At 45.3% G+C, this 288358-nt stretch overlaps 1 protein-coding gene and 1 long non-coding RNA gene across 3 annotated transcripts; one reads left to right on the top strand and one right to left on the bottom strand.

The window, feature by feature from the left end:
- Positions 1–27693: 27693 nt before the first annotated feature.
- On the bottom strand, positions 27694–231910 carry sema6cb (semaphorin 6Cb). 2 transcript variants are annotated; one of them, XM_078171252.1, is made up of 21 exons: positions 231725–231910; positions 200460–200527; positions 140138–140295; positions 110159–110359; positions 92620–92734; positions 83911–83968; positions 77289–77345; positions 77037–77138; positions 73071–73161; positions 70623–70745; positions 70149–70237; positions 69849–70066; positions 69043–69174; positions 68493–68648; positions 66187–66363; positions 65735–65872; positions 58746–58823; positions 47505–47563; positions 46753–46803; positions 43412–43567; positions 27694–30035 (listed from the first exon to the last, which is right to left on the bottom strand). In XM_078171252.1, the coding sequence occupies exons 4-21, from the start codon at positions 110298–110300 to the stop codon at positions 28696–28698; spliced, it is 3282 nt and encodes a 1093-aa protein (XP_078027378.1). In that variant the 5' UTR covers positions 110301–110359; positions 140138–140295; positions 200460–200527; positions 231725–231910; the 3' UTR covers positions 27694–28695. The 2 variants fall into 2 exon arrangements, with proteins under 2 accessions (XP_078027378.1, XP_033496583.1); XM_033640692.2 differs by lacking the exon at positions 43412–43567.
- LOC144464396 (uncharacterized) lies at positions 158995–170307 on the top strand. Its single transcript, XR_013492108.1, has 2 exons — positions 158995–159524; positions 169962–170307. It is a non-coding gene; the product is annotated as an uncharacterized LOC144464396 (long non-coding RNA).
- Positions 231911–288358: the final 56448 nt, after the last annotated feature.

Consider the following 288358-nt stretch of genomic DNA (forward strand, 5'->3'; position numbering starts at 1 on the left):
TCATCAAGTCCTTATCAGGTCCTCATCAAGTCCTCATCAGGTCCTCATCAAGTCCTTATCAGGTCCTCATCAAGTCCTCATCAAGTCCTCATCAGGTGCTCATCAGGTGCTCATCAGGTCCTCATCAAGTCCTCATCAGGTCCTCATCAAGTCCTCATCAGGTCCTCATTAAGTTCTTATCAGGTCCTCATCAGGTCCTCATCAAGTCCTTATCAGGTCCTCATCAAGTCCTCATCAGGTCCTCATCAAGTCCTCATCAAGTCCTCATCAGGTGCTCATCAGGTCCTCATCAGGTCCTCATCAGGTGGTCCTCATCAAGTCCTTATCAGGTCCTCATCAAGTCCTCATCAGGTCCTCATCAAGTCCTCATCAAGTCCTCATCAGGTGCTCATCAGGTCCTCATCAGGTCCTCATCAGGTCCTCAAGTCCTCATCAAGTCCTCATCAGGTCCTCATCAAGTCCTCATCAAGTCCTCAGTCAGACTCTGTTCAGGTCAGAGTGACTCTAACTTCAGAGTCTTTGACTTTTCATCTTAACAGGAGCTGAGTTTTAGCCCTTCAGGAGTTTCATCTCGTCTTGGCTCTTTGTTTCACTCAACTTTCCAAGCACGGGTAACGCCTGGACATCAGACGCCAACATCTGTCTCCTCACAGGTAACGCCTGGACATCAGACGCCAACATCTGTCTCCTCACAGGTAACGCCTGGACATCAGACGCCAACATCTGTCTCCTCACAGGTAACGCCTGGACATCAGACGCCAACATCTGTCTCCTCACAGGTAACGCGTGGATATCAGACGCCAACATCTGTCTCCTCACAGGTAACGCGTGGATATCAGACGCCAACATCTGTCTCCTCACAGGTAACGCGTGGATATCAGACGCCAACATCTGTCTCCTCACAGGTAACGCATGGATATCAGACGCCAACATCTGTCTCCTCACAGGTAACGCGTGGATATCAGACGCCAACATCTGTCTCCACACAGGTAACACCTGGATATCAGACGCCAACATCTGTCTCCTCACAGGTAACGCGTGGATATCAGACACCAACATCTGTCTCCTCACAGGTAACACCTGGATATCAGACGCCAACATCTGTCTCCTCACAGGTAACGCGTGGATATCAGACGCCAACATCTGTCTCCTCACAGGTAACACCTGGATATCAGACGCCAACATCTGTCTCCTCACAGGTAACACCTGGATATCAGACGCCAACATCTGTCTCCTCACAGGTAACACCTGGATATCAGACGCCAACATCTGTCTCCTCACAGGTAACGCGTGGATATCAGACGCCAACATCTGTCTCCTCACAGGTAACACCTGGATAACAGACGCCAACATCTGTCTCCTCACAGGTAACGCGTGGATATCAGACGCCAACATCTGTCTCCTCACAGGTAACACCTGGATATCAGACGCCAACATCTGTCTCCTCACAGGTAACACCTGGATATCAGACGCCAACATCTGTCTCCTCACAGGTAACGCGTGGATATCAGACGCCAACATCTGTCTCCTCACAGGTAACACCTGGATAACAGACGCCAACATCTGTCTCCTCACAGGTAACGCGTGGATATCAGACGCCAACATCTGTCTCCTCACAGGTAACGCGTGGATATCAGACGCCAACATCTGTCTCCTCACAGGTAACGCATGGATATCAGACGCCAACATCTGTCTCCTCACAGGTAACGCATGGATATCAGACGCCAACATCTGTCTCCTCACAGGTAACGCGTGGATATCAGACGCCAACATCTGTCTCCTCACAGGTAACACCTGGATATCAGACGCCAACATCTGTCTCCTCACAGGTAACACCTGGATATCAGACGCCAACATCTGTCTCCTCACAGGTAACGCGTGGATATCAGACGCCAACATCTGTCTCCTCACAGGTAACACCTGGATAACAGACGCCAACATCTGTCTCCTCACAGGTAACGCGTGGATATCAGACGCCAACATCTGTCTCCTCACAGGTAACGCGTGGATATCAGACGCCAGCATCTGTCTCCACACAGGTAACACCTGGATATCAGACGCCAACATCTGTCTCCTCACAGGTAACGCATGGATATCAGACGCCAACATCTGTCTCCTCACAGGTAACGCGTGGATATCAGACGCCAACATCTGTCTCCACACAGGTAACACCTGGATATCAGACGCCAACATCTGTCTCCTCACAGGTAACGCGTGGATATCAGACACCAACATCTGTCTCCTCACAGGTAACACCTGGATATCAGACGCCAACATCTGTCTCCTCACAGGTAACGCGTGGATATCAGACGCCAACATCTGTCTCCTCACAGGTAACGCGTGGATATCAGACGCCAACATCTGTCTCCTCACAGGTAACACCTGGATATCAGACGCCAACATCTGTCTCCTCACAGGTAACACCTGGATATCAGACGCCAACATCTGTCTCCTCACAGGTAACACCTGGATATCAGACGCCAACATCTGTCTCCTCACAGGTAACGCGTGGATATCAGACGCCAACATCTGTCTCCTCACAGGTAACACCTGGATATCAGACGCCAACATCTGTCTCCTCACAGGTAACACCTGGATATCAGACGCCAACATCTGTCTCCTCACAGGTAACACCTGGATATCAGACGCCAACATTTGTCTCCTCACAGGTAACGCGTGGATATCAGACGCCAACATCTGTCTCCTCACAGGTAACACCTGGATAACAGACGCCAACATCTGTCTCCTCACAGGTAACGCGTGGATATCAGACGCCAACATCTGTCTCCTCACAGGTAACGCGTGGATATCAGACGCCAGCATCTGTCTCCACACAGGTAACACCTGGATATCAGACGCCAACATCTGTCTCCTCACAGGTAACGCGTGGATATCAGACGCCAACATCTGTCTCCTCACAGGTAACACCTGGATATCAGACGCCAACATCTGTCTCCTAACAGCTGTGGAGTCACAGGTTTGGGTCGTGGTCGTGGAGGATAATTTTCGTCTCACTCTCTTATCTCGTTAGCCTGCAGTTACTCGTCTCACATCATCTCTCTGCTGTGTCATCTGGGTACAAATTAACGGAGCAACCTCTCCAGAGGTCAAATCAAATCCTCCAATAATGCGCCACAGATTTTAAAAGAAAACTTGCCTTCTGAATTTTGGAAATTTGCTTCCAACTTTTGGTGATTTTCAACATTTTAGCAATAATTTTTATAATAGATTTTGGTATTTTTAAAGAAAACATGGTTTCCAAATGTTGTTGTTTTTCCAAATTTTGGCAGTGATTATTGGGGACATATTTTATCATTTATCAGACAGAAACTGTAAAAACAGAAATTATTGTTAGTTTTCCAAACGTCAGAAGTCCCTGGACACATAATGTGCCACGAACGCTATTGTCAGAAAAAAACAAACAAAAAAAACAAACAAAAACAAAACATAACCAAATCTGATTTTTGAGATGGTGATGTTTCATCACTTCATTCAATGTCTCATTTAAATTGTGACCAAAAAACAAAAGAAACTGACCAGCGTGAATGACAAGAGTGAAAAACTGAGGCTTTGCTCAACTTTTAACTTTTAAACATTAAAAATCTAATAACTGATTAATATCAGAGGGAGGGTCAGGGATTTTCCTCCAGTCACTCAGGGAGGGTCAGGGAAGGCCACCCCCCTCCTCTGACAAATACAGAACGGTCCCTAATGACAAAGTGATTAGTGGACTCAGAGTTGAGGATAATTAATGTGAAGCTTTAATAGAGGATCTAAGTTTGGTGAATGATAAAGGCCGGGACACGTGGCATCTTTAATCACCTGAAAAACATGAGGTGGGACGCTGAGACAACTCACAGGGCCGTGGAGGAGGGTTGGATCTGGATAGTCTAAAGCCCTGTTTATATATAACCAACAGTAAGCCTTCAGACATGGTACCTAGACCCTCGGTCTGTTCAGACAGTCCTCTTAAATGTGGGCGGGGTTGTTGTCACTCACTGCTCCGTCCAGCACTCGCTGTATTTCCTCATCAGCTGTGACACAGATGGAAGTCTGCACCTGGTTTATCGTCCACAGAACTGGGTGTGACTTTGTTTTGTTCTTTTAAATTATTATTATTATTATTGTGACCCTCCCTGAGGCTACAGATATTTTTACTTGAGCCTTCCTTGTTTGTTTGTTTGTTTGTTTGCAGACCTGTTATGTCACCCAATGTATGGAGCTCTGTCATGTCTCGTCTCACTAAATTAATAAAAAAAAACAAAAAAACTTGCTGTTTGTTAATTGAAGGTTAAAATTGGAGATAAAATCCTGGAGTGGATAAAAACATCAGACACTGTTGAGCCGCTGGACTGAGTTTATTGAGGAGCTGCAGGAGTCGGTGACGGACCAGCACATCTCTGAGCTGCAGTTAGTCCTGGAGGTGTGAAGACCTGGGGGGGGGGGCAGTCGAGATAAAACAACATTAGTTTGGTGGATCTGTCTGATGGATTGGAGGGTCCTCGCCCCACAGACTGAGGAGAGGCTGATCCTGGACTGAGCTCACACCGAACTCTGAGACAGGGGACGTGTTTGTTAAGACATCAGACAGAGGACACTGATCTGGTTTGATCAGCTCTGTCAGTTTGTTCTGAAGCTGAAGAAACAGATCAGAGCAGCTCTCAGGTTTAATGGTTGTAAATACAGTGACATTAAAAACAGACTGGAGACAAGCTGCAGTCTGTGGACGTCCATCATGTGTGTCTCTGGACAGATGGACAAGAAGTCTGAGTCCTGAAGCTCTGAGCGATGAGACGAGTCCAAACACACCGTTCACTCACAGCTTCCTCATACACTGTGTCTCCTTCAGAGAGACAGACAGGAAGTCTCTGTCAATCTGAGGACACTTTGTGAGGACAGCATGGAGGTGTCCTGGACCTGGACCTGGACCTGGACCATCATGGTCAACAGAGGCAGCAGCTATTCAGTGTGTTTAAAGGTCAGACATGACATATTAACATATGACTGACAACAATGTCTCTGTCCTCAGATGGCAGTGTCTTTCTGTCCATCAGGGACACAGTTGGTGCTGTGGGACAGACCTGTGCACACTGATGATGGTTATCAGTGTGGACCGGGACAGAGCGCCCAGAACCAGTTGGACGGGGGGATTTCCAGCTGGCTCCAACAGGACAGTGACAGAGTCCAGGCCTGCAGGGGGGGTGGGGCGGGGGATGGGGGGTAAATGGGGGCGAGATGTCCCTGTGAGGACAGGTGCAGGGTGGACAGGTCACAGCAGGCTGAGTGTGTGTGTGTGAACACAGACGAGCTGTGGCGGCTGAAACCAGAGTCTTCATGAGACAGACGGCCACAGGTGTCAAAGTGTCTCAACTGCTGAGTCCAGACCTTGCCTTCGCCATGCCGCGCTGGATTCAACCGGTAACACACACACACACACACACACACACTGCAGTGGGGGTGTGTCCTGTATCGGGCCACAAGTGCCAGGCGTGCCGAACATAACGCATAACAACCCACTGACCTTAGGTCTGACTCTCTCACACACACACACACACACACACACACTAGTCCTGTTCTGTATGAAAAGTGCCCTGACACACTATTTTTATAATTTAACGCTACAGAAACAAAACTTCTGTTTAATATTTGAATGTTTTCTTCTGTCGTGGATTTTTGCCTCCAGATTTATTTTCTTTCAGCACTTATTAAATATTGGTGAACTGTGTTTTGTGGTGATGTCATGATGTCATGATGTTTAATTTGCCTCCTTCTGTTTTACTGATATTTCTGTAGAAACATAATCAGACGTCATTATATTAAAATAACTCCAGATTTTACTCTGTGATTCTAACAGATCTTTTAAATGTAGAAACATAATCAGTCGACATTTTAAATCTTCACAGTTCATTTATATTCAGTTAATAATAATTAAATAATGACGTCACACTGGAGGTCGTGTTGTTGGACTGAACGAGATCAGGTCACAGTGGAGGTCGTGTCGTTGGACTGAACGTCATCAGGTCACACTGGAGGTCGTGTTGTTGGACTGAACGTCATCAGGTCACAGTGGAGGTCGTGTCGTTGGACTGAACGTCATCAGGTCACACTGGAGGTCGTGTTGTTGGACTGAACGTCATCAGGTCACAGTGGAGGTCGTGTCGTTGGACTGAACGTCATCAGGTCACAGTGGAGGTCGTGTCGTTGGACTGAACGTCATCAGGTCTGATGTGACGTCAACCTCCAGTGTGACGGGACGTTTATCCAACAGCTCTAGAGGCTCCGTTTATCTACAGTAAAAGTGACAACAGGTTCTGATGTGTTTGTTTATTTTATGATTTATTTGGCTCCGCCCACACAAACAGTTTGGTGACTGGACTGTTGCTAAGCAACACATAAACATTTCTGCACATAAACATGCTGCTCTGTGCAGGTCAGCTGCAGCAGGACTGACATGCAATAGGTTTATTGGTGTTGTTGTCAGCCCCCAGCAGCTTGTTCCTCTGGTTCTGGTCCTGGTTCTGGTTCTGGTTCTGGTTCAGGCTGTGTTCCTGCAGCACACTCGGCCCTGTCGCGCTCCCGGCAACTCAGATGTCGTCTAACAGCAGTAATTTCTGCTCTCAGAATAAAAAGAGTCTTTCATGGTGAAAAGGCAGCGGAGGCGTATCAGATTGAGAAATGTAATCGTTTTCACTGAGGCCATTTTCGGGAAAAAGGACTCGCTGTTGCTGTTTTGCTCTCAGTGGGGGGGGGGGGGGGGGGGGTTTGGAGGGGGGTGTTGGTGTGTCCGTGCCTTTCCCTCCAGTGTTTATGGAGCATTTAAAAGGCTCCAATTGTGCTGCAGTCTGCGGCCTACCAGTCGTCCCTGGCCCCTCCAGGCGACCTGCCAGCGTGGGCTCACAGTTAAATACACAGCAGAGACTCAGAGCAGCGACGCAGTGACGCAGCAACACAGTGACTCCCCGGGTTATAAAACACTTGATTTTGTCTGGCTGATAAAGAGTGTGTGGGCCGTCTGAGCAGGTTCACTGGGTGTGTGTTAATATTACACATCTTTATGTGGCTCAATGAGAGAAATGGAAAGGATCGGAGTGTGTGTGTGTGTGTGTGTGTGTGTGTGTGTCTGTGTGTGCTGCAGCTTTAATGAGCCTTTTAAATTGGCACATCATGAATAGTAATTTGTGTTGTTTACATCTTGTTACCATCAAATGCTTCACATTCCCCTCTGTAATTATATCATTACTCTGCTCACACACTCTACAGTCTTATAGATGTCACACTGACGCTGCCGTCACGTCTCTGTGTGTGTTTCTGTGGAAGATAACCACCACTCCTTTACTCCATTTACAACACACTCTGTGTGCTCTGTGACACACACTCTGTGACACACACTCTGTGGCGCTCTGTGACACGCACTCTGTGGCGCTCTGTGACACACACTCAGTGACACTGTATGACGAACATTTTGTGCCGCTCAATGACACACACTCTGTGCTGCTCAGTGACACACACTCTGTGACATTGTATGAAACACATTCTGTGGCGCTCAGTGACACACACACACTGTGGCGCTCTGTGATGCTCTATGACACTCTGTGACACACACTTTGTGGTACTCTGTGACACACACTTTGTGGCGCTCTGTGACACACACTCTGTGGTGCTCTGTCACACACACTCTGTAGCGCTCTGTCACACACACTCTGTAGCGCTCTGTGATGGTCTGTGACACTGTGACACATGCTCAGTTACACTGACAATTATGATGCTCTGTGACGCAGGCTAGTTGACACTCTGAGATGCTTTGTGACGCTGTGTGAGACACAAATTCTGTTATTGTCTGCGATACTCAGTGACACTCTATAAGACACTCTATAAGACACTCTATAAGACTCTCTATAAGGCACTCTATAAGACTCTCTATAAGACTCTCTATAAGGCACTCTATAAGACACTCTATAAGACTCTCTATAAGGCACTCTATAAGACTCTCTATAAGACTCTCTATAAGGCACTCTATAAGACACTCTATAAGACTCTCTATAAGGCACTCTATAAGACACTCTATAAGACTCTCTATAAGACACTCTATAAGGCACTCTATAAGACACTCTATAAGACTCTCTATAAGGCACTCTATAAGACACTCTATAAGACTCTCTATAAGGCACTCTATAAGACACTCTATAAGACTCTCTATAAGACACTCTATAAGGCACTCTATAAGACACTCTATAAGACTCTCTATAAGGCACTCTATAAGACTCTCTATAAGACTCTCTATAAGGCACTCTATAAGACTCTCTATAAGACACTCTATAAGACACTCTATAAGACTCTCTATAAGGCACTCTATAAGACTCTCTGTAAGACTCTCTATAAGACACTCTGTAAGACTCTCTATAAGGCACTCTATAAGACTCTCTATAAGACTCTCTATAAGGCACTCTATAAAGCACTCTATAAGACTCTCTATGAGACTCTCTATAAGACACTCTATAAGGCTCTCTATAAGGCACTCTATAAGACTCTCTATAAGACTCTCTATAAGGCACTCTATAAGGCACTCTATAAGACTCTCTATAAGACTCTCTATAAGGCACTCTATAAGGCACTCTATAAGACTCTCTATAAGGCACTCTGTAAGACTCTCTATAATACACTCTATAAAACTCTCTATAATACACTCTATGAGGCACTTTATAAGACACTCTATAAGACTCTCTACAAGGCACTCTATAAGACTCTCTATAAGACACTCTATAAGACACTCTAAAAGACTCTCTATAAGACATTCTATAAGGCACTGTATAAGACACTCTATAAGACACTCTATGAGACTCTCTATAAGACTCTCTATAAGACACTCTATAAGACTCTCTATGAGACTCTCTAAAAGACTCTCTATAAGACATTCTATAAGGCACTGTATAAGACACTCTATAAGACACTCTATGAGACTCTCTATAAGACTCTCTATAAGACTCTCTATGAGACTCTCTATAAGACTCTCTATAAGGCACTCTATAAGACTCTCTATAAGACTCTCTATAATACACTCTATAAAACTCTCTATAAGACTCTCTATAAGACACTCTATAAGACTCTCTATAAGGCACTCTATAACACTCTCTATAAGACTCTCTATAAGGCACTCTATAACACTCTCTATAAGGCACCCTATAAGACTCTCTATAAGGCACTCTATAAGACACTCTATAAGACTCTCTATAAGACTCTCTATAAGGCACTCTATAAGACTCTCTATAAGGCACCCTATAAGACTCTCTATAAGGCACTCTATAAGACACTCTATAAGACTCTCTATAAGACTCTCTATAAGGCACTCTATAAGACTCTCTATAAGACACTCTATAAGACTCTCTATAATACACTCTATAAAACTCTCTATAATACACTCTATGAGGCACTTTATAAGACACTCTATAAGACACTCTATGAGACACTCTAAAAGACTCTCTATAAGACATTCTATAAGGCACTCTATAAGACACTCTATAAGACACTCTATAAGACTCTCTATAAGGCACTCTATAAGACTCTCTATAAGACTCTCTATAAGACATTCTATAAGGCACTCTATAAGACTCTCTATAAGACACTCTATAAGACTCTCTATAAGGCACTCTATAAGACTCTCTATAAGACTCTATAAGACATTCTAAAAGACTCTCTATAAGACACTCTAAAAGACTCTCTATAAGACATTCTATAAGGCACTCTATAAGACTCTCTATAAGACACTCTATAAGACTCTCTATAAGACACTCTATAAGACACTCTAAAAGACTCTCTATAAGACATTCTATAAGGCACTCTATAAGACACTCTATAAGACTCTCTATAAGACACTCTATAAGACACTCTAAAAGACTCTCTATAAGACATTCTATAAGGCACTCTATAAGACTCTCTATAAGACACTCTAAAAGACTCTCTATAAGACATTCTATAAGGCACTCTATAAGACTCTCTATAAGACACTCTATAAGACTCTCTATAAGACACTCTATAAGACACTCTAAAAGACTCTCTATAAGACATTCTATAAGGCACTCTATAAGACTCTCTATAAGACACTCTATAAGACTCTCTATAAGGCACTCTATAAGACTCTCTATAAGACTCTCTATAAGGCACTCTATAAAGCACTCTATAAGACTCTCTATGAGACTCTCTATAAGACACTCTATAAGACTATCTATAAGACTCTCTATAAGACACTCTATAAGACTCTCTATAAGGCACTCTATAAGACTCTCTATAAGACTCTCTATAAGGCATTCTATAAGACTCTCTATAAGGCACTCTATAAGACTCTCTATAAGGCACTCTATAAGACACTCTATAAGACTCTCTATAAGACTCTCTATAAGGCACTCTATAAGGCACTCTATAAGACTCTCTATAAGGCACTCTGTAAGACTCTATAATACACTCTATAAAACTCTCTATAATACACTCTATGAGGCACTTTATAAGACACTCTATAAGACTCTCTACAAGGCACTCTATAAGACTCTCTACAAGGCACTCTATAAGACACTCTATAAGACTCTCCATAATACACTCTATAAAACTCTCTATAAGACTCTCTAGATACACTCTACACTCTATAAAACTCTCTATAAGGCACTCTATGAGACTCTCTATAAGACACTCTATAAGACTATCTATAAGACACTCTATAAGACTCTCTATAAGGCACTCTATAAGACTCTCTATAAGACACTCTATAAGACTCTCTATAAGACTCTCTATAAGGCACTCTATAAAGCACTCTATAAGACTCTCTATGAGACTCTCTATAAGACACTCTATAAGACTCTCTATAAGACACTCTATAAGACTATCTATAAGACTCTCTATAAGACACTCTATAAGACTCTCTATAAGACACTCTATAAGACTCTCTATAAGGCACTCTATAAGACTCTCTATAAGACTCTCTATAAGGCACTCTATAAAGCACTCTATAAGACTCTCTATAAGGCACTCTATAAGACTCTCTATAAGACACTCTATAAGACACTCTATAAGACTATCTATAAGACTCTCTATAAGACACTCTATAAGACTCTCTATAAGACACTCTATAAGACTCTCTATAAGACACTCTATAAGACTATCTATAAGACACTCTATAAGACTCTCTATAAGGCACTCTATAAAGCACTCTATAAGACTCTCTATAAGGCACTCTATAAGACTCTCTATAAGACACTCTATAAGACTCTCTATAAAACACTCTATAAGACACTCTATAAGACTCTATAAGGCACTCTATAAGACTCTCTATGAGACTCTCTATAAGACACTCTATAAGACTATCTATAAGACTCTCTATAAGACACTCTATAAGACTCTATAAGGCACTCTATAAGACTCTCTATAAGACTCTCTATAAGGCACTCTATAAAGCACTCTATAAGACTCTCTATAAGGCACTCTATAAGACACTCTATAAGACTCTCTATAAGGCACTCTATAAGGCACTCTATAAGACTCTCTATAAGGCACTCTGTAAGACTCTCTATAATACACTCTATAAAACTCTCTATAATACACTCTATGAGGCACTTTATAAGACACTCTATAAGACTCTCTACAAGGCACTCTATAAGACTCTCTATAAGACACTCTATAAGACATTCTATAAGGCACTGTATAAGACACTCTATAAGACACTCTATGAGACTCTCTATAAGACTCTCTATAAGACACTCTATAAGACTCTCTATGAGACTCTCTAAAAGACTCTCTATAAGACATTCTATAAGGCACTGTATAAGACACTCTATAAGACACTCTATGAGACTCTCTATAAGACTCTCTATAAGACTCTCTATGAGACTCTCTATAAGACTCTCTATAAGGCACTCTATAAGACTCTCTATAAGACTCTCTATAATACACTCTATAAAACTCTCTATAAGACTCTCTATAAGACACTCTATAACACTTTCTATAAGACTCTCTATAAGGCACTCTATAAGACACTCTATAATACTGTCTATAAGGCACCCTATAAGACTCTCTATAAGGCACTCTATAAGACTCTCTATAAGGCACCCTATAAGACTCTCTATAAGGCACTCTATAAGACTCTCTATAAGGCACTCTATAAGACACTCTATAAGAATTTCTATAAGGCACCCTATAAGACTCTCTATAAGGCACTCTATAAGACTCTCTATAAGACTCTCTATAAGGCACTCTATGAGACTCTCTATAAGACTCTCTATAATACACTCTATAAAACTCTCTATAATACACTCTATGAGGCACTTTATAAGACACTCTATAAGACACTCTATGAGATTCTCTATAAGACATTCTATAAGGCACTCTATAAGACTCTCTATAAGACTCTCTATAATACACTCTATAAAACTCTCTATAAGACTCTCTATAAGACACTCTATAACACTTTCTATAAGACTCTCTATAAGGCACTCTATAAGACACTCTATAATACTGTCTATAAGGCACCCTATAAGACTCTCTATAAGGCACTCTATAAGACTCTCTATAAGGCACCCTATAAGACTCTCTATAAGGCACTCTATAAGACACTCTATAAGACTCTCTATAAGGCACTCTATGAGACTCTCTATAAGACTCTCTATAATACACTCTATAAGGCACTCTATAAGACACTCTATAAGACTCTCTATAAGGCACCCTATAAGACTCTCTATAAGGCACTCTATAAGACTCTCTATAAGACTCTCTATAAGGCACTCTATGAGACTCTCTATAAGACTCTCTATAATACACTCTATAAAACTCTCTATAATACACTCTATAAGACACTCTATGAGATTCTCTATAAGACATTCTATAAGGCACTCTATAAGACTCTCTATAAGACACTCTATAAGACTCTCTATAATACACTCTATAAAACTCTCTATAAGACTCTCTATAAGGCACTCTGTAAGACACTCTATAAGACACTCTATGAGACTCTCTATAAGGTACTCTATAAGACTCTCTATAAGACTCTCTATAAGACTCTCTATAAGACTGTATAAGACTCTGTATAAGGCACTCTATAAAACACTCTATAAGACTCTCTATAAGACTCTCTATAAGGTACTCTATAAGACTCTCTATAAGACTCTCTATAAGACTGTATAAGACTCTGTATAAGGCACTCTACAAGGCACTCTATAAGACTCTCTATAAGACACTCTATAAGACACTCTATAAGGCACTGTATAAGACACTCTATAAGACACTCTATGAGACTCTCTATAAGACACTCTATAAGACTCTCTATGAGACTCTCTATAAGACATTCTATAAGGCACTGTATAAGACACTCTATAAGACACTCTATGAGACTCTCTATAAGACTCTCTATGAGACTCTCTATAAGGCACTCTATAAGACTCTCTATAAGACTCTCTATAATACACTCTATAAAACTCTCTATAAGACTCTCTATAAGACACTCTATAACACTCTCTATAAGACTCTCTATAAGGCACTCTATAAGACACTCTATAATACTGTCTATAAGGCACCCTACAAGACTCTCTATAAGGCACTCTATAAGACTCTCTATAAGGCACCCTATAAGACTCTCTATAAGGCACTCTATAAGACTCTCTATAAGGCACCCTATAAGACTCTCTATAAGGCACTCTATAAGACACTCTATAAGACTCTCTATAAGGCACCCTATAAGACTCTCTATAAGGCACTCTATAAGACTCTCTATAAGACTCTCTATAAGGCACTCTATGAGACTCTCTATAAGACTCTCTATAAGGCACTCTATGAGACTCTCTATAAGACTCTCTATAATACACTCTATAAAACTCTCTATAATACACTCTATGAGGCACTTTATAAGACACTCTATAAGACACTCTATGAGATTCTCTATAAGACATTCTATAAGGCACTCTATAAGACTCTCTATAAGACACTCTATAAGACTCTCTATAATACACTCTATAAAACTCTCTATAAGACACTCTATAAGGCACTCTGTAAGACACTCTATAAGACACTCTATGAGACTCTCTATAAGGTACTCTATAAGACTCTCTATAAGACTCTCTATAAGACTCTCTATAAGACTGTATAAGACTCTGTATAAGGCACTCTATAAAACACTCTATAAGACTCTCTATAAGACTCTCTATAAGGTACTCTATAAGACTCTCTATAAGACTCTCTATAAGACTGTATAAGACTCTGTATAAGGCACTCTACAAGGCACTCTATAAGACTCTCTATAAGACACTCTATAAGACACTCTATAAGGCACTGTATAAGACACTCTATAAGACACTCTATGAGACTCTCTATAAGACACTCTATAAGACTCTCTATGAGACTCTCTATAAGACATTCTATAAGGCACTGTATAAGACACTCTATAAGACACTCTATGAGACTATAAGACTCTCTATAAGACTCTCTATGAGACTCTCTATAAGGCACTCTATAAGACTCTCTATAAGACTCTCTATAATACACTCTATAAAACTCTCTATAAGACTCTCTATAAGACACTCTATAACACTCTCTATAAGACTCTCTATAAGGCACTCTATAAGACACTCTATAATACTGTCTATAAGGCACCCTACAAGACTCTCTATAAGGCACTCTATAAGACTCTCTATAAGGCACTCTATAAGACTCTCTATAAGGCACTCTATAAGACTCTCTATAAGGCACCCTATAAGACTCTCTATAAGGCACTCTATAAGACTCTCTATAAGGCACCCTATAAGACTCTCTATAAGGCACTCTATAAGACACTCTATAAGACTCTCTATAAGGCACCCTATAAGACTCTCTATAAGGCACTCTATAAGACTCTCTATAAGACTCTCTATAAGGCACTCTATGAGACTCTCTATAAGACTCTCTATAATACACTCTATAAAACTCTCTATAATACACTCTATGAGGCACTTTATAAGACACTCTATAAGACACTCTATGAGATTCTCTATAAGACATTCTATAAGGCACTCTATAAGACTCTCTATAAGACACTCTATAAGACTCTCTATAATACACTCTATAGAACTCTCTATAAGACTCTCTATAAGGCACTCTGTAAGACACTCTATAAGACACTCTATGATACTCTCTATAAGGTACTCTATAAGACTCTCTATAAGACTCTCTATAAGACTCTGTATAAGGCACTCTATAAAACACTCTATAAGACTCTCTATAAGACTCTCTATAAGGTACTCTATAAGACTCTCTATAAGACTCTCTATAAGACTGTATAAGACTCTGTATAAGGCACTCTATAAGGCACTCTATAAGGCTCTGAGATGCTTTGTGATACTCTAAATCTCTGTGAACAGTTCTGGTTAAATACGTAGCCAGCAGAGCAGCTGTTGACCAGAGTCTTCAGTAAGGTGGTGTGAGGAGCTTCTACAGCTCCAAAGAAAACATCCCACTCTTCTTATCTGAAAGTTTAAGGCTCCAAACCTGAAACACGACGTCCTCTGTGAGCTCCAGTTCAAACCAGCTGGTGACGTCACATCTTGTTCAGTCCATCTTTACCTACAGTCTGTAATGATGACACACATGTGGGTGAGTTCATATAAATGTCAGAGTGAGGACTGATTGCTCAGATGTCAGCCGGTCAGTTAAATATAAGTTAAATGTGACATATGTGAGATATTCCTGTAAACCTGGAGCCTGAAGCTGAAGTTGAGTCCTGCGTGACCAGGATTTGTCCCGAAAGCCTGAGCGTGTAATGAGGACGGACCTTCAGACAGTTTCTGTTCAAACAGTTTACAGAACTGGTTTTTAACTGGACTTTGGCTCAGCTGAAAAAAAAAGGTTCTTCATGATGTTTGCAGGAAAGTTTCATTAAATTCAAAGTGTATTTACTGGATGAGTTTGAAAGCAAAGCTTCACAACGCTCTGATCCCGACGCTCACACAGCCGCTGCCTCTCTAATTGAAAGTAAACCTGCTGAATGGACACTTCGCAGTTCAAACACTGGAGAGACGCCTGATTGGACAGATATCAGGACGGCAGAGTTATGATGCAAATCCTGGAACGTGAGCAGAAAGAGAGTGGGTGTGGGGCAGGGACTGAATGTCAAACATTAATAGAGTTTCATATTGTGAATATTGTGTCAGTGAGTGTTTCCTGGTGAGGCGTGAGGACAAGTGAGGACGACAGAGACGCAGCTCTGCAAATAAATATCATCATATTCCCTTAAGAATGTGAGAAACTACAGTCACTGATCTCTCATCTGAAAATGTCTCATCAGGCTGATTTTTTATTGGTCAGGTGACTCCTGATGATGTCACTGTTTCTGCGTGTCTGCAAACACAGCTGACACATCAACTCCGGAGTTTGTAGCGTGGAGATTGAAACTCTGAACATCCAACACTGTGAAATTAACAGTCTTCATTTCATTGACCAGAAACATAATGAACATTTTTCATCAACAACTTTTTTTTCCACGATGGCGAGCTAAAAATAGATCCTGGTAATAACAACTAAGATGAAATCTGTGTTTCACTTTCATTGATGAGACGTGATGAAAATGTTGGTGGTGGCCGTGTGTGTCTGACTGTGGATGGTGGAGCTGCTGAATGGATCTGTGGAGTCTGTTAGTTGCAGCGGTGGCTGTTAGCAGCTAGCTCCGCTCGCAGACTTCACAGCTTCACCCCGCAGGACTCCACTCAGTCCGGACTGGAGAAGGTTTGTGGGTTGATGGTGTTTGACAGGCAGGTAGGAGGCTCAGTTATCTGTGAGTGTAGCTGTGCTGTAAGTAAACAGGCTGAACTCAGATGAAAGTTTAGTTTGAATCACCAACTCTGTGAGAGGACACCAGTTTAAACCTCCAGACTAACATGTTGCACATGAAGAAACAAGTTATGTTTCTGCTTCTTAACAGTCACATGGATAAGTCAGAGTTTACAATGAACCTGGGGACAAATCCTAGTTGGCTCACATTAGTTATTTGTTGAGAGCATAAATAGAGAGATGTTGAGCTTTTCAGATGATGATCAGTGAGTGTGTGCTTGTAAATCAGCCCTTAAACCTGTCACACACTGCTGGAGACATGACACACACATTATTTTATACAACCTGTCGCCTTGAGTCTGATGTGTGATCCATGAATCAGCCTCACTGGATTAGTTTAAAGAGTAAAAACAGATAGAAATCTATCAGGACTAAAAGTCAACTAAAACTTTAAATTTTCATCGACTGAAACATCTACAATTTTTCAACGTTTTGAATTTTTGTTGATTAAAACTAAGAAGCATTTTTGTGTCCAGACTAAATGATAAATATCTGTCAGAATTTACACTGTTACATTATGTATATGACAGAAAATAAGGAGAAGCATCAAAGGTCTCCTTCAATAAGTCATCACATGTTCTGCATCTTCACTGACAGAGTGAAAGTTCAAGTTTGATCAGAGTGCTGTGACCTCAGGACATGTGGCCTTGGAAAGAGACGGCATGACGGCTCATCTGACAGGACAACTGTGGATGTTTTATTCCTCCTCCTCCTCCTCCTCCTCCCCCACCTCCTCCTCCTCCTCTTCCTCCTCCTCCTCTCAGATGAGGACACACTTCACACACTGTGCTTCAAAGCCTCAGAAAGTTAATTAGAAAAAGGACTTGTGAGAAGTTGTGGCCGACTCCTTCACCCTGCTCCACAATCCGTCCTGACAGGGAGAGATCCAGCTGCACACTTTTAACTGCAAACTTCCTTTACTGTCAACTTCAGCAAGATGTTTCTGTCACTAAATGAGATGAAAGTCATGCCGGGTGTTTAACAAGCTCAAATTAATGCCCGCTTTAATGAGGCGCTCTCTCAGATCCTTTCAGTCGAGCAGAAAATGCAGCCTTTGCATATGATGGCGAGCAGACACAGAGCGGCGAGGTAAGCCCACCAAAGACTGCGTCCGTCAGTTCAAAGATACAATTAAAGTGTCCTCTGATCCCAGCTGACACGCTGGATGATAATGACAAAGCTGACAGTCTTCAAAGACACACTCACATCGCTCACACATTTTAGTCCTGACTCCATTTCTCAACGACTGTGGGAAGTTTGAAACTTTGTCCAGACGTTACTGATCTGCAGAGGAACAGCTCCAACCAACACTGAACATGTGTTACAGACCTGCAGTCAGTCAGAGGAAACATCTGATCCAATCAGCTGCAGGCTGAGATTACTGCTGCCGTGATGCATTCAGGTGCTCCTCAGATGGTTCCTTGATGGAGATGGCAGGTCCTTCTTCTGACTTCGGTGCATCTCCACATTAAGCCGAGTCAATAGTAATGAAATCAAAGGTGTAAATATTTAGAGAACCTGAGGGAACATGAACATGAACATGAACATGAACATGTTTCAGCTCCATGTTGACTCTGACAGTGATGGACTGGAGGACAGTGACTCCACGTGTCCACTGTGCTCCGAACATCTGTCTGTTTTATAGAAATAAAAGTAACTCCTGAGACTTGATGATGTCACTGACAGATGTGGACGAGTGTGACAGGTGTCTCTCTGCAGCCTGTTCCTGTACAGACATGATGAACAGTGATGGCAGCTGTCGGCGTGCAGCTGTTGGCGTCCACACAGCAGCAGCATCACCATCATCATCACCACCATCATCACCATCATCATCACCACCATCATCATCATCATCATCACCACTATCATCACCGCCATCATCATCACCACCATCATCATCATCATCATCACCACTATCATCACCGCCATCATCATCATCACCATCATCACCATCATCATCACCACCATCATCACCGCCATCATCATCATCACCATCATCATCACCACCATCATCATCATCATCATCACCACTATCATCATCATCATCATCATCATCATCACCATCACCACTATCATCATCATCATCACCATCATCATCATCACCACCATCACCATCATCATCATCACCATCATCATCACTATCATCATCATCATCACCACTGTCATCATCATCATCATCATCAACATCATCATCATCATCACCACTATCATCATCATCATCATCACCACTGTCATCATCATCATCATCATCAACATCATCATCATCATCACCACTATCATCATCATCATCATCATCAACATCATCATCATCATCACCACTATCATCATCATCATCATCACCACTGTCATCATCATCATCATCATCATCACCATCATCACGATCATCATCATCATCATCACCATCATCATCATCATCATCACCATCATCACCATCATCATCATCATGATCATCATCATCATCATCATCATCATCATCATCATCATCATCACTATCATCATCATCATCACCACTGTCATCATCATCATCATCATCAACATCATCATCATCATCACCACTATCATCATCATCATCATCACCACTGTCATCATCATCATCATCATCATCACCATCATCACGATCATCATCATCATCATCACCATCATCATCATCATCATCACCATCATCACCATCATCATCATCATGATCATCATCATCATCATCACCACTATCATCATCATCATCATCACCATCATCTTCATCATCATCATCATCATCACCATCATCTTCATCACCACCAGCAGCAGCAGTGTGAGAAGAGTCTGACCTCTGAGCGTCTGCAGGCCGTCACCTGGAGTTCTGTTGGAATCCAATAATTAATCTCTGTTCATTATCCAGAGTTCGACCTGCAGCTGCAACAAACACCTCCGTCTGTCAGTCACTCCTCCTCCTCCTCCTCCTCCTGACATGATAATCTAATAGACTGCGGGAGGATAATTACATAAAGTGATCGATAGCACCTCATTAGGAGAAGTGTTTGAGCTGAAAGGTCGACCTGTCCACCATCACGCTGCCATCACTGGAGACAGGAAGAGGACACGTCCTTTAGGTTCATCCTCGGCTGTGACACAGCAACAGGAGGACAGGCTGAGGGACACTAAGGGACTGTTCATTATTCGTTGGGGAGGAGCCCACAGAAGGATCTGTGTCAAATCATTTGAAGCGCTGGGGAGGGACTGATGGACTGATGGTTTTTTATTTTGGGACTTTCTGCTTTAAATGGTTTTATTTTGTATTTATTTTACTGCCAAGGGAGAAAATATGGCCTCCAGACTTTGGCAATCCACCTTCTAAATTTTGGTGATTTTCCAAATTTTGGCAACAGTTTTTGGCGATAAATTTCTTTTAACAAAACGATACATTACAAATTTGGGCACTTCATCTTCCCAGTTTTGGTGTTTTTATTTCAGATTTTGGCAGAAATGTTCATAAATGTTTGCCGTTTTTACAGAAATCGCCCAAATGACCCATCGATCAGCCAGAAACTGTAAAAATACAAATTATGATTGGATGTCAGAGTTTTGACGGCGCTTGGCAACATCATGCGGGACGTTCACTATTATCAGAAAACAACACATAATTACACACAACACACACATCTGAGATGTTTCATCTGAATCACTTTATTTTATGTCTCATTTAAAATCTTTCCAAAAATGAAGTGTTTGAATGACAAGAGTGAAAAACGGAGACGTTTTTCAACCTTTTCCTTTAAAACATGTGCGACCTCTGCGCTGCTGTCACACAGAGGGGAGAGGTTAGTGATGCTCACAGCACTGAAACTGAGACCAGACATTATAATGAAGTAATAATCCAAGATTAATCAGAAACTACAAGTCTGTCATGTTAGCTGAGAAAATGTTTGTTATTTGTGTGAACTGAGCCTTTAAATTCTGAACATGACTCTTTCCCTCAGAGAGCCTGACTGTTTGCTCACTGTGGGCTGCGCTCATCACTGTTTCTTATCTCTGTGCGTTCACACTGCAGCTCGCTCTGTACACACATTTACAGAGTGTCTCATTACATGTATCTGTAATCAATAAAGATGAGGTATGAAGCATTAATGCGGCAAGGTGTTCAGACACAGAGCGAACATGGCTGACATCATGTTCACATGCTGCTAATAGAAACTGTGTGCAGGAACATGGTGTGCAGCTAATTAGTGTATAACATGTGGATCTGTGACAGCTCTCTGCAGGCTCTGCACAGGGTGGACAAAATAATAGAAACACCTGTTAAACAGTGGGAAGCTCTCAGAGAGCGCTCACCACCGCCGCTAATGATCCATCACACAGGTTTATTTCTTATTAGCAACTTCCTCATTATTATTATTTTCTCTTTAGTTTCATGAGGACAAAAAGATGTAATTTTCTATTGATGAGCAGAAAAACAAGGAGCTGCTCCATTTGAACACATTAACGTACTGAGCATGAACTCATGATTAAAGATGTTCCTCTTCTAGTTTCAGTCACCAGATGAACAATTTTCAGATGTTGAGTTACCTGCTGCAGACACATTGACTGACAACACTACGTGGAGGTCATTTTAGTTCACATGTCAAGCTGTGTTAGATCTTGTGAGGAAGGTGCTGTGCAGCTCTGGTGATCTCACTGCAGACAAACTAATCCTGATAAACATCATGGATCCATGTGAGTGGATGACAGACCTGAAACACTTCCCAGCCCGACGTGCTAAAAGCATCACAAAATAACAACAGCTCCAGTTTTTCCTTCTTGTCCTGTAAACATTCATCCTTTCATAAAACACATGAACGACCTGTTAAACAAATAAGTGCAGTTTCAATAATAAGTCTCAGTTTTCCTGCACTCAGTCCGTCTGCCTCTCTGTGACCACGTCTGCATTTATCTGTACATGATGTTTTATTTTGCAGTGAAGCTGCTGGGTGATGATATTTTTCTGTTGGTGATTTTTCAGAGAGCTGAACTCTGGTCGCAGTACGAAGCCTCTGAAACAGCATTTTACATGAAGCGGCTGCTCACTGTTGAAATGGCTCTGAAACATCGCACCTCTCAGCCTATCGTCATCCAGTGAGCAGGACTGGACCCTCTCTGGTCCCCGGGCTGTATGTTTGATTCCCTGCTGTGAACCGTCTGCTCTTCAGACTGAGTGTAACACTTTGGTGAGACAGATAACAGAGGATGTGATGACGGCTCCATCCCACAACACGTGACGTTCAGAAACATTCTCTGTCTGAAGAGACTGAATCATATTTTGCTTCAGAAATCAACAGGAAACTGTTTGAAACGTTCCCAAATATTTCAATAACAGAGATTTTCAGTTTTTATAGCAGGGATACTTTACTTACTTTGTGCACTGGGGGGTGTCTTCAGAACACTAGAGGGCCAGTTCATTAACAAACATTAACAATTATTGTACAACATTTAGGACCTTTTTTGGTTATCTACTTTAATCCTGTTTATGCACTCTGACACCTTGTTTACATTTAATGTAGAAACAACTTCTCAGTTCTGAAAGAATTTAAAATTGATTGTGAATCAGTGACATACAGATTAACCGATGGTGTGCCACATGGTTAAGTTTTAGGCCCACTGTTGTTCCCTCAGTATATAAATGACATCTGAGCCTCAGTAGAAACTGCACCCCATATTTTATACAGATGATTTGATTCTTTATCCTCGTGCACCTTCTACAGAGGAAGCTCTATCAAATCTTCAGTGTGTGTCTGACTGCATCCAGAAATCCTAAAAAACCTCAGACTGATTTTAAATGAACCCAAAACTAAATGAATGTTTTTCACACATATCCTAGAGTTCAGTGTCGTGATAATATCGTACCCTGACCTCAGTATGGTGAGAATATGGTACGGTGAATCCTCTGCTGATTCCTCGCCCTCTCTGATAAATCATAAACTCACCTTGTTGTGTGGTTTGTTTGCAGCGTGGCATCTCCTTGTGCCGCTGTGTTTACCTGTGATGGGCTCATGGCTGAGGAGTGCAGCACAGACTAAACATGAACCTGTCTGAACTCAAAACACGCACATGCGCGCACACACACATACACACATACACACACACTTGTCATTAACCCTCAGGTGAATCAGCAGCTGTGCAGAGTCAGGAAGTGTCGCAGTGACGTGACGTGGAGCATGAACACATTCACCAGTGAGACTCTTGCATCATCTTTTCATTTTATTCCCGGTTTAAGAGACATACAGTGATATTCTGAGAGGCGTGGCCTAAAATCAGACAGAAGAAACAGAACAGTGAGTGAATGAGAGGCGGCCCACATCCCATGTATTTACACCAAATCAAAGAGTGAAGGAGCTCCTGAAACACACCAGACTGTAGCTGCCACGTTTCCTCCCGTCAGACATTACAGACACCTCCTCCTTAAATCTCCTCCAATCAAACATCAGAACTCAGGACATGAAATCAAACTGGATGTTTTTTCTTTGTTGCTTGAAAGCCATTTCCTGCTCCGCTGCTCGTTAATATCCAAATCAACTTTCCTTCCTCTAAACAAACCCTAAGTTCGGCCCCATTTTCCTTCATTTACTGTGGTCGCAGAACGAGTCGTAAACTTTAGATTGGCTCAAATGAGCTCTGGGAAATTTCAATCAATACACAGCGCTCTCACATACAGTAAACAGCTCAGGCTGTTTTCACTGGATTGATCGCGGGTCCAGTCGAGCGTGGTCAAAGTGACTCAGCTCAAAAGTGCGGAGAGTCTTTTTCACCGTATATTTCTGAGGCAGAGCTGACCGGCACCAGGGGAACCCTCAGCAGGTGTTTGGCCACCTGAGAACCGGTTCCACATCGAATCATCCAAGAGATGACCTCAGCTCGTCGGGTCAGAGGTCAGTGCACTTCTCTGTGTTTCCACATCTCCTAAATCTCCTCTGCTGTTTATCTGCTTCCTACATCGATGAAGATGACACCTGGTGACACAGGTGAGTCAGAACCTACAGCTGGAACCATCGTAGAAGTCGCTTTAATCACCTTCACCCTGAATCTACTCTGGTGTTTGTATCAGTGTAGTAAAACAAGGAGTGGGAATCTGCAGACTGCTCACCATTTGGTTTGATTCTCAGTGTGACTACTTACTTCTTTGAGAACAAATCATACAGTATCTGCAGTGATCCATTATTAACAGATGAGTTTACCTGCAGACAGTGTGTCTGTTGTTCAGGTCCCTTTTCCTTCAGCCTCACAGCCAAACTGTTTCCACACTGTAGATTTAAACCAGTCAGATTGTTTCCCTCTGCAGCTGCTCACACTGACCCACTGTGGGGTCTTTATGTCAGCACAGTGTCCACTGATTATTTCACCTGAAATAAGTGACTACGTTCTGTTGGATCAATGATCCACAACCTTTTCATTCTAAACACTGACTGCATTAATTCATTCATCTGAAAGCATCTCACAGTCTCCTGCCTGTATGAGAGTAACAAAATGAGGGGGAGGCAGAGTTCATAACTGTGTTGTCATTAACGTCTCCATCAGTGGAGCGCAGCCTCGTTAGCTCTGAGTAAAGACGCTGAGCGGAGCTGTCACAGGGTTTCTGAGGTGAAACAGTCTGAGCAGAGTTATTCTGCTTTCAGTTGTTTAATGCTGCAGAGTGTGTCGGTCAGTCGGTTTCACTTGTTAACGTTACTGCTGATCGCTGCTCCGCTCTCTTAACGTTCCTCTCTGGGTGACGACAGAAGCATTTGCAGTTAGTTCGACATTAGATTAAAACACACTTGTACCTGCTGACTTTGGTGAAGATGAATTACAAGTTAACCCTGAGCTGCAGACTGTACGAGTGCTGCTCTCACCTCGTGGTTGAGTTCAGCCTCTTTAGTTTCATTAACATCATGATATTAATAAACATTTTGAGAATCGGTTGGACCAACAAACAGATTTCATCGATCAATCTTCTACAGCAGACTTCTACAATGGCCACAGGTCTGAGGAGGAACTGTGACCTGCTGCGACACAAACCCAAAGACATGCTGCAAAAAAAAGAACATGGCACCTGAAGGAAAGAGACAGAATACAGAGGCAGTCAGACCTGAACGTCTGCAGGCTGAACAACTGCTGCAGAGTCAAACTGATCTGCAGGGTCACACCTCTGGGATCAGAAACAGACAAAGAAAAGTGAAGGGTTTCATTTCAAAACTCTGGATCCACCTCAGATCCAACACATATTCATATTGAACCGTTCAGTGCACATGACAAATATGTTGAAGGGTCCTGTTACATTAAAAAATCAAACCTACATCTTAACCTGTGTTTAATTTAATGTTTATAACGAGGCGTCCCACAGGACGGGACAGGAAACATGCTGTTGGCCCCTCCCCCAAACCACTACATCCTGCTGACACACTGAGAGGACACTAGGCTAAGCTAAGCTAGGCTAAGCTAAGCTAAGCTAGGCTAGGCTAAGCTAAACATAGCTAAGCTAAGCTAAACTAGCTCCTTACAGGGTGGGTTAGTAACACCAGAAGCAGAAGATTGTCTGATAAACCATAGGTCTGACTGCTGGCTGCAAAAAACACCTCAAGGCTTAATTTCCCCTTAGCTAAGGGATTTACTTCAAGGTGTTGCAAGGAAAAACTTTTCATCAGTTAAATTCAGTTAAAGTTTGTTTTCATACATTTAATAAATTAATAAAAACAAGGGTTTTTCTCTGGTATTTCTAGTCTTCCACTTTTCCAAACAAGCATGGAACGTGGACTCCACTGTCTCATGTGGAACTGAACTGTTGTTACACCCATAACAAGTAAATATATATATATATATGTATATATATATATATGTGTGTGTGTGTGTATATATGTATATATATATACAGTACAGGCCAAAAGTTTGGACACACCTTCTCATTCAATGCGTTTTCTTTATTTTCATGACTATTTACATTGTAGATTCTCACTGAAGGCATCAAAACTATGAATGAACACATGTGGAGTTATGTACTTAACAAAAAAAGGTGAAATAACTGAAAACATGTTTTATATTCTAGTTTCTTCAAAATAGCCACCCTTTGCTCTGATTACTGCTTTGCACACTCTTGGCATTCTCTCCATGAGCTTCAAGAGGTAGTCACCTGAAATGGTTTCCACTTCACAGGTGTGCCTTATCAGGGTTAATTAGTGGAATTTCTTGCTTTATCAATGGGGTTGGGACCATCAGTTGTGTTGTGCAGAAGTCAGGTTAATACACAGCCGACAGCCCTATTGGACAACTGTTAAAATTCATATTATGGCAAGAACCAATCAGCTAACTAAAGAAAAACCAGTGGCCATCATTACTTTAAGAAATGAAGGTCAGTCAGTCCGGAAAATTGCAAAAACTTTAAATGTGTCCCCAAGTGGAGTTGCAAAAACCATCAAGCGCTACAACCAAACTGGCACACATGAGGACCGACCCAGGAAAGGAAGACCAAGAGTCACCTCTGCTTCTGAGGATAAGTTCATCCGAGTCACCAGCCTCAGAAATCGCAAGTTAACAGCAGCTCAGATCAGAGACCAGATGAATGCCACACAGAGTTCTAGCAGCAGACCCATCTCTAGAACAACTGTTAAGAGGAGACTGCGCCAATCAGGCCTTCATGGTCAAATAGCTGCTAGGAAACCACTGCTAAGGAGAGGCAACAAGCAGAAGAGATTTGTTTGGGCCAAGAAACACAAGGAATGGACATTAGACCAGTGGAAATCTGTGCTTTGGTCTGATGAGTCCAAATTTGAGATCTTTGGTTCCAACCGCCGTGTCTTTGTGAGACGCAGAAAAGGTGAACGGATGGATTCCACATGCCTGGTTCCCACTGTGAAGCATGGAGGAGGAGGTGTGATGGTGTGGGGGTGTTTTGCTGGTGACACTGTTGGGGATTTATTCAAAATTGAAGGCACACTGAACCAGCATGGCTACCACAGCATCCTGCAGCGACATGCCATCCCATCCGGTTTGCGTTTAGTTGGACCATCATTTATTTTTCAACAGGACAATGACCCCAAACACACCTCCAGGCTGTGTAAGGGCTATTTGACCAAGAAGGAGAGTGATGGAGTGCTGCGGCAGATGACCTGGCCTCCACAGTCACCGGACCTGAACCCAATCCAGATGGTTTGGGGTGAGCTGGACCGCAGAGTGAAGGCAAAGGGGCCAACAAGTGCTAAACACCTCTGGGAACTCCTTCAAGACTGTTGGAAAACCATTTCAGGTGACTACCTCTTGAAGCTCATGGAGAGAATGCCAAGAGTGTGCAAAGCAGTAATCAGAGCAAAGGGTGGCTATTTTGAAGAAACTAGAATATAAAACATGTTTTCAGTTATTTCACCTTTTTTTGTTAAGTACATAACTCCACATGTGTTCATTCATAGTTTTGATGCCTTCAGTGAGAATCTACAATGTAAATAGTCATGAAAATAAAGAAAACGCATTGAATGAGAAGGTGTGTCCAAACTTTTGGCCTGTACTGTATATGTATATATATGTATATATGTATATAATAAATATAAATATATATGTATATATGTATATAATAAATATAAATATATATGTATATATATATATATATGTATATATATATATATATATATATATATATATATATATATATATATGTATATATATATGGTGTTTAATTTCTCTGAATAACAGATGAGTAAAATACTTCATAAAAACAAAAATGTCTGAACATGTTTGATCAGTGTTTCAGACAAACATCAGTTCTGGAATGAAACTCTTCAGATAAACATTAGATACAGTCTGACACACACTGACACCTACAACACACCTGACCCCGCCCCCCCGTCACCGTCACACACTATCATTAAATAAGGCACACATTTACACATACAGTTAAAATTTGGCTAGTAATTATTCCTTTATTTACAACCAGGAGCCACAGAGTTAATCATCAGAGTAAGTGCAGTCCGTTCTACGTTTTGTCTTCGTCCTCAGACACCAGACGGCTCTTTGACTCGTCCTCTTTGGGTCCAAACATTCTCTTATTACCATGTGGGAGGAGCCGGCGGGCGTGTGGAGCACCGATCTCATGGAAACATTCTGGAGGATGCTGAATGGACCCGATGGCGTCTGTTCTGACACGCCGTCTGCTGCGACGGGAAAAGAAAAGAGAGAAAAGACGAGAATAGCTGCTTCGTTGAAGGACTTCCTTTCTCTCATCAACACCGACACATTTGGTTCAGTGTTTGGAGCCAGCCGACGATGTGTGGATGAAGTGCATGATGGGATGTCTCTCTCGGGGGGCAGGGCCTGTTTGATACGCCCAGAGATGACAGAGTATAGTAAGGCAAAGACAGAACTACTCTCTGGGGAATCTGTTCACCACAGGTTACATATACTGCATATGTATATGTATACATATACGGTGTGGATATAAACACACATATATATACACACACATGCATAATATAAACACATTCGAGGGTGGGGGCGGGGCATGGGGGCGAGGGGGCAGGGACTGGTTACCAACACTACATCAGAAAAGGTTTGAAGCAAAGCATGAATCTAAGCATCGCAGGAGCTTTAAGTCTTGGAGATGACTGATGTTAAAGTTCTTCCAACGTTATAAATCCACACTGAGGACATCGGCAGCCTAAACAGGAAGTGGTGGCGTCACGTCACCTGAGTCAGCGGTTCTATTATAAGCAAGTAGCTGAGCAATACCAATATGGTACAAAGATATCCGTCGGACAAAAAGAGGAGGGACAAACAAGTTTGGTTGAGGCTTTCGTCCACAGTTGAAGGTCTGAGACCTCGAAGCCTTTCCTCAGAGGGAAGTTCCTGTGAGAGGACGCACTGAGGGGCGGTCCCTCTGCAGTCCAGGTGTGGACCTCCTCAGTAGTTGAACTTTCCCTGCTGGCTGACGGGGGACGTGGCGGGTATGAACAAGGGTTTGGGAGGGACGTCGGGTTTGAGAGAGGAGGCCCGGCGGACGATGGCACCCCTGTGTTGGACATCCGGCTGCTCTCCATTGTAGCTGTGCTGGCGGGTCAGGTACCCGTTGGGGATGAGCGGGTAGTGAACCTCGCAGGCGCTGCCCGTCGAGTTCATCCGTGCCAGGAGGGGCGGCGGCTGGTGAGGCACACCGTTTCGTTGGCTGAAGCTGTGCTGGCGAGGTATCATTCCTCCTCCTCCTCCCCCTCCTCCTACTCCGCCTCCATTGGGCATCTTGGCGGCTGCGGCGATCAGTGAGTGCCTCTGGGAGGAGTGTCTCCTCTCCAGGGTGGACTGGTGGTGTGGGGGAATGTCCGGAGGGACATCCATGCGTCGGGTGAGGCTGTCTCGAGGTAGAGTGGACGAGCTGTAGTAGGGGGCGGACTCTGTCTCAGGTATCTGAGGCTGGATGCGGTTGGCGAACGCCAGCTGACCTCCACCGCCACAGGCCATCAGACCTGATGGGCTCATTAACTGGGAGTTCTTGGCGCCGCTGGCCTCGTGGATGTGCTTCAGGAGCTCATCCAGTGATGTCACCTCCATCACCTTCTGGGAGTACCCGGCGTATGGCTGCTGAGACAGCACGCGCTCGACATTGTGGATTTTGCGTTCCTCTGGATGGAGGTGACCTCCGACCAGCGGCTGCCCGTTCGACAGGCCGTGGGTGTAGGGGAAGACCTGCTGGTGCAGGAGGGCGGAGCTTGGCCTGGAGCCACCGTTGTGGGACTTTGGTTCCTTGGCGTTGTTGCAGTTCTGGTTCTTCTCCCACTGGTTCTTGAAGGCCTTCATGCTCTTGATTGGCAGTTCGGGGGTGGAGTCGGGCGTAGGCAGACCAGACAGCTCGGAGGAGTGGTGGAGGTGGTGGTGATGGTGGGGGTGGACCAGGTCCCCCATGGTCATTGCGTGATGTCCGTTTCTGCGTGGCGGGTGGTGCTCCTTGCTGTTGGCGAAGAAGGAGTTGTAGATCTTAGGGGAGGACACCTCCAGCTTGTCGTCCTTACTCTGACTGTCCAGGAGCCCGTTGAGTTTGGCGAGGCTGCGGAGCGACAGCGCGTGCGGGATTGGCGCCTCGGGATCCTTCGCCAGTTTCTTGGTCTTGTGGCCCACGTGATTACAGTAGCAGGAGACCAGGAAGCCGGAGAGGAAGGCTCCGAGGACAAAGGCCACCAGAACACAGGCGATGAGGAGGGTGTAGTGGACGCTGTGGTTGGTCTTGTCCAGGTCGGGCGGACGCCTCACACCTGAAAACAGGAAGACAGAGAAGAAGAAGAAGACGTGAGCTTTTCTGACACACACACAGATTTTCAGGAGCTAATGTAGGTCAGGCAGCAGCTGGGACACACAGGTTGTGTTTACTATGAGGACGCAGCATGAGACGTGTCTGAACTGAGCGCTTGGCTTCGTCTGCGTCTACCGTTAGACGATCAATATGGCCTTTCTCTCTGCGCCCTGTTCCCTCCCCTCAGACTGACGGCGGTCTCCAGCTCCCCGCGCACGCACAAATCAGCTCTGAAATGAGTTACACCTTTAAATATTGATGTGAGCACAGCAGCAGGAACCTGATGTCATTTTCACACACACTCAGGATCAGGCCGAGAGCACCTGCTATGACCAACCAGCCAAAAATAACAGCTCGCTCCAACTGCTCACCGCGTGTGGCGCCCTCGCCAACACACACTCAAATGAGGTTGTCACATTCTTTCAGAATGAAGCCGAGGGCGCAGTCTGTGCACCAAAAACACTGCCGAGGTAAATCTACCGTGGAAACGTCCTTGTGTGGATGTGACCTCAGCACTGTGTTTGTTTAATGGCGTGAAAGGCGACGACGAGAAGAGGAGCGAAAGCTGCCACCTCTCCTAATCAGAGCTCATTTACAAGAGGCTGCCGCCATCTGTGGTGTCACGGGCTCCTCTCCGCCCTTAATGACAGTCTGTGTGAAAGTGAGGAGTGTGTTGCAGAAGAGGAGGAGGAGGAGGAGGAGGAGGAGGCTGAGCGGAGGGACAACATGCAGGTGTCCCAAACTGCAGCTAATAAAAGCTCCACTGAGGAGCGATGCATCTAAATCAGGCCTGATGAGATGTTCAGGATGATGATGATGAGGATGAGGAGGAGGATGAGGAGGAGGAGGATGGTGGTTGGTGGATCAGTGCAGTAATTAGTTTCAGTGACCCAGACAGATGTTTGACTGAGTTCAGACGTGGACTCTGGTTCTGTGGAGCAGTGATACTCAACATACGGCCTGAGGGCCAAATCTGGGCCCCGATAGGGAGGCATGTGGCCCCCAACCATTTTCTGATTCACTGTGAAAATAAAGTGATTCACACTGGGATTTTTACTTTCATAAAGATTAAGCTGCTTTTATCCCATCGTACAGAATCTAACCTGACGAGCTGCTGATGCTGTGTCGTACAACCTCAGGTATTCACACACCAACAAGATTTTTCGGACATTTTATCAATGTTAAAGGTTCTTTTTGGGGAGTCTTTCCTTCCCTCATCCCTCTATCCGTGGACAGATGTGGTCTGCTGTAAAGCCTTTCAAGGAGGCAGGTGGCCAGGTGCCGTACGGCCGTTTAGATCGGCTGAAGGTGTCAAGTCCAACACAAACCATCAGCATAGAGCTTGTTTGTCAAAAAAAGAGTACCAGGGAAGGATCTAATGGATCTCTGACAGAGGTCTGAACTCAGCCCCAAATGTCCTTCAATCTTAGAAACACCCTGCGTACATGTGCAGAGCACCTGATGGTGTGACAAGTCCTCATGTGACAGGATGCTAAACGAGTTTCATGTGTGGTACTGACGTGTCAGACGTGTTGTGATGTGTTGACGATCTGAAGAGTTTATCATCTGAGTGGTGGAGTCGGTGTGAAAGTTGGAGGTGGCCGGTGAGCAGGTGTGAAGGCTCATTATGTTTCAGTGCATTCATTACAGAGAGCAGCTCTGCCTCCATTTTCTCCACAGACAGACACACTCTGTAATCTTTCTGGAAATAAAGCTTCCAATTAAAAATACTCCATTTTCAGCCATTTATTCCTCTGATTGCTTCGACTCATGACCACATTAAAAACTCATAAATCATAATTGCAATCCCAGTGGGAGAGGCAATCAAACGTGATGCCGCAGTGAGCCTGTTAATACCTCTTCTTTTCATCTGCCACCGTTTTTTACTGCTCTCATTACGCCAGACGCCAATCAGCTCGTATCGGGTTAAAGTTTGTGTCTCTGCCTGAACCTCTCAACGTCCCGACACGCCGAGCTGACGGCCGGCTGTCGTCTGTGAGTATCTGTCGTCCTAGTGTCAGCAGTGAGTTCTGCACCTGCAGCTTTTTTTGTGCTGATTCAACATGTTGAATCGACATCAGAGCTCAACAGTGAATGACATCACTCTAACAGGAAGTTTAGCTCAGAGGAGTGTCAGTGAGTAAAGGAGGAGCTACAGTCCAGAGGGAGTGAGACCAAACCAACTTGTTCCATGAGGTCAGATTATTTTTCTCTTTAGCAGAAACGTTTCCTGATGGTTTGTGTTATTGTTCACTGGCGCACAGTAAATATGCTCTGATTGTGTTGTTCATGTGCTAACTGGCTAACTAGCATCAAGATGCTCTTCCTGGCTGTAGTCTTTGTCCTGCGCCGGGTCTGATACCCAACAGGTTCAAAGTAAAAAGATGTGTGGTATAAGTGTATTATTTTGACAGTTCCTTTTATTTTGAAAGTCAGTGACACTTTTGACCCCGTGGTCACATTGACCATGAGGTCAGACATATGACAGGTAACTGGTCAGTTCTGGTTCTGAATATTACAGGTATGGATGCAGGACCCTGCTGTGAGGTGTGTAGATGTGACGCAGCAGTCGCTCTGGTTGCTGCTGGTTCTCTGTTTGGTGTGTCGGGGCCTTTCTAACTGCGCTCTGTGCTTGGCGCCCCGCCCCCCTCCCGCGCTGCTCCGTGAGTCATCACTCCCTCTGGACTCTGACCCCTCCTCCCTGCGGCCTGGTGAGCACTTCCTCCTGGCTGATGCTCTGAGTCAAGTGCTGCGACGGGGGGTGAGACGCACAGCTGAGGTAAACAAACGCAGAGCGTCTCAGCGTCCTGTCACAACATGTTTCATGAGCCGGCCGATGACTCAATCACTGGGTACGTGGGACATATGGTGCCACCGGTCACAGTGAAATTAAAACCCTGTGAATCACAGCGACAGCCTGGCAGCAGCGAGCTGGGCACAGGAGGCGCCGGCCAATTGTACACACCCACCTGGCTTCCTGTGCACGGCTCCACCAGCCTCTGAGATTTAAATGTATTTTTTATTTTAAATCAGTGTGTTTATGGGAGGAAGTCGTCACCTCGAGTCGAGGCGATAATTAACGTCGCTTTGCGCCCGTTTAACGACTTCCCTTCATGTTTACACTGATCGTCACATTTTATTTCTGTGTCAACTCAACATGGTCTCAGCTCAGAGCTTAATATAGAGACACCGCGTCTGCCAAAAGGTAAAAGACAGATGGGCCGCGTGAGCCAAGGAGAGAGGACAGTGACAGTCAGGGGAGGAAGAAGAGGAGGAAGATGAAGATGAAGAGATGAAACTCAACCTTGGTGACAAACTGGCGATGAAGAGATGAGTGAATGTGAGCGGACTCAAAGAGACGAGGGAGCAGGAGAGAGGACAGGAAGTGAAGACAGAGATGGAGTCAATGTATGTGTGAGGAAGAGGAAGAGGAGGAGGAGGAGGAGGAGGGAGGTGAGACAGACAGACATGTCGGGGTGAGTGACAGACTGTCACTCAGCTGGGTTTGAAGCCTGGTGCTCTGCAGCAGCTGTGATGTGGTTGGAGGAAGAACCGTGGCGTCTCCTCCTCAGCGCCGTAGGAGGAGACGCTCTCTGTGGTTACATCCATATTGTTAAAAATAGCCGTGGCGGTGGGTTATGTAAACAGGCGGCGGCAGCTTGTACTAATTGGCAATGTTTTTTCCACAAGGGAAATAAAGTGAAGAGTTTTTTCTCCTGCAGGTGATGAAGAAATTAGAACAAAGTGACAAGTCGTCTTCAGCATGTGAGAAACGGCGTCTTCGTTTTACACACATCTTAACGCCATTAACGACACACAAGCTTCTCCATGACACCAATTACACTCATCTGTGACTCTGCAGTTGTGACTGAGTCTGTTGCTTCTGCTGCACAAACATTAAAGCGTCACAACTAAACTGGAATCCAAATGTTGCCGGGAAGAATCGACGGCGACACTTTCAAGGTCAGATCGGAAATAATTGAAACAACTTTTCCTTTTGCAGCCAACTTTTCTTTTGTATCAGGATTTTCTCAAGGGTGCGATTAAACACTTTGTAACCTGCAGAACAACTTGTGTTCTATTTTGGCGCATTAAGTGAAGACGTTCCAAAATATCCCTAATTAGTTTCTGCTTCTGCAGCTTACAAGTGCATGTAATTGTTCCCTTAATGGCCACTCCATCCCAACGAGAAGCCAACCACACAAAATGGCCCCAGGCTTCACAGGCGAACGCCCTCCTCCTCCTCCTCCTCCTCCTCTAATGCTGCAGATTTATTTCTTCCACACTAAAAATAACAATTTAACTCCTGAAAGCCCCCCCAACCCCCCGAGGACCAGATTGGAACAAATGAATTATTTTGCTCTTTGAGAAGCTCCGTCCCGCTCGCTGTTCGCTGTCAGCTAGTCATCTGACAGCTTTAATACCCCACATGTGTGTGTTTCAGTGTGTGTGTGTGTGTGTGCTGACAGACATGCTTAGCAAACAGAACATGATGCTGTGTGTCACTGTGTGTGTGTGTGTGTGTGTGTTGACTGAGTGAATTCAATCATGTACACTTGTTATTAGGAATCTGCATAATATTCCACCTGAGTGCTCAGTTTAATCTGAGCGTGCTCGGTTTAATCTGAGTGCAGGAGCTCAGGTGAGTTGCTGTAACAGATCCAGTCCAGTTCAGAGTTGAGCTAACGAGCTCTGCATCTCATGACTCTGACTGGATCCAGCTAAATGAGGCGAGCTCACAGGACACAGTGATACCGTGTGGATCGCCCGCGTCTACACCAGAGTCACAGCTTCCTGTCGCAGAGACATTTGGTCTCAGACACTCAAACAGCACACAGTGTTGGTTATTTAAAGGGACGGTTCACATAAATTACAAATAAACATTTTCTCACATCTCTGCTCCTCCAACACCCAAACTCCAACAGAGGGGGCGCTAATGTTCATTAAAGTCCAGTTCAGACCAAAGATTCATGACGAAATGAAACTGTTTCACAGCGTCACAGAGAAAAGTGTCAGCGGTGTGAACTGGCCGGTCTGAGCTCGACTCAAGCCGGCTGATGATGTCACCTGACACTCAGCTGGTCAAATGGCTGGCGTCTGGTTTTAAAGCACGTCACCTGTTTCAACAGCCAATCAGCAACTCAACTCATCTGGTTGAGAATCTTTGGTCTGAACTGGACTTTAACATCAGGTCAAAGTTTCTGTCCAGCTGCCATTAACGCTCTTATCACTAAAATAAGAGCGCAGAGCTGCCCAACGACTGACCTCACAACACATCATCAGCTACAGCAGCTTTAAAGTCAGCTCAGCTAATGCTAACAGTTAGTTAGCTGGTTAACGTTACGTGAGTTAACGTGACTGACTGAGCGACTGTTTGACCAGAACACAACGAGACTAAAGAATCAAACTGTCAGACATGTAAACAGCATGTCTGACTGAACGACCCCTCATCACCTCACGACGTCATCACAGTCCAGCTGTTATTGATTTAAATGAGAAGCAGCAGAAATTAAAACATAAAGGACTGACCACAGTTCAGAGTTTTGTTTTTCATTGTGTTTCCACCGTTGACCAGAACACTTACAGGATATATTAAACTGTCTGTACAGAGTCTGACCGTCTGCTGACCTGTTCACTTTTTTGTCTGTTTGAGGACAACAGTTTCATATATATTTATAATGTTTCTCATGTTCTGTCAAAAAAAAACAAAACACAATTTCAATCCACAATTAACCATTGGAGCAAAAATCAGACTTTAAATTTAAAGAATACAGCTTGTGACTTTTTTTTAGATAATTATCGACTGAAATGAAATGTTTTTACCGTGAGAACATTTTTAGCTCAGCTCTACTTCCTGCTGCAGAAATGGTCCCAGTGAATTATATGAATGAAAGAGGTGAAATAAATAAAGTCCAGGTCACCTTCACAGGATCATCAGGGAGGAGGCAGAGACTCATTTAGATAGAAATATAAAATGCAATTGTGGTGAAGCGTCCCTTTAAAGTGTCCTCTGATGAACATGTCATGACCTCAGGCAGAGCACATGCAGGTTATTTAACATTCAGTCATCAGTAAAGTAAAATGGTTCCAATGCAAACTTCCATCAGCTGCTGCTGAGAGGACGGACGTGTCAGAAACATGGGGGACGTGTCAGAGACATGAAGGACGCACTGGAAGAATCTTTACTTTACCAACAAACTTAAAGAGACAGTCCACACCAAAGTCCTGCTCACAGCTCAGAGGACACTTTTAGTGTCCACACTCTCTCTGTCTGACAGCTCCTGTCTGTCTGTTGACGTCCACGTCAGGACGTGAGACTGTCTTTGGAGTGAACTGCTGCTTTAAGAGACGGAGAAACTGCTCACAGGTCACAGGTCACAGTTTCAGCCGTCGGCCATCAGGTCACGGAGGGTCAGTGAGAGGATTCAACAGAGGAGGCAGGGACAGCTAAAGGGTTAGTCCAACTGAAGACACAACAGAACAAAGAAGACAGGCAAGTGAGATGGGAGCAATCCTCCCCAGAGGTCAGTGAGACAGACTCAAGGGTAAGGGGTCACTGTGAGGGGGGACGTGGTCACTGTGGGCCCCGTGGATCGTCGTGGTGACGCTCTCTGTCCTGACTCAGAGCGCCGACACCGAACGCTCAAACTGCTGACAGTGACGTGCTCGCTGTGTGTGTGTGTGTGTGTGTGTGTTTTACAGCAAAATGATGTTTGATTAATAACTAGTGATCGTTTTTCTTTGTCCGCCTCCTCCTCTTCGGGTCATGTAACGTGTGTCAGAGTTATTTTGATCATGAATTTATTTGATGTGCATTAACATGAATGGAACAAATAAAAAGTACAATCAAATGAAATGTATTTGAGCCTCGTCACAAGTCTCCTTCACTAACCTGACTCCTGCTCTGAACCACAAAAACACAAATTATGTGTTTTATTACATTTTTAATATCAAAAATAAAGAAAATGTTTTGTTCAGTTCAAAAGCAGTCGTTCATTTTGTTTGTCTCAGTTTGTAACTACAGTCCTAGGTTACATAAGAAGAGACGGATCGGTGAGGTAAACGGCTCCATCACTGTTCAGAGGCTTTTATATTTAAATACCCAGCTAATTTAATTTATATCTTTGTGCTGTAGTGAGAACATACGAACTGTGACACCTCCGAGTCACACTGAACCAAACTGTGAATACTATGAACTCTGTCAAACCATCAGACGAGATGTTTATGACTTTTCCTGGTTCTCTGCAGAGATAATGACTGAGGTGAATGCTGTTTTATTCTGAGCTCCATTTTCTGTGTTTTATTTTGAAAACTTAAAGCACATTAAAATATGAATCAGACTCAGTGAAGTGTCCCTGAGGAGCTAACCTGGTCTCACTCTGCAGTCGTCTAATACTGGCGCTTCGTCAGTGACTTCAGGTGTCAGACACCAACAAAAAAAGCCGTCCTTCAACGTTGGAATGACAAGCTGCTGGCGCTCGGTGGCGTCAGGGATCAAAACGGCAGAACAACAAAACCTGAGGCGGCAGAAGTCCAAGTGAGTCGGGTGGGCTGGAGACCAGTGTTCACTTCCTGAAAGACTGTAAAGCCAAACCCTAAACGTAACCACGTGTGTGTGTGTTGGCTAAATGTAACCACGTGTGTGTGTGTTGGCTAAACGTAACCACGTGTGTGTGTGTTGGCTAAACGTAACCACGTGTGTGTGTTGGCTAAACGTAACCATGTGTGTGTGTGTTAGCTAAACGTAACCACGTGTGTGTGTTGGCTAAATGTAACCACGTGTGTGTATTGGCTAAACGTAACCACGTGTGTGTGTGTGTGTTGGCTAAATGTAACCACGTGTGTGTGTGTTGGCTAAACGTAACCATGTGTGTGTTGGCTAAACGTAACCACGTGTGTGTGTGTGTTGGCTAAACGTAACCACGTGTGTGTTGGCTAAACGTAACCACGTGTGTGTGTGTTGGCTAAACGTAACCACGTGTGTGTGTTGGCTAAACGTAACCATGTGTGTGTGTGTTGGCTAAATGTAACCGTGTGTGTGTGTGTTGGCTAAACGTAACCACGTGTGTGTGTGTGTTGGCTAAACGTAACCATGTGTGTGTGTTGGCTAAACGTAACCACGTGTGTGTTGGCTAAACGTAACCACGTGTGTGTGTGTGTTGGCTAAACGTAACCACGTGTGTGTTGGCTAAACGTAACCACGTGTGTGTGTGTTGGCTAAACGTAACCACGTGTGTGTGTTGGCTAAACGTAACCATGTGTGTGTGTGTTGGCTAAATGTAACCGTGTGTGTGTGTGTTGGCTAAACCTAACCACGTGTGTGTGTGTGTTGGCTAAACGTAACCACGTGTGTGTGTTGGCTAAACGTAACCGTGTGTGTGTTGGCTAAATGTAACCGTGTGTGTGTGTTGGCTAAACGTAACCACGTGTGTGTGTTGGCTAAACCTAACCACATGTGTGTGTGTTGGCTAAACGTAACCATGTGTGTGTGTTGGCTAAACGTAACCACGTGTGTGTGTTGGCTAAACGTAACCATGTGTGTGTGTGTTAGCTAAACGTAACCACGTGTGTGTGTTGGCTAAATGTAACCACGTGTGTGTATTGGCTAAACGTAACCACGTGTGTGTGTGTGTGTTGGCTAAATGTAACCACGTGTGTGTGTGTTGGCTAAACGTAACCATGTGTGTGTTGGCTAAACGTAACCACGTGTGTGTGTGTGTTGGCTAAACGTAACCACGTGTGTGTTGGCTAAACGTAACCACGTGTGTGTGTGTTGGCTAAACGTAACCACGTGTGTGTGTTGGCTAAACGTAACCATGTGTGTGTGTGTTGGCTAAATGTAACCGTGTGTGTGTGTGTTGGCTAAACGTAACCACGTGTGTGTGTGTGTTGGCTAAACGTAACCATGTGTGTGTGTTGGCTAAACGTAACCACGTGTGTGTTGGCTAAACGTAACCACGTGTGTGTGTGTGTTGGCTAAACGTAACCACGTGTGTGTTGGCTAAACGTAACCACGTGTGTGTGTGTTGGCTAAACGTAACCACGTGTGTGTGTTGGCTAAACGTAACCATGTGTGTGTGTGTTGGCTAAATGTAACCGTGTGTGTGTGTGTTGGCTAAACCTAACCACGTGTGTGTGTGTGTTGGCTAAACGTAACCACGTGTGTGTGTTGGCTAAACGTAACCGTGTGTGTGTTGGCTAAATGTAACCGTGTGTGTGTGTTGGCTAAACGTAACCACGTGTGTGTGTTGGCTAAACCTAACCACATGTGTGTGTGTTGGCTAAACGTAACCATGTGTGTGTGTTGGCTAAACGTAACCACGTGTGTGTGTGTTGGCTAAACGTAACCACGTGTGTGTTGGCTAAACGTAACCACGTGTGTGTGTGTGTTGGCTAAATGTAACCGTGTGTGTGTGTTGGCTAAATGTAACCACGTGTGTGTGTTGGCTAAACGTAACCGTGTGTGTGTTGGCTAAATGTAACCGTGTGTGTGTGTTGGCTAAACGTAACCACGTGTGTGTGTTGGCTAAACGTAACCACATGTGTGTGTGTGTTGGCTAAACCTAACCACGTGTGTGTGTGTTGGCTAAATGTAACCACATGTGTGTGTGTTGGCTAAATGTAACCACATGTGTGTGTGTGTTGGCTAAACCTAACCATGTGTGTGTGTGTTGGCTAAACGTAACCACATGTGTGTGTGTGTTGGCTAAATGTAACCACATGTGTGTGTGTTGGCTAAATGTAACCACTTGTGTGTGTTGGCTAAATGTAACCACGTGTGTGTGTGTTGGCTAAACGTAACCACGTGTGTGTGTTGGCTAAACCTAACCACGTGTGTGTGTGTTGGCTAAACCTAACCATGTGTGTGTGTTGGCTAAACGTAACCACGTGTGTGTGTGTGTGTGGTGGCTAAACGTAACCACGTGTGTGTGTTGTACATTTAGCCAACACACACACGTGGTTACGTTTAGCCAACACACACACACGGTTGGGTTTAGGAATAAAGAACAGGGTTTGGCTTTACAATCTTACAGGACGTGAACACAGACCTCCTGGGTCAAAGTCGGTGGCTGTTGGTCCCACCCACCACCCCTTCTGCCGCCCTACTCAGACTTCCAACGCCTTAAATGTCATTGTTGTGTTTCCCCTGATGCCACTGGGCGCTATTTAACTAAAATGGCGACCAGTTGTGTATGATACTGATGTGAAAGGACATCTTTTCTCGTTGGTATCTGACGACAGAAGTCACTGTGAGTGAGAGAGCCTGGAGGAACTGTGACTTCCTCTCCTTCGTTATCCAGAACTCCTCTGATTGAAGCAGCAGCGTCACAGTCTGTGGCTGAAATAGATTGCGTTGCCCCCCCACCCCCCCCACCCTCGGCTCAGGACCCTGCTGGTTATTTATTTCTGATGGACTTTTCTCATTTGAGGCTGCAGCCACAGAGACAGTCTGTATCTGTGTGTCTGTGTGAAGGAAGCTTCTTTCACTGCTGAGGATTTATGGACTTCTGAAATGGAGTCTGTGCTGCTGAGCTGAGGACAATAACCGCCTCACGCCGCCTCATGCCACCTCGTCCTCCCTGAATCATGGCACAATGAACCCTGTTTTCTTCCTGAACCTGCAGGAACATGTTCTCATCTTCAGGGGGACATAATAACTTTGTCTCTTTGTTTCTTTACATGATGATCTGAGGCTCATGCAGACGTCACACAGATGTCCTGCAGTGGTCATGGAGCTCTCTGACCCATATCAACTCCTTCTGGAAGCTGTTGGTGTTCATCAGTATGAACTAACAGTCAGATTAACAATGTATGAGCTAATGAGGCTGGAGCGCGTAAAGATAGAGATGTGATTAAATAGTGAGGAGCTGGGTGGAGGTGACAAATCATTGTAAGCACTGAGGACGGACTGAGGTTTGTTATTTTGGCTGAGGGGAGGGGCTTACTGATTTATATGGTTGTATTTTGTATTTATTTTACAGTCAACTTAAAAAAACATGTTTCAGCAATTCAGCAATGTTCTAGAATAAATTTTCTTATTTTAGATTCATTTTAACAGAATCATGCAAACAACCATCTCCTGCGGCGGCCGTCCACACGAGGTCTGTTTTTGACGGGTTAAGTCACATCCTCCAAAGTCGCATCCTGTGACACGTACAAGGTTGAACACTAGAATATTTTGTGTTGACACGTAGCATACGTGTGTGAAATCGCTGAACTGATGAACGAACTTCCGCTGGTACATCCTTGGTGTCATATGTCAGAGGATCTCAATGCTGATTGGCTACGACGGCATGAATCCGTCGCTGAAGTTCAGATTTTTCAACTCTTGCAAAAAGCGTATGATGCTGACTTGTGCTACTCGCCTTATTTGCACTGCTAAAGTTGCATATTTCACGTCATTCACGCTGCGTCCATTGTGCCGCCCTGTGGAAATTCACATCTAATTGTGTCTTCACATTGTTTTATTTGTGCTCGGTGTGAACACATGAGGAGTCAAGAGAGATCAGCTGTTAACACCAACACTTCCCGTGATGTGTGCTGTGATAGATAAAATCCATATGTTTATATTTATTAATGAACTTAGTGGTTACAGGTGTGACGAGGGAGCTGAACATTGTTTACACGATTCACTGTGTGAATCACCCTCGTTGATCTCAGAATATGGACGGAGACATGAGGGATCAAAGACAGTCTGGATGAGACGCTGCCGTCAGGACTTTAACAGACGTTAAAAAAAATGTCACACAGAAACAGACAGTCGATGCTTCCTGCTGTACTCTGAATGTTTCAGTGTGTCGGAAACATTGAGGGAACATTAGTTCGTGCTGACGAGTTAAATAAAAGATGAGGGACGGCCGTGATGTTTCAGGTTCTTCACTTGATCTGAGGAGTAAATTAGAGCCGGAGACGTGTTTAATAAGGGCTGATCATCCCAAGTTCCTCCTCTGACACGCTTCACGTCCTCTAAAATCATGTGATGTTCAACTTTTTATCTGAGCCCACGGTGGAACCAGGAAGTGATGTCATCACACTCATCAAGAGTTCGGATCAAAGAAATCAATCAGCACGAACAGACTGGTTTAACTGGTGAGTTCAGAGTTAGTGAGCTAATGAGGTTATATTTCACCCTGGGAGAACACTGACACGCTCAACCACGACTTCCTGAGTGTTCAACTGCTTCAGGTCAACTATAAAACTGTTGAAGAAGGAAAGGTCATGACGTCAGTGACAGAGTTTGAGTTTAACACTGGAGCCAGAGTTTGGTGTCAGTTCTGTTGAAATCAAATCCCACCGTAACCCATCGTATCTTTTTGTGTCACCACTGACTGAAAATCCTTCAAGCAGATTAAAAACACAGGAAAAGTTTAATGTTCATGATCGACTAAAATGGTGACGTTTAAAATGCTCAAAGAAAAACTCTGCTGTATATCAAATCAAACGCTTCCTAAGAGCAGTCATGACACTGAGCGACTGAATAATGCCACTGAGAACTAAACTAAAGACGAATGTCTGCTGCAAAACATCACGACAAACTTCTCAAACTGCCTGAACAAACACCACAATCTGTAGGACGATGAACACATGAAGGCCCCTCGCTAACGTTACCGTTAATCTCCGTCCTGTTCAAGCGTCAGCTCAGACATTCAGCACGTCACAGTTCAGTGACCACTATAAAAAATATGTCTCCATGGAGGACGGACTGAACTCAGGCGAAGAAGAAACATATTTTAAGATTTGTACATCAGCAGGAATTTAGCTCGAGGTGAAAGTGATGTGACTGTTGATTTAAATGTGTAATAAAATATTTTTTCCCTACAAACAATGAGTGATCCCGATTACATCATACGTACACTGACGGTTCTTATCTACATGTGGGCGTTTGTTTCCCTGTTAATGATCTCAGCTCTGTCTGACAGTGCGGGAGAGGAAAGAAGTCGACACCAAACTCTGGCTTCAAAGCAAAATCCAAAAGCTGTCACGTGACGTCGTCTCCTTTCCTTCGTTGTTTCCTTGCTTTAGGACTCATGGACTGTTCAACAGGGTCACAGACTGTGATGTGGAGCCCTGGATAAAGGACGTTAACTGATGGAGTTGACTCCACTGTCATGTCTGCGTCAGGTGATGCCATGCAAATGTCAGGTGACACAGCGCAGACATCAGGTGACGCCGTGCAGACGTCAGGTGACGCCATGCAGACGTGCCTGCTGTTCTTCCAGAGTGAAACATTAGTTGATGTTAGTGGTCAGTGCGGTTAGACGTGTACGGTGAGGTGTTCGGGGCCCAGCAGTACAACCCCCTGCAGGTTCACTGAGGACAGACGTCCCTCCCCCTTACCCTCCATCTCCACACTGATTGGCTCCGAGTCAGGTGACCCTTGTTCCCCCACGGGGGGAGGGCCATCAGGACCTGTACCTCTTTCAGGGTCACCTGCCTCCTTTGGGAATGCCGCCCCATGATAGGTTGTGCTGGCGCTTGTGGGTGTGGTCTTCCCTGTGGTTATAACGAAGGGGGGGAGGAGGAGGGGGGAGGGGCAACAGAGTGAGTGATTAGTGAAATGTGAATCAGCCGGAGAATCAACTGCAGAGACATGAGGGTGAGTGGAGAAAAAAACGTCACCCGTTAACACAGAGGCAGAGATGATAGTGAGCAAAATGATGAACACACACACAACACAAGTTGGACTTGACATCAGTGACGCCGCAGACAGCGGTCGGTCCGTCAGTCTGTCTGCTGTTATCACTCTAACATATCATGACAGAAATATATCATTAACACTTTGTGACTGTTTAAACATCAGAACACAGACTAATATGGTCAGGGCTGAGGTCAGGGCTGAGGTGAGGTCAGGGCTGAGGTCAGGGCTAAGGTCAGGGCTGAGGTCAGGCTGAGGTCAGGCTGAGGTGAGGTCAGGGCTGAGGTGAGGGCTGAGGTCAGGCTAAGGTGAGGTCAGGGCTGAGGTCAGGCTGAGGTCAGGGCTGAGGTCAGGCTGAGGTGAGGTCAGGGCTGAGGTCAGGCTGAGGTCAGGCTGAGGTGAGGTCAGGGCTGAGGTCAGGGCTGAGGTCAACTGAGGTCAGGGCTGAGGTCAGGCTGAGGTGAAGTCAGGGCTGAGGTCAGGGCTGAGGTGAGGGCTGAGGTCAGGCTGAGGTCAGGGCTGAGGTCAGGCTGAGGTCAGGCTGAGCTGAGGTCAGGGCTGAGGTCAGGGCTGAGGTCAGGGCTGAGGTCAGGGCTGAAGTCAGGCTGAGGTGAGGTCAGGGCTGAGGTCAGGCTGAGGTGAGGTCAGGGCTGAGGTCAGGGCTGAGGTCAGGCTGAGGTGAGGTCAGGGCTGAGGTCAGGCTGAGGTCAGGGCTGAGGTCAACTGAGGTCAGGGCTGAGGTCAGGCTGAGCTGAGGTGAGGGCTGAGGTGAGGGCTGAGGTGAGGTCAGGTTGAGGTCAGGGCTGAGGTCAACTGAGGTCAGGGCTGAGGTCAGGGCTGAGGTCAACTGAGGTTAGGGCTGAGGTCAGGGCTGAGGTCAGGTTGAGGTCAACTGAGGTTAGGGCTGAGGTCGGCTCTTTTTTTTGTTATTCTGAAACTGTAAAAGATGAAATTAAATCTCAGTTAAAACACAGAAGGAATGTTTCATCTTTAACTTCATGTCTTTTGGAGATCAGTTCATCTTATACTGAACGACCAGAGGCGCCCAAACTTTTACGTGACATGTGACAATTACTGTAACAATTTCACACCAAAGAACTAATTTCCATGACTTTCCAGGTTTTCCAGGACAGTTGGAACCCTGCACAGATCCCATGAGGAACCAGCTGTGACACACTGAGTGTAACGGATGTGTCGCCCAGCACTTGTTAACTGATAAAGAACATTGTTGAATCGAGTTGTTTCAAAGTGCAGCGTTTAAATGATGCCTGACGGACTCTCAGTGATGACCTCATCCTGACTGCAGCTTTTCTTTAACCTTGACCTCTGACCCCTGGTCAGACTCGGCTGCAGTGAGTGTTAAACAGAGACTGTTTGTGTTTCCTGAGCCGACTCACAGGAAACACGTCACCTTGAGGCGGAGCAGCGAACATGATGACGACCACATTTGGAATCATTTCAGACATATGCCAGGCGCCACTCGGTGCGTTTGCTGCCACAGGCCTCGTATTATCAAACAGATTCCTCCCGATGACACGCTCCACATCTTGATTGCATTATTAGCTCCGTGTTGTCCTTGAGGTCCGCCGAGCAGCATGCTGCTATTGGCTCGAGCTCCTGCACTAATAAGCCCGCTGTAACGTTAGCGTGAAGCAGAGCTCACACCTTGTCCTCGCTCCCTCACTGCAAGCCAGTTGACAGCGTTCACTCTGAATGAGGAGCCCCGTCAGTTCGCCATCTGCGCCGGGCAAATTAAAACTGGACACCAGGGGGTGTTTGGCCCTGGCACGGCGGACAATAGCTCCAGGACTTCATTACTCCAGTTTAGAGTGATTGTGTTAGTGTGAGCAGCGAGGATCAGATTTCTGTCCCTTTTTACTGATGATGAAGAACAAAGAGGAGCGTTTGATTCCCTCCACAGGCAGGTGTTGGGTTGTCTGGGAGATGGGGACGTGGAAGAAGAAAGGACTCGTCCTCTCTTTGGTGTGTGTTCGAAGGGGGACGGAGCCCCAGTGTGACAGCAGCTTTGTTTGGCATATGGGCTGTTTCATTGTGTAGAGGAGCTGATAATTGATCTTCAGTGCCGAGACTTAAAAGCTTTTTGTGTGAATCAGCTCAAAAAAACCAAACAACAGAAGCAGAATGTGACTGCGTATAGAGAACTTCAAACAGCGCAGCGAGGCGTCGGTGTAACGGCGGTCCCGCAGGACGCCGCAGACTGAGAGGTGACTCCTCCCGCAGTCGACCGAGACTCTGCAGGGCCAAAGCCTCTGGTTCACACCGCCGCCTCAGAGACGCAGGACGGATGCTTATACTGAGCAGTAATGGCCGACATCTCTCAGCAGCGTGGGCTCATTGCTGTTACTAATCAACCGGCGCCATTAGCTCCCCCGTGTCCTAATTTGTCCGCTGACAAAGGGATGTGACTTTGAGCAAGTCTTACAAACTGGTCCTGAAGTTGAGGCGGAGCTTCAGTTGTGCAGATAAAAGTGACGAGGCCGGCCAACAGCTATCTGATTGAAAAGGACTGCTTTTGAATGTTGGAAAATTGTCTGGACACCACCTCCTCAATCTTATCTGAGGGGCCGCCAGCTCGCCGCCGCTTCTATTTCTATTCGGGCCGTGCCAGGGGCCGTGTGCGGTGGCCAGTGGGGGAGTAATGGGACGTGACAGGGATGATGATCCGTCTTGATACAGGGCATTAGGCCGCTCGTCCAGCGCAGGACCCAATGTTGAAGCTGTCAGACTGGCTGAGGAGGAGGAGGAGGAGGAAGAGGAGGAGGTGGAGAAAGAGGAGGAGATGGAGAAAGAGGAGGAAGAGGAGGAAGAGGAGGAAGCTCCACTCATCCAGCTGCTGGAGCATTTCCTCTGTGGACAGGAAGCTGCTCCACACACAGTGGCAGCGGTGAGAAGGTTCATGTTCAATGATGACGAGTCGCCGTCACGTTTCACTCAGTGACATCACAACACAAAACACAAACAAACAAATCAACAGCCCTGAGGTCAGAGGTCAGTGGTCAGAGATAAAGACATGTCCACTGACCATACGCTGAATCCAGCGCCGTGTTCTGCTTCCGAGTGGTCGCCAGGACGTCTGCAGGAACACAAACAAAGACATGACATCATCAGTGTGTGGTCACGGCGCGTTAAAGGTGCAGGACAGAGGAACAGCTGATTGATTAGTTTAAATAAGGAGCTCCCTCCAGGAAACCTCCGTCAGTTATTGTGGTTTATTGAGTCACAGATCTTTCAGCATAAGTTATATAGCGTTTAGGGAGATGAAGCATTTGAAGACAACCAGGAAATGACATCACAATAATCAGAAATACAACTGTAGACACTGGTGCACCATTTCTACTGCAGAGTTCAAAGGGTTAAACTGTTCCTGGTCACATGTTCCATCTCAAGGAGAAGTTTGTCTGTGCAATAAAAAGCTGTTCTTTAATGTCACTTGATCACATGTTCTGATCTGATCTTCGTCCTGTCTTGGTTTCTGTCGTTCTTATTTTACTGACTGCTTTACTGCTGTGTCACTGTTGGATGGAGCAGACATGATGGTGGAGACAAAAGAATAATAGTTCATCACATCAGAGACACATCGAACAGATCTGGAACAACCCACTTTATCTTCTGTTAAGCCTCTCTGAGAGGAAACGATGAACATCCTCTTCATCACGAGCTGCTGCGCTGATGAAGGAAAGACTGTGATGTTTGATTTGAGTGTGTCAGATCTACAGTCACCTGTTCCTCCCGTCACATCACACATGTCTTTAAGGATAAATAAATGTGTCTCACCGTGGCAGGTATCAGGCTGCTGCTGGGAGCCACTCTCCACATCCTGCTCAAAGCCGCCTCTGAAATAAGACAAAGAGACACGTCAGGACATCTGCATCAGTCCACCTGGACAAACCTCCTCTGGAGTCTCCTCAGGAACGCTCCTGCTGATGAGGAACAACGTCTGATTGGCTGTGTGTCTGTGTGAGGTCACTGCGTCTGTGTGAGGTCACTGTGTCGGTTGTTGGGACGACGCTCCGACCTGAAGAGAAAATCCGACCCTGAAACTTTTCTATCATGAGTTGTGCAGCGTTCAGCAGATTCCCCCACACACACACACACACACACGCGCACACACACACACACACACCACCACACAGCACTTTGTGTTTCAGCTGCTGCTGCTGGTCAAATTGATACCTGGAGTTTATCTGCTCTGTAATAAATGTCTGACTGTAGCACTGCTGAGTGTCAGAGAAACAACTGAACCTGTCATTTCCCACCAATGTTTCTGCACCTGAACCTCCCACAGTCATACACAGGTACAGACAACATTTCTGCGATCTCTGTCATTTCACCACCGCTCAGCAGGAACCAGAGAAATACACTGAAGTGTTTCACTTCCTGTTCTCACTGCTGTATAGCTTTGTTTCCTCCGCACAAAGACCCACAAGCTTTTAATGTAACAGGAAACGTTACAATCTGCATTCAGTCTGAGGTCACATGACTCCGCTGTTGTCACCCAAACTGCTGCCATATAAATACAACATAATAGAGTCAACAGTGTGCAGCACATGTAACAATCAGGACATGAGACGCAACGAAACAAAAGATAAATAAATAAAAAATATAAAGATCTAAAACACAAAAACACAAATCGTGATATCATCATCATCATGACGCAGAATTCTCCTCCATCTGACTTTGTTTCAATGCTTTATAGACATGAATGAATGTCTAACAGTCTTCAGTCTGCAGTCAGTCGCTCTCAGTCTCCTCCCAGAGGCAGCAGCTCGTTCTCTGAGACACAACATGAGATCAGCTCCCATCAGCAGTGATGGAAACACAACACCTGAGTGAACGTGATCATTTGCAGTGTTTAATAACCTGTGTACACTCACTGACGTACTCACTTTATTGTTGTTATTATCATAGTAGCTGTTTGCTTTTGTTGCTGTAATTATTGTCTTTATTGTTATTATTATTTCATTATTAATATCTTAATACGATCAACATTGCATTGATTAATTTATTTCACTATGCTTTTGGCTTGTTATGTTTAATTTAATCGTTTGACTCGTGTTGTTGATTCTAATACAGTTCATGAGTTGAGGCCACGTACAGGCTCATCTGGGACTTTACTTTTACCAGTGTTATATTTTTTTTCTTTCATTTTTTTATTGTATTGTCCAAATGGTGTGAAATCCTTAAATAAATAAATGATGTTGGTGTGAGAGGGTGAATCTGATGTAAGAACACAGTGACTACTGACTGAATAAAAGTTGGTAGATCTGATGCTCAGTATGGATGAGTTGCTCTTTTGTGTAAACTCTGATTAAATAAATGATCACGATGAGTTCAATATAAACTAAAGTCTTTTAAATCTTTCAGTGTGTCATGAACTTCCTGCTGTGAGTGTGAACTCTCCTCCTGAAGCTCGTCCACAGTGACGGAGAGACGATCTGATGATCTCTGAGCTGATTCTCCATCTTTCACCTTCCAGTCAATCACAAATCAAACACTCATCCGTTCATCAGCTGAGTAATGAGACTGAGCTGAAGCATGGCGGAGCAGCAGCTCTTCTACCTGAGCAGCGACGGCTACAATCTTCCTACATGTTGAAACGAAGCAAATGAAACAGACACGGACTCACGTCCTGCAAGAGCGTAATGATCCGACAGTCACGCTGAAACACTCCATATGAGCACACACGCCCCTCTGCAACAAACCAATTAGTTCCTTCTGTAACCTGAACAACCCTGCAGCTCTCTCACTCACACACAAACACACACACACACACACACACACACACACACACACACACACACACACACACAGGCGAGACGTTGTACAAACACAGGTTTTCTTTGTCGAGACAAACAGAAGAAGAAGAAACGCTGAACACAGCCAGAGGCTCAAACATCAGTTCAGAGAGTTAATCAGCCGTCAGACCGTCAGCTTTAAGGACGTGTGTTTGTTAAACCTGCTGAGAGGAGGACGCTTCATGCATGCACACACACACACACACACACACACACACACCTGGAGCACTAAATTACACCTGCTCTAATTCACTACAGACTCCGCCCCTCTGACTCTACGCTGTCATCCTGAATGTTTCCTGAGGACGGAGGGATGTAATGTGATGTGAAACAGGAGGGGACGATCCAGAAGAAAACAGTCTGAAACAAACACTGACTTTAACTTAAACAAAGAGAGGATGTATATATAATACAGCAGTTGGTTTTTGACATCACACCATAAATCACAGCAGTTTGATTTCTTCAGTATCAAGCAAAGTTTTCTGAACGTCTCTGTGTGAAACTGGGGACAGACAGCTGATTGCTGAGTCTCATTCTCAGGTCGTCTCACACCAAAGACTTTGTCATCAGATCGAACCACCGATCCAAAGAGTCGCTATGACACCACCTGAGAACGAGTCTCGACAACCTGAAGCTGTCAGTTTTATTTGACTTGATTAAAATGTTTGTTTCCAACCTTTCTAACATGTAAATCCTTCAGCCGGAGCTCTGTCCACCTCTGATCCTTCATCACAGATCAAAGTCTGAAAGCTGTGAGCAGGGATCCTTCCCTCCTCTCCCATCAGTCATTAAACAGCAGGAGACTCCTCACTGTGAGCTGAGGTGAAACAAAGCTCCTAAACACAGCTGAGTTAACTAGAAGGATGACGGGTCACCTTTACGTCTGGAGAAACACGCCAGAGTAATGGAGCTTCTCTGGTGTTCATGCACATGAGCAAACAGCTGAACGCCACCATCAAGCAGGAAGTGGTTTTATTCTGCTTGACTTTCCAAACACATGGAGCTGCTGTCTGTCACATGTCAACATCTGTCAGACCATTTCCTGTCTGAGTTCATGTCCTGCAGCTGCTGTGACGTTTCTAGCTCCACCTGCTGCTCATCAGCTGGTACCGACCGATCATCGGCTGATGGTCTTGCAGCAACGTAATGGACTGTTTGTAGTCGACCCAGAGCAGAAACACTCAGCGAGGAGTAAAGGGAATTACTGTAGTTGATACAAGATGAGTATCATCATTTCCAGTCCAGCAGGTGAAACAACAGATCTCAGTTTACTGAGATTATCGGATGGAAAAACAAGATTTGGTCAAGGATCATGTCGACTGATCAAATATGACCCTTAAATTAATCAGGTGTGAGTGAGCTGCAGAGGAAAGAGGCCCGATACTTTGTGTAATGAGGGGGAGCAACAACCAGAACCTCCAACTCATCAGCACTGAGCTGTGAAACATGTACAGAGGTCCAAATTCTAATCACATGAAGACAGTCAGATAACCCGAGAGGCTCACAGGTTTGAAGAGACGTACAGCTGGATATCATCTGAGAGAGAATAACTGAGGATCAGGAACCGAGCCCTGCGGGACACCACAGGACAGAGCTAACAGAGCTGAGTTGTGTTGTTTCTTTCAGTCGTGCACCTTGACTCCTTGTTTAAAACCAAACTGTGTCTGTGCTGCTTTGAAAGGTTCAGTCTTCAGGAGCAGATGTGTTCGGGGCCACAGGCAGAAGGGAAGACAGGAAGTGCTGCACAGTGTTATTTATTTGGTAGTAACAGAGATATGAAATATTGTCAGTGGTATTCTTTCAGGTGTTTCACCTGCAGACACAGCTGATCCCATCCAGGATCCTTTGTCCTTGGTCGTCTTCTGTTTGGGCATCATGCTTCAGCGACAGTGATGATGTCACATGCATTATGGATGACACGTAAACTAAAACAGCCACAAACAGTCTGAGGCCGAACCGACCGGCCTCACAGTCTTTCACTGTGTGAGACGGAGAGAGGAAGAGGGCTGTGAAACCTCCCTCTTCTCTCTCGTCTGTCCCCTCGGATCGGCCGCAAATCAGTCATTAAAATGTATGGCAGCTCTGGATGAGAAAGGACTGCAGGAGAAAAGAGACTGATGGTCCATGAAAGACTGATGTGAAAGAGGAGGAGGAGGAGCTGCTTCATCTTTAACTCTGCTCAGGTCTCTTTCACATTGTCCTTCCCTTGTCCCTTTATCATCCCCTCCTCTCCTCTTCTCACTCACACATACAAAGATATTATTTAAATCTTCGGGGCCTCACAGTCGGACCGACCGAGCACAATCGTTTCCTCAACAGAAAAAACCCCAAATGAAAAACAGATGTTCTGGAATCAGACTGAAAACGTTCTCTCCGTCATTCAGCCCTCCTTCTTCTGGCTTTCCTTCATTCCTCCTCCTTTTTTTAACATCTCTTTCCTCCTCCTCTGTCCCACTTGTCCTCCGTCACTCCTCCTCCTCTTGTTTAGGATATTTTGGCCCATCTCTCTCTATCGTTCTGCTCCATCGCTTTCTCCGTCCAGGACTCTAAACGCTGACTCATAAATCAAACCTCTGCGAGCGGCTTGGAGCTCCTCGCCAGCATGAAACCACATCGGCACTTCCTCTCTCCCCAACACTGACACATCTTACTGGACTTGTGAGGTCGCTGTAGTGACCTCAAACCACACGCCACTTCACCGCCATCTGAACCTCAACCTGCGATTCAAACCCTGAACACTTAAACCTTAAAGTCAAATTAAAAACCTTGTCTCTCCCTGACTCGTTACACACACACATCTGTAATAACCCTCTCATCACATCACCTCCTCACAGCGTCTTTAATGAAGAGCTCAGAGTTCAGCAGGAAGGATCAACAGGTCAAACTAAAGTCTTTTCATGCTCCTTCTGAACTCATTCAATCCTCCGTCTCAACAGGATGTACATCATCAGATTTAACACTCCCCCTTCAGAAGGACCGCAGGACACGTTCAGCACCACTCAAAGGTCCGAAGACAACGAGTCACACAGATTAACACTGTGTGATGTACCTGACAGAAGAACTATGAACCGACCATTAAAGGAATAGTCCAACATTTTGGGAAATACTTTTACTGCTGATACAGCCGGAGGGGCGACACATCCATTGTAATTAACTGAAGACGAACTACCAAAAACCAGAGGAAACACCCTTTCACATTAAAATCAATCAGTTCAATCAATACATCCTGTTGGTAAAACAACCTGGTCTCACTCCAAAGTCATCAAAATCCGGCACGTGGTTAGTGACTTCCAGCGTCAGACAAAGACAAAAAAAAGCTGTGCTGTCACGTTGCCATTATTGTTAAATGATGCCCAACAGTGTCAGTGTCCCCCAACAGGGGGAAATGTGGTAGGACAACAAAAGCTATGGTGGCAAAAGTCTGAGTAGGGCACGTGGAAGGGGTGGTGGATGGGTCCAACAACCACGGATCTTCACCCAGGAGGCCGGTGTTCACTTCCTGTTTGACCTAAAAGTCAAACCCTTCTTTTTTCCTAAACCCAACCGTGTGTGTGTGTTGGCTAAACGTACCCATGTGTGTGTGTTGGCTAAACGTAACCACGTGTGTGTGTGTTGGCTAAACGTAACCACATGTGTGTGTTGGCTAAATGTAACCACGTGTGTGTGTGTTGGCTAAACATAACTATGTGTGTGTGTTGGCTAAATGTAACCGTGTGTGTGTGTTGGCTAAATGTAACCATGTGTGTGTGTTGGCTAAACGTAACCACGTGTGTGTGTGTTGGCTAAACGTAACCACGTGTGTGTGTTGGCTAAATGTAACCATGTGTGTGTGTGTTGGCTAAACGTAACCATGTGTGTGTGTGTTGGCTAAACATAACCACATGTGTGTGTTGGCTAAATGTAACCACATGTGTGTGTTGGCTAAACGTAACCACGTGTGTGTGTGTTGGCTAAACGTAACCACATGTGTGTGTTGGCTAAATGTAACCACATGTGTGTGTTGGCTAAACGTAACCATATGTGTATGTTGGCTAAATGTAACCACGTGTGTGTGTGTTGGCTAAACATAACCACATGTGTGTGTTGGCTAAATGTAACCACATGTGTGTGTTGGCTAAACGTAACCACATGTGTGTGTTGGCTAAACGTAACCACATGTGTGTGTTGGCTAAATGTAACCACATGTGTGTGTTGGCTAAATGTAACCACGTGTGTGTGTTGGCTAAACGTAACCGTGTGTGTGTTGGCTAAACGTAACCACGTGTGTGTGTGTGTGTGTTGGCCAAATGTAACCACGTGTGTGTGTGTGTGTGTGTGTTGGCCAAATGTAACCACGTGTGTGTGTTGGCTAAATGTAACCACGTGTGTGTGTGTTGGCTAAACGTAACCATGTGTGTGTGTTGGCTAAACGTAACCACGTGTGTGTGTGTGTGTGTGTGTTGGCCAAATGTAACCACGTGTGTGTGTGTGTGTGTGTGTTGGCTAAACGTAACCACATGTGTGTGTTGGCTAAACGTAACCACGTGTGTGTGTGTGTGTGTGTGTTGGCTAAATGTAACCACGTGTGTGTGTGTGTTGGCTAAACATAACCACATGTGTGTGTTGGCTAAATGTAACCACATGTGTGTGTTGGCTAAACGTAACCATATGTGTATGTTGGCTAAATGTAACCACGTGTGTGTGTGTTGGCTAAACATAACCACATGTGTGTGTTGGCTAAACGTAACCACGTGTGTGTGTTGGCTAAATGTAACCACGTGTGTGTTGGCTAAATGTAACCACATGTGTGTGTTGGCTAAATGTAACCACGTGTGTGTGTGTTGGCTAAACGTAACCATGTGTGTGTGTTGGCTAAACATAACCACGTGTGTGTGTGTGTGTGTGTGTGTGTGTGTTGGCCAAATGTAACCACGTGTGTGTGTGTGTGTGTGTGTGTGTTGGCCAAATGTAACCACGTGTGTGTGTTGGCTAAATGTAACCACGTGTGTGTGTGTTGGCTAAACGTAACCATGTGTGTGTGTTGGCTAAACGTAACCACGTGTGTGTGTGTGTGTGTGTGTTGGCCAAATGTAACCACGTGTGTGTGTGTGTGTGTGTGTTGGCTAAACGTAACCACATGTGTGTGTTGGCTAAACGTAACCACGTGTGTGCCGGCTAAACGTGACCACATGTGTGTGTCGGCTAAACGTAACCACGTGTGTGTGTGTTGGCTAAACGTAACCACGTGTGTGTGTTGGCTAAACGTAACCACGTGTGTGTGTTGGCTAAATGTAACCACGTGTGTGTGTGTGTCGGCTAAACGTAACCACGTGTGTGTGTGTGTGTGTTGGCTAAATGATGCCGCCGTCATGTGGTTCTGTGTAAATGTGTAAAGGTGGTGTCGAGACAGGACGTCATAGTGAGACACATCCTGCTGAACAGTATTAAAGCATTAATGTCAGCTGGAGGCCTAGGAGTTTAGTTACTCCTTCATGGAGAGCAGGGTCACTGTGAATAAAAACCTTTCCAGAGCTTCAGCGACACGATCGACCTCTCTGCTGTTCATCCATCTGTTCAGTTTGTTCTCCGTCACTAAAAACCTCCTCACAAATCTGAAGCTCCACTGGCTGACAGGAACTTTACCCTGAAGCACGAATGAGCAGAGAAAAGGCGAATTCGAGTGGTTTGAGGAGTCTGAATGGACGCCGTGACTCGAGGTCACCTCTGAAATCTACTCTAACTGCTGTGAATACACCTGCTGTCCTTCATCTGCGCTCAGCTCACACAGGTTGAGTGTCTGATTTGTCAGAGACAGACAGTCAGCGGAGCCTTAAAAACAGTTTCACTGAGAATATTTCTGCTGACAGTCAGACGAGGAGATAAAGAGATGAGGAGATGCTCCTGTGGTAAATATGAAGTCCAGTCAGCTGTGTGAAGGGAACAAAGTGTGAATATTAGCATCTCTAATCAACTCTGAAATATTTAATATACCTGTTCTTTGAATGGTTCACCTCCAACCTGACCCTATAAACTGTTCCCCTGCGCCCGTTAACTCTGGAGTCCCCCAGGGTCCAGTTCTCGGCCCTCTCCTGTTCTCATCACACATGCTTCCCCTCGGCTCCATCTTAGAGAAACACCTCGGTCTGTATCTCTGTTTTTACTGATCAGTAACACCTGACACAACCTGCTCACAGGAAAACCTCTGTCACTGTCTCAACAACATTAAAAGATGCACAGCAACAAACTTCCTCCAACTAAATGAAACCAAACTGCAGTGATCATGTTCGTTCTTTCAGCTCCGTCAGCAGCCTGACTGATGCACTCCTGTCTGCTAACCTGCATAATAACATAAAAAATCCTGGTGTCTTCTTGGACGCACTGAGAAGTTTTATCAGCTCAGAATTTTGGTCAAATCAAAGCAGATTTTATCTCCTCGGGACATGGAGACATTTCATTTTTATGAACATATTTTAAACAACAGCTGAAACAACGTAGATTCAAAACTTTTCCAAAACAATCACTGAACTCCAGTTCCAGGCCTGGAAAACTGTCAAATCTCACAACTTTTTCAGGAACTAAAAGACTGTGTGAGCGCAGAGCACATTAACCTGCATAAACACCCACGAGCTACGGCCCTCGTGCCCTCCTCATTTGGCCCTGTGCCCTTGAAAAAAAATATCTGCCCTAAGGCCACAGTGGCCTTGATGCCCTGCCTGCACTGCTCCAGGTGATGTTGCGGTTTTCTCCTCTGGCTCTTTCCTGTCAACACGGCTTTGACACCTGCGTCTATTGAGGAAAAAAAACTGCGATGACATTCTGGATTCTTATTGGGCAACACCAGTCTATCACTGGCCAACCAGGAGACTTCATCAAATGCCCGGGCAGGGTTCGGTACCGAGACCCGGTATTAAATAACCCAAAGCAAGTTTAATCAAGACCGTAATAACAGTAAGCTCCGCTATTATCAACATTACTTTTTAAAGTTTCGGTTTCATGTATCATCGCTTTGCAGCGGTGGGGCCGCGGTGCAGGTGAAGGGAATATAACTTCAAGATGACTCTAGTTAACGACAACTACACTTGTTACTGTGAGTGAGTGCAATAAATCCTCTGCCAGCCAAGCCAATACTTTATTAACACATGTGATCAGCATGTAGAAAGCCAATACTTTATCAATACATGTGATCAGCATGTAGAAAGCCATATTTCAATCTGCTCTGTCCGCAGTCTCTCATTCACCGCTATGACGATTTATGATTGTGGTCGACACAAGCACATCGCGCTCGCGGTGCTAACAGCAAAAAAGACAAACTAAATGAAAGCTGTCTGTGTGTAGGCTAACACTTTATCTGAACATGTACCTGAGGCAGCGACCTGCAGACAGTGAGTGTCCTCAGTAGAGGACGGACAGAGAGCAGGATGAATGACTGATACTGATGTTTGTCTTCATGCTGAGATAACATGACTTTCTTCACTCAGTATTGTGATGTCAGGAGGAATGATGTCGGGGGTTTTTCGGACCTAATTGTATTGCGGAGTTTTGCACAGCAGCGACCGGATCTTTGCTCTCAAACCACAAATAATGTGATGGCACAACAGTCTTCTTCAGTACATTATTCTATGCTTTCTTTTGATTTTCACATTGGCTAGACTTCATCCTGTTTAATTTGTCTTCTGATTACATTGGAACCGTTGAAACAAGCTGTAGGAAGCCTCTGCAAGTAACTGGTTGCTGGCAGACACTCTGTGCTGCAATAAAATGGTTAATCAGCAGTGCCGTGCACTGTAGAGCCGATGTGCTGCTGGTTCTGCCGGCCTGAATAGAATATAATGTCTACTGTTGTGTACTGCATTTATAGACTGAGCTGAGCAGTGATGCGCGGGTCAACCCGTAACCCGCGGGACCCGCAAATGGACCTGCGGGTCGGGCAGCAGTGATCGTCTGTTAAATCGGTCTGTAAATGATATTTTGACATTATTGGCTATTACTGTCATGGCATCCGAAGGTACTGATGCGTTGAGCAGGTGACAGTCCGCGGCCGTTTTCAAAACACACTTGTGTCACGCACTCCAAAAGAAACTTGTTGAAACTTTAAATAATAATTTATTGTACAAAACGGGGGAAACAAACGTTGACAAAAACGGTTCCATAATTCATATTAAATTCAAAAGATAACGAAAAAACAGCTACAAGTGAGAGGGAATAGTGATAAAGTGGTAAAACTTGATCCACAGCCTCAGACAGATGCGCTCAAGCGTGACGTGCACACAAGCTCCGTTGGTAGGAGATACTATATTTTCACATTTTTAACAATGCAATTTAAAAGTTTTGATTTTTATTGATAACCTACATTTACCAACAACAAAAAGACTGCATTTAGCACCACAAAAAATGTGAAAAAAAAAAGAAAAGAAAAGAAAAAAGAATATCAAATACCAAATTTTACCTACCCATAGAAATGAATATTCGAATATCTGAATATCTGGGTACAGCCCTACTGACAAAACGACAGGCCAAGTGGCCTCGCCCCTAAAATGGCGAAGTTCCAGGCCTGGTGATGTCACAATGAAAAGTAACACCGACCTGATTTTAAACATTTAAAGACTTTAGTTGTTTCAGCTGAACTGAGGTTGAGTCTTATTTTAACACCGACCATCACTTCATGCTGCGTCCGCCCTCACAGGAGGCTTTGACTCCGCCCACAGGTGAATAATTCAGATGGATGCGGTGTGTGTGTGTGTGTGTGTGTGTGTGTGTGTGTGTCAGACAGGACTTGTTGCCCACGTGTCTGACTGGAGATTAGTTATTGATTATCAGGAGTCCTCGGCCCGGCGCTGGAGATATGAAAATGATTGCTTCATGTTATTGACTGAGTTCCAAATGTGTCCGCTGTGACCGCGAGTTAGAGAACTAATAACGTCTGCGCCCAAACAGCACGGCGGCTGAACTCACTTATTAGCAAGAGTGCGTCCAGAGAAGAATTAAGAGCCGTCGCCTCCTGCTGGACGCTCTGATTAGACTTCTGTCCCTCGGAGCTTCATGATTGGAGACGTCTCTTCTGAACTACTCACATCAGGCAGGAAATTACTGCTCAGCTGGTAATGAGTCTGAAGCACCCTGCACCTCAGGCCACGCCCCCAACCGCTGAGGTCAGGACATGTGTTCTTCCAGGTGACACCAGTGTGTGTGTGTGTGTGTGTGTGTGTGTGTGTGTGTGTGTGTGTGTGAGTGAGAGACTTACTTGATGCCAGGTGAGACGGTGGCACAGCTGCCCGACCTCAGCCAGATACAGTACGGGTCCCGAGAAGACAGACAGCTCCTATATGAGACAGACAGACAGACAGACAGATAGACAGACAGGTGGTCAGTTCAACTCAGTTTAAATTTGGTTTTATTTATGAAAGCCAACATCACATGACTCTTAGGCTCCGCCCCCTGCTGGGTGATGGAGGCGGCTGATCTGAGGTCACACACACACACACACACACACACACACACACACTGTACATATACAAGATGCACCAGAAGAAGAGGCACCAGCAGCTGATCTGAGGACGCCACACAGACATTAATCAGACCAACCAACAGCAGTAATGCACAAACAAACAGCTCCAAACAACAACAACAACACACGTCGTTACAAACATGTTTATTTGATATAAATACATTTATAGCCTCTCAGCTGATATGATGACATCACTGATGACATCACTGATGTCAGTGTGTCTCAGACTAAGGAGCGAACAGCTGACAGAGGTTACACTGAGTCACATGATGATGTGTTCAAGCTCTGTTCAGTTAAAATGAATATTGGTCAAAGGTACATTATAACGTTGTCATGATGTGTTCAGGGTCATGTTGTAAAATGTAGTTTTTGGTGATAAATTCAGCTGTTTGAAGGAGAAATGTGTCGATGTTTTCTCAGCACTGTGACACAGATGTTACAAAGGTGATTATGAGATTCAATATGTGGTAAAAAAGTATTTTGAAGCAGTTTTGAAGAAGTTCATATTAAAGGATAAATGTGTCTGATTATTTCTGTGCTCAATAAAGGCAGCGTGACGAAGGACCGAGTGACTTTAAAACTGATCAGTTACTATTTTAAAATGTAGATTTCATTGTTTCCCTGGAAACAACAGCAGAATAAATAACAACTAAAACCATCAGCATCAGCTGTCAATCACATCGTAACTTTAAACATCAGTTATTGGCCCTGAATGTTAAAGTGGGCGTGTCCCTGGAGACCAGGTGTGTCCAGCTGTGGTTTCAGGAAGAGACGTGAGGTCATCTGTTCTGTCTGATGTTCTCATATCTACACTTGATAAATGACATCATCAGTGTCCCTCGTCACTCTGTAAAGCTTCAGACGTCTCCGCAGCCATCATCACCATCACCATCGTCATCATGAACAGATCTGTGTGTGTGTGTGTGTGTGTGTGTGTGTATTCACCTGCAGCCACAGTGTGTGAGGGACCTCCATCAGCTGCTGAGTGTCAGAGCTCCCAGCTGTCACTGAGACGTCCTGACACACTGAGACGTCCTGGCACATGAAGCCAACAGTCGGACATCACTGAGTGTTTATCGCCCTCGACGCTACAACGTGTCCCGCACTGTTGGTCCGTTTGTCTATTTGTAGGCCTCAGCTGAGCTCAGGTGAGGAGCAGAGGAGCGTCAGTGAGTAAAGGAGGAGCTACAGTCCAGAGGGAGTGAGACCAAACCAACTTGTTCCATGAGGTCAGATTATTTTTCTCTTTAGCAGAAATGTTTCCTGATGGTTTGTGTTATTGTTCACTGGCGCACGGTAAATATGCTCTGATTGTGTTGTTCATGTGCTAACTGGCTAACTAGCATCAAGACGCTCTTCCTGTTTCCCTTTTTCAATGATGAATATAGACGACCGCCGTCTGCTGCTGTGGAGACTTATTTCCTCTCACTCAGAGTTGCAGCAGTGAGGATTTGTTGCTGCTTGTTTCTCTGACATTGGTTTGCTGTGTGTGTGTCTGTGTGTGTGAACTTTCACACAGTTTACTGACTGACAGCAGATTGTTTCAGCTGATCAACAACTCCACACACAGAGACATATATTACATAGACTTCTAAACGCTGCTGCTGTGCAACATTTATTCTGCATTAATACAAAGAAGGTTTCTGATGTCCGTCACATTCTTTTGTTTCAGTATTAATCTAATCTTGGTGTTTTCTTGCTGAGGTTCATGAACGTGGTGACACAGAGACTAACTGTTGGTATGGTTTGGGCCTCTCCTGGCCTGTCAGAGTGTTTCTTTATTAGCGTGCTGTTTCCTGCGGCTGCTGCAGAAACACACAGCTAATATTGGCAGCAGGACCTGGAGAGAAACAGACAGCGGCTGCAGACAGAGACAGAAAACAGAGAGCTGAGGTAAAAGACAGATTCCCTGGTGAGCTGTAGGAGGATATGGTGGCTGAAACCTGACCTCCTGGCCAGCGCTGATGAGGCTTACGGGGCCCCTAATCCCAGGATGAGGTGTGCTGGAGCTCCAGTCTCTAGAAAGGATTTGGGGATGTAGTCGACCCGTGAGCTTAAATAAGACTGGCCCTATCCATTTCTCCCCATTCCTTCTTTCCCTCCTCTCCGTCGTTCAGAAAAAAAAAAAAAACTGGTGCTGGCTCTGGGCCAATCAGCTGGATCCTATTTATGACTGAACGCCGCTGAGAGCTTCTCCAGGCCTTTACAACGAGGGGTTAGCATGCTATGGGCCGTATGTATTCCCCGGTGGGGCTGAGGAGAGGTCCCTCCTCCGGGTGAGAAAAGGGGGAGACAACATTCCTCACAACCCCAAAAATAGATCCCAAAGCCTCCGAGCAGCGAGTCCACCAAGTGAAGCTGGAACAACGGCTGACTAAACAAAAGACTGAAGACAAAGAGACTCTTGCTCGCAGCCTCTGCTCACAAACTGTCTGTGAATACGACATCAGCCTCCTGACGGCGGCAGCAGCTGAACGCTGAAGGTTCTGATCTGTCGTGTTTACAGCACACGGTGACCTCTGACCTCTGAGGTCAGACTGCCATCAGTCAGTGATGATATGAGAAACCAGGTTCCCCAAATCTGAGCATTTCAAGCTCTTTTTCTTCCTCACGACCTTGAACATACATCATCATCATCATCATCATCAGGTTTTAACCCTTTGACCTCTGACACAGTCTGCTGCTGCATACGTGACGTCAGTATCTTTAAACGCTTCATGTCCCTAAAATCTGTCCAACCTGAACTAAAAAATTCTGTTTGTTAATAAACCACAATAACTGATAAATGTGTTGAAATGATGTCATGAATTAAAAAAAACATTTTATTATCAAATTTGAAAAAATAAACAAACAAAATATTTATCATCACTCCAGAAGTTATTTGAACTTTGTGCATAATTTAGTTTTGAGATCATTTTTATGAGCAGAGTGAAAAGTTGTTTTTATAGTTTCATCTGCAGTAAAAATATTTCTTCAGAACACACAGAGGTGTTTTTTTACTTCTTCTTATCCCTAAAATCTGTACAGCCTGAAAGCTAAAGGGTTTTGGAGGTTAATAAACCAGAATATTTGATATTGAGTATTGAAATTAAAATATGTGCGTGTGATGACATCATCACAGACGTCTGAGCTTTCTGTTGCAAAAAGTAAAAACACTTGAACTATCACAGATTTTATTTGAGATAGATTTTAAACTGGATCATGAAGACAACAACTTCCCACAGCCGCCCGCTGCACGTCTGCTCTCACAGTCACAGTCGTGGACAGTAACTAAGTACATTTACTTAAGTACAGTTTTTAACGATCAAAAACCTAAAAAGTAATCCAGTACTTTTACTAAAGTATAATTTGATTCTGTAACTTTCAGATGTACTGAAGTAATATTTGACCAGGAGTATCTGAACTCTGACTCAAGTAATAGAGTACTTTGTCCACCACTGGTTAATGGTCCTCTGTGTCACTGTAACAGCAGAGCGTCTGTTAAAGGAGACGACCTCATGCAGCTGTGTGTCCTCGGATCCTCAGTAACAATTGGTGCTATTTAGTTTTACAGGAAAATTCTGCTGCTGTCCATCTTGAACTCCTGAGTATCAAACTATTGAAGCTGCCTCCTCTTCTTCCTCTTCCTCCTGCAGCTGTGTGAGAACACGTGACCACGTGCACTCAGACATGAAGCTCCAGCAGGAATCTGATCAGAATCAGCTTATACAAATATTCCTGCTGCCGCCAACCACAGAGCCGCACCACGTCTCACCCTGACCTGCCAACACGGCTCAGAGCTTTCTGAGGAGTCCAGGAACATCACGGCACAACCTCTACTCTCTGTTCCAGAAACCTCTAACAACACCAGGAGCGGACACATTTCTGAAATTGGTAGCTGCAGACAAACTGATCCTCCGTACTGGAGTTACCGGGCAGAGTCGGCGCTGTTTTCTTCCCGTCACACAGCCAGGAAGAAACCCTGAACTCACTCAGCACCGAGTGTGGTCTCAGTCTGCACAGAGAGGCCGTACATAATCTCTGACTTCTGTTTCTGTGAGTCTCAGAAACATTTACCTCTTACTTTTGCTTCTCTAGTTTGGTGGTCTGTCTGCAGGCCGGTCAACATGAACACATGACCATCACATGTCACAGGACGCGTGTGCTCTTTTGTTCCAGCACAAATACATGTCTCCATCATGTGATGGGTTTGTCTCCATTCAGTCTCATTCTTCAGTCTTCCTGAAACAGAGCTGAGTCGTGTGGCTCGGCACAGTCACTGATGATTATTATGATTATGATGAATCTACGAGGTGTGGGCGGAGCCATGGTGTTACAGTACGACAGGATGTTTAGAAGTCAAATAAATCTTTCTCACACACAGGTGTTGTTGTGAGGCTGTACTGTGTGTGGAGCTCCACCAGAGGTCACTCTGTCTGTACAGGTGGAACAGGAAGCTGAGCTGACAAACATGGTGACTGTGAGAGGTAGGGCTGTCAACGAATATTCTAAATTTGAATTTAAATTTGAATTTGAAAAAAAAAAAAAAAAAAAAGGACCTTCGATTGTGAAAATTGATATTCAGTTGTGGAGAAAAAAAACACACCACGGCAGCTGTCCTCTTGGCGAGTGGGCGTTGGCCTAGGCCGCTGCACTGAACGCACTGCGCCAGGGCCACACCGTCCGCAGAAGTGCTGCCAAGTGTAGCGCACCGAAATTCTCGAGCAAGCCGGAGCACTTCCGTTCACATCAGACGTGCATTTCTCCACGCTGGTCGACAAGCGGTTCTGCTCCCAGCTGTTGTCTCCGTCACCCGGCTTGACACATTTGCTCGCAGCTCGTGCAGAAAATAGACCAGACGGTGAAACGATCGCTGCAGGGCGCAAGCCGGCCACGGAGCTGCGCAGTGCGGCGCAGCCGGCGTGGATGACACAATTGGTTAACATGGGCACTGAAAGGAAACTGGCTTCGCTTCTCGGCACTTCGAGGCTATTCGCAGCGCTTCCGCGGGCGGTGTGGCCTGACGGGTCAGAGAGGGGGGGCGAGCGAGAGGTCCGTGGTCGTTTATAACGTAATGTTATAGGTAATTGTTTTATGTGTTTTAATGTGTAGGTATGTAAATGTTTTCAAAGACGTTTATGTTGAAATAAAAATACCTACGAGTAGTTATGTTTTCCTTGTATTAATACATATACAAGTATGTTTCCTTGTATTAGTTTGCCCTCTTGTGGACATAATGCAAAAAAAAAAAAAAAAAAAAAAATTCGAATGGTTCGAACCTATGAATTATTAGAAGGAATATTTGAACGTCATTTTTGAGCAATTTTGACAGCCCTAGTGCGAGGTGGGGATAACGTTACAGGACTGTAAACAGACAGCTCTCCACATCAGCGAGAAACCGCAGGACAGATTTTCACATCTTAAGGTCCAGACACACCAAACAGACTTTAGAGAGTGACAGTAACAGTGACGAAGGCCGACTGCTGCATCGCCTCACGTCGCCATGTCTCCGCCAAACAGTTGCACACAAACAAACCTCAGAGACTACAGCTCGTCCGTTCTGCTGAGAGAAAATGAGTCTCCACAGCAGCAGATGGCGGTCGTCTATATTCATCATTGAAAAAGGGAAACAGGAAGAGCGTCTTGATGCTAGTTAGCCAGTTAGCACATGAACAGCACAATCAGAGCATATTTACCGTGCGCCAGTGAACAATAACACAAACCATCAGGAAACATTTCTGCTAAAGAGACCGACGGTCGACCATCGACTTGACGTGTCCGAGTCTTAACTGGCTGAATTCAGAGTTTGTTTTGACCAAAGCAGAACTGGTGAGTGTTGAACAGTGAACTAACCACACACCTCACCAGATGAACAAAGACAGTTTGGTGAGTTTGATTTTGTATCTGACAAGTTTGAATAGTTTGTTTCAGTGCGGTGAAGAGAGAAGCTTCAGCTGTGAGTGTGAGGTCGTGTTTCTCTGTTGGTATTCATTAAAGGTCATAGGTGTAAGAACGAACCTTGAGGTCGCACACACGTGGCGTTCTCTGCACCCTCAGATTCATTGTTTTCATTATAGACGTGCAGCAGGCGCTCAAACACCAGATGACACCGTCTCAATGTACAAGCCTTTTTCAGGGTGTAACAGCTGCATCCTGAGAGTGCGCTGCATGTCATGTGACGAGGACCAACCAATCACAGCCCACAGATGAACTTCCCCTCAGTAAATATCAGTCTGTGATAAATACGGAGGAGAAGTTGATTTAGTTTTACATCTGTCCCACAGACGATATATTAGTCTCAACGCACACACAACAACGACCAGAAGAAGATCAGCTCTGCTCTCAGGATTTCAGAGAAGTGGGCTGTGATACGGTGCTGGTTATGGTTGCTTAGCAACCTCAGATGCAGCCTGCCTGTGCGCTCTTCAAAGTTGTCACAGAGTAGCGCCCAGCGGCCGACCTTGTGTTTTCCAGGCGGTTAAAGATGCAGCATGTGTACGGGCCTCACACTGTCTGTGAAGGTGAGTCAGCAGCAGAAGTTCATGACTGATGATAAACTGAGAGCTTCAGTCTGACACACACACACATCACTCTGTCTGTTCATCATGAGCTCCCTCCCAGCCTGAAGGGGGCGCTCTGCTGTTTCCTCATTCACACACACACGCACACACGTCTAATCACGTCACAGATTTATCATCTAAGCTGCTGAGCTGCTGAGGTAGAGCTCGGCTCTACAGGTGACTCACTTCTTACAGGTGCTGTAGTCGGAGCAGCGGCTCAGCGGCACACGGATCACACAGCTGGAGAATGCCACGAACAAGGCGTGATGATCCCGATCCAGCTCCAGACCCAGCACCCTCCTGTCCTCGCCCCGTACGTTACATCTAAGAACACACAGAAACACCAACTGTCACCATCAGACATCTTCCACTTTGTTCCTGTTTGAAATCAGCACAGCAGACAAGCGGCGCTGTCTGAAAATTATACAGAGCGCCGGCTGTGAATCAACTCTGAGCAGAAAGACTCTTCAAGCTGTGCAGCCACAAAACAAAAGAAGACACAGAAGAAGAAAGCATCGCCTGCGGCTGTACAGGGTGATGCAAAGTGTTACAACAGAGCAGAGAGTGGGTGGGCAGGACAGATGAGAGGAGGAGAGGACAGAGACACAAGCATGAAGGAAGCAGAGAGACGGTCTGACTTGTTGGGGTTGTAGACGTCGATATCCTCCAGGAGCTGCGTGCTGAAGGAGGCGTTGGCGCCCTCGGTGCTCGCCAGGATCTTCAGCACATGGCCGTTATCTGAGCCCAGAAACACCACGGTGTAGTTCTTATACGGCCCCGCAGACGTGTCCACGGCGATCTGGGTCAACTTGAACCTGCATCAGAGACAGGAAATAGAAACAGACGGGCTATAAACAGACACGCTGACGTACAGTGAACCAATCACAGAGCAGATCTGCTGAGGTCAAGCTGTCGTAATGAGAGGACGTGTGCTGCTGAGCATCTTCACATTGTTGTTAGCTGAGTCACAGTCCACTTCCTGTGGTAAACAAAACAACATGTGGGCGAACACTCAGCTCATTGTAGAAAACTTCAGCTTGCGATCAATCTCTTCATCTACCAGCCCACCGTCCTCTTCCTCCGTCGCCCACATCCTCTAATCCCTTCATCCGTCCATCTCTGCGTCCGCCCACAGCCTTCAGTCCTCTGGTAGTGTTTGTGAGGCGCTGCGGCTGCACGAGAAAGAAGCTCCGCCCTGCTTCATATTCATGCAGCGGCACACAGTCACACCTGGGAGCTGCCCAGTATCACCACAGCCGCCTCCTGCTGGCTCCACTGGAGCGGAGGAGGATTAAGAGCTGAGCTGAAGGGCACCTTGAGTCCACCGACTGTTGACAGAGAGCTGAGCTTTACTCATTCATTTTCTTTGCCTGTGTTTCTCCTTTCCGACCCGCCATCTCAACAAACTTCCTCTGATAAACCTGCTCTTTGACTCTACATTCTTCTGTAAAGGACAGCAGCAGCGGCGGCGGCGGCGGCTCGTGTGGCCTCACTTCTCCCTCCGTCCCTCCCAGATGGTCCCTCGGAAGCCGCTGTGTTTACCCACATGGACCTGCCTGGCAGCACGTCCCTGTGATGACTGCGTGATGTGCTCCTGGTTAGATTTCATTTATCTGGCTCCTCTCCTGGGAGACACCGCGCAGATGTGATGTTTCTGCCGCCAGATGTGAAGCGGCGAATGTTTCCCCAGCGAGGAGCTGCTGCAGCGAGGCTGGCTGTCAGCCCGGCTCTGCTTCAGGAGGCGTGGAGGAGGCTGCTGGGTACCGTCCGTCTGTCTGTCCCTCTCTCTGTCTGTCCCTCTCTCTGTCTGTCCCTCTCTGTCCACTAATCAGAAGATCAGCAGTTTGATCCCCGGCTCCTCCAGTCTGCATGCTGTAGCATCCTTGGGCATACTGAACCCCAAACTGCTCCTAATGGCTCATCATCAGTGTGTGAGTGTGTTATAAACTGAGCAGCAGGTGGCACCTTGTACGGTCGCCTCGGCCACCAGTGTGTGAGTGTGTGACTAGAAAGGAGCTAAACAAGGTCCATTCATCGTTTGTGTCACTTATCAACGATTCAACTTTCACTGATATCATCGACTCACATCAGTAGATTCCGCAGGTCAGTTCGTCCAGTGAGGAAACGCTGCGGTGACATCATGTTCCAGACCTCAGGCAATAAAGCTGCACGCTAACATCACAGCACAGAGTCGGACAGCACAAACTCTGCTGTAAAACTAATGGTGGAGTTTTTAATTGTATTTAATGAAGACTTTCCCAGAGGAGGCGTCTGAACAGGAGCTTTTCTGAGTCATGGTGCAGGAGCTGGTTTACTGGTTTCCATCAGTGACATCTGGAGGAACAGGTTGGTGATTCTTAAGCATCAGACCTGTTAAAGCTGATTCATGTCTCAGTTTTATAGCTCAGAAATAAATATAGGAAAATAAGACGAAGTAATCAATCAGTCCATCAATTGATCGGATGATCAACAGGAATTCATTTGTTCAAACTCTACAGTGATCAGAGCCTCTGCATCCACTGGACCTTTATCTGTGCTGTTTGTCTATATTGGTCATACAGCTGCAGACAGACAGACAGACAGGTCTTCATGTCTTCTTTTGGGTTTTGGACGTGAGGACACATTTGGACTCTGAGACACTGTGAGACTTTGTAAAGTTAAATAATAATTTATTAATGAAGAAAATAATTGATAAAGAAAATTAAAGTTAGTTGTAGCTTTTATATTAAAGAAATAAAGAGTGTGAGAGCTGATTAATTTCATTCTGTGTTGCTTCAGTGTTTTTACTTGATCAAGTGTTGAAGTCATTAATCACAGCTGTCACTGATTGTGTGTCTGAGCGGCGAAGGTTTGTGGGGGACGATGGGCGGGGCTGGCGTCCTCTCAGTGGACTCATTAAAGGTCTGCTGATAAAAGAGAACAGGTGAGCTGTGATGAGTCGTACCTGCTGGTGGTGCGGGTGAAGTAGGGTCTGTCATTGACCGAGGGGACGGACTCGTCCATCAGCGGGTACGACTTGATGAAGGTCAGCGTCTCATCGGGGAAGGTGGTGGATGACTTGTAGGCGGCGGCTGAGCCCTCGCCAGCGCAGCATCCCGGCCTGAACAACAGCAGCACAGAAACAAACAGTTACCGCCCCTGGTTGTATGACTCCGCCCACCAGTCATGTTATGCGAGGTCACACACACACATGACACACAACAACATCTAATGTCTTCAGTGTTGAGTCCAGGTGGACGTTTGTGCTGAAAAAAATCTCTCAAGGTGATCTTGAGATATCGTCTTCAAGAGACGGACATTTGGACAATCCGAAAACATGTTTCCTCCGACCAAGACCATCGCCAGCACAGACCCATGACCCCCCCCCCCCCCCCCCCCCCGAGCAGCTGTGAGCAGGAAGGAGACACAGGTGTGTGTTTCTGTTGGAGGCAGAACAACACCAGCAGCAGCTGCAGAGACAAGCTGACAGTTTGTTATTTAAAGGCATTTCTTACCTTGGTTTGGGGACCTGATCCTCAGGAACAGGTGTCCACGCCGTCTCACTGTTCCTCTGCTCTTTGAATTTCCCACTGAAGGCCTTCTCAATGTCGTCCATGTAGAAGGCGCACACTGCAGAGCCCGTGATGCTGTCGGAGGAAACACAGAGGAGGCCGACATTAAAACAGAGCCAGACAAGAGCGGCGTGTTCGACTCTGACACAGCCTTGTGTTTTTAATAAGGAGGACTCAGCAGGAGGAGACGGGCTGACACATGGAGGTGATCCACTTCCTGTCTTTTCTTCTTCTACATGTTTGTGACGCTCTGCTACCTCAGTTTGAGTCTGTGTGCAGGACGTCACTGTGCTGCTCCACTGACACACAGTCAATTTATACAAAGCACTTTACAAGGTTTTCTCACACACACACACACACACACACACACACACACAGTAACAGTGTCCACCTGAAACAATCTGGGCTTCAGTATTTTACCTACAGACACTGGACATGCGAGGAGGAGGAACAGAGGATCGAACCACCGACCTTCTGATCAGTTGACGACCCGCTCTGCCTCCTGAAACTAGTGACGCAGACGCTGAGCTGTGTCGCTAGTTTCCTGTCTCCAAATGTTGGTAAGCGTGGGTCACAGTTCCTCAGATCAAGTCTGTTTTTATACATCACAACTTTAGTGTGTGAAGCGGCGTGCGCCTCTTTCAGGCCTCGTTTGGTGCGTATGAGGTGTTTATAAATGAGCTCCTGTTCCTGGTTGAAACGTGGGCGGCGCCCTGCAGCCCTGACTGGGAGGAGACACTGACACCAACCTGTTGGCCTGCGTGGTGAAGACACCGAGCACGGCCGGCCGGTGGTTGATCTGCAGCACGTTCGTCAGCGACTGTAAAACATCGAAGTAGAAGAAGGAGTCGCCCGGCACGGAGCAGTTCAGCCGCGCTTTGAGGAACGACGTCCAGTAACGTTCCAGCACCCTTGGCGAGCCGCCGTTGTCATTCTTACAAACACGTGCAACTCTGGAGAAAACCACCTGAGGGGGCGGAGCGAGCGTGGATTATTACACAAGCATGAGGTCAGAAACCAGGAGGCAGACGAGTGTCTGATTTCCTCACCTTGCCCAGAGTGGTGTACTCCACCGCGATCTCACTGAAGAAGAAGTACACATAGTTCCCGTACTCGATGGCGTGGAGGAAGTGGGGCTCTGTGGGAAACAGGAAGAAGAGATGTGTGACAAACAGGATGAGCGGCCTGTGAGCAGGTCCAGGAGAGACGAATAACCAGAAGCGTGAGGAGCAGCCAACGTCCAATCAGAGCGATCATGGTGTTCAAAGAGCAGAGCTGCTCCTGGATCAGCGCTCGCTGACACAGACACTCAACTCCTGATTTCAACTGCAGGTTACAGACTCAGACTGAGTGGACTCAGACTGAGTGGACTCAGTCTGAGTCCACTCAGTCTGAGTCCTGTCTGATCTCTGCAGCCTCTGACATTATCAGAAAGTCTGTCAGGACTCACAGCAGTGTTTCTAACAGTGTTTGTGATTCTTTAAATATCCGAGCGGCCCTTCTTGAGCCTGCTGGACGCTCACCTCGCAGCCACTTGGAGTCGTACTTGACGGTCCGCAGCACGGGGCTACTTTCTCCCAGACTCCTGTAAATCACTGCGTCGCTTGCCAGGAAGTCGGTCATGGTGGCTGAGTAGAAATCTCCACCTGAGAGATAAAGACATTGTCAGGCATCACAGTTCCTCTTTCAGGCGTCTCCTCTGGTCACTTTGATCAGCCTGTGAGGACAGGTGCAGGATCACAGGTGTCACTTTCAATAACAACTCCCCGCCCCCCCCAACTTGCTCAGACATGTTCACAGAGTATCATCTTCCTTCTCCATCATCATCACAACACCTGACCGCACATCAGAGTCCATATTCGTCACAATATTTTTGTGTGCCAACATTGTACCGTCACACAGATGCCAAGTATTATCGTTTTATTACATAAATTAATTAATTAATATAACAAATACAAATTAAACTTCTTGGAGCCTATTAGAGAGATAATCTGCTGCTTATTCAGTTTCACAGAAACATGCTGCTGCTGCTGCAACATTAAAGACTGAAGTGACATGAACAGACTAAAAACTGAGAGTTTCCTTTGGAGACTAAATTTACAGCTGAGAACAGGTAATAAATCACAATATATTTTATCACAACACTCAGCGTATTGTATGTGTTTAGTATGGCAATAACACTGTATCACATATGTGACACTGAATGACTTGTGTATGGTGATGATATTGTGTCGTGGATCCTCTGGTGAGTCACACTGCCACTGTGAGGACACATATTTTAAACGAGACGTTGAATAAAGTGATTTTGATGAAATTTTACTTTATCAAAATCAGATTTGTGTTTATTTTCTTTTCTGACAAAAGTTTCGTTGCACTCGATGTGTCCAAAGATTGTCACATATTATCCAGTGATAATTTCTGTTTCTACAGTTTCTGGCTGATAAATTGTCTCATTTTGACATTTTTAAAGAAGAAGTAAAAAGAAAAGAAAAAAAAAAGAAGTCTCCAAACCACCGGCACTTTAAAAATCAGCAGTAAAACAAATACAAAATACAGCATACATTTAAATCTGCATGCTCCTCCCAACAGCCAAATTAAAAACACATACATCTCTCCCCAGTACTTCAATAATTATTTGAGAGTGAAGTTTCAGATGTTCAGTAAAAATGTGACGTTTACTATGTTTTTATTGAAGCAGCTTAAACCCGTTTGGTCTCTGAAAAACAAGCTCCCTCAGAGACTTTTAAAAAACCTTAAAGACGTCATCAGTGACTGTGACCCCTGAACACACCAGGTCACTGTGACCCCTGAACACACCAGGTCACTGTGACCCCTGAACACACCAGTGACTGTGACCCCTGAACACACCAGGTCACTGTGACCCCTGAACACACCAGTGACTGTGACCCCTGAACACATCAGTGACTGTGACCCCTGAACACACCAGTGACTGTGACCCCTGAACACACCAGGTCACTGTGACCCCTGAACACACCAGGTCACTGTGACCCCTGAACACACCAGGTCACTGTGACCCCTGAACACACCAGTGACTGTGACCCCTGAACACACCAGGTCACTGTGACCCCTGAACACATCAGTGACTGTGACCCCTGAACACATCAGTGACTGTGACCCCTGAACACACCAGGTCACTGTGACCCCTGAACACACCAGGTCACTGTGACCCCTGAACACATCAGTGACTGTGACCCCTGAACACACCAGGTCACTGTGACCCCTGAACACATCAGGTCACTGTGACCCCTGAACACACCAGGTCACTGTGACCCCTGAACACATCAGTGACTGTGACCCCCGAACACACCAGGTCACTGTGACCCCTGAACACACCAGGTCACTGTGACCCCTGAACACATCAGTGACTGTGACCCCTGAACACACCAGGTCACTGTGACCCCTGAACACATCAGGTCACTGTGACCCCTGAACACATCAGTGACTGTGACCCCTGAACACATCAGTGACTGTGACCCCTGAACACACCAGGTCACTGTGACCCCTGAACACATCAGTGACTGTGACCCCTGAACACACCAGGTCACTGTGACCCCTGAACACACCAGGTCACTTCCCTGTGACCCCTGAACATACCAGGTCACTGTGACCCCTGAACACACCAGGTCACTGTGACCCCTGAACACACCAGGTCACTGTGACCCCTGAACACATCAGGTCACTGTGACCCCTGAACACACCAGGTCACTTCCCTGTGACCCCTGAACATACCAGGTCACTGTGACCCCTGAACACACCAGGTCACTGTGACCCCTGAACACACCAGGTCACTGTGACCCCTGAACACATCAGGTCACTGTGACCCCTGAACACACCAGGTCACTTCCCTGTGACCCTAATGACCCAGAGGAGCAGCTGTGGGAGTCGAACCTGTGACATGTCAGTGACAGGACAGTGTGTACGGCCGCTGGCTCCGTCTGCTCCTGACTCACCTGCGAAGAGGCCGACGTTGGACTGGCGAGACTCGAAGGGACATCGAGCCTGTCCCACCACCTCCTCCCCCTCCTGCTCCAGAGTGGACATCTAGTGGACAGAGGACACAGAGACAGACAAGGGTCTTCATGAGGACACGGACTCAGCTGTGAGATCACCAACAGAAACACGACACCAGGAAAGCCTCACTGTTTACAGCTGTAAACTCACGACATCACCGCCACCGCTGCAGAATCAATCAGCTGACTACAGAGAGGTGTGTCTCTGAGAGGAAACACATGCATCATAAAGATACAGAGTTTTATGTGATGTAATGTGTGATGGGATATATTATGGGATGCATACTATGAGATGTATATTATGGGATGTATGTGGGTCAGTGTGTGAGGTGGTGATGATGTCACCAGCAGTTTATCTGTCAGCTGCTTCACTCTCACACACAGTTTGCAAGAGATGACGCTGTGTGTCCTCAGACTGAGAGCAGAGTGTTACACCTGACAGCAGGAGGAGGGAAGGAAGGAAACGAGGTAAGGGGGTAGGAAACACACATAAAAAATTCAAGTACACACACACACACACACACACACTCAAAACAAAACACACTGATGAGGCACAGACAGAAATCATAAACACTCAGTCACCTCTGAATTTAAAATATGAAACAGACCAGAGGCCTCGATCACATGATCCAACTGACTCACTGATGGAACATATATATATATATATATATATATATATATACACACATATACATATATATACGTATATATATACAGTACAGGCCAAAAGTTTGGACACACCTTCTCATTCAATGCGTTTTCTTTATTTTCATGACTATTTACATTGTAGATTCTCACTGAAGGCATCAAAACTATGAATGAACACATGTGGAGTTATGTACTTAACAAAAAAAGGTGAAATAACTGAAAACATGTTTTATATTCTAGTTTCTTCAAAATAGCCACCCTTTGCTCTGATTACTGCTTTGCACACTCTTGGCATTCTCTCCATGAGCTTCAAGAGGTAGTCACCTGAAATGGTTTTCCAACAGTCTTGAAGGAGTTCCCAGAGGTGTTTAGCACTTGTTGGCCCCTTTGCCTTCACTCTGCGGTCCAGCTCACCCCAAACCATCTGGATTGGGTTCAGGTCCGGTGACTGTGGAGGCCAGGTCATCTGCCGCAGCACTCCATCACTCTCCTTCTTGGTCAAATAGCCCTTACACAGCCTGGAGGTGTGTTTGGGGTCATTGTCCTGTTGAAAAATAAATGATCGTCCAACTAAACGCAAACCGGATGGGATGGCATGTCGCTGCAGGATGCTGTGGTAGCCATGCTGGTTCAGTGTGCCTTCAATTTTGAATAAATCCCCAACAGTGTCACCAGCAAAACACCCCCACACCATCACACCTCCTCCTCCATGCTTCACAGTGGGAACCAGGCATGTGGAATCCATCCGTTCACCTTTTCTGCGTCTCACAAAGACACGGCGGTTGGAACCAAAGATCTCAAATTTGGACTCATCAGACCAAAGCACAGATTTCCACTGGTCTAATGTCCATTCCTTGTGTTTCTTGGCCCAAACAAATCTCTTCTGCTTGTTGCCTCTCCTTAGCAGTGGTTTCCTAGCAGCTATTTGACCATGAAGGCCTGATTGGCGCAGTCTCCTCTTAACAGTTGTTCTAGAGATGGGTCTGCTGCTAGAACTCTGTGTGGCATTCATCTGGTCTCTGATCTGAGCTGCTGTTAACTTGCCATTTCTGAGGCTGGTGACTCAGATGAACTTATCCTCAGAAGCAGAGGTGACTCTTGGTCTTCCTTTCCTGGGTCGGTCCTCATGTGTGCCAGTTTGGTTGTAGCGCTTGATGGTTTTTGCGACTCCACTTGGGGACACATTTAAAGTTTTTGCAATTTTCCGGACTGACTGACCTTCATTTCTTAAAGTAATGATGGCCACTGGTTTTTCTTTAGTTAGCTGATTGGTTCTTGCCATAATATGAATTTTAACAGTTGTCCAATAGGGCTGTCGGCTGTGTATTAACCTGACTTCTGCACAACACAACTGATGGTCCCAACCCCATTGATAAAGCAAGAAATTCCACTAATTAACCCTGATAAGGCACACCTGTGAAGTGGAAACCATTTCAGGTGACTACCTCTTGAAGCTCATGGAGAGAATGCCAAGAGTGTGCAAAGCAGTAATCAGAGCAAAGGGTGGCTATTTTGAAGAAACTAGAATATAAAACATGTTTTCAGTTATTTCACCTTTTTTTGTTAAGTACATAACTCCACATGTGTTCATTCATAGTTTTGATGCCTTCAGTGAGAATCTACAATGTAAATAGTCATGAAAATAAAGAAAACGCATTGAATGAGAAGGTGTGTCCAAACTTTTGGCCTGTACTGTATATACATACATACATACATATACATATATATATATATATACATGTACTGTATTTATACATATCATCCACCTTTTATAATCCACTCAGTGTTAAAGTGACCCCAGTGAAGGGAGGAGAGAGTCAGGCTGATGACTTCACTGAGATTATTGTGTTTAACTGAGAAGTAAAGCTGCTTGTTGTCGGCACAGCGTCAGCACTAACAACAGATCAGAAACAACAACATTAATATTTTCTGACAGCAGATATCAAACAGAATCCAGTGACTGAGTCGTATGAAGCATCTGTGAGCGTCTCAGCAGCAGAGAGGAGATAATGTTAGTTTCTCCTCCTCTGTGTCTGCAGCTGTCTGTACCAAAGAGTAGCATGACAGTCAAGAGCGCTCACTCTGCAGCAAAATCTGGGACCAAAACGTGTCCAGAGGAACACTGTGCAGCACACTGAGTAGGAGAAACACAACTGACTGCTGGACTTAAAGCGATGTGAGTGGATTGAGGTCTGACTGATGATGTGAGGGGCAGCTCCACATGTTCCAGTGTCAGAACAGGTGCTGCTGCTGATACGAGGAGAAATATATCTGCTTTATGTTTTTATCACCATATTTTATCTGAGGTCATGTTTAGGGTTCATTTACCAAAACAAATATCTCTGCTTTTATTGACTGTCCTCAATCATGTGTTTTGTGTGTGTCAACAGGACGTACCCAGCACACTGCTGTTGGTTGTTTTAATAAGATATCTTAATGTTTTTAAATGTCCATAAATTATAAACTCAAAGAAATATTATCTAATATAATATTTCTTTCTAATATAATATATCATCAAACTGGTGCTTTATTCAATTTAGGAATGTCTCTTACTTGTTTCTGCATATTAACTTTTTATATTCTGTTTCATTTGTCTTTATATTTATGGTGCATACATTAATTTCAACAGTGAAGTTTACTGTCGGGCTGCAGTGATCTTTTTGTTATTGTCATCACAATAGTAATCTGTGTGATAGAGACGCAGTGACAGGCTGAGATATGGACAGAGAGTGTAACTTATTGTTTTATCTTTGTGTTTGTAAAACAAAACAAATATCAAGTTATTTAATTCAATCATATACCTAAATTTAATTTAAGTATTTCTGACATTCTTTTGTTTAACAAATAATTTCATTTTTTAAATCAAAGAATAATTTGTAGTATTTTATCAGCTGACTGAGAGAAACTTTAATGTGTGTGTATTAAACAGTGTCGGTGCAGATTTCCCTCTCGTGGTGCAGCGCTGCTCCTCATCATCATATTATCTTCATCACAATATCCCTCCTCAGTTCAGTGTGTTTCTGCTGACAGACGTGAAACACTGACTCTCACTGATGTATGAAACATGTTCTCTCTCAGTGTCCTGTGGTTGTGTGTGGTTATGACATCATCACTCTGAGGTGCTAATGTGACACCAGTTTGTCATTTCCATTAGCAGCTTCAATAACAGCAGCAGCCCACACGTCTCCCAACAGCTGGATGGGATCTCTTATCTGTAATTGAGGCCAGGAGGCGGCATGCGGCGGCGCGGCGGCTTACCTTGTAGTTACGGCAGGTGGGGTTGAAGGCGTTGGTGCCGCAGGCAAACAGCGTCTCGTCGTTCCGAGGCACCAACACTTTGATGTAGTTGTAACATTCGTCCTGTCAGGTGGAAACAGACTGATGTTACTGTGATGACACAATCAAAGAGACACACACACGCACACAGCTCCAGCCTGATGCTGATTGGCTCCCTGCACACTGCTGCTTATTACAGTCGGCAGAGAGGAGGAGGAAGAGGAGGGTACTCACACTGTTCTTCCCTCGCACTGTGCACTTCTCCACATCCTTCGTCTTCCAAGTCAGTTTCTGAAAAAGGAAGAGAGAGCCAACTGTCAGCTCAGACACAAGCTGCTTCGCTCCATCCCATCATTCAAGAGCCATTACCAGACAGCTGTGATGAAGATCTCATTAACTTCAAGAAACTGAGGCCCAAACAAACAAACAAACAAACAAACAAACAGAGAAATATGGGGATGTCTGCACACTGTGTTTCCTCACTGATAACAAACACACACACATTCAAAGGACGTCTGCGTGGCTTCACTCTCTGTGTGACCAGCTCTCACTTAGCCTCAATTAACCTCCAGACCACACACACACACACACACACACACACACACACACACGACTCACATTTTATCTTTGATTTTACTGGTGCTGCTGTTTCGGTGACCTTTATTATTCTTGTGTCATTAAAATCAATCAATAAATTGATAACTGAATGAATAAATAAACCAATGGAAATAAAACCGACTCCTCAGATTCACATCTTTTGTCTCTTAATTTTGTTTTTCACTCTGAAGTTTATCAGCTGCTTGTTTCTGCAACACATTAAAATAGAGACGTCTCATACTTGGTGGCAGAGAGGTGAAGATTTGATCCAGAATATGATGCAACATTTAACATGTTAACGTCTGTGTGATAATATTAAATGTGAGTCTCAGTTTGAATGGTTTATTCCTCAGGGTCGTCACGCTGAAATTAATTTGAACGGAGCTTCTTCCATGACGAACACAGTTGCGTGTTGCACATGCTCAGTAAGTCGACATCAGTGCAGGCTCACTGTCAGAGGGTTTAATAACTCACTTCCTCTCCTCACTACGTGGTTTGGGACGGCACTCAAAGGGGCGGAGCTGAACAAACGTTTAATTAATATAATTATTTTAAACTTGAAACATTTTGTTGATGAAGTTTGAAAAAGTCTCCTCTTAGAAAATAATTAAAAGAAGAGATTCAACGACCAGTTACTTTTTTGTTTCAATACTGTAGATAAGCAAATGAACACTATAACTTTTATTGTACACCTTCAAACTGGTGCATCACTGAAACGTGAAGAAGAAAGGCCCTAACGTTCCTCTATTAATCCTGATATGAAGAAACTCTGCGTCTGACTCAGCTCGTGTTGACAACATGTTTGGTTGGTTTATTCACAGTTTAGCTTTTATCTGAATGATGAAGACATGAGGGACACGAGTCAGTCTGAGCAGCGACTCGTCTGGTGTCTCCTGCACAAAGAAAAAACTTTTCTTCAGACGCTCCGTCTTTATTTTCTACATGTTCAGTTTAAATGTTTAAAAAGGCTTTGATTCATTGTTTTGATTCCTTTGTTGACACTAAGTCTGCAGGAGATATTTGTTCATTGTTTGATATAAAGATGTGAGATACTTTTAATGAGTCTTTAAATCTCCTTTATTCTTCAGTCTGACCTCGAGTCTGCTGCTGAACTATAGAAATATATCAAATACCACATAACACTGTTGAATAATGAGATTATTTCTAATTAATGTTAAAGTTTTCTCCTGTTTTCAGTAAAGTGCTGAAACACAACAGATTATTGATTCTTCAAACTAAACATTTCAAACTGTCCTGATGAGTTAATGACAGAGGTTGATAACAAAGATCTGATGTGCAGTCCTGGTTGAGTCTGAACTGACAGAGGAGATGAACACACACACATCAGGCAGTAAGATCAAGTCTTGTCCTCAGTCTCAGATGGTGATGAAACCACACTGTTGAACGGACAAACCAAACACTAACTCTAGATAGAGACATTCATGTGTTCATAATCTGCAGCTCCTCCACATGAGCAGCATCAAAGAAACACTGACAGTGTTTCCTGGTGTAAATGAGCTGGTGTGTGTGTTTCTGAGAGGAAGAGACCTCTGTGGATAGTTCAGCTCCTCAACATCTGGATCTGAAGTTAACAGAGATAAAGGGTGAGCACACATTAACAGGTGTTGAGCGAGCGGCCTGTCTCAGACAGGAAGAAGAGACCTCTGTGGATAATTCAGCTCCTCAACAATCAACACTGAAGGAATTCTGACCAGGAGAAGTTTCAGCTGGCTGTAATCTGTAATCCTCCTGAATCTGACACTCTGACACTCCCAAACTATCACAGTCACTGATCGCCATCAGAACAGTGAGAACTTAATTATCCTTCATATTCTGAGTGGTAAACGACTCCGGCGCTCTGTGCTCTGCCCTCTGCGTCCACGAAGGGAACATCTCCTCAGCGACTTTGTGAAGATCTGCAGGAGTCAGCGTTATGGAAATGGATCCCGCCCGTCCACGCTCAGTTTGGTTTACTAATAATTACTCACGACCACTGAAGCCTGAGAGATCAGTGAACGAAGGCTGGGAGCCTGAGTGAAGGGATGGATGTGTGATGAAGAGGAGCAGCTCACTGTGGTGATATGAGTCAGTCAGAAGATGGTCCCAGTCTTTAATAACCCTGCCGTCACACTGCAGGCCGCACAGCTCCGGATAAACGGCTAAAAAAACCCATCATATACAAACATCCAATATCCAACTGCTCACACAACATGAGAGAAAAATAAAGATGGAGGAAAGTTCCCATGTCTGTGTGTCGCAGTCTGCAGCCTCATCAACAGTCTGGATCTCCTGACGTGCAGCCGACGCCTTATCACAGCCAATATCCGTGTTTAGCTCCAATCTAAATACAACCAAACAAAGTCCAGGCCTCTGAGGGCTTTTTTTTAAAGTGCAATCATGTTTGACAAATGAGATTCAGATAGGAAGGAGCACGCCACTTCAAACGCCACGAGAGCTGCGCTGCACCCGTATTGGATATAAGTCTGAAGAGAGATTGCTTAATACTTGAATGAAAAGGCTGGCGAGGGAGGAAAGCTAAATAATGAGATTAAAAAAAAAAAAAAAACCAGCATTTCCCCTGTAAAACACACACACAAACGCACGCACACACACACACACACACACACACACACACACAGAGGTTCAGAATAACAAAAACACAACTGCTGCCTGAGTCTCAAACATCAAACTGTCTTTACAAACAGGCAAACAGGTTCATACATCACTCTCATATAATCCACAGTATCATTCACACATTATCTATAATATAATCCACAGTATCATTCACACATTATCTATAATATAATGCACAGTATCATTCACACATTATCTACAATATAATCCACAGTATCATCCACACATTATCTACAATATAATGCACAGTATCATTCACACATTATCTATAATATAATCCACAGTATCATTCACACATTATCTATAATATAATCCACAGTATCATTCACACATTATCTATAATATAATGCACAGTATCATTCACACATTATCTACAATATAATCCACAGTATCATCCACACATTATCTACAATATAATGCACAGTATCATTCACACATTATCTATAATATAATCCACAGTATCATTCACACATTATCTATAATATAATCCACAGTATCATTCACACATTATCTATAATATAATGCACAGTATCATTCACACATTATCTACAATATAATCCACAGTATCATCCACACATTATCTATAATATAATCCACAGTATCATCCACACATTATCTACAATATAATGCACAGTATCATTCACACATTATCTATAATATAATGCACAGTATCATTCACACATTATCTAAAATATAATGCACAGTATCATTCACACATTATCTATAATATAATGCACAGTATCATTCACACATTATCTATAATATAATGCACAGTATCATTCACACATTATCTATAATATAATGCACAGTATCATCCACACATTATCTACAATATAATGCACAGTATCATTCACACATTATCTATAATATAATGCACAGTATCATTCACACATTATCTATAATATAATGCACAGTATCATTCACACATTATCTATAATATAATGCACAGTATCATCCACACATTATCTACAATATAATGCACAGTATCATCCACACATTATCTACAATATAATCCACAGTATCATCCACACATTATCTACAATATAATCCACAGTATCATCCACACATTATCTACAATATAATGCACAGTATCATTCACACATTATCTACAATATAATCCACAGTATCATCCACACATTATCTACAATATAATCCACAGTATCATCCACACATTATCTACAATATAATGCACAGTATCATTCACACATTATCTATAATATAATGAACAGTATCATCCACACATTATCTGCAATATAATGCACAGTATCATCCACACATTATCTACAATATAATCCACAGTATCATCCACACATTATCTACAATATAACGCACAGTATCATTCACACATTATCTACAATATAACGCACAGTATCATTCACACATTATCTATAATATAACGCACAGTATCATTCACACATTATCTATAATATAATGCACAGTATCATCCACACATTATCTACAATATAATGCACAGTATCATCCACACATTATCTACAATATAATCCACAGTATCATCCACACATTATCTACAATATAATGCACAGTATCATTCACACATTATCTACAATATAATCCACAGTATCATCCACACATTATCTACAATATAATCCACAGTATCATCCACACATTATCTACAATATAATCCACAGTATCATTCACACATTATCTATAATATAATGAACAGTATCATCCACACATTATCTACAATATAATGCACAGTATCATCCACACATTATCTACAATATAATGCACAGTATCATTCACACATTATCTACAATATAATCCACAGTATCATTCACACATTATCTATAATATAATGCACAGTATCATTCACACATTATCTATAATATAATGCACAGTATCATTCACACATTATCTATAATATAATGCACAGTATCATTCACACATTATCTATAATATAATGCACAGTATCATCCACACATTATCTACAATATAATGCACAGTATCATTCACACATTATCTACAATATAATGCACAGTATCATTCACACATTATCTACAATATAATCCACAGTATCATCCACACATTATCTACAATATAATCCACAGTATCATCCACACATTATCTACAATATAATGCACAGTATCATTCACACATTATCTATAATATAATGCACAGTATCATCCACACATTATCTACAATATAATGCACAGTATCATCCACACATTATCTACAATATAATCCACGTATCATCCACACATTATCTACAATATAATCCACAGTATCATTCACACATTATCTATAATATAATGCACAGTATCATCCACACATTATCTACAATATAATGCACAGTATCATCCACACATTATCTACAATATAATCCACGTATCATCCACACATTATCTACAATATAATCCACAGTATCATCCACACATTATCTACAATATAATCCACAGTATCATCCACACATTATCTACAATATAATGCACAGTATCATCCACACATTATCTACAATATAATGCACAGTATCATCCACACATTATCTACAATATAATGCACAGTATCATCCACACATTATCTACAATATAATCAGCAGCGTTGGACACTAACTGGACACAGGACCAGTTTAAACATGAGCAGCAGGGGGTCAGTGTGTGTAATTTTAACTCTCACATCGTTGGTATTAATCATGACAGATCAGAAGGAATCAAACACAGTGTGAATGTCTGAGGAATAATCTGAACAGGATGCGAGGAAATAACAGATGACGCTCAGATTAGAGAGCAGATGATTCAGACAGGAAATCGTGTTCAGTAAATACAAACAGATCCATGTTGGAACCAACAGCTGAGTCTCTGCTGTAACAACCAGGGAGGCACCAAAACTCTGAGCTGATACCACGAGAAACATTATGAAATGTAACTGCTTTAAAAGTCTTTTAATTGAATATATCAAATCCTAATTTCCTCTCTGATAGATCCAGACAGACTGATTGGTTGATCACAGATACATCGGTATCAGTGTATCTGTTGTCTGATAAACAAGATGAAGTGAAAACTTTTTTTTTTTTTTTACAGAAGGTAATGCAGAAAGAGCAGTTTGGGATAATTGATAATTATCAAATCACCAATTAATCGACAGTTCCGGTTCACTAATGTCATTTTTAATGATAATTGTTAAAACTATCGGCCTCTCTCACACGTCTTTGTCACAAGTGTTTGACTGCAACAATGTGTTGTGTGTTTTTGTTTATTTATGAAATGTGTACTTAATATCAACAGGTATATCAAACTTTTTACTGCCTAATATCAATATCAGCTTTGGCCTCCGTTAGCTGTTAACTCCACTGGCTGCTAAGAGTTTACGTTAGCTAGCTGCTAAGAGCTAACGTTTACTAGCTGCTAACAGCTAACGTTAACTAGCTGCTATAAGCTGACATTAACTAGTTCTCCTCCTGCTGATGTCATCACAGACGTGTTGATACTGAGTTTACGGTGTCCTTTCGTCCCAACTTTGTTTGTCCCAAACATGTTTAAATTGTCCCTGGGACAGTGGGACGATATTAGTCTGGAGCTTTTTAGTCTGAGACTCAACAGAAGAACATTGACCACTGACATCAGTCATGTCATCATATCAGCTGATACTGATGTGCAGACTGCCTTACCTGCTGAGGGACGATCTGCTCAGAGGAAGTATCCAGGTTGATGGCGAACACATGGTCCCTGCAGGAGACAGAGGAGAGACACCGTTAGACGAGCACAGGTGGGCCACAGGTGTCTGACATTTAAGAATTTTTAACCACATTTAAGTCTGATTAATGGACCAATCATCTTCTTTTATTAAAGCGTTACAGGTCAGTGTGAAGGTCAGTGTGAAGGTCAGTATGAAGGTCAGTGGGAAGGTCAGTGTGAAGGTCAGTATGGAGGTCAGTGTGAAGGTCAGTGTGAAGGTCAGTATGGAGGTCAGTGGGAAGGTCAGTATGGAGGTCAGTGTGAAAGTCAGCGTGAAGGTCAGTGTGAAGGTCAGTATGGAGGTCAGTCTGAAGGTCAGTGTGAAGGTCAGTATGGAGGTCAGTGTGAAGGTCAGTATGGAGGTCAGTGTGAAGGTCAGTATGGAGGTCAGTATGGAGGTCAGTGGGAAGGTCAGTATGGAGGTCAGTGTGAAAGTCAGCGTGAAGGTCAGTGTGAAGGTCAGTATGGAGGTCAGTCTGAAGGTCAGTGTGAAGGTCAGTATGGAGGTCAGTGTGAAGGTCAGTATGGAGGTCAGTGTGAAGGTCAGTATGGAGGTCAGTGTGAAAGTCAGTGTGAAGGTCAGTATGGAGGTCAGTGGGAAGGTCAGTATGGAGGTCAGTGTGAAAGTCAGCGTGAAGGTCAGTGTGAAGGTCAGTATGGAGGTCAGTCTGAAGGTCAGTGTGAAGGTCAGTATGGAGGTCAGTGTGAAGGTCAGTATGGAGGTCAGTGTGAAGGTCAGTATGGAGGTCAGTGTGAAAGTCAGTGTGAAGGTCAGTATGGAGGTCAGTGGGAAGGTCAGTATGGAGGTCAGTGTGAAAGTCAGCGTGAAGGTCAGTGTGAAGGTCAGTATGGAGGTCAGTCTGAAGGTCAGTGTGAAGGTCAGTATGGAGGTCAGTCTGGAGGTCAGTATGGAGGTCAGTCTGAAGGTCAGTATGAAGGTCAGTCTGAAGATCAGTGTGAAGGTCAGTATGGAGGTCAGTATGGAGGTCAGTCTGAAGGTCAGTATGGAGGTCAGTGTAAAGGTCAGTATGGAGGTCAGTGGGAAGGTCAGCGTGAAGGTCAGTATGGAGGTCAGTGGGAAGGTCAGTGTGAAGGTCAGTATGGAGGTCAGTGGGAAGGTCAGTGTGAAGGTCAGTATGGAGGTCAGCGTGAAGGTCAGTATGGAGGTCAGTGGGAAGGTCAGTATGGAGGTCAGTGTGAAGGTCAGTGTGAAGGTCAGTATGGAGGTCAGCGTGAAGGTCATTATGGAGGTCAGTGGGAAGGTCAGTATGGAGGTCAGTGTGAAGGTCAGTGTGAAGGTCAGTATGGAGGTCTGTGTGAAGGTCAGTATGGAGGTCAGTGTGAAGGTCAGTACATGTTCCTCTACAGAGGCTGGTTTATACAGAAATATTAAAGCTTCACTGTGCCAACAGGTGAGAGCAGGGGGGTATTCCATCAAGCAGGCTAAAGGCAAATCCAGGCTTAAATGGCCAAGTCTGGCTAATGTGAGCCAGAGTTCTGTTCCATCAAAGTGGCTAAGATTAGCCTCACATCGGTAACCATGGAAACCATGGTTCTGGCTAAGCCTGATACATCGAGCTAAATTCCGGTTTCCGTTCCATCAAACTGAGCCACAACTCCGTTCCATCAAGGTGGTTAACCTGAATCCCAGCCTAGTAACCATGGTAACTTATGCTGCCGGGCAATCCTGGTCTGTAGCAGGATTAAGGTGAGGATTAGCTCAATCTATGATCAAAAAATGTTCAATAGACAAGAAGAGACACCTAAAAGACAGTTCTGCCAGAGCTTTACACACTCACAACTGTCACGTGATGATAAAATAATATGTAGATCATAAAACATATAACATACTTAATAAAAAAAATTAACTATTAATAGGGCCGTGACGGTACATGTATTTGTGTCGAACCGTTCGGTACACGACTTTCAGTTCGGCAGGATATTATTTTATTTTGTTTTGTTTTATTTTAATTCCGTTTTTGCAAGCTGAACCATTTAAAATATCTAGTTCCCAGATGGACATAATTGAGTGACGGACCGAGTCCAACCATAAATCTCCGCTTTCACTTTGTGCAGCGCATTATCGCATTGTGACAACATGGCAAGTGAGCCTGACGAACCTGAAGACCAACCCGCAAACCTTAAGTCCTCCGTTTGGGAACACTTTGGTTTCAGGGTAAAATACGAAGATGGAAATAAACAAGTGGACAAGACAAAAGCAGTGTGCTGACACTGCAGAACAGCGGTTGGGTATGTACTTGGAAACACGTCTAACATGCTAACGCATCTAAACAACACGAACGTTAACCGGCATGACTAGAAAAAGCAATCTGGTGCAAACTACGATATCGTCGTCGTTTAAAAAGAAAGAGCGTTTCCCTGACCATCGCGCTAAAGAAATAACCAACGCCATTAGAGTTGAGTAAAATTGTTTAAGCTGCACTTTAGATATAAGCATGTTTTGTTTACTGCACTTTAACAAAGTGGGAAAGCTAAGTAAGTTCCTAGTAAAACTGAATCTGAGCAGGCTTTAAAGCTGACCAGCTGCACTATACTTTTTATTTTTATTGAGCAAAACTGTTTAAGCAGAAATGTATATTTATATTTTTCATTCAAAAAATGTGTTAAAAAACAGCAGGATTTTATTTTTCACTTTTATATTTATATTTTCATTCAAACAATGTGAAAAAGCAGGATTTTATATATATTTGTTTCATTCAAAAATTGTGTAAAAAGAGTTAACTGCTGTGGTGGTATGTTTTAATAAGGTTACCAATAAGTAAAAGATATTTAATAGTTGTCTATTTTTTTCATTACTGTACCGAAAAAAACTGAACCGTGACTTGTGTACCGAGGTACGTACCGAACCGAGATTTGTGTGTACCGTTACACCCCTAACTATTAAAAACAAATTCAAATGTAATACAAATAAGATCATTTTAAAAAAACATTTACAACAGTAAAGCCAAAATCAATTTAATAAAAACAAAACGATAATAAAATGAAACTGAGGCATTAAAAAAAGATTGTACATGAATATGTGATTGCCCTCCATCCCCACCCCACTGTGTTTCCAATTGGCTAGCAAATTCACAGCCAACTAAGGTCAACTGACAACGGCCAGAGAAGGAGAGGGACACACCCAGAGAGACACAGAGACAGAGCAAGAGAGAGTAAATTAGGAAATAATGGCATGACCCTTCATCGAGGATCCTGTTGATGATTTGTTCACATTAACATATGGTTATCTTTTATATTTATGAATTAACCATGACACAAAGCAGCCACATTAAAATGGGACACACACCATTGTGGTCTGTCTGTTCCTCATCCTATAGCACACTCCATACATTTAAGGGGATTTTCCTTATTTTGATATAATAAAGGACAGAGCTCACAGTTGACTCCCACATGATGAGAAATAGATAACTGATTCACTCTCACCTGCATTCACTTAATAGTTTTCCTCATCTCCACTGAACTGATGGATTTGCTAAATGTCATTTTCTACAATCAATAGATAAATGTAATGTGATTATTTCCTATAAACTGATCATTTCAGAAATGTCATAATCTACAATCAATTATGTGATAAATGTGATGATTGACATAAAATAGTTTGATTAAATGCATCATCTGAACTTTACATAGGAATCAGTAGATAAATGTGATAAACAGTCTGTCACTAATATTAATTTACACATTTGGTTAATTTCATTAGGCAGACTTGAACTGTCAGATTTAACAGGTGTTCTTATCTACATATATTTTGTCCCTTTGATGCAGGATTTATAGAACATGATATTATGCTGAAATGCTGAATTTTCTTTGTCACTTACACATTTAGCCTGTCAGCAATATTCCGTCATGCCACCTCCCTTGCTTTATTAATCTGCAGTATTGCCTTTGTTCCTAATCATGTCCTTATAGTCCTCATACACTTCCATAAGGAGCGTTTGCTCCGCTGTAGAAAAATTCTCTGCTCGCTCCTTTCCTTTGCTTTTTGACATTTTGCAACATGTTCGGCACTCGACTAGTTTGGGCTTTTTATTTTTCCTGGCCGCGTGCATGAGTTGAGGCTTAACAGGTGAGGCTTGAATTAGCGTCAGTTGGAGCCAGCTGATTTCACTTGATGGAACGGGTCGGAGCTAGATTGGGAGGTGGCGTTTAGTCAAACTTCAAGATTACACCTTAGTCTGGATATTCTTAGCTACGTTGATGGAATACCCCCCTGCTGTTTTAGGTTCAGAGGAAGGTTTAAAGTTTTATAACATCAGAAACAGGTTTGACTCATTTTGACAAAAACAAATGAAAAGACAGTTAAATGAAACATAGGTGGCACGGTGGTGCAGTGGTTAGCATCATTGCCTCACAATAGGGGGGTTCCTGAACCTGGGTGAACCCCGCCTCTCGCCCAATGACAGCTGGGATAGGCTCCACCCCCCACTATTTATGTTGCTTATTTTGTTTGTTTATTTGTTTATTTCCCTTGATGACATCACATTTGTATCTGTTCATTTTACTTCCTGGGTTTCAGATTCTTTCTGAGGCCGCAGAGGTTTCTTAAATCTCACCTGCACCTCTTCTTCTTCTTCTGCTGCTGTTTTATTTCTGTTGTTTAGTGGAAATGAGCCTTAAAGACGATTTAATGACTTTTAAGACCTGATGTTTATGAAACTGAATCTGAGACATGTTGAGACTTGTGAAGGACCTGCAGATATCATCATGTGAGCAGCAGCAGCTCCGTCAGCACTGATGGAGGCTGATCCTCAGCAGAGTGAGGAGGAGGATCAACACGCTGACTTCTCAGCTGCAGAGAAAGCTTCAACCATCAGGACCGCCATATGAATCTGTGTGTGAAGTGAGCCGTGCTCTTTGTTGTGTGCAGCTGTGGAAAATATGAAGTCCATTTAGGTACATTAAGAATCACGGTACCTTCTCAGGTTCTTGGCAGCCGGAGCGCTGCAGTTTGAGACACCGCCAAAAATACTGAGGCACCATTTATTCAGCCCAGAGGAGGACAAGTGGGGGAGGAGCCACCTCGTCCTCTTTAGATTTTAACCTTCCACATCTCCATGGAGACGGAGCACCGTGCGGTTCAACTCAGAGACGCAGCAGGAAAACTTTAATGTTCTGACAAACATGTTAAGTTTCAAACTGTTCTCATTCTCGTCACAAAATGGCCCCGTGCAGGACACCCAGGGCGTCATATGGAAACATGACAGTCCACTGAGGAAACAGCGATCGCTGATGAGCTGTAGTAAGTTTGGTGTGAAGCTGCTGTTTGGAAGATGTCACAGAACAGTCAGACTTTAATGTTGGGGAGGTTTTTTGTACACTGAACAAAAATATAAACGCAACACTTTTGTTTTTGCTCCCATTTTTCATGAGCTGAACTCTAAAACATTTTCTATACACACAAAAGATCATTTCTCACAAATATTGTTCACAAATCTGTCTAAATCTGTGTTAGTGAGCACTTCTCCTTTGCCGAGATAATCCATCCCACCTCACAGGTGTGGCATATCAAGATGCTGATTAGACAGCATGAATATTGCACAGGTGTGCCTTAGGCTGGCCACAATAAAAGGCCACTCTGAAATGTGCAGTTTTGCTTTACTGGGGGGGTCAGAAAACCAGTCAGTATCTGGTGTGACCACCATTTGCCTCACGCAGTGAAACACATCTCCTTCACATAGAGTTGATCAGGTTGTTGTTTGTGGCCTGTGGAATGTTGGTCCACTCCTCTTCAATAGCTGTGTGAAGTTGCTGGATATTGGCAGGAACTGGAACACGCTGTCGTATATGCCGATCCAGAGCATCCCAAACATGCTCAATGGGTGACATGTCCGGTGAGAATGCTGGCCATGCAAGAACTGGGATGTTTTCAGCTTCCAGGAATTGTGTACAGATCCTTGCAACATGGGGCCGTGCATTATCATGCTGCAACATGAGGTGATGGTCGTGGATGAATGGCACAACAATGGGCCTCAGGATCTCGTCACGGTATCTCCGTGCATTCAAAATGCCATCAATAAAATGCACCTGTGTTCGTTGTCCATAACATACGCCTGCCCATACCATAACCCCACCGCCACCATGGGCCACTCGATCCACAACGTTGACATCAGCAAACCGCTCACCCACACGACGCCACACACGCTGTCTGCCATCTGCCCTGAACAGTGAAAACCGGGATTCATCCGTGAAGAGAACACCTCTCCAACGTGCCAGACGCCATCGAATGTGAGCATTTGCCCACTCAAGTCAGTTACGACAACGAACTGCAGTCAGGTCGAGACCCCGATGAGGACGACGAGCATGCAGATGAGCTTCCCTGAGACGGTTTCTGACAGTTTGTGCAGAAATTCTTTGGTTATGCAAACCGATTGTTGCAGCAGCTGTCCGGGTGGCTGGTCTCAGACGATCTTGGAGGTGAACATGCTGGATGTGGAGGTCCTGGGCTGGTGTGGTTACACGTGGTCTGCGGTTGTGAGGCTGGTTGGATGTACTGCCAAATTGTCTGAAACGCCTTTGGAGACGGCTTATGGTAGAGAAATGAACATTCAATTCACGGGCAACAGCTCTGGTGGACATTCCTGCAGTCAGCATGCTAATTGCACGCTCCCTCAAAACTTGCGACATCTGTGGCATTGTGCTGTGTGATAAAGCTGCACATTTCAGAGTGGCCTTTTATTGTGGCCAGCCTAAGGCACACCTGTGCAATATTCATGCTGTCTAATCAGCATCTTGATATGCCACACCTGTGAGGTGGGATGGATTATCTCAGCAAAGGAGAAGTGCTCACTAACACAGATTTAGACAGATTTGTGAACAGCATTTGTGAGAAATGATCTTTTGTGTGTATAGAAAATGTTTTAGATCTTTGAGTTCAGCTCATGAAAAATGGGAGCAAAAACAAAAGTGTTGCGTTTATATTTTTGTTCAGTATTAAACTCAGTCTTCAAGGTCTCGTCTGTCACACACACAAAGCTTTCTCAGTAAAATCTGTCCTCATGTTTCTATCACACTCTCCTTATTCTTCTTGTGCAGTCTGTGAATGTGGTTTATTGTTTAGTCTTTTCTGCCGATGATGTTTCCACCTAATATTTTTACCTCCCTGCTCTGCTGTTGTCCATTTTGTCCATTGTTTTGTCCCTGACGTCCATCCAGCAGCTGATCTGCCTCTTGTCCTGCTCTCAGTGGACACAAACTGATTTAATGCTTCATTGAGTCTCCTGGTTTAATTAAGTTGAAACCAACAAGTCCACTGGTTTTAATAACACAGATACTGCTGATGAAGAACTCAGAGGAGAAAGTTTTGGGCTCTGGTAACTCCTCATCATCAGTTTTCACACTAACAGACTAACAACTAAAGACTATCATCCCAAGACTCATCAGGAGAGAAAATGTTACCACCAGAGCCTCTGCCACTGTGATCAGATGTGTTCACATGATCAGATGTGCAGACAGACACTAACACGCAGTCTGTACGTAAGGACTGACTTTAGGGATTAAAGCTCTGAGATTCTTTACGTGAAGAGTTCATCGGAGATATCTGCACTTAATGTTCACCATAAACTATATAGATGACACAGTTATTGATTATGTTAAGACTCTGGAGATGATGGACCTGTTGAGTCTCACAAAGTTCAACAATTAGCTGCAGAGCTGCTGCTGTCACACTGTCGACATCTCAGTTTGGGTAAAAATCCTGAGTTGATCTGAGCTCCTGTAAAACTGTTGTGTGTGTTTCACCTGCAGATAATTGATGCACCAACATGTCAGTGAAAACATGGATGCTTCACACACAGAAGATCTATGCAATCAGCAGTTTCAAGATTAGAGTCACCAATTCAGTATCTGACCAAATGTCTCCCCTTCTGTTCCTGAGATATGACGTTAAAACATGATGATGTCACAGTCAAGCTGACCTTTGACAACAAAATTCAAATCAGTTTATTCTTCAGTCTAAGTGGACGTTTCTGCCAAATATAAAGAAATTCCCTCGAGGTGTTCTTGAGATATTGTGTTCATGAGAACAGGACAGACAGACAGCCTGAACACACGACACCTCGACTATCAGCAGTGTGAAGGAACAAACACACAGACAGAAGGTGATGATTCTGTCGCCTGAACGTATCGTGTGAACACATGAAGTTTATTTGATTTGATTTGATGTATAGTTTGACTCAGTCCTTGTCTATTTTCATCTTTATTTTTCTGTCTGCTGTTGTTCAGGAAGCTTCTTCATGTGTTTTCTGTTGTTTTTTTGTTTTGGTGTTGGAAAATTTGAGATTCAATAAACTTTAAATGTGGAAACATGAACTAAACATTTCTGAACGCTCCATCAGTGATTCAAACTCTGTATATTATTCAGCATTTGAGATATGTTTGTTTATATGAGCAGAGTAAAAAAGGTGTTGTTGTAGAACATGTGGGGTGATAACATGCAGTCTGACACCACACACAATGTGGTGCAATGATGTCATTACAGACATACAACATGATGACAGTGAAGACAGAAGCTTTCTGCTGCAAAGACAATCAGTGCTGCAGCTAGTTTTGATTTCAGGCTTATGTTTAGATCTCCTGCGTCTGTTTTTAAAGGGTTAAATCAGCAGGTGAGTGTGGTGACTGACCGGGCAGCGATGTAGAGCATGTGGTTGATCCTCAGCATCCTCTGGAAGTCCAGGCCCAGGCGCACGGTGTCATTGTCCGACATGAGTCCCTGGAAGCTGGGGTGGAGGTAGGAGGCTGCGGCGAGGACACGGAGAGAAGAAGAAAGTGTTTAAGTTAAAATAGCTGCTGATGTCTGATACCATCTCAGCAGAGGGTCAACAACATGACACCAACACATGACGTCACTCTGAGGTCTCATTAAATCCATCAAAGAAAGACAGAGCTCAGACCTGACTGACCTTTGACCCAGACAAACATGTAACCTTCGTCTGTCGGTGCTTTCCCAAACAGCTCCGTTCGTCAGGATCAGATATGTAAAGAGACAACAGCTCCACATTCCTCCCAACTAATCAGCAGCAGAGAAAAACTCGACACCTCTGCAGTTTAAGAAACTAAACTGAGTTTACAGTTTGTCTCATTGTGATGAAACCCGGCGGTCTCTGTATGCTAATGAGCGCTCGTGTAGGCGGACGAACAGCGAAGGAAAAAATAACATCCAAAGTTGCAAATAAGCCGCTGGAGTCACACAAGTCAGTCTGATTTAAATACTCGGCTCCTCACGGACACATCTGGGGACGCAGCCAAGACAGGAAACAAGTCAGAACCTTCTCTCTTTCTCTGTCTGTCTGCGTGGTCACCAAAGGTCAAGGTAGTGACATCCTCAGAGCTATTTAAGCCCTTCGACCTGAAAAACCTTTAGTTACAGATGATGGTTCTGACACAGTTAACACATCGTTATCATCAGTGACCCTGAAAGGATGAAAACAGGAAGTTGTTTTGTTGAACAAACGCAGTATTCAAATGACACTAAACTATTTTTTAAAACAGAAGCATGTGTAAGAATTAGGACTGTCAGTGTTAACATGTTGATCACATGTGATCTAAACATGTGTTTTTTGTCTTTAAATCATGAGCTGTTTTGTCCCTTCAATGCACCCTTACTTGTAGTCCAGCCACAGCAGCAGCTTCCTGCTTCCTGTTGCAGCAGTGATGTAAAATAAGACACGACTGATCTTCTGAACATCTTCACTTCACAGACCCTCAGATACGTCAGCTGACGAGTCATCAGTCAATCAGCTGCAGCTCGTCTCAAACTGAGTTCAAATATCAGCTCAGACCTGAGGATCAAACTAAATCCAACACGTTCACTACAGACACTGACTGTGAGATTTATCCTGACTTCATATGAGGAAAGGAAAATCCACTAGCTGCTAGGCTAAATTATACAATGTGAAAGGCCATAGGCCTGTGCTAATAATGTTAGCATGTTGTATTTGTGGGGAGACGTGTTTAGTATAAGACCATTGTTTTGTCAGTGAGTTATAATGAAGCCGATTTGTCTTCTTATGTTTGAAATTGTGTTTTGCTGATGGGAAAGAAATAAATCTAAAAGTTCAGATTATAAAGTCAATTATTTTGGATTCATTTGATCCCAATCAAGGAGGGCTTCACCTCATTAATCTGGACTTCAAAAATGTTTTTAAATGCAAATAATGGAATTTTAAAGATGTGATTAAAAACATGATTAATGTCAGAGAGGCCTCTGGCTCACTGAGCATCCACCTCACAGAGACTGAGTCCTTCGCAGCGAGTCCCCAAATAATTCAATTAAATGAATAATTCTTTATTTTCTCTGGTATTTCTGTCCTGTACATATATGTGATGATGATTCTGTATGTTGGTGTTATTTAATGACACGTCTCTATTTGATCATGTGACGATAAGGCAGCTAGTTTAGGAACATAACACGTATGTACCGTGCCTTAGGGCCCGTCATGATAGTGTGCACTGGGGCCTGTTGTAACGACCTTACATCTCTGTGTGGTCTGATGTACGTCAGTGTTCATACCTCAGTATACAGTTTGTCAGTATGTGATATGGGGGGGGGGGGTTCAATCAGAGGGAAACGATGTCCACTTCTTTAAATAACACAGTGACAGTCATTCGGAGGACGGACAGGCTTCAAACATTCTATTAAAGACGTTTCCTCCAGGCAGAAATAAAACTGACACCAGACCGTCTCCATATCACACAGACTTCCTCTGCTTTTACCAAGTCAAGCTTCAGCTGCAGGCCGTGGCGCTCTGGATCAGTAGAGTACTGTATTAAGTGCCCTCCAGCGTCCCATCTGACCCGGCTACTGCTGAATTAGCAATCCCCGCTAGAAACACACCACAGTCTGAAATGAGTGTGTCTGCAGGGAGCAGTGTGTTCCTCTAACCGCTCTCACATCCATTCTCTGAAAAGATTTAAATGCCTGATGTGTGGCTGAGCGCCGCCGGACCTCAGACTCCCAGAGGCTCCTCCGCCCGCCCCCCTGTCCCCCCCAGCAAATGAGGGTTTTGTAATTACTCTTCAGCACTTTCACTTCCTGTAAAGATGGGGGGTCGCTCAGGGTGAAACCCATCAGCAGGAGGAGGAGATGGAGTCCACAGTTATTTAAGAATACTGACTCGCTGCAGGCTGAATCTCACCAGAACACACGACCTGCAGCTGCGTGAAACACCAGCGCTCACACACAACGCCGACCCCGTGCTGTAGGAAATACAGGTAAATGCTGAGGGCGCCGTCAGCCACAGGGGGCGCCACAAACAGGAAGAAAAAGATCTAAATGTTTCTCTTTTATTGTTTTTTACTAATGCTATTATTCATAAATACGACACAAAGCCACAACAACATAACGACACAGCAAATCAGCTGTTTGAAGGAGAAATGTGTCGACGTTTTCATAGGAATATAAAACAGATATTAGAGATGAATTATGACGCATCATCTATGGTAAAAAAACTTTTTATTTATTTTGAAGATGTTTTTTCATGTGACAGAAGGTTCTGTTAAAGGTTGTTACACTCGTGTATTACTGAATTTGTGCTCATTTAAAGGTGTGAGGTGTAACGAAGGACTGGATTCATTTATTCTTTTATAGGGTATATTTCTGTGTTTCCATGGAAACAAAAGAAAAACACTGATATAAAAACATCGGTATGAGCTGTTGGCCAAATTGACATTTTAAAAAATTGGTATCAGTCTTGGTAAAGAATTTAAAAATTGGTGCGTATTTAGTTCAATCAGAAAATTAATTTGTACATTTTATTATTATTTTCTCCCAGGACACTAAATGTGCTCAGACCGCCCTGCCTTTCAGACTTTTAAAGGATCTGCAGAAACCCTGTACTTCCTGTAGTTTGGGTGAGATGGAAGATTATTCCAGGAGCATCTGAGCGTCGGTGTCGGTGGAAACTTTCCTATCATGATTTAAATCAAAAGTTGATCATATACTTTATAACTTTGCCCTCCACGTCCCGCAGTTTGACATCAATCATCAGAAGGAGGTTTATGAAGCATGATCCTGCTGAGGATTAAACTCTGAGATCAAACAGCTTCTTCTCCTCTCACCATAATAATATCTTTACTTTAAAAAGACGCCGAGCCGACTGCCGTCTCCACAGGAAGTGACTAAGGCATGATTTTATATGAAGTACTACTCTTCATAATGGACGGTGTCTCTGGGAGCTGTGCGGGACCTTGTGCCACGCTGTCACCTGCTGGAAGCACAGGTGATAAATGGCTCTCATTACACCTGGGACGCAGCTCCACATATAGAACTATTAGCACAGCTATTTCTGCTAATGGCTGCGTTGCTCTCCTCCAGATAGATCAATTACAGTGTGTGGGCCGTGGTCTCAGCCACCTCTTAAATCAATTATGGGCCATTACGTTCAGCAGCCAGGACCTGTTCTGTGGACCTCCCAGTGATCGGGGCCACTGATGGGCCCCCGGAGGGACGGACGATGAAGCAGTGTGTCACACATGTCCAAGATCCTCCTCTGTCAAACTGTGATCTCTACGGCTGGACTGTCTGAAGCTGATGAACTGTCTGAAGCTGATATGAACTGTTTGAAGCTGATGAACTGTTTGAAGCTGATGAACTGTCTGAAGTCGATGAACTGTTTGAAGCCGATGAACTGTCTGAAGCTGATGAACTGTCTGAAGCTGATGAACTGTTTGAAGCTGATGAACTGTTTGAAGCTGATGAACTGTCTGAAGCTGATGAACTGTTTGAAGCTGATGAACTGTTTGAAGCTGATGAACTGTCTGAAGTCGATGAACTGTTTGAAGCCGATGAACTGTCTGAAGCTGATGAACTGTCTGAAGCTGATGAACTGTTTGAAGCTGATGAACTGTTTGAAGCTGATGAACTGTCTGAAGCTGATGAACTGTTTGAAGCTGATGAACTGTTTGAAGCTGATATGAACTGTCTGAAGCTGATGAACTGTTTGAAGCTGATATGAACTGTCTGAAGCTGATATGAACTGTCTGAAGCTGATGAACTGTTTGAAGCTGATATGAACTGTTTGAAGCTGATATGAACTGTCTGAAGCTGATGAACTGTCTGAAGCTGATGAACTGTTTGAAGCTGATATGAACTGTCTGAAGCTGATATGAACTGTCTGAAGCTGATGAACTGTTTGAAGCTGATATGAACTGTTTGAAGCTGATATGAACTGTCTGAAGCTGATGAACTGTTTGAAGCTGATGAACTGTTTGAAGCTGATGAACTGTCTGAAGCTGATGAACTGTCTGAAGCTGATGAACTGTTTGAAGCTGATGAACTGTTTGAAGCTGATATGAACTGTCTGAAGCTGATATGAACTGTTTGAAGCTGATATGAACTGTCTGAAGCTGATATGAACTGTTTGAAGCTGATATGAACTGTCTGAAGCTGATATGAACTGTTTGAAGCTGATATGAACTGTCTGAAGCTGATGAACTGTCTGAAGCTGATGAACTGTCTGAAGTCGATGAACTGTTTGAAGCCGATGAACTGTTTGAAGCTGATATGAACTGTTTGAAGCTGATGAACTGTTTGAAGCTGATGAACTGTTTGAAGCTGATGAACTGTCTGAAGCTGATGAACTGTTTGAAGCTGATGAACTGTCTGAAGCTGATGAACTGTCTGAAGTCGATGAACTGTTTGAAGCCGATGAACTGTTTGAAGCTGATATGAACTGTTTGAAGCTGATGAACTGTTTGAAGCTGATGAACTGTCTGAAGCTGATGAACTGTCTGAAGCTGATGAACTGTCTGAAGCTGATATGAACTGTTTGAAGCTGATGAACTGTTTGAAGCTGATGAACTGTCTGAAGCTGATGAACTGTCTGAAGCTGATGAACTGTCTGAAGTCGATGAACTGTTTGAAGCTGATGAACTGTTTGAAGCTGATGAACTGTCTGAAGCTGATATGAACTGTTTGAAGCTGATGAACTGTTTGAAGCTGATGAACTGTCTGAAGCTGATGAACTGTCTGAAGCTGATGAAGTGTATGAAGTCGATGAACTGTTTGAAGCCGATGAACTGTTTGAAGCTGATGAACTGTCTGAAGCTGATGAACTGTCTGAAGTCGATGAACTGTTTGAAGCCGATGAACTGTTTGAAGCTGATGAACTGTCTGAAGCTGATGAACTGTCTGAAGCCGATGAACTGTTTGAAGCTGATGAACTGTCTGAAGCTGATGAACTGTCTGAAGCTGATGAACTGTCTGAAGTCGATGAACTGTTTGAAGCCGATGAACTGTTTGAAGCTGATGAACTGTTTGAAGCTGATGAACTGTCTGAAGCCGATGAACTGTTTGAAGCCGATGAACTGTTTGAAGCTGATGAACTGTTTGAAGCTGATGAACTGTTTGAAGCTGATGAACTGTCTGAAGTCGATGAACTGTTTGAAGCTGATGAACTGTCTGAAGCTGATGAACTGTTTGAAGCTGATGAACTGTTTGAAGCTGATGAACTGTTTGAAGCTGATGAACTGTCTGAAGTCGATGAACTGTTTGAAGCTGATGAACTGTCTGAAGCTGATGAACTGTTTGAAGCTGATGAACTGTTTGAAGCTGATGAACTGTCTGAAGCTGATGAACTGTTTAAAGCTGATGAACTGTCTGAAGCTGATGAACTGTCTGAAGCTGATGAACTGTCTGAAGTCGATGAACTGTTTGAAGCCGATGAACTGTCTGAAGCTGATGAACTGTTTGAAGCTGATGAACTGTTTGAAGCTGATGAACTGTCTGAAGCTGATGAACTGTCTGAAGCTGATGAACTGTCTGAAGTCAATGAACTGTTTGAAGCTGATGAACTGTCTGAAGCTGATGAACTGTCTGAAGCTGATGAACTGTTTGAAGCTGATGAACTGTTTGAAGCTGATGAACTGTCTGAAGCTGATATGAACTGTTTGAAGCTGATGAACTGTTTGAAGCTGATGAAGTGTTTGAAGCTGATGAACTGTCTGAAGCTGATGAACTGTTTGAAGCTGATATGAACTGTTTGAAGCTGATGAACTGTCTGAAGCTGATGAACTGTTTGAAGCTGATATGAACTGTCTGAAGCTGATATGAACTGTTTGAAGCTGATGAACTGTTTGAAGCTGATGAACTGTCTGAAGCTGATGAACTGTTTGAAGCTGATGAACTGTCTGAAGCTGATATGAACTGTTTGAAGCTGATGAACTGTCTGAAGCTGATGAACTGTTTGAAGCTGATGAACTGTCTGAAGCTGATATGAACTGTTTGAAGCTGATGAACTGTCTGAAGCTGATGAACTGTTTGAAGCTGATGAACTGTCTGAAGCTGATGAACTGTTTGAAGCTGATGAACTGTTTGAAGCTGATGAACTGTCTGAAGCTGATGAACTGTTTGAAGCTGATGAACTGTCTGAAGCCGATGAACTGTCTGAAGCTGATATGAACTGTCTGAAGCCGATGAACTGTCTGAAGCCAATGAACTGTCTGAAGCCGATGAACTGTCTGAAGCCAATGAACTGTCTGAAGCTGATATGAACTGTCTGAAGCCAATGAACTGTCTGAAGCTGATATGAACTGTCTGAAGCCAATGAACTGTCTGAAGCTGATGAACTGTTTGAAGCTGATAAACTGTTTGAAGCTGATATGAACTGTTTGAAGCTGATAAACTGTTTGAAGCTGATATGAACTGTTTGAAGCTGATAAACTGTTTGAAGCTGATATGAACTGTTTGAAGCTGATAAACTGTTTGAAGCTGATAAACTGTTTGAAGCTGATATGAACTGTTTGAAGCTGATATGAACTGTTTGAAGCTGATAAACTGTTTGAAGCTGATGAACTGTTTGAAGCTGATATGAACTGTTTGAAGCTGATGAACTGTTTGAAGCTGATGAACTGTTTGAAGCTGATAAACTGTTTGAAGCTGATAAAATGTTTGAAGCTGATATGAACTGTTTGAAGCTGATATGAACTGTTTGAAGCTGATATGAACTGTTTGAAGCTGATAAACTGTCTGAAGCTGATGAACTGTTTGAAGCTGATATGAACTGTTTGAAGCTGATAAACTGTCTGAAGCTGATATGAACTGTCTGAAGCTGATATGAACTGTTTGAAGCTGATATGAACTGTCTGAAGCTGATATGAACTGTCTGAAGCTGATATGAACTGTTTGAAGCTGATATGAACTGTTTGAAGCTGATATGAACTGTCTGAAGCTGATGAACTGTCTGAAGCTGATATGAACTGTCTGAAGCTGATATGAACTGTTTGAAGCTGATATGAACTGTCTGAAGCTGATATGAACTGTTTGAAGCTGATATGAACTGTTTGAAGCTGATATGAACTGTCTGAAGCTGATAAACTGTTTGAAGCTGATATTAACTGTCTGAAGCTGATATGAACTGTTTGAAGCTGATATGAACTGTCTGAAGCTGATATGAACTGTCTGAAGCTGATAAACTGTTTGAAGCTGATATGAACTGTCTGAAGCTGATATGAACTGTTTGAAGCTGATATGAACTGTCTGAAGCTGATGAACTGTCTGAAGCTGATAAACTGTCTGAAGCTGATGAACTGTCTGAAGCTGATGAACTGTCTGAAGCCAATGAACTGTTTGAAGCTGATAAACTGTTTGAAGCCAATGAACTGTTTGAAGCTGATAAACTGTCTGAAGCTGATGAACTGTCTGAAGCTGATATGAACTGTCTGAAGCTGATGAACTGTTTGAAGCTGATGAACTGTCTGAAGCCAATGAACTGTTTGAAGCTGATAAACTGTTTGAAGCTGATAAACTGTTTGAAGCTGATAAACTGTCTGAAGCTGATGAACTGTTTGAAGCTGATATGAACTGTTTGAAGCTGATGAACTGTTTGAAGCTGATAAACTGTCTGAAGCTGATGAACTGTTTGAAGCTGATATGAACTGTTTGAAGCTGATAAACTGTTTGAAGCTGATATGAACTGTCTGAAGCTGATGAACTGTTTGAAGCTGATATGAACTGTTTGAAGCTGATATGAACTGTTTGAAGCTGATAAACTGTTTGAAGCTGATATGAACTGTCTGAAGCTGATATGAACTGTCTGAAGCTGATGAACTGTCTGAAGCTGATGAACTGTTTGAAGCTGATATGAACTGTTTGAAGCTGATAAACTGTCTGAAGCTGATGAACTGTTTGAAGCTGATATGAACTGTTTGAAGCTGATGAACTGTTTGAAGCTGATATGAACTGTCTGAAGCTGATATGAACTGTTTGAAGCTGATATGAACTGTCTGAAGCTGATATGAACTGTTTGAAGCTGATATGAACTGTCTGAAGCTGATGAACTGTCTGAAGCTGATGAACTGTCTGAAGCTGATATGAACTGTCTGAAGCTGATGAACTGTCTGAAGCTGATATGAACTGTCTGAAGCTGATGAACTGTCTGAAGCTGATGAACTGTTTGAAGCTGATATGAACTGTCTGAAGCTGATGAACTGTCTGAAGCTGATATGAACTGTTTGAAGCTGATAAACTGTCTGAAGCTGATGAACTGTCTGAAGCTGATGAACTGTTTGAAGCTGATATGAACTGTCTGAAGCTGATGAACTGTTTGAAGCTGATATGAACTGTTTGAAGCTGATATGAACTGTTTGAAGCTGATAAACTGTTTGAAGCTGATATGAACTGTCTGAAGCTGATATGAACTGTCTGAAGCTGATGAACTGTCTGAAGCTGATGAACTGTTTGAAGCTGATATGAACTGTTTGAAGCTGATAAACTGTCTGAAGCTGATGAACTGTTTGAAGCTGATATGAACTGTTTGAAGCTGATGAACTGTTTGAAGCTGATATGAACTGTCTGAAGCTGATATGAACTGTTTGAAGCTGATATGAACTGTCTGAAGCTGATATGAACTGTTTGAAGCTGATATGAACTGTCTGAAGCTGATGAACTGTCTGAAGCTGATGAACTGTCTGAAGCTGATATGAACTGTCTGAAGCTGATGAACTGTTTGAAGCTGATATGAACTGTTTGAAGCTGATATGAACTGTCTGAAGCTGATATGAACTGTTTGAAGCTGATATGAACTGTCTGAAGCTGATGAACTGTTTGAAGCTGATATGAACTGTTTGAAGCTGATATGAACTGTCTGAAGCTGATATGAACTGTTTGAAGCTGATATGAACTGTCTGAAGCTGATGAACTGTCTGAAGCTGATGAACTGTCTGAAGCTGATATGAACTGTCTGAAGCTGATGAACTGTTTGAAGCTGATATGAACTGTTTGAAGCTGATATGAACTGTTTGAAGCTGATATGAACTGTCTGAAGCTGATATGAACTGTCTGAAGCTGATGAACTGTCTGAAGCTGATGAACTGTTTGAAGCTGATATGAACTGTCTGAAGCTGATGAACTGTCTGAAGCTGATATGAACTGTCTGAAGCTGATGAACTGTCTGAAGCTGATGAACTGTTTGAAGCTGATATGAACTGTTTGAAGCTGATATGAACTGTCTGAAGCTGATGAACTGTTTGAAGCTGATATGAACTGTTTGAAGCTGATATGAACTGTTTGAAGCTGATATGAACTGTCTGAAGCTGATGAACTGTTTGAAGCTGATATGAACTGTCTGAAGCTGATATGAACTGTCTGAAGCTAATATGAACTGTCTGAAGCTGATGAACTGTCTGAAGCTGATATGAACTGTCTGAAGCTGATATGAACTGTCTGAAGCTGATGAACTGTCTGAAGCTGATATGAACTGTTTGAAGCTGATATGAACTGTTTGAAGCTGATATGAACTGTCTGAAGCTGATATGAACTGTCTAAAGCTAATATGAACTGTCTGAAGCTGATATGAACTGTCTAAAGCTAATATGAACTGTTTGAAGCTGATATGAACTGTCTGAAGCTGATATGAACTGTCTAAAGCTAATATGAACTGTCTGAAGCTGATGAACTGTCTGAAGCTGATGAACTGTTTGAAGCTGATATGAACTGTTTGAAGCTGATATGAACTGTTTGAAGCTGATATGAACTGTCTGAAGCTGATGAACTGTTTGAAGCTGATATGAACTGTCTGAAGCTGATATGAACTGTCTGAAGCTGATGAACTGTTTGAAGCTGATATGAACTGTCTGAAGCTAATATGAACTGTCTGAAGCTGATATGAACTGTCTGAAGCTGATATGAACTGTTTGAAGCTGATGAACTGTCTGAAGCTGATGAACTGTCTAAAGCTAATATGAACTGTCTGAAGCTGATATGAACTGTCTAAAGCTAATATGAACTGTCTGAAGCTGATGAACTGTCTGAAGCTGATGAACTGTCTGAAGCTGATATGAACTGTTTGAAGCTGATATGAACTGTTTGAAGCTGATATGAACTGTTTGAAGCTGATATGAACTGTCTGAAGCTGATGAACTGTTTGAAGCTGATAAACTGTTTGAAGCTGATAAACTGTTTGAAGCTGATAAACTGTTTGAAGCTGATGAACTGTCTGAAGCTGATATGAACTGTTTGAAGCTGATGAACTGTTGGAAGCTCATGAACTGTCTGAAGCTGATATGAACTGTTTGAAGCTGATGAACTGTTGGAAGCTGATGAACTGTTTGAAGCTGATATGAACTGTCTGAAGCTAATATGAACTGTCTGAAGCTGATATGAACTGTCTAAAGCTAATATGAACTGTCTGAAGCTGATGAACTGTCTGAAGCTGATGAACTGTCTGAAGCTGATATGAACTGTTTGAAGCTGATATGAACTGTTTGAAGCTGATATGAACTGTTTGAAGCTGATATGAACTGTCTGAAGCTGATGAACTGTTTGAAGCTGATAAACTGTTTGAAGCTGATAAACTGTTTGAAGCTGATGAACTGTCTGAAGCTGATATGAACTGTTTGAAGCTGATGAACTGTTGGAAGCTCATGAACTGTCTGAAGCTGATATGAACTGTTTGAAGCTGATGAACTGTTGGAAGCTGATGAACTGTCTGAAGCTGATGAACTGTCTGAAGCTGATATGAACTGTTTGAAGCTGATGAACTGTTGGAAGCTGATATGAACTGTTTGAAGCTGATGAACTGTTTGAAGCTGATATGAACTGTTTGAAGCTGATATGAACTGTCTGAAGCTGATGAACTGTTTGAAGCTGATATGAACTGTCTGAAGCTGATATGAACTGTCTGAAGCTAATATGAACTGTCTGAAGCTGATGAACTGTCTGAAGCTGATATGAACTGTCTGAAGCTGATATGAACTGTCTGAAGCTGATATGAACTGTCTGAAGCTGATGAACTGTCTGAAGCTGATATGAACTGTTTGAAGCTGATATGAACTGTTTGAAGCTGATATGAACTGTTTGAAGCTGATGAACTGTCTGAAGCTGATGAACTGTCTGAAGCTGATGAACTGTTTGAAGCTGATATGAACTGTCTGAAGCTGATGAACTGTCTGAAGCTGATATGAACTGTTTGAAGCTGATATGAACTGTTTGAAGCTGATATGAACTGTCTGAAGCTGATATGAACTGTTTGAAGCTGATATGAACTGTTTGAAGCTGATATGAACTGTTTGAAGCTGATATGAACTGTCTGAAGCTGATATGAACTGTTTGAAGCTGATATGAACTGTCTGAAGCTGATATGAACTGTCTGAAGCTGATATGAACTGTTTGAAGCTGATATGAACTGTCTGAAGCTGATATGAACTGTTTGAAGCTGATATGAACTGTCTGAAGCTGATATGAACTGTTTGAAGCTGATATGAACTGTCTGAAGCTGATATGAACTGTCTGAAGCTGATATGAACTGTTTGAAGCTGATATGAACTGTTTGAAGCTGATATGAACTGTCTGAAGCTGATGAACTGTCTGAAGCTGATATGAACTGTTTGAAGCTGATATGAACTGTTTGAAGCTGATATGAACTGTCTGAAGCTGATATGAACTGTCTGAAGCTGATGAACTGTCTGAAGCTGATATGAACTGTTTGAAGCTGATATGAACTGTCTGAAGCTGATATGAACTGTTTGAAGCTGATATGAACTGTTTGAAGCTGATATGAACTGTCTGAAGCTGATATGAACTGTCTGAAGCTGATATGAACTGTTTGAAGCTGATATGAACTGTTTGAAGCTGATATGAACTGTCTGAAGCTGATATGAACTGTCTGAAGCTGATGAACTGTCTGAAGCTGATATGAACTGTTTGAAGCTGATATGAACTGTTTGAAGCTGATATGAACTGTCTGAAGCTGATGAACTGTCTGAAGCTGATATGAACTGTTTGAAGCTGATATGAACTGTTTGAAGCTGATATGAACTGTCTGAAGCTGATATGAACTGTCTGAAGCTGATGAACTGTCTGAAGCTGATGAACTGTCTGAAGCTGATATGAACTGTCTGAAGCTGATATGAACTGTCTGAAGCTGATGAACTGTTTGAAGCTGATATGAACTGTCTGAAGCTGATATGAACTGTCTGAAGCTGATGAACTGTCTGAAGCTGATGAACTGTTTGAAGCTGATATGAACTGTTGGAAGCTCATGAACTGTCTGAAGCTGATATGAACTGTTTGAAGCTGATGAACTGTTTGAAGCTGATGAACTGTTTGAAGCTGATATGAACTGTCTGAAGCTGATGAACTGTCTGAAGCTGATATGAACTGTCTGAAGCTGATGAACTGTCTGAAGCTGATATGAACTGTCTGAAGCTGATATGAACTGTCTGAAGCTGATATGAACTGTCTGAAGCTGATGAACTGTTTGAAGCTGATATGAACTGTCTGAAGCTGATGAACTGTCTGAAGCTGATGAACTGTCTGAAGCTGATGAACTGTTTGAAGCTGATATGAACTGTCTGAAGCCGATGAACTGTTTGAAGCTGATGAACTGTCTGAAGCCGATGAACTGTTTGAAGCCGATGAACTGTCTGAAGCCGATGAACTGTCTGAAGCTGATATGAACTGTCTGAAGCTGATGAACTGTTTGAAGCTGATATGAACTGTCTGAAGCTGATGAACTGTCTGAAGCTGATATGAACTGTCTGAAGCTAATGAACTGTCTGAAGCTGATGAACTGTCTGAAGCTGATATGAACTGTCTGAAGCTGATGAACTGTCTGAAGCTGATATGAACTGTCTGAAGCTGATATGAACTGTTTGAAGCTGATATGAACTGTCTGAAGCTGATATGAACTGTCTGAAGCTGATGAACTGTCTGAAGCTGATATGAACTGTTTGAAGCTGATATGAACTGTCTGAAGCTGATATGAACTGTTTGAAGCTGATATGAACTGTCTGAAGCTGATATGAACTGTTTGAAGCTGATATGAACTGTCTGAAGCTGATGAACTGTTTGAAGCTGATATGAACTGTCTGAAGCTGATGAACTGTTTGAAGCTGATATGAACTGTCTGAAGCTGATAAACTGTTTGAAGCTGATATGAACTGTCTGAAGCTGATATGAACTGTTTGAAGCTGATATGAACTGTTTGAAGCTGATATGAACTGTCTGAAGCTGATATGAACTGTTTGAAACTGATATGAACTGTCTGAAGCCGATGAACTGTTTGAAGCTGATATGAACTGTTTGAAGCTGATGAACTGTCTGAAGCTGATATGAACTGTTTGAAGCTGATATGAACTGTCTGAAGCTGATATGAACTGTTTGAAACTGATATGAACTGTCTGAAGCCGATGAACTGTTTGAAGCTGATATGAACTGTTTGAAGCTGATGAACTGTCTGAAGCTGATGAACTGTTTGAAGCTGATATGAACTGTTTGAAGCTGATATGAACTGTCTGAAGCTGATATGAACTGTCTGAAGCTGATATGAACTGTTTGAAGCTGATATGAACTGTCTGAAGCTGATGAACTGTTTGAAGCTGATATGAACTGTCTGAAGCTGATGAACTGTCTGAAGCTGATGAACTGTTTGAAGCTGATATTAACTGTCTGAAGCCGATGAACTGTCTGAAGCCGATGAACTGTCTGAAGCCGATGAACTGTTTGAAGCTGATGAACTGTCTGAAGCTGATGAACTGTCTGAAGTCGATGAACTGTTTGAAGCCGATGAACTGTTTGAAGCTGATATGAACTGTCTGAAGCCGATGAACTGTCTGAAGCCGATGAACTGTCTGAAGCCGATGAACTGTTTGAAGCTGATGAACTGTCTGAAGCTGATGAACTGTCTGAAGTCGATGAACTGTCTGAAGCCAATGAACTGTTTGAAGCTGATATGAACTGTCTGAAGCTGATGAACTGTCTGAAGCTGATATGAACTGTCTGAAGCTGATGAACTGTCTGAAGCTGATGAACTGTTTGAAGCTGATATGAACTGTTTGAAGCCGATGAACTGTTTGAAGCTGATGAACTGTCTGAAGCTGATGAACTGTTTGAAGCTGATGAACTGTCTGAAGCTGATATGAACTGTCTGAAGCTGATGAACTGTCTGAAGCCAATGAACTGTTTGAAGCTGATGAACTGTTTGAAGCTGATATGAACTGTGATGAACTGTCTGAAACTGATATGAACTGTGATGAACTGTCTGAAACTGATATGAACTGTCTGAAGCTGATGAACTGTCTGAAGCTGATGAACTGTTTGAAGCTGATATGAACTGTTTGAAGCTGATGAACTGTCTGAAACTGATATGAACTGTCTGAAGCTGATGAACTGTCTGAAGCTGATATGAACTGTCTGAAGCTGATGAACTGTCTGAAGCTGATGAACTGTCTGAAGCTGATATGAACTGTTTGAAGCTGATATGAACTGTCTGAAGCTGATGAACTGTTTGAAGCTGATGAACTGTCTGAAGCTGATATGAACTGTCTGAAGCTGATATGAACTGTCTGAAGCTGATGAACTTCGAACGATGAAGGTTGAAGCCAGTTTTCATAGTAGTCAGTCAGAGGTACTGCAGTGTCCAGGGCCCATCATGTGATGTCATAGGGCCCAAACAGACTTTCCCCACTGACTTACATGGTGAAAGAGACGTCTGTAAATCAGTGGGTGAAATATTTTGAGCATCACAACACCAAAGAAATGACTCATTGCACTGTCAGGATTTGATCCACTGGGTCCGATAACATTTCTAAAATCTAGAAGAGCTGCCAGATTAATATTTTTATCTTCATTCAAGTTACGAGGCGTCAAACTCAAAGTTAGCCTCCCAGTTGCACTCTGTCACTAGAAGTACTGTACTGTTGTGTGTAATGTGTGTTTTTATGTGTTTATGGTGTTTGCTTCAGTTTCTCTGGACTGTTACTGTAATCAATCAATCAATCAATCAATTTTATTTATAAAGCCCAATATCACAAATCACAATTTGCCTCACAGGGCTTTACAGCATACGACATCCCTCTGTCCTTATGACCCTCACAGCTGATCAGGAAAAACTCCCCAAAAAAACCCTTTAACGGGGGAAAAAAAAAAAAAGGTAGAAACCTCAGGAAGAGCAACTGAGCAACATGTATTGCTGCTGTAAGGCAGCAATACGTGTGCAGCTCCTGAGTCAAAGATGAATTTCCCTGCAGGGACAATAGAGTATATTGTATCATGTCACGTTGTGTCATGTGCAGTTGTCATAATACATCCACACATTAACCTTTAATCTGTCCTGTCACTGTATCTGTTGCTGATGTATCCTCGTTTAAGAACATTTGTACTGTCAAAATGAATAAACATAAAATCAGATCTTGAAGAACATTTAACTCATATTTGACCTGAAGGTCCAGTGTGTCAGATTTAGGAGGATTACAGATTACAACCAGCTGAAACTTCTCCTGGTCAGAATTCCTTCAGTGTTGATTATTGTTATCAACAAAATGTTGCCGTCTGAGTTCTGCTCAGTGTTGTGTTCACTGACTCAGAACAAATACAACAGCATGAAGTTTTGTTAAAAAGGTCTTTAGGATCTTTTGTCAACTAGAAGTAGAAATGTAAAGTTAAATCCAGGTTTGAGATCAGAGCCTGAGAAATGTTCTCATCACGCCGCTGCTACTGCTGCTGGTGCTGGTGTTACTGGTGATGTGTTATTGGTGCTGGTGTTACTGGTGATGTGTTATTGGTGCTGGTGTTATTGGTGATGTGTTATTGGTGCTGGTGTTACTGGTGATGTGTTGTTGGTGCTGGTGTTATTGGTGATGTGTTATTGGTGCTGGTGTTACTGGTGATGTGTTATTGGTGCTGGTGTTATTGGTGATGTGTTATTGGTGATGGTGTTATTGGTGATGTGTTACTGGTGCTGGTGTTATTGGTGATGTGTTATTGGTGCTGGTGTTACTGGTGATGTGTTATTGGTGCTGGTGTTATTGGTGATGTGTTATTGGTGCTGGTGTTATTGGTGCTGGTGTTATTGGTGCTGGTGTCATTGGTGCTGGTGTTATTGGTGATGTGTTATTGGTGCTGGTGTTATTGGTGATGTGTTACTGGTGCTGGTGTTATTGGTGCCGGTGTTATTGGTGATGTGTTATTGGTGATGGTGTTGGTGGTGATGGTGATGGTGTTATTGGTGGTGATGTTATTGGTGATGGTGTTATTGGTGATGGTGTTGGTGGTGATGGTGATGGTGTTATTGGTGATGTGTTATTGGTGCTGGTGTTATTGGTGATGGTGTTATTGGTGATGTGTTATTGGTGATGGTGTTATTGGTGATGTGTTATTGGTGATGGTGTTGGTGGTGATGGTGATGGTGTTATTGGTGCTGGTGTTATTGGTGCTGTGTTATTGGTGATGGTGTTACTGGTGATGTGTTATTGGTGATGGTGTTATTGGTGATGGTGATGTTACTGGTGATGGTGTTATTGGTGCTGGTGTTATTGGTGATGGTGTTATTGGTGATGTGTTATTGGTGATGGTGTTGGTGGTGATGGTGATGGTGTTATTGGTGCTGGTGTTATTGGTGCTGTGTTATTGGTGATGGTGTTACTGGTGATGTGTTATTGGTGATGGTGTTATTGGTGATGGTGATGTTACTGGTGATGGTGTTATTGGTCATGGTGTTGTTTCCTGAGCGGGCCTTTCTCACAGCGAGCCAACACAACACAAGGAGATGAAGAAGAAATGTTCCAGCAGCTAAATAAACCTCTGCACATGTGCTTCCTGTGAACGTGCCCTTAAACTAAGCTCTGTTCCCCGGCAATGAGACACGGCGCCTCACTGACCCTTTCTTTACTTTACATCCACTCCTACACCGAGAATCACCATGGCAACACCACATAGTCTGAACTTACATTCTCTGCCCACGATACTGATTGGCTCCAGGTCCTGGGGGAACGGCGTGGCTCCTGAGGACAGCTGAGGTAAGAAGGCGGCCAAGGTGAGAGCCAGGATAGCTGGCAGGACGGGCGGAGGCGAGCCGGGCGTCAGCCTCATGTTGGCAGGAGATGAGACCTTAGCAGAAACACATGGCCCACAGCACGCTCACCTCCCACCTGAAAGGAGATGCAGGGTTATGAGGGTGAGTGTATCTGAGAGAACACTGAGTCCTGACGGAGCTCAGAGCAGAGATGAACACATTAACCCTTTACATCATGTTCAGCCGACAGTCAGGGCAGCTGCAACGTTTAAAGTTGGAACTTCTGATTAGCATGCAATGCCTTGTGTCGGTGCGGTGATGTGATTGAGTGTCGGCTGAATGGCGGAGATGTGAGAGTGCGCGCACACACACACACACACACACACTTTAAAAAAAGAGGTAGAAGGAGTCAGAGAGACGGACAGAGGGAGGGAGAGGAGGCGGGAACCCGGGGCTCTGACCGCCTACCAAAGGCTGTCACAGGTCACCGAGCACAATTAAAAACCTTCGCCTGCAGCGAGCAGAACGCCTCGCTCCACCCGCCATGACTCCGGGCCCTGAAGGCAACATCACCCACTGAGGTTAAAGGTCAGGATGTGACTGAACTGAGACCTGTCTGAGTGAAGCGTCAAACTCATACTGAGCTCAGTCACAGCTCTGTGTCACCCTGACAAGATGAGAAGAATTTAATTTGTTTATTTATTAAAACTAATTTCATCAGAATCAGAAACAGAAATATTTGACTGACCCCTGAGAGGAACTGTGAATTGTGAGCGTCCCTCTCATGTAAAGAACACAGAATCATGAGCAGTAAGAAAAAGGGGATGAAACAGAAGTTTGTAAATATAAAGTCATAAAATAAAATTATGCTAAAGAGTTTAACTCTGGTGCTTAAGATGTTCACAATAAAAATATCTTCACTGTCCTGAGACTGAGAGTGTAAAAATATACAAATAATTATATCAGAGTAGGCGAAGGTTATACCAGTAATTTCTGACCTGGAACAATAAATCAAGGTCTCCACGAGAGAAAAATACTTGTGTTTCTGAACACCTGATGCCAAACACACACACAGAGGACAAACAGACTTCGTGAACACATTAGATGAAGATGCCAGAAAACAACAGAAGAAACAAAACAGAACAACCATCAGAAGATAACACAGTCCATCATCTACTTCCTGTTCATAGATCTGCGTCCATACAGCGCTGCTGAAACCAAGGCTTCTGTTCCATGCTTAAACACCTGAACCCCTGTGTGCGCCCCCCCACCCCCCACCCCCCACCCCGCCCCAGCCAAACCCAAGCTCCACAGAGAAATGAAGCATAAAGCTGAGGAATCACAGCACTCAGCATATCGTAATAATTTCGGATCAGTATGGTGACAGTATGGTATCATGGGGCCTCTACTTCCTGTGAAGAGAAGAGCTCCTGCAGATCACTCTGCTCTGTGTGTGTGTGTGTGTGTGTGTGTGTGTGTGTGTGTGTGTGTGTGGGTGTGTGTGTGTGTGTGTGTGTGTGTGTGTGTGTGTGTGTGGGTGTGTGTGTGTGTGTGTGAATAATTAGCAGCTCTGGTGGTCGTCAGAGGGATTTGTCCTAACAAACTTGTGACTGCGACGACCTGCGCTCTTCACCAACTTATTCAGGGCAGCGTGTCCTCTGCGGGGGTTCTTCCAGGCAGGCGTGTGTTGCCTGGTTTTAAGTGGGAGCAGAACTTTAAGCCAACAGAGACGTGAACTGTCATCAATATTGATAACAGTCTGCTTCATTGAGATGCAGCGCAGAGAGCTGCATTTAGCAATGAGGTCAAGCGACGATCACAACGCCATAAATCGCGGGGAGTGGGCGGCTGTCTGCTTCTGTTTACTTTGTGAATTACAACAGCTTGTGTGGCCGGCCCGAGGCGATACACCAGGACAATATATCTGATGGATTAGCATCATATGGAGGTTTTTCTCCTGCCGAGGAGGACAGCCAAACAGATTATGTTTCAGTGGTGTCGCTGTGAGAGACAAATCCCCTCAGATGTCACAAACATTCAGGGCAGAGCAGGAAGAAGTTTCAAAAACAAAAGAGACACTGTGAAAAGAGTCTCAAATGCAGATGAGGTTACAGCATCACATCACTGTGTCGGAGGGAGGAAGAGACCGCTTACTGACAACCTGCTGCTGAGGCAAAGGAGCAGCCAGGACAGTGTAAGGATGATAATGATGATGATGATGATGATGATGATGCAAAGCAAGACGACCACAGCGAGTTCCAGACCTGATGAAGACCCTTAGTATCCAGGAAAACTCAAGCTAACACTTTTTACTACAAGCAAAGATTCAGACTGATGAGTTCATTCTGATCCAAACTGAGTGAAGTCACAGAGTTCACTTTAACTTCATGATGACATGTTAACAGCGTGATGACACGATAACATCGCAATGACACGTTAACAGCGCGATGACACGTTAACAGCGTGATGACAGGACGAAGGGACGACAGAGGAGGCCAAACACCTGATTGTTAGTCTTGTAATGTCACACTGAACAGATGAACGTGTTGTCACTGACACAATGTGAGACACAACAAGCTCCTGTGGAACCGGTTGGTCTGAAGCGTCGTGGCCCTCGGCCATTTTCCACACAGGAACCAGTCGGCTCGACAACACTGACGCTCAAACATCAACAACATTGACAGTCGACTCGTCTGACAGAACACAGATCAGACTGAGTCAGCATCTTTTACTGTAGGAATTATTTCACTGTTATCGACACAGTCACTTCACAGACACAACGATGTTTGAGGCTCAGAGGGACGTAAAGAAGAATCCAAACAGTTTCGGTCTGGAGGTAAATCTCACGTTTCTGTTTCACATGTGTTCTGTAGTTTGTTTTTGAAATATGAGACCAAACCTTCATGCTGGATGGATTTATGTGCTGACATGAAGTAAGTCTGTCAGATTCTGACAGTTGAATGTTCAGTCACATCCTTCATTGTATTTATGTGCTTGTTAAATAAACTTTAAATCATAAAGTAATTAATCTGACGCAGCAGAATTAGCTGTGTGAAGACGACATTTCCTCCACGTTACACACATCAACATGTTGGTGCAGAGTTAGTGCAGCTCAGCTCTGCCTCTGTCCAGAGTCATGTTTTTTACACACACACACTTCCCAGACATTTTAAGATAAGCTAACTGCTAAAACTAACTGCACGAGCTTGTTGGACATTTCTGCCACCATTTAGCTGCTGACGTGCACGAGGTGATACAGGTGATGTTTTGATGAAGCACAGCAGCAGATTTAATAAAGGAATGTATGTTGACTCACTGCAGACATGTTAGGATCTTCAAACAGAGTCCAACACAACATATGTTCAAAACTTTTCCAAAGTACTGTGTTTTTCCCAAACCTTTTCCAGGCCTGGAAAACAGTTTTTCTACTTTCATAATTTTCCAGGAATTTTCATGAATGTGGAAACGCTGATTAAAGATGCGACGACTGATTCATGACATCAGCTCACACACTGAGTACAATGGAAGAAAACATCCCACCTTAAAAGTCGTGGCTAGCTGCCGGTGTCTAACCTCTTTCAACACAGTATTTCTGATTCTGATTTTTTTTTAATGTAACCTTCAAAAGGAGCCACAGTGTCACCGTACACACACAAGCACACTCGTCATAGTTGCACGTCAGTCTCAAACAAATAACTCTACAGCTCTGCGTTTGACCTTTTCAGCTGGAGTGGACGCAGCAGAAACACATCTGCTGTGTTTACCTGCCACACTAACGTGACAACAAAGCGTGTCCCCGGCGGGACGGTTAATTTGAGCCAACACAGAGTCTAATCAGTTAATGAGTTGGTGCGCAGCCTGAGGAGGGAGTGGACGGCTGATGAGCTGACAGCTGTCGGAGGGAAATAAGCCTCTGCTTATCTCATCTCATGTTTGCTCTCTGTGTTCTCCGTTTGGATGGGAGGGCTTGAATCATTTTGTTTTTAATGAACTGGACTCGTTAAGCCATCTGGGAGACGCTGGCAGTTGGGCCTCTTTGGAGGAAAGGGTTTCTGGGACGCTGGCGGTGCATTGATTATGTGACATTCATTTGGATTAGCCGGCAGCAGCGCTGTGTCTGCGCATTGATAAGATGTTTCTTCAGAGAAGTTCAGAGTCTCCGAGCCTTCAGCCGCCGTCAGGCCGAGATGAGACTTAAAGACACAGAGACAACGGTCTTTATTGGAGGGCAGGAAGTCATCTCAACTCTAACATCAACTCCTGTAAGTAAATCTGCCTGGTCAGGATTAACGGTCCCATAAAAACTCACTGTGAAAATACTAAATTCCACTTTTATCCTCATTCAGCTGCGTGGAAGCGTATTCACCTGTCCACTCTCGGGACGTCTATTTCCTGCCAACACCTGCTGCACACAGCGACCAGCGGAGCATAATGCTGATGCACAATCAGCCTCTAATATTCCCTGACCTCAGCAGAGCGTCGGGGCGCTGAGGCTAATCCACACCACAGAATGGAGTTCAGCTCTCACCTGGCACCTCGGTGATATCTCTCAGCCCCTCGGCTGTGAAAGTCTTTAAGCCCCACGATCCTGCACTCTGACACATTTGAGGTGCACGGTGGGCAGAATAATGAGCCAGCGTTTCCCCAGACTCCTCCATCATTTCAGACACAATTAGCCACGTTAGCCTCTGCTCTCTGCAGGCGCCACTAAACTGCTGCCTACAATAACAGCAGGAACATGGCCGCCACGCGATGAGTTAAGACAAGGTGGTCTGAGGACATAATGTTTATGGCCTGAGCACCAGGCGATGCGAGGACCCAACTGAAAGCCAAAGAAATATTATTCTGATTTTATTTTTACCATTTCAACATATTTTTGTGCTGCTTGTCCTTAAACTTGGTACATTTATTAGAACTGGTGAAAACTGCAGTCTCGTACGGGCCTTCTGACTGGGCGTGGAACATTGCCTCCGCAGTACCCCATAAAAGTTGCAGTTAAAGCCCACACCTTGAAATTTCACATTGGTGGACAAATGAATAATGCGCAGACTTACAAAAAAGTCTTTAGGAGCCATATCCTCAAGCCAACAGGAAGTCAGTCATTTTTAATTTACTGTGCAATTTTTGTGCAGTTTTTAATTAAGTTTTCTAAAAGTCTTCAAGCAACAGAGACACAGACGGTGCGAGAGCAATAAGAGGACAAAAGTACAGATGCTGGACAAAAAGGACACTAGAAAGATGCTGTGTAACTCATACAAATCAACATATGGTGCGTTGAGTTGGAGCTTATAGACACACCAGGATTCCTCAGCGTCTCCATGACCTCTACCCTCACTGACCTGCTCACTCAGCAGCTGTGATGGAGGATATCTTAAAGCAGCTGCACACACAGAAACATTTTCTCCATCAACATTACAGAATAATACCGTGGAGTCAATGTGTCTTTGCCTCAGCTGCATCTTAAAACCTGTCTGATGATTTTTGTTGTTGTCAAACTGCCTCATGGGAATCTGAAAAACAACACATGACCTGAGACAGACGCGTCATTGTTGAGACATATTGTCCTCCTGGAAGGTTCATCAGACCACCGATCTCTGAGCAGTCTCATGATACGAGTCACACACCGCATCAGCGTCTGCACAGAGCTGCTGTTCTCTCAGCACTCACGTCCATCACACAGCTGACTCTGCAACAACAGGCCCAGCTGATATTCACACACATGATGGAAGAACTAAGCTCCTCACCTGTTACTGACCATCAGCTCTGACCACCTCTGTCTGTCCGAAGACGCTCTGTCTTTTACCCAGCAGTCATTTCAACTCTGCACTCAGACAGCAGAAACCTTGCTAATTAGATTTCCACTGGCTGACCACGCAGATGGCGCTGCAGCAAATTGGACCTGGGATCAAGCAGCAGTGTGCAATTATTGAGAGACCAAACCCCAGAGGACACAGAGGTGGACCGTAAGGACGAGTCTTCAGCCATGCTGATATTTAAAATGCTCCACTCATAGAAAATCCACTGCACATCAAATCAAGCTCTCTGTAAACTAACAGCAGCCTCCCCTGTGATCACTGCAGCAGCCAGTGGAAAACATTCCTGACTGTTGTGACCGCAGACGGGCCAATCAAAAATAAGAGAGAACAAACCAAAGCAACTCAACTAACTTGTTAAACCACCTGAAAAAACACCACAATCTGCAGAACGATGAAAATGTGAAGGCTGAGAAGAATAACTGATGTCAAATGTTGTTTCAATGCACAGACAGACTTGTACGTTAGCAGAAATGTAGCTCGACATGAAGCTAAAATCAGCTCTGTTGGTTCAAAGGTGAAAGTGTAACAAAATATTCTGTCCCTAAAACCAACGAGAGAAACACCGGTGATCTCAATATCAATCAAAATATTCATAAGCATTATTTTGTCCATAATCGTGCAGCCCTATCAGAAGCTCCCGTTAAAAGCACCTTTAACAGGTGACTGCAGTTCATGAGGAGAAACAGCTTTTGGAGCCATTTGCAGCGCTTTAGTGTTTTTTATTTCAGAGGACAAAAACAGGTTCAACATTCACACTGATGGAACTCTGATAAAAAAAAATGACCATTAAATGTTCTTTCAGAGCTTTTCTGTGAGTCCTGATTTCAGCCAGAGCTTTTCTTTGTGTACTGAAGATAAAAAGGTGCTAAAACCATCCATTAGTTTGTGTGTATGGACGTGAAAAGCTTTGACAGGAATAAATGGTGACTGTTACACCCAAACAGGAAGTCAAACACTTCCACACAGAGACGGAGCAGCTTTGATTCTTCACTCCAGTGTTACCTGTCGCTGACTGTGTAGAAACACTTGACACAGGCGACACATCTGAGCCGGCCTGCTGAATACAAACACGTCCTATAAAGAAGCCGGGGATTTCTGTACGTTTCAAAGGCCCTGCAGCGGCAAAAACACGGCGGCTCCAGGGGATCGCTGTGGCAACATTTTAAAAAGTCCATTAGCATGGCTGGTCGAAGAGGAGTGACGGCTGGCTTCTCGCTTTTTACCAAGAATAGAAAATCAATGGTCCCTGAAGTCCTTTAGCTCCTGGATTAGGATGTCAGTATAATGTAGTCTTATTCTCACAGTGAGCGCACGGTGCCGGGGCAGGGAGAGGGCAACATGGCGTCCAGGATGAGATGTGTCTGTCAGGGGAGGTTGGGACCCTCTTTGCCATCAATGCCACTCAGTGTGCTCCCAGGGGAGAGCCGCTTTAACCTCAGAGCCCACACAGTTCAGACGAGTGACGGCTCGTCCCGTCGCAGAGGCCATCGATTGTCACCTCGTGTCAGACGACTCGACTCCATCCTCGTCTGAGAATCCCCACAGATCCCAGCCGGCTTCAGACGGCAGCTTCAGTGGCAGATCTTTAGAGGCCTCATGTCAAAGTAAAACAAAGCTGACAGCAAGAGCCAACAAAAGTTCTGGAAACTGTCTGAGCGCCACCACGATACGACCAACACCATCAGCTCTGAGAGGAAGGACGCAGATACTGGTGTCTCTCTGAACATCCAGAGCTCGATATGAATCCAAAGTGTTGGTACGCACCCCCGCTCGGAGCACGGGTATCACTGTGAGAGAAACGGAGTGCTGCCTCCTCTCAAGACTTCTTTCTACAGACAGAGAGTTGGCCAGACTTCACACAGAGGGATCTTTGCTCGACTCAGACAGTGGGACGGTTCTCTGATCGATCTGCAAAACTGCTGCAGGCATCATCCATCAATTTCACGTCTGCTCGCAATGGGTGAAAAAAGCCCAGAGGGCGAGGAGTGGAAGAGAGCTCGGAGACTTTCGTCTGTTAATTATTTAGATTCATCTTTTAATTCCCTGAGCAGTCTGTGCTCCTGTCACTCAGAACGCACCTTCGGCCTCCTCCTCCTCATGACGAGTCTTACCTCAGGTTCACCTAATCACGCGGCAGTTTAAAATATGCTGGGCAGCGATTGTGCTCTGCCTCATCTCTCTGTCTCCTCTTCATACATAAAAGTGAATGTTAACTACCCCCTTCTCCTCTCAATCTCTCCATCATCAATAATTCACAATGTTATTGAGAAACACTACCTGAACCCTGTATTGACAGAAATCCAAGCACTGTCATTCCCTCAAGGGCGTCATAATTGGATACCTCCCGAGGCTGCTGCTGCCTCCACATGCAGAGCAGGAGGGGAGAGCCGTCTGAGCGCTGTTGTTGTTTGCTGGATTCTCTGGCTTTCCATTTTTGTTTTTCTATTTCAGGGACTCGAATCTGACCTCAGAGCTGAAGTCAGACAACTTATCGACCAGAGGAAACCCCCCCGGGAACGTTTAGAGGAGGGTAAGAAAAGTGCCCTAATGTCACAGAGTGGACCTGGAAGAGGAAGAGCAGCTGTGTCCAAAGACAACAGCCCCTTTTACACTGCCTGTTCAGGGTGGGAATATCTCGCCATTGTGCCACTTTGCCGTTCTGTATAAAGGGTACGGTGACAGAATGGTGGGACAGAGTTGTCTCTCCTCTGAGCTGGGAACGGAGGTAGTAACAGCGGTGAAATAATGTGTGTATAAACTGGACGACTGGCAGGATGGGATCATGGACAGGACAGGTGTGTTGATGATGTGTTATGTGTGTGTCCAGGGGTGTACCACCAAATTCCAGACACTATGCATAAGCAGTCTCTGGGGCCCCCCACCCTTCCTCCCTTGATCCAAGTCTCTCATGCAACTTGTGATTTTTTTTTGATGACAAAGTCGGTTTACTTTCTGAGGGCAGATTTCCCTGCTTTTGGAGAAGACGTGTACGTTGGCACTCCAGAAGTAAAAGCTGACGCTCACCTGGCTGGAGTTGCATTTAGTTCAGGGGCAGACTAAACCATTTTGCAGCTTTAGGGGTCAGAGGGGCCTCGAGGAGCTCTTACTATTATTTATACAAAATTCAGTCTTACAGCTGATTTATTCAGACAATTTTAATTCAGTGATGACACTGATCACTGAGAAATCAAATACTGCAACCAAACTTTCCTGCCACTACTTCGCACTACTTAGCTGTCGGCAGCTAACTCAAAGAAGAAGAACAGCAGCTGTTAGCAGTTAGCAGCTAACTCAAAGAAGAAGAACAGCGGCTGTTAGCAGTTAGCAGCTAACTCAAAGAAGAAAAACAGCAGCTGTTAGCAGTTAGCAGCTAACTCAAAGAAGAAGAACAGTGGCTGTTAGCAGTCAGCAGCTAACTCAAAGAAGAAGAACAGCAGCTGTTAGCAGTTAGCAGCTAACTCAAAGAAGAAGAACAGCAGCTGTTAGCAGTTAGCAGCTAACTCAAACAGTGAGGTCCAGGAGCTCCTTACCCTCCGAGCAGAGGACGAGATCAGCCGGGATGCTAAATGATTGTTACTGACATGTGATGTTATTGTTATTGTGTATAAAGAGTTGCTGACACGTATGTTATATGTCACACTAGAGGCTGACACTGTTGTGTTACATGTCACGCCTCTTTTGATTGCACATTGTCATCACGCTGTCTGACATCACACACTGGAGCCACATGATGCTGCCATCATTTGGTTCTGTGTAAACATGTCAAGGAGGCGAAGGCACCATCTGTGTAAAAAACAACTGTAAAAATGAAACCAACATCCCATAATCTGATGTGATGCAGAGTGAAAAATGAAGGACAGCAGCTGAAAAAATGAAAATCATCAGTGAGGACGACATGCAGTAAATAATAAAGGTGTGAGCAGGTATTTTAAAAGTTAAATCAATGTTGTGTAAACTCTCATCACAGAAACACAACCCTCTTGTTCTAACGCCGCCTGCTCTGACAAAACAAAGAAGGAGAGAGCAGATATCATCTCCTGTCCTACAACACTTTACACTGTGCCGTGCTGCCTGAGCCTGTCAGCATTCACACACAAGTGCTGACCTCCTGAAGGGCATGAAGAGAGCCACAGATACTCAGCAGAGCAGCCCCGACCAACAGATGCTAATAAAACACTTTGATGTTGTGAGTGGAGACAGAGGCCATGGAGTCTAGTTGTTGTCTCTGAGAGTGAAGCAGAGCTGCAGCATGAGAGTCATGTCAGTTCACTTAAAGGCTTTAATGATGTCTGCTGCTCTCCCTGCAGCTCTACAAACTATCTGATGCAGGACGGAGCATTGACACTTTGTCTGCAAGCCTTTGAACAGACAAGGTTTTCCTGCACATGAGAGTGCATGTAAAAGCAACACAGCTAATTAATACTGTGTGTAGGGTTTCATCTGGAGGGCTGACTCAGTAAACTCTGTCTCTGCTGTCAGTGCACGAGAAAACATTCAGAATAAATCCTCAGGAACAGAAAGAAAACGTCATGTCAGCAGAGCGGAGTCAGGCTGGACATGAGAATTAACAGCCAGTCACCAGAAACACACGTTGGCACTGGAAGTTTGTACAAACCACAGATATGTTATATTTCTATGTTTCGTTAAAGGCCTGCACAATGTGAAAAAAATATATAGCCATTATTTTGACAGATGCTGTGATTGAGATATGAACCATAATTTTAGTGTTTGGTAGCAACCAGTTGCTCCTGTGTGTCCAGCAGCATTGTGGCACCAAAACTGTGTTTTTTTTCTTCACAATAACCAAGTAGTTTTGTGCCTAAACATAACTGCATGTTAACCACAGCATTCTGCCACATAATAATGTACAAACAACTTTTCTCTTAACAGCTGACATTTAAAATGATGAAGGCACAAGGTGTGGAAACCAGACTTTGGTGTTTCATTTTCATTTTGTAGAAACAAAATGAACCAAAACACAAATAATGAGGAAGATGTTGGGTTAAACACTGAGAATAAGAAAATAATTTAAATCCTACTCGTCAAACTTGAGGTTTGAAGTGAAATGAAACACCATCACTAATCTTGTTTACTGTATTCAGTGTCTGTGGTTTGCAGAGAGGAACATTTATCCTGGTGACTGGGTTGGAATTAAACCACAGCATCGTGACTTCATAACTAACCCTGAGTGGAAGCTTATGATGCTGCGGCGCTGTTATCTGTGCCTCAGCTTCACTGCTCAAATAAAAAGCAATCAACAGTACGGAGTGTGAAGGGCCGTTTAAACAGAGAGGAAACCATCAGGTAGCTGATTCCATCAGACAGCAGGGCAGTGAGGACGGCCACTGTGAGAGAATATCAGCACAACATATAGAGGCAGAAACATCACCATCTGGACCATCATATTCTCACACTGAGAAATATAAAGGGAAAGGTTTCCTGCAAATTCACCTGATGTGAGTCAGAGCCAACGAACCTGCTCAGATGACAAACTGAGTGTAAACCAACAGGATCTGCTCCCTGCTCGTCACACTCTGACACCTGGGCAGGAGCCCTCCGTGATGTCACTATGGAGACGTCTGCACTGTGGACGCAGACGGGCCGTCGCTTAATGTTAGGAAGAGATGGCGTCTGTTGTGAGTAAGGACTGACCTAGAAAAAAATATAAATCTCCACATTAACTTTTAGTTTGACCTCGGACACAAACGCCTGTCTCCTGGGTCAAAGTCCTGCTTTTTGGACCCGTCCGCCTGTCTTCAGTGGACCACGTCTGTCCCTCTGATCATCTAATAACAACTGATGTGGTTTACACTGGACATGTTGAGAGCCTGATGCGTCTGTGTCTGTTGGTTCGTGGCGCTCTGGGAGTGAGACCAGGCTGTTTGTCTTTGCTGAGGACTCTTGAGCAGAGCAGCACCACTGTGAGGACTGTGCCGTGTCTCTGTGTCAGTTCACACGGCAGCGGACACAAAGACAGAGAGACGTCTCTGTTAACACAGAGCGTCTTTGATCTCTGTCTCCCCTGTGGTACCAATTAGCTCGCTGCTCCGTTTGCAAACTCTGCACTTCCTATTTTGAAAGACATCCTGCATGAATTATCAATCTGCCGGGATCTTTATTCCCTCTGCAGCAAAGGTGAATTATGAGTGGCGTATCTCTAAAGTTTGACTCCTTCAAATGAAGGAACTGTAACACATCACACACCTGCTTACACCCACCGATCACCGCTGCCGTCACTCTGGGTGAAAATCTTTTATTTCACTAAGTGTGCTGAAACCAGCTCACTACTCCCAGTCTGAGGCACATGAAGGCAGAGTAGTAGTGAAGTGATCAAAGGAAGATAAATAGCTGTGAAGATTCCTCCACTGCCTTTATCCCTTGTTAGCAGAGGCAATCACACAGCCGTCACCCAGAAGATCCATCGCTGTCACATTACCCCAACAAGATTATAAGGAGGAGGCGCAGCAGGAGAGGGGAGAGGAGCCGCCACATGAACCTGTGACAAAAGTACATTTGCTGAATTTCAGTTGAACAAGAACAAAAGCAGCGAGCCCCGCTTTTAGAAATGAATGATTTCTGCGATGTGAGTGGTCGATGCTGATGAAGGGAAATATAAATCAAGGCTAAGAGTGAGGCTCCTCGGCGAGAGTGCCTCACAGAGATAATGGCATCATCATGCCTGTGTGCTTCGCTGTTCCTGCAAAGATTAAACACTTTATCATTGTCTCTGGGACAAACAGTCCCTGTACGTCGAGCATGCATCCAATTATTACACTCTTTTTATGCTCCGGCCTGACGTTCAGGAGTCGGCCTCATCGCACAGCAGCAGCTGTGAGAGGACAGATGAGGAGAGACAGCAGTCTTATCAGGACGTGGCTACCTTTCAGGGCAGCCGCCCGCGGTGGCCGCTGACCTCACTTTTATTACGGCTGTCTCACACTGATGATATCATACAAACGCACAGAGGAAAGACCCGGAAGCTTTCAGCTCGCTTTATCTCATTTTAGAGCTCCGACAAGTCTCCCAAATAAAAGTCAACGGCCACGGGCGATCATGCAGCGAGGAGCAGGAGGCTCCTCCCACCTGCTCAGAGGCTGCACTGTGTCCTGGAACACAACACGAGGAGAGCAGGAGGAGGAGAGCAGGAGCAGGGCCATGAGAGACAGAAATGGGACATGAACAGTGACAGTGAGAAAGACAGTAAATCTACACGAGGAGGAGGAGGAGGAGGAGGAAGACGGAGTGACGGCGTCTCATAGCTCACTGGTCTGGAATCAGCCAGACAATCAGCTCCACTCAGACTCAGTGTGGCAGGTCCTGACTGAGCATCACAGGCGGCGTCACATCATTATCAACACAACCCAGAGTGTTCAGACAAACACATAACAGAGGAGAAACTGACCCTTCATCGGCTCCACCTTCATCATCATCATCTACAATGCTCCACCAAGATTCATTCATCATCTGAGACTCTACAAACAAACATGGCACCCGTTCTGTTTGTCGCAGTGTTTCTTCATATATTGAATGTAACTGTATATTTTGGAGCTTTGATCAGAGCGTCGGTCCAAGATCGACCTGAGCTCAAATCAAACCTTATATATTAAAACATTTATTAAAAGCTGAGGGCTGACATGTTCCCTCACGCTTCTTCTCTTCCTTCTGTTATTTCAAGAGGCTGCGGCCCTCGGTGCATCTCCATCTTTGAGTGCACATGGTGGTCCACGCCGATGCAGCGTGCAGATGATCACCGACCGCCGTCTGCTGCATGTCACACACATCCTCCCACTGCTGGGAAAGCAGAGGAAAACACTGCCAGTTTCCTGCAGCCCCTCTGCGGTACACTGGACTTGGTTGGCGGTACGACCCCGTCGTTCTAACGTTTCAATGTAATTGTAACTCTCAACATGTTCATGAGTTTAGAGTCGAGGCCAACACAGCCCACACTGTACATCATGGTATTACACAGACTATAAAAACCCACCAGGAAGTTGGCATGAACCCAACCTGATTCAAGCCTGAGGGGATTTTGAAAAATCACAGCCTGACCAGAACCCGGCGAGTCGAGTCCAATCAGGTTCAGACAGGGTCAAAGCTGTGGTGTCTCCAACGGTTTCATCCCTCACCTGCTGACTCTGCTGCACCTCGGCTCATACAGGACTCACGTTATCTGGGTGTTGGTACGATTTCAGTCACGCTAACATGTTTACATGGATTTTAAAAGTCCAGTTTTAGTCGGACTGACACAATCAACCTATTTTCTCTGATGTCATGTAAACACACTGACGACTGTCCGTGGCGCCTGTGAGGAGGCGGGGCCTTTAGCGGCTCAGTTACAGTGCTGGCTGCTTGTGTTGCTGCTCGTCTCTAACGTGTTGTGTGTTAAAGCTCGGCCCCGATCTCGCTTTAGATAATGTAGCCGTTGCAGCACTTAAGGAGGATCAGCTCTTATCTCTGTCTAAATCCCCAGCAGTCATTAGAGGAGGCGAGTTCATCTAATTAGAGCTCCAACCATCCTTCCAACATAAAGATCAGTGCTGCTGTGGACACTGAGGATTAAACAGGCATTTACTGAGGATGTCATTAGATTTATGCTTCTACCTTCTGACTGCAGGACCTGCTGCATTACTACAGCTCCAGCCTGAGATAATGAGTCACTGAATACAAACAATACCCTGCCTAATATCCACTGATGTCTAACGGTTTGAAAATGGTTTCCTTGACAGACACGTCTTTAAAGTTTCTCGAGTCGCAAGTCTCTGTGCAAAGCTTCACATCACCTCACAAATAAAAAACAACTCTTCATAGTGGGAGATCAAAGCAGCGCGTGTAGTTCTCGTCTGACGCCTCCCTCAGCGTCCCTGAGCTCCATCGTTCCTCTCATCTGCATTTCAGGTTTGTAGAGACGCCAGTGAAGCCGGCACAAAGGGAATGACAAAAGTTTGTAATGGACCAATTCACACTGGGAGAACTGGGAGGAGAACAATGGCCAGGAAGAAGTGAGTGAAAAACTAAAGCTCTCTTTCACCAGAGTCTGTTCTCCTCCTCCTCCTCCTCCTCCTCCTCCTCTCTCTTCATCCTTGCCCTGTGTTTGACCAAGCAGCTAGAATAATGGCAATAATAGGAAGGCGAAGGGACAAACGGGGCCATCTATAATGGGCTGGATACTGGAGACGTGAGCGCGCTGTGGAGCCTGGGTGGTGGTGTCATTAAGTGTGAGTACGTGATAAATGCACTCTGCTTGTCGGATTTGAGATTCTCATTAGTCTGTGTTCAGGAGGAGACCTGGGGCCATTACTCTTGTGGCTGCTTTGGCAAGAGGCTGAATGTGTGTGTGTGTGTGTGGGGGTGGGGGGGGTGGGGGGGGGCTGCTGTTGGGATGCTTGTATACATAAAGGTATTTCAGATAAGGCTTCCAGCCCTCTGGCAGCACAGTCAAAGGTCTGCACTCCTCACGCTACAGCTGCCTGGACTGACTGCATGTGTTGGTGTCTACATATCTGAGGGACCAACTGTGTCAAGTCCAGTATCCCCAGTGTGACTCTGGTCTGTCCCAGACTGAAGACGACCAGCGGTAAAGACACTTGTTGATATCTTTGCCGTGGCTCCAACACGGTGGTCCTCCGTCACACAATCAGAGAGGTTCAGGGATGGTCGCTGTCACGGTCTGTGATCAAAGACAGCCTGGGATCAAACTCTGACAGTGTGATGCTGTCACCACCTACGACTACTGACCAACTAGGGATGGGCATCAATTTTCGATTATTGATGATTGATTGTTAAGATCGATCACAAATAATTTTGATCGATAATCGCAGTGTTTCCCCTACAATGCCTGGCATAGGTCCGTCGAGCCGCCGTGTCAACGAGACCCCCGCCGGACCTATGCCAGGCAAAAAATCATTAACAGATGGAGGCTCTCATCGCTCTCCAGCGGCTTCCCTTGAGGCCTCTGAAAACACTACGCCATTGAAAGACGGAGGTTTTGCTGAAAACTGAAGCCTGTAACTCTGGCTGGCAACGGTTGTAAACACCCAGGGGTGAACTGCACATGCGCGCCATTCTTCCTCTTTGGCGGGGGGGTTGAGGCTCAAAACTGGGACAGCTGCGCTCTCTCGCGGCAACAGTCTGCACTGCACTCTTTTGTTTTCTCTCTTTTGAAATACTCGCTTATCAATTAATCGATAACTGATCGTTAATTTTTTTGATGATCGAATAATGAATTTTGATCGTTTGCCCATCCCTATGACCAACCAATAGAAATGCAGCGTGAAATGAGCCAATCAAACAGACAGATAGCAGCTCGACATGGAGGCAAAACTAAAGCGCCGAAAGAAACGTGAGGAAAACCTTGAGGAGTTGTGGGAGCCAACCTGGAGTCACTCTGAAGTCGCTGAATACCAACACTGACTTCAGGCCTCAGACACCGACGCAAACAGCCGTCCTTCAACGTCAGCTTAACGGTTATTGTTTAACGGCGCCCGGAGGAAAACAACATCACTTGGTGGTGTTGTACTGACGTAGTGCTTTTATTTTGAAAGAGACTGTATCAAACTGTACATTTCCTGTGAAAACAGAAGTGTATTTTGAAAACAGACAATGCATGTAACAGGCTGAAGTTGACACGGCGTCCCAGAACGTCAACAACCAACACACCCAGGGTACCTTGGACGTCATATGTGGACGTGGAAAGTCCATGACCAAACGTGGACATGTGACGAGGTCACAGTGAGGATGATGATGAAACGTCACTTTCAGGAGATGATGAGTGAACACGATGTTTCAGCTCTAACTGAAACTACATTTAATGCAAAATCAATGTGTTGTTAATACATCACACTAACACAAACCAGGCGGCGCCGTCATGAAACTGAAACACTGCGAACACAGACTGATATAAACTGTTGATCTCAGACTCCACCTGTGTTTTACATGAGTTACTCTGTTCAAAGATCTGACTCACTAAACCAACAACCAAACACAAACCAGTCTGAGTCCACACTTATCTTAAATCTTACTTCCTCATTTCCCAGCAGCCCTCAGTGAAGTCACGCCCACTCCTCAACAATCCTTCAGCCTCTCTGCAGGTTCTTCTACAGTCTGAACTGCAGCTGCTGCCAGCAGGTCAGTGACACACAGTCTGCAGAGAGAGAGCATGAGGACTGACGCTGTGCAGCCTCAGTAAGTCTTAAAGCTGCTTGTGTCTCTGTGATACAGCCGCCACATGGTGTCTTTAAATGTGTGACAGTGACAGGACGTATACATGTTCCCAGGACACATGTTCCTGTACCCGCTGGCACCACATAACTGTCCGTCATGTCAAATTCATTTAAACAGATTCATCTGCAGAGGAGGAGGAGGGGGGGAAGGAGGAGGAGGAGGAGGAGGAGGAGGAGGCAGAGGCAGTCGAGTCAGTGGCTGTACCCGTCGTCTGGACGTCTGAGCCAATCAATACTAGGGGTGGGGGAAATTTCCGATTCTTAGATGCATCGCGATTCGGACGTGGACGAATCTGAATCGATTCACAAACGTCCAAATCTTGATTATTTAAATCTGTTAATTAGAGTAATATAGAAGGTTCTAAATAATGCAGAACTAAGAAGCGCAGTACGTGTCATCTCCGGGACACTTTGGGATGCGCACCTGGAGCAGACACGCCGACACGCGCACAGAGGAAAACAAACATGGCTGACCGCCACCCACCTCGCCGTGAGAACTGAACAGCTTCTTCTAATTTAAAAGCAGATGTGTGGAAATACTTCGGCTTCTACAACGTTGACGGCGGAAGCGAACTGGACAAGAGCCACGTTATATGTAAGCTGTGTCGTGCTAAAATAAAATACTTTGGCAACACAACAAACATGAGAAGCCATGTAACTCGATTCCACCTGACGGAGGAGACGGCAGGCTGTTGTTGCTGCGGCAACTAGTGGCGCCACCGACCAGAGAACAATCGAGGAAGCAATTAGAAAGCTGCCACCCTCATCGGAAAAGGCGAAGCGAATTACGAAGGCCATCGCGGCATTTATTGCCAAGGATTTGCGTCCTTATTCTGTCCTGGAAAATCAGGGATTTCGAGCACTGCTGCATACACTGGAGCCCAGATACACCATCCCATCCCGACGCTATTTCACCGACACTCTACCATCAAACCAAAACAGAAGTCATGGCCTCACTGTTGAAGGCAGGCAGGTAGGAACGCAGTTACATGTGATGCGTGGACGTCTGTCGCCACCGAATCATTTGTTACTCAAACTACACGTTTTATCTTGTGATTTAAGATACCTGTTGTTACCTTTGGTTCTGTACAACGAAGTTGTAACTTTCCAGTTTGCAAGCATTTCCATTTATATGTTTAATAAAATATAATGGAAATGAATTCAACTCTTTCTTATTACAAATGCACTGTTTTTAAAAATTGCAAGTGTTGAATGCTTATTCAGTGAGACAAAAAAAAATGTGTTGTGAAAAAGTGCATCAATATACATAAATTAAAGATGCATCAATAATCGTTTTATAATCGAATCGTAGCCCCTGAATCGTAATCGAATCGTGAGGTGCCCAAAGATTCCCACCCCTAATCAATACGGCCCACTCTCCTGTTACTGTACCTCCGTCCTCCTCACACAGCCACGTGCTCGCTCATATCTGCGGCGGGCTCATCACGCAACAACCCAGGACATGTGATGCCACATAGGGCGGCTGCTGACACTTTAATTTGTCACTGCTGATAGGGTTTGTCAAACTCTTCCTGGAGTTCATCAGCCACCTGGCCTTATTTGTTCACTCCACTGATGACTTTTGAGCCTCTTGAGAAATGCTCCGCTGCCACAGTGACCTTGATGCTCAGTCGCTGCATATTTTCCATGATGTACGAGCCTCTGTGGAGCGGCGCCGCGTTGTTCTTCAGGGTACTGATGAACCTGTACGAGAGCTATAAAAAATTATCCCCTTTCTATAATCGACACCATCACTGTGCTGAAAAACAACAGCGGTGAGAAAAATGGAGCAGATAAAAATCACACAAAGTAAAAAGCTTTGAGGCAGGTCTGCAAAGATCGGAGAGGCAGAATAATAAAGAGCGAGACAGGTAGTGAGAGCGGGAAGTCTCTGGTGTGTCTACAGCTCCAACAACTGTAAAGTTTCAGAGAAATCTGCACATGCTAATTTAAGAGAGAAGTAAAGAATGAGTGGAGGATCCAGAGAGACACTGACAGGCTGCGCACGTTACACCAAAAGAATAAATTAGCATTATTTGTGAAGCTTTGCTTCATATTTACACATTTCACATTTTCTACAGCGCCCGGCTTTGTTCAGTTGATTTGTTTTTGATTTGAGACACATTGCTCTGCAGCAGAGGTGTAAACGATGGTCATGAAGCCTTCTGAGGTAACACATGTCGTATCTGGAACAGAATCAATCACGTCACTCTGCAGCAGCAGGTGGTGGCTTTACTCTGAATTATCAAACTTTTCTGTGATAAATTCAGGGTGAAATAAATGTGAGTGTTTCTCGTGCAGGGCGCTCTGCCTGGACGCTGAGCGCTGCGTGATGAACAACATTTTCAACACATGGTTTGAATGTTTGACAAAGACTCATAGCACACAGCCAGAAACACTCTGGAGCTTTGTCACTGTGTGGCCTGGCTGCCATCCAGAACCTAAACTACTGTGTTTCAGCACAAACAATAAAAGAAACTGGGAGACGTTAAGAAAACATATGTACCAATTACAGCCGGGCTGCACCACAACCACACAGACGGCAGCTACCTTCAGTCAGGTGCTGCTGGACTGAACACAACACTGTGATTTAATAAAGTCTGTTCTCACTGTGCAGAAATTAATCTCTGTCCATGTTAACAATGCTAACAAAACTCCCTTTAAATACCAATGAAATTAAATGGCTGCTGTAATGATTCGCTCCGCTCGTACCGTCCATCCTAATCAACTCCCACAGGAAGTGACATCAGCGTTCACATGATCCCAGGAAAAACACAACTCCAGGTTTATCACAGGCGTTGGCAGACTGAGTCACACAAATCACACAAATCACCTGACTGCTGATTTAAGACTAAAACTAGAATCACCACCCTGTGGTTGTATGACTCCGCCCACCAGTCCACCCTGTGGTTGTATGACTCATCCACCAGTCCACCCTGTGGTTGTATGACTCACCCACCAGTCCACCCTGTGGTTGTATGACTCCGCCCACCAGTCCACCCTGTGGTTGTATGACTCCGCCCACCAGTCCACCCTGTGGTTGTATGACTCCGCCCACCAGTCCACCCTGTGGTTGTATGACTCCGCCCACCAGTCCACCCTGTGGTTGTATGACTCCTCCCACCAGTCCACCCTGTGGTTGTATGACACCGCCCACCCTGTGGTTGTATGACTCCGCCCACCAGTCCACCCTGTGGTTGTATGACTCCGCCCACCAGTCCACCCTGTGGTTGTATGACTCACCCACCAGTCCACCCTGTGGTTGTATGACTCACCCACCAGTCCACCCTGTGGTTGTATGACTCCGCCCACCAGTCCACCCTGTGGTTGTATGACTCCGCCCACCAGTCCACCCTGTGGTTGTATGACTCACCCACCAGTCCACCCTGTGGTTGTATGACTCCGCCCACCAGTCCACCCTGTGGTTGTATGACTCCGCCCACCAGTCCACCCTGTGGTTGTATGACTCCGCCCACCAGTCCACCCTGTGGTTGTATGACTCACCCACCAGTCCACCCTGTGGTTGTATGACACCGCCCACCCTGTGGTTGTATGACACCGCCCACCAGTCCACCCTGTGGTTGTATGACTCCGCCCACCAGTCCACCCTGTGGTTGTATGACTCACCCACCAGTCCACCCTGTGGTTGTATGACTCACCCACCAGTCCACCCTGTGGTTGTATGACTCCGCCCACCAGTCCACCCTGTGGTTGTATGACTCACCCACCAGTCCACCCTGTGGTTGTATGACTCCGCCCACCAGTCCACCCTGTGGTTGTATGACTCCGCCCACCAGTCCACCCTGTGGTTGTATGACTCCGCCCACCAGTCCACCCTGTGGTTGTATGACTCCGCCCACCAGTCCACCCTGTGGTTTTATGACTCCGCCCACCAGTCCACCCTGTGGTTGTATGACTCCGCCCACCAGTCCACCCTGTGGTTGTATGACTCACCCACCAGTCCACCCTGTGGTTGTATGACTCCGCCCACCAGTCCACCCTGTGGTTGTATGACTCCACCCACCAGTCCACCCTGTGGTTGAGATATCGTGTTCACAGAATAAGACAGATGCAAGGTCACAGTGACCTTTGACCACCAAACTCAAATCAGTTCATCCTTAACTCAAAGTAAACGTGCGTGCCAAATCTGAAGTAATTTCTTCAAGATGTTTTTGACACCAAATTCCAATCAGTTCATAGTTATTTATGTCCACGTGAACATTTGTGCCAAATTTGAAAAATACATCCACAAGGTGTTCTCGAGATAGCGGGTTCATAAGAATGGGCCTGACGGATGGACAATGTGGAAACATGACGCCTGTGGCCGTGGTTATCAGCGGCGTGGAGGAATAAGAACGGTGAGCTTTAATGTTTCTGTGCCACAGACTGGCAACGCTGACAGAGGAGTCGTTTCTGTGGAGGAGAAACTGAATCTTCACTTTAATCTGTGTGATTTCATTTCTTTGCTTCTGTGTCAGTGATTTGGGATTGCAGATGTCTTGTGTGTGTGTTTAAGCCCTTTGGCCATATGCTCCCTCCGCCTGGACCGCCACACAAAGGCTTTTTAATCAGTCCTCTCCATGACGGAGCACATTCAGTCATTAAAGACACCAGGCGCTGAGGCTGCCGCTTCAGCCGCTCGCCTCCAAAGTCTCTGGCTGCAGACAGGCCTCAGACTGCTGCTTTATTATCTCTGCCTCATAACTGGCTCCTGATCCTGTCCACAGCAGCATCGTCTCTCTCTCTCTCTCTCTCTTTGTGGAGAAAGGATGTATTTCAAAGTCTGTGATTCACAGAGACGGCTGTCCTCTTCTGTTTGTCTCAAACTGTCTCTGGATCAGCTGAAGACAAACTCAACTCACTGGAAAACAACAGACTGCTGTAGAAACATGTTCAGACAGATCTGAGGGTCAGAGTGGAGTCTGAAGAGTTCTCCATCCTCTCTTCTAGCCTGGACACATCGCCATGGCAACTGATGCAGCAACCTGCTCCAGCTTTGTCACATGTCCACGTTTGGTCATGGACTTTCCACGTCCACATATGACGTCCAAGGTACCCTGGGTGTGTTGGTTGTTGACGTTCTGGGACGCCGTGTCAACTTCAGCCTGTTACATGCATTGTCTATTTTCAAAATACACTTCTGTTTTCACAGGAAATGTACAGTTTGATACAGTCTCTTTCAAAATAAAAGCACGTCAGTACAACACCTTGGATTGACATTGTCTTCCATCAACAACAAACACGTGGTTTTGTTTTTCCCCAGTCGCACTTCATGGTCGTCGTCACCTCTGACTGAGGCTTCAGGCTTTGTGGAGCTCAGACTAACAGATTCAGGCTCAGCTGAACCTGCTCTCTGGTTTACAGAGCAAACAGGAACCAGGGTTCATGTGACGTTACAAACGACCTGCAGTAACTGCTCTTACAGCTAATGTGTGACAGCAGGAATCTGAGTCCACCTCCACTTTTGGCACATAACAGGAGAGAAAAAAATTCACTTTGGCACCGACGTGCAGCGAGACAGGGTCCAGCTGACAGGAGCAAACAGCCAAAAGCTAAAAAGTAGAGATCCTGTTGTGTCTCCAGTCTCAGTGTGGATCTCAGCCAAGAGTCCAAACAGATCAATGTGCACGTGCACAGGAGTTAACTGAAGGGTGAAACTGACACAACTTTAATGGGCCAAAATATCAACTTTATTCTAATTGAATTAATTTGGGTTTTGCCCTCAAAGTAAACATTATTCAATAGCTCTGAACATTAGCATAAATTAAACCTGATTCCAGAGCAGCTCCAAAATAAGATGTTTTTCTGACCTTTCCGTGTTGTTGACACACAGATGTATTAAACGCTCGACCCTTCGCTCATTTGAATAGTAATTATAAACAGCCTTGAGTCGGCGTTCTGACTTTCACCTCCACTTGAAGCCATCGCTCCCTCATTATCCACACTCACTGCATGTTTCCAGCCCGCGCTCGGAGACGTGCACAGCACCTGCATCGTGTTCAGGCCGAGCTGCGTGCACCAGGCTGCAGCCATGTTTGCTGACAGCGTAGAAACATGATGCTCTTTCAGAGGGATTTCTTCCTGTTCCAGGGAGATGATTTATTTAAAGTGGGCTGCAGATTTGTTTTTGCTCTGCGTGTTCTCCATGAATGTGGCACATGTAAACAGCCGTCCTGCTCGTGGGGAGAGAGGCCTGCAGATTGTTTGTGCTGACAGTGAAGGAGCTGTTATCACAAATGGAGGACTGTTTTTCTCCTCACAGCTTGCTGTCAGTGTTTGAGCGTGGACACGCGATTGCATTTGTGTGTGTTCTTGTAACAAACTGGCTCCTGTCCAGCAGCTCCGAGTGTCTAATAGCACGTGGACATCTCATAAAACACTGCATGCTGTGGGAGGGTTCTGCATTTTTCTTTCTGCTAAGCTGGCGAGTTTCAGGCGCCCAGAGAAGTTGCATCACTTCAGCGTTCCCACGTGAGGATAATTAGTGGTTGACAAACATGAAAGTCAGCAGAAAGCTTCTTTGAATTCCAGATATTTCTGTGAAGAGAGAGTCGATATGATGCTCTGTAGTTATAAAGCTCATCAGATCACTGTTGAATACCAGCAAAATGCTGATCAATAACTAAATTGTTCTTTTCACTGCTTGAGAGGAAAAAATCCTCGGAGGACGTCGACCATTAGAGAAATTTGCTCTTTGTGTTTCTTCATGTTTCTTTTATGTGTCTGTGCGAGGTGATGAGGGAGCAGCACGGCTCCCACACACATGCCTGTCAGGAAGGCAGTGAACGCATCACATCTGCCAATCGATATCTATCCTCTGCTCGGGGCGCACAGGTTCACTGAATATTAAACAACCGTGGGAAAGTTATCCTGTCACGTTCCAGGTGAGCACAGCTAAAGCCGGCAATTATCCTGACCTCCCGCCCACAGAGCCGACCGACGCAGCGTTTTAATGACAGCACAATCAAGCCTTCATTAAACTCCCGAGTTTATCTGCTGAGTTCCATTTGGAGCTGTGACTGGACCAAGTGGACGGACTCTGTCTATGGGTCGCGTTCACGTGGTTGTTGAAGCTGAGGATCTGCACACAGAGTTACAGACTGATGTGGGAACTTGTTTCATGTTGATCTTTAGAAGCGGCTCCTGATAATCGTTCATTTGCCAGCCCCTGACGATGAGCCAACATGTGTGCTGCGTCACTCACATCTATCCATCTATCTGATCTGATCAGCTCTGATCAATGATCCACTCTGCGACTCACAAACTACACAAGCTGCTGCTGAGGGAAAGACAGAGCCATGATGATACTGTTTATCACAATTATCTATGATGACAGGCCGAACGAAGGGGTAAACTGAAACATACCATGACCTCCTGTGAGGTCACATGATCAGGGCGGCGCTGACTCAGTGCTAAACTTGAGCTTGTAAAGTGTTTTGAGCCAAATGTGACATTTGTGCAGCCGACCTGAGTCTCAGAGGGTCAACATATCCAACATCAGCAAACATGCAGCTCTGTGTGTTTGTTTGTCTCCTCCTGTGAGCCGGCGCTCTTCCCGTTACAGCCGACACCATTTCAACTAAGACGGGTGTATTTTTAAAGTCCCTGCCCGGCGCCGCTCCACAGAAAACCCGAGTGGGGAACATTTTCCATCCCTGGGACACAACCTAATGAGCAATGCCAGTCCTGTCACACAAACTATGATCTTACCAGCAGTCATGTTGCAGTGAAAAACACCCGTGGGGATTTGAGTCAAGCTGTAGCAAAGTCTCCTGGGTAAACATAGTTAAGACGGCAGCTCTGTAAATAGAACAGCCTGCTGACATGTACGCTACATCAGTGATGCTGTGTGTCTCTACAGTAGGTCCCACCAGCCTACCATTAGTCTGAGCTCTGTCTCTCTGTCACAATCCCTCAGCTTCCCCTCACCTCTCCGAGCGGAGCCGAGCGGAGCGCCGCCAACAGTCAGCGAGTGCCTCGGCTACACACATCATTGATACTAATGGGGACGGAAGGCTGGTGTAGGGTGCCGTGTGTGTGTGTGTGTGTGTGTGTGTGTGTGTGAGAGTTTGTGCACGCGGAGTAACCAAAGTCAGGATTACACAAGTGGAGCATGTGTGGTTGCTCTGCGGCACGGAGATCAATTCATGTCGCTGCAGCAAATGGCGTGACAACCAGTCTCCTCCCCGTCACCATCTGCCTCCTCGCTGCCAATTTGTCACAGCACATCCAAGTGTGGCCGTGCCCTCATTTAACACTGAGCAGGAGCACGACTCGGGGAGGAACAGGAGGAAGAGGAGGAGAAAATAAGGGCAGTGACAAAGACTGCAGCCCTCGGGGCGAACAGGCAGAGAGGTCAACTGGAGTTTATCAGAGGGCAAACACAAGAAATCCACACAGGAGGCGTCCTGGTGACTCAGCTGGCTCAGAGACAAAACACAGACCTGCACCAGGCTGGATTTAAATCTGCACCTCCGTCACACATCTCCTCTCTCTGAACATCAGCCCCTCCACCAGTCTGATGGAAAATACCAAAATGATTCATCTTAAAAAAGAAACTTCTTTAGTGATGTGCAGGAACGTTTCCTTCAGGTGATCAAACTAAGTTCCTGCCGACAGGTGGTCAGGTGGACGACAGACGTGTTATTTAAAACAACTCCAAAATACTTGATTCAATTTACCACAAATTAACCTGTAGGTTAATCAATGCCGGCCTGTTTCCTCCAGAAACTCTGTCTGTATCCAGGCTTCATTTTGTCCATATAACTGCAAACAGCTCTCTGTGTTTCACTGGGAGGATTATTACTGTGACACACCACGCTCACACAGTGGACAGGTGACGTGACTTCATGACGTGGATCATAAAATGGAGGGAAAGAGAGAAAAGAGTGAGGCGTGAAGAGAAGACACGGGTCAGAGTCTCTGTCACACCTTCCTGTCACTACAGCACATGATGGTGTTCAACATGTTCTCATAGAACACTTCGCATGAGATCCTGCGAATGATGTCATGTTCTTGACATACAGTGATGTAAAGTTACTGAGGTTAGGTTGAGGAAAAGAAACATAGTGAGGACGTACTCAAAGTCCACACGGATCTGAAAGGCCAAAGTCTGTTTTGATGTGACCCGTCCACCCCAACCTGCCTCCGTCCTGACAGGCGCTCAGACTGCTTCCTTCATTGCTGCTGTCAGTGCACTGGTCATGTGATCACAGCCTTTTAAATCACGTGGGATATGGACGAATTTGTGAGCGCTGATTTTTGTAGGAAAACATCAGCCTGTAGCATTAGAGTGTGGGGTGACCTCCAATACTCATTTTTACGAGACAGAGCTTGAACACATCATGAAGTGACTCAGTGTTACCTCCATCTGCTCTTAGCTCCACCTGCTGCCAACAGCTAATGTTAACCAACTGCTAACAGCTAACATTAACTAGCTGCTAACAGCTAACATTAACTAGCTGCTAACAGCTAACATTAACTAGCTGCTAACAGCTAACATTAACTAGCTGCTAACAGCTTACAGCTAACATTGACTAGCTGCTAACAGCTTACAGCTAACATTAACTAGCTGCTAACAGCTTACAGCTAACATTAACTAGCTGCTAACAGCTAACAGCTAGTGTTATCTACTTGCTAACAGCTAAAGTCCAGTTCAGACCAAAGATTCATGACGAGTCGAAACTGTTTTTGAATATTACAGAGAAAAGTGTCAGCGGGGTGAACGGGCCGGTCTGAGCTCGACTCAACTTCACCTGAATTACACAACAACCGGTGGAGTTAAACCTCCCAGCCTCCGAGGATGACGCTGACTAACTGTGAACACAGAGATCTTTGGTTTAGATTAAACTTCACCTGTAGCTCTTCTTTATGAGACAATACGTACATAGTTTGATGTCATGAGTCATCAGACTCTTTTGCTCTAAACACATGAAACATTTCACTCCTGATCTCCTGAATATCACAGATATTGATGGCACTGATGGCACGTCTTCACAAGTCGATTTATAACACTTATCAAATATAAACACTTCATTGTAAACACAGTTTATATGTGTGGGATATTAATAAATGTGTCCATGCTGGTGTTTTCTCCTCATATATCTATCAAGTAGCTGTGGTATGATGTCGAGGTCACACATGTACATTTATATCTTATCATGAATATGGGCAACAGGTTTGGCGTGTCACATGACCGGCTCAGGCACTCTCGGTATCTAAGATGGTGACTTTCTGTCATCTATCAGAGGTCTGAGGAGCGTTTAAGGAAGAGCTCCAAACACCAGTCTGTATTAACAGGAGCTGCTGAGTGTGATGACCTGTTTTACGTTTCTTTACCCCACTGGACGTCAGAATGTGTGTGTGTCTTCTATACTGTCTCTTCAGTATATTAGCTGTTGCTCCTCAGTAAAGCTGAAGTTTTTCTTGTCGAACAATTGATTGATGGATCTGCAGATCACTCCATTACTAATCAATAGCTGCAATTTTCCATCAACCCCATCCTTCAGGTGTGACAGATGAATTCAGCCTGTCATCTTGTAAAGTCGTCCTCACTGAGACAGAGCTTCGCCGTGTTTTGGTTGGATACACAAAGACGTGTTTTGTTTTCTCATGTCAGCATGTGGGCCGTGAACAAATGTTCATACATCCAAAATATGCAGCAAACTATGCTTCACTTGTGTTGGGAAGGACACAGCGCTGCATTGTCAAGTGAGTGGGTGACAAGATATGAAAGCAATGCCACTCAGTCTCTTTCTGCCTCCGTCTCTCTCGCACATTTCTGCCACGATAATACCTCCATTCAACTCAGCGGTCTGATCATGTTTCACGCTTGTGCACCCGCATTGACTGCCGTTCTGTCCCATTTCACCCCCTTTGATACGTCTTTGTGTCATCAATAATGACAGGCAGAAAGAGGCTGTCCACGTCAGGGCCCTCGTGCCACCGCCACACCAGCGCTCTGTTCATCACCTCGTTCCTATATCCTCACCCTCTGAGCGGAGCGTCATGTATTGTTTCCCTGCTGTCAGCAGAGAGCCGTGCTAAAGTGCCGGCTTCTATTCACTTTGACTCACGCACAGTTCTGTACAATGGCCCCGTGTTGCTGGGGCGGCCAAAAGAGGGATCACAGCACAATGTGCAGCTTTGCAGGGCCGGGAATAAAGAGATGGCCCAACGTGAGTGTTCACGCTGTCAAATGAGAGCTCACAGGGACAAAAACAACGTGTTTGTGTTACATAAAGTACGTCTGTCCGTCTACCTGTCCGTGTGACGGCTGTCTTTAGACCACTTTGGAAAAACACTTGAAACCCCGCAACGCTGCGGCTCGTACCGTCAGGTCTGGGTGTAACGAGGGCAGGCCATTACCAGACGGAGCAGACAGCTCTCAGTCCATTACTGAGCCGAACAGGAAGTGAACCTGAATTTATAGATATGTCATTATTTCCTACATTCATCTCAGCGACTCACAGAGCTGTGTTTCCTCTCAGAGAATATCTGGGACAGTCCTGCAGACGTACTGATCGTCTCTGTCAGATCTACATTGACGGGGATTCTCAGATACTGTACTGATCTGTGTGGAGGCCCGTCAGCACCGCTGGGATGAAACAAAAGATCCTGTACGTCGTTATAATGATAAACTTTCTCCAGATAAAGACTGAGGGCTGATTTTTGGTTGGACACAGACTCAGTGTAGAGACGACGCCGGCGCCTTCCAGTGTTCGTTCTGACAGCTGTTTCAGATTTAGTCTTGAGATGAAAATGTTTATTAGTTTTAGTCATTTTTATCCTTCATACAAAAACCCCAAACGTGTGACTGTTTCTGTTGGCTACTGAAACATCCTGGTGCAGACTATTTACTGGAGTTTACCAGATAATTACAAGCATGACTGTTCTTGACTGTCAACATCCCATAATGCACCACAAACATTTTCGTTTCATCTTGTCAACGAAAATGAAACAAAGATTTTGTCTTAATTTTTTATTATTAAGGTCTATTTTTAGCTTGTCATCGTCTAGTTTTCATCATGGAAAAAGGTCGCTGATGAAAAATGTTCGTCCTAGTTTTCGTCAACAGAATTAACACTGGAGCCTCAACAAGTGTTCAACACCATCATTCACACTGTGCGGTGGTGTGTCCGTGTCGCTCTGCAGTTACACCTCCAAAACACTAGTTGGCGATGGTGTTAATGTGCCACTGTGTTGAGTCTGTGTGAAGGGCTGTAAAGTTTGATTCACTCTACTAACACACATTAAACACACACTAACATGGATAAATGGAGACAATATTAAACAGCAGAACAACACTATGACACACACACAGGCCTGTGCTGTCTCACAGTGCGATGGTGCATCAGAGCATTCAGAAATCCCGACAGTATCATTTCTAATATTGTCCAAAACACAGACGCTCCTCTTCATATGAACGTCACACTGCAGAGGCTGTACTGTGGATGCTTTGCATGTAGTGCACATCAGCTGCCAGCAGAGGTCAGTGTGGTGAAACAGAGCTGACTGTGAGTGGAGGGCAGAACGTTACGGGACTGTAAACAGCACAGGAAAGCAACAGATTTTCATCTAACTCTGAGAATTATGGGATTATTTCAACCTCAACAGAGCTGGTGGTCGTTGGAACAACTAACTAGACAACTAAAGGCCAAAACATATCACAAAATAAGCTCCTATTATTTTCAAAGTACAACCCCTCAGCAGCGGCTAGATGCATGTCGACGATCCTGGATTCCAGTTTTTAATTTTACCTCAAAAACTCTGATCAGGTCAAACAAAGCAAACAAAGCAGACAAGAAGTCGAAGCTCAAACTGAACTTAGTGATATTTACTCTGGGTACGATGTGAAAGAAGAATCGTAACTGAACTTACCGACAGCTTTGTCTCGATCCACCCGTCTGTAGCTCCTCCTACTTCTCTCAGGAACTGACCTCAGCAGGGACTTGGAGGCGGGGGGGTTGATGGGGCGTCAGGGGTTTGAACCCCTCTGAGGTTCTTCCTCTCAGATGGTTCAGTCTTTAACAAACTTCCTGTGGAAACAAACAGATGAACACATGAGGATCAGCTGTAAATATAAACACATACCATGTGTCAGCTGATTGTTGTATGATACAGATATTCAGTGCTGGAAAATGAAACACAGCGATACTAAAGTGTGTCCGAGTCCTCGTATAGAGTGAAAACAGATATAGTCAGAGGTCAGGATTATTCAGCTCCAAACCTTCGCCCACACTCGTCCTCCTAGACCTGATAAACAGCTTGTTCTTATAACTGAGGAGATATTGTGTCCTGCAGCAGGACGGACGGACGGATGAATATCTGCAGTGAAGAAAAACAATGATGCAAACACAAAAGCTGCGTTCATGATCACAGAGATTTTACTGTTAGTCAGTGCAGCAGCTGTCCTCATAACGTCTGTATAGTCACCTGCAGTCTGAACACTGTCAGGACACAAAACAGCATCACTGAGCGTCGCCACAGACGCAGGTCGACCTGCTGTTGTTACTCTGGGATGTAGATTTAACTGTTGTGAGGTCAACACCACCGCCGACTAGGAAATACTTAACATGCCCCGCCCTCTGCAGATCAAGCAGAGTATTGTGACGGCCTCGGCACACTCGTGCACGCACACACACACACACACACACACACGTTACAGTTAATGATTAATGTTTACAGTGACCTCACAATAATAAACAAATACAAACAAACAAATAAACAGAGAGGAACTGAGAGCCGTACACAATGTGGGGAACAGCTTCATACAGTCATCATCAGATGATCCATCGATCTGCACTGATCTCAGTGATCAATGACCCAATATCATCAATGCAAAGTGAAAACATTGATCCATATCATCGTCTTAAGGTCACGCTTTTATTTTGAAAATCTGTGTCACTGTCAAACAGCAGCAGCCGAGAGAAAAGTTATTTAATGTGGAATAAATCAGCAGAGTTAAAAGATGTTGTTTCAGACTACTGACAGGTCGACACGCAACACGTGTCGTAAACAGAGCCGTAAGAGATCAAACTCTGGGGACACGTGACGGACCTGGTCGGACATCTTACTCTAACGTCTGACTACAGAAACAGCAGCTGCCTGACGGGTCTCACTTATTCACATTATTTTTCAGCAGCTTCGTCTGTAACACACGTGTTCAATGATCAGATGATATCGTCTCGTATCGATCGCAGGACCTGAATTAAAATCACATCAGAATCATATCACAGCAGAGTTTGTGAAATCTTCAAAGAATCGATATCAGATCATATCATGATGAAACTGGTGATTTACGCTCCTCCTGCTTCAGTAAACTTCAGGAGCAGATTTCTCCTCACAACTCGGCTGTGACTGGATCATGTCACCGTTAGAGTCCCCTGAAAGGCGATTGTTAGTTATGGCTCAGCTGTGACGGCGCGTCCTCCTGGATCCCCCACACGATAACCAGCCGCCGGCACACGGCGTCGACACATTACAGATGGGCACACAGGAGGAACAGCTAACACCAGGCAAACAGCTCCTGTTGTCGTGCTCAGTTTCTTCTTCACGGCCTGCTCAGAGTCCCTCTCAGTATCGATCGTAGCAAATGAGATCAGCTGGTGGGATTGTAACTTCAGCTGCTGGGCCGATTAGATCGGGTGCTCATATAACGCATGGGAGATGAAGGATAATGTTGCCGTGATTGTTTCATTGCCACGCTGCGATCATTGTGCCCCGGTGTTAGTGGCGTTCTATAATTTCTAATCTCATTTTCTAGAAATAGTCCCGCAGAGAGCCCCCTGATCCTGCCGTAATAGTTTGGAGGTGAGCCCCATTAACCAAATGAGCTTTTCAGAGCACAACATTCCTATTAACAGCACCGTGCAATCCCTCATCTCCTCCCAACGTGCACCAGCAGCCTCCCTGCAGACCACGGGCACTAGCATCACACGTTCAGGACATTAAAGCTCCCCTGAGCAGATCTGGCACAATCCCTCCTTCACCAAAATGACCCTGAAGCCCGTGCACACATTCATCCCACACAGACGCCTCTCCACATTCCAGTCTCTCTCCCACTCCTCTGGATATTTCCCTGCAGGCCCCGAGCTGCTCACTGGGCTGTGCTAGTGATCAATGGCCCCTGGTCACTGGCGTCAGGGGGGCCCTGGGCTCCAGGAATGGGGGTATTAATAATGCAAGGTCCAGGCCTGTCATATCCTCCATTAGCACGGAGGAGGCGGGGGGCCCACCGGCTGATTGATTACTAATTAGATTAATTGCCGTCTCTTAGAAAAGGAGGAAAATGTAATAGACTGACGAGAGCGAGGCGAGAGGAGCCCGGCCGGCTGAAAAATATCCACCCAGACTATTTCTAAAAAGATCAGGAATCTCTCATCTGGTCTCCTCTGAGACGAGGAAACAAAAGGCAGAGTCGGCACTCATAAACAAGCGTTCAGTCAACGTCCGGCCGCCACATGTTACTTTGTAAACACCCAATAAATGAGTGAATCCTCTGCAGGCGTCTCCACACACAGCTGACCACACTGAAGACGACACTGTGCTTTTTGGCTGCTTTCATTTGAGATTATTTCCCCTCCCGTCCACACATTTGTGTCTTGTTAGCTCTCACTATCTGCGAGACACGACGTGATAAGACTCGCTGCTCTCCAGGTTCCATGTAATGTGTGTAATGATAGTGTTGCTGAATGCAGCCGTTTGCTAAAGGCTGCAGAGGTGCGGACAGATTGAGTTCCACTTAATCTCCTCGCCGTCCTTTGGAGATAAAACTAATAAAACACACATCAAAGCTGTGGCGTACACACTGCAGTCACCGAGGGCGCTGAATCAACATGTTTCCTGCCGTGTCACATCACATGTTTTCTCTTAACGACACAGATTATTGTTGTGAATCAGACTGAAATGAGTGAGCCGATGTTAAAATCAATTAGTGTCCACTCAGTGTCTCCTCCAAATGTGACGCCTTCAGTTTGAGGACCGATTCATTACCGTCCTGATCAGGACCAAAGTGGCACTCTGTGGGAAGTTGCTATACTTCATTTTAATTATCCTCGGTTCTAATTAACGGTCAAAGTGTGTCGTGGTCACAAAGTTTCCTGGAACATTTCCCCCCGTCCTGACCAGGAAGTGATTGGAAAACACAGAGTACTTTATCAAACTGGCTCAGAAACCTTCCAGATCCTGTATCAACATCACCGCTGAAATTATTTCTGTCAAAATCACGTCTTCATTTTCCAACGAGTGGCGAGGCGGGCACACGTGTACGAGTATGAGACTAATTGGCACGCTGGTTCGGCCACACTCATTACATCCGCCCACACTCCACATAAATAGCCTCACACTTGTGAGGGGATAATGCCTTCCAAACAGGGAGCTGCAGTATTTGTCTCAGCCTGCCTCTGCACCGGCAGACCGCGGCGAGTCTCAGCCCGCTCTGCTGGCTCTCGCCATCCTCAGGGGAAAACAGTCCCAGCATGCATTGGTATGTTTAGTGCATTAACTGTGCTGAAACAAATAACTCATTTCTGAGGATCCTGTGGAAGAGGACGCACAGTTTGGACCAAGAACTATGAGGAAACATGGAGAAGTCTGTCAAGACATTATCGCCCTTTAACAGCGCCTGTTCAGGGCGAGGATATCACGCCATTACTCCACCTCGCCGCTCTGTATCAAAGGTCCGATCGTAGAATCAGACACAGAACTCAGGTACTGACAGCGCAGACGCACTGTCTGTATGAGGACATCTATCTTTATACTTTATACTGATATTGTTATTGACATGTGATGTCATTGTTATTGTTTCCAAAGAGCTGCTGACATGTATGTTATGTGTCACACTGGAGGCTGACGCTGCTGTCACATGTTAAATGTAGTGAGCAGAGCTACTAACTGCTCTTCATCACAGTAACGGCTCCTCAACTGAAGCTACTCTCACAGAGATGCAGTGAAGTTAGTGACGCTGCTACCTGTAGTGATGATACATGTCTGTGATGTCATCATGCTGTAATCACACACGTGTGTAAAAATGTAAAGGCGGTGTGCAGGCGGGACTTTGTGGCGGCTCTATAGCGCCATTTGTGTGTAAACAGGGCTGGTGTTTATCATCAGTGGGGGATGTGGACGTCTTATCTCATGTCACAGATCATGAGACTGGTCGTCAGCGTCTCTGACAGCGAGAGGAGTCGTTACGCTCTCCGTCACAGATGAGTTGTTGAGGGTCTGTCAGGACAGAGAGGAACATTAGAGCCATTAATTATTCTGCTCTCCTCCATCGAGCAGGGCGGCAGCTCTGAGTCACTCCCTCATATGTGACAAAGCTCCTCTAAAGACGGAGCTTTGTTGGACTGCCAACACTCAAATCTGTCGGCACATCATCCCAAAGGACAATAAAGCCAACACATTCATTCAGCATTCACAAACTGTCAGGAGCTGCTGCTGCCGCTGCCGCCACCACCGCCGCTGCCGCCGCCGCCGCCGCCGCCGCCGCTGGCCTTCTGATGCTTCGAGGACTGAGATCAGACACACACAAAGGCTGAGAGGGAAGTAACACACACACACAAACCCTGAAAAGCCTTAAAACAACAGAACAAACCCAGATTCAAACTCAGAGACCAACCTGAACGTGTCACACCTCAGCTCTCTGTGGGCGCATCTATGACATCATTAATGTAAACACCTGTGCCTGTTTGAGGGTGAGGTCACATTTAGTCTCACTCATTCATCCTGTGACCCTGCACATGATGAAGATCTGTTTGTGGTTGATACCGTGACGTTCGGCTCACTGTAAAATATACATTTACAGATGACATCATCATATAAAGAGCTATCTGTTTATTATAAACAACTATCTGTTTATGCCACAAACAAAACATAAAAAACTACAAATTCCACCTCACCAGGCCAATCAGCAGTCTGAAGATTGTGTCTGACCAAATGTCTCCCCTTCTGTTCCTGAGATATGACGTTAAAACATGATGATGTCACAGTCAAGCTGACCTTTGACCTTTTGACCTTCATTATTTTATCCTGTTAGACATTTGTTTCAAGTTTGATCAGAATTAGTGAATGAATTCTTCAGTTATGGACAAAAACATTCTGTGAGGTCATTCTTAAGTCCAAGTGGACGTTTGTGCCAAATTTAATGAAATTCCCTCAAAGCCTTCTTCAGATATCACGTTCACAAGAATGAGCAAGATGAGATCACAGTGACCTTTGACCACCAAAATTTAATCAGATCACCGTTGTGCCAAAGTGAACATTTGTGCCAAATTTGAGCAAATTCCTTCAAGAGATATCATGTTCACAAGAATGTGATGAACTGGTAACAGTGACCTACAACCACGAAAATCAAAATCAGTTCATTGTTGAGTCCAAGACGACATTTGTGCCAAATCTGTAAAAGAAATGTACTTAAGTGGTTCTTGAAATATGGCGTTCACGTAAATGAGACAGACTCATGGGCACAGTGACCTTTGCCCACCAAAACTGAATGAGTTCATTTTTGACTTCAAGTGAATGTTTGTGCCAAATTTGAAAAACTAAAAACTAAAAATAAATAAATAAAAATCCCTGATGTGTTCCTGGAATATCACTCGTGGGCACAGTGACATTTGACCGCCATCACCGTTGAGTCCAGGTGGATATTTGTGCCAAATTTAAGCAAATTCCCTTGAGCTGTTGTTGACATGTCACATTCACGAGAATGGGTCAGACAGACTGACAACCAAGAAACAAAATTCCTCCGTCCTCAGCTGCCGCCAACATGGAGGTATGAGAATCTTTATCCTGCTGACTGTTTGTGCCTTAGTGGCTTCCTACCTTCAGTTCTGTACCTGTGTCCTTTCCTCTCTCCTTCCCTAACCCTCGGCTGCCTCCTTCCTCCTCCTCCTCTCATCCCCCGCCGCTCGCTGCAGTGACGACACGCTGTGCTAATTGAAAGCGACCCTGACTCGTCCTTTTTCCAAAGCGCTCTGGCCGGTGCCCCGTTGATTTCCCCTCTGCCGGTGGCTGACAACTGGCCTTTGGGCTGCGGCGCTCTGCGGCGTGAACTCTGGCCTCGCCGTGTCGGCCCCTCGCCTCTCTGTCTGTCTGCAAACACGAGGTCCAGGTCCATAGCGGCACAGAGATGGATGCTCTGGCTCTGCCTGAAGTGAGGACTGTTCAGGATAAACAGAGGCGTCCTCAGGAGGGTAAAGGAACTCGCTCTGAGATCGGGTGTCTTGAAGCGAGAGGAACTGATGCAGAATTTAGTTTCCACAGTAAAGAGGTGGAACATTTGTAATTCAGTGACGATGCAGACAGATCTGAGCCGCCGTCCCTCCAACATGCTCCACACACTCTGAAGGACAAAAGCAGGAAGGCTAACCTAATAGAGGAGCTCCAGCTGCAGCTGCAGACGACGTGATTAGATTCTCTGCTCGTCTTTAATTCCTTTATCAAACAGCAGAGATATTCCAGTGAAACTAAACGTCGTACCTGCAGAGGTGGGCTGCTCTTATCAGCCTCACTGAACAGCCTCACTGAACACGACTGGGCCCAGAATGTAATAGCCTCACAGTGCGCTCATAAATCACCTGAAGAGGCTGCACGCCACATACACTGACACTCCCGATCTGCCAACCTGTGTCTTTATTAAAGACCACATTACACCACACACACACACACACACACACACACACACACACACACAGACCAACGCAAACACCAGGCGACCACAAATATGTTCCTCACTCTGTGTGTGTGTGTGTGCGTGTGAGTGATTGAGACACACGGCCATTGTTTTTACATCTTGTCAGCTTCCTCTTCACAATTACTGCGATTGTCTCCCTCCCACTGAGAGTGACGCATCACTTTGGACGGATGAATGTCTGCTCACATTTGATTTGCTTTAGTGGAGCTCTGAGATCTTATTGGCCAAACAGTGTACACAGCACACTGTGTGTGTGTGTGTGTGTGTGTGTGTGTGTGTGTGTTGGTATTTCTTCTCTCCGTCCGTCCTTCCTCTAACTTTGACAACTAAATTGGAAAATGTCAGAAGTAAACATCATGTGATCTGACAGAGACTCGGCGGCGAAGTGAGGTGGAGCAGCAGTAAAGGTCCTGTAAGAGAGGAAACACTCAGCCTCCTCAAATCAAGACGTCTTGAACACACGCTGAGCGCTGCGTCAGCTTCACACGTGATTCATTTCATGATAACTTAAAGAGATAATTTGCTGATTGTCGTCCAGGTTAGCATCGTCACAGTGATGGTGTTAGTGTGTGTGTGTGAGTGAACTGAGCCAGACGTCCCTCCATCTTGAGCTCCCTGCTCATCTCTCAGTGGAAAGAATTCATCTGATGACATGTTTCACTGCAGCTGATCGTACTTCCTCATGTTGGTGCGTGCACCGCAGACACATGGGACAGAAGCAGATCTCACACTCAGTAAACTGAGATTAAAGTAAGCAGCACTGATCAGATATGAACCACAGCAGTAAACAGGTTTAAAGGTACACTGTGGAGTCAATCTGACATACATCACATTGTGTACATTTGCTTACTGAAGGAAAAGGCGAGTGGTCTTTGACTCTGACCTTCAGTTTAGTTATTTCCAACATGGAAACTTCACATTTCAGTTATAGTATTAACACATCAAAGCATTTATTGAACCAAATAAACCCGTCTGTTTCCATCCTTCACGTGTCACTGTAACTAATAATAATAATAATAATGATTATGTGATTTGTCGTACTGTAAAACTGAGTTTCTGTCACTACGTGTCTTTTTCTTCCTGCAGTGTTTTCAGAATCATATTTTAGAGACTGTTTGGCTGTCATATGAGATTGTTTGTTACGAGCTGGCTGCCATTTTGTTTTAGGACCAGGAACTTGCATTAGGTCACCATCAGGAGTGCTTATTGGTCTGGTCTGGTGTGGTGCAGTGCATTCTGGTAGTTGTAGGTTTTCCACATTTGAGCAAAAGCTAATGTCACAGTGGCCGTGTGTGTGGGCCCTCCTGAGGTCTTATTGATGATGTACTTAGCATGTAGCACACATAAATGTCACACCACAGCAGCTACAGCCTGAGCTAGTCTGCAATGCTCGTCCCCAGCTGGGCCTTAAGATACAAAAACAGGTGACAGGTGACAGTGTGAAGTCACAACAATAAAAGTAGAGACAGAACAAGACACAAACTGTGATACATAATTAGCACCACAGAATAGGAAGCTCCAAATTATTTATGACCACATCACTGATTCCTCTTAAAAACGGTTTCAGTTTGAGTTTAACGTGATCAAAATCAGGATCCAGTTTAAATTCTGAAGGTAAAGAATTCCACAGACAGAAAAAGCTGTTTGTCTAAATGAGGATCTGCACAGGTGAACCTGCCAGCTCATCTCTGACACACAGACAACAGTCCAGATGATCTAAATCAAACACATGACTCCATCCACAGATCTCCACCAGCTGCTGCTGCATCCTTTCACACCTTCACATCTCTCCACATATTATCCATCATGTCTCTGTCCTGCATGGAAACAAACCCAGCGGGCGGCGGCCATGATGGAGGCCAGCTCCTGACAACTCTGCCATAATTCAAACCCTGCCACATTACTTCATGCTATCTGTAGAGAGGCCTTTGAGCAAGGCACTGAGAGAGAGACTGGTCCTGTCCTCACTAAAGACTGCGATCTGATCCGTGTCTGCAGACTTAAGACGACATGTGTAAAGACAGCCTGAATAAACCCAGCTGTGAGCTCATGTCCTCTGAAGGCTTCACATGTCAGACCTGGACTGAATGAACGTGTCTGTGATGATGATGTCACTGTTGTGTCTCTGCAACATAAAGAGCTGATGCATTATTTCTGCAGCATCACAACACAATACCAACAAAAAGCTGCTTTGTGCTCGACATGTTTGCAACATAAACTGAGACAGAAGAGAAAATGTGTACCTGAGCTGTACGGGACCGTTCAGACAAATCACATGTCATATTTTCTGTGCTGGTCTTTGAAGTCACAAGGTCAGTCTGTACACATTCTGCTCCTGTTAGATTTAATGACTGGTTTCTGTAATCACAGCTTTATTGTCAGCGCTCTATTGTTCAACTCAGCATAAAGAACGCTGCTCATCATCTTCTGCAGGGTTTTTGTGCCCTTGGACAAAAGATGTGACATTCACATACGATGCAGAGACGTGAGGAGCGAGCTGCCTCCTTCAAGGAACCCAACATGTCAAATATCTGAGCTGAGGGACGATCTGTGCCAAATACACAGGACTAAAACCTCTGCAGGCTGCCACAGAGCTACGAACCAAAACCATGTAAATCATCAACAGGAAAAAACACTAAATCTCTTTCTCCCACTCACTTCCTGCAAACAGCAGACGTAGCCGTGGGTAAACACCGCCGCACAACACATCACCAGAAGAAAGATTGGCTGCTGAGAGACGGGAGCGTAAACAGCTCGCAAGCTCTCACACAAGAAGTTGTTACTCTCTAGAAATAAAATGTTGAGGACGGGGATTGAACAAAGGCGCTGGAGGTTTTTCTCATCCAGACTCCTGTGGCTGTAATCTGACCGGTGGCAGCGGTCCAAGGCAATCTCTGAGGAGCGAGCTCACCCAGAGAACCGCCACCGCCGCCGTTGCTGATGTACATCTCTCTGAGCATGTGCTGAAAAGTCTGCAAGTTTTTCCTCCACATCTGCTGTAATCTGTGACAACTGCAGTTTTCAACACAAGCACCAGAAGAAATGGACCAAACTGAAACTTCAATGTGACGAACATCTGACTCATCAAGTTTGAATATAACAATGCTGACTACCACTTACAGCCATTAGCTGTGGCACAACCAGAGCTGGAGATGAACACAAACACAGAGAGCAGTGGGCTCGGCCTGGTGTGTGTTTCTGCGCTCAAGCTTCAGTTCAGACTATAAAGAAAACCCAGCAGCAGTAAAAAAGGAAAACGTTCTGACTTCATCACTGAAGCCAGAAGTTGAAATTCAGATTGTTTGTGTTTTTCAAACTGAGATCATCATGAAACTGTCTGTGTGGTCTCATGTTCCTGACTTTAAATGTTCCTCAGTGATGAACAGGACCGCCACCCTCTGGTTGGTCGATGTTGTCCGAACATGCTCATTGGTCGGACAGTCGCTGGTGTTGCTGTCATCAGGCCGTGCAAAGGACCAGCTGAAAAGTGACAGCTGTTGTTCAGCACAGTATTTGTCCTCTGTGATGGTTGGTCTTTGCTGTGTTTGTTGTCCCGCCGCTTCTCCACTGTGATTGGACGGTGACAGTGACGAGCGCAGCATTTTACCCAAAGTTAAACATTTTTCAGCTCAGAACAGATCAATGATCAGAGAGGACACTCAGTGTGGGGTTTAATCACCATGGATTGTCTCACTGAGTCTCCGTGAAGACGTCTCAGCTCAAGGCTGATTATAAAACCTCTGGAAGAGACTCGATCGCACCGCAGCGGCACGACGGCTAACGTTAGCTTCTGTGCTAAACAAGGTGAGTTTCTCATTTGCAGCATTTTACAGATATTTGACGTTATGTCGTGTATGACATGTCTGAGCAGAGTTAACGTCTGCCGTGTCAGATTTGTCTCATCAGTGCTGTTTGACAGTTGATGGTGAGACGGACTCACAGGTTATTTCCACGTAATGTGACATCACTTTGTTTTTGTACTCAACCAATCAGATAACTGCATGAGACTCAGCACAGGGTCTCCTCGCTCCAGACGTTGATTCAAGACATCTTCCATTTTCCACCAAATCACTCGGTCAGTGAGCAGTGAGCAGTAACTTGAACTGAAACTGATTTCCCTCGTTCTCTGTTCCTGACTGAGGCGTTCACTGACACACCTTCTCAGGTGAGCAGAGAGACAACAGCTGACACATGCAGTGATCATAAAACTGGTGTTTCTGATGTTTATCTCTGCGTCTTCATGCCTTCTGTACATCAGTGGACGCCGGTTACTGCAGCACAGACAGTTTGCATACCTGAGATCAGCAGATAAAATGTACCAGATGACCCACAGCTCCACGGCCTCACCTGTCCCCACGCCACACTTCCTGTCAGAGAGCGGTCGGCAGAGGATGAGAGGAGGCAGACAGCCGAGCTCCTGCTGGCTGCACACATTCTGTATCTTGACAATACGGATCAAACACAGTCTCCCAGCAGCAGCCGAGGCTGAGCCACTGTTTCTTATCTGCTCTGATATGGAACGTGCGACAGGCAGATGCACGGCGAAGGAGAGTGAGGCAGACAGGTAATCCAGGATTACAGCGCCGACATGTCATTTTCATGGACGTGTTATTCCTGCTCAGTCGTCTTGTGTGTGAAACGTAGGGTGCAACCCCATCTGTCTGCTCCAAACTCTCCTCTGGCACCCATCAATGGCGCGCCGTGGACCGGCATAGACGACGAGATAATGAGCTCCCGTTGCCTTGTCAACGCCATCCCTTTTTCCCCCCGCGGACACACTCTTAAGCTCCCGTTTGGCCGCTTCCCGACGAGCAGAGCTCGTCAGTAAACAAGGCATCGAGGTGCGAGATGAGATTTCATATTGTCTTAAAATCCCTCACAGAGACGGCGTCCAGCCACAAGTAGTTTAGCGCCTGCTGGTGGGCGGGGCCGATGACCTGCTGATGACCAGCACTCACATCAGATCTGAATACAGGAGGCTGCTTGTGTATAATGTTCCCTGCTCTCAGTCACATGACTCACTGACTCACTTCCTGCGAACAGACGTTCAGACACAAACTCATGTTTCACTGTGAAGGAAAGAAAGAAAGAAAGCTGCTTTAACTCAGCCTCCAGGTGAGTTTCTTCATCTGCTGCAGGATGACAGGCGTCAGTCGGACAGACACAAATCAAACTGTCCAGTTTCATGTTTCTTTTCTGTTTACTTTCAGTCCTGTGACAGTTTCTGTGTCTGTCGTCACTTCCTCCATTCAGGCAGTCAAACCAAAACAACACCAAACAACTAGTGGTGATGAAGGAAGCACGGGTGTATACAGGGAGCACGGGCGTACACAGGGAGCACGGGCGTACAGTGAGTCACGGGCGTACACAGGGAGCACGGGCGTACACAGGGAGCACGGGCGTACAGGGAGCACGGGCGTACACAGGGAGCACGGGCGTACACAGGGAGCACGGGCGTACAGGGAGCATGGGCGTACAGGGAGCACGGGCGTACAGTGAGTCACGGGCGTACACAGGGAGCACGGGCGTACACAGGGAGCACGGGCGTACAGGGAGCACGGGCGTACACAGGGAGCACGGGCGTACACAGGGAGCACGGGCGTACAGGGAGCATGGGTGTACAGGGAGCATGGGTGTATACAGGGAGCACGGGCGTACACAGGGAGCACGGGTGTATACAGGGAGCATGGGTGTACAGGGAGCACGGGCGTACACAGGGAGCATGGGCATACCCAGGGAGCATGGGTGTATACAGGGAGCACGGGCGTACACAGGGAGCACGGGCGTACACAGGGAGCACGGGCGTACACAGGGAGCACGGGCGTACAGGGAGCATGGGCGTACAGGGAGCATGGGTGTATACAGGGAGCATGGGCGTATACAGGGAGCACGGGCGTACACAGGGAGCACGGGCGTACACAGGGAGCATGGGCATACACAGGGAGCATGGGTGTATACAGGGAGCACGGGCGTACACAGGGAGCACGGGCGTACACAGGGAGCACGGGCGTACACAGGGAGCACGGGCGTACAGGGAGCATGGGCGTACAGGGAGCATGGGTGTATACAGGGAGCATGGGCGTACACAGGGAGCACGGGCGTACACAGGGAGCATGGGCATACACAGGGAGCATGGGTGTATACAGGGAGCACGGGCGTACACAGGGAGCACGGGCGTACACAGGGAGCATGGGTGTATACAGGGAGCATGGGCGTACACAGGGAGCACGGGCGTACACAGGGAGCATGGGCATACACAGGGAGCATGGGTGTATACAGGGAGCATGGGTGTACACAGGGAGCACGGGCGTACACAGGGAGCACGGGCGTACACAGGGAGCATGGGTGTATACAGGGAGCACGGGCGTACACAGGGAGCATGGGCATACACAGGGAGCACGGGCGTACACAGGGAGCACGGGCGTACACAGGGAGCACGGGCGTACACAGGGAGCATGGGCGTACACAGGGAGCACGGGCGTACACAGGGAGCACGGGCGTACACAGGGAGCACGGGCGTACAGGGAGCATGGGTGTACACAGGGAGCACGGGCGTACACAGGGAGCATGGGTGTATACAGGGAGCACGGGCGTACAGGGAGCATGGGTGTACACAGGGAGCACGGGCGTACAGGGAGCATGGGCGTACAGGGAGCACGGGCGTACACAGGGAGCATGGGCGTACACAGGGAGCACGGGCGTACACAGGGAGCATGGGTGTATACAGGGAGCACGGGCGTACAGGGAGCATGGGTGTACACAGGGAGCACGGGCGTACAGGGAGCATGGGCGTACAGGGAGCACGGGCGTACACAGGGAGCATGGGCGTACACAGGGAGCACGGGCGTACACAGGGAGCATGGGTGTATACAGGGAGCATGGGCGTACAGGGAGCACGGGCGTACAGGGAGCACGGGCGTACACAGGGAGCACGGGCGTACACAGGGAGCACGGGCGTACAGGGAGCATGGGTGTATACAGGGAGCACGGGCGTACAGGGAGCATGGGTGTATACAGGGAGCATGGGCGTACAGGGAGCACGGGCGTACAGGGAGCACGGGTGTATACAGGGAGCATGGGCGTACAGGGAGCATGGGTGTATACAGGGAGCATGGGCGTACAGGGAGCACGGGCGTACAGGGAGCATGGGTGTATACAGGGAGCATGGGCGTACAGGGAGCATGGGTGTATACAGGGAGCATGGGCGTACACAGGGAGCACGGGTGTATACAGGGAGCATGGGCGTACACAGGGAGCACGGGCGTACAGGGAGCATGGGCGTACAGGGAGCATGGGCGTACAGGGAGCACGGGCGTACAGGGAGCACGGGCGTACAGGGAGCACGGGCGTACACAGGGAGCACGGGCGTACAGGGAGCACAGGCGTACACAGGGAGCACGGGCGTACACAGGGAGCACGGGCGTACAGGGAGCACAGGCGTACACAGGGAGCACAGGCGTACACAGGGAGCACGGGCGTACACAGGGAGCACGGGCGTACAGGGAGCACGGGCGTACACAGGGAGCACGGGCGTACAGGGAGCACGGGCGTACACAGGGAGCATGGGCGTACAGGGAGCACAGGCGTACAGGGAGCACGGGCGTACAGGGAGCACGGGCGTACAGGGAGCACGGGCGTACAGGGAGCACGGCCAGAGTCCAGCGAAGATAAATTCAGACGCATTAACAGGACAGAAAATCAAACAAGCAGCAGAAACATGGTAAATAATCACGTCATCATTTTGGTAACTGAGTTCTTGGATCATTCACAGAAACGTTTATCATGTGAAACTGAAAAATAAATCTACATTAACACTAATTAAACAAACTTTTCTTTCTCTTTGATAAAAAAACGTCAAACTTAAACACATGAAATGAACCAGTCGTTCTTTGGTCGTCGGAGCACCAGAACACGTCGAGGTTCATATTCTATGAAATGAGCTGTTTCACAGAAAATAAACTCTTCAGCCTTCATAGTTCATAGAATATAACAGTATTTAAAACAATGGACTCGGACCTGCACTTGTTCAGCACCTTTCTAGTCTTCAGACCTCTCAAAGCACTTTAACACTACGAGTCACATTCACACGTTCACACACTGAGGCTGAAGCTAACGTGCAAGGTGATGCCTGCTCCTCAGGTTCTGACCCTCTGATGGATCAGGAGCAGTTTGAGGTTCAGTATTTCACCCAAAGATCCTTCAACATGCAGACGGGAGGAGCCGGGGATCGAGCCACCGATCTTCGGATTGGTGGACGACCCGCTTTACATCCTGAGCCTCATCTGCCCCAAACTGACGGCACCAGGCGGCCTCCCATCAAGGTTTTGACCTGACCCTGCTCAGCCTCTGAGATCAGACCAGACCAGGTCACAAACTACTTTTAGGAAACGTCACATATTAACCCTTTAAAGCCGACAGCAAACTGACTCCATGTCTTTTAAAAACGTGAAGGCAACGAGCAACAAAAAAATAAAACAGCAAAAAATTAGTACAAATAAAAGAAACTTAGAAACAAAAACATTAGTTAAAAAAGTAAAAAACAAATGAGGAAAAAAATAATAATTCTGTGAAATCATTTTTAAACATAAAATAATTATAAATATAGTTTTTAGGGATGCACCAAATATTCAGTAACCGAATATATTCGGCCGAATATTGCAAAAAAACACACATTCGGTATTCGGTGGAATAAGTTAAAAGCAAGGCCGAATAATAGCGGCGTGTTTTGATAACGCAATCAAACAGTATGCCGTGACGGGCGGAGTAAAATGTCGGCAGTGTGGCGATCCGCCCGTCACGGCACTCGCATTTGCGACTAAAAATAGTTTTGAGCGAGCAAAATAGGCTTAAATCATTCAGCACGCTGTGCGAGCAGCCTACAGATTTCAATCAGCAGCAGAAACGAAAGGCGAATCCCACCGATTGTGGGTTGAACGGGGGTCACAGACACAGACAGTAATGTATTCCTGTCAAATACGGCGGCCATTGGTTTATCGGCGATGGAGAAGTCGGCTCCAATAATATCCTCTTCTTGGTGTCATGACTGCCCAGAAGTACCTGAACAGCCGAGCCAGCCGAACACAGGTATGTGACGTGTCAGAGGAGAAACGAGCCGTTCACGGCCCACAAACCTCACCGCACTTTAGGGACTGTTCTTTACTTATGAAGGGACTGTTCTTTACTTGTCAGGGGAGGAGGGTGGCTGGTTGATTCTTATTTTATTTATTTATTTTATTTTGATCCCCCCATGTTAATCACTTATTGATGCTGTTTTTGAAGTATGAATAAGTCAATAAGTAATTTATTCCATTGAAATATCATTGATGTATTATAGAAAAGTGATTTATCTTTTTATAAATGACAAAAGGCACATCTGCCTCATGTTTGCTGTGGTATCGTGATACTACTCAGAACCATGATATTTTCATTGGTATCGTACCGTGGGATCCAGTTTTGGTACCGTGACAACACTAATCTGGAGGGTTCATCTGCAAAAACTAATGAAAAACTAAACAACGGTATTCGGTATTCGGTACTCGGTATTCAGCCAAGCATTTAATAATATTCGGCTTAGGCCACAAATTTTCATTTCGGTGCATCCCTAATAGTTTTCCTCAAGCTGTTTTCTTTCTTCCCTCGATTTTTAAAAATAATATTTTGTATTATTTATTTATTTGCAATTTGACATCTCAAGCTGCTCGTTGATTTTTTCCATGTTTCTGACTGAAATCACAGTAGTTTGACTCAAACATCAGTCCTGATAGTCTGACAGTCAGACGTGATCATTTGAGTCCATTAAGTCAAAATAATGCAGATTACAAAGTAAACTGTGATGAAGCCCACGATCCTGTGTGTCTGTGTGAGATGACAGAGTGTGGTCCAGAGTTCAAGCCTGCGACGTGTCAAAGGCAGAAACCGCTCAGGAGCTCCGACACAGAAACAAAAACAGAGACAGAAATGATCGTTACTCACTTAGTATCTAATATTCAGAGCTCCACACAGGACGATCATGTTTTAATCCATGTTTCTACACAGGAAGTAGTTTCCTGTCTGCTCTCAGGTTAAAGCTCTGCACGCTCACCAAGACCTGTGGGTGGTCAGAGGGGAGTCGGACCACATTCCACCTGCTCTATCTCCATCAGCATCAGGACACTTCCTGTACGGCCGCATTCTGTGTGTCACATTCCTACACACACACACACACACACACACACACACACACACACACTCAGTCTGTCACGATGAGGCAATGGCTCTCAGCTCAGACATGTCACACTTCAGTGTTTTGTTTACCAGCTCTCTGTAATCACGCTCTGTAATGACGCCAATTTCCTCCTCGTCTATAACGGACAATTTCACCACAACATCTCTCCTGGACTCGTCTCTGCTGTGAGAGCATCATCATCATCCCTTCATCTTCATCTTCAATCAATCATCGTCTATTTGTCATTCTGACATCATCACATCCTCACTGTGACCTCGTCACATGTCCACGTTTGGTCATGGACTTTCCACGTCCACATATGACGTCCAAGGTACCCTGGGTGTGTTGGTTGTTGACGTTCTGGGACGCCGTGTCAACTTCAGCCTGTTACATGCATTGTCTGTTTTCAAAATACACTTCTGTTTTCACAGGAAATGTACAGTTTGATACAGTCTCTTTCAAAATAAAAGCACTACGTCAGCACAACACCACCAACTGATGGTTTTTACCTTCAACAACACACACACGTGGTTACGTTTAGCCAACAACACACACACGTGGGCACGTTTAGGAAGAAAGAACAGGGTTTGACTTTACAATCTTACACGAAGTGAACATGGGTCAAAGTCGGTGGTTGTTTACGTCACATTGTTCATTCTGACTCGTTTTAAAGACACAGAATCAGACGTGATCCTAAAAACCTCTCTCAGTGTTTTCAGTGTTTTATAAGCAGAGTGTGTGTCAGCATTTAGAGGAGCTAACGTTCCTCCCTCCTGCCTCCTTCTTCCTGTTTGAACTAAAACAAACATTATTTCCTTCACACACCAAGCAGCTGCTGAAACACAGACACAAATAGAAAAACACAGCGGCCGCCCGCTGATGGGTTTTCTGCTCCGTGCTGAACGGCTAACCTCTCACCTGGTTGTGTGAGCTCACAGAAAAAAAACATTACGCTGCGTCCGTGAAGTGAAAATCAGATTCAAAATCAAACTGATTCCAAACTGGCCCGAGTCCAGCTGCAGATTCACAGATGCATCAGCACAGAGTGACACTCTGAGTCCAGATCCTCGTCTGAGTGATGACATCAGTGTTGACAAACTGTACACATCCATAACGCCAGTCGCTGCACCTATTTTCATCTCACAGAGCTCGCTGCCAGCTGCGTGAGTCAGAGCAGAGGAATGAAGAGACAGGCGGCCCCTTCATGTTTCTGTGGAGGGTTTGTTCATTAATGGTCGGGGCTCGGCCCGACGTCAACACGCTGGCTGCGAGGGCCAGAAGGGACAGAGAGGAGGTGCTAACACCCGCCGCCATGTCGGGGCCTGGCACGAGGCTGCGCGCTGGAAGAGGGACTCATGGAAATGAGTGGGGCTTGGCCCAGCTTCACTCCCGCCTCGCTCTGCTAATGGCTTTCCAAGTTTGGGGCTGCCATTTGTCAGCTTGACTGATGTCTGCGCCACGAGGGTCATTCTCTCCATCATCCGTCTCCCCACCATCACAGGAAGAGTGCAGCCGCGTTGGCCAGAGCGGCGAGGACGAGCTCCCCGAATCAAACCCCACATATATATAAAACCACTCAAGGTGGGGCAGCGAGCGTCCCGAGGACGGCGAGGATGAAGGAGACATGACCTGAAAGAAACTCAGCGTTTTGTTCCTGACAGAGGAGCAGGAGACAGGCTGAGAGACAGGCTGTGAGACAGGCTGAGAGACAGGCTGAGAGACAGGCTGTGAGACAGACAGAGAGACAGGCTGTGAGACAGGCTGTGAGACAGACAGAGAGACAGGCTGAGAGACAGGCTGTGAGACAGACAGAGAGACAGGCTGTGAGACAGGCTGAGAGACAGGCTGAGAGACAGGCTGTGAGACAGACAGAGAGACAGGCTGAGAGACAGGCTGTGAGACAGACAGAGAGACAGGCTGTGAGACAGGCTGAGAGACAGGCTGAGAGACAGGCTGTGAGACAGGCTGAGGAGATGTTGGGCTGCTCCTATTCCTGGAACGTCTTCAGTCCTCTCTGAAGAAGCAGGGGTCCGTCGCTCCTCTCGCACCACATTAAGTGATTCTTACTGAAGCCTCACAAACAGGAAACATTAAGTCTCAGGAGGAATGAAGGAAAGTGAGCGCTGCTGCCTACGTGAGCGCCACAACAGAGTCAGTCAATATAAAGCAGAGCTGGAGAGCAACAGTGTGATGAGAGGAGCTCAGAGAGATTGCAGGGCCCCCAGGTGGGCTCCAGGTGAGCCCCAAGACTCGCTGCCAACACCAGAAGAAGAGCAGCGACAGCTTTCACACAGTGACATCAGAAGGAGCGGCGAGCGCCTGGGGGACGGAGCGCCTTCCTGACAGCAGCCCTGATTGGATCATCAGAGGTGACTATTAATCTATAATCTATTACTGTCATGGCATCTGAAGGTACTGATGCGTTGAGCAGGTGACAGTCCGCGGCCGTTTTCAAAACACGCACTCCAAAAGAAACTTGTTGAAACTTTAAACAATAATTTATTGTACAAAACGGGGGAAACAAACGTTGACAAAAACGGTTCCATAATTCATATTAAATTCAAAAGATAACAAAAAAGCAGCTACAAGTTAGAGGGAATAGTGATAAAGTGGTAAAACTTGATCCACAGCCTCAGACGGATGCGCTCAAGCGTGACGTGCACACAAGCTCCGTTGGTAGGCGATACTACATTTTCACATTTTTAACAATGCAATTTAAAAGTTTTGATTTTTATTGATAACCTACATTTACCAACAACAAAAAGACTGCATTTAGGCACGGCAAGGCAATTTTATTTATATGGCACCATTCATACACAAGGCAATTCAATGTGCTTTACAAGAGAAATACGTTAAGATAAAACATTAAAGGAACAATAGATGATTAAAAACAAAAGCTAAAAGCGAGAAAAACAGTGCAGAAAATGCATTTAAAAAGCAAACATAAAGCAAAAGCAACAGCAGACAAATACAAAAACAATAGCTACAGATTATCCTAACAATAAGTTACATATCTAGTTCACTGGTAAGCTGCAGTAAATAGTAATGTTTTAAGCCCTGATTTAAATGAGCTGACAGTTTCAGCCGACCTCAGATATTCTGGAAGTTTGTTCCACAGGCGGGGAGCATAGAAACTAAAGGCTGCTTCACCTTGTTTGGTTTTGATCCTGGGAACACTGAGTAAACCTGTTCCAGATGATCTGAGGGGTCTGGATGCTTCATAACGTACAAGTATATCAGAGATGTATTTAGGCCCGAGACCATTTAGTGCTTTATAGACAAGTAACAAGATTTTAAAGTCTATCCTTTGACACACAGGAAGCCAGTGCAGTGACTTAAGCACTGGTGTGATGTGCTCCACTCTCTTGGTGTTGGTGAGGACTCTGGCAGCAGCGTTCTGGACGAGCTGCAGTTGTCTGATTGATTTTTTACTCAGGCCTGTGAAGACACCGTTACAATAGTCCAGCCTGCTGAAAATGAAAGCATGAACAAGTTTTTCTGTATCTTGTTTAGACAGAAATTCTTTTATTCTTGCTATGTTTTTGAGGTGGCAGTAGGCTGATTTAGTAATTGTCTTAATGTGACTATTGAAATTTAGGTGTGAGTCCAGAACTACACCAAGATTTCTGGCTTGATTTGTAGGTTTTAGTGTCATGGCGTCAAGGTGAGCACTGACTATTGATCTTTGTTCTTTGGGACCCAAAACAACCATCTCAGTTTTGTCTGTGTTTAGTTGTAGAAAATTCTGGCACATCCACGTATTGATTTCGTCAATGCACTTATTTAGCAGATGTAGGGGACTGTAGTCATCTGGTGACACTGTTATGCAAAGTTGTGTGTCATCTGCATAAGTATGGTAGGAGATGTTATGATATTCCATAATCTGAGCAAGAGGGAGCATATAGATGTTGAACAGAAGAGGCCCAAGAATGGACCCTTGAGGAACTCCACATGTAATTTTTGTTCGCGCAGATTCATAATTGCCAAGTGACACAAAGAAATCCCTGTCTTGTAAATAAGATTTAAACCAATTTAGCACAGTGCCAGAAAGTCCCACAAACTTTTCTAGTCTGTCGAGCAGTATGATATGGTCAACTGTGTCGAATGCAGCACTGAGGTCCAGTAATACCAGAACCGAAATCTTTGATGCATCACTGCTCAGATGAATGTCATTTAAAACTTTTACAAGTGCAGTCTCAGTGCTGTGATGTGCTCGAAATCCAGACTGAAAGGCATCAAAGGAATTGTTTTGCTCCAAGAAGGTGTTAAGTTGCTGAAAAACAACCTTTTCAATGATCTTTCCTAAAAATGGTAGGTTTGATATGGACCTGTAGTTATTTATTACTGAGGCATCCAGATTAGGCTTTTTTAAGAGAGGTTTAATGACTGCAGTCTTCAGGGCCGTTGGGAAAAGGCCTGACTGAAGAGAACAGTTGACTATCTGTAGTCTATCTGATGCTATGCAGTTAAAACATCTTTAAAAAAAGCTTGTAGGCAGAGTGTCAAGGCAGCAGGTAGTGGACCTAAGGTTTCTAACTATGTCTGTCAAAGTAGCATAATTTAATGGGTGAAAAAGTGCCAAATTAACTGGAGTAGTCTTATGAGGCACAGGTGAAATAGCCACTGTGTTGGAGTTACAGACTGTCTGTCTTATCTTTAAAATCTTGTCTGTGAAAAAAGAAGCAAAGTCATTGCATGCCTTGGTGGATAGCAGTTCAGGAGGCACTGACGCTGATGGGTTTGTCAGTCTGTCAACAACAGTAAATAAAGTCTGTGCATTGTTGTTATTTTTGTTGATAATCTCAGAGAAAAAGGACTGCCGCACCCTTTTTAGCTCCAAGTTATAGATGTGCAGACTTTCCTTACAGATGTCATAATGAACCTGGAGTTTGGTTTTTCGCCACCTGCGTTCTGCTTTTCTACATTCTATTTTTTGAGCTTTTACCTGTGTGGCATTCCTCCATGGTGGTTTTTTCTTACCAGAGACAACTTTGACCTTCATGGGGGCAATATTGTCCATAATATTCATAGCTTTAGAGCTGAAACTATGAACCAGATCACTGACAGAGACTGAGGGCAGAGCTGGTGTGGATATAAAATCCTGGGTGAATAGTGTACAGGTGTTTTTGTTGATATAGCATTTTCTGATTACCCCTGTTGTACTTTTACTGGTGTCAGCGGAGATGGCCATTTTAAAGAAAACACAGTAATGATCAGAAAAGGCAACATCAGTCACCACAACCTCAGAAATGTTGAGCCCTTTGGAGATAATTAGATCTAAAATATGTCCCTTATTGTGTGTTGGCTCTGTTACATGCTGGGAAAGTTCAAAGTTGTCCAGGATGTAGAAAAGTTCTTTCGCACTGCCATCTTTGGGATTATCAATATGAATATTAAAATCACCCACTATAACAACACAGTCAAAATCAATACAGACAACAGACAATAGTTTAGAAAAGTCATCAACAAAGTGTGCACTATATTTTGGAGGCCTGTAAATGGTTACTAATACTGCTTGACAGGAGGATCTCAACTGCAGTGCAAAATATTCAAAAGACTCAAACTTCCCATATGACAACTGTTTGCACTGGTAAACATCCTTAAATAAAGTGGCTACTCCACCTCCTTTCCTAAGTTCTCTAACTGAGCTGATAAAATGGAAGTTTGGGGGGGCTGATTCAATAAGTACTGCTGCATTGTTGTTTTCATTTAACCAAGTTTCAGTTAAAAACATAAAATCAAGGTTTCTCTTGATAATAAAGTCATTAATTAATAGTGACTTGCCAGCCAGAGATCTGATATTTAACAAAGCTAAGTTTAGTGTACTAACATTGTCTGACACAGTCTGTGGCTGATGCATAACTGGAGTCAGATTAGATAGAGCAGCTGTGCGCTTAGAGTACACATTGTTTTTCCTGATGCTAGTCAAAACAGGAATGACAGACCTTGGAGATGACTCAGGCTGATGTTTTTCAATTTCAAGATGTGTTTGACCATGCCACCGGCTATTTAAGGCTGCCGGTATGTTTAAGGAAGCGGCATGGGGTCTGACTCATCTCTGACAGGCACCTGAGTGATGATGTCTAGGGCTACTATTTAAGAGTTCATCAGTTTGACTGAGCTTTAGTTTTAGTGTTAGTGTGGCAGCATTAACTAACTCCTTGATTGGTGATTGTGGTGGTGGGGGGGAGGGTTGACGCTGGCTCCTTGGTGATTGTGGTGGTGGTGGGGGAGGGTTGACGCTGGCTCCTTGGTGGTTGTGGTGGTGGGGGGGAGGGTTGACGCTGGCTCCTTGGTGGTTGTGGTGGTGGGGGGGGAGGGTTGACGCTGGCTCCTTGGTGGTTGTGGTGGTGGGGGGGGAGGGTTGACGCTGGCTCCTTGGTGTTTGTGGTGGTGGGGGGGAGGGTTGACGCTGGCTCCTTGGTGTTTGTGGTGGTGGGGGGGAGGGTTGATGCTGGCTCCGTGGTGATTGTGGTGGTGGGGGGGAGGGTTGACGCTGGCTCCTTGGTGGTTGTGGTGGTGGTGGGGGAGGGTTGACGCTGGCTCCTTGGTGGTTGTGGTGGTGGGGGGGGAGGGTTGATGCTGGCTCCGTGGTGATTGTGGTGGTGGGGGGGAGGGTTGACGCTGGCTCCTTGGTGGTTGTGGTGGTGGGGGGGGAGGGTTGATGCTGGCTCCGTGGTGATTGTGGTGGTGGGGGGGAGGGTTGACGCTGGCTCCTTGGTGGTTGTGGTGGTGGGGGGGAGGGTTGACGCTGGCTCCTTGGTGGTTGTGGTGGTGGGGGGGAGGGTTGACGCTGGCTCCTTGATGGTTGTGGTGGGGGGGGGGGGGGGGGTTGACGCTGGCTCCTTGATGGTTGTGGTGGAGGGGGGGAGGATTGACGCTGGCTCCGTGGTGATTGTTGTGGTGGGGGGGAGGGTTGACGCTGGCTCCTTGGTGGTTGTGGTGGTGGGGGGGAGGGTTGACGCTGGCTCCGTGATGGTTGTGGTGGTGGGGGGGAGGGTTGACGCTGGCTCCTTGGTGGTTGTGGTGGTGGGGGGGAGGGTTGACGCTGGCTCCTTGATTGGTGATTGTGGTGGTGGGGGGGAGGGTTGACGCTGGCTCCTTGGTGGTTGTGGTGGTGGGGGGGAGGGTTGACGCTGGCTCCTTGGTGGTTGTGGTGGTGGGGGGGGAGGGTTGACGCTGGCTCCTTGGTGGTTGTGGTGGTGGGGGGGGAGGGTTGACGCTGGCTCCTTGGTGTTTGTGGTGGTGGGGGGGAGGGTTGACGCTGGCTCCTTGGTGTTTGTGGTGGTGGGGGGGAGGGTTGATGCTGGCTCCGTGGTGATTGTGGTGGTGGGGGGGAGGGTTGACGCTGGCTCCTTGGTGGTTGTGGTGGTGGTGGGGGAGGGTTGACGCTGGCTCCTTGGTGGTTGTGGTGGTGGGGGGGGAGGGTTGATGCTGGCTCCGTGGTGATTGTGGTGGTGGGGGGGAGGGTTGACGCTGGCTCCTTGGTGGTTGTGGTGGTGGGGGGGGAGGGTTGATGCTGGCTCCGTGGTGATTGTGGTGGTGGGGGGGAGGGTTGACGCTGGCTCCTTGGTGGTTGTGGTGGTGGGGGGGAGGGTTGACGCTGGCTCCTTGGTGGTTGTGGTGGTGGGGGGGAGGGTTGACGCTGGCTCCTTGATGGTTGTGGTGGGGGGGGGGGGGGGGGTTGACGCTGGCTCCTTGATGGTTGTGGTGGAGGGGGGGAGGATTGACGCTGGCTCCGTGGTGATTGTTGTGGTGGGGGGGAGGGTTGACGCTGGCTCCTTGGTGGTTGTGGTGGTGGGGGGGAGGGTTGACGCTGGCTCCGTGATGGTTGTGGTGGTGGGGGGGAGGGTTGACGCTGGCTCCTTGGTGGTTGTGGTGGTGGGGGGGAGGGTTGACGCTGGCTCCTTGATTGGTGATTGTGGTGGTGGGGGGGAGGGTTGACGCTGGCTCCTTGGTGGTTGTGGTGGTGGGGGGGAGGGTTGACGCTGGCTCCTTGGTGGTTGTGGTGGTGGGGGGGGAGGGTTGACGCTGGCTCCTTGGTGTTTGTGGTGGTGGGGGGGAGGGTTGATGCTGGCTCCGTGGTGATTGTGGTGGTGGGGGGGGAGGGTTGACGCTGGCTCCTTGGTGGTTGTGGTGGTGGTGGGGGAGGGTTGACGCTGGCTCCTTGGTGGTTGTGGTGGTGGGGGGGGAGGGTTGATGCTGGCTCCGTGGTGATTGTGGTGGTGGGGGGGAGGGTTGACGCTGGCTCCGTGATGGTTGTGGTGGTGGGGGGGAGGGTTGACGCTGGCTCCTTGGTGGTTGTGGTGGTGGGGGGGGGAGGGTTGACGCTGGCTCCTTGGTGGTTGTGGTGGTGGGGGGGAGGGTTGACGCTGGCTCCTTGGTGGTTGTGGTGGAGGGGGGGAGGGTTGACGCTGGCTCCGTGGTGATTGTGGTGGTGGGGGGGAGGGTTGACGCTGGCTCCTTGATGGTTGTGGTGGTGGGGGGGAGGGTTGACGCTGGCTCCGTGGTGATTGTGGTGGTGGGGGGGAGGGTTGACGCTGGCTCCTTGGTGGTTGTGGTGGTGGGGGGGAGGGTTGACGCTGGCTCCTTGGTGGTTGTGGTGGTGGGGGGGAGGGTTGACGCTGGCTCCTTGATGGTTGTGGTGGTGGGGGGGAGGGTTTGACGCTGGCTCCTTGGTGGTTGTGGTGGTGGGGGGGAGGGTTGACGCTGGCTCCTTGATGGTTGTGGTGGTGGGGGGGGGAGGGTTGACGCTGGCTCCTTGATGGTTGTGGTGGTGGGGGGGAGGGTTGACGCTGGCTCCGTGGTGGTTGTGGTGAAGGGCAGGAGGGGGGTTGTTGGATCCCTGACTGGGACAGGGACATCCTCTGAATGCCTTGGGTGATGTGGAGCAAAGGGTCAGGTGAAGGGGGAGAGATGCAGGCTGTCTGTCTCTGTGCCATGTACTTGTCCTTGGCTCTTATCTGTCCATTCTTGTTTTGGTATGGCCTTCCAAGAGCATGACGTAGGTTGGCCCCTGAGTAGTCTGCATCCAGTGATGTTCGGATGAATCCCATCACGCTGAAAGCGATCCTTACAGTTCCAAAAGATGTTAAAATTGTCAATAAACTTTATCCCATGAGTGAAGCATGCCGATGTCAGCCGGGGCCAGAAATGAACACATTTTGTGACTGACAGTCACTCAGTTTCTCCAGGAGCAGGGAAAAGTCTTTTTTCAGGATCTCAGAGCCAGTTTTTCCTCGTAGAATGTCAAAAGATCCAGCATGGATGATGATCCTCATGTTACTGGGGTGTGTAGAGAGGATCACTGGCAACAGCTCGGTTAGCTCCCTGACAGACGTGTCAGACACTGTTAGATTTTCAGTCTTTGCCATTCTTACATGCTTGATTATTGAGTCTCCGATCAGGATGGTATCTGGCTGATCAGGTGTGGTGTTAGCGATACTTCTCCTGGCCCTTGGCTTCTCAGGTGTGGAGTTAGCATAGTTTTTTCTGGCCCTGGGTCTAGCAGTGGTTCTGGGGCTATTGCTTGCATTTTGGATAGCCTTGGCCTGCCTGGGTTCAGTGTAGTTGGTATTGTCACACATTTCATTTGGAGCCAGTGCATCGTACCTGTTCTGTAGAGAGAGTTCAAGTGGAGGAGTGAGCGTTGGGGCTCTCTTGACTGATTTCCTGCTGGATTTGCCTTTGCGTCTAGTGACATCAGACCAAGTCCTGGCTGGAGTTGATGCTTTTGGTCGAGCACCAGTCCTGTGCCAGTAGGAAGGGTCGTTAGGGAAGGCCAGTTTGGGAGCCTCTGCAGCTGATCCAGTGGTGTTAGGACATATCCATGGGATTGTGTCAGCCAAGTCAGCGATGGTATGCTCCATGTTTGTTGTATTTCCATATACACCAGTCTGTCCATCAGCACCTTGTATGTTAGCTGCCACAGAGTCAATGAATTGCTCACTCTCACGAATTTGTTGTAGCGTTTCATTCTTCATTTGAAGCTGCCTTATCATCTCGGTTAGTCGCTCACACTCTGTGCAGCTCACAGATTTTGCCATCTTGTCCTTGTCCTAATCACAGGTTTCCAGTCACAGACACAGCAAAAGGCTTGCACTGTGCCTCAGCCCTGCTCACACAGTACTAAAGTGATGAAAAAGTGGTGAAAATATGGCAGTAGTCCTCTGTATCTTTCACAAATTAAAGTCCCAATGCTTTATAAGTATCCAGGATCTACTTTCTGTAGCTTTTAGCAGAAAAAAAACAAGTATATCCACAAAAGAATGTAAGCAAAGCGGAGCGCAAGCAGCAGAGCGTCTGCACTGTAAGAAAGCCGGAAGCAGCAAAAAAATATGTAAAATAATAATAATAATAATAAAGTAAATAAAAAAATGAATATTGAATATCAAATTTTCCTAACGAAGACCTACCCATAGAAATGAATATTTGAATATCCAAATATTTGGGTACAGCCCTAACACACACACACACACACACACACACAGGTTCGGATCGTTCAGTTCGGCCTGACCACACAGGACGAGAACACAAACGTGTGTCCAATCAAATCCAAAAAAAAAAATCAAACTTAAGAAGATTTCAGAGACACAAACAGAAAATCCTCGAGTGAAAATCCTGAGAAGCTGAAGTCAGACATGATTCTGCATTAAGATTCAACTTATCAGTCAGTCACCTGAACTGATCAGGTGACTGACTGAGGAACAGACTCTCACACAGACGGCCACAGGGAGCAGTTGCTGTTTGTTCCAGAGACATTTGAACGCTCTCCATCCTTCACAGGAATGAGAATAGGAAGCAGTGAGGCAGTGGCGGCGGATCCGTCGAGGTGACAAACTTCTGCTGCCGACTGAATGTTTGTGACAGCGCGAGTCCTATTTGGCTGACAAGCAGCGGGGAGCAGGTGGGCAGGCTGAGGCTTATCTGCCAAAACAGCCGGGGTTACACCACACCTCCCACCGCCACGACTGCCACGACTCGACGACCTCACGCTGAGAGAATGAGAGGGTAGCAACAGGACGGGAGAGACGACAGAACAGAGAGCAAGAGATACGGAGCTTCCTTAGATCCTGTGAGCCAGAAGAAGGAGCCGCTGGTACAGAGAGGACACAGGAAGAGGACGGATCATGTGGTGCTGGAACACATGAATAAAATCTGTTTAACCTTTTCGTGTCTTTAATGTCGACAGACGAACTTTACCTTCACGAAACACAGCGTCAACTTTCCTGATTTTATGATTTAGGTCACAGCATGTCGGATCAAAGAAGAGTCTGACTGAGATTTAAATTCTGAAACAGGTTTCATTCAGAAAGTGCTTCAGTCAGGAAAGAAAACGCTCTCAGAAACTCGTTTGAAGTTCAGACGGGAGTTAAATAATGTGAGTTTCTAACAGACGACCTTCTTCTGCCAAAACCTGTGATGTTGTCAGGGACACGTCCTGCGTCCATCACACGTCCAAATCTCAAAGGACGCAGAAAACTCACATGGACACATCCAGGGATGCACCTCATATTTCCCTGGATAACGTTACGTCACGAACAACCAATCCGTGTGCAGTGACATCACGTGACGCTTTGTGAAAGTATTTCTCAGGTCACAGTACACAGATCTGACACCTGACCATGCTGCTGCTTATCCTCATCACCGGCTCTCTGAAGCACCGCCGTCACCTGATGTAAACATGGCGGCGTCTGCGGAGGTCACCGAGGTAGCTGGTGGACAACGACTGTATATTTCAAGGTGAGCCGACTGTTAAAGACCAACAACAACAAACAAGACACCCAGCTGTGTTTTGGTGAGTCACTGGTGTGTTTCCATCGGCTTTATTAAATTCCAATCGTGGGTGTTTTGTGGGGCCTGTTGCCGTGGATACCGCCACAAAAAGACACCATTTTCTCAAGGAGACATTGTTGCTTTTCCGGCAACATTTTGGCCCCAAATAGTATTTTAATACAAAACATGAACTCTCCCTGACCATAATAACCACACGTTACCACGGCGACGCTGAAATGTTAAGTTTCAACTTATACATAAGGACGTTGTGTAGAAACATTAAACACCAACATCACTGTGAGCCATTATCCACTGGTGATTGTTGGTATCAGACAGTTTGTGCACGTCTCCACCACATGATGATGATGATGATGATGATGATGATGATGATGATGATGATGACATCCTGTTTTGTCATCATTTCAATGAGCAAAGGAAAATTACTAAAAAAGAAAGACGATCACATTTATTCACTTGTGCTTTGGTAAATACATTTTTCAGATTTGGGATTTTTTTGGTTTTAATGTTCAGACACATTTTTTTATTTTCCAGCTCTGGTTTTGAAAAAGAACAAATGACAGAAGAAGAAACAGCCGCAGAGGAGGAAACAGGAGAAACCTTTCAGTGCTCAGACTCAACCCGTCACCTGGGAGCAACACCTGCCTTGTTCACCTGTGTTTGCCCCATGAACCTGTGTGAGCAGAGCGACCATGCTGCAGCACACCGTCGCTCCACCGGGGGCGCCGCAGCGTGTCCTGAGCAGCGTCAGCCTCACTGTCAGGGAGCTCTGCTGGGCTCTGGTGACGAGGTGTGAAACTGAGCTCCCAGGTGTCTCCCTAATTAAGACCTTGATATTCCCGTCTGAGTGAAAAGAGGAAACTGTGAGGTGGATATGATGATGTCACACCCGTATGAGAACAGCTGATTATGCTGCACAAGACTCTGAATGTTCAGTGTGTGTGTGTGTGTGTGTGTGTGTGTGTGTGTGTGTCTGTCTGTCTGTCTGTCTGTCTGTCTGTCTGTCTTTACAGTGCTCTTCCTCCTGATTGATGACGGCGCCATTTCTGCAGTGCCTCTTTTCCATAGCAGAGAGCTGCGATTCATCATCTGACGGCTGCGTTTATCTTCATGCATCACACACACACAAACAGGTCTGAGGTCACTCAGCGCTGCACCCTGATCCTCCGTCTGCTGCTAAAGATGGAGGAAACACCAGCAGGACACTGTTCGGATCAGCTTAGGGACTGTTCTGTGTTTATCGTCATCAGTGTGACCCTCCCTCAGTGACGGGGGGGAAAATCCATGAGCCTCCCTCCACTGTAAAAAACTTCATTTTTGGACAGGTTTAAGACGTAGATTAAAGTGATTTTGACGAAATATCGAAAGCTCAAATTTTTCCAGACAGAAGTTTCGTCACACGTGATGTGTTCAGGGAACGTCAGATATTAGAGAAATCCAATTATGATTTCTGTTTTTACAGTTTCTGGCAGATGAATGTTCTTCTTTACACTCGGCGGTAAAATAAATACAAAATCCAGTAATTTAAAGCTTTTTTTATAAATGGTTCCAAACACTCTGGAGTGTGTGCACATGCTCTTTAAAAGGTTCTTTAAATGTAAAAATATTAAAATTTTTAAATGTTAACTTTAAAAAAAAAAAAAATTCAAAAATGTTTAAATTTATTTCAATTCAAAATGAAAAAAAAAATATTTGAATCAAAAAAAAATCTTTAAGTAAACTTTTTTTAATTTAAAACTTCATTTGTTTCAAATTAAAATCTAAAAAATATCATTAGATTTAAATACATTTCAAGAAATCTTGTGTTTGGAGGTTTTTTTGTTTTAAATCTCTGATTTAAAGTTGTATACTCCCCCCCATTAGTGACAAACAGTCCCTTACTAACAGAAGCTTCACCAGGACAGGTCACCAGTGCGCCCTGCTCTCTGACAGTTACAGGATAAATCCTCCTAAAATCACCACAACACTGACAAACAGCTGCTGGAGACAAACTCTGCCTCCCAGAGCCAACGTTACTGTGAGAAGGTGTTTCAGTGTTAAAGAGGAACAACACATCAGCTCACTGGTGATGAAACGCTCAGAGGAGCCAAACAAAAAAGACGAAGAGCTCTGAAAAACATGCAGCACATTTTCTCTTGCATGTGGACGCTGAGAGGACCCACAGGCCCTGAACGCTCCAACAGATGAATGAGCCACAGTGTTCGGCTCAGTGTTTCAGAGAACAGACGTCTGGCAGAGAACCGGGGAGGAACACAGGTTTGACCACGTCATGATGTCACTGCTGTGCGATGGAGGTGAGAGCAGGATCAGTGCTGGTCTGAAAGAGCTGCGACTTTTTCACACTGATGTAAGGACACAACAATGCCACCAGGGGGGAAGTTGAGTCAGGTACACAGCTCCTAAACACACCTTTAACTGTGTCTGTTTGTTCAGCAGCACTGACATGACTGAGATCTGCAGCTGCTGCAGCAAACATCTCATAGAGTCACGCCGTCCAACACTGAGAGAGGATCAGAGTTTTAGTTTCATATATACTGCACATGATGCTGTCTCCATCTCTGCCCTCTGACCACATCATACCTGTGACTCTCTCTTGGCTTTAACTTGTGTATGTAAGCTGCCATAAAGAGGTTTCAAAGCAGGAGGAGAGGAGAGTTCAGCGCCCTGAGGAGGCAGACCAGTGCACAGCAATAAGTCAAAGTGTGTCAGAGGCCTCAAAGGTCAATATCATGCCCTCAAACCAAACCTTTGTGCTCTGCTGCAGTGTGGACCTTCACTTCAACACAGCTCCCCAGAGACAAATTTCCAGTCACATCTCCAAACCTGCACAGAGTGCAACCAGCCAGGGAAAATTAAAAAAGGAAAAATGTCTTGATTAAAATTAATTCTGTGGCTCAGAGCTTCTTTCTGACGTCCCTTCAGTTCAGCGTTCGCTCCCATCGCTCTGCTGAGCACGTCCAAGGCAAAGTGTGTACAGTGAGGACACATCTGACGCTCAGAGAACAGGAGCACGTCAGGATGTGTGGAAGCTATCTGATCATCCAAAACCATTCCTACAGGACACAGATGAAGTCAGAGGTCGTCTGTAGGACGCTGCGTCCCTGCTGCCTATAGCTGTGAACAACAGGGACACTAAAGCAAAGTGTTTGCCTCAGCCAGTGAGCAAATACTTCTTTATTTCCCCGCTCTGCCTGCTCCTCTTGGCAGGTTGGTGGGGGTAATTGGCATGCAGGCTTCAGCAGGGCAGTTAGACGAGCCAGGCCCAGAGCTCGGGCACAAAGCACAACGGCTCCGCTGTGCCCACAAAATTAGTTTAAAGCTGTGATTCAGCAACAGGCTGAGACCTGTACAGGGCCACCGCTGCCATCCATCACTGCAAATCCATTTCTCTGGCACAACAACTGAGACACACACACACACACGCACAGTCACACACACACACACACAGTCACACACACACAGGTAGAGGAGAGGGTTCATATATCTAGGAACTGTTTGAGATCTTTAATTTGACGCGTCTTCAGACCAGCAGCAGTTTCAGTGTTCAGACTATTTCAGCAGATCAGTCGTGACTCTGACGTATAAACTGACTCCAGGTACCAACATGACACCAGAGTCTGAAGCTCTTTTTACACACAGATGGCGCTGTAGACCCTCCCAGGGCCGACATCATGTTATCAGCTGGAGGTGCAGCTGCCTCTCCCCCACAGGGCTGTAGGCTCCATAGGAGTGTTAAAATGTGTTTGTCTTGTTGTGTTATTGGGAGCCAGAATAGAAGGAGTCATGGCTCAAAACCAGCCGCCACTGCCCGTCAACAAAAACAAAGACAACTATGGTTAAATGTGATAAGACCAAAGGACTGGACGGAGGCCATCATCAAAAATGCTCACATGTGCAGCGCACACTTCATATCAGGTTAGGGAAAAAGTATTTCCTGTTGTAGGGATGAATAAGGTTATGTGTATTAAGGGTTATCATGTCCACCTCATCAGAAACTGGGGAGGGATTAAGAGGAAGATTGGATTTCTCTGCAACGCTAACTTTTTAGCACATTAGCTAACGTTAGCTTCCATAGCAAAACAAACAAGTGTGGTCCTCCTTTGTAAGATTGGCTTCCTGTGACATCATCCATCCACTGAGTGAGAGCATACGGGTCGGCCAGTCTGGTCCCGTTGGTCAGTGTTTACTTATTCCAGTAACACTGGCGGTCCCGGAGAGTGAGTGACCTGACATGGTGCGTTGGTAAATTCAGTCTGACGCTCTACACTAAAATGAGAGCCCTGTTGGTGGAAGAAACGCAGCGTTATATTTCTACATGAATGAACCAACGGTTAAGTTAATCACACATTCACACAGTGAAAGGGTGAATAGAGCTGCTGCCAGGTCTCTTCTTTACGCCGCCTTTACATGTTTACACAGAACCAAACACGGCAGCATCATGTGTCTCCAGTGTGTGATGTCACACAGCATGATGACATCACAGAATCTAGAGGCGTGACATGTAACACAACAGCGTCAGCCTCTAGTGTGACATATAACATACGTGTCAGCAGCTCTTTATAAACAATAACAATGACATCACATGTCAGTAACATCATGTAGCGTCCCTGTCATATGGCGGCTGATCTCGTCCTCTGCTCGGAGGGTAAGGAGCTCCTGGACCTCAGTGTTTGAGTTAGCTGCTAACTGCTAACAGCTGCTTTTCAAATCTCCAGTGGTGGTCGCACATATAACATGTCATCAAAACGCCACACTGGTCTCTGATCCCTTCCTGCCAGCTGTCCCTTTTACACAGAACCATGAGGCGGCATAACGGCGAGATATAAACTGACCCCGAGGAGGACGGGACTGACGAGTCACTGTTAGTCTACGTGAATGAGTCAAAGCTGATGTGTGAGGAAGACGGCGGCTGGGATAAACGGGGGGATGGAGCTGAGGAAGATGAGGGCTGGGATAAATGGAGCTGAGGAAGTCGGGGGCGCCAGCTGATCGAATCTTCTCATTAAGTTTCCCCAGGCCCGGGGAGAGCTGGAGGAGGAGGGGGGAGGATGGCTTTAATGAAGACTCCTGCGGCGAGGGCTGGTCTGGCCTACTGCGCGTCCCTGTGAATAAGCCTGGCAGACAGATGGGCTGAGGAATTGATCAGTGGAGACGGTCTGCAGAGACCTGCACACACTCACAGGCTGCTTTCAGTCGAGGTGGAGAACACAATCAAGGAAATCAAAGGCGATGAAATGTCACTGGAATTTACTACCAGCGGGAGAAAACTCCACCTACAGTGGAAATGAGAGTTTGATGTGAAGTGACGGCGGAGGAGGGGCTCCCAACATCAAACCAAACCACTCCTGCTTATTATTTATCAGAGCGCCACGTCTGGAGGCCTGAAACCGAGCCGAGTGCTGAATCAGACCAGCCCACACCGCTGACATCTACAAACAGAGGCTATTTGCTATCTGGGCCCCTCGTCGCTCCGCCGCCTTCTGAGAGCTGTCCCACTTTCAGCCCGGCCTCGGTGTGGCATCTATCTCTCACACGAGTGACAACGCCCCCCAACCCCGCGCTGCTGCCACTGCTGCCGCTGCTGCCACTCTCATTTTCATCGTCTTTTGTTCCAGGCTCAGAGATTCAGCCCGGCACAGCGAGCCCTGCGATTCTGTCATCTCCACTGGCTCAGTAGATGCCTGCGCTGCTGATAAGCAGCCAAACACTGAGGTGATGAATAAATCACAATCCAGCACACACACACTCGCTGACACCTGCAGGACGCCCTTTATTCACTGCTTTTTGGCTATTTTGGAGAATTGTGGATCAAATGTGGTGAGCAGCTTGACGCTGAATCCTTTGGTTGAGGTTCAGAGATCAACGCTGGCGCCAACAATGTGTGTGTGTGTGTGTGTGTGTGTGTGTGTGTGTGTGTGTGTGTGTGTGTGTGTGTGAGAGAGGCTCTGAATAAATGTTCCACAGTCTTATATAACACATTGTGTTTGTATTAATCTGTTTTATCAGGAGGCTTCAGTCCTTCTTTAACGTCTACAAACGTACAGTCTGTAATCTGCATGTTTTAAACACACTGTGTCTGTAACCATGAACGACGGGAAGCAGTGGATGCTCTTCCTGCTCTCGTCCTTCATTTATATTCTTATTCTCCTTCCTGCTGCCGCCCACTGTCTGTCATAAACACGTCTTTATGAATCCAGAAGGTTTATGTCACATGACTCGGACTCGAGTCACAGATTTAATGACTTTCGACTTGAGACTCGACAAAATAAAAACAAACCTGCAACTCGACTTCAACTCTTTGACCTCTGCAACAGAAACGCTCCAACGTGGCCTACGATGATGTTTTTGCTGACTGTGATGTCATTTCCTGGAGTGTCCTCACACGCTTCATTTCCCTACAAACCTGAGCTCAAAGCTGATGAAACTCAATAAACCAGAAAAATTCAATAAATAAAAATTATTTAAAATATTAAATAAAATAAATAAAATAATACAAAAATCAGTTATTTTTTCATCTGATTTTACAAAATAAAAACATATTTTTTTAGATGAGGAAACATAAACTAAACTTTTCTCAACTCCTCAGAAATGATGTGTATTTTAGTTAAAAGATGTCCCTCGTTCCCTGTGGTGCAATGACGTCATTGCTGACTGAGACTGAGGCCTCATCTTTGCACTGCACAAAGAAAACATGTTCTAGTAATCATAGTTTTATGTTAGATCCAGGATGATGCAGAGAGCGACTTCCTGCAGCTCCTTTGGGAGAATAAATGTTTGCAGGGCTCGTACAGTGACGTGAGGTCATGACATGATGACGGGAAAATGAATGCTCCATCTGTTATGGTTTTTATTAGATCAATATATATCCAGGATCAGGCAAACAACAACTTCCTGTATCCGTCTGTGGGATGTCTGATTTGAAAGAGTTAACACCGATGACTCGTGACTTCAGCGACTCGAGCCTTTTGACTTGAAAACACTTGATACCTTCCCCCAGTGAGACCACAGACTGTAAACTGTGTTATCTAAGAAGCATGACACCAATCAGTTCATTTCCTCTTTAAGTCACGTTATCACTTCCTGTAGTAACAGTAACTGACTGAAGCAGCTCGACAGCGTCCAGTCAGGCTGCAGGAGAGAACCATGAACGGCTAACGTTATGTTACTGAACTACAGACACAAACACTGCAGTGTGTGAAACATCAGAGACGACAGACGGAGATGCAACAACTTCAAACTTGCTCTAACAGATAAATACGAGTTTTAAAAAGCAGTCATGGTTTTAATAAATGATCATGTTAAACTGACATTACATTTCATAGAAGCTCCACCTCCTGGGAGTTGTAGTTTTAAAGGACTGAATGGCCTACAAATGGAAGCCATCTTAGTTCTACCAAACCAAAACACAAAAGGGGCGGGGCACAGTGAATACAGAGAAACAATCAGAAAACATCTTAAACAGAATCAAACAGTTTCATCACACAGTTCACGAGGCTGTGACAAGAATCAGGCTGCAGCTGATTTAAACACGTGACAACAGTGAGACAACTACAGTTCATCATGTGCTCGGAGGTTCATGTCTGAGAGGAATCTGTTCTCAGCTGCAGCTGAGTAGTTAGCTTTAGCTTTAGCTTTAGCATTAGCAGCAGCCACAGACAGTCTGACTTCCTGTCAGAGTTCCTCAGTGAGTCACAGTTTAGCAGATTTCAAAAACATGATACACACACAAGATACAGAAAGCTTTCCAACCGCACTGATGACATGGAAATGATATCCCAGCATGCACTGCTGTACTGAGACCATGCTGTGCGCCTGAGGGGCTGCACAATTAATCCAATATTAACAAGCTGCGATACTGACGATTAAAACGCTTTGTTCATAGAAAACTCTGCTGCACAGCAAATCATCAGCAGCCTCCACTTTGTTCGCCGGTTTTATAAGTTGGAAAATAAACTAAACTAAAACTTTGAGGGAGCTGTCGACTACCTGAGCACTCTGCAAAATCAGCCTGTTCCTTCCAACTGCAGACGGGCTCAATGAAAAACAGACGTCATCATCTGTTGTTTTTGGAGAGAACAAATTATTTTCAAAGAGTGAATGAGACTTGTGTCTGAACACAGAGCAGCACAGCTAAGAGTGATGAACACATGAACACATGAGAAGAATCAGGAAGATTAAGTCACTGAATCATGAACGTTAACATCCGTCAGTGTCCAGCATCAACTCAGACGCCGCTGTGCAGAGCGTCATGGTAACGTGGCGGCTGTAGATATAATACAGCTGTGGAGACGTGTCCACAGAAGAAGAATCTGAGCCAAATCTTATTTTGATGCAGAGATTTTTTCATTAGCAGGAATGAAGCACGAGGAAAAAGTGAAATTTTTAAGTTTTAGCACAACTGTGTTGATACTTTGCTTCCAGGAGACATAAGTGACGTAAACTGTACATGAGCTCAAGTCTTATTTTAATGCAGAGAGTAGAACATGTGCAGGAGCGAAGCACAGCGTGGAGGTGGAGCAGGGCTCTGTGGATTCAATGTGCAACACAAATATTTAAAAACATTTAATAACGGTGAAAACGATCCTTTCAGCCTCGTGTGTCTGTGACACGTTTCTTCCACACTTGTCTGAAGCCTGTAACAGAGCTGCAAGAGAAAGTTCACGGAGCACGACAGATTCTTGTAGTTAGATCTGCGGTGCCCCCGGGGCTCTGACACCTCCAACACCGTCACCATGGTTACCACCGCCTGACACCTCTGGCAACGGCAAATAGAGTGACCACAGTGGAACATTTGAGACGACACTGGCAGAGCCTGTGTGCATCGTCACACAATAAAGACCTCGGGGCATGAGGGAAGAGTCAGAGAGCGCCAGCTCCATTCACAGGAAGTGAAGAACTTCACGGACAAACAGGACAGCTCTGGCAGGGCGTCCGTCTCCAGCTGGCGTAACGAGGAATGTTAATTAGGCCTGCAAAGACGAGACACCTCCCTCCTAAATGTCACATCGTCATGAGGAGCGCGGGGAGCAGGGACGGCTCCGGTCTGTGTTGTGTTGTCTTTAACATTCTCCTGCTCCTTCTGCTCTGCTGTTTACTCTGTGATGAATGGCTCTATTTCAAGGTTTCCCTCTCCGTTAGCTGGAATAGATTACAATCTGTGCAATTGTGTGGAAACAAGATTGATTTAGCTAAAAAAGCTGTTGCAGAGGAAGGAAAATATAGAGTGCAGCAGCTCTTGAGTCTAATGTAGAAATCTCTCCTGTGATGGAGGCGGCGGAGCTGCAGAGGCTCTGCACAAACAGGTCTTGATAAGAGGGCTGCGAGGCCAGCAGAGGGCTGTAAACAAATTTGGCAGTGGTTTGTAATAAGACATGACACAGTGAGAATAGTGTGGCCTTTTAAATGGCAGGCCTCGTTATCAGGCTGCTTTCACAGCCTCCGAGGGGCACACACTCGCATAATGGGCCATCAGTAATGAAGGGTTGGACAGGAGACCTGCTGAAGCTTAATATGAGAGGCTGCTCAACCACTGAGCTCATGTAACACACTGTGTGTGTGTGTGTGTGTGTGTGTGTGTGTGTGAGGCTTCAGCAGCAACATGAATCACAAGAAGTTCCATTGTGAGCAATACTTCTCTTAATCAGCTCTCTGGCTGTGCTTGTTACAGCCGCGCCATGTTTCATGATTTATACTTAATATAGTGTCTAAAGAATGGCCGTGGGTTACCGCTGAATATTAAGCAATACCTAAAATTACTTGAAATAATAATTGCCTCCCTCACAATTCAACCAAAATTAATCACACAGGGCGAGTGGATTGGAAAATGAATCCCTCCTGCGAAGGTGAGCAGAGATTCAGGGCGCTCTCACTCATGAAAGAAGCAAAGTTTTTTAATAACCTGTGTGGGGGCAGCTGTGGAAACCCAGTTTATGTGCAACTCTTTAATTGAATGGCTCAGTTAAAAGAGAGACAGGTGTAGGAGGGAGGTGGAGGGAGGTGGAGGGCAGGAGCAGCAGGAGCAGCAGCAGCAGTCGTAGTCGTGGGTGTTGTCGAAGCAGTAACTTCAGGTGGCCCGTCATCCTCCTGCAGCAACAGACGAACACATTCTCCAGCAGGACGCCAGCGGAGTGAAAGCCGAGGGGAGAAAACAGAAACCTGTCCGAGGTCTGTGGAGCTGAATGCTTTACACGCCGGCTGCCAGCTTACGTTTGGTCTTAGTGTCACAATTTGTTGGGGAGCATCACGGACGCTGTAAAAGGAGCAGGCGCTCTCCCAAAGCTTCTACAGCAGCTGAGGAGTCGCTAAATGTCACTCATGATCAGTGAGCCACCAGAGAGAGAGAGAGAGAGAGACAGTAAACAGACGAGAGGAAGAGAGGATGAAATGAGAGAAAGACAGGGACGGAGAGACGGGAGGAAGGAGACGAGGCCGGATGACAAACACTACTCGAGGAGTGAGTAAAGAGCAGAGAGGGAAACAAGCCTCCTGCATGCTGATCCTGGTCTCCTGTGGCGCTGCGTCTAAAGGCCGCCGAGCCGTCAGGGGATCAGACATGTTTGCTATCTCAGCGCAGCACAAACAACAACAAGCCGCCCTCCAGTCTGCAGCCGCGTCACGGACGTTTCTCAGCAGCGTCCAGGTTTTCTGCCATGTTGGAACAAAGAAAGTTTGTTCCTGTCAAACTGAAGCCGTCTGCAGGATCCAGGCCTGCTCTCATCTCTCCTCCACCCGTAGCAAAGAGCGTGGGAACTGCTTTCAGAGCATCGAGCGGAGGCGGAGCGCTGACCCTGACTTATCGACCAGCGCTCGCAACGCACATCTCCATGCCTGATGTGGCCACCTGCCAGATCCACAGTGGGTTTAAAAATGGAAGCTATTGATTGTAATGAAGCCATGAACATAATTCTCCCACTTCACCACCACTATAGGAACCAGAGCTTTACACAACACACAGCTTCACACATTAACACACTTATTAACCCCGACCTGTCGACCAGACGCCGCCTTTATTGACACACCTGTGGCTGTGAGTCACCACAGGTCACACGTCAACATGAACCCCGTCACATCTGTGGGACCACCTCATTAACTCACAGTTCAGTCTGGAACTACAGCTCCCATCATGCTTTGAGTGGAGCGAAAAATGATCCAATAAAAACCAAGAAACACAGAAAAAATATTTAAAAAACACACTTACATACTCGTCGAGACATCATGAATTAAATGTAATAAAAGTGTCAATGAAGAGCTTGAGTCGTGTGTTCACCATAAATCACACGCCAATAAATCATGAAACAATATAACGTTAATAAACAAGAAACATTGACTAAACGTCCTGCTGATGATCCCCAGTGACTCGCTCTGAGCCCAGAGCAGAGGTAGTAACGGCGTGTGCGTCACAGCACGTCTTCTTTTCTTTCTTTTTTTTGGCGCCCACACTGCCCACGTGAGCAGCACACAGCTCAGCTGCAGAACATCTGGAGAATCAGAAGCTCGTCTATTATAGTGACTCCAAACAAAAGACGAAGTCACTGAGAGGCTGAGTGAGGGAGCACTGCACTGCTGACTCGCCACACAAACGACTGTGTCCGTATTTATTTTCAGCAGCGAACAAGCAAGCAAAGCAAAGCAGGATGTTCATATACCCAGTTTCAGTTGGGTTAAGCGGTCAACAAAAAATACGCCCTCCCTACCAACCGCCTTTCCATGCAGCCGCCGCGATGAACAGGTGAATATATGCCCATTCATTCAATCACTCAGTTACTGCGCCCTGACCACACCCACGTGACATGTGTGAAAGGTATCAACTGACAGCTGATGTCAACACAAACATAAACATCAATATCTTAGCATATAGCACCTACACCTGTTTTCACCGACGCTACACCACAGCCAGTAAGATGGCGGCACACACGGATGCAGCATCTCTCGGCTCTCTGACTCTGCTGATTGTTCCTGTTGATAGTGTGTGTAGTTTGTGTTAGTGTGAGCTACCACACAACACACGTGCACAGACCTGGTCAACACAACGCTTCACCGACATTACGAGCGACTTCCTCCTCATGTCGCTGTACTTGTACGATGACAGTGACGGCTCTCTGCTCTCATCTGTTGTCACACTGTTCAAATGTCTCGATCTCTCACACACATTAAATAATACAAATATATATTTCTAACTCAATGTTTCCTGTTTCAAAATAAAAGCCTTCTGGGTGAGAACATCACGGCGTGATGCCACCTCACGCGCTGTATAAAAGGTGCGATCGTGGAGTTTGACAGAGTTTGACATGTTGTCATGTGAGAGTGGATTGTAACTCTCAGACCTCGCCGTTCACCCTGAATTCAGATGAACTGATAAAATCACTTTATGGCCCGGCCCTCGTAGCGATACAGGAATATTTCAGATCCAAACTTTAATGGCCTTTTGTCTGTGGGCCTGTGCAGAGGTGCACCCTGGGAGTCTGACACAGTGGGAGGACTGGTCCCCTGCGCCGCCTCAGATGTGCTCTCCAGCTGCAGAACAGGCCGGCACCGTCTCGGGGGCAGAACCTGAGTGGGCAGAAGCTCTGATGAAGCTCATCCATGCGCCAAGTTCAACAAGTCAGCCGCTCTTCCCTTCAGCCTTTCTTCCTGCCCCCACAAATGGTAATGGCACTGAACCGTGCTGCAGCTCTTCAGCCAGAAGTGAACTCTCTCTGCTCACAACACAATTTATGGATGGTCATGCAGAGTTTTGAAGGTTTGGCCCAGCAGGCTCACTGAATTTTTCCTTGTGGCCGATCATTTTGGCCACAGTCTCAGCAGCTTACCGCACCGCTCCACGGGGCCCCAGCTTTTCTTATAATGCAGAGCGCAGGAAAATCCAGTTTCAGTGGCCTCTGTTCACCAGACCCCCCCCCAGCTCTCTGCTGAGGACAGGAGGGGAGGGACGACTGTCCACACTGTTACAGAGAGGAGCTGTGAAATCTGCCTCTCCAGCAACATAAACTACTCACATCTTCCCCCGCCCCCATCATCATCATCATCATCATCATCATCACTGCTCCTTCAACAATCACAGGCGAGCTGCAGCCACTCAAACATCCTCACTCATCAAACACAGACTTCATAAAACTGTCTTGTATTGTCTCACACACACATTCATCCTGTCAGGACAGCATCATCATCATCATCATCATCATCATCATCAGCAGCAGCAGCAGCTGAGTCCTGACAGACGCAGCTCTGATCTGATCACCTCTGCAGGACGACACACACACTGCAGCAGCTCCACACTACATTTATTCCACATGTTAGAGACGACAGATGTTCCTGTCATGAGACATCGTCACACACAGCTGAAACTAACAAGAGTCTCATCATCGACCAGTCTGACGATCGTTTTCTCAGTGAATCTTCTTCTTGTTTGGTTAATTACAAAATAAGAAGACTGTGGCACATGTCCAACGTGACGTTCTCAAACATCTTGTTTTGTCCAAAGAGATTCATCTCACTGTTGCAGAGGAAGAAATAAACCAGGAACACATCCTCACTGTGACCTCGTCACATGTCCACGTTTGGTCATGGACTTTCCACGTCCACATATGGCGTCCAAGGTACCCTGGTTGTGTTGGTTGTTGACGTTCTGGGACGCCGTGTCAACTTCAGCCTGTTACATGCATTGTCTGTTTTCAAAATACACTTCTGTTTTCACAGGAAATGTACAGTTTGCATACAGTCTCTTTCAAAATAAAAGCACTACATTGATAAAACGCCTTGGATTGACGTTTTCTTCCATCAACAACACACACACACACACACACACACACACACGTGGTTGGGTTTAGCCAACACACACACACACACGTGGTTGGGTTTAGGAAAAAGAAACAGGGTTTGGCTTTACTGTCATACAGGAAGTGAACGTCAGTGGTTGTTGGACCCATCCACCACCACACCTTAACTCTGGTTGTTGTCCTGTCGTGTTTCCCGCTGACACCACTGGGCACTGTTAACCAGTACCACTGACCGGCTGTGTATCATGCTAACGTGACAGGACATTTTATTTTGTCGGTGTCTGACGCCACTAAGCGCTGGTATGAACGACTTCAGGTGAGACCAGAAGGTTTTCACATTTTAAGAAGCTGGAATCAGAATTTTGATTTTTTTTTCTGTTTGTTTCTTTAATAAAACTGATTAAAAACAGCTGATTAATTTATTGGTTAGTAACGACTCAATTAATCGAATCCTTGTTGCAGCTTTGATCAGAGACTGTTGGTCGTCAGGGAAACCAGATGAGGTGTTAGTTGTCACTAGAGCTGGGTGATATAAAGATATCATATCTTAGATTTTGGATATTTGTGTGATGATGAGGCAGAAATGTGTTTAATCCCTCATTTTAAGGCTGAATTATAACTAAGTGATGTACATTTATCAACTTACCAGACTAGCTAGCTCTAGATATAATATTCAGGACGTGCGGCCTGACCTCTGACCTTGTCATGGATCAGAGGAGCGGTGCAGCTGCAGAGGTCTGACTGTGATGAATCTGAGCTGAAGGTGACATGTTAAACGTGTTCATCACTGTGGCTCTGACGTAATGTCACAAACCTGTCCTTAGTTTTAACATCTTCGCTCTTCATATAGTGTTTACATCTCTTCCAGGTGTTTGCAGGTTTCCAGTGATGCAGCAGAATCTTCTTCCTGCTGTATTAAACTTTGAGCACACAGATAAAGTCCTGAGGTGTGTTTGCTGCCAGATTTTATTAAAAGGCAGAGCAACAATAATAAAACTGAGACAAACAGCAGCGTCAGCAGAACACAGTGATGTCTCTGTGTATAATGTGACCACAGCAGTTTGTGAAGGTGTGAACGACTCTCTGCATTAAAACATTAAAATGAACAGACTGAGTTCAGCTGTTGTTGCTGAGCATAAATAACAAGTCTTGGCGTGCGCTGTGGCGCTGTGGTTAGAGCAGTGCTTGGACGGTGACCAAAGCTCTCTCTGCATCCAGCGCCAGATTATAGACGATCATCAGTTGATCAGTTCATCCCTCTGTAAATCATCTGAGCTGATAAAGATCAGTTTCAGAGTTTCTCCCAGCGTTTAGTCACAAACCTGCTGAGTTATTAATGCCGGGGGTGTGAGAGAGTTCACTGACAGGAAACACAACAATCCAGAGTTTATTCCTGGAAATATCGCCGAGCAAAATTGGGTACAGAGACGGAGGCTGCTGAGAGACGACGAGTCAGACGAGATGACCATCTGGTCCTCGCAGTCACTGACCCCGACTGGTTCCTTTAAATAACTCCCGTCTGTACGGCCTCGCTCCTTCACAGATCCTGGAAGAAGAACACGGAGCAGTCGACACCAGCTGGGAGCTCGATTACTGACACATATTGTTAGTGTCTGCGTGTGTGTGTGTGTGTGTGTGTGTGTGTGTGTTGATCACGTGCACAAGCTGACTGGTGTGTGAATTAGTGAGGCAGTGACGCAGCAGTGAAATGTGGCGAGCTGTGGAGGCTCGCCGTATTAAAAGACCGGACTGAAGCCTCATTCCTTCAGAACAGGAACAGACCCAGATCCTGTCCACAGATCCGTCCACAGATCCTGTCCACAGATCCGTCCACAGATCCATCCACAGATCCTGTCCACAGATCCTGTCCACAGATCCGTCCACAGATCTGTCCACAGATCCTGTCCACAGATCTGTCCACAGATCCATCCACAGATCTGTCCACAGATCCTGTCCACAGATCCATCCACAGATCCTGTCCACAGATCCTGTCCACAGATCCGTCCACAGATCTGTCCACAGATCCATCCACAGATCTGTCCACAGATCCTGTCCACAGATCCGTCCACAGATCTGTCCACAGATCCTGTCCACAGATCCATCCACAGATCCTGTCCACAGATCCGTCCACAGATCCTGTCCACAGATCTGTCCACAGATCCTGTCCACAGATCCGTCCACAGATCCTGTCCGCAGATCCTGTTCACAGATGCATCCACAGATGCGTCCACAGATCCTGTCCACAGATCCTGTCCACAGATGCGTCCACAGATCCTGTCCGCAGATGCGTCCACAGATGCGTCCACAGATCCTGTCCACAGATGCGTCCACAGATGCGTCCACAGATCCTGTCCACAGATCCTGTCCACAGATCCTGTCCACAGATCCTGTCCACAGATGCGTCCACAGATGCGTCCACAGATGCGTCCACAGATGCGTCCCAGTGTGACACCTCTGTCAAACGACCCAAAACCTCTCCAAACCTCTCCATTACTCTCTAACGAGCCTCTCGAGCTCAGAGTGTCGTGCGTTCTGGCATTTTCAGGCGTTTCTCAATAATTAGAGCTGGAGGTGAAGCAGCACTCGCTCGCCTCTTAGCTATTTATTCTTTGGTGCTTGGGGAGGGGGGGGAGTCACCGCCACTGCATTTCAACACAGCGCCTGTTGCTGCTGCAGGCGGCTGTAGCGTCACTTCGCCTGAATCACTTCTATTAATGCTGTATAAATAAGTGATGTAGGATCAATGAGCTGAGCGCCGGCCTGAAGGGACGCTCCAGGACTCTGTGACGGAGTCACTGAAATGAGAGGGCGGCTTTGTTTTTAGGGATTCCTCAGAAAACATTCCCGCTCTCGCTCCCAGAGGATCCGCCTCTTAATTGAACCTTTAAGCAAAAGAGTTCATAATTCATGAAGCTGCTGACGAGAGATGAAGAAATCACACGTCTGTCTGTCTGTCTGTCTGTCTGTCTGTCTGTCTGTGCAGCGAGCACCTCGACCTGTCCCCGTTTGTGTCTTTCATTTTCCCCTCTTTGTTCTCTGTCATCATCATCATCATCATCATCATCATCAGTGGCGGCGTGGCATCAAACCTGCTCGCAGCCTCTGAAACACTTAATTGACTTTTCATGGCGGCGAGCTGTAATCAGCTTTTAATCACCGTTTTACATCCTGTTTTGATATTGAAATGAGCGGCGTCAGCTCGCAGAGACAGAGGCCTCTTCAGAGCCTCGCTGTCACTCACTCACCACACACAGCGGGCCACCTGACGACGACGCCACCTGTGGACACCACCACCTGCGGACTGACGGACATGTCCGGGCTGTCAGTGACCGTGACAGCCGACAGCTGTGGGACGTTGCTGCTGTACCCACACAGACACTTTACTGACCTTCAGCTCCGTCTGACGAACACGACTTCAGAAATCATCATCAGTCACGTGATGCAGAATTCTGCAGCGATCAGTTTTATCAGTCGTCATTTCCTGTTTGAGTCAGACTTTCATCACACTCATCGTTTTCATGTTTGCAGCGTCGTGTATTTAATGTAAAGCTCTACAAACTCTTCTGTTGTTATTTTGTATTTATATTTAAACTGATTTTATTTTTGTTTATTTTAATTATTATTAATAAGTTATTTTGTTTTTTTTAAAAATTACAAAATATATTTTTAATAAATCATTTCTTTTTTATTTGTACTTTTGTATCAGCAGTAGGTAAATTCATAATGGGTCAATTCATAGTTTCGGTGCCGCCCTGCCTGCGTGAGGAGCACGTGACGGCGTCCTCACTGAGGTGCTGCAGCTCAGATGTGTGAGGTGTTCACACAGACAGCGTTGCTGCTGCTGCTGCAGAACTGTCGCTGCTCTAACGACTGAATTTCCACAATTAAAAGCCGACACTTTGTGGTCATTTATGAAGATGTGCAGTCACTGCATCGTCATCAACACACTGCTGCACATATCTTACAATACAAACTGATCAGTCCTCTCAGTTTAGTGCAGCTACACTGTGTCACATGGAGCTAATAAACTTGGTACGACATCATGTTTGATGTCTGCAGACTGTACGATGACAGCATCACTGAATCACAGCTTCACACACTGAGTGATGCTGCAGGGTTATTACTGCTCCAACACAGAGGGGACATTAATAACATTATCATCATTAACAGAATCAATAAACTGTCTGAAAACTATTATTAATAAGTTCAAAAACCTGTTGTAGAGTCAGTGTGAAGGGGCTCATGTTGTGTGGTCTAAACAAATAAAACGCCACACTTGCACCATCCTGAGTGTTTTCCAGGACACACTGCTTCACACACACACTGCGTCACACACACACTGCTTCACACAAACTCGTGTCCAGTGTCTGAAAACCTCCCACTGAATATTCTCTTCACACCTTAATCCAGGTGAAGCTACAGTCCAAGTAGCAGCAGAGGGGCGACAATGAAGGGTCATTTCCAAACCGCCATGTGTGACCGCTGCGCTCCAACGGCCTGACGGTCAGCTTCAACGCTCTCAAATTGATTCCTGCACTTTTATGAAGGCAGAAAGACTCAAACACTCAGACTGTGGAGAAGAAGGAGCCCTGCACGAGCTCAGGGAATGGAAAATTAAGGGAGCACTCCCTGGTGTCAGAGCAGGAGAACCGGTTTGTTAGCTGCCTGTGGCGGGAGCCTTCAGCCAGGCAGGTAGCTGATGACACCTGTTTCCACCTGCTGGCAGCCGTTTCCTGCCTCCTCCCTCTGCGCCACACCTCCACGCCCACATCAAACACACACACACACATTTATCATTGTGAAGGAAGCCAGGCTGTGTGATGGAACGCTGCAGCACCAACACAGTGGTAACAGTTGGTCGCTCTGCAGCAGAGAACGTTTCCGGAGCCTTCGGGTTACTACGACGGGCCGGTCGCCACCGTGGTCCCGTTTAATGACTCATTCCAACAGCAGAAATAAATGCATGGTTTCCGCAGGAAGACACAGAAGCTTTATCAAACTGCATTCTGACCACAAACAGGCGACAGATTGATTCTATTTTAAAGCTCCGTGAGTCACCGCTTCTTTTCAGCGTTTACAGAAAGAGCTACAGGGAAATAAAGAGGCGTTTAAGACCCCCTCCAGACATGTTCCACACGTAAAAATACTCTGCTTTAAATCACAACATGGCCTTCATTACCTCATCACAAACACCTCCTCATCCTCCTCCTCTTCCTCTCAGAAACATCCACTCATCATCATTATACTTGTGTTTTTACATTTCAAAATGTTTAACGACACGATTCAGGAGCTGCTGCTGATCATTTCATTATCAATTATTTTAACCATGAATCATTTAGTGAGAAATGCTCAAAGTGACGTCTTTAAATTTCTTCTTTTGTCCAACTGACAGAAAGAAACACACAAACTCTTCATGTCCTGTCAAAGACACAAAGAAAAGACACAAACTCTCAGTTTTAAGCAACACGAAACAACAAATGTGTCACGTGCGTGTTTGAAAAATGACTGAAACAATTTTGATTGACTAATACAAGACGTCTCCTGCTTCACACTCAGTGTGTCTGCATCACATGGTGTCAGTTACATGTCAGACCATGACTGGCTGTAAAATAAATCCTGCTCACATGTAAAGATGTTGGATGAATTAATAACCCGGAACATAATGATGTGTGAATTCATTTTGACACAAATAAATGTTCAACATGTCAAATGTGTTTTCATTCAACAGTTTTTCACTGCAGCTGTTTAAAAGAAATTTGGACCGAACATCAATAAAACTGCTCTGATAAAGAAATCACAACATTTCAGTCCATAAAGAAACGTGTGTAGTTCAGAGTGACCACAGGAAACACACAAACTGACATGGAGAAGTGTTTGTTTGCTCAGCATGAGGAGAGCTAGCTAGTGTTAGCTGTTAGCTGTTAGCAGCTAGCTAGTGTTAGCTGTTAGCAGCTAGACAGTGTTAGCAGCTAGTTTATGTTAGCTGTTAGCAGCTAATGGGTGGAGCTAACAGCTAATGGAGGTCACATTGAGTCACATCATGATGCATTCAGGCTCTATTCAGTAAAAATGAGTGTCGGTTGAAGATAAATGGTGTGTTCAGGGTAATATTTTGGTTTGTATAAATACAAATATAAAGGGAGACTGAAAAGAACTGAGTGACTTTAAAACAGTCCAGTTATTATTTATAATGTAGATTTATTTGTTTCTCTGGAAACATCAGGAGAATAAATAACAACTACTAAATAAACAACATAAAAACATTTGTAAATAAAAACATCAGTATCGGCCCAGAATTTCAAAATGTGTTTGTGTGTCCCTGATGGGTGACACACACCATCTGTATTTAGATTAAACAGGAGAAATGATTTCAATGGTTCTGATATTAGGAACACACACACACACACACAGGTTTGGCTCAGAATTCATGATCTATCAGGACGGAGCTGTGATCAGACACAGACACTCGAGCAGAGTAAATGACTTGTGACACGTGGTGGGCAGAGGCAGCTCGAGTGTTGACGACTCGATCTGACGGGTCTGAACGTCCTGTTTGTTTTTCAGCTCTCAGTGTTGACAGGAGGCCTGGGGCAGAGCGCCGGACGCCGCCTCAGCAGAAGCCTGCTCGACAGGCCGGTGTGAGCGTAACAGATCTGACGCTCTGCACTCGGAGCGGCAGAGTGTCAAGTCGCCATGGAAACGGAGGCGGCTGTTTGGCAGGTTCGAGTGGCTTTTGGTTTGAAACACTTGTTCAGTTCAGGGGCTTCAGCTGCGGCGCTACTTCTCTCACCATTATGAACAAGCTCCAATTGCACGGCGCTCCCTTCCTCTGATCATCCTCCTTTTTTTCCTTCCTCTTCTTCCTCCCCCAGCTCAGTGAAGCAATCATCACAGCCCCGCGGTGCGAGAGCGTCTTAGCTACGGCAGATAAAGGCTGGGAGATTGTCAGTAATGACGGGTCCACCAGCGCTGAAACTTCCCAGAGCTGCTTGTTTCAGCAGTAATTACGACGGGGGAACGGCGCACCGTGACTGGCTCTAAAAAGCTTACCAAGCCTTTTGCTTGTGATGCCATGTCAAGTTTTTTTTACAGTAGGAGAGTCAGTCGGAGGAGTAACGTGGCTTAACAGCTAAAGGTGTGAAACAAAGAGGTAAAAGGAGCGGCAGTGGCGGTGGCGGTGGCAGTGGCAGCAGCGGCGGGGAAGAGTCGGTGAATAGGGATGAGATTGGATCATTGGAGTTCGGTGTTCTCCAATCACAGCTCTGTTGAAGAAGAGATGACACAGGTAGATGACAGATGATGGAGGAGGAGGAGGATGAGGGGCGCTGAGAGGCAGCGAGGAGAAGGAGTGATTGAAAATAACCACAAACAGGAAGAAAGCTCTAATAAAAATCCTCGGCTGTGCCACAAGAAAAAAAATGAATCTGTCATCTGGGCTCCTGGTGCCACTTTGTGTGAAGCCGGCCCTCAGTCATCACCTCCTTCACCCTCTCATCTGCTTCCTCCTCGCCTCCTGTTCTCATCCCTCCCGCCCACTCAGCCCCTGATCCCTGAGACGCACGTGCTCATGAGGAGAGCGCTTAACCCTCCTCTCCACGCATCAGCCCTGCCGAAGGTGTGCGCTGATGTGGAGAGAAACTCCACGTACCGACGGCAGCCGTGGAGACGGCGTTCCACTTCTTCATCTCACAGCCAGGCAGAAATTGGATATTGAGTGCAGGGGCGAGGCCCGCTGAGGAGGCCTGAATGAAGATGAACACATTTCAGACACCCACACACATGTCGAGGTACGAGCCGCTCAATATTATTGAAATTGGTGGGAGTTAGGGAGGCTCTCGGGACGGAGGGGGATTTAGTGAACGTGTCCACCTGTGTCGGCGACCATAGACGAGTCATCCATCATGGGTCAGTCACACGGGCAGAGCTACGGGCCGAGGGCGGTCCTGATAAAGGACGACTTAATTCAAGTCAGTCGGCTCAGCAGAAAAGAAAAGGATCAAGATAATTACATTCATCCAGAGCAGCTGCTCATTTACAACTTCATATGGACAGAAATATATTTATATGTTTATATATCTATATACACCTTTACACAGCCGACCTCCGTCCAGCTGACGGCAGGTTTTACTGTCACAGCCATGAACTGACCTCTGAGTAAAACTGTTGATGGCTGCAGCAGAGATGGGCAGCGACAGTCAATTTAATATTTAATATTTAACAACAATAAAAATAATGGATCTGATTCTTAAACAACCGACAATAAAAAGATTTACGCGCTGTGTGCCTGAAACCTTTGGCTCACATTTTACTCACACTACAGATCACATCTGAGAGCAGTGACAGATTGATAAAGAATGTAGAACAGAAAAAATAAAGATTTGGGCATCAGTATAAAACACACACATATTATTCTGGGATGTAATACTGAGAGATGCAACTTAGGCTTCACTGTACACGTCACTGTGTGGGAATAAATGCAGCTCAGACGTTGGCACGTGGACGTTTGCATTCACGATCTGGAAATGTGTAAAGACACAGAAATTTTGTGGAAGTGAAAGATGAAGCGAGCAGCCAAAGCAGTGTTCTAGCAGCCAAAATGGACGACAGAAGGAACAGATCGCTGAAATGACTGGAATATTCTCACATAGCTGTGAAGACTGCTCTCTGATTATGGATTTCTAAGGACGTCCTGCACCGGACAACTGATATCAGGAGGTGAGAACAACAACAACAACAACAACAACAACAACAGTTGTGTCTTTTCAAAGAAAAAAAAAAGTGATTACATGTTAAATGAATCCTGAAGTTGTCGAGTGCTCACGCCCTGCCAGCCTGCACAGACTGATTTAGTGATGAAACAGTCGATTAATTGATCAGTTGTTTGTGGAGAAATCAGAAACTATTTTGAATCAGTGAGTTATTAATGTTTGGATTCTTTTCTCAGTTTGATTCATAAAATATATAAGTAATGGACGAAGTTGGTGTGAAGACTTCGGCTGTCACCATCTTGGGTTTCTGGAGCCAGGAATGACCATATTTGGGTGAGAGGGTGGAGCTGCGGAGGAGCCAAGGACACTATCAGCAGACAGCCTGTCACTCATAGAGGCCCCGCCCCTTTAGTCCAAGTTATGACAGGGCGCTCGACACTTCTGACAGAAGAAGGTGTCGCGCTACATTTTTCTTTCATGTGTGACCTGGAGAATTTTGTTATGTCGCAGACGCCATCAAACTTTGTCGCACAGCGTTTGGTGGTGTTACTATTGTTGTTATGGCGACAACAAGAGTTTTAAAACGACACTGACTCTGACCTGCGTTCAGCGTCTCCGTCCACAGAAGCAGCGTCTGTCAGCTGAGAGGACACAGGACAGTCAAACTGTCTCCACCAGGCTGACTGACAGCAGACGTTTACTGAAGCTAAATGTTTCTGCTCCACGGGAAGAAATCAGTGTTTGTATTTATTGATTATTGGTTTTATTCCCCGCCCACCACAGAGAGTGAGGGGAATCAATCAATCAATAAAAACGTGCAGGGGGTCTCTGGTTACCATGGAGACGACTGAAAACTTTCTCAGCAACCTAAACTGAAAACGCTGCACGACTGTTTAATTTCTGTCGAGCGACATTCTTCAAAAGCATCGAACACCATAAATCAGCCGTTAGTGATGTTTAACTTCAACAAAATGTAAACAGGTGAGTTCATGAGTGTTGAAATGATCTACACACTTACACACTTATACACCACACTACACTTGTGCTGCATGTTTTTGTGACTGTGAACACAGAGTTAGATTTCAAAATGTTCCTGACTGTCAGCCGTCCTCCTGCAGCTCCTGTTAATGAGTCCATACGTCTGTGAGAATCAAACATGGGGATGAATCCCTGCGACTGTAATACCTGCACCAATCAGAGAGCAGACACATTGATTTCTTAAAAGCAGCGGGCATCAACTGAAGCACCTTCATTTGTCAGCGGCCGGCACCTCAATAAACAAACTCTATTACAGCCGAGCTGAGCGCATTTACATTCCAGCAAACAGCTTGCAATTACCCGTTTAGATGGCATACGTTGGCAATTAATACAGCAATCTTGGTTAATGCCCCACCTAGGGAATCAGCAAACATCAATTAGAAGAAATAAGAGAGGCTCTCAGATAAACGGCCTCCTGCTCTGCTGCTGTCGCTACATGATGCAGGCAATAAAAATAAAATAAACCCGAGAGTCAGAGACACTGTGGTGGGTGTGAAAACTGTCTCTGCAGCTGAACCAGCTCGGCTCACTGTGACGGCCACACCACGGAGGAAACCACCAGCTCCTCTGATCAGACCGATCAATAACCTCAGACTGCATCAACTGTGCCATAAACCACCAGCTCCTCTGATCAGACGATCAATAACCTCAGACTGCATCAACTGTGCCATAAACCACCAGCTCTAATGATCAATACAGTCTACACTATAGTCTCCACTGTTCTGCTGCCAATCAGACTGATCAATAGTCCGTTTACGCCATCTTGTCTCTGCAGCTCAGTGGACGATGAGTCTGACGGCCTGGACAGGAAACCATCAATAACCTGCTGCAGGGCTGAACCCAACACTTACCATCAGTATTGATTAATCAGCTGATTATTTCCTCCATCGATCATTTGATTGATAAAATGAAACATGTCTGTGCCACGATCAGGAGCTCAGAGAGCTGCACACACACAATCACAGTAACTTCAGGGCAGAAAACTGTCGCTTCACAAACATCAAATCAAACGACGCTGAATTAACGCTGCATCAATGAGCTCATTATTAGCATCCTAAATATAAAGGTCACCAGGATGATCAATATCAGTTAATGTTCACACTGCAAAGTATTTCCATAAAGTTACAACATGTAATATTTCACAATAAGTGACATTATTATCACGTCACAGGCCTTTACTGTGATATTTAACCATATACAGAGTTTTACTGTGAAATTCATGCAGATAAATAAAATAATTTTACAAAAGTATTAAATCACAGTAAGATTACAGGTAAATACAGTAACTCTACAGGAGCATATTTCTAAATCACAGTTACCAAATGTACATAAACTGTGAGGTAAATAATGTAATTTACAGGAACATGCTGATAAATCACAGTAACATGCAGGCTGTGACATCACAGTACACAGCTGTCATGTCACAACTATTTACTGTAAAACTTACACAGTAATTTCCTGTGAAAGTGATGCTGCTAGTAGCCAATAATTTACTGTAACTGCACAGTCAGATATTTTACAGTGATTTTACAGTAGGATCTTTAAACGTTACAGAAACAGCTGAAAATAACAGACAGAAACAAGTTTTACAGTTTTCTGCCTCAAAGTGACGGCTGCTGTTAGCGTGACGTCTGATAAGCGTGACGTCTGTTAAGCGTGACGTCTTGTAGTCATAAAGCACTAAAACACAGCAAACGAGACGTGACCTGGAGCTCTGAGAATCTGTCTCAGCCTCAGTGATTAATAACTGAGAAACTAAACAAGAAATGAATGAAGACCATCAGATTTAACTCCTAACAAAAAGACATGTGTTCATCAGTCGCAGCTCTGAGGCAGGTCTGTGACGTCAGCAGCTGAGGCCTGCGCTGCGCTCAGGACAAAGTACTGCAGGTGAACACACTGATACCATCTCCATCTGAAGTCAGCGACACTAACGACACAAAGTTGAATGAGCGAGATCAAACTCGATCACAGCTGCTGCTCAGAAAGCCTCCGCTAATGACATAATCCTCCGTGTTGAGCTCCAGCTAACTAACCTTTACACAGGGTTACCCCGGGGTCAGCCGCCCAACGGCTTACTGACGTCTCAGTGTGTGTGTGTGTGTGTTTCTGAGCATGGAGGACAGAATCATGTCTAATCCCAGACCCCAGGGGTCCACTCACAGTAATCACCTTGTTGCACGTGCAGATGATCTGTTGAATAACTCCAAGAAAACTCTGCAATCAGGTCTCATTGTGATCAGTGTGCACGTGACTTGTTACAGCTGTGAGGACACCTGATCACTGACACATACCTATAAACACACTGTATGGACTCATCCAGCAGTGTGTGTGTGTGTGTGTGTGTGTGTGTGTGTGTGTGTATCTGCAGAGGCTCCGTCCTCTGAATCAGGTTTAATATTGTTCTGTGTTCAAGGTGTTTCTGGGCTCAGGTGAGGTCAGGACTTAATAAAACGGTGGTGATCAGGTGTCTGACTGTAACCAGCACATGGTCAAGAGGAAGCTACCAGAATCACAACACCGAAAAAACTGCCATGGTTGTGTGACTCCGCCCACCAGCTTCAACACCACAGTGAGCTGAGTGAGTGACATCTGTTAGAATATAACGTCCGTCCAATCAGAGACATCTGTGACAAAACATTAACAATAACTGGACCCAGTATCTGGACGGAGTCATCAGTGCTGAATCTCTGACAGGTTCAAGGAGCCCAGATCTTCAGCACCCAGACGTCCTGAGTGATGTGACGTGACGAGGCCTCGCTGAGATCAGTCCCAGCCTGAAACAGACTTCAGAAGCTTCTCGTCTGTTTCCTGTCAGAGGACGAATCTGTCAGACTCACTCTGGTGATCGACCTTGCAGTGAACTGTGGATTCTGGCAGCACATTGTGAAACAAACACTGAACTACAGCCACTTCACAGTTACACTCCTCCACCAACCAGCCAGAGGACGGTCTGCGTCCACGTCTGTCCTGAGCGGGGCCGACCTCAACGCTTCAAACCTTCCATCGTGGTCATCGACCTCCAATCAGCACGGTTCATATTTTAACAGAAAGATGAATCAACACATCATTTCACATCAACACTGTTTATGGACAGAAAACATGATGTCACAGAGACTTTGACCTTTGACACCAAACACTTATCAGCTCATTGTTGAGTCTCACTGGATGTTTGTGTGGAGGCGTTCCTGAGAATAAGTTCTGGCGTCGGCGGTGCAGAGACACAAACTGCAGATGTGTTGGTGTTCAGATGTGATAAACAGGAAGAGATACTACATGTCAGCAGTGATTTTATGCTGAGTCATGCTTCATCTTTATGTGCAACAGCTTGTTTGATGATATTTATACTTTTCTGTATTTCAGCAAACTGTCTGCTGTATATTTTTATGAAACCATGAAGCCGTGCGTACACCAGACCTCACAGCTCCGTCTCTCCCATCAACTCAACCTCTCCCTGGAGACGACCAACGTCTTCGTCACCGCAGGAGCAGCAGCAGGAGAGCCGAGGTGAGGCCTCACAGTCTCTGCTTGCGGTGGAGCTCATTTTCCCCCACCTCCTCAAGTCTCTGTATCCCTGGAACTTTGAAGTCCAGCCAGCAAAGAGCTTTGAAAAACCCTGCAATCTGCCCACCATGACCAGGCAGAGGATTAGCCAAGCCCTGCAGGACCGAGTGGAAAGAGGACGGAAGAGGGCTGGAGGAGGAGTGGCGCCATTTCCACAAGGGCCATGTATGTGGGAGCAGCTCTCCCTGCGGCCTGAGCTGTGGGGGATTAACAAGCTACTAAGGAAGCAGAGAACAGACCTCCAGCCCCTTTTTCATGAGCTCCACAGAAACCAATTTACAGCCTAGGACCGAAGGGGGGGGGGGGGCTCCTGCTTCAACTCAAGTCTTTGTTGTGTCGCTCACTAAATCTGCTTTTGTGGGACGGAGGACATTTTCAGGAAGCACGCATCTACAAAAGCTTTCAATAATTGATGGAGGAACATTTCAGTGGTCACAGAGAGGAGACGCAGCTCAGCTCCTAATCTCACCATCACTCTGATACCATCAGTCACGGGGGAAGTCACCCTGGAAACTTTGTTTTCCCCTTTGAGATTATTCAGCTTTTATCCGTCCTCCGCTCCGCTGTTTGCCGACACTTTGGGCTGTAAATATTTCATAAATGCTCTGCTCTCAATGCATTTTCAGTCCGTGCATTATCCGGCTCTCCCACACCATCACACAGCCCAGTATAATGTGCTCGCCGTGCTGCTGCTGTAAATCTGGATTACTTTAGGCAAACAGGTGAGAAGAGAAAGGCTGTTTCACCACAAAGGAAGACGGGCAGGTCTCACCGAAGTGTAACTGAGTATCTGCAACATCTCAGGATCTGATCTGATGGCACTATCAATAATACAGACTGAGCTCAGCAGTGAGGAAACAACAGGAAAAGGCCCGTCCATACGCCGCCGCCTCGCCATCACTGCTCCTCAAGTAATGGGGTCTTTTGTCTTGTGTGTGACGTAGAGGAGCTGGAGGACTCTGCCCTTCATCCCTTTGTTGTTACACAGTCTCTTGTGGAAACAGAAGATTGGCCCAGAAGGCGTGGGTGTGCCATGAAGAGCCAGGCGGCCGTGCAGGCACATCAGACTTGAGCGGTCTTAATAAAGCTTCCCTCTATCCACCCCAGAGATCTCCTCACCCCAATTATACGCCTGACACCTCCACCCTCCTCCATCTCCTCTTATTTCTCACCCCCCCACCCACCCACCTCACCATCTAGTTCCCAGCTCTGATCACAGCTCTCCCTTTGAAGCTCTCAAAGCCCCTGAGGCTCGCACACATCAGACTGCTGGTGGCGTTTGCTTCACAGTCCGCCGCCGCTGCCGCCGCCTGAATTGCATCAGGAATGTATCTTTGCTGGTATTGACAGAAGACCGCCACTGTTCAGCTCCTGACCACGTCAACTTCACTCCAACGTCACACACAGACGGTAAACAACAGTGTGTCTACTGTCTGGTGGGGCCCTCTACATATCTGTGCCCAGGGGCCAAACTGTCTCACACTCCGCCCATGGCTGAGGCTCACAAGAGCATCGGTACACTTGAGATAATAATAATGAAGCTGATAGGCCGACATATGTTTGAACTGTGAGTGAGGAGTTTGCCTCGCTGTTACACTGTGACGCTGCACAGTTATTAAGTGTTTGATAACACACGAAGGGTTCATGGGAAACACGTCATCATCCATGTTGTTGTTGTTGGTGGTGTATTTGTGTGGATAAACCAGTTTGTCTTTGCCCATAATGAGATGGATTCATGTTTATGTGTATTTTAATTCTTGAAAAAGAAAAAAGATTTGTCGGCCCCCTGCAGTGACTCTGAGGACCCTGTAGGGGCCACGGGCCCCCAGTTGAACCCCCTGGGTGGAGACAGACCAGATTACCTGTTATTAACACAGAGCGTGATGCAGCGCCTGAACGAGTCCATCATGTTTCAGATAAAGCTGCACTGACTGAAGCGGAACTTTCTCCTGTTAATAAAACCCGTGTTGTTTACACGCCGCGGCTCACTTCCTGTCCAACAGTGTGAACCAAAACAATCCAAATTACAACACGCCACAAAAGGTTAACTCCTCTGATGAGGTGCACACAAACAGACTGAGCCCCACACACACACACACACACACACACACACACACAGCAACAGCACAGAGACATGTTGGGGCAGAGCAACAGACTGCGGCAGCGGCTCTGTCGTTGTCTCTCCTCTCTGTTTTCAGACATTTCTGCTGGTTTTACCTTCAAACGCCTTCAAGGTCACAGCAGGCCGGCATCTGGCCAGCCATCTGTTTCCACACATCCCACGAGGCGTCCTGTCATCGGCGCTCCTTGGCCCTGTCCTCTACTGTCCACAGTCAGGCTCACTGGGGAAAAGCCCGGCCAGACACAATAACTTCTGCCTCATGCTACAGGTTATTTCCCCTCCAACTCCCCGACCAGTCCGCCGCACAGCTCGCCTCACACACAGCTCGCCTCACACACAGCTCGCCTCACACAGGTGGACGCCTCATTAGTATGCAGCACACTCACCGCTTCATATTCTGAGTTGTCAGGTTTATTTGTGTTGAACTCTGCAGCCTGTGCAGCATATGGCACCTTCAATCCTTAAAAAAGTGTGTTCACACACAGAAACACCTGAGCAGAGGCTCCGCCCACTGCTGCACTGCTGCACTGCATCTCTGTGTGTGAAAGGTTTCCATCTACGACATCTACAACTGTCTGTCACACCTGCCTCAGGTAGATCTGCCTTAAAGAAACAGTCAGCAGAGACTGTATTAACAGCCAGCTTCCAAAAACCAACTGTCTTTGTCATGACGAGTCTCGTACAGCAGCTGAGAGACTTCTCAGAGACACTAAAGAAAATGAAGTGTTAATCTTTACAGTAGCAGCTGTACAACACCACACACACACACACACACGACAGTAACATCGATACGAACACATGATTATTGTAATAAATAATAAAGTAAATAAAATAACTACGACGCTTAAAAACACACGAGGAGAAATAGGAGTTGTTTTGGTTCAGAGATTATCCTCAAATGTTTCCTCTCTTCTCTCCTTCTTTCCTTTCATCCCTTCTTCTCAGCTCAGTCTTTTTACCTTTGTATAAAACCTGTTTTCTATAGTCTCTTCCATCTTGTATTCAATAGTTGAGTTAGCGTTTAGTCAAAGTGCTGCTGCTCTTAAAGTTCTAAAAACCCTTCTCAGTGTGCAGAGAGCAGCTGAGGTGCTCGCTCAGGTAATAATCACTCAGACGGCCAAATGATTGAGCTCTGAAACATGCTAATGTCTGTAGCTTCTCTCATGTCTGTCAGACACTGCGGCAGGACCAGAACATGTGGGTTTATTTCTGTATGTAATGATGAGATATTATTTATGTGTCTGTCAGTCTGCTCAGATCTGACATCTTCATCACAGTGAGAATAAACCTGCAGCTTTATGTGTCATTCATCCTCCACAGGTGTGAAACCTGTCTGAAGCAGTTTGATGTGGATTTTATGATCGTCACATAAATAAATGTGTGTGTGTGTGTGTGTGTGTGTGTGTGTGTGCGTGTGTGTGCGTGCTGATGATGCTTCATCACAGCAGGGAATAAATACTTTACCGAACACCCTGAAAACACGATCTGAAATATTTATCTAGAGTTACGTAACGTAACATAATCTGGCAACATAAACAGGCAACTCAACAACCATCATCATCATCATCATCATCATCATCAGCTGAGCCTCACCATCTTGAGACCAGTAAAACACAGAAATAATCTGTGCAACAACAACCTGATCCAACACACAGAAAACTGTCTCAAACTCTTCACACGTTTCACGACCAACAAAACACAGACAACATCTGTACATGTTACAACAAGTCATGAGCAGGAAATATGTGCTTAACCCACATGTTTAGAGGGCTGTGATCATGTGACCACTGACAGGACTGACAGGAGTAAATCAGGAGGCAGGTTGGGACGTCTCTCACGAGACTGGTGCTCAGATCTGTGTCAACTAAAGTTCATCCTCACCATGTGTCTCCTCCTAACCCTCTGTCACTGTACACTCACTGTACATGACGTAACTCATGGGACGCTAACTAAGGATGTGACATCACAAACGGTCAAACACTGAACAACAACCCAACATCTCATGAAGATCAGTGAGGACACTTCCTGTGTTTCTCTAACTGAGCTCATTTATCTCTGTTTGTCCGTCGCTGGACACAAACTCTTTATATCAAAGACTGAGACGCTCCTGATGTCTGATTACAGTCAGCTGATGAGTAACTGAGGAGACGATGTCCAATTATAGAAGCACAAAGCATCCAGTAATGAAGTGACAGTAGACATGGACCTCACTGTGTCACATGACCTCGTCAGTCTAACCTCTGACAGCTGAGTGAACACAGACTCAGCCCTGTAACGACACACAGACACAGCGTGGTGGCGTACCTGGGCCTTCAGGCAGGTGAGTCCAGGGGTGGGGGTGGGGGGGCGGAGCAGGCAGCAGCTCTCAGTGTCTGTGGAGGAGAAATAAATCACCATTAGCATCATGTTAACAACACAGAGTGTACCGCTGACTTCCATGTGGCGGAGGGACGTTGCTCTGAGCTGCAGAGAACAGATGACGCTCTGATGTTTCGTGACAACAGGTTGATTTTCCAATAAGTGAACAAAATCTTTTGACAAATCCAAAAGCTCAGAGTCGCCAAATGTGACGATGGCGTCTCAGCTCGCAGTCTGCTGCAACAATCTGCTCCCACAGAAACGTCTTCACCTCGCCAGCACACAAAACTCAGCCTCAGATGAGATCACAAAAACTAGAATCACCGCCTCCAACAACCAGTCACATGACCGTTCACATCTAAACATGGACGCTTCACGCTGATCGGTTTTTACACTTTTTATTGTCATCATTTCACGTATCTCTGGTTATGAAGCTGATGTGCTGATGACTTTTCTTTCTTTCTTTAAAGTGATAAATGATGTGTGTGTGTGTGTGTGTGTGTGTGTGTGTGTGTGTCACTGATGCATCACAATAACACCCTATTGATACACAGTGATCAATAGAGATAAATAACAACAGTTACACTACAGGTTTGAATCTTAAGAATGTTATCATGATTTTGGTGTCATAGAAAAATATCCTTGATTCCATATCCGAGGTTGTGCTTCATATATTTCATGGTTCATCCTGAACAGCACCACGAGGCAAGAATTAAAAAGAAGAGAAATAAACTCACATGTGCAAAACAGAAGAAAAAACAATACAGGAAAATAAATAGTAATGACTAAATTAATATTTCTGCTCATATCAGATGTTATTCTCATTTAAATGCATTAAAATTCTGGTGGTGTAAATTAATTTTTCCAAAGTTTCTTGGTAAACTAGACACAGGGCCATCGTCTGTGAGACAGCTCGGATCAGCTGTTTGAAATAAAGGTGTCATTTCTGCTTTTTAACGTCCTCAGGAAAAATGAAGATCGACCTGATCTTTAAATCTGATCCTAAATCTTTAAACTCCTGATGACTTTAAAAGTCTTATTCATTTTATTAAACAGAGAAGAACAACAAAACGTCAAGTCGCTCACTGATTCATTTATCTCTGATTTTAACCAGGGACCCACTGATGTTTTCTTATTTAGTAACTGACTGATAATAGTCTGTGTGGATTTCATATCATCATTCTAAACTGAAGAGGTGCAAAAATTAACCTACAGACAGACAGTTAGACAAGATGGCGCCCACCAAGGGCGACACGTTACGAGCCTCTCGCTCCCTTTCAGTAGTTTTACTTTCTCACTCCACGTGTCCTCAGTTATTAACAAGCACCAGACAGGACATCAGACCAAGTGTTCCTGACTCTTGTATTTGTGTTCAACCTGAAGGTTTACTGAAACACCGGCTACAAGCGTCAACTGAAATGAGGAAGACATGGCGGGCTACTGGTGAGACGTCCTACTCACTCTCCCATCCCGAGCGTTCTGCAAGCTAATGTGTAATCAACCAGCAACAATCGAGACGAGCTCCACCGCCGCATCAGTGACCAACCAGTCATGTTCTTCTGACACGTAGCTAATATCAGACATCCTGGACAGAGCCACAACCAGAGGGCTTCATCATGCATCGCCTCGACCGCTCAGTTGAAGCGTCTGGCGAGTGTGTTTCCTGGTGAACAATTACTGGACGTTTCTGTTGTTTCTTTAAATTTCTGAGAGTAAAGTTCATGTTGAGAGGAGGTCTGTCTGCATCAGTCTGAGGCTGCTTCACCTCTTTTATTTTTACTATTTGGATTTTATGTAGTTTCATGTGTGTGCAAATAAAAATTATAAAAATAATTAAAAAAAAAACAAATCTGACCAGTTCATAAGGTCGCAGTGACCTTTGACCTTTAAATTCTTATCAGTTCACTGTTGAGTCCAAGAGGACGTTTGGTGTTCCTGAGATATTGAATCACAGGATGGGACAGACGGACAGACAGAGGGATGAACAACCTGAAGACACGCCCCCTCTGACCAGGTCTGTCACGTGTGCACAGACGTATAAAAACATTTCATCTGCAGATTGGTGTAAAAACGTAACGCCACCCTCAGCGGGCTGATGAGTCATTTTCTCCTGAACATACAGCACATGTTTTTCATTTGCTGCTGATGAGTTCTCAACATTAAGCATCAAAAAGCAATCAGAGGTTCAATCTGCAGCGAACTCTCCGAGGGCGCCACGTGCTGAACTCAAACAGTGAGTGACTTCACAATGAGCATTGTAGGAAGTCATTAACCGACTCGGCTGTGGCGGAGGAGGAGGAGGAGGAGGAGGAGCGTCTTTGAGTTAGCACCTCCTTCACACGTGGACCTGAGGAGAGCTGGTTCTGACCTGTGTTCTGCTCTGACCCAGTTGGATCCTGACAAATGATGATGATGATGATGATGATGATGATGGCGGCGCTGACCTCCAGCCTGCACGTCTCAGCAGCAGCAGAGTCCAAGCTGACTTGCAGAGGCAGCATCCTGTGGATTAGCAGGCGCAGCAGCTGGCAGCCACATGCCGCTGACGGTTCAGTTAAGGTTAAGGCAAAGCCGACTCGCCGGCTTATTTTTCTCCTTCATACTATGAACTTCTTTGTTTTGACAAAAGGACAACGAGGCCTGGATGGAGAGCACGGCTGCTGTGTTGAATCAATATCCTACCCTGGGTAGTGTGATCCCTTTGGGCAAATGGTCATTATTTCCTTGTTTCAGTGGTAAAGAGAGAAATGTTGATTGACAAGAGTCTGTGCTCACCGTTTGGAGGAACTCCGCTCGGCTCTGAACTCACCGCCTGAAAACAAAAACCATCAACGAGGCAGATAAGACTTTGTGGAAAACAAATACCAGCGCGGCCTCAACAAAAGGTTCCAGACTATCTCCGAGGCACTTAAAGTTCCCAGACTACAAATTGCCCCTAAATGCATCGTGATTAATTCAGCTGAGTGTGTTTGTGCAGCAGAACCAAGAAGGGTTTCAGTGACGTTGATCAGCTGGCCGCCTGCTGCAGCCGCACCAGCACGTCGTCCATCATGCGCTCGGAGACATTACGAAACAGGACGACTGCTGGAGAAGATTTTACAGACCTCACGACTCACAGCGCCAGAGTCTGATGCAGACAGAAAATCACGACACAGAGCCGAAGTTAAGTTCTGAGTGACACACAAACAGTCGTGAACACAGAGAGAGGGAGCTGCTGAACGTGTCCTGAAGAAGAAGAAGAAGAAGGAGGAGGAGAAATGACTCTCTGACCTAAATACAGCGCTCCAGCCTGGGCTCCGACTCAACTCCTGATGACATACATAAACACAATCCTTCACTGAGAACAATCCAAAAACCACAACTGTGAGCATAATCACGGCCTCTAAGCGTCGGCCTCCAGACCGTGGGACCGGATGTTTGTTTACCCCCTTTTGCTTTCTCTGAGCGACCTCGACCTCCGAGCCTTTGTCATGTGCACAACTGTCTCTGGACGCAGCGTCTCCTCAGAGCTCACACTTGTGGAATGGATCTTTTATTGATTGAGTAAAGTGATACAAGAGACAATACCACAAGCTCTGTGGTGATGTCAGCTCCCATTAACGACACGAGAAGACACGACGACACGTGTTCAGAGCAATGAGTCGCTCTGTGACAAGCTATTAATATGTGTTGATTGAAACAGCAGCAGCTGAGTGAGTCCTCCGCCCTGTTAATACTCGACTGTCTGATTAATCAGCTGAGCTCACTGTAGGAAGATTTAGTCGCTCATTATCCCAGATCTAAACTGCAGGGTGCCTCGAACACAGCTCTGAGGATCAGTGTCTGAAGCTTCATGAGATCATCCAGAGATTAAGACCAGTCTGTTATCGTGGTCAGACGCTTCACTAACACTGCCTCCTTCCTGCCTTTACTCACTCGCTCTTGTTCCCTCTTATCAAACCTGTTAAAGAATCATCTCAGAGTTTTTACTTAGTTCTGAGAAATCTGAATCATTAATTCCAGATTCTGTGTTTTATGATTTAATCACATTTAGTCATCAGGAGGAGTTTCTCACCAGCGATCTGATGATGTCACAGGAAGCTGCGTTCTTTAAAGCTTCCAGGGTGAGATGAGTTTGGTTATTTTACAGCTCAGGTCTGGATCACAGCTCCGTTAATATCAGGCTAATAAAAGTCTTTACTCAGAGGACACAAAGACGCCTGTAAAGTTTCTTCATGCAGAAACAAGTGGGCCTGAAATATTAGCTTCACCCTGACGGGGATAATCAGGTTTGAGGCTGATGATGATGATGGTGATGATGATGATGATGATGAGTTCTCTGTTTCAGTCTTATTTGTGACCTTTCTCTGTTTGACTGGAGGAGATGGGAGACATTTAAATGGCTTCCTGCACATACTGGACAAGGACAAACATTTACTCATAATTACAGAGTCCTCTGGAAACTCATCAAAATTAGAGCCGTGTGTGTGTGTGAGCTCCACATCTCCGCTCAAGTATCAGGACATGTCAGCAGCTCTGGAAAAAGTCAAACCTCTGAGCAACACCGAGAAAACACCAGCTTCTATTATTCAGCGCACAACGGACGAAGAGCCTGAAAGAAGACGATTAAAGTTCAGAGATCTAAAAACAGCGACAAATATTACTGTCTGTGACTGACTGCATGGTGTCTGTTAGAAACGGTGTTAGTGATGTTACTCATTAGATTTTAATTTCAAACCACTTTATTTAGCGGTAACACTCAGTGCGTTTCCATGACGACAGAGAAAACTGATTTATTTAAAATCCCTGTGAACATGTCAGTGTGAGTGAAATGTTCCTGCAGTGAATGTGTCACAGTGGGACTAACACACCCAGATCATGTGACTCCTGCATGTACAGCACAGGCCAAAAGTTTGGACACACCTTCTCATTCAATGCGTTTTCTTTATTTTCATGACTATTTACATTGTAGATTCTCACTGAAGGCATCAAAACTATGAATGAACACATGTGGAGTTATGTACTTAACAAAAAAAGGTGAAATAACTGAAAACATGTTTTATATTCTAGTTTCTTCAAAATAGCCACCCTTTGCTCTGATTACTGCTTTGCACACTCTTGGCATTCTCTCCATGAGCTTCAAGAGGTAGTCACCTGAAATGGTTTCCACTTCACAGCTGTGCCTTATCAGGGTTAATTAGTGGAATTTCTTGCTTTATCAATGGAGTTGGGACCATCAGTTGTGTTGTGCAGAAGTCAGGTTAATACACAGCCGACAGCCCTATTGGACAACTGTTAAAATTCATATTATGGCAAGAACCAATCAGCTAACTAAAGAAAAACCAGTGGCCATCATTACTTTAAGAAATGAAGGTCAGTCAGTCCGGAAAATTGCAAAAACTTTAAATGTGTCCCCAAGTGGAGTCGCAAAAACCATCAAGCGCTACAACGAAACTGGCACACATGAGGACCGACCCAGGAAAGGAAGACCAAGAGTCACCTCTGCTTCTGAGGATAAGTTCATCCGAGTCACCAGCCTCAGAAATGGCAAGTTAACAGCAGCTCAGATCAGAGACCAGATGAATGCCACACAGAGTTCTAGCAGCAGACCCATCTCTAGAACAACTGTTAAGAGGAGACTGCGCCAATCAGGCCTTCATGGTCAAATAGCTGCTAGGAAACCACTGCTAAGGAGAGGCAACAAGCAGAAGAGATTTGTTTGGGCCAAGAAACACAAGGAATGGACATTAGACCAGTGGAAATCTGTGCTTTGGTCTGATGAGTCCAAATTTGAGATCTTTGGTTCCAAGCGCCGTGTCTTTGTGAGACGCAGAAAAGGTGAACGGATGGATTCCACATGCCTGGTTCCCACTGTGAAGCATGGAGGAGGAGGTGTGATGGTGTGGGGGTGTTTTGCTGGTGACACTGTTGGGGATTTATTCAAAATTGAAGGCACACTGAACCAGCATGGCTACCACAGCATCCTGCAGCGACATGCCATCCCATCCGGTTTGCGTTTAGTTGGACGATCATTTATTTTTCAACAGGACAATGACCCCAAACACACCTCCAGGCTGTGTAAGGGCTATTTGACCAAGAAGGAGAGTGATGGAGTGCTGCGGCAGATGACCTGGCCTCCACAGTCACTGGACCTGAACCCAATCCAGATGGTTTGGGGTGAGCTGGACCGCAGAGTGAAGGCAAAGGGGCCAACAAGTGCTAAACACCTCTGGGAACTCCTTCAAGACTGTTGGAAAACCATTTCAGGTGACTACCTCTTGAAGCTCATGGAGAGAATGCCAAGAGTGTGCAAAGCAGTAATCAGAGCAAAGGGTGGCTATTTTGAAGAAACTAGAATATAAAACATGTTTTCAGTTATTTCACCTTTTTTTGTTAAGTACATAACTCCACATGTGTTCATTCATAGTTTTGATGCCTTCAGTGAGAATCTACAATGTAAATAGTCATGAAAATAAAGAAAACGCATTGAATGAGAAGGTGTGTCCAAACTTTTGGCCTGTACTGTATACAGTCAATCAGACCCAAACTGGCCGAGGCGCTCTGAGCATGCTCCACAGTTTCCGCCCCGGGCTTTGACCCGGAAGTCCAATAGCATTAAATGTGTAAGAGAAGAAGAAGCCGGTAACAACATGGAGAAATCTACATCCAGAGCCGTGACTTTTTGGACGGACCAAATGTACAGAGCTGTAAAGTTGTCCACCATGGTAGCAGTTAGCTGCTAGCTAACCGTAGCTAACTTGTTTGTCCATTGTTTGGTCTGTGACGTAATAGGTCAACAGGAAAAAGGTCCAATACTAACAAGCTGAAAGGGGGCATATCTCCACCTATCGTAGAGGAGTCGCACATACTTGGCTCAATAAATGGATTCCCCTCCCGTGCTTGTATACTGGGACAAGGACAGTAGGCCAGTTAGATGTCCTCGTCCAGCTGGGACTGTAGCTCCACTTCACTGTGACTGGAGACAGACTGATCCCTCATTGGACAGAAAATGTTCCACAGTACGTATTTTAAATGGAAGCTAGACGTCAACATTGGTCTGTAAACTGTGACACATATTTAAACTCACAGTTTGGGTGATAAACGTATCAGGGACGTTTCTACCCACTAATTTTCATTTGAACAGAAGTTTCAACTCAAACTGGTCTCAAAGAAAGAAAACAGTCCAAACTGAGCTGGTTTAATCTCCAAGGTGAAACACAGCTTGATATAAATATTATTCTTTATTATAAAGAGACTTTTGGATCATATTTTAGCTGCTGCTGGACTGTGGCACTTTGATCCTACGACACATGACCTCAACTCACTGAACAAATGTTAACACATATTATTAAAACACAATATTCTTTAGGGAAGAGAAACCCTTTGCTGATTATTACACGTCTGTTCAATATAATAATGATTTTAATAATACGTTTATCAGACCAGTATTTCTGGTGCTGACTTGTGAGTGGAGCTGTCGACTGACTGTACGTCACTAAACCTAAACAGGTTCAGTTTAAAACCTGTGGGACCTGTACGCTGACACAAGGTGTTCCTCTGACTGTTATCCAGCACTGTTGGTGTCTCCGTTCAGCTGCGGCCGCGCTCTATGAAACATCCAGGGACTCCACCTCAGTGAATATTAGAGACATAAAGACTGGACGAACCTCCAGCCGACCTCTGCACCGTCTGTGTGTGTGTGTGTGTGTGTGTGTGTGTGCGTGTGTGTGTGTGTGTCAGCTCAGGTAGTTTCCTGCTCTGCTCCTGCAGGTGGCTGCTTTTGTTGTTTTTTACTGAGCGCAGGTTTTTAACAGATCTGGACTGAAAACTCTATTTTCCCACAATGCACCATGGACACTGAACAATCCTCAAAAAGATCTAAAATCAGAAAGACGTCTATCCACTGATGAGTTTAAAGGCGTCATACAGAACATGGTGACAGAGACATGTTGGTGTTTCTTTTTCTCTGAGTTGTTGTTTTATTGTGGATTTTTGTATGTGATTAACGATATTAGATTTTCTGCTGATACGGAACAGATATAAAAGATTTCTATATTTATCCACTTTCTCCTTATTTCAGTGATCATCATCATCAAGTCTCCTCTGTACATGAATTAACTTCATGTCATACAGACAGACTCGTGTCATGACGGCCCATCAGCACATGGAGACATTAAATACAACACTTTCCAATGTGCTGTAAACTCCAGTTAAAGGCCCAGTGTCTCTTACTGGTCCAGTCTCTTACTGGTCCAGTACACTCTGACAAATAAAGGCCCGTCTCCATTAGAGGCCTGGTCTGTTCTTCAGATGTATAAAGTAAGTTATTAATCTTGTCCTCACATCAACAGAATCAAAAGGGTTTTATAACAAATGAATCCAAGTTGTGAGGATTGTTTCAACAGGATAAAGTGTCGTTGTGTGTCAGGAGCCTTAAAACTCACTCTCTCAGAGTCAGATCAAATATACTGTAATTATACAGTAATATTCAGACTGGTTGTATTTCCTGATCTTTGCTGAGCAACAGTTTTACATGAAAGGAATTAAAAGCCTGTTGACTTCAGTGATTTAATGTTGCATTTTACTGTGTTCTGATTGGCTGCTGCCTCGGCCTGGTCTCTCTTACACTGCCTAGCCAAAAAAAAAGTCACCACCAAAAAAAAAGGTCATACACTCTAATATTTCGTTGGACCGCCTTTAGCTTTGATTACGGCACGCATTCGCTGTGGCATTGTTTCGATAAGCTTCTGCAATGTCACAAGATTTATTTCCATCCAGTGTTGCATTAATTTTTCACCAAGATCTTGCATTGATGATGGTAGAGTCTGACCGCTGCGCAAAGCCTTCTCCAGCACATCCCAAAGATTCTCAATGGGGTTAAGGTCTGGACTCTGTGGTGGCCAATCCATGTGTGAAAATGATGTCTCATGCTCCCTGAACCAGTCTTTCACAATTTGAGCCCGATGAATCCTGGCATTGTCATCTTGGAATATGCCCATGCCATCAGGGAAGAAAAAATCCATTGATGGAATAACCTGGTCATTCAGTATATTCAGGTAGTCAGCTGACCTCATTCTTTGAGCACATACTGTTGCTGAACCTAGACCTGACCAACTGCAGCAACCCCAGATCATAACACTGCCCCCACAGGCTTGTACAGTAGGCACTAGGTATGATGGGTGCATCACTTCATCTGCCTCTCTTCTTACCCTGATGCGCCCATCACTCTGGAACAGGGTAAATCTGGACTCATCAGACCACATGACCTTCTTCCATTGCTCCAGAGTCCAATCTTTATGCTCCCTAGCAAATTGAAGCCTTTTTTTCCGGTTAGCCTCACTGATTAGTGGTTTTCTTAAGGCTACACAGCTGTTCAGTCCCAATCCCTTGAGTTCCCTTCGCATTGTGCGTGTGGAAATGCTCTTACTTTCACTATTAAACATAGCCCTGAGTTCTACTGTTGTTTTTCTTCGATTTGATCTCACCAAACGTTTAAGTGATCGCCGATCACGATCTCTGAGGATTTTTTTCCGGCCACATTTCTTCCTCAAAGACGATGGGTCCCCACTATCCTTCCAGTTTTTAATAATGCGTTGGACAGTTCTTAACCCAATTTTAGTAGTTTCTGCAATCTCCTTAGATGTTTTCTCTGCTTGATGCATGCCAATGATTTGACCCTTCTCAAACAGACTAACATCTTTTCCACGACCACGGGATGTGTCTTTCGACATGGTTGTTTAGGAAATGAGAAGCAACTCATTGCACCAGTTGGGGTTAAATAACTTGTTGCCAGCTGAAAGATAATCGCCCATGCAATAATTATCCAATAGGAGGCTCGTACCTATTTGCTTAGTTAAATCCAGGTGGCGACTTTTTTTTTGGCCAGGCAGTGTATAAAAGAGATTTTCATTCTCCATGAGACCTCTGGGTAAATAAAGATAAATAAATTACTAAATTACTTAATTAATAAAGACAGATCTTTAAACTCAGCTTTAACTTGATGTTGCCTCGTCATTTATCACGTTTTTAAGTCTCGTCTTTGATGTTTTCCACTATTTTTCCCCTTGTGTTTGTTTATTCTTTTAAATATTATCTATTTAAAATATTTTATTGTCGTAATGTCCAATTATTTCAGTCCTGCTCTGCTCTGTGCAGCATTTTGAGCTGCACGACTGTGTGAAAGCTTCTGTATAAATAAAGTTTGATTTGTGTTCTCTGATCTCAGCGTTCACTCTGTCGGTGCACTGTGTTTATCACAGAAGGAGGTTACAGCCCAAACCACAAACTAAAACTCTGCTTGTATGAAAATCAAATCTCTGTCCAGCCTGTGCGTCACCTGATTCACACTCTGACCTGCGCTGACTGACGGCCGGTGAAACTGTCACCGTGTTTGTGCGTCTGCTGAACAACAGCTGATCAGCGCAGCAGCAGAGGAGGAGGAGGAGCGGAGGAGTGCTCAGCAATCATCTGGACACAGAACACACTCGTGGCCTTTCTGTGCTCTGCTGCCTATTAAAGGAAAACATGTGGTCGAGTGTCTGGTTTCAGGGAAAGTGAAAACACACACCCACTGGGCGACACAGAGGAGCAGAGGAGTCAGGCATGTTGTGACTTTCCCTTCCTCTGGATCTCATTCCCTCACTCCTCATCGCCACAGGGGGTCGGGCTAAGTGACTTGACCCCTCCCACTGGAGAAAATCAATCAGTATTCAGGTGATGCCCCCCCCCCCCCCCCAGCAGCTGACCTCTGACCCCAGCGGGCCGTCGTCAGAGAGCGTGACAGGGATTTGTCTGTGCGACGCTAACAGAGTCCTGGTGTTGATGAGGAGGGGAGGGGCGCGACCTGACCCTGTCCACCTTCCACACAATAAATCCAGCTGAGGAGTTCAAGGTGGGCTGACCTGCATCCGACCCCGTCTCTGGAAACACGGCTACAAGCTCCAGCTGAGCCTCGCCGCCCTGCGTGCCCCTGAGCGAGGGGAGAAAATGTTTGGAGGGCGGCGCCACGACGCAAACAACACATTTATTCAGTCATATTTCCCTTCAGCCGACTGTGTGACATCCCAACAGTTGGGAAGCCTTGTTCCTGTCATGGGAAGTGCATGAGGGGGCAGAATTACCATAGCGTAATTACTCAGGGGAAAGATCCAGACTCCAAGGAGCAAGACATAACCCATAATTTGCCATTGTGCTCCCTGTGCAATTGACAGTCGGTCTATGATATTGGAGATAAATGTCGGAATTCAGGCTGTTAGTTTAACTGATGGTGCATTCAGTATGATAATAACCACGGCCCTGCACGCCCAGAATCTGATGAGCAGTCTCGCAATAGCTCCTCGCCACTTTCCCTCCCCTCCATGGGGTATTATCATGCTAATCTAAAGGAGCAGAAGAAGAAATACATTTCAGTGAATGAGGAAATATAATACGAAGCAGGGACCTCTGGAAGCGTGAGGAGACAAAGGAAGGGAAATTCACCCAGCGCCGCCTGAGCAAAGCTCGGGTGACAAATGGACACAGACATTCTGCTGGCTGCTTAATTAAAAGAACATAGCCTAATTAAAAAGATCCTCCTGGTGAATGGACGAAGTGACCTGTGTCTCCGGCACATGTCGGTCGCCGAGCAGCCACAGTCTCTGCTCTCTGAGTTTTTTATGCATTTCATTTTCACATCAGAGGGGCTCTGAGTGACGAGCGGCAAACAGCAAAGTGGAGCGAGCTGCAGGAAACACGCCAGATCATGGTGGGGGTGCTGGTGCCTGTTAAATGACTCATGATTTCCATTAGACACTCCGTCAAACTCACACAAGAGATTTGATTAAATGTAATTCCACATCTTTGCACAAAACTTTTGAACATATTTGTTTTTTCAGACCACTACGTCAGGTTTCATCTCATGTCTTTGTCAATAGAGACGCAGCAGATACGATTTTCATGGTCAACTTTGGTTTCCGATATTTTCAAAGACCTGTCGAGCTCACAACACGTCTGGAGCTCTTCTGTAAAGCCACTGACAATCAATATATGATATCAAAGATGAGTTTCATCAGAGATACTCTGGAACAGAAGAGAACTCATTACATGCTGCACACCTCTACGGGGGCGTGGTCGTCTCTTCCCACCTCGTTTGGAAGTGTCAAAAACGCCACGTTAATGATTAAATTAGATTCACAACAACACAACTTAATGTTTGTCTCTTGGTTTTATCTGCCGGCTGAGTGTCTGATATCAACTGAGCATAAAGGCCCAGACGCACCAAACTGACGCCAAAGATCTAGCGAGAGCCGCGTGCTGCTGCGCTGCCTCTACTTTGATCCAAAAAAGGTGACCATGAACGCACCACAGAGACTCCAGCTGACGGCCAATCAACACCTCTGTTGTGCTCCTGCTGAGAGGAAGTAGCTCTCTCTCTGTATCCATCATTGAAAAAGGGAAACAGGAAGAGCGTCTTGATGCTAGTTAGCCAGTTAGCACATGAACAACACAATCAAAGCATATTTACCTTGTGCCAGTGAACAATAACACAAACCATCAGGAAACGTTTCTGCTAAAGAGAAAAATAATCTGACATCATGGAACAAGTTGGTTTGGTCTTTGGTGTTATTATTTTATTACCTCCATAAGTCCCACAGACCCACACTGACGTTACAGACCACACTGACGTTACAGACCCACACTGACGTTACAGACCACACTGACGTTACAGACCACACTGACGCTACAGACCCACACTGACGTTACAGACCACACTGATGCTACAGACCACACTGATGCTACAGACCACACTGACGTTACAGACCCACACTGACGCTACAGACCCACACTGACGTTACAGACCCACACTGACGCTACAGACCCACACTGACGCTACAGACCACACTGACGCTACAGACCACACTGACGTTACAGACCACACTGACGCTACAGACCCACACTGACGTTACAGACCACACTGACGTTACAGACCACACTGACGCTACAGACCCACACTGACGCTACAGACCACACTGACGCTACAGACCACACTGACGCTACAGACCCACACTGACGTTACAGACCACACTGACGCTACAGACCACACTGACGCTACAGACCACACTGACGTTACAGACCACACTGACGCTACAGACCACACTGATGCTACAGACCACACTGACGCTACAGACCCACACTGATGCTACAGTCCACACTGACGCTACAGACCCACACTGACGCTACAGACCACACTGATGCTACAGACCCACACTGACGCTACAGACCCACACTGACGTTACAGACCCACACTGACGCTACAGTCCACACTGATGCTACAGACCCACACTGACGCTACAGACCCACACTGACGTTACAGACCCACACTGACGTTACAGACCCACACTGACGTTACAGACCCACACTGATGCTACAGACCACACTGACGCTGCTTTCGGCCTCTCACATGTCCTGAGTGTGTTTTACCCAGACTCCTCCAGTCGTGACATTAAAGTAATGGTGCGGTGAGGCGGTCGGTGCTTTGTTTACTGCGAGTTGGTTTTCATGCTGTCAGTCACCAGAAACTGCTCCTCAGGGAGAGAGGGGGGAGGAAAAACAAGGGAAGGCAATGAAGAGACATCAAACTGCCGACGAGGATTCACTGGCTGGAGTGAGGAGGAGGAGGAGGAGGAGGAGGAGGAGGAGGAGGAGGAGGAGGAGTAGGAGGAGGCTGATGTGACTGTGTGGGAGTTGTTGTGTTGTTTCTCTGGGTTGAAATAAGTTTACTGCCTCACAGTCAATTAATGAACATGTTTTCCAGCCCCGAGCAGACACACACACACACACACACACACACACACACACACACACACACACACACACACACACACACACACACACGGGTTGATGACTGGGAGGTTGTTCTCGTTTTTGGAGAATCACAGTTTGACTCCGGTTCAATTTTCAGACGAACAGTTTGACTCTTTCACACACACACACACACACACACACACACACAGTAAACTCACATTAAACACACATTAAACTCACATTAAACACACATTAAACACACATTAAACTCACATTAAACTCACAGTAAACACACATTAAACACACAGTAAACACACATTAAACATGGCTTAATAGAGACAGTCTGAAACGCAAATCAGCTTCACTATAACTCGCAGCATTCACAGACAAACACTTGTCTTTATCTGGACGCATTTTCCCCACCAATACAACATGCTAATGTTATTAGCACAAGTCTATGGCATTTTACATTGTATAAATTAGCCTAGCAGCTAGCGATCTTTTCCTCTTCTCATATGAAGCCAGGGACAACAGCAACATGTAACAAAGGTAACGGCACATAATTTGGCTCCATTACAACTCACAAGGTTCACTGACAAAACAACTGTCTTACACTAAACACATTTTCCAAACAAATACAACATGCTAATGTTATTAGCGCCAGCCTACGGTATTTTACATTGTATACATTAGCCTAGCGACGAGCAGAGATTTCCTCTGCTCATATGAAGCCAGGATAAATCACACACGACTTAAAATGCTATTTTAGTGGAGGCTTTACTGTCTTCACAATTTATTGTTTCTTATGTGTGAAATACAAGTAAATACAAGCTTTGTTTCCACTGAGGGAAATGGTGTCAGCTTACAGAGACAGACAGGAGGTCTGCGTCACCGCGACGCTGAGCATGAGGGTGGGCGAGTTCAACTTTCTGTCAACAACGGGGGTGTTTTGAAAACACCCCCGTTGTTGACAGGTAACTTAGCCTGTCCCCCCGCCGCAGGAAATAATGGATTAATCCTGGAAAGCTGGTGATGTAGCACTTTTCTCCTTATGAAAGTAACACGGCGATTATTCGACCAATGAGAATTTGGTCGGACGAGAGCATAGCAACCAAATAATCGACTAGTCGACCAGGAGACTACAGCCCTAGTTAATACAGACTGAACCAACTCAGTATTATGTCAGTCGCATCAGATTTGGCTGTTCAATACGAATATTTGCAGATTCTGATTTTTTTTTTTTTATATATAATAAACAAGCTAACGGCGCTAACGACAGATCAGAAATGCACAAGTGACTGAGTCGTATGAAGTATCTGTGAGCGTCTCAGCAGCAGAGAGGAGATAATGTTAGTTTCTCCTCCTCTGTGTCTGCAGCTGTCTGTACCAAAGAGTAGCATGACAGTCAAGAGCGCTCACTCTGCAGCAAAATCTGGGACCAAAACGTGTCCAGAGGAACACTGTGCAGCACACTGAGTACTTCAGGCAGTCTGAGTGGACTGAGGTCTGACTGATGACTCCCATCTCTGACTCTCAGGGAGCAGCTCTACCATTAAGGTAAAGTCTCCACGTGCTGCACAGCCCTAAATAACATGCTTTAGAAGTAATGCTGAGACGTGTACATGTCAGAATGAGGAGACACCTGTGCACTCACACACACATTCACACTCACACACACTCAGGTAACTCTCAGTCTGACTCAGGTGTTAGAAATGTTTCATCTCTGACTGACCACTTCATCAGTAACAGACACCGTCATTCACAATGACAACAGTCACGTGATTCATTTCTACTATCTTTAAAGCAACAGGTGATGACATCACTGTTCAAACTGTTGGTGTCTGACGAGTGTTAGTTAGTGCTGGAACAGGAAGTGCACTAACAGGTCAGTCAGACACAGAACAGAGACAACGTGTAGCCAACAGAGAGGAAAACTAAACGCTAACCCCCTCTAATAAAATAACTACGATCATCAGAGTCCAGCATCAAAGGATGTCTCAGCACCTTGTGTCCACCAGAGAGGAAACAGGTTTAATGTCGCTCTGTCTCAGTGTCCTCGTCTCCTGACCAGGGTCAGAGACCAGAACCTGGAGCCAGTAGAAAGCCGTTTCCACCCAGCAGTGTGGAACAGTTCACATAGTTTCTGTCTCCACAGTGAAAGTTGTGGATGGTCCCAACAGAAGCGTTCCTTAGCGTCCCCATGTTTGGTCCCCCCTCTGTTGGGGTACCTAGCACACAGATCTGGTACTAAAAGGTGGAGCTAGAAACCCTGCAGTCTGATTGGTCAGTAGAGGACGCTCACTCTGGTTTTATGTAACCTCTGTTCATACATCAGTAAACTACAACTATAAAATGAAAGAGAAAAAAATAACTTCATTCACTGGGCCGACTGCCGGCAACTTTTAAGGTGGAACGTTAACTTGTAATGTTACTCAATGCATGAGTTGATGACGTGAATCCATCAGCACACCTTAAATTTAATTATTTTTTTCAGACCTTAAGTGACTTTTTTTCTGTCACTTTAACAGTATTTTTTGGACATTTCATTAAATTTTTTCAGGATTAATCAACATTATTTTTGGACAATTTCAATCAACTTTGACCATCACTTTAGTTTTTATATGACACACACTTTTAGTAATGACTTTAAAAATATAGATTAATGTGGAGCGGATTGTGTGAAGGTCATATATCTGATCATGGTTGCAGCAGACTAACAGCCTGTGTTTTAACGCAGTGAATCATTCATTTCACATCTGCAGTTTGAAACGTGGATTTAATAAAAACTCTTCTTCACGTCGACTGAACGCTCCGGGAGGCTCATGATGCACCTTAGAGTTATGTCCTCCTGACCAGAAGCATGAACCCTCTCCCCCTCTGGCCCCCCCCACTCCTACTCACTCCCTCCCAGCTGCAGGGGTGAGTCAACACATGGTTAATAAACCCACTCTCTCACACACACACACACACACACACACACACACTCTCTGTAGTTGAGAGGGCTGCTGAGGAGGGGGAGGTGTGTTTTACTCACCCTGGACCGCTGCCCAGTTTGGATTCATATGACACTAACTGAACCCCCCGATAAAGCCCCCCCCCCCCAAAAGAGCTCTTTAAAAATAGCCGGATTGGATGGAACGCCGCCCGGAGTTCTGAGAAACGGAGGAAAATGACCGAGCTAAGTGTGGGCGAGCTCACTTATCTTACAGCACGTCCACGCCAAATATCCACCGCACATATGGTGACCGCTCAGATTTACACAAATAAGAGCGTGAGAGCTGAAGTATAGATTCTACACAGCCAAGACGCCCGCCCCCCCCCCCCCCCCACACACACACACACACACACACACACACACACAGGTAACACACACACACAGACACACGTAACACACACACACACACACAGGGACTCAGAGTTAAAGCTTTAAAGAAAAAGCACTGCATATTCTAAATTTAACACATTCCAGATTTAAGCGGGGGGGGGGGGGGGGGTGCAGAGTGTTGTTTGGAGCAAATCACCCACAATCCCTATCTGCAGCGAGCAGGGTGCATGCATAAGAAATCGGATAAAGAGCCGCAGGGAGGAGGAGAGCTGGGAATCCAATCTGAGTTTCACAAACCATCAATGAACCTTTCACCTGAATCTACAGCCGCCACAGTTTGACTCCACGCCGTCCCTTCAAAGCAGGCGCCGCCCACGAGCTGCGGCGGGACTTGGTCAACTTTTAAGGAACAAGGTCAAACAGCTCGGCTATTTTTGGAACATTTGGAGCTGAGCTGCAGCTCGGCCCCTGACTGAGCGCTGAGAGCAGCAGAGCCCGCTGCGTTTGAAAAGACGTGTGAGAGCTCGCTGAATATTTTCTCTCAACACTTCAATAAATTAAATCTGTGAATACCTGTCACCTTGTGAGCGCGTGCGGAGCAGGACGGGGTACGATGGGGCATCATCGCCTGGTGAACGCAGCGGCAGCTTTGGATGAAGAGGACAGAAGAAGGAAAAAAAAAGCTTATCTTAGGTTTTTAATTTCCTGCTTCATTTCACGTTTCAGGACCATAAAAATTCTCATTTCCAAAAACTGCAATAAGCAACAATGAGACATGATCATAACTCTGAATTACTTCTGTACTGACTAAGCACCCCCCCCCCAGTCAGCCTAATTGCTTCAGCCAAGATGTGACAAGCCAGACAATCGCTGTGCAACCCATTATCAGAAAAAAAAAAAATCTATCAGCTATCAGAGATCCAGTCTGACACAACTCTTCACCCACAATGCTTTGCAGCCTCTGAGCGTCCCTCCAGCAACAGCACTGTGCTACATGTTCACACCTCTGAGGCCCCGAACACACACAAAGCGTTTCAGCAGCACCAGATTTAAATTAACGATAGAAGGAACTGATTCTGTGTGATGTTTAACATGTTTAAGGTTATTATCAACATATTTTAAATGAGAGCAAAAAAACATTTATATTTAAAACTTTTCTGAAATGCTGTGTTCAAACTATAATCCAGGCCTGGAAAACAGTTCTTCTTATTTCAGAACTTTTCCAGGACTTTGATGAGCGTGTGAACGCTGAGGAAACGTTTGAACAGATTGTCTGCAGCTCTTCAGATAGAAATTATTCGATCATCATCATCCAGTGATCACGACCTCGTCTGAACACGTAACACAAAATATTCACATTCTGTGTAACAAAAACTGATTGTTTCAGCGTCAGGTCAGAGATCACTTCAGAAACCTGGAACAGACGTTTGTCATCAGTTTTGTCAAAGTCTGAACACTGAATCAGGAAATATCCGACACACACAGACGATAACGTGAGCAGATCGTTGGCTGTTGCTCTCGGCGTCCCTACAGACGCCTTCATGAGATTACCTGCATTAAAACTACATACACAAAGTTTTCTTATCTTAAAATGGCACAAAGCAGGAGCTTAGCGTGCAGCTGACTCCTAAATCAAACTGAAATTAAAAGTCTGGCAGAGAAGTTTCAACAACAGACTATCGCAGAGTGGAGAACGGAGCGGTGCCAGGAGCGACGCGCGGCGGCGACAGCAGATTCTCAGGCATCAGCAGCCAACTTAAATGAAGCCAACCTGTTTCTATCATGTCTGGATCAGCCTCCTTTTCTCTCAGTTTCATCATTCTATCAGCACTGAGATTTCAATCTGTGTCACAGAGCGGCAGCGTGTTGTTCCACTGATGACACACACACACACACACACACACACACACACACGTCATGTGAGGACAAAGTTGCCATTAAAACAGGAGCTTCTCAGCAGACCTGAGTTTGTGTCGGGAGGAGAGGGCGTTCAATTGGACGTGACGTCTGTTGTGTTGAAAACAAGACAAATGTCCGCTGTGCCCAACCTTCCTTTTTAAGAGCGTCCACCAAATCAGAGCGAGGTGCTGAGAGGCCCGGGGTGTCTGCTGGGTCTTTCCAGGGAAATAACCTCTGGCACAAAGATGGATGGTTACATTTCCTGCAGCAACAACAGCCGTTTGTTTGGAGGAAATAGGAGAGTAACTGGGCTGTTAGTACGAGCTGCGAGAGCCACCATGGCTGAACAGGCAAAGAAAATAACTCCACTAACACAAACCAAAACTTCACAAATTGAAAAAGCAAGAAGAGGACGGCGTGGAGCCGCCCACGCCGCTTGATTGAGAGCCAATCTCTGAGAAACCCACAGCAACAAGCACTTAGCAGAGAGGATGGAGACGAGGAGGAGAGGTGGTGCTGCAGAGGAGGTGGGCAGGATGGATCAAAGTTGTATACTCAGATAGATACCTGCCAGCTTTCATCATAATGCAGCCGACAAACTGTTTCTCACAAAGAGCCTGATGGGTAAAGAATAAAGTCACTTCATCACAGAGATCAGTCGCTCCAACAGAGCCAGGACGCACTCACTGATCCACAACAATTGCACAATTATGAGCATTTACAACAACACACAGGTGATGCCCCTCAGGTAGACTGTATCCAGGCGACACGTCCACTGTGCTGTCTCTCTTTGTCTCTGTGTCATTCATCATCTGCAAGTGAGTGAACGCAGAAATCACACCTGCTCCTCTGGTGACACACAGACCCTTGAACACACCAGCCCAGGTGCATGCTGGTCCTGTCAGGGCTGCACAGTTAATCTGATAACAATTAAATGAACATTATCCATGTTTAAAATGCTGCGCTCAGAGAAAACATCAGACACTTCCTAAACTAACAGCAGCCTGCACTCTGGAGGAGACGCTAACGTTGAGTTAAATCATCTGTCATCATTCAGTGTTTGAAGAATGTTGGATTCAGCAGAACAGATCATGACAGAGAGTGAATGACACGTGTGTCTGCACCACGCTGCAGCTCAGCTGACATGTTAAAGCACCTGATAAAAAACACCCACAACATTCTGCAGAGTGTTGAACACATGACGGTCAAAACGTCGCTAACGTCACCTCTCTGAATCCCCGTCCCTGTCCAGTGTCAGCTCAGACATCCCATAGTGACGCTGCAGTGTGTCACTGTGACATGTGACAACATGTACAGCAGGAGATGACGAAGAACAACCTCGTGTTAAGACCTGTTTTCATGCAAAAGCAGCAACAACATGAAACAGCAGAATACTGTTGGTTTAATTTGGGGTCAAATGTTTTGGAGACGCTCTCTGTCTTATTCTGATTTCTACATCAGCAGGAACTGAACACGATAATCATTCTGACCATAATCCTGCAGCCCTGAGTCACACACATACAGTGTGGAAATATATACATGCATATGTACCTGACCTGTCCAAAGCTGACGTGCATGATTCTTATAAAACCAAACAGAATAAACTAAAGTGTGCTGAGTCTTCAGTTTGCTCTCACTCACTAACAGCTGCTCCTCTCATCCACCAATCGGATCAATCTGATCTGATCGGATCGACTGATTGATTATTGACCCCGAGACTGAAAACTCCACAAACTGCTGCTGCGTTCAGGGACCCACACAAACCTCTGAATTTAGAGAGGAGACACAGAGGCCAGACAAAATAAAACATTTAAATGTAAAAAGGAACGTTAGCGTGACGTTAGCGTGACGTTAGTGTGATGTTAGCGTGACGCCTTCAGGTGTTTGAAATGTTCCTGTTCCATGGCGGTGGCGGATCAATACCAATATAATGATACTCTGGATAATGTGGTGTCAGTCTGAACAGGGGTCAGTTTCTCTGCTCTGCATCACATCTAATTCAAGAGTAAAACTGCCTCTGCGCACACACACACACACACACACACACACACGTCCTTCATGTCCTCTTTACGTCTCCACTGCTTCTGTCTGCACTCAAACACCTGACTCCAGATCAGTCTCAGCTTCACCTGATGACATCATCAGAAGAAGGAGGGTGAGCTCACCTCCCAGCCGTCCTGATGTGGACCCTCAGGTCTGCTATAGAACCAGGTCCATGAGACCAGAACTGTCCACAGACGTTAAAAAGAGAAAACACGTCTGAGCCTGACGAGTTTAATCTGACACATGTCAGCAGGAGGTGAAACAACACACGTGTTCATACTGAACGTTCAGTATGAGAGGTTAGTGTCAGCTCACACTATAGACTGAACTGTTACATGTGGGAAATAAAATCTACATCTTTAACTGTGTTTAATAGTGTTAGCTGTTAGCAGCTAGCAGCTGTGTGTGATAAACTTGAATAAATCAGCTGTTTGAGGGAAAAAAGTGTCGATGATGTTTTTGCAGAAATATAAAATAGATATTTCAAATATAGATATTTCAGAATTGTTGCTTCCCTAATTTGTATTTGTTTATAAGCACAACTCTACATTTATTTCTTATAAGAAGCTGCTTTTGTTTTATGTGCTGATGAGAAGAAACGCCAGAGGACAGGTCACTGAGGTTTATCTCCATCATTGTTCAAAGTCAAAATAATGTCAGACTTTATGATTTTAGTTTTAATAAATAAATGACTCCAGGATATTTCTCTGGTATTTCTACTTTTAGCTGTATCAAAAACATGCCATCAATTCTGTGAACTGTTGCTTTAAATGACAGAGAAAAACAAACGAGAGAGAACTGGGAGCAGCAACAGCAACTTCATCTTTGGTTGGTCATCATCAGCTGGTCCTCAAACAGTCTCATGACTCACTCATCCATCAGACACACTCTGCATCTAAACGTGGTATCAGATCTAAACCAAATGTTGTGGTGTCGCCCGCTCCTGTTCTAACAACACCCATCTGTCTGCAGACACGTCTCTCTCAGAGCTCCAACATACGACCACGCCTCACACTGAGTCCTGTCAGAGGGTCATAGCGACACTGTTTCATCCCTCAGACACTGAGCTTCAGTCTGTTCAATGGAGCCAAACAGGGCTTAAATCAGCAGGTGAGACGTAAAGGTAAAATAACCTCTGCTGACTGACACACTCACTGTCTCGTCTCATGTTGTGTATCAGGAAGTGTTTTTGTGAGCTCTCCTCCTCCACCCGTGGCGGTGGGGGGGGGGGGGGGGGGGGGGGGCAGGGAGCTGATTTGCTCCACTTTCAGCCTGGCTGGCTAATCAATGATGCGGGAGGTCTGCACTCATTATGAAGTGATTAAGAGATCATTTGGAGCAACAAACCGCTGCACTTGTGCCGTCCCCACAGCCCACCCAGCTGAGAGTTCACCAATCAATAAGTGCTATGTACGTCCAGAGGCTATTTACAGAGACACTTGTTTCCTCCTGGTGTTAAACGCAGAAGCAAAGTTGTGTTTCCGTGGCGACACTCCACCGCTGTGCTGTGATGTCTGTATTATCTTAATCTTTGGGGAGTTAATATGATCCCACTGAGTGCTAAGGTTTTTAAAATAAACAGGATTCTGGGGGATTGTGGGTGACGCAGCTGAATAGGAGTTTTGGAAGATCTCTGCGCTTAGTCATCAGCTAATAATCCTTTAAAACGGTGACAATCCGTGCACATATGAAGCCGCATTAGCCACTTCTTCACATGAAATATGCATGAAAAATGACAAGGGTTCCTCTTTGGATGATTCATTCTCTTTCCTTTCAAGAGACATCCTTTTTGTTGTGCCAGCTCCTTCCAAGCTGCCCTGTGGGAGCACGCTCTGCCCCCCCACCACACATATCGAAGAGTCTGTGTGTGTCTGTGATACTATACACTGAATAGGTAGAGTCTGCTGCATCCAAAAGGCCGACGGATACAGCACAGAGGAGCAGGGAGCATGAGTCCACACGTACGACTCACAAAGCAAACACAACGCCTCGTGCATGACTTTACAAAGACACGAAACAAAGGAGCAGAAAACATCCAGCCACTGAGGTTTGACTTCTCAACACAGATTCTTTCATGAGACACGAGAGCCTCTGTGGCAGGGGCACAGAAATGTGAGGCAGTGTGCTGACGCTGCAGAGCCACAGGTTAGATTTCCCTCTAATTGCTGGACTGCGTCCACCTCGCTTCATGAAGCGTAACCAGACAGTCATCCAGTGTTCCTGCCGCGCTGCTTGTGGCCGTGGCGGGTTGGCGAGCGGAGCCCGAGTCCATGTTCGACAAGGGGTTAACGTTTCTGAAGAACAGCTCGACAAAACCACAGGAAGACAGCCAGTCTGGACGGACGGGCCGAGGCCTGTCACTTGTCCAGTTTGTGGTCCGCTGCCTCCCGCCATCTTTTTCTTCTTCTCCCTCTCCTTCCCTCTACCCTCTCTCTGAACTCAGAGCTTTTCCTCCCAGATTTTACACACTCATCAGCTCGCCTATAATTTCCAGAGCTGTGCTAACCACAGCAGGACCACAGGAGGTAAGCCACTGCACGCCTGCTTTTGGAATCAGGACGCTTCACAGGGCTGCCAAGGACTCAGAGCTAAAGGCTGATGATTGGACGAGAGCATGAGTCGCCACCCCTCACGCTCAAGACAAGAAAAATATATGAAGCCAAAAAATGGAGGAAACAAAACCTACGACGTGTAAATGAGGCAGTGACATCACCAACAGATCTCATTCAGTAACATGTTTGACCAGCAGGTGGCTCCACTGCAGGAAGTTACTCATGATTATTTAACTTTACAGCGTTGATGAAGAAATCAAACACATTCGTTCACGCACCGTTAAATTAAGTTCCTCTGAGACTTCTCCTTGTTTGGATTTCATTGTATATTGTATATATTTCAGATTGTCTACTTTACTATTTTATTATTTATTTTATTTTATTGTCTACTTTAATATTTTATTTTATTTTATTTTAATGTCTACTTTAATATTTTATATTATTTATTTCATTGTCTATTTTAGTATCTTATTTATATCTTCATCTTTATCTCTTGTTTCCATTCATGCTGTATTTCTATTTCTACTTTGCACGGAGCATTGGAACAAAAACAATTTCCCCCCGGGGATTAATTAATAAAGTATTCTGAATCTGAATCTGAATCTGAATCTGAGTCCACAGTTGGCTCAGCGACAGAAACTCAAGACGAGCCGCTGGTATTATGATTCAGCATAACGCAGAGGAAAAGGGGCGGGGCTATGGATGTGTCATGAACATTTCAAACTCGTTCTTATTCCAACTCCTCAAATACCAACGCCATGTCACTGATTTCAGACACCAAAACAAAAAGGCACCTTTCACAGCGGTATGAAACGACAGTGGGCAACATCCTAAACTCACATTCTGGTGACCTGTGACAGTGCTGCCTGAGGTGCATCAGTTCATAACGCCATCAGACGGCATCACTCTGCAACGCAGCTGCTAACAACTAAATATAAGGAGATGGAGGGTTCCTGCAGGGCGGAGGGGAGGTGCACTTTCACCCTAGATGACTGACCTGCTCTCCGGCTCAGTGAACCCACCTGTCCAAAACTCAGCAGTGACAGTTCTGTGTGATCACATGACACCTCCCCTTCAGCAGCTGCACTGGCACATTTGTTTTAAACCCTCCTGCTTGTCTTTAAATCTCTGCATGCTGTTGGCCACGCCCTCCCTCTCCGGGCTCCGTACTGACCGGCCGTTAGTGTAGCCGACCCTGATCTGTGGAATGGTGTTCCTCAGGGTCTGTGTCAGTGCACGACAGGTTCTTTAAGTCACAACTGGAAACTCATCTTTTCAGATCAGCCTGCTGTTTATGATATGCTTTATCTGTTTATCTGCACTTCATCACTGCTGCTGTTGCTCTTTGTTAAATTTTGTCTTGTCTGGTTTTGTAAAGTGTCACTGGGCGTCTAAAAACACGCTTAGAAATAAAATTACTATCATTATTATTATTATTATTATTATTATTATTATTATAAACCTAAACACAAGCGTTTGTCGCCCACGGAAATAAACAAACGAGGTGTTTTAAGTTTATTTTGAAAAGACTTGATGCACGTAACAAGCGTCAACTGTCGACAATTTAGTTGATGAAATGTTTTATATTCGATGTGTTGTTACATGTTTATAACTGGAGAATGTCCGAATAACTGTCGGCCAGAACAAAATAACACATTGATATTAAAATGTTAAAAAAAAACTGTTTCTTTTTCAGATTATTTTTTGTCAAAGCCACAGGAGACACACACACACACACACACACACACACAGAGTCAGTGCTACAGGCGATCTGTAAATGAACTTTAAATATGTATCTGAGATCATCTGCACTGAATCAGCACAAACGTTTCCTCGGAGCACCGAAATGAAGCCGTTTCTGTTCAGCTGGAGGAGGAAAAATAAAACGGGTAGATGGAGAGCAGACAGTGATGGAGGAGCCACTTCAGCCTCGCCGCAGCAGGCACGAGGCAGCTCCGCCTGCTATTCTTCACCTGTGCCTTCGTAACGCTTGGTGCAACATGTTAATGTGATTTCTGTGGCCAAGCGGGGCCGGACCTGGAGGCCAAGGCCTGGTGGTCTCAGCAGATAGCCTGGACAGGCCTGTGCTGTGTCAGCGCCGGATTATGGATGATGGCGAGCCTGCAGGCCTGACAGGTAATAATTCACTCCCCAGGGGTCCCACACCCTTCACTGGACACCAGCAGCCGGGGGAGGGTGGGGGAGGGTGGAGGCAAACAGCCTTGGAGCTCACATCCTCATAACCCACCCTCTGCTCCTGTCCTTACTCTCTGCTTCAACAAACAGGCTTCTCATTGGCTGCCCAGTTGCCACGGGTAACCAGCCATTATCAAAATGAAAGATGAGGTGCCACAGAGCGGCGCCTCTCTCAGGTGCAGGGCCAAACAAAGTCCCATATGTTGCGGATGAGGAGCTGAGATTAACTGTTGCTTCCTGAAGCACGGCGGCGCTCCGGACCATTCCTCACATGTACCACGCCACCGCATGTTTCAGACACTTGAGACAAATCGCTGTTGTCGAGGTGCCACAACAACAGTCCAAAAAATATCAGCCAACACTCTCAAGTTCCACTGAGCTTGAAATGGGCGAGAAATGAGTGCGAGTGCAGCAATTCAGCGACTCAGAGTTTGGCCTGAGGGTGTAATGTAACGTGTCGTCATGTATCCAACAGAAATTCACTTTCTCCTCCTCTGGCCAGTGTGTGTCTGTGTGTGTGTGTGTGTGTGTGAGCATGTTCAGATATTGAGCACTTTATCTCGATGATGAAAATGAAAATAGCCCTGCTGAATGTTCCCTAAGGGCCACCGTCCTCAGCCCCTGGTTAGGAGCCTATTTCAACCATCATTACCCTGAGGACCATTAGGAAGACGCCATCTGCACACACGGGGCCCCTCCATCGGGGCCTCTTGTCATTTCAAACTAAAAGCAAGTGGCGAAATGGAAATCGGAAGTAAAATTACACACTGGGCTAAATGCACCATTAAGCATGCTAACTGAGCGACGGACCTATCAGGGCCTGGAAATGAGAGCCGGCCGGAGAGCGAGCAGTTTGTGGGAGGTGGCGAGGAAACGTTCAGCACTGTAAGTCAGCCGTCAGCAGAACGTGGCGGTCCTAATGGTGCTGAGTTAAAACAGTAGATTGTTTGTGAGCGTGGGCGTGTGCCACACAGAGCCTTGAATATAGATTTGTATGCACTATATATAGTGTTGGTCGGAGCGCAGACAGACACGCTGCTGCTGCTGAGTATCAGACACTATCTGAGGATACAGCCGAGCATCTCTCTGCTCCTGCGGGGACGCAGCACCTCTCCTTGTCAGCAGACCAGTAACATGTCAAATAAAATAACCTGAAACCACATCGCGGCATCCTCTGAGCAGCACACGCACGCACGCACACACACACACACACACACACACACACACACACACACAGAGCGAAGTCACTGCAGCGGCGATAGGAAACCACAAGCCGTCCTGTGACATGACTGCGGCAGCTGAGACGAGCAGGACGAGGAAAACACAATCACGTGATCCCGCACACCATCTACACTTACACCCAAGTTACACCAGTTACACCCAGTTACACCAGTTCAGCTCTGGGTCTTTAACTGGTTCAGGAGTCTTGGTGCTAACAAACGACCCGGCTGCGTTTCCAACAGCTTTACAAAGAACCATTAGAGTCAAGGAGGGTCACAGTGACACACCAGAGACACACCAGAGACACACCAGTGACACACCAGAGACACAGAGCTGACGGTCATCACACTGTGGATATTTAAGCACCATCTACACACAAAGATAATGTGTATTTGCAGTATTTGGTATCTGCACATATATTTATCCTCAGTCGTGTTTATATCACTCGTGCACCAGGGCTGCAGTGAGCGACTGCTTTAAGGCAGATCGTGATATAAAAGTTGACAGATATCAAACTGTGTTCATTTAATATCTATGATATTGTTAATAAATCAACTGGACTTCTTCATTTGAGTTATTTATTATTAGTTATTTTCTGAGAGGAGACTTATTACTCAAACTTCACTAACTCTGTTTCAAGTTTATTGTAATTGCAGTAAAAACAAAAATGAACCCTTCAGTTTCCTTTAAGGATCGTTCTGACTGATGATATAAATTCTGTAATTCTGTGAAACTGATATTTTCTGACATGATTATTGTACCGTTAAACTCTCATCCTGTAGCAGCCCTGATCAGTGATGTGTCATCAACGGAGGACGCTGCACAACACGAGTAAACAACAACAACAACAACAACAACAACAACAACAACAACAACAAACTGATCAGCTGCAAACTTTTGTTCTGTTGTTACAGATATTTGTTTTTATCAGAGACACAAGAACGGACCGACGATTAACGAGACCACAGCAGGATCTGTTTCTCACATGACGTCTCCATCGCGTCTCTCCAACAACAAATTTATTTTCCCAAAAATGCTCTGAATAAAAGATGCATATTAGATTCTGAGCTGATATCTGATATATAACAACTCATTTGGCCGATAAACAATATATATCCACGTGTTTCCCTCCTAATGTCAGTGATCATCATCATCATCATCATCAAGTCTCTTCTGTAGATGAATTATCATCATATCATATCAGACTGTGATGGTGAGACGTGACACACTGCTCAGTGTGTGTTATCTCTATTAGGGGTGTAACGGTACACAGAAATCTCGGTTCGGTACGTACCTCGGTACACAAGTCACGGTTCAGTTTTTTTCGGTACAGTAATGAAAAAAATAGACAACTATTAAATATCTTTTACTTATTGGTAACCTTATTAAAACATACCACCACAGCAGTTAACTCTTTTTACACAATTTTTGAATGAAACAAATATATATAAAATCCTGCTTTTTCACATTGTTTGAATGAAAATAGAAATATAAAAGTGAAAAATAAAATCCTGCTGTTTTTTTAACACATTTTTTGAATGAAAAATATAAATATACATTTCTGCTTAAACAGTTTTACTCAATAAAAATAAAAAGTATAGTGCAGCTGGTCAGCTTTAAAGCCTGCTCAGATTCAGTTTTACTAGGAACTTACTTAGCTTTCCCACTTTGTTAAAGTGCAGTAAACAAAACATGCTTATATCTAAAGTACAGCTTAAACAATTTTACTCAACTCCAATGGCGTTGGTTATTTCTTTAGCACGATGGTCAGGGAAACGCTCTTTCTTTTTAAACGACGACGATATCGTAGTTTGCACCAGATTGCTTTTTCTAGTCGTGCCGGTTAACGTTCAAACTCGGGTGGTGTCGCTTTAGATGCGTTAGCATGTTAGACGTGTTTCCAAGTACATACCCAACCGCTGTTCTGCAGTGTCAGCACACTGCTTTTGTCTTGTCCACTTGTTTATTTCCATCTTCGTATTTTACCCTGAAACCAAAGTGTTCCCAAACGGAGGACTTAAGGTTTGCGGGTGGGTCTTCAGGTTCGTCAGGCTCACTTGCCATGTTGTCAAAATGCGATAATGCGCTGCACAAAGTGAAAGCGGAGATTTACGGGACTCGGTCCGTCACTCAATTATGTCCGTCGGGGAACTAGATATTGTAAATGGTTCGGCTCGCAAAAACAGAATTAAAATAAAAAAAAATAAAATAAAATAATATCCTGCGCCCAATAATTCGGTACAGGGTCGTGCCGAACCGAAAGTCGCGTACCGAACGGTTCGACACAAATACATGTACCGTTACGGCCCTAATATCTATCCATGGATCGTGTTGGATGATCCTGTATCAGGCCGATACAGATGACGTGCAGATATAATCGTGCAGCTCTACTCTGAAGGTCCAAAGTCTCTGAATTATTTTACTTGGCATCATATTTTCTTTATAGAAATCTATCAGAGAACACGTTGTAAATGTGTGGTAAATATCTGAGGGGGAGTGAATGGACCAATGACAGCCCTGCCTGGTGCAGTATGTTTCTGTGTGTTGAACGGAAAGGCTCAAAGAACAGAACATGATTCAATAAATGATGCAGCAGCAGCCAGCAGGGTTCATTCTCCAGTCCACTGGTCAAACGGCACCTGAACATTCAAAATGTCTGCGGACGCTCCAACGTCAGAAGAAGAAGCTGATTGGCTGATTCTCACACTTCATGTTAAAGTTGATATCAGCTGATGCTGTCGTGAACCCTGCTCAGCACCAGAACAGACCTGGCTCCATGTTGGTGTGAACAGGGTTTTAGATGCCTGAATGGTTGGAGCAGGCGGAGCAGGATGTTTCTCCTCCAACACTCAGAGTAAGTAACGGTTGCCTTTACTGTTCAATCACGCCGGTGTTTCCCTCCAGCTGCACATGCATCTTTAATGTGCCTCCAAAACTTCTGCAACATTCCAAACACATCAGAGACAAAGAGGCTGCCTTTGAGTCAGGCAGGAGGGCACGCTTCACCCTCATGCACAGAGTGATGGTGTGGTCTGTGTGTGTGTGTGTATGTGTGTGTGTGTGTGTGTATGTGTGTGTGTGTACAGGATGGATTTATCTATTTATCTATTGTTATGTTGTGAGGCTGAAACTGGACACACACTCAGGACTGATGCAACCCAGGCTGAGACTGATCACAGGCCCACTGAGGATGAGGATGAAGAGTGAGGATGAAGAGTGAGGATGAGGATGAAGACTGAGGATGAAGAGTGAGGATGAGGATGAAGACTGAGGAGCTAGGACCGTCTCCTCCAACAGACACACAGCAGATCTGTCGGTGCATCGCAGCTAAAACACACACACACACACACACACACACACACACACACACACACACACACACACACAGCCTGTGTGCAGACCTGTTAGAACAATGAGCTCATCGTTTCTCTCTGAGTTTGGCTCTGAGAGCAAACTGCAGCTGAAGTGATTCAGCAGGTCAGATCTGCCTCACAGTGACCGGACACACTGTTTCCTCCTGAAGACGTCACATCCCGTTCTTCACCTGATCTGCGCCACATCACAACACACTCCGCTTTACGCGCCGTTTGTGCGCACAAACAGGTCCGAGCCAACACTGCCTGCTGCTGCTGGAAAATCACAGCACAGGGTCCAAATTCAATTACACACACACACACACACACTATCACTCAGGGATCTGTCGGTAAGTTGCAGAGGACTCCTGCAGCAACACAACAGGACACAGTCAGTGTGAGGCTGCGTGTCCATCCACAGCTCCGAGGACACACACACACACACACACACACACACCAGAGGACCGACGGCTCGTTGTGTCTTCAGCAGAGACACACAGACAGAGACACAGGGAGACACAGAGACACAGGGAGACACAGAGACACAGGGAGACACAGAGACACAGGGAGACACAGAGACACAGGGAGACAGGCAGCAGCAGCGGAGCAGAGATGTTTGTTGAGGAGCAGTTTTTGCTCAGAAACGTGTCAGAAATGTGGATTTAAATCAGTGTGCGGGTCTGAACCTCTGTAACATGACACAGTAATGTGTGTGTGTGTGTGTGTGTGTGTGTGTGTGTGGTGATCTAGTGTCCGCGCAGAGGGAACTCAGCCTGTGTTGAGCCCCAGTCGCTCCGCAGCAGCAGCAGCAGCAGCAGCAGCGTCGGTAAACTCCCTCCAAACAGCACAAACACTTCTTACCGTGATGTTTCCTCCACCGAGCGGACGGTAAATCACCGGGCAGGGTCCCACCGGGGGCGGAGCTGTGTGTGAGCTCACGGTAAAGTCACGGTGACTTGTTGTTGTGCTCGGTAAACGGTGAACGGTTAGTAAATCCCGGAGCGGCGGAGCGGCGGTAAAGACGCTCCTCGCGGCTCAGACCAGACTGGAGACTCACTCCAATCACAACACTTCAGCAGCCAATCAGGCCACGCCCCCAGCGGCAGGCTGACAGCAGCTCTGTCCAATCAGAGAGCCAAGCTAGGATCAGGTCCTCTCTCATTGGCTCACGACTGGAGGTTTAGAGTTACGCCCCGCCCACCTCGCGCTCACTTTTCTCCAGATGTTGAATGCCTGAACATCAAGAATGAGCCAATCAGAGCGCAGCACGGAGGATTTAAACAGGTTTGACTTCATGGGAGAAGACAAATATTATATGTTAACATATTATTGTCTTCATCTGGTACACAGTTTATACTCTGTTATTATTATTATTATTATTGTTTTGTTGTTAGATTTGTTTACTTATGGTTCAAAATAAACAACAAACAGGAGCTGTTAAAATGAACAGGCGACAGATTCACTCACCTGACCCCAAAAACTACAGGCTGCTGAAATTATTATTATATTAATACATAAAACGTTACGATACAAAAATGCTAATTATTGATTGATGAGATTATTGACAGAGGAACACTGTGGTGTGTGTGTGTGTGTGTGTGTGTGTGTGTGCGTGTGTGTGTGTGCAGGTGTCTCACCTGGCAGCTGTAGCTCCGCCTCTATTTCCTTCCATGCTTTGTCCTTCTCTCCTCGATCATGGTCAGAGCTGGAGGACACATCACAAGGCTTCACAAGGTTTTCCTCACATTTCTTTTAGCGCTTTAGTTTTGCCTCCATGGCGACAGAGCGCAACGCGTCATAATATGAAAGCCACGCCCCCAAAGGGGAAACGAGGCCCGCTTTCCCCTCCACTTCTTCGCTCGTTCGCAGTCATTCTGCCTCCGCAGCCGCGCCTTCAAGTCTCCACGACTGAATTGCTAGCTAGCTGGAATGGAGTGCTTGAATCGTGTCAAATCGTGTCGGAGCGCTGGGCACAATTATAACAGAAGTTGCATTCATACTGTCGGTGCTTTAGCTTAACATACATAAACACAGTTAACTGTTACTCTAACAAATACATTTGGAGGGTTTGACAAAGTGTCTGCTGCACACATACTGTAGACATACAGAGTGTCAGGATCCCACAATTTCTTCCCTGTTGAAGCCTCACGTTTTATTGCCTGTGTCCACTTTTGTCTTCTACAAGATTCAGTTTTTCTGCTCGGCAGCTGATAAAAGCTAAGCTCTGGGTTTTTATTGGCCGTGCAGCCCACCACACAGCAACTTTTAGGCATTTGGACTGAGGGAAAACTCAACAGGCTGGAAACAGAGGGGGAAAGTGTGAGGGGAAAGCGGGCCTCGTTTCCCCTTTGGGGGCATGGCTTTCAGATTATGACACATTGCGCTCTGTCTCTATGGCGAGCTGCTATCTGTCTGTTTGATTGGCTCATGTCATGCTGCATTTCTATTGGTTGGTCAGTAGACGTAGGTGGTGACAGCATCACACTGTCAGAGTTTGATCCCAGGCTGTCTTTGATCTCAGACCGTGACAACGACCATCCTTGAACCTCTCTGACTGTGTGGCGTAGGACCACCGTGTTAGAGCCACGCCAAAGAAATCAACACGTTTCTTTACCGCTGGTCGTCTTCAGTCTGGGACAGATCAAACATAAACTGGGCTTTAAACAGGAAACAGGAAGTCATCAGTGCGTGTCTAAATGACCCATGTGAGTGTTTCTCTGATCGGGGGTCCTCTTAAACTCACTCAACCTAAACATGTGAACAAAAGATGGCCTCCATCGTTACAGGAAGTCATTTGAATCTTGTTCTTATTGCAAACGACTCTCTGCAGAGACCAAAACCAACCATGAATGAAACAGAATAACGAGCGCCGTCTGAGCGCTCACAGGCCGACAGCTGAAGCCTCTGTGTCATCATCCAGCTCCACTGTCGTCCAAGAGATATTTAAAAGCCATAACTGAGCCGCAGTGTGACACGTGATGACACATGGTGACACGTGGTGACATATTGACTCTGAACAATCAACATAAGCAGAGCAGTAAACTGTGAAACAACACACAGCGTGATGCTAACAGGCTGTCTCTGATTGGTCCATCTGAGAGGCTCAAACAGGATCCTGTAGTTCTCTATCAGATACATAAGCTCCTGATTCTCTGATGGTCAGGAACATTTCAACCCTTCAACAACAGGAAGTCACCATCACACCATCACAGCTGCATCACAGCTGCATCACAGCTGCAGACGCTAACGAGACCAACAGGTGGCAGCTGAAGATCCTCAGTGTGTCGTTACAGCAGCAGATACACCTGTAACCCACAGGAGGATGTTGGCTCTATGACATCACCACTGTGAACGTACGAATGTGTCTCAGTGTCGTTAAAGGTTCAGTCTGTGACACTCAGAGCAGCAAACACCATCAGCTCTGTGCAGATACAGATACAGATACAGATACAGAGGAGTAATGGCGTCACGCTCCCTGTGTGTGTGTGTGTGTGTGTGTGTGATGTCTTCTGAGCTTCTCTTAGGTTAGTGGTGGTCTGGCCTCATGTGCATGTTATAGTGCATGTGCGTTTCTCACTGGCTAACTCAACGCAGGCGCTTTGCACTGTGCTCATACGGTGGTTACTGTCACAGAAGCATCGCATCATTCTCCAGTTAACGCCAACATATTCTCGCTCCTCACATATGACTGTTCAGTCGAGGTCTTTCACGTCTACATCTGACACACTCGGTCTCCTGGTCTGTTGTTGACAACTTCAGAACAAGAGCGAGTTGTTAACACGTGGATGTATAAAAAGACCTGGATAAACCTGTGTTGGAGGCGGGGCCTTGTTCATACCTACGAAAGTTGGTCAGTGGTGCATGAGGTCAAAAAGAGCTCAGTTTCTGCAGTAAGAAATTTCCCTGACATTCCACATCGTGGGGCCCATCGAGCGCACTTTAGACTTATGGCGTCCAAACAGCTAACTTCTGCCAGCCAAGAGGCTACTTCCTGTTTAGCTCTCCACTAACTTGAATGGGGATAAGACGATTTCATCGTGCAGCTCTTGTAGGCTTGAAATATGTTGTCAGACCAAATGGATTAAATTCCGAGTCATTTCTGGGGCTCAGAAAATGTATTCCTCCATTTACAGGCGTCTCTGTCACAATCCATGAGGAAGTCTTTGTGGGGGTCATGACATCACGTGACGCACACGGACATTGTAGTTCCACTTTTGGCCACTGTGTGAAATCATCTTTGAATCCCGGGGCTGTTCCTGAGGCCTGGGTTCACACCATTAGCTCACAATGATGCTGGTGTTAGCGCTGTTAGCTTCGTTAGCTGCTGCTCAGCCTCCGTCATGTGTGTGAGAGCCGTGTGCATATTAAAGTGTGTGCTGTGCCAGAGGAGAGCTCAGTGCTGTTTGTGCTGCAGGAGGAAGTTTGTGCTGCAGCCTGGTCGTCTCTATGCAAACAAGTGAGCAGCAGTTTGAATGATGATGACGGCCCAAAGCGTCGCTGCACCTCTCCGACCAATTATTGCGTTCCAATGTTCTGACACCTTGGCTGTGTCTGCTGAAGTGTGTCTCCGTGAGATAAAACAGGAAGAAGCAGAGAGTTCAGCGGCCTCCGTTGGCTCACAGGTGCTGAGTGAAGACAGGAAATGACAAAATAACTCCCGTCCCACAGATTCAAAGATCAAATATTATGTTCTATAAAAACTGCTGTGTTTGTTTTACTGAAGGACTTTGTTGTTGTTAAAAGATTAGTTTGACATTTTGGGAAAAATGTTTGTTGCCTTTCTCACAGAGGGTCAGATGAGTCCAGTGATGTCACTGTTGTTTAAAGCGACAGGCAGCTGACTCATTTTCAGACTGTTGTTTTGTATGAAATAAACGCAGTCGACATTTTTAATCAAAAAGTAAAACTATAATCTAGAACTGAAAAACATTTGAGCTTTATAGTGAAGGAAACACGACTTGTGACTCAGGCGGCCATCATTACTGATATGTGTCAGTCACATGTTTCATCACACAGCGGCTGCTCTGCCGGACGTCAGTCATGATTATTTGGTCCTTTAACTTCACAGTGTTGGTGACTGATCCGTCCACACACTGTTAGAGTCTGCTTTTCTCTGAGACTTTTCATTTTTGGGATTTTGAATCCGTAGTTAGCTCAGCTACTGAAACTCAGCATGAGCCATTAACCCATTAAAGCCTGATTAAGTTAAAAAAAAAAAAATTGTAATGGTGGATTTTTACTAAATAAACTCATAAATCATTAGCAAAATAAAATAATAATAATAATAATAATAATAATAATTATATTATATATTAACACGTTTTTCATCAGAACAGTTTATTTTTGATTTAGAGTTAACTCATGAATGAATGAATGACTGAATGATGAACTCATATCGATGAACAAAGTCATGCTCTTAAACACTTTGTGTATATATTTCATATCGTGTTTGTCATCATAACTCAGCATGTCCTCAGTTTGTGGCTCCTGAATCAATAATCTGTGGACATAATCAATAAGATGTTTTATAAACTGTATCATCAGCAAATTAAATCAAATAGTATTTTAATATTGAAACAGTATTTCATGTGACGGTCACATTCGACGGATCATTTTGAAAAGTAAAAGCTGTAAATCTTTTTTATGATATTTTGACGTGTGTCAGTAATAAAACATCTCATCTTTACTTTGAACACAGATTATGAACTTTAACAAAATGATTTCTCACTCTTCCTCCTTGCCCCACAGTCGGCCATGTTTGTTTAAAAAGGGGGCGTGGCTTTACTGCAGTCCACTGCCGATGATGTGGAACACAGTGATTAAACTAACAGGATACAACAGGTGAGTCAGTGACCTGTAGACATGCCCACAGATGGACTTTGTGACTTTTGGAGAGACCGACCTGTATCCTTGCTTCATTATGCTAAGCTAGGCTAGGCTAGGCTAGGCTAAGCTAAGCTAACCACCTGCTGGAGTGATGTAACTCTTCTCATCTGACTCAGGAAGACAGTGAATCAATGTATTCAGTGTCAAACTGTTCCTTTAATAACAGAGCAGCGTGTTGAGTCATCATCATCAGCAGCAGCAGCATTCTGACACTGAGACTGACTGAGAGGGAAATTCAGGAGATGAAGGCCAGAGACCAGAGAGTCACTGAGGCCACAGCTGTCTATCATCATCATCCTCACCAGCTGATGAGCTGTTGTTGTTTCACTTCTTTATAATCTGTGTTTTTATTCTTGGTACGTTCAGATGTCAAATTGACGTCAGACAGACATTAAATTTAGTTGGAAAGAAATCGTGTTGACGATGTTTTAAATGTCTGTCGACGTCAGAACGTCACGCTGTGTGGACCTAAACTTTATAAAGACAGATGTTACAGATGTTGGGTTTTTGTTCTCTGTACCTGACGACTAAATGACATCATACTACATCAAGAAGATGTTAGATTTTGGTTACTTAAAGTCCAGTACACACTGTGTGACTCTGGTCTGTCCCAGACTGAAGACGACCAGCGGTAAAGAAGTGCGTTGATATCTTTGGCGTGGCTCTAACACGGTGGTCCTATGTCACACAATCAGAGACTGCTGTCACCACCTACGTCTATGAACCAACCAATAGAAATGCAGCATGGAATGAGCCAATCAAACAGACTGATAGCAGCTCGCCATGGAGGCAAAACTAAAGCGCTAAAAGAGATGTGAGGAAAACCTTGTGAAGCCTCGTGATGTGTCCTCCAGCTGTGACCGTGACCGAGGAGAGAAGGACGAAGCATGGAAGGAAATAGAGGCGGAGCTTCAGCGGCCAGGTGAGACACCTGCACACACACACACACACCGCAGTATAGCGTGCCCACTTTTTATATTTTTCAATATTATTACATTTTATGAACATTTCATTGACTTTTTTTTTTTTTTTAACATAAATTTAATATTATTTTTCGGACACTATCAACATTTAGTCGTACATTTTTTGGGGCATTTTTTTTTTTTTACATTTTTCAAACATTTTATCAACTTTTTTTTTACATTTCTAAAAAAAAAAAAATATTGGGACAACTTCACACACTCAGAGGTCACAGTGTGTGGGAGCTTCAGTGTCTGTACATGAGGAGACGTCAGCAGAGTGGGAGTCCTTCATCACATACAGAGTCTGATTTAAATGAGCGGCTCCTGTTGTCGTCTCTAACTGCTCAGAAAGGGTCGGTGCACTTATTAAATTTGAGTGTTAAACAAACAAAAGTTACGATGATGATGATGATGATGATGAAGCTGCTGTTGATGCAGTCACAGGACAAACTGGACCTCAGCACACTCTGTGGAGGTCTTGCATCATGCTCGAGGCCTGAAGCCCAAATACCAAACATGTTGTTGTTGTTGTTGTGACGTGAGACGAGCTGATCCTGCAGCCTATAGGTTGAGTCAGACCTGACAGTCACGCTGCAGCACGTCCACAGCTGCCTCTGTGAGCACAATGGCTGAATTCAAACAGCCTGTTTCAAGCCGGCTGCAGAGGCTCGGAGCCTTGCATCACCTTAGAGCCAATTATGAGAAACACACACGAGCTATATGTTTTCTGTTTGGTCCCATGGGTCTCTTTGAGGGAGCCGGAGCAGTGAAAGCTGGAGAACGGAGAGGGAACAGTGAAAGCAGCATAATGATGACAACGTTCCTCAAGGCTTCAGAGTCTCGTCTGCTCACAGAAACCAGAGAGAGTGTGTACCTGTGTTTACCGGCAGGCTCAGCTCAGCTCTGCCTGTCATTAATAAATGTAAATGTCTCAGTGCTGCTCCTCTGGGGATTTACAGTACGAGCTGCTTTGGAGTGATGCTGTGTGCAAATGCACTGAAATAACGTGCACTTTGTCTCTTCCCCCTCTGGATCTGTGAGAGAGAGTGTGTGTGTGTGTGTGTGTGCTGTATGGTAATGTGTTGTGTTAGTGAACCTGAGCTCAGAGCGCTGACAGAGTTATTCTGTTATGGTGCCATGTGGTGAATCTCATCAGGTGAGGACTGTGAAATATGAATCATATCAAGTCTTTATCTGCCGTTAAACATCTTCTGCAGTCTGTGATCAACAGGACAGAAACATGAACTCTGATCATCAGGATGGTTCAGTTAAGAATGAAGTTAAAGTGCTGAAGTTTAGTTTATGGAGGTTTGGTGCATGTTGATGAACAGGTGTGAGAACAGGACAGAAGTCAGCGTGAGACACTTTATGGTCCCACTGACGTGTTGTCATCATCAGGTCCCGACACACAGAGCTGACAGTCGGCCATGGACGAGATCAGGTGGCTGCAGCAGGAGGCGCTGACAACAAGCTGCAGTGAAGTCGGACAGTTTCCCGACAGCCGTCAGTCCGTACAGGAAGTCACTGAAACACTCACATCCTGTCAGATCTGATGTCAATTATCAAAGTATTATCAGACTTGTGTCAGTTTCAGACAAATTAAATCTAAATCTCTGAAATTCAACAAAAGGTTTATATAAAACGTCATCATGTTGAGTCAACATCTGAACCAATCAGCTCTTAGATCAAGTGAGAGCCAGGTGTTTCCCATCATGCTCCAGGTGTTGCAGTCAGTGGAGAGCAACTGCAGAGCAAACTGTGCCTGACTCACTCTCACAAGATTATCGCCGTCCACTTTTGTATGACGTCAGAACAAGCATGCATTGTGCGCCGATCGACTGTGATCAAATCTGCGCAGGCGTGGCTCATCTCCAACTATAGATATATACACATAGATGCTGCACCCTGGCTTGTGGGCTGCGTCAATACCGCTGCCATCTTGCCTAGGTGTTCTGACCGGTTCAGACCCGTGTCAGACAAATGCAGAGCAAAAATGCCACATTGTTGCTCTGCATTTGGGTGTACGAACGAAAGAAGTGTTAAAACCAAGCAGAAGGGAATAACATTCCACAGGTAAGAAGTTGTTTTACAATATTTTACTGTTACGAACATGTTTAATGAGATATATATCTCAAAAAGTGATCCTTCTTTTAGGCTAATCAAGTAAAGTAACTGTCCTGATCTGGTCCTAATGCCAAATTAAGCTAACGCTGTGTCACCCAACTTAAAGAAAAAAGGTTAACATTTATATAATATTACTTATAAAATTATGATGCTTTGTCAAACAGCTATGTCGGTGTATGTGTTATTCCAAATTGTCAACTATCTGTTTCATGGCACCAACGTGACATAACTCAGTATAACATTAGTAGTCAACTTATTAAAGTTAAATTGTAACTACAAATTATGTGGAACTGCGTTTTTCTGACACACTTATTTTGTGTGTAGTTTCCCAAAAAACACAGAGAGGAGACGGGCATGGGTAGCAGCAGTGAGGAGAAAGGACTTTGTCCCGAGTGACTCCTCAGTCATCTGCAGCTGTCACTTCAGACCTGAGGACTTCGACAGGACTGGGCAGACTCCTAAAAATAATACTAGCTACTGTACACTGTATTTTTTGTAAATATGACCTAATAATGTAAACAGTTCTGTGTCCAGGCTCCCATGAGCACTGTGGTGTTATACATATGAGATTAAAGCAAAATTTTGTGTAAACATGCAGCTCTAAGTCATTTATTTTCACTTGTACAAAACCAACATTTGTTAATCAGAATCTACACTGCAGCTCGGCACAACCCTGCTGATACACTGTTTTTTGCACATTGTGTGAAATGTGAATAAACATTTATAGTCAAAATTAATAATTAAATGACATCATGGTGGGCATTGTACATCTACTAAGAAAAAGAATATTTATTACATGGGGAAAGTTTAGTTTAAATGTGTTGTAGAACTATTACTGTTACTTTATCTACATAAGATCAAATATTTTGGTATGAAAAGCTGCATTTTTTATTTAACCAAGTATCCTGTATCACAACTACATGTCTGACGATTGTAACAAACCAAACCGCATGAAAATCGTAAATTAATCATAATTGTTAATCATAAATAATCTCCTGCCTCAATACACATACATGCATTAGGCAGCGCGGCTCCACCTGGGCAAGATGGCGGCCGTGTTGATGTATCACTCCAATGAGGAGCACCGTTGAATGCGGCATCTACGTATATATATATCTATGATCTCCAACCAGCCTAATGGTGGACTGTCAGTGAGCGTCTGCACCTTCCGGCCCCACGTTGGCCTTGTCACTGTCAACCTTTTTTTTTGGCCGGTTCAGCCTGCTGAATCAGTGATGGCGGAGGTCGTCGGTCAATGACCTCCCTCTGACTGTCAGCTGAGCTCAGGTGACAAGAAGAGAAGTGAGTTCAGTCAACAAAGAGTTAAAGTCCAGAGTGAGTGACACCAAAATAATCTTTCTGTGTGGTTTTGAAACTTCAAAATTCACCGCACCACCACCGCCTCGCCGCTCAACGAAAACTCAAGCTTTCACCAACTTTGAATGTCGAAGGTCTTCAGATGGTTCAGACAGGATCTGAGTCGGCTGCATTAAATCTGAGGGAGGAGTCTGTTAACGTACATACCAGTTTTGGACCGCAAGCCAACAGTTGGGAACCACTGGTTTACCATTTGGCTTCAAGAGGCTGTTCTGTACATCCTGTGATGTCACATGTGCCGAGCAAGTTTCATACACGAGGGTGAAAATCAGAGAGATTAATGGAGGATGTTTCTGCTTGTTTCTTTTCAGACCAAATGTTGAGCAGAGCTGAAACATGTTGACACAGACTGCAGCGTCCATATAGCTGTCCTGATGCACAGAGTGATCTAAACGTGAACGTGCTCGTCGGTCCCAGCTGACAGCGGAGATGTGGTGACTCCACAGAGCGAGCCGCCATAAGGACAGACTGGAAGCATGTCGAGCCATTTGGCTGTATCAGAGCTGCACTGTGTGTCTCTGCTGTCTGTGTGATCTTAATCCAACACTGGGATTCATAATCCCCAGCAGGTTTTTTCCAACCAAACAAAGATTAGCAGAGATTTGGTTGTTTGTTTATCATGTGAGTGAAAGTCAGAAGGTCAGCTTCAGGACAAATGAATCCTGTGTCTGTCACTGCCAACACACCCAGCCTCACACAGACACACACACACACACACAGATGATACCTTCCACGGCTGCATACCAATGATCCTGTGTGAAGCCATCAAACTGAAGCATATGGTCGTTAAGCTCCGTCTGCTCCAGCGTTACTACCACTGCTCCGACTAGTAATAATATGATCATCTTAGTGATAGTGTGGAAGCGTATTTATCCCCAGCAGCTGTGGATGCTCCTGCTAATAATGTTTTATGTCCATTATCTGGAGGTTATGACTCTGTTATCAGGAGACATCAAGCTGCTTCCTCATCATCATTATTATTTGATTAGCTCCAGATAACAAATGCTTCTTGTGTTTATTTCCCAAAGCTCACAATCTGAGGATCATAACTGTTTCATTACGGTCCAGGTATCAGATCTGGTTCCTGCTGCTGCAAATGTCTCATTACTGCAGCATAACAGGTTTGTCTCTGCGCTCACAGAGTCATGGTGGAGTGATTCCTCTCAGCCCCAGAGACACACACACACACGTCTCAGAGGACGACGGCTCAGAACAATCAGAAGCCCACAGATCATTTTATAACCATATTATCTATATTGAGATCATTCAGTCCTGATTAGGACGTAATGACTCGACGGCTGGAGATAACAAGATCACAAAGTCTGTTTTAACCCTTCGTCTGCACAACATGGAGACTGTCAGAGACACTGGACTGGTGGGCGGAGTCATACAACCGTTTAAAGGGATAGTGCACCCAAAAATGTAAATTCAGCCATTATCTACTCACCCATATGTCGAGGGAGGCTCAGGTGAAGTTTTAGAGTCCTCACATCACTTGTGGAGATCCAAGGGGAGAGGAGGTAGCAACACAAACAACTTTTTATGTCGGGGCTTCAGGACACTTGGATCACTACGGATGAGCAGTATGGAGATATTTTGTGGTTTCAATTATGTGTTTTTGGACGTTTGAATCTGGGGCGCCGTCAGCCTCCATTAGGTGGAGTTGTGTTGCTATCTCCTCTCCCCTTGGATCTCTGCAAGTGATGTGAGGACTCTAAAACTTCACCTGAGCCTCCCTCGGCATGTGGGTGAGTAGATAATGGCTGAATTTTCAGTTTTGGGTGTACTATCCCTTTAAATCTGCACTAATCAACAATTTTATATAAACAATGGTGAAAATCAGGAGTGAGGGGGGCACTGGAGGGTGGGTGCTACACTTCCACAACACTGTCACCAGACCAGCAGTAAGTGCTGTATGAGCTCAGTGCAGAGCTGTGCTGATGCGTCAGCCAGTGGGACACACACGTGCACTAACATGCACATCGGGACCGTCGACCACAACAAACCACAGAGAAGCTGATTCTCTTCTTTCTGAGCAGCATCTGTCGCTCTGTCTGATCTGAGCCTGACACCTCTTCGTGTGACAGATAACAGTGTTCTGCTGTTTAATGCTCTGAATGTCACAAACACAGCTTTAGACATCGTCAGCAGCCTCCACTCACACACAGGAGAGAACTGTAGATCACTGATCACAGACTGATCATGTGATAGGTACAAATGATAACATGTTGGATGGTCTCTCCTCACTCTGGTTACCAGGCAGATTAATCCTCCAACAGGTGACAGGCCACACACCAACATGTCTGTCAGACACCAGCTGATCTATGAATGAGTGATATCATGCACCCAACATGATGAAAAACACAACTGTGGCATCATTCACAGACATCGGTGTTTGTTTGTGAAGGGTTGACATAATAAATTCACGTCATTGATTCCACATGAATCACAGCGTCACAGAGAATCACAGCGTCAGTGTGCGACTCGAGGACGCTCCAGCTGAGTGGACACTTTGCTGACGCTGCAGTTTGAACTCCTCCGGCTGAAGGACGCACACTGTGAGTTGCAGCGTCTCCTCTGAGGTTAAAACACAGCATGTGGTTAATGTCCGTGTGACTGAACACATCCTGAGGAACCTCGTGGCATTCAGCCAGGAACTGGCCTGATGCACGCGCTCAGTGCGGATTGATTTATGTGTTTCTATTATTCTGAGAGACGACAGGCTGAAACTGAGCTCAGTAAACTGGAAGAACAGTATGTGTGTTTGGTAAGAACCAAACTGCTCCATGTTCATATAGCTAATGTTCATATCAATGACTCATGTCAGAGCAGAAAGAGTCCTGGATGTTTCTGTGACCAGTTCTCACTCTGAAGTCGGTCCGTGATTTCCACGTCAGGCACCATCACGGCAGTATGACATGCTGTCAGGCGGCATCAGCTTGAAACACAGCCAGACAATAACATGACTTAAGAAGCTGTAGAGTCTCCATCATGCAGGCAGGAGAGGAGGTGGATGATCCCAACACACCCAGGACTTTCACCCAGGAGTCCACTGATCACTTCCTGTATGAATGTAGAGTCACAGCATTTTTTTCTAAACCTAACCACGTGCTGCTGTTGCAGAAGGAAATCAAAGTAAACACGAAGTGTTTCCCTGACACTGTAAGTTTATTTTGAAAAAACCTGTCTGCATCTAACGAGCAGAAACTAAACTCTTCCTGTGAAAACAGAAGTTTATTTTGAAAACACTGTGTGTGTGACAGGCGTAAACTGACACGGCGTCTCAGAACGTCAACAACAGACACACCCAGGATACCGAGAGTGTCACGTGTAGATGTCAAATGTCCAGTGAACAAGCGGCAATATGTGGCGAGTGAGAATACGTTGGTGTTAACCACAGGGGAACTGGAGGGATGGCGTCATGCTTCTGTGACAGCGCCGTCCTGATGTCTGCAGTAACCGCCGTATCAGCGCGGTGTGCAGCAGCTGCGTTGAGCCAGTGAGAAACAACAAACTAAAAAGCGATGACATGTTGAGGTGTTGAAACATCATGTTTTGGCTGGAAATGGTTGGATGTGTCGTTAAACTGAGCTCATCAACACGTCATCTGAAGTACGTCACCTTAGAAACGTTGATATGACATGTGTGAAGTGGCGACGTGTCGAGTTGAGATGAGAATGTGTGTTACTGTGTGTGAGGGTGTGACTCCGCCCTGAGTGACGTCACCACACAGACACCAACATGATCACCTGGACGATCTGCAGCTCATTGAGCTCCACGGCTCTGTGCTGTCATTTCTGATCTGACTTCCTGCTGCAGCTACAGCTGCCTCACGTGGTCAGATAAAGCGTCTCACAGCAGCGTTATCAGAGCTGATGGTCTAAACACCCTGACACAGAGGAGCAGGTTCACAGCAGCTGTACGACTGTGCTGCAGCCTCAGTGCGCTTCACAGGAAGTGTCTGTCTGAGGACGCCTCTTATTGTCACACACAGTCCAGTAATAACGGGCACTTTACACATTCACACTGCAGAGTAAAATGAGCATCATTACCACCAACTGTACGAGTCACTGCGTCAGCAGCACAAAGACACGCTGAGTTCCTGGAGAGACATCCAGGAGGTGAGGAGACGCATCATCAGGTGAACACTCAGCTTCTCTAAACTGCTCCGACTCAGATCCTGAGAACAGCTCAACGGTTTCTTCTCACACACACACAGACACACACACACACACACACACTTTGAAAAACTCTCATCCAACAGCACAAACACCTCCAACTCTACAACACACACACACACTGTCAGAAACACACATGACGGTCTGTTAGTCCTACAGACTGTGAGAGTTTAGTGCAGCTCCACTGTGTCACATGGGTCTGATGAACTTTGGTACGACATCAGGTGTGATGTCAGCAGACTGTACGATGACAGCGTCACTGAATCACTAGTCTGAGTGGGCGGAAGTTCGCTGCATAGATCAGCCTCTCATTGGGCAGAACAAGCCACCCGCTGAAGTCCCGCCCTACCACCTCCGGTTGTGGAGCAGTTTTCAACCATTTTCAACACGTCCTTTACTAATCACTGTTGTGATTGGTTGAAAGAAATACAAGCAGCTGGGGCGTTTTTTTCTCCAATCTTAAAGTGAGAGTCGGCCCAGCCAGACCTTTCTTTTCTTGAGAAAGGTCTAGTGAGCAAGACTACTGAATCACAGACAGCTTCACACACTGAGTAGTCTCGCTCACCAGACCTTTCTCAAGAAAAGAAAGGTCTGGCTGGGCCGACTCTCACTTTAAGATTGGAGGAAAAAAACGCCCCGGCTGCTTGTATTTCTTTCAACCAATCACAATCGTTTTGGGCGGTGCCACAGCAACGGTGCACTTGCAAAAATATTGCCGGGGGGAAACAGGTTTTGGTGTAACACACCCACAAAAATATCGCCTACAGGACGCGAACCATGGCAGAAAAATGGCTACATCCCCGCAAGATCAAACACTGCAAAAGTTAGTAAAGGACGTGTTGAAAACTGCTACACAACCGGAGGTGGCAGGGCGGGACTTCAGCGGGTGGCTCGTTCCGCCCAATGAGAGGCTGATCTATGCAGAGAACTTCCGCCCACTCAGGCTACTCACTGAGTGATGCTGCAGGGTTATTACTGCTCCTACACAGAGGGAACATTAATAACATTATTATCATCATTAATAACATGTCCAGAAAAAATATGATTAAAATATCTGAATATAATCTGAAGTTTTGTGGGCTCTATAAACTGCAGTGTGTGTGTGTGTGTGTGTGTGTGTGTGTTTGCTAGCTGCTAGCTAACCTTCTATTGGTTGGTCAGTAGATGTGACAGCATCACGCTGTCAGAGTTTGATCCCAGGCTGTCTTTGATCACAGACCGTAACAACCACCATCCTTGAGCCTCTCTGACTGTGTGACGTAGGACCACCGTGTTGGAGCCACGCCAAAGAAATCAACACGTGTCTTTACCGCTGGTCGTCTTCAGTCTGGGACAGATCAGAGTCACAGTGTGTAGTCATTCAAAAAACTACTTAAGACACACCTAATGCCTCCAACCATATGACTGAAAGTTAAAATGATTTGACTTTTGTCCTGTTTTATCTTTTCTTTATCTTTTTTAAGTCCGAACTCCAAAGTGCACAAGTCTGAACTTCGCGCACTTGATATTGAGAAACGCCTTGTGACTCCTGTCGCTGACGTCTTCCTGCCGACGAGGAACATGTGACTTTGTTCCTTCAGCTGATAACGTGACACCATATGGCCGAGAGGCCATAGTGATAAAATGTGTAAGCTGGTTTGTCGCCTCGTACAGCTGCCACCCAGCATCCATCATCATCATCATCATCATCATCATCATCATCTCAGTATACAGTACAGAGCTCCTCCAGAGCTTGTCCTCACCTCTCAGTGCCCTGTGAGGCATCAACAGTCAGTGTCGCCTGAAGGCAAGCTGATTATTATGAGCAATCATAAGCTCCAAACAGCCGGCTCACGCAGCGTCCCTAACTTTGTTGACAGTTCTTGGCAGAGCTTCCACTTCACCACAAACACTCTGCTTTAAAAAGATCACAATCTTCTCTGGAAAAAACAGCAATGCACAAAACAGAAAAATGACAACATGAAAACGTCTGAAACGGAGGATGAGATGGGAAACGAGAGGGTAATCTGTGCGAGAGTGTTTCTCAAAAGCACTTCAGAGAACCATCGGCTGGCAGTCCAAGGGCCCAATTTACAGAAGAGAGGATTACAACGCCAGATTATCTCAGCAAGGCTGCCCTCCCAAATAGTGTCATTACCCATCTGAAAGAAAACCTGCATCTGAGGGGAGATGGAGGAAGAGGAAGAAGAAGAAGAGCAGCAGCTATCATCACATCCTCTCTGTTATTGTACCCTGGTGGATCCGGGCCATGGCTCTCAGCTCCTCAGGATTTCAGACATTATTATTCAGAGAATCGGCCCGAGGGCTTCACACACACACACACACACACACACACACACACACACACACACACACAAAGTCCAGGTCTCAGTTCTGACTGGTGACACGTTAACTCATCATCATCACATGTGCTCCACCACACAGACCCTCACACTGATGTCACTGCTCCATGAATAAATGAACTTTATGTGCACAGTGTTATGTCACAGACGTTGGGTCTCGTGTAATAAACAACGTACGAATAAACGTAATTTTGTTTTTGCCCGTAACCATGATTTATTTGTATCTGTACGCAGTGATTTCTGGGATTGACTGAGGTCTGAGGACATTTTAGGAGACCGTCCATAAACTGTTTGTCTGACGTGAGGAAAAATAAGTTACTCTTTATTTGAGGAACATTTAAAAAACGCAGGAATTTCATTTAATGAAATGTAGATGATCATGTTTAAGAGAAAATATAATAATTGGATTATTACATTTCAGGGTTAAAGGAACATTACTCAGTTACTGTGCGTCCTCTGCTGCTCAGGTTGTCAGGATGAGAGTCAGCTCCTCCCAGTCTGAGACCAAAAACACTGGATGGTTCCCTCTGGGTTTGGAGAGAGTCACTGCGTCAAGAGAAGAGTTCAAGTATCTTAGAGTCTTGTTCATGAGTGAGGGTAAAATGGAGCGTGAGATGGACACAAGGTCTGCGTCTGCAGTGGTGATGGCGCTGTGCTGGACCGTTGTGGTGAAGAAGGAGCTGAGCTGGTCCATCTGCATCCCAACCCTCACCTATGGTCATGAGCTCTGGGTAGTGACTGAAAGAATGAGGTCACAGATACAAGCGTCTGAAATGAGTTTCCTGAAGGTTGTTGTCAGAGGAATCAGCAGAAGGATGTCACCACCAGGTTCTTACAGGTTTGATCACTGTCATTACTGCTCATCCTCTTTGCTCCAAAGCTGAGACTGAAAGTTCCTCCTTCACTCTGGGAGCAGCAGCTGGACGTCAACAGAACGTCCTGTCTGAACCCTGAAGATCCACCAGAGGTTCAGAGTGAACCTTTGGTCTCAAACTTTAACTCAACGTGGACGGTAAATCCTCGTCAGTCTAACAAAGATGAAAATGACCACTTTATTATTCACCAGCTGCGTCTGTGCATCTAAAGGGCAAAACACACGACGTGTCATCTGACGCTCGAACACCAGACCAGAGAAGAGGAAGTCCAGCACTGTCGGTTCCAGTTTGACATTTAAGATGACATTTAGGATGTTATGTATTACAGAAACATGTTTCCTAACTGCATGTAGTCATAAATCCTATCTCATCTTAGGACACGAGTTCAGCTCTGACACGACCGTCCTAACTCTGGGATCTGCCACATATAAGAAGCACCCAGAAACCCGTCTGTATGGAGACACGACAGCGTGGAACAACATCAACACCAAAATATAATGAACCGTATGATGAGGCTTCAGATCTCAATAGATAATTAAAGTAAATAATTCATTTGAATTAATAATTCATTTCAAATAATTAAGAAGAAAACGTCTCTAAAAGGCGGAGCTTCTTCTCCTCCACCAACACCATCAGTTTCTCCAACTCAGACTGTAAAAATAGTTCACGTAGTTTCTGTGACATCACTCGTTAGTTTGTGCACTCCTGTTTTAAAAGCTCAAGTTCGCCATCTTAGTTTTTTGGAGCCAGAAGTGACTCCTCACTGTGACCTCGTCACATGTCCACGTTTGGTCATGGACTTTCCACGTCCACATATGACGTCCAAGGTACCCTGGGTGTGTTGGTTGTTGACGTTCTGGGACGCCGTGTCAACTTCAGCCCGTTACATGCATTGTCTGTTTTCAAAATACACTTCTGTTTTCACAGGAAATGTACAGTTTGATACAGTCTCTTTCAAAATAAAAGCACTAATTGGTACAACTCCACCAACTGATGTTTTGGTTTTGGTGAGTGTCAGGTGACATCGTCAGCTGGCCGGAGTCCAGCTCAGACTGTCCAGTTCACACCGCTGACACTTTTCTCTGTGACGTTCTAAAATGGTTTCATCATTTCCATATGCTAACTGACACAGTGGGATCCTATCAAACAAACAAACAAACAAACAAACAAACAGTGTATCTGACAGAATCAGCTCTGTGAAGTGCTTCAAATTCAGAGTCAGTTTATTTAAATTAATTTTGTTGCTGATGAAAACACAGTGAGAACTGTTTCATGTCGTTAACATGAACTTCAAAACTGTTTCCAAAAGCAAAATAATGGAATTTAAACACGTGATTAAAAGAAGTTAATATTCTGACACCCTGATGAAACCTGTTTACAGTTTTTGAAGGAAAGTGTGACCGTGTGTTGACTGCGGCAGACGCCAGGACTGGAGGCAGTGGTTTCCTCTCATGTAACTGAACAATGGCTCTCATTCATGCTGCCTGTCAGTGCAGAAGATGTCTCGATGCTGTTTTCCAGTGACCTCGTCATGTGTTTGTCATCCGGGCTTTGTCTTAACCGCTTACATCAGAGCGCCGTGCAAACGAGCGGCTGCGCGAGGAGCGGCCGCGGGCTCGCCGCAGCGGCCTGTTTGTCACAAGGATTACAGCGTCATATCCATCAAAGCCAAGTAAACAATCGCAGAAATGACACATGGCGAGACAGCTGAGGACCTTCATCACTGCGACACACGGAGAGTCTCACCTCACAAGGTCACACAGAAACACAGTGTCTGATTCGGACAGCATTTTTATTCTGAGAGTAAAAGTAGTGAAATTTATGATCAAAGGTGGAGCGAGGTCTCTCACAGAGAAGCATTAACTCCCGCTCATCCACCCACCAGCTGCAGTCAGAAAGGTGGTGCAGAGAGGAAGTCGATCGGCAGCCGTTGGGCCCTTCGGGGCATGTGAATAACAAATGAGAATGATTTTTTAGTGGGAGTGATGAGGTTGGTGGGAGAAGGAGCTGCACCCGGTGGGCTCGGGTCGAGGCTGGGTAAGCGGCCTCTTACCCCCCTCCCCGGGGATGTTTACCAGCCAGGCTCGGCAGCTCACATTGGGCTGACCTTCGGCTGCCTGCTGGCTCCCTAACTCCCCCTCTCTCCATCACTGGTGGGCAGTTAAACAGCGAGTCACGTTACAGAAGGAGCTGGAGAAGCCCTCCTGCCCCCGGCGGATCAAGGGCGGTATTTTAAACAGATCACATGGCACCATTTGCAGCCTTCTACAGTGTGGGGTGTATAAATCTCTGAGCTTTTAAAGAGCGGTGATTAAATGTTTTACTGCGTCCGTCTGCCGGGCCTCTGGAGTGGGAACTGGTCCGAGAGCTATTTTTTTCCGCTCACCATTTGTTTAATGACTGGCTATATTGATGTTTTTTTGCAGTGCAGCGAATGTCTGGAGTCAAATATTGGCCTTGTTATTAAAAGTCTAATCTTCCAGCCCTCAATATCAGTTTTCCCACACAAAGGTTAGACACAGCTCCCGTCAGCAGAGTGCCAGCGCTGCTGCAGAGCAGCACAACACTGTACTTATAGTTTGTCCATAAAATGTCAAGATAATGTCAGAGCCAATAAAACATGACCACTTTGCTCTTTGCATTATCATCCCTGAATGACTGATTCCTGCTGAGACGTTTTATTAACCCTGAAGGGGAATCTGGGTAATTGATTTATTGATCCAGATCCAGGTGAAGAAATCCTGTGGGGAGATGAGATCTCTCCAGAAGCAGAGACACGTCTGCACAAAACAATGAAAACAATTAAAGCAATTACACCACGAACACACAGAGCTCAGAAACACTGATCCGTCTGCACAGTATCGAACCTGTATGAGTCATGACGAGCTGCCAACTGTCTGGATCTGAAAACTGCTTTTTATGTTGTTTCACAGCCAGTCGTCATTTAAGTCTTCTCAACAGGAGGAATTTACTGTAAAACAAATCACAAATATAGCCATGAAATGTTCCAGCGTTCAAACCAGCACGGACCTCTAAAACCTGAACGCTGTGTAGAGTCAGACCTCACACACCTTCATTAAAGATAACCAACAGGTTTTATGACGATCGAACAGACGCTCGTTCATTGATGAACAAATCTCTACCAGGCTGCGCTCTTCTCTGGAAACACTGTCACTCACGTCTCACATCAGGTCTCAGCTCCTGGACACAAGTCTGAGTCAGCGTGGACCGAACGTGCAGCAAAATAAATCTGAATTGTTATTAGACCAGATCCTCCGTCATCTGAGTCAGTCACAGCTGACAAACCTCTGCAGACGTCCAGGCTGACGCACTGAGCCACGCTACAACTGATGAAGTTACTGTTATAACTCAGGTTCAGCAACAGATCACACTGCTCTCTCTGAATAATTCAAATCACCTGCAATCTTGAAGTCAATGCAGCATGTAATTTATTTTGAAAGAGACTGTATCAAACTGTACATTTCCTGTGAAAACGGAAGTGTATTTTGAAAACAGACAATGCATGTAACAGGCTGAAGTTGACACGGCGTCCCAGAACGTCAACAACCAACACACCCAGGGTACCTTGGACGTCATATGTGGACGTGGAAAGTCCATGACCAAACGTGGACATGTGACGAGGTCACAGTGAGGATGAGTTTCTATCTGCGGCCGCCTCACACTCAGCCGTCCTCACCAAAACTCAACAGGCAGCTGAGCTTCGAATGTCATCACGACGCACATGTTTACGTCTGTTATGTTTTATCGCACAGCTGGTTTGACGAGTTCAGATCAGACACACTGAAACATCATGTTCTGACTTAAATCTCCTGGTTGTGTTTTTTCAAACAGGAAACGTCCTGATGTGTCGTTACACTGAGCTCAGCAACAGTCTGAACTACGTCACTGTAGATATGTTGACATGATAAATATGAATCATACAAATGTCTCTGATGACTGAGCGGCGTGTTTGGTGATGAGGTGAATGTTTTGACTGATAACTGAGTCACATGATATCATATGATGATGTCACACAGTGTGTAGTGTTTATGTGATCAAACATGTTTCATGGCGGCGTTAGAAAAACATCAGTTTGGCACATTTATTTTCAGCATCACGTTTATTGACTGCAGAACCGAAACATGACAGAGACGTGTCGAAGCTCATTAAAACATCTGTAGACACTTGTTGATGCACTCGTGCAGCTCATCTTCCTCTCTGCTGTGGACTCGTCTCCACATATGGCTTCATTCATCGTTTCTCCACAGCAGAGATCATCCTGATATCATGAATCTGTTCAGAGACATTTCAGCCAACAGGAGGAGCTCCTTTAACTCTGAGTGTATATAAACCATATTAAACACACGGTACGTTTCCACTGCTGAACAGAACATTTGGTAAAAAGAAAATTCAGCTACAGACAGAATGTGTTTAACTTTATGGAGCTGTTGTACTTCACTTTGGAAAGTTTATGAAACCTTTAAGTCGGACAGCAGCAGAGACAACGGCGATAAACCTTTAACACTTTAACATCTTATTTTATCTGCAGACTTTTATCTCTTCGTCCTTTTTTCTGCTGCTGCAACAGATATTTTATTTCTGACCTTTAATTGAACAAAGACCAAAAACTCTCTCCTCACTGGAGTCCTGTCCGTCACAGCAGCGTCACAATCAAGTACCGCCATCCCATGGTTGTATGACTCCGCCCACCAGTCCACCCTGTGGTTGTATGACTCCGCCCACCAGTCCACCCTGTGGTTGTATGACTCCGCCCACCAGTCCACCCTGTGGTTGTATGACTCCGCCCACCAGTCCAGTGTCTCTGACAGTCTCCATCCATGTCAGTGAAAACATGGATGCTTCACACACAGAAGATCTATACAATCAGCACAGTTTCAAGATTAGAGTCACCAATTCAGTATCTGACCAAATGTCTCCCCTTCTGTTCCTGAGATATGACGTTAAAACATGATGATGTCACAGTCAAGCTGACCTTTGACCTTTTGACCTTCATTATTTTATCCTGTTAGACATTTGTGTCAAGTTTGGTCAGAATTAGTGCATGAATTCTTCAGTTATGGACAAAATCATGTTTTGTGAGGTCACACTGACCTTTGACCTTCAAAAACCAGTCAGTCTCTGAACTTTTCTGCCAAATTTAAGTAAATTCCCTCAAAGCGTTGTAAAGATATCATGTTCACAAGAAGGGGACACACGTACATATGGATGGACAGACAACCCAGAAACATAATGCCTCTGGCTGTGGCTATCACTGCGTAGGTAACGAGGCTACTTCCTGTCCATCAGGGTCAGACACTCACAGGACTGATGAACAGATCAGAGGCAGCTCTGTGTTCAGTCTGATTCTGTGACATCACCAGCAGCAGGAAGTGACCGTGAACGTCTGACAGAAACAGAGTTTCCCTGCAGGATCACTTCCTGGCCGGAGGAACGAGCCATAAACCAGCACAGACCATGAGTCAGTGTAAATTCCACTCAGCTCAACACTAACGACTTTGTTTCAGGAAAAGTGCCAGCTCCTTTAAAACGGCTCATTTTCAGCACATCTGTGGATTTAGTTTGGACACGCACACACATTTATTTTACTTATTAACCATATGAAGTGTTTCATTTCAAACTTCATTTCAACCCTCTCTGTATGAAGAAAACAGTGAAGCCACAGACGAGTCCTTCCTCATAATCAGCTGTTTGCAGACCAAAGATTTTACTACTGACTTGGCTGCTGAGTGTGACGTTGTAACCAGAGGAAACCAGACACGCTTCAGTCCAGGGTTCATCAAACAGGGGTACGGAGGGTTCTGCAGGGGGTACAGCAGTGGCGACTGCTTTAAGACTGCAAGGGAAGCTCAGCTTCACCTAAAATGTCAGAAAATAAGTGGTTAAATATGTACTGTTGTTCAGAATCAGCTACTTATCACAGGTCACTGACGCGACTTTCTTCTCATTCATTCCCGTAGCGTCACAGTGCATTAAACAGTGGAAGCTCAACGTCCAAAGACTTCAATGGGGAAGCATAGAGTGGGTTGTTCCACTGCAGCAAAACTAGACAGTCATTGGATAAATGCTCGGTTTTGTCCCGCCCATCGGACGCTCAGCATCTCTGGGGGTCTATGGGGCAGTGGGCTGGACGCTGGGCTTCTGCATGATGATTGGATGATCTGTCTGAGGCTGAATCCCTTTTTGATTGACAGCGAAATGAGCGAATCAGCGGTCTTGAAATACAAACCACCACCGGAGCATTTTTCAAGTTGCATTTGTTGTTCCGAGTTGATCTGGAGACTTTTCCAATCCTCTTAGTGACTTTTTGTTTGTTAAAAATGACTAGCGACAAATCTAGCATCTTTTTCAGGTGTTATTGGAGAATGTACTTGTGTTTGGAGACTCTAACTTCTGTCGCTCTGCTTACAGCTGCTGTGAGCCGCTCCACCGTTCCAAAGCACTCACAGGCGGTCACACTAGTCTCGTGCAGCAGCCCCAGAGGGTAGAATTTACGTATAAATAAACGGGTCCATGTCATTGGTTCGACAGCCCATTGGTTTGACATCCCATTAGTCTGACTGTCTGCGGTGCTGAACGGCTCACGGCGGGCGTATGGTGCACCGCGACCGGCTTGAGGCAGAGCAGGCTCACGGCTTATGTGTTTGTGTGACTTTCTTTTTCATTTTAACCCACACCATGATCTTTTCCTGACCCTAACCAAGTGTTTTTTGTGCCTAAACCTAACCAGACCTTAACCACAGGGCATCATAATGATTTCGGAACGGACTTCGGAACAATGAGTTTAATATGGTCGGATCAATGGGATGACAAACCAATGGGCAGTTCCCAAATAAACAGACACATTTTATGATGTAGGCCGAAAATGAGCTTCCCCTCCTTGAAAGACCAGCAGCCGCCACTGGGGTACAGGTACTGCTCAGAGTACTGTGGAGTACTGCAGTTGGTACAGGTACTGCTCAGAGTACTGTGGAGTACTGCAGTTGGTACAGGTACTGCTCAGAGTACTGTGGAGTACTGCAGGGGGTACAGGAGATTTTTTTAAAATGTTAATGTAAAAGATATCAGTCATGCATAGTTTCTAATATAACCACAGTGTAAGTTCATTTAAAATGTAAATGTACGTTTTATAAACCACGTTATATTTAATAATCATATTTTCACTGCAGTTAACTGTCAAATGACTCAACAAACACAACCATGTTTATGTTTGTTCCTTGAGAGCAGGAAACCAGTTTCCATATTAAAGGACAACTTCGGACAACTTCCAAGTTGTACCCATGAATCATACGCACACATACACATGAGGAAATAGGGCCCAGGTTGAAAAATACCAAAGTTATCCTTTAACTGTTCTGTGCTGGTCAGAAAGTACTGAGCTGGAAAAGTATTTTAAAGGGGAACATTATCAGGGAAACATGACATCTACATGTAGCTACATGCTAACGTCAGGGAAACATGTCATCTACATGTAGCTGCATGCCAACGTCAGGGAAACATGTCGTCTACATGTAGCTGCATGCCAACGTCAGGGAAACATGTCGTCTACATGTAGCTGCATGCCAACGTCAGGGAAACATGACATGATGCTGGTGTTGATTTCCGATCATGGATGTTGGGAGGGTGAAGAAGAGGAGTCAGAGGTTTGGGACTGATGAAGGCCTGAGAAGGATTTATTACTGTATTAAGTTAGTTAAAGACACAGTGTTGTCAAAGAGAAGAACAGAGCTGGACTTGATATAAAAATACAAGGAAATAATAAAATCTGGTTTTATGTGATGGAAAATAAGCGACCAGGTGAAAATGAATTTTCATTTATTAAGACTTTAACGGCTCAGGTTCCTGCTGCTGAACAGCTGATTTATGATGACTGATGTGAATGATTTATTGTCATGTTTCTTGTGTGTCTGACTTTTAAAGATCGTCTCAAACAAAGAGACAAAGGTGTGTTTTCTGAGGGTGCAGAGGGAGGTGTGTGTTTGATGCTTTCTAATAATGTCTGAATATGAAAATCAAAATAAAGCCATGGTTAATAAGCACATTTACCACAGATCTGTTTGACATTTAAAAAACATCTGATTAATTTTGTTGCATCTTTTCTTCAGTGAGAAACTGAGTTAGTAAATGTCAGTGGAAACAAAGGCGAGCGCAGAGCGTCCTCTGTCATTATTCATGTTGGTGCTGAGAGTCGTGGGAACGGCGTGAGGACGCCGCAGCTGATGGCACGCCGCAGCTGAAGGCACGCCTGATGCTTTCAGACGTGTGTTTATCACAGCAGATATAAATATATATTTATATGTCTGTGTTTATGGTCAGCAGAAAGGAAACACTTCACCGTATCGACTCCTGTCTTGACTGTTGGCCTCTGCGGTGACGCCTGTACTCACAGCTCATTTCCTGTCAGGTCACGTAGACCCTGTTGTACCGACCCCCTCATGTAATACCTCAGCAGCCATAACACAGCGCAGCCCTGTGTACCGTATAGATCTGCATAGAAATACGACCGACGCTTTTACTGCCCTTTAATTTTCCTCAAATCCCAGAACGAGCCGGGCTGCAGAGCGGCTGCACTGTACCTCTGCTAACGGCTGTCCTTGTGCTGCACGCTGCCTCGCTGGAGTCAGGGTCAGCCACACGGGTAAAGTTACTGAGATGGAGAGAAGACAGCAGAGGCGTGAAATGGACGGAAAAAGACTGGAAGGATGTGAAAGTGTAAAGGGAAGGAAAGAGGAAAGGAAACAAGGACAGACAAAGATGTAACAATGATTAAACAGCTCAAACAGCTCAAACAGATTTTCATCAGTACAAAAGACGAACACAGACGTCAGGACAGCACGTCGACCTGCAGTGAGCATGTCTCATATTATCATTCAATATATAGAGTCATGTGGAGCAGACTGTTCATTGTGCCAAACTATGGAAGGATTACTGAACGTACCTACAGGGCCCAGGCCCAGGGGCCCCAAGGGTCAGAGCGCCTCACGTGCAAAATGTCACTCAATTTAACCCCGACTGACCAGAAAGAGACTCGAAATAACTACAAAAGAGACTCAAGGAGACACAATACAACTACAAAGAGACGCAGAGACAAAATAACTAATACAAAAGGGAAACAACCAAAAGAGACACCAAACCAAACTAACCCAGGTCAAACAACTATAAACCGTGTTCAGCTTTGACCTCCATCAGCTTGTTCATGCAGAGCATCAACCTGCAGTTCCTCTAATGTCCACTAGAGTGCGTCCCCACAGACCGCCATGTTAACGTGTAGAAATCAACATGTTTACACCTGTTTGGTCTCTGGAGATCATTTCAACTGAATCTTTATATACACTCAGCTGTTTGTATTTCATTAAGACTTAAAGTTACACATCATTAAGGGGGCGGGGCCTCTTTGAGTCCGTCAGATCCACCCCTAACCCACTCCTCCACCCTCTCACCCAAATATGGTCACCGCTCCAAAAAACCAAGATGGTGACGGCTGAAATGCCGAACTCAAGGCTTCAAAACAGGAGTCCACAAACCAGTGTGTGATGTCACAGTAGCTACGTCCATTTTGTTTGGAGACATGCTTTGTGCTTGCTGCAGTGACCCTGGCGTGAGGGTGTGCGAGCCAAAACTGACGTCATCACTGATTCTGCATTAATCATGAAGGCTTCACAGGATGTCAGCCATCATCATGAACCCGCACCATATCAGATAAACAGCTGTGATTGGCTCAAAGTGAGCTGGTCGGCTGTGAGTCTGTCTGAACAGGAGGACGACCGGACGCATCCGTCAGAGGAAATAACACGGCCTGATCCCAACTCATCAAACACCGCCGCTCTGTCACCTACACGTCTAAATATGACGCCGTCTGTTTCCTCCTGCGTCAATTTGGATGTTCAGAGGCAGCTTGCTCATTTATGCCTGTTACATGCTTCATGTCTTTTCAAAATAAACGTGCGTTTTCACAGGAAGTGGACAGTTTCTGCTCGTTACACAGATAGTCTTTTTCACAATAAACTGACAGCGTCTGTAAAACACAGCTTTATTTCTTTAATTTCATGCAGCAGCTAATGTGTGACGCTGTCACTGATGTCATGTAACATCATGTGACATGCGTCACTAGTGGAGCATGACAGGTTTCATACAGGAAACAAACAGGTGAAAACTGCTGCGTTCATGTCCTGTTGGAAGAATGGGAAAAGTCTAATTGTTATGAACTGATAGCAGTGACACTGTTTCGTCATGACGACCCCGGTCACCGACCATCAGAGCAGATAAATGAACTGTCACCTGAATCTGTCTCATATCAGGGGTCAGGTTAAAGTCACAGAAACTTAGTCATGTTAACTGAGTTTTATTATAAACGAACAGTGAAGTGTTGACAGTGTGAGGAGCAGTTGTGTGTTCATGCAGCCAGCAGACACACAGCAGCATTAAGATTCATTCAGAGCGGTGACTCTGTCTCTCTGACCCTCCGTCTCTGTCCTGGTCTCCAGCAGCTCCTGAGGGAAGATCTGTCTCTGCAGCTGCTCAATGCCTCACTGTGTTCAACACTGAGCCTCCATCTCTGTCTGCTGCTGCTGCTGCTGCTGCTGCTGCTGAGCAGGAGGTGTGCAGTCGGTTTGACTCTGGGAACTGTAGAGTTTGTGATAATTATCTGTTTGTTGGTCTCATGCTGCAGGTCATCATTTAGCCAAACGTTTGTCTGACTCACTGGATGCAGACCAGGACTATAAACTGACTCCTCCCTTCTGTGATCCGTCTGTTACCATTTTCAGAATCCGCCTCACGACAGGAAACAACAACAGCTAGAAAGTGTGTTCAGTAAAGTTCAGATCTCGACCAGGCGGCCCGAGCCGATCGCTGCCTCAATAGACAGCTGGTTTCAGAGGAGAATAAAAATACACGCCTCGTTTTTTGTGACAGAGCCACAACACGCTGCAGAGAGGTTTCCTGCTAACAGGACCATTTTTAAGTTGTCTTGTAAAATTTTGTGAGAATAACTGTGTACTCTGCCATAAAATCCATCTGATCTGCTGCTACTACGAGTTGGATTTTTAACTGCTGCCCTGGCAAGAAGTAAGTTTTAATGGCCCTTTCCTGAGGGATATATTTGGCTCCAGTAATCTCCAGACTGTGTGGAATATGTACAGAAATAAACCACAGAAAAAAAGATGATGTTTTTGTTTCATGTGAAATACAGATATATCATAATTATGTGGATGAATGTATTTTTAAATAACAAAAACACAGTCACAAATCTGATTTATGTCCCGAAGAACTGGACATTTAACAGTATTAACTGTCTGGAGGCTGCAGCACAACCAAACAGGAAATAACAAGAAACAGGAGCTGGTGGAGACCAAACCGGAGCTAGAAGAGGTAAATATTAGACATTCATCAGACGGCATGTTCATGTTGCTTGTGTCTGCTGGACGTGTAAGACAGTAACAGTTTGTTTAAAGGGTACTAGAAACATCTGATGGTCTGTTAGAGCTGTGTGTCTGTACAACCTCGTCTCACTCTGAAGTCTTTGAAAGTCAGTGACTTCTGGCGTCAGACACCGACGTGGAAACACTGCGGGACAACAACAAAAGTTAAGGTGTGTGTGTGTTGGCTAAACGTGACCACGTGTGTGTGTGTGTTGGCTAAACGTAACCACAAATGTGTGTGTGTTGGCTAAACATAACTATGTGTGTGTGTTGGCTAAACGTAACCACGTGTATGTGTGTGTTGGCTAAACATAACCATGTGTGTGTGTCGGCTAAACGTAACCACGTGTGTGTGTGTGTTGGCTAAACGTAACCACGTGTGTGTGTGTGTGTGTTGGTTAAACGTAACCACGTGTGTGTGTTGGCTAAACATAACCATGTGTGTGTGTTGGCTAAACGTAACCACGTGTGTGTGTTGGCTAAACGTAACCATGTGTGTGTGTTGGCTAAACGTAACCATGTGTGTGTGTTGGCTAAACGTAACCACGTGTGTGTGTTGGCTAAACGTAACCATGTGTGTGTGTGTGTGTGTTGGCTAAACATAACTATGTGTGTGTGTTGGCTAAACGTAACCTTGTGTGTGTGTTGGCTAAACATAACCGTGTGTGTGTTGGCTAAACGTAACCACGTGTGTGTGTTGGCTAAACATAACCGCGTGTGTGTGTTGGCTAAACGTAACCATGTGTGTGTGTTGGCTAAACATAACTACGTGTGTGTGTGTGTGTTGGCTAAACGTAACCACGTGTGTGTGTGTATGTTGGCTAAACGTAACCACGTGTGTGTGTGTGTGTGTTGGCTAAACGTAACCACGTGTGTGTGTGTGTGTGTGTGTTGGCTAAACATAACCGTGTGTGTGTTGGCTAAACGTAACCACGTGTGTGTGTGTTGGCTAAACGTAACCACGTGTGTGTGTTGGCTAAACGTAACCACGTGTGTGTGTTGGCTAAACGTAACCACGTGTGTGTGTGTGTTGGCTAAACGTAACCATGTGTGTGTGTTGGCTAAACATAACCATGTGTGTGTGTTGGCTAAACATAACTATGTGTGTGTGTTGGCTAAACGTAACCACGTGTGTGTGTTGGCTAAACGTAACCACGTGTGTGTGTGTGTGTGTGTTGGCTAAAAGTAACCGTGTGTGTGTGTGTGTGTGTGTTGGCTAAACGTAACCACGTGTGTGTGTTGGCTAAACGTAACCACATATGTGTGTGTGTTGGCTAAACGTAACCACGTGTGTGTGTTGGCTAAACGTAACCGTGTGTGTGTGTTGGCTAAACGTAACCATGTGTGTGTGTGTTGGCTAAACGTAACCACGTGTGTGTGTTGGCTAAACATAACTGTGTGTGTGTTGGCTAAACGTAACCACGTGTGTGTGTTGGCTAAACATAACTGTGTGTGTGTTGGCTAAACGTAACCATGTGTGTGTGTTGGCTAAACGTAACCACATGTGTGTGTGTGTTGGCTAAACGTAACCACATGTGTGTGTGTGTTGGCTAAACGTAACCACGTGTGTGTGTGTGTTGGCTAAACGTAACCACATGTGTGTGTGTGTTGGCTAAACGTAACCACGTGTGTGTGTGTGTTGGCTAAACGTAACCACATGTGTGTGTGTGTTGGCTAAACGTAACCACATGTGTGTGTGTGTTGGCTAAACGTAACCACGTGTGTGTGTGTGTTGGCTAAACGTAACCACATATGTGTGTGTGTTGGCTAAACGTAACCGTGTGTGTGTCGGCTAAACGGAAGCACGTGTGTGTGTTGGCTAAACGTAACCACGTGTGTGTGTGTGTGTTGGCTAAACGTAACCACGTGTGTGTGTGTGTGTTGGCTAAACATAACCACGTGTGTGTGTTGGCTAAACATAACCATGTGTGTGTGTTGGCTAAACGTAACCACGTGTGTGTGTTGGCTAAACATAACCATGTGTGTGTGTTGGCTAAATGTAACCACGTGTGTGTGTTGGCTAAACGTAACCACGTGTGTGTGTGTTGGCTAAACGTAACCACGTGTGTGTGTTGGCTAAATGTAACCACGTGTGTGTGTTGGCTAAACGTAACCACGTGTGTGTGTGTTGGCTAAACGTAACCACGTGTGTGTGTTGGCTAAACGTAACCACGTGTGTGTGTTGGCTAAACGTAACCACGTGTGTGTGTGTTGGCTAAACGTAACCACGTGTGTGTGTTGGCTAAACATAACCACGTGTGTGTGTTGGCTAAATGTAACCACGTGTGTGTGCTTGTTGTTGAAGTGTTCACACCAACATGGTGCTTTTATTTTAATACATTTATTTATAGGCACCTTTCACGAGACTCAAGGGCAAAGACAGAGAAAATAACAAAGTCACATAAAATAAACAGCAAATCAAAGTTTACAGTGAATAAAATTCGGTGTAAATGATGGATGTGTGTGACGAGGTGGATCAGGGTCAAACTGAATAATACTATTTGAAAGAGGTGAGTTTTGAGGTGGGTTATGAAAGTGGAGAGTGTGTTGATGCTACGAATGTCCAGAGGGAGCGAGTCCCAGAGTTGGGGGCAGAGTGGCTGAAGGCTCTAAACGCTATGGTGGTCAGGCGGGCTGAGGAAGAGGAAGACCTGAGAGTGCTGGTGGAGCAGTGGACGGCCTTACAGGTGAGGAGTGAAATCTTGAAGTCAACGCAGTATCTAACTGACTGTGAAAGAGACTGTATGCAAACTGTACATTTCCTCTGAAAACAGAAGTGTATTTTGAAAACAGACAATGCATGTAACAGGCTGAAGTTGACACGGCGTCCCAGAACGTCAACAACCAACACACCCAGGGTACCTTGGACGCCATATGTGGACGTGGAAAGTCCATGACCAAACGTGGACATGTGACGAGGTCACAGTGAGGACGTGATGGTCTGTCTGTCTCCCGTTGGTCTCACACTGCTCCCTGCAGATTCAAAGATAATTATCTTTCCACAGATATTGTTTCATTCGGCGGTGAAGCCCCATGACATCATCACCTCCCTCACACGGTGTGTAACGTCACCTGAAAGCTGCTGCAGCTCATCTTCTCATCACAGACGATCTAATATCCTTTCACATCTCATCAGCGTGTCACAGACTTCGTGAACTTTACATACAGACACATTTCATTTCTGCTGCTTTTCCACCCCGTCGCCTCACACTGAATCCATGCTCGTCATATCTCGCCGCGGCCCCGCGTGGCTCATAACATGCCACTTCCTGCCGAGTCATAATTCAATAAGGCTGACATGGCAGACACGCCGCAGCCGGCCAGTCACTAAACCCCCCCCCCCCCCCCCCCCCCCCCCCCCGCCCCCCCCCCGCCCCCCTCCCATTGGCAGATAAAGACAGTGATTGCACTCTGTCACTTTTATTCCCTCGCTCTGTGGAAGAGAGATGAGGCGGCGAGGAGCGAGAGGGCGAACTGCAGCCGCCTGCTGCTTGATCAAATCAGCCCTCCCACCATACCCCCCCACCGCCAGCCCCGCCCCCCCAGTGACTCCTGTGTGCCTGCTGGCATTTGAAATGAATCTGTGGTGCAGCAGTGGGGAAAAGTGCGAAGGCTGCACATGTCAAAATGGTGGCATTTCTTAGATGGCGACATCTTTTTTTTCACAGCCTGCCCTCAGCTCCGCTCCGAGTGCGAGATAAGTCAACCATCACAAGACGTTTCTACCTTCAACGTACTCGAGTCTTTGTGACTGTGAGAGCGGCGGCTGATGAAGTAATGGCAGCTGCTGCAGGAAGTTGAACTTTCTGACCCCGTGGTCGCAGAGAGATGAGGTCAGGGTCAGTCTCAGTGGCCCCGCCCACACTGATGACACCTGGAGCCTTTACCTTTTAACCTCTGCTCCACCTCTGCTGTGTGTGTGTGTGTGTGTGTGTGTGTGTGTTGGGGATTGAACCTGAGATCATTTCCTGACCTCTGCATCGTCCCATGTTTAAAGCATGATTCTGTTTTCATGGTTTGGCCGTTGCTCCTGTTCTTAATAACAACACTGCAGTTAATCACTGAGCTGTGGAAACAAGGCAGCAGCTCTACAACAAGGTCCAAAGGGACGGAGAAACAGGAGCAGTGTGATAAACGCAGCAGCAGTTTAGCTGGAGTATCTAAACTGAATCTGCTGATAATAATCCCTGACGGCTCACAGAGCAGGTTCAGAACTACAGCAGGTAAAACAGGAGGAAGATGAAGCAGGAAGTTGGTGTGTAAACTGTGATGGATGTTGTGTTACAGCAGAAATGCTCCAATAGTTTGGAGATGATTCAGATACTGGATACAGTTTTTAATCCTCCAGACGCACGAGGAGGCAGGAAGGTGTGTGAACGATGCCCCTCGTGCTGCAGCTGCTCGTCTGTGTTCACGTGTTGGTAAAAATAAAGTTCAAAATCCCAAATCTCTCCCTGGTTCACTCAGTCATCACTGTCTTCATAACAAACACTCAGGGCTCTATTTTTATATTTTCACCGACCGGCGGCAGCGGCACTCTGACCAGTTGGGTTTTTCCTGATCTTGAAATTCACCTCGCCTCGCTGTGTGACGCAGAGCGGACGGAGCTCAGGTGAGAGGTTTGTTTAAATCAGGCAGTGCAGAGAACAGTTGTCTCTGAACCACATGTGTGTCTGGAGCCGATGGTTTCACCAACAACACTTTGCCACACCCCTCGGCGTCTCATAGCGACGCTCACAGCACCCTTTAGTGTCTCTGTGTGACGCACGGCTGAAACAAGTCGTAACACCTGGTTCATATTGTGGAAACAGCTGCAGGTCAATTTATAAAAAACAAATCATAAAAAAGAACCATCAAGTTTTGAGTTAAATTAAAAACATTACATAACAATAACATACGGTGATGCAAACACGTCACATGACTGAAGTCAGCTCGTGACGACTGCATGTACATAAGTGGACCTGCACTTTCTGGTCACATTCACACATTCACACATTCACACACTGACACCTGCTCCTCAGTTATTAACTCACTCACACACTGATGATCAGCCATCAGGAGCAGTCTGAGTTCAGTATCTGCCTCAGGATACTTTGACATGCAGACGGGACGAGCCGGGGATCGAACGACCTGCCACAGCTGCTCCACATGTCACATGGGACATGAACCGCAGTCTCCTGCAGGTCTGGTTTGTTTGACCCATCGTCTCAGTGACGTGAGTACGGCAAGTGAGAGGAGTGATTCTTTAAAGCTGTGGTGCTACAGGGAAAATATCTGACACTGTATGTGTGGTCAGCAGATACAGAGGACAGAGGAGGACAGAGGACAGCAGTGTGGGACAGGTTGGTCCTGCAGGAGACGACATCCTGCTGAGTTACTTCATGTGTATGCGCAAATGTCCTCAGTATGTGTGTGTGTGTGTGTGTGTGTGTGTGAGAGAGAGAGGACACGTCTTCAAATTCTCCCAATCCAACCTGAGACGAAGACAAAGACCTGCTGCTGTGGTCAAAATATTCCAGCTTCCTGTCTCACACTGAGAGGTGTCCTTCTGGCAGCAGAGCAGAAGCAGACAGCGAGTCTCCACCTGCTGAGGGACGTCTGCATGATTTCTGTCTCACTCAAAGATGGAGGAACGCGTCACGCAGAGAGACTGGAACGTCAGAAGCTTCATGGAAGGTAAAATGTTGGAAATCAGGGTTTTTATCTCCAAACAAAACGAAGGTAACGAGCAGCAGCTCAACGCCGTCGATCCTCAGAGCTGCACATCAGCTTCCTGCTCACGCACCACATGTGAAACAAGGAAGTGGCACATGGTGCATTCGATTACAGGCGTCTGACTGACCTTTACAGCTCCTGTGTGGAGGAATGAGAATCTCTCTCCCGCTGTCTCTCCCTCCAACTCTTTTTCTCTCCTTCTGTGGAGCGTGCTGCTGCAGCCACACGGCCAGTGCTCAACACATTACTAATATCCATATTCATGAAGTCAGGTGTGTCAGCCACCTGTTCGCCATTGATCAGCATTATACTGTGGCTGGAGATCTGGTGTGTAGGCTGCTCTGCTGAGCCCCAGAGGAGCCACAGGAGGAGGAGCAGGTCCAGTTAGGACACTCTGGACATGAATGCATCAGATTCTGACTTCTCCTCCTTCAGTTTGAGCATTTTGAGGTTGAAAGAAATTTAAATCGCTGAAGGTGAGAAGACGTTCAGAACTGGTTCAACAGTGAGAATTTGAAGACGTTTATTGACCCGTCACATTTAGACTATATTTCACCGTGTTTTGAAAGTCTTCTGACCAAAGTTGTTCTTTAAACCAACACGTGTGTCTGCATCATTAAAAGTCTGTTTCTGTCCGTCCAGACTAAAACACAACCCCAGAGTTTTCAAACTAAAACAGGATCAGCAGCATTTTAAAGCTGTGTTTTTATATTTATCTACACCAGCATCTTCCTGTATGACACTGTGCAGTTCATACACTACAACACTTTGCTGTGTGATGAAGTCTTACAACAGAACATATTTATATAATGGAGGCTCACAGTGAAGCGTTCCCTCAGGTCAGTGATGCAGATTCAGATCTGATGTAGCAGCAACTTCACCTCACTCTGTATTTCAGTTTGATTGGTTTGAGTACGCTGCAGTAGAGCAGATGTTAGGCGTGAACACAGTAACAGTATCAGTGTGAGTGCAGTCTGTGTGTCGCTCCGTCAGGCTGCACTCACAGTCTGGGAAAAGCTCTCTGAGAAAACCAGTCAGAACCAGTTATGCAGCTGAAGGTGGGACCAGTTGGCACACTGCAGAGGAGACGCTCGGATGATGATGTGACTCAGTGAATCCTGAAACTCCCAAAAACTTGTGAACAACTATTAAAGCAGGGCTTTATAAACTAAAATGAGGGATGATTCTGTGAGCCGACGGCCTATTTGCTGCTTTCAATGTGTTCAGAAACCAATTTTGGTGAATAATTGAGGAGAAATCTGACAGAAATGCTTCCAGAACAGCCCCTGTGTTCTCCCAGTCTGAAAATTGGAAGCAAAAACCCAATTACTGCTGTTCACTGGGATCTGTCTGAGGACACGTTCCACTGAAGTTGTTAGGTCAAGCTAACATGTTAATAAAATCATAGCCGCAATCATTTTAAGACTTTATTATCACCACAATAAACAAATGAGACGCCTGCCAAGAAGACGGCGGCCGAGAGACAGAAAAACACCAGAGACTGAAACCGACGCCAAACTGCTGCTGCTGCAGCTTCAAACCGCCTCGTTCATGAGACTGAAACACACACAGGAAACTCTTCACTGGAAATATTACTGACTTTATGTTTTACTGCTGAAGAGCTTTTATTCTCTGTCACTTATTATTGTTTTAATTATTTCAGAAACGTGTCTGAGCACTGATCCTGAGCGAGCAGATTCATGACAGTGACACAGACGTCAGGTTGATCATGATGAATATTCTACAGCCCTGTGACTCTGAAACTGAGCAGGACGTGAGAGAAGTCATCGATTTAAAAATGTGTTTGTGAAGGTCATAAAAAGTGTTTTGACACACTTTGACGTCCATCATGTGCAAGAAACAATCAAATCACTGGGAGGTCGGAGTTCAAATAATAGATAAATAAAAATAAAGTTTTATCACAATTTTCCAGATGAAGTCTTGTTCATGTGTGACGGTGAGTGATGTACAACTGAGACGAATAACCAAGAACCATGGTCCAAGTGTCCTGAAGCCCCGACATATAACGCTGTTTGGAAAAACATCAACGCCAGCGAGCAGTATGGAGATATTTTGTGGTTTCAATTATGTGTTTTTGGACGTTTGAATCTGGGGCGCCGTCAGCCTCCATTAGGTGGAGTTGTGTTGCTACCTCCTCTCCCCTTGGATCTCTGCAAGTGATGTGAGGACTCTAAAACTTCACCTGAACCTCCCTCAGCTTGTGGGTGAGTAGATAATGGCTGAATTTACATTTTTGGGTGCACTATCCCTTTAAGTTTTCCTATGAGAAGCGCCGCACCCAAGTTCGTACAAATCCTACGTATTTTAAAGGCTGTGATCATGTGACCAACGTGTTGACGCCAGTGAACAAAGAAGCCGTCCTGAGCTGCGTTCACAAGTAAGCGAAATTTGAGTCACTTTAAGGTACGGCCATGTTTCTATTCATAAACCAAACCACCGTAACTTTTACTGCCTGAACCTAACTACAGTAAATGTACACTGAGGACACAACGTCATTCACGGGGCGGAAATATGTACACGAGCCGTTCTATGAGAATAAGTGTATTTCCTGAAAGGAGTGACGCTTCATTGACGTCAACAAATGACTGAAACAAACAAATCGATCATCGAGCTCTGAACCTGCAGCGACTCAGGTGCACAAACGCACCTCACTGCAGATTTCACATCATCCAACATGAAGACTGCAGCTGTCTGAGGACCAACATTCAGCCTCATGCATTCAGGCAGACGGACAGACGGACAGGTGCAGCTGACAAACATCCGTCATGTGACACCAGGTCCCTCTGCAGCTAATAACCCAGCCAGCTGTGAGTTCAGCTCCTGAGTGACGAGGGTCTATATACAGTATATATACAGTATATACCAGTATATAGTCAGTGATCACAACCAGAGTGCTGAGAGAGGAGAAGTGAAAATAACCACTGGAGGCTAAAACAGCTTCTTCCTTATGACTCAGCTGATTTGGTTCATTTCCTACATTAACTGCTGAAAACTGTAAATCTCTTCTGTTCAACAGTCACTGGGAAGTTACAGAACAGCTGATCACCATCAGCTCACTTCCTCCTGCAAATGAAGTGGTTGTGGCCTTCAGCGAAATCTCACCACCGGAGGAGCGCTCCGAGTTTAACCTCCTATCACCGAGTGACGAGCTCCAGCTCCCAGTCGAGGAAATGATCAGAGAAAGTCCCTCACAAAGCCGTCGCACCCCAACTCACCCTCCTCAAACATTAGTGGCTTCAAAGAGGATGTGAGCGGAAGAGAGGAGACCAGGGCTCCTCCAGGAGAGAGAAGGGACTCATATTTAATTCAGCAGTGCAGAAACTCACCCACGGGTGCATGCTTTACAAGAGTCTCATCTTTGTTTTTGTGTTAAACAAGAAGATTTCACCGTCCATATCATCTACAGCCAGCTCTGAGTATCACGAGAGGAAACACGCGTCGCACAGGAGGAACCAGCGCCTGGTCTGAAGGTGCAGAGATGTCATATGAAGCAGGAACACGCGTCGCACAGGAGGAACCAGCGCCTGGTCTGAAGGTGCAGAGATGTCATATGAAGCAGGAACACGCGTGACGCTCAGCAGAGTCGTTCTGCAGCAGCCTGGTGTTTCTGTGGCAGATGGTCTGATTCAACATGTGAGTGTTGAGTGTGAGACACTCAGATCACAGTGATCGAGTTCAATTTGGACAAAAGCAGCTGAATCATTTGTTGCTGTGTCACATGTTATAGAGCCTGTGTGGCGCCGTGACTCAGCGTGACAGCTGTTTCACACACACAAACACAAACCTGACAAATTTAAATTCTCCAGCTTCTTCACACAAACTGAAGACGAGCTCGACTCAAACACCATCACTGCAGTGTGTTAAACATGTAACTCCACCCAGGTCTGATTTACTCAACTACACCACCTGAACCTGAACGTCAGGACTTCATGAAGCACTAACTTATGAACTCTGCGCCCTCAAACACACGTTACACCTGTATATATGATAATAACCTGTGATGACTCATCAGCTGCATGTGATGACATAAGGACTGTAAACTGACCTCTAGGTTTGTTGGCAGAGGGGCGGAGCACAGCGTGGGTCGGCTGGAGGCAGCTTACAGGCTGTGGGCGGAGCCAGGACCCACGGAGCAGGATGGAGGCGGTCATGGCGGCTGAGAGGAGAGAGCATGATGGAGGCTCCACATCAGAGCTGTGTGAGAAGAGAGATGCTGTATTAACTGTGTCACACCTGCAGCAGGTGAACTGATGCTCATTTAAAGCACGGTCTATGAAAGGGTGAACTGTGAATGAGTGAAGGTTTTGTGTTGAGCTGCTGCTTCATGTCGTGTGTCATGATAACATCCTGCGGTGGAGGATTATCACCTCTGTTACTTGTAACATGTCAGAATAAACACAGGTTATGACGCAAACGTTGGCATGAGACAGGTCGTTAAGAGATTCATGTCCAGTGTTTGTTCTCTGGAGCCAATCACAGACGAGTATTCACTGACGTCATGGTGAAAGCCGTGTGATTGGCTGCTGATGTTGGTGCGTAAGTGCTGCAGGTTGTCAGGGCTGCTGAGGGTCCACTTCTCCTGGCTGCTGGAAATAAATCTGTGTTCTTGAGATGTTGAGCGTGGAGCGTTCAGCAGGAGCACGGTGCACCTGCTGCAGACTGTACGGACCCACACAGAGACATGTCGACACGTATGACGCTGCCATGAGGACGTTATGATGTCAAGTGTTCGTGCTCGTTTATTTCATTAGCTGACTCAGTGTACCTGCTGCTGTGATGATGATGAACATGTGTGGATGAAGGTGCAGGTCGTTGTTGACCTCAGAAGCAGCAGCTGACAGAATAATCTCCAATAACGATGTTCTGGAGCTTTCACATAAATCACATGGTTTTCATCAGCAGGTAAAGTTCACACAGTTTGTTGTTTGTGCGTCTTTAAACTGAACATGTGAAACACTATGATACTCAAGATGGCTGCTGAGCCTCCTCTGACCTTCAGTCTCTCAAACTTCTCTATGTTTCACACCTTCATTCACCGCTGGTCACCGTGACATGTGACCAATGACATCACCAGGTCAGTATCAGAGGAAAGCCTCCATTCTTCCTTCTCCATCTCCTGGGACCCTCAGAGAGGTGGGCTTGTGCAGCTGGAGGTGTTATGACCTTTCTTCAGACTCACAGCAGAGAAGCCTCTCTGACACACACGTGACCTGCTCGACAGCAGACACACTGAACTCGTCTCAATGGTCTTGATGAGTTGGTGCCGGCTGCAGACACAATCTGTCAGCTAACTCTTCAAGCAACAAGGAAAACAAATCAAGTTAGCTCCACGCTGCTGACTCACACAAAGAGCGACCAGATTCGTCTGAGCTGCAACACTAGAATAGATCACAGCAAGAGCTGCATCAGGACCCACAGATCTGTTCGTCCACACCGGGCAGCATCAGCAGCTAACGCAGCACAACAACTCTTCCCTCACGTCCTGGACTGGTGACGTAACAACTGGACACAGCATCAGCACAACTGCACGGCTCAGCAGCTGAGAAGTTTAACGTCTGACAGTGTGCATGTTGTAATGTGATGTAACGATGTAGCGAGTTACTGTTGTCAGCTCTCTGTAATCGGGTTATTGGGAGCTGGATCTGCCAAAGTTACGTTCTGTTAGTGAGCTCAAGCTTCACACAGACTCAGAGTCTGACATCTTGCTGAACATCTTCATCACTAATCTGGCACCTCTACACACCATGCATCACACACACACACACACACACACACACACACACACACACACACACAGATACACCCCACATCTTTAGTGTTGTAGCCTTTAGTCAGGGTGATTTCAGATTTTAGATTTGTGAGTTTATTTTTGTTTCTTTTCTTGTCAATAAATGTTTTTGGTATAAACATACAGAGTGTTAAACACTGAGAGTGAATCAAACCTCTAACACGTCAAAAAGTCTTTACTTCAGTCTTTACCGCTGATATGGAAACATTTGGTTATAGTTATTATTTTAATTATTATTCAGAGTGCCTAACAAGATGTTTGTGTAATGATCCATTAATCTAGATCAATGTATCGACTCAATGATCGAGGAACCAATATCACTGATGCAAAGTGAAACCATTGATCCGTGTCTCTTCTTTAAGATATTTGAAATTCTTTTGGATGTGTCGTTGTCAAACAGCGGCAGGTAAATAATGACAGGCAGGATATTAACTCCTCTGTTCATAAGACTTTTCCCAGTTTTTGGATTCTTCTTTCACCGTGGAGACGTGAGAGGAAACAAAGTTGTCTACACATATTAAACGTGACACAGGGTGAGTACCTGAACTCAACACACAAGTTCAAAGATGAGCAGAAAGATATAAATATCACCCCCCCCCCCATCTCTCAGTTAAAAATTAAAGCCATTAAAATAGATAAATAAACAACAATCTTGGATATTAAATGTACAAACTCCATCTCATCTTTATTTAGGTCCCAATTTACACCCAGAGCTCAGATAAACAAACCAACCCATCCGCATCACTGCTCTTTGTCTGCAGACCTCCTCAACAGACTGTCTGTTCTTGTTTGAAAGTATCGTGTTTCCCTTTAACTCCTCGTCTCACCTGTTCCACAGATTCACCCACACACCCAAATACACAAACATTTCAAAGTTGTACGAACACAAATCTTTGAAGATTTAATTTTCCTTGTAGATCAAACCCCCTCCTCCTCGTCGCACAACATTTCTGAGTTGTGCCAGGAAGTAGATGACTTCTTGCTTTGTACATTATTAATCGTTAACTGACGAACAAATGATCATTTTGTGAGTTACTCCCTAAACATTTACATTCCAGTGACACCAAACTTTATCTGCAGATGAAGCCTGTGTGACGTGATTGAAAGCTGCAGAGCAAAGACGTGACAGACAGTTGGTTGAGAGTCTGAAGCCATGCGAGGTGTTGAATGTGTTGCAGGACTCAGCAGAAGGTTTCACATCGGAGCTGTATTAGTGAGATGGAGCTGCCAGTAAAGCCTCTGAATCCTTTTGCTCCCGTCTGTAAACAGAGAGCTGAAAAAAGAGCAAAACGCTCCATCTGTCATCCTATTGAATTATGATGTTTTTACTCTGGAATAAGTGGTTGCCTCTGGTAACAAAACGCATTAACCGCTACAACTCAAGGTCATATTTAGACCATTTACGTGATGAATACTTGGGTGGTTTGACATTATTATATAAATTTCACCGTCTCTATCAGAAAAACATCCATTTGGCAACAATCGTCACTGATTTACTGAAACACTGAAATACATTAAAGGTCCTGTGTGTTTATGCTATATGGACGTGGCGACCTCTCCCACCCACACACAGGCTGCACTCTCACAAATAACGTCCTCACTCTGCGGCGCCGTGAATGCTGCTAACCTGCAGCTGGTGGCAGACTGAAGGGGCTCTGTTTATGAGAGGGAAACAGAGTGCGGCCCGCGCTTTAAGCCTTTTATGTTTATATGACGGAGGATGTGATGATACAGTTGGCAGGATGAGCGCAGAGGGCTGCACAGACTCATGACACAAAGAGACAAATACAGGGAGGTGAGTGTGCTGGGGGCCTAAATTGAATTTCATGAGGGAGAAGCAGGGAGGAGATGCACTTAGACGATGTCAGAGGTCTGAGAGAACTAAAGAGAAGAATCACACAGCAGCCGAGACTCTGCGGCAAAAAGGACTGTTTCCATATTACTACACGGACGTTTTGTCTCCTGCTCTGGGACCTTCTCTCAGTTATCCTCCTGCTCAGGATTTATTTTCAGAGCAGTTGGTTTTACTTCACAACATGAAAATAAGACGGCATTAAAAGTATTTACTGTAGTGTCTCAAATGACTGTGATGGCTCAGCCTGGTTAGTAATCAATGATGTGTCTCCAAAATGGAAAGGATACGACTGTAAACCTTCCTGGGAGGACTCTCCCTCTCCGTCTGTGTGTTTAACATTCTCTGAGCTTCATTCTGATTCCTTAATCGCTCTGAAAGGTTTTTCCTTCCTGGATAGATGGTTTATAAAAGATATTTAAATCAATAGTTCGTGACAGCACAAAGATGAATCCTTGTTAAAAGTGCAGGATGTTACTCTTGAGAAAGATATTTGATTGTCAAATCTCAGTTTCTGCTCGTTAGATGCAGGCGGGCCTTTATAAAATAAGCTTACAGCGTCAGTAAAACACCTCGTATTTACCTTTATTTCCTCGTGCAACACAACAACGTGGCTTAGAAAAACACATCATGGTTTGGCTCTACATTCACACAGGAAGCAAACAGCAGGCTCCCGGGTGAAAGTCCAGTCTTGTTGAACCATCCACCTCCCCTCCCTCCTGCTCTGCAGGGACTCTCCAGCTCCTTAAATTACGCAGTTGTCTGGGGACATTTCAAACTGATGCCACCTGGCAGCGTCTCATATCACCTCGAGAGGACGCCCTTATCATCAGTGTCTGACGTGGAAATCACTGACCAAGCAGCTGCGGTGTTTAACGACTTCAGAATGAGAACGTGTTGCCAAAATATAGGAACAATCAATCAGACGTGACTGAAAGCATCACAGCTGCAACACAGGAGGAAGCATGACGTCATCAGTGTTCCTCGTTTTAAAATAAAAGGTAGAATATCAAGACGCTCACTCTCCTGTCCTGCGATCCTCGTGAACCGCAGCACCACAAACAGACGTACGTTTGTGATAGTCTTTGATGAAACCACCTGTCAAACACAGAGTGAGCAGGCAGGTGAAACAATTTATGTCGTGACTCTGACTTCAGTCCCAAATACTAGGTGTGAGCAGGTGAGTCAGTGGCGTCTGCAGTGGTACTGTGAGGGAGCAGACGGGAGACAGTACGAAGCTGACCATAGGCAGAAAGGAACTTGTCATCGGCGATGATGAGTGGAATCTGCAGCGCACACAAAGGTGGACTGTGCAGCTACACAACGAAGCAATCCACAGGTGGGTGAACAGGTAAACTCACTATGGAGAGGAGAACAGGAACCGGGAACGTGGAGGCGGAACTCTTGGTCGGGGACAGAAGGCAGAGTAGTTTACCAGGGAGCAGATGAAGCAGGACAGTCAAAGCCAGGCGAGGTCAGTAACAAGGAGGCAGTCTGGGAATAAACGCTGGAAAGTCCTACATAAAGATGGCGAAGAACAATCTGGCGAGGAGAGTCTGTGAAGCAGGAGTCTTTATAGCAGCAGGAGGTGATGATCCACAGGTGAGAGGTGGGTGTGATGAACCGACAGGAACAGGAGATGTACTGGGTTATCTGAGAGAGAGGCAGGTATGGCAGGTCGGACTGTGACAAAACAGAGCGAGTCTTTGAAACAGAAGTGAAGGAGGAACTGTGGGGAGGGTCGACGGTTCACCGCTGACGGAGGGAATCTGAACGACAGGTGTGGAGCTGCGGAGGAGACGAGTCCATTTATATTGTAATTTGTTTGTTTCAGGTGAACGCTGACGACCAGTATTCATGTTAACTGAATACTCAGCCCTCTGACAGGAAACACATCAGCTGACGTACCTTCACATCCTCTCGTCTCCAGCGCACAGAGCTGATCCTCTACATCTACATTATATCTCCTTGGATCCAACATAAACTGTTTTCATTGGCAGTTCAGTCTCTGCCACGACCCGCTCAGTTCTGCAGCTGCCATCTCTGCTAATCTACTTCTGCTGCTCTCACAGAAAGCCACTAATTACCAACCCCACTGGTATCAGAAACCTTTCCATGCATGAATCATGTCCCCAGGCCTTTTAAACACACACAAGAACACTGAAATTTATCTCCGGCTGCATCAGTAACAGAGACACGGCCAGAAGACACTGAGAGGCTCAAACGCCACAGATGTAAACAAAACAACATAAAGATTTGCTCGACTTATTGTGGTCCTTTTAACGACATCAGGAGCTCAACATCAAGCAATAACAACAACAAAGACTTAAAGTATTCTGCAGCCTGTCACATCAAAGACAACGTGGCTTTCTGACCATGTCTTTATATTTAGGGAATAAAGCATTATATAAATAATAAAAAGGGAATCTCTATTTGTTGACCTGGACTCTATCTTCTTATGTTTCTGTGTCTCGCTAACAACAAGCAGCCAACAACAGCTGACTGGTGGTGATGTCAACGATTAACTGCAGAGAATATTTGTGACCAGTTACACGTGTCAGGCTACGTACGTTTATTTCACTGCTCTTCAGTTTACTGCACTGTGCACCAACAAGTCTGGTGGGAGCTAACAGTGCTAGCTGGTATTCTGCAATAACTGCTAGTGACACCGTCCTGATCAGCAGCGCTGCTCTGGAAACGTTGTGCCAAGATTTATGGTTTTACAATTTTTTATGATGTCATGACTTATTTATTTTATCGTATGATGTTTTATGATTTCAGGTGTTTTATGTTCATTCTGCTTATTTCCATGTGAAGCACTCAGAGCTTCTACTGTCCTTACATTAAAGCACTCTGTGCTGTATAAATACAGTATTAATGTTATTAACAGGTTCTATGTTTTAGGACTTATTAGCTTTATTCACCAGTTTAAAACATATCTTTGAAAATAATCATTTTCAGAGTAACTTTCCCAACAGTGGACAGACCAGTCTGAGTGAATACAGATAAACCATCAGAGAATCAGTGTGAGAGGATCTGACAGTCTGTGTGACCAGTTAAACACCAGAGTGACCAGTTAAACACCAGAGTGACCAGTTAAACACCAGAGTGACCAGTTAAAGAGACAGAGGCATTTGTCCTCAGCTGTGACACCTCCACCAGAGGAGCCTGAGGAGGAGATGAACAGCGTCAGTGAGCCTCCAAACCTCCACTGCAGCATTTCCTCCTGTTCGACTGCTGCTGTATCTGCTGCAATGTCCTAGTTGGAAAACACACAGACCCACATTTAAAATCTTTCATCTGCTGCCACTGGAAACTGACGGGAGTTTAATTCAGCAGAGAAAACTGAGGCCAGAAATCTCAGCAGCTCGGCCCAGTGAATGTCCACTCACTGCAGTGAACCCACAGGCCTGTCCACACACACACACACACACACACACACACACACACGATGAGGCCAGGAACACACACTCATTTAACAAAGACAGACAAACAATGAGGGAACAAACCAGGAGGAAAATAGCCGGCGTCAGAGTCCAGAGGTAAATGCCACAGATAAGTAATGTAGGAGGGAGAATGCAGAGCAACACGAGGGTCCGGGGCCGGTGAGCAGAGGTAGCCTCAGGTTTTTGTAATGATTTAAACGAACTGAGCGACTCAGGGGAAAGAACAAAGCCAAAGGCCAGAATAGAATATTTTGACATTTCCACACATATCGCTGGCTTGAATGCAAAGTGGTTATATTCACTGGAATATTTAAATATATCTGCTGGGCTTAAAGCTAGAGATTACTGTAGGAGCTGTGTAATTCTGCAAACCACGACCCTGAACTAAGCCAGTCTGATCCGGTGTCAGAGACATGAGGACAATTAACACAGTGCAGCGCTGCACACACACACACACACACACGCACACGATGGCCTTTACTCTGTATATACTTCATTAAACAACACTTAAGATGGGCTTATTAGTGGTTTGCAGTTTGCACACATGAGAGGAGCACAGTAATTGAGCTATAGCTGCAACCCAAAAATTAAAAGAGAAGGGGAATGCAAATGGACCTGCAGCTGCTCCCTGCACACACATAAAGCCTGTGTGTTGAGCTGTCATTAAAGGGACACTCCGCTAATTTTAAACCAGCTCTGTGTGGTAATAATGTGGGCAGGGTGCGTAAGTGATCTGTTATAAACCTCTCTCATCTCAGCAGCAGACACATCTGCCTGCTCCTCTCAGCTCTGATGCAAAACACATCATTCAGAGAATTTTCAATGGCTCCAGCACCGTCGCTCAAACTCCAGATTGTTACTGCTACCTACTGTCAACACGAACACAACAACCTGCTCTCATTCTGAAGTCGTCACATAGTGCCTGCATCAGACTGAAGATACACAGCTGGGCGGTGTCCCTATAGGGCAGAAAGGGTGATAGATGGGTCAAACAAACCCTGGACTTTCACCCAGGAGCCCACTGTTCACTTCCTGTATGAGTGTTGAGAAACCTAACCACATGCTCTGCACAAAGAAACATAAATACAAGGTGTTTCACCAACGCTGTACGTTTATGTTGAAAAATCCTGTCTGCATCGAACCAACAGAGAGTTTATTTTGAAAAGACACAAAGCATGTAACAGGTGCAAACTGAAACGGGTCCCACAACCTTGACAACAAACGCAGTAGGATACCTAGCGCTTCATATGTAGGTGTCAAACGTCACTGAACAAGCAGCAGTATGTGATGAGTTGTGAGAGAGAACACGTCGGACACAAAGAACAGAAGCGGCTCAAGAAAGCGTCTCTTTTAAACTCAGATCAAACAGTAAAACTGAGCAGAGAGATTCTGTTATTGCGTTCATATTTCTTACCTCAAATGTTTTCAGGAACATATTTTAACTTTAAATGTAATACAAGACTCTTTGTTGGCAGCCATGTTGTTTCCTGTGATGAAATGGACATGTCAATCCATGATGTGAGTTGTGCATTGACAGGCTAACGTGCATTACCTCACCCACCAGCAGCGGTGTTTATTGGTCCCATGTGGTGCAGTGCATTTTGGTAGTTGTAGGTTTCTACCTCTTGAGCAAACGTGAATGTCACAGCTCTTTTCATCTGTTTTCTCTGGTCATGTAGTACCAACGTGAAAGCTATGTGTGTCCATCTGCCGCAGAGACAGAACTGTTTCTGAGGAGACCGTCACTACAGCACGGAAACACTTACACTTTAAATACAAATGCTAAACATGGAGCTGAAGAAAAGTCGTCACAAACCGGAGCCTTCAGTGTTAAATAAGGCCACGAACACATCGCTCTGTATGTATCTGAAACTCCAGCTTTGTATTTAAAGCAGTGATTCCCACCCTGAGGGTCGAGACCCCTTCAGAGGGCAGCACGGTGATTAATGGGAGAGAGAAGAAGGAAAAACATTGAGCTGCTACACAAATTTATCTTCATTTATCCTAACTTCTCTTCTGTCTTTGCCTTTTGCTTGTAAATTAGCGGATAGTCTGACCTCTGACAGCCTCCAACAATTACTCAAAGGCAACACTGAGAAGTTTAGAAGTGAAAATCACTGTGTGATAAAAATATGCCACCTCTAATGAGTCAAAGTAAACAGGGCTTCATTTCACAGCTGCTGATACAGGACTTGTGTTTGGGTAACGTGCTGACGAGCAGCTGCGATGTGAGCAGCGCTCTTCACGTAGTTGCCTGCAGACTTGGATTAAATACATCCACAAGGTGGAGGATCAGGGCTGCAGTGATCCCGGCCCACACGGACACGTATCAGAAAATCCCTGAGAACATAAACAGAAATAAACATGGTGACAGCAGAGGGGGCGAACACGAGGTCTACTCTCCTCGAAACTGTCAACCTCTGTGAGCCGCTGACCTTTCTCCACTTACTGCCGACTGCCCACACGCTTAATGCGCTTAATTGCATCTTGCTTAATTTCTGATGCTGACATGCTCACAAGCAGCGCTGCGAAGGAAAGACATCCCGCCCACGCCATGTGTACTTTAATACACTCTATCAGTACTTTAAGAAGTCACAAGGCAAAAAAGTTGTTTCAACAAAAGGTCAGGAAAACATGCTCAAACTGAGTGAACAAGACATTCAGAGTGCTGCAGCATCCCAGGAGCCGCCTCACACCCATGACCTCCCACATCCAGTCCAGGAATTTAATTTCACCCAACACACTCACAAACAGGAGATATAATATCACAATACTTATTATCACAGCTTCAGCTGGATATGGTCATGTGAGGAGATAAAATCTGCGTCTCACTTCCTTCCAGCCTTCCAAGGCGCCATTTGAAGACCGATTGCGTCACATCGTTGCAACCAAAGCCGTCACATTTTGGACGCTCCTTAAAATGCCACCGAGAAATGCAGCCTTCTTTCCCCGTCTCTGGAGGATGCGATGGATGAATCCTTCGTTGCCCAGCCTATCCCAAGATGCATTGTGCACCGTTGACAATTATATTTTAAGTGAACTAGCTAACGGCTAACTGTTGTTAACATTACGTTCACCTGAAAACGCTCCGTCAGCCTGAAATATATCAGACGGCAGTGAACCATCTCCTCAAGCATTAAGTACATATAAATATGTATATATATATATATATATATATATATATATATATACACATATATATACAATAACAACCTGTGGAACCATGATTTAGGGCTAACTAACTAGCTTACTCCTTCTTTCGTCAAACACAGCTGGTTGCTAGGTAACGGGAATGCCAATGGGTCGGGCTGAGAACGTGTCCTTCCAAGGCTGCAGCGCCCAAACTGACAGATTTGACCTGTGTAATTCAGTTCAACATGAGAACTGTGAGTCAGGACTGTGTCATGATGCAATATAAACGACATGTCCCGAGCTGAGACTCGTCCTCCGACCCGTCATGAGTTGAGACTCGTCCTCCGACCCGTCATGAGTTGAGACTCGTCCTCCGACCCGTCATGAGCTGAGACTCGTCCTCCGACCCGTCATGAGTTGAGACTCGTCCTCCGACCCGTCATGAGTTGAGACTCGTCCTCCGACCCGTCATGAGCTGAGACTCGTCCTCTGACCCGTCATGAGCTGAGACTCGTCCTCTGACCCGTCATGAGCTGAGACTCGTCCTCCGACCCAACATGAGTTGAGACTCGTCCTCCGACCCGTCATGAGTTGAGACTCGTCCTCCGACCCGTCATGAGTTGAGACTCGTCCTCTGACCCGTCATGAGCTGAGACTCGTCCTCTGACCTGTCATGAGCTGAGACTCGTCCTCTGACCCAACATGAGTTGAGACTCGTCCTCCGACCCAACATGAGTTGAGACTCGTCCTCTGACCCGTCATGAGTTGAGACTCGTCCTCCGACCCAACATGAGTTGAGACTCGTCCTCTGACCCGTCATGAGTTGAGACTCGTCCTCTGACCCGTCATGAGTTGAGACTCGTCCTCCGACCCAACATGAGTTGAGACTCGTCCTCTGACCCGTCATGAGTTGAGACTCGTCCTCTGACCCGTCATGAGTTGAGACTCGTCCTCCGACCCAACATGAGTTGAGACTCGTCCTCTGACCCGTCATGAGCTGAGACTCGTCCTCTGACCCAACATGAGTTGAGACTCGTCCTCCAACCCAACATGAGTTGAGACTCGTCCTCCGACCCAACATGAGTTGAGACTCGTCCTCTGACCCGTCATGAGTTGAGACTCGTCCTCTGACCCGTCATGAGTTGAGACTCGTCCTCTGACCCGTCATGAGTTGAGACTCGTCCTCTGACCCGTCATGAGTCAAGTCATTTCTCACAGTTTCAAGTACAGATGGTTTTTAAAGCAGGTCCGTGCACAGTGCACAGCGAGAGGCCTTCTCCTCTCTCTGCACTGCTGCTGTTGTTTCAGGAGACAAAGTCTAAAAATACTCAGTGTCTTTATGAACACATCTTTATGTGTGGAGGACTCTGCAGGAGGAGGTGCTGGGAAGACGTTCCCATAGTATCCAGTTAAAAGTCGTCGTACCCCTCACTGCTGTCTGCTGCTGTCTGCTGCTGTCTGCACTGCAAGCTGGAATTTAAACTGCTGCTTCTTCAATAAAGAAGTTTTATTCATCACATACACAGAAAATGTACAAAAAGGGTTTTTGTTCCACATAAATAATTTCTATCAGCCGACTCACACGCAGCAGATTTATTAAACATGGTGAATATGGATCATGAATGTGACTCAGCTCTGACAGGCTGCACGGAGGGAGGTCAGGGAGTGACCGGAACAGATGTCACCCAACTCAGAGGAAAGAGGACGGGGATGGGAGGAGTCTGGGACTGTGATGTCACAGTGACGACACAGTGATGTCACAGTGACGACATAGTGATGATATGGTAACAAAAGAGCAAATGAATGAGTGAATGCACCTTTCATGCAGAGAACTCAGCACAAACAGTTTTACTGTTCAGCAGCAGAGACAAACAGCAAAGGAATAAAACCGCTCAATTATACAAGACTCGTTCGAGGAGAAACAAGAGGAATAAATTAATCAATCAAGTAATTAAAAAAAATACATATTAAAAATATTAAAACAGACAGCTGCTAGTTAGAGACTTTATGTTTTGTGTTGTGGCTTAAAACCGTCCACTGATCAGTCTGATGTTTAAAGTGTTTCATATTTTTGGGGCGTAGCAGCTTACAGCATTGAGTCAATGATAAAATGCAGTTTTGGTTGGTAAATTAAAAATCGCTTTAAAATTGAGATCTGAAACGACAGCGAGGTTTCTGACTGCAGGTCGTGTCTGTGTGTCACGAGTGTTGTGTTACAGCTGGTGATGACACGGTACACAGATGCTACAGTAAAGACACGGTACACAGATGCTACAGTAAAGACACGGTACACAGATGTTACAGTGAAGACACGGTACTCAGATGTTACAGTGAAGACACGGTACACAGATGTTACAGTGAAGACACGGTACACAGATGTTACAGTGAAGACACGGTACTCAGATGTTACAGTGAAGACACGGTACACAGATGTTACAGTGAAGACACGGTACTCAGATGTTACAGTAAAGACACGGTACAGAGATGTTACAGTAAAGACACGATACACAGATGTTACAGTGAAGACACGATACAGAGATGTTACAGTGAAGACACGGTACAGAGATGTTACAGTAAAGACACGGTACACAGATGTTACAGTGAAGACACGATACAGAGATGTTACAGTGAAGACACGGTACAGAGATGTTACAGTAAAGACACGGTACACAGATGTTACAGTGAAGACACGGTACAGAGATGTTACAGTGAAGACACGGTACAGAGATGTTACAGTGAAGACACGGTACAGAGATGTTACAGTGAAGACACGGTACTCAGATGTTACAGTGAAGACACGGTACTCAGATGTTACAGTGAAGACACGGTACACAGATGTTACAGTAAAGACACGGTACAGAGATGTTACAGTAAAGACACGGTACAGAGGTGTTACAGTAAAGACACGGTACAGAGATGTTACAGTGAAGACACGGTACTCAGATGTTACAGTGAAGACACGGTACACAGATGTTACAGTGAAGACACGGTACTCAGATGTTACAGTGAAGACACGGTACACAGATGTTACAGTGAAGACACGGTACAGAGATGTTACAGTGAAGACACGGTACAGAGATGTTACAGTAAAGACACGGTACAGAGGTGTTACAGTAAAGACACGGTACACAGATGTTACAGTGAAGACACGATACTCAGATGTTACAGTGAAGACACGGTACACAGATGTTACAGTGAAGACACGGTACACAGATGTTACAGTGAAGACACGGTACAGAGATGTTACAGTGAAGACACGGTACTCAGATGTTACAGTGAAGACACGGTACAGAGATGTTACAGTGAAGACACGGTACAGAGATGTTACAGTAAAGACACGGTACACAGATGTTACAGTGAAGACACGGTACTCAGATGTTACAGTAAAGACACGGTACACAGATGTTACAGTGAAGACACGATACAGAGATGTTACAGTAAAGACACGGTACACAGATGTTACAGTGAAGACACGATACAGAGATGTTACAGTAAAGACACGGTACACAGATGTTACAGTGAAGACACGGTACAGAGATGTTACAGTAAAGACACGGTACACAGATGTTACAGTGAAGACACGGTACTCAGATGTTACAGTGAAGACACGGTACACAGATGTTACAGTGAAGACACGGTACTCAGATGTTACAGTGAAGACACGGTACTCAGATGTTACAGAGAAGACACGGTACACAGATGTTACAGTGAAGACACGGTACTCAGATGTTACAGTGAAGACACGATACTCAGATGTTACAGTGAAGACACGGTACACAGATGTTACAGTGAAGACACGGTACTCAGATGTTACAGTGAAGACACGATACTCAGATGTTACAGTGAAGACACGGTACTCAGATGTTACAGTGAAGACACGGTACTCAGATGTTACAGTGAAGACACGGTACACAGATGTTACAGTGAAGACACGATACTCAGATGTTACAGTGAAGACACAGTACACAGATGTTACAGTGAAGACACGGTACACAGATGTTACAGTGAAGACACGGTACTCAGATGTTACAGTGAAGACACGGTACACAGATGTTACAGTGAAGACACGGTACTCAGATGTTACAGTGAAGACACGGTACTCAGATGTTACAGTGAAGACACGGTACACAGATGTTACAGTGAAGACACGATACTCAGATGTTACAGTGAAGACACGGTACACAGATGTTACAGTGAAGACACGGTACACAGATGTTACAGTGAAGACACGGTACAGAGATGTTACAGTGAAGACACGATACTCAGATGTTACAGTGAAGACACGGTACAGAGATGTTACAGTGAAGACACGGTACAGAGATGTTACAGTGAAGACACGGTACAGAGATGTTACAGTGAAGACATGGTACAGAGATGTTACAGTGAAGACACGATACTCAGATGTTACAGTGAAGACACGGTACAGAGATGTTACAGTGAAGACACGGTACAGAGATGTTACAGTGAAGACACAGTACACAGATGTTACAGTAAAGACACGGTACACAGATGTTACAGTGAAGACATGGTACACAGATGTTACAGTGAAGACACGGTACAGAGATGTTACAGTAAAGACACGGTACACAGATGTTACAGTGAAGACATGGTACACAGATGTTACAGTGAAGACACGGTACAGAGATGTTACAGTAAAGACACGGTACACAGATGTTACAGTGAAGACACGGTACACAGATGTTACAGTGAAGACACGGTACAGAGATGTTACAGTGAAGACACGATACTCAGATGTTACAGTGAAGACACGGTACTCAGATGTTACAGTGAAGACACGGTACACAGATGTTACAGTGAAGACACGGTACTCAGATGTTACAGTGAAGACACGGTACAGAGATGTTACAGTGAAGACACGATACTCAGATGTTACAGTGAAGACACGGTACTCAGATGTTACAGTGAAGACACGGTACACAGATGTTACAGTGAAGACACGGTACAGAGATGTTACAGTGAAGACACGGTACACAGATGTTACAGTAAAGACACGGTACACAGATGTTACAGTAAAGACACGGTACACAGATGTTACAGTGAAGACACGGTACAGAGATGTTACAGTGAAGACACGGTACACAGATGTTACAGTAAAGACACGGTACACAGATGTTACAGTGAAGACACGGTACACAGATGTTACAGTGAAGACATGGTACACAGATGTTACAGTGAAGACACGGTACACAGATGTTACAGTGAAGACACGGTGATGACACGTGATGTTTGTTTGAAGGTTCAGAACCATGTCAACATATTAAACTTGTGTATTTATGCTGCTGTTGCTTCTGGCTGATACGTATTAATAAAACAAACGAGGACAGATGCAGATGAGCTGACTCGTCCTCAGAGTGATGAAGAAACAAACAAACTTCAGTGCTGCATTATTAACTGTATTTTTAAATCAGTTTTTGTTTTTAATCTGGGTGTAAATATCTATTTATCCTTTTCTAATCAATTTTGATAAAAAAAAAAACAATTTTTAAACCAACAAAAAACTGAAAAATTCTCCATTAATATTTATTGAGTTGAGTCAGTCATGTGTGAGTGCAGCAGCTCATCACGGTCTGCAGACTGCACCTCATGGAAATATGAAAATATCTGACTTTGATTTGTTGTATTTAGTTTTTTTTTTACAGTTGTATCTTAAAGATGCAGGTCTGCAGAACAATATTCAAACTGTCATAACAACAGAGTTAAACCTGTCGATTCATCCTGGGAGCAGGTCGACAGCAGTCGATGCCACACTGAAAATACAAATAATAAAATGTTAGTGTTGGTTCAATATAACTGGAGCAGTAAAGTTTGTACCTGTCTCAGTCTTTATCATATTTAAGGTCTGTGATGACTGAGACGCTGACTGCACAGAATATTTCTGCAGGGCTTTAAAATCTCCTTAAACTCCTCCTGACTTGAAACTTTCTCAGAATATTCACAGAAACATCTGATTGTTGAGTCGATAGTTAAACTCAGTGAACTCAGCTCAGTGGATTCCCTCTGAGCAGCCTCCTCCCTTAAACAACGTTTAGGATGAACTCCTCTCTCATCCTCCCATAAAACCACAGCTCACCTGCAGTCACCTGTCCCTGCTGGTCCAACTGTCAGTGATGATGCTCAGTGTGACCTGATGTCTGAAGATCAAACCTGACAGCAGCTGTTTCAGCTTTACTGCGTAGTGTAAGAATAAAACACACGACTGGATGAGGCTTTAATCTTTCCTCTGGTGTCAGCCACCATGAAACAGTGTGGTTAAAGTCCAGACTGAGATATTATAAAAACTATGAAACATGAGATATTCACGTACGCCGCAGGATAGACTGGAACACCTTCAGTGATGTCATGTGATCTAACGTCATCATCAAGTGCAACTTTATATTTGCCCAGTACTTAATATCATGATCAATAATGATATTCATTCATTCAATGACCTCAGCTGTGTGTGAAGTGCTAATAAGCTAATGTTAGCATGCTAACACCCTAAACATACCTCGTTTCCACCAAAACTTTTAGCTGCAGGAAAACTCGTCCTTTGCCGCTGCCCGTAGAGCAGAGCTGTGAACACTCTGCAGAGGACGAATACACACGAGCCGTCACATGTGACGTCACAGACAGGCTGGAAAACAGTTCAGTAAACTGTAGGAAGCAGCGCGAGATAATGATAATGTTAGTTTCTCCTCCTCTGTGTCTGCAGCTGTCTGTACCAAAGAGTAGCATGACAGTCAAGAGCGCTCACTCTGCAGCAAAATCTGGGACCAAAACGTGTCCAGAGGAACACTGTGCAGCACACTGAGTAGGAGAAACACAACTGACTGCTGGACTTGAGGTCATCTCAGTCGACTGAGAGCCCTCTGAGTGATGACTCACATCTCCGAGGCAGCCCAGCGTGGAGGCCAAATGTGACAGCAGTTACCTCTTTGTTTTTAATCTATTACTCATTCAGTCTCTGATGAGTCTGTCTTTCAAACTGGACTCATTTGGGTTGGTGTTGGAGTGTTTGGACAGAGATAGACAGTGTTTTATTGCAGCATCGTCGTATCTCACCAGTAAAAGAGCTGAAATTAAAGCGTCCATCTGGGTGTCACATTTCCATCAGTGCTGATCGGAGCTGAAGGAGATGAATACCTGTGACTGCAGCACAGTCATGTGACCTGGGAGTGAATGCTGATTGGTAGATTTTTGTGCAGTGGGAAAGAAGCTACAGTGAACATGTTAGACATGTTGGCATCAACGACAGGTGAGGTTCCTGTGTCAGGTGGTTTCAGAGGGAACATGTGAAGACAGAGCTGACACACACACACACACACCAGCTGCACACTGTAACTACACACTGAGTCCACAGAGACACCACACAGCCAGAGACACATGGACAGAGTCGTCTCCAACATGTCGCTGATACCTGCAGTGACTGCTGACAGAGAAGAAACAAACGAGCTCCATCACCTTCTCCTGTTCAGAGACACAGGTCCAGTCTGTGACATCAGAGCAAACTTTTTATCCTCACTGTGACAACGATGCAAAGGAACAAGCGTGGACAGGTTTATGGGAACAGGATCACTCTGCTGTGTTTAAACTGAGCTCCACATCAGATCCTACCCCACAGGCAGCTGAGTCATTTAACACACACTGCTGATAACCTTGGTTTGGTGGTCAGAACGAATTTGATTCTTTACTGACACTGAACCCCGTTGATAACAGCCGAGAACATCTGGAACACCAGGTGAGAAACATCTGGGAGGGGATTTGTGTTTCTGCCTCCCTGAGCTGTCACAAGTCTGAATCACATTCTCACAGAAAGTTTTCTTCCAATGTTTTCAGGCGTTTCTTCATCACATGACTTTTAAAGTTATTCTTCACTTGAACAAACCAAAGACAGTAAACTCCACACACACTAATTACAAACACAAAGATCTGCTGACGAGTCTCTTCTGAAGGAGGCCGCTGACTGTATGAAGAGTTAATGATGCTCAGATGTTCTCTGCTGTCTCATCAAACTCTCAGACAACCTCGACTCACTCGCCACCCTCATGTTGGCTGACTGAGCGGCCGCTGCCTGCTGCAGTAATTACAACCTGTAAAGCCTCACACGTACAGAAAGGCATTAAGGATGGAGGGCGAGGGTCTTTAAGTGATTCCTGCTGGGACCACCACAACACTGTGAGTCACCTCAGACAGCTTCAGGTGGCACGACAACTTCCTGTGGCGGCCATGTCGGAGGTCAGAGGCTGTAATTATTCTCTAACAGCTAAAAGGTTTGCATGAGTCCTCACTGGTTTAAGTGCTTCCAGTGACGTGTTGCTGGCTGAGTTTCACAGTTACACAGTCAGAAACAAACCGACTG

The sequence above is a fragment of the Epinephelus lanceolatus genome, chromosome 10 (assembly GCF_041903045.1).
Source record: "Epinephelus lanceolatus isolate andai-2023 chromosome 10, ASM4190304v1, whole genome shotgun sequence".
Classification (NCBI taxonomy): domain Eukaryota; kingdom Metazoa; phylum Chordata; class Actinopteri; order Perciformes; family Serranidae; genus Epinephelus; species Epinephelus lanceolatus.

What these genes read in the sequence shown, in the direction of transcription:
- sema6cb (XM_078171252.1), bottom strand. Translation starts at nt 110,300, where the DNA reads ATGAGGCTGACGCCCGGCTCGCCTCCGCCCGTCCTGCCAGCTATCCTG. An exon ending in CAGTATCGTGGGCAGAGAAT is followed by an intron (nt 92,735 to 110,158) that starts GTAAGTTCAGAC and finishes TCCTCGCCGCAG; the next exon opens with CCTCCTACCTCCACCCCAGC. An exon ending in GACTACAGCACCTGTAAGAA is followed by an intron (nt 58,824 to 65,734) that starts GTGAGTCACCTG and finishes TGTCTCATATAG; the next exon opens with GAGCTGTCTGTCTTCTCGGG.